General features: G+C 42.3%; 8 protein-coding genes across 14 annotated transcripts; 3 read left to right on the top strand and 5 right to left on the bottom strand.

Annotated features, from left to right (window-relative positions):
* Positions 1-25,157: 25,157 nt before the first annotated feature.
* Positions 25,158-30,232, bottom strand: LOC306781334 (dystroglycan 1-like). The gene is made up of 2 exons (XM_079274145.1): positions 29,755-30,232; positions 25,158-28,660 (listed from the first exon to the last, which is right to left on the bottom strand). Exons 1-2 carry the CDS (start codon positions 30,175-30,177, stop codon positions 26,351-26,353), a joined length of 2,733 nt encoding a protein of 910 aa, XP_079130271.1. The 5' UTR covers positions 30,178-30,232; the 3' UTR covers positions 25,158-26,350.
* Positions 30,233-52,925: 22,693 nt separating this feature from the next.
* LOC306780478 (poly(rC)-binding protein 4-like) lies at positions 52,926-87,821 on the top strand. 2 transcript variants are annotated; one of them, XM_079272871.1, is made up of 14 exons: positions 52,926-53,248; positions 65,756-65,945; positions 66,070-66,093; positions 68,531-68,563; positions 70,387-70,503; positions 73,025-73,156; positions 75,155-75,283; positions 76,471-76,545; positions 78,035-78,106; positions 79,164-79,205; positions 79,293-79,368; positions 79,843-79,892; positions 84,856-85,025; positions 87,471-87,821. In XM_079272871.1, exons 2-14 carry the CDS (start codon positions 65,838-65,840, stop codon positions 87,814-87,816), a joined length of 1,374 nt encoding a protein of 457 aa, XP_079128997.1. In that variant the 5' UTR covers positions 52,926-53,248; positions 65,756-65,837; the 3' UTR covers positions 87,817-87,821. The 2 variants fall into 2 exon arrangements, with proteins under 2 accessions (XP_079128997.1, XP_079128998.1); XM_079272872.1 differs by lacking the exon at positions 79,164-79,205.
* A 5,283-nt stretch (positions 87,822-93,104) lies between these two features.
* LOC306780418 (dedicator of cytokinesis protein 3-like) lies at positions 93,105-139,996 on the bottom strand (the record flags this gene model as incomplete). The annotated part of the gene is made up of 54 exons (XM_079272790.1): positions 93,105-94,255; positions 94,597-94,679; positions 94,824-94,946; positions 95,570-95,654; positions 95,814-95,929; positions 96,072-96,153; positions 96,872-97,007; positions 97,326-97,447; positions 97,683-97,799; positions 97,911-97,994; positions 98,097-98,276; positions 98,376-98,462; positions 99,831-99,997; positions 100,289-100,430; positions 101,072-101,176; positions 101,423-101,509; positions 103,584-103,732; positions 105,147-105,240; positions 105,345-105,405; positions 105,948-106,043; positions 106,156-106,182; positions 106,297-106,382; positions 106,517-106,665; positions 106,772-106,830; positions 106,923-107,023; positions 107,181-107,256; positions 107,451-107,545; positions 107,644-107,742; positions 107,855-108,001; positions 108,155-108,282; positions 108,419-108,611; positions 109,289-109,459; positions 110,085-110,166; positions 110,267-110,367; positions 110,469-110,552; positions 111,008-111,105; positions 111,534-111,705; positions 112,508-112,614; positions 112,732-112,894; positions 113,051-113,175; positions 115,985-116,110; positions 117,888-117,976; positions 119,031-119,178; positions 119,272-119,332; positions 119,685-119,766; positions 119,948-120,102; positions 121,670-121,711; positions 122,570-122,654; positions 124,431-124,579; positions 126,117-126,213; positions 130,063-130,118; positions 132,076-132,116; positions 133,755-133,838; positions 139,960-139,996. 54 exons carry the CDS (start codon positions 139,994-139,996, stop codon positions 93,647-93,649), a joined length of 6,240 nt encoding a protein of 2,079 aa, XP_079128916.1. The 3' UTR covers positions 93,105-93,646.
* A 4,496-nt stretch (positions 139,997-144,492) lies between these two features.
* Positions 144,493-159,666, bottom strand: dcaf1 (ddb1 and cul4 associated factor 1). 2 transcript variants are annotated; one of them, XM_079272856.1, is made up of 25 exons: positions 159,577-159,666; positions 158,635-158,755; positions 158,476-158,552; positions 158,309-158,382; positions 158,073-158,186; positions 157,444-157,581; positions 156,663-157,253; positions 155,961-156,062; positions 155,716-155,874; positions 154,585-154,764; positions 154,276-154,485; positions 153,920-154,089; positions 153,689-153,813; positions 153,181-153,416; positions 151,468-152,543; positions 151,174-151,372; positions 150,898-150,980; positions 149,860-149,944; positions 149,526-149,759; positions 148,337-148,430; positions 147,734-147,838; positions 147,439-147,512; positions 147,201-147,296; positions 146,868-147,108; positions 144,493-145,812 (listed from the first exon to the last, which is right to left on the bottom strand). In XM_079272856.1, the coding sequence occupies exons 2-25, from the start codon at positions 158,745-158,747 to the stop codon at positions 145,757-145,759; spliced, it is 4,632 nt and encodes a 1,543-aa protein (XP_079128982.1). In that variant the 5' UTR covers positions 158,748-158,755; positions 159,577-159,666; the 3' UTR covers positions 144,493-145,756. The 2 variants fall into 2 exon arrangements, with proteins under 2 accessions (XP_079128982.1, XP_079128981.1); XM_079272855.1 differs by having other exon boundaries at positions 159,472-159,625.
* Positions 159,667-159,771: 105 nt separating this feature from the next.
* ssuh2rs1 (ssu-2 homolog, related sequence 1) lies at positions 159,772-165,997 on the bottom strand. 4 transcript variants are annotated; one of them, XM_079272857.1, is made up of 14 exons: positions 165,801-165,997; positions 165,649-165,680; positions 165,447-165,514; positions 164,837-164,950; positions 163,931-164,006; positions 163,234-163,363; positions 163,034-163,094; positions 162,806-162,927; positions 162,650-162,712; positions 162,468-162,550; positions 162,282-162,374; positions 162,050-162,155; positions 160,597-160,704; positions 159,772-160,456 (listed from the first exon to the last, which is right to left on the bottom strand). In XM_079272857.1, exons 2-14 carry the CDS (start codon positions 165,669-165,671, stop codon positions 160,316-160,318), a joined length of 1,188 nt encoding a protein of 395 aa, XP_079128983.1. In that variant the 5' UTR covers positions 165,672-165,680; positions 165,801-165,997; the 3' UTR covers positions 159,772-160,315. The 4 variants fall into 4 exon arrangements, with proteins under 4 accessions (XP_079128983.1, XP_079128984.1, XP_079128985.1 ...); XM_079272859.1 differs by having other exon boundaries at positions 159,773-160,456; positions 165,447-165,511; XM_079272858.1 differs by lacking the exon at positions 165,801-165,997 and having other exon boundaries at positions 165,649-165,738.
* Positions 165,998-166,204: 207 nt separating this feature from the next.
* rpl32 (ribosomal protein L32) lies at positions 166,205-169,614 on the top strand. Its single transcript, XM_079272952.1, has 4 exons — positions 166,205-166,300; positions 166,944-167,044; positions 167,140-167,321; positions 169,451-169,614. Exons 2-4 carry the CDS (start codon positions 166,949-166,951, stop codon positions 169,578-169,580), a joined length of 408 nt encoding a protein of 135 aa, XP_079129078.1. The 5' UTR covers positions 166,205-166,300; positions 166,944-166,948; the 3' UTR covers positions 169,581-169,614.
* A 4,435-nt stretch (positions 169,615-174,049) lies between these two features.
* On the top strand, positions 174,050-202,442 carry LOC306781564 (glutamate receptor-interacting protein 2-like). The gene is made up of 24 exons (XM_079274465.1): positions 174,050-174,131; positions 177,782-177,862; positions 178,514-178,649; positions 179,646-179,791; positions 181,252-181,335; positions 181,431-181,506; positions 182,146-182,291; positions 185,026-185,173; positions 185,271-185,440; positions 188,077-188,205; positions 188,401-188,565; positions 189,667-189,853; positions 192,893-193,038; positions 193,128-193,208; positions 193,534-193,597; positions 193,754-193,899; positions 194,693-194,837; positions 195,116-195,255; positions 195,835-196,017; positions 196,107-196,266; positions 198,248-198,347; positions 198,710-198,934; positions 200,050-200,196; positions 200,544-202,442. The coding sequence occupies exons 1-24, from the start codon at positions 174,092-174,094 to the stop codon at positions 200,739-200,741; spliced, it is 3,243 nt and encodes a 1,080-aa protein (XP_079130591.1). The 5' UTR covers positions 174,050-174,091; the 3' UTR covers positions 200,742-202,442.
* A 2,148-nt stretch (positions 202,443-204,590) lies between these two features.
* On the bottom strand, positions 204,591-225,614 carry LOC306780465 (sodium- and chloride-dependent taurine transporter-like). Of its 2 annotated transcripts, none has more exons than XM_079272854.1 (14): positions 225,550-225,614; positions 220,029-220,258; positions 219,795-219,929; positions 217,138-217,372; positions 216,214-216,346; positions 214,764-214,898; positions 212,640-212,743; positions 212,355-212,479; positions 210,794-210,906; positions 209,688-209,825; positions 209,201-209,303; positions 207,441-207,541; positions 207,156-207,326; positions 204,591-206,198 (listed from the first exon to the last, which is right to left on the bottom strand). In XM_079272854.1, the coding sequence occupies exons 2-14, from the start codon at positions 220,255-220,257 to the stop codon at positions 206,043-206,045; spliced, it is 1,878 nt and encodes a 625-aa protein (XP_079128980.1). In that variant the 5' UTR covers position 220,258; positions 225,550-225,614; the 3' UTR covers positions 204,591-206,042. The 2 variants fall into 2 exon arrangements, with proteins under 2 accessions (XP_079128980.1, XP_079128979.1); XM_079272853.1 differs by lacking the exon at positions 225,550-225,614 and adding an exon at positions 222,997-223,059.
* Between the last annotated feature and the right edge of the window lie 6,648 nt (positions 225,615-232,262).

Raw genomic sequence — 232,262 nt, 5'->3', positions numbered from 1 at the left:
AAATGATTATAAATCAATTCAAAGTGTGAGTTATGGTTTTTTTGCCGTGCAAACTTACATCGCCGAGGATTGTGTGTGTCATTTTTCAGCGTTGGAGCGGTCTCCGTGTGATTAAACTCCACCCAAAGGCTGCATCAACTATGCATCTTCACAATGGAGTTAATGGACTGCAATAACGGCTGAAGATGACTTGACTAAATTTCCACATGACATGGCAGGAAGACTCACGATGTTACTCCTCCTGAACAGCTTGTCTGAAATGATGAAAGAGCGGGTCTGCTTCCACAATATGAAATAAAATCACATTTTCTCGAGTTACCCAGTTAATCTGTAAAACATCATGCCCTCTGACAGATCTTCTGTCATGCACAGGCACACAGTGTGTGTGTGTGTGTGTGTGTGTGTGTGTGTGTGTGTGTGTGTGTGTGTGTGTGTGTGTGTGAGTGTGTGTGTGTGTGTGTGTGTGTGTGTGTGTGTGTGTGTGTGTGTGAGTGTGTGTGTGCGTGTGTGTGTGTGTGTGTGTGCATACATGTGTGAATGTCTCAGCTCAGCTTGCAATCCGTCCACCTTGTGATTCAGCGGCCATGACTCCGGTCTCTGGGGCCCGGGTCTCATGAGCGGACCCTCGCGGAGAACAGAAGGGGCCCCGACTGCACAGTCGCTGACCCATCTGGTCAGCAGGCCAGCGGGATGCCACGCAAAGAAAGCCGTCCTGCAGATGACCCCAGTGCCGGTAAAAGGTAGAAATGGTTCACAGCAGCCACATACTGAGCAGATGTTGTTGTGTGGTTTGAACTGCACATAATGACAAGAGGGCAAAGAGTGTTCCAGCTACATGCACCTCTCTCTCTCTCTCTCTCTCTCCCTCTCTCTCTCTCGCTCCCTCTCTCTCTCTCTCTCTCTCTCTCTCTCCCTCTCTGTCTCTCCCTCTCACTCTCTCGCTCTCCCGCTCCCTCTCTCTCTCTCTCTCTCTCTCTCTCGCTCTCTCTCTCTCTCTCTCTCTCGAGTCAGGCTCAAAATTGGAATGCAAGATAATTCACAACAACTGTGAGACTCCATAATTCAGTCACAGATTTAGAAAGTGTAGACTAATTGCATTTTTGCTTCTTATCTCGCAAATTGGATCCATTCCAGAGCTGGGATTGGAAAAGGGAAAAGTCATGGAAGGCACAAGGATGGTGGATTTTCAGAGGCATGATGAGGCTGAGATTTGTATTATCAGGGGAATTGGCTGAGGATCCCTTTCTTTGCTGATGCACTGTTAAATAAATAGCTTCAGTGATCTCACTGAGTCACATGTGGCTTCTTTTGTTCTGTTAACTTCGAAGGTAATGAATTCAAATCAAGTCTCTTATAATAACATCTAGCCTCCTCTACACACAGCATCTGATAAATGATAATTGCAGATTGGTATTTGGTTTACCACGGCTTGTTATTAATCTTCAGACTGCATTGTAATTTCATGCAAAGGTCATCAATCAGTACCTTTGCATTGTTGCTGTGGTGCTACTGCCATCTGCTGATGATTCTGCAGAGATCTGCATCTTCCTCCTCTGTTTTCCGCCTCAGAGCCTTTTGTGTTCTCACTGCTCACAATATAATGTCGGTACAGCCGGCACCGACAGATCACAGAATGCACTTGTGAATCGACTTCCTGTTCAGAGCTCAGGGCAAGCAGCAGCCTATTTACGAAGCATTCAGATGAACTTACTCTGTTGTTTCACAAGATGGCGCTGCGGCCATGGCGGGAGGAAGGAGGCGATGCAGCCTGCAGAGGAGGATCTTCATCATGTCCAGTCGCTGCATGAGAATATGAACATTGCATGAGCTTCTTTTATCACCTTGGACGACAATGCATTGAAATATTGTTCATGTCTTGGATACAAAACTAAATGTAAACTGTTGAAATGATGTGAACAATCTAGCACACAGCTACCAAACTGTTCTATGTAATCCAAGTGCATTAAATCACATTGGATCTCACCTCCGATGACACGTTGGTCGAAGCTAATCAGCAGTTAAAGGGGAACTTAAATTAAGAACTCTAACTTGTTGTTTTCACAGCCTCGTTGTTTGAACTCACTCATGTGACGGTGTCGTTCCTTACAGTCTAACGTTAGCTTCTTACTTCTGAAGATTGTATTCACGCCTAAACAAATCACAAAAGTGGTGTTCATCTGGGAATATTATATTGCTGAACAAAACGTGTAAATATGATGAAGTTGTTTCGTTTATTTTCTGAACTAATCCAAAAGCCAATGGAAAGGTTTCATTGGGTTTTTGTCGAGGGAACATGTGCGATGCTAACTTCCTGTTGGACTCCTGCGCTCATGCTAGCAGCTCTCTGGTCTGTTGTACAATCCAACTGGGATCCGAAATGATTTGTCTCTCGCCGTTCGAACTGCTCATGTGACTTTATTTTGGAAAAGGTACAGTCGTCAGATTTTATATTTGATGACTTCACAAGTTTTTAGGACTTGGAAGAGAGTTGTTTATGTTTACGAATATTTTTTGGACTGTCGGAACAGGAATAACATGTATGAATTCTGAAAATGGGCGTAGTTCCCCTTTAAATGAGAGTTGCCAGCTAGCTTCCTTAATTGAATGAAAAAATAGATATAATGATTTGGAAAAGGTATTTTTTAACAAATATTTCCTGAAACAAAGACTGATGAGTTTTGGTTGATTTCCGTTCGTTTCCGTGTAACGTTAATTTGTTGGCTGAAGATGAGATGCTGCTGAAGTTACTCAGTGTTGTGCTGACACCAGTATTTGAACAACAAATTACAATTTGGATATTTTGAATGTACTTTTATCACCAGCACTACCACCCACGCTTTGGCTTAACACGTCGTATTCCCAGAACCACAAATACCAACACATGTTTGCTCAAAGTGTCATATTTTAAGTGTTTGCCCTTGTAAACACGTCACATTTGTACACACAGGTAGAATGGGTGCAGCACCTGCATGGCTGCTGTTAAGGAGCATAAAAAATGAAGCTTAGCTTTCATTCAATTCCTATTATTGTGGGCGTAGGGTGAAGCCTGTAAAGATAAAGATCCAGATATACTGCAGGAGCACATTCTTTACGATCCAATATGGTAATGCAAAACATTTTATATGGATTGTAGATAATAAAATATAATACGTGCTATGCTCCTTGCTTCCCTGACAATCACCCCTCATCATGATGCTGTTTATCATTGTGCTTTCAGCCTAATGGGAAACAGAGTGCCACATTTGTTGGGCGGTGGGCCTCTAATGAGGCCTATTACTGAGTTGTCCATCTCATCTGGTGCTGCCCACCGTCCCTTCTGCTATTTCCAGTGCGAGCGGGTCGCCTTACCGTTTCCTCCAGCACTCGGGTGCAAACAACGGCTGATTACTTTTTTTTAAAGAAGAGCAAAGTTTGTGTCAATGATACCGTGCAGTAGAAATAATGACCCTCTTGTTTGTAGTGAGGGCTGCAGGCCGAATCATCGTGTGTTATGACCCCAGGAATTACAAACACGCTTTCAAAACACCCGTTTTGATTCGTGTGTGAAATAAGAACGATACGGCAGGACTTTTATAAACACTCACCGTGCATATGTAGAAACCTCTGAAGCAATTTCAAGCAACTATAAAGAAAAGCACTTTGTACACGTCTGTATTCTGCATAGTTTTATTTCAGAAATGAAAAGTTGGGGAACAGATGAGAGTGGTGCAAAGCCTCCACAACAGCAGGTTGTTTTTGCAGCACCTCACACACAACAACTGAAGGGTCAGTTCTTCCTGTAGGACTTCACCAGGTTATACATTTTTCATCACATACATTAACTTTCACTCCCGATGTATTATGAATGAGAGCGGTGGGGAGGCTGATGAATTGGCAGCGCATGAAACAGCCTCAGCTCCACGATCTGATGCGCCCTCATTACTGGCTGCTGTTATCGATCAGCTCCACTGCATTTGTAGATTCAAACTACTCGGCTGTTGCTGCAGCAGACTGAGAACACTACAGTAGGTTGTGTACTTCCTATGACTTTCTAAAGACATGCTATTGGATGACTTTCTTGTGGCCTTCCATACCGTGACTTTTTATGACCTTTTCCACAACACAATATACTGTTTTCATGGTCTTTCTGTTTTGATTTTGTTTGATTCTTGTTTTATTTTGAAGGTCCCTGCTGCTTGGGTCTTCCTGTGTTTTTCCCGCCTGTTTTCTGCCACAGCTGTGTGTCATCAGTTGTTAATCCCGCTTGTGTATCGAGTTGAGTCATCTGCCTTTGTTTGCTGATGTCTCACATTCCTGCGTTGGTCCCTCGTCGTCCTCATTGGATTTCGTGCCTGTCTTTCTGGTTTGTCCTCAGTTTGGTTCTTTTTCGTATGAACTTTATTTAGTCACCGCCTGGCCCCTCAGTTTGAGTTCTTGTTACTAGCTTTGGTTATTAAAGCACACTTGTTCTTTGTTGAATCCTATCTGACTGCCTCATGTCCCGCCTTTAGGTCCTCCAGTTGAACAGAAACAGGAAAAGCTGAACTTTTTATGATCTTTTCTTAACATACTATAATTATACTGTGACCTTTTTATCATGTAGTATAACATCACTTGTTATGCCACAGTAAAATGTGACTTTACAACAAACTAATACAAATTTTTACTCCATACGACTTAAAAAAAACCTTTTATAACAAACTATACTTTGACATTTTAGGACATGCTATAATACAACTTTTTACGACATACTATACTCTTTAATAATAATATTTTTATAATATACTCTGATTTGACACTTTATGACCTTTTTATGACATATACCATCACTTCCTCATGAGCTTTTGCAACGTACTACACTTGCTATATATAAATGCTATGCTATGACTTTTTATCACTTTTTCCGACATGCTATGTACACTATTATAATTTTCATGAGTGTTTTTTTAAATGCTGTACTTTTTTGAACATTTTTTTCCAATTACTTTTTCGACATGCTTTACAATGCTTTACAATGTTTGTATACACTATTGTTCATGTTATATGCTATACTATGATTTTTTCAACATGCTATATGATTTTCTATGACTTTTTCGATATGGTATACTATGGGTTTTTATGACTTTTTCGGACATGCTGTACTATGACTTCTTGGAACATACTAAACTTGCCATCGATAAATGCTGAATATAAATCCTATATTGTGACTTCTTTTGACATTTTATACGGCCTTTTTATGACTTTTTAATGACTTTTTTCAGCATGCTATACTATGACTTTTTTTCAACATGCATAAGACATTTTATATGATGTCTTATTTCTGACATTTTTCGACAAGCTATACTAAGGCTTTTTTACGACATGCCAAAGTATTACTTTTTTCGATATTCTATACAATGACTTTCTATTTTTTTTCCTTGACATATTTTACTTTGACTTCTTTGTCACTTCTTTGACATCCTATACTAAAGCTTTTTATCATTTTTTTTTCATGATTTTTGTATGATTGTTTTGTATGACTTTTTTTGACACGCTATACTATAGTTTTTTATGACTTTTTATAATTTTTTAATGACTTTTTTCGAGATGCTATACTTTGACATTTCTATAACTTTTATGACTTATTTCAGCATGCTTTGACTTTTTTTCAACATGCCAAATAAGACATTTTATCCATCCATCCATATATGATATATGTATATATATATAGATCATATACCATATACATGACTTTTTAATTACTTTTTTTGACATGCTATATTATGATTTCATGACTTTTCAACATGCTATACTATGTCTTTTTAATTACTTTTTTTGACATGCTATATTATGATTTCATGACTTTTCAACATGCTATACTATGACTTCAACATGCTAAACTATGACTTTTTAATTACTTTTTTGACATGCTATATTATGATTTCATGACTTTTCAACATGCTATACTATGACTTTTTAATTACCTTTTTTGACATGCTATATTATGATTTCATGACTTTTCAACATGCTATACTATGACTTTTTAATTACTTTTTTGACATGCTATATTATGATTTCATGACTTTTCAACATGCTATACTATGACTTTTTAATTACTTTTTTTGACATGCTATATTATGATTTCATGACTTTTCAACATGCTATACTATGACTTTTTAATTACTTTTTTTGACATGCTATATTATGATTTCATGACTTTTCAACATGCTATACTATGACTTCAACATGCTAAACTATGACTTTTTAATTACTTTTTTTGACATGCTATATTATGATTTCATGACTTTTCAACATGCTATACTATGACTTTTTAATTACTTTTTTTGACATGCTATATTATGATTTCATGACTTTTCAACATGCTATACTATGACTTTTTAATTACTTTTTTTGACATGCTATATTATGATTTCATGACTTTTCAACATGCTATACTATGACTTTTTAATTACTTTTTTTGACATGCTATATTATGATTTCATGACTTTTCAACATGCTATACTATGACTTTTTAATTACTTTTTTTGACATGCTATATTATGATTTCATGACTTTTCAACATGCTATACTATGACTTTTCAACATGCTATACTATGACTTTTTATTTATTTTTTTGACATGCTATATTATGATTTCATGACTTTTCAACATGCTATACTATGACTTTTTAATTACTTTTTTTGACATGCTATATTATGATTTCATGACTTTTCAACATGCTATACTATGACTTTTTAATTACTTTTTTTGACATGCTATATTATGATTTCATGACTTTTCAACATGCTATACTATGACTTTTTAATTACTTTTTTTGACATGCTATATTATGATTTCATGACTTTTCAACATGCTATACTATGACTTTTTAATGACTTTTTTTGACATGCTATATTATGATTTCATGACTTTTCAACATGCTATACTATGTCTTTTTAATTACTTTTTTTGACATGCTATATTATGATTTCATGACTTTCCAACATGCTATACTATGACTTTTTAATTACTTTTTTTGACATGCTATATTATGATTTCATGACTTTTCAACATGCTATACTATGACTTTTTAATTACTTTTTTTGACATGCTATATTATGATTTCATGACTTTTCAACATGCTATACTATGACTTTTTAATTACTTTTTTTGACATGCTATATTATGATTTCATGACTTTTCAACATGCTATACTATGACTTTTTAATGACTTTTTTTGACATGCTATATTATGATTTCATGACTTTTCAACATGCTATACTATGACTTCAACATGCTAAACTATGACTTTTTAATTACTTTTTTGACATGCTATATTATGATTTCATGACTTTTCAACATGCTATACTATGACTTTTTAATTACCTTTTTTGACATGCTATATTATGATTTCATGACTTTTCAACATGCTATACTATGACTTTTTAATTACTTTTTTGACATGCTATATTATGATTTCATGACTTTTCAACATGCTATACTATGACTTTTTAATTACTTTTTTTGACATGCTATATTATGATTTCATGACTTTTCAACATGCTATACTATGACTTCAACATGCTAAACTATGACTTTTTAATTACTTTTTTGACATGCTATATTATGATTTCATGACTTTTCAACATGCTATACTATGACTTTTTAATTACCTTTTTTGACATGCTATATTATGATTTCATGACTTTTCAACATGCTATACTATGACTTTTTAATTACTTTTTTGACATGCTATATTATGATTTCATGACTTTTCAACATGCTATACTATGACTTTTTAATTACTTTTTTTGACATGCTATATTATGATTTCATGACTTTTCAACATGCTATACTATGACTTTTTAATTACTTTTTTTGACATGCTATATTATGATTTCATGACTTTTCAACATGCTATACTATGACTTCAACATGCTAAACTATGACTTTTTAATTACTTTTTTTGACATGCTATATTATGATTTCATGACTTTTCAACATGCTATACTATGACTTTTTAATTACTTTTTTTGACATGCTATATTATGATTTCATGACTTTTCAACATGCTATACTATGACTTTTTAATTACTTTTTTTGACATGCTATATTATGATTTCATGACTTTTCAACATGCTATACTATGACTTTTTAATTACTTTTTTTGACATGCTATATTATGATTTCATGACTTTTCAACATGCTATACTATGACTTTTCGACATGCTATACTATGACTTTTTAATTAATTTTTTTGACATGCTATATTATGATTTCATGACTTTTCAACATGCTATACTATGACTTTTTAATTACTTTTTTTGACATGCTATATTATGATTTCATGACTTTTCAACATGCTATACTATGACTTTTTAATTACTTTTTTTGACATGCTATATTATGATTTCATGACTTTTCAACATGCTATACTATGACTTTTTAATTATTTTTTTTGACATGCTATATTATGATTTCATGACTTTTCAACATGCTATACTATGACTTTTTAATTACTTTTTTTGACATGCTATATTATGATTTCATGACTTTTCAACATGCTATACTATGACTTTTTAATTACTTTTTTTGACATGCTATATTATGATTTCATGACTTTTCAACATGCTATACTATGACTTTTTAATTACTTTTTTGACATGCTATATTATGATTTCATGACTTTTCAACATGCTATACTATGACTTTTTAATTACTTTTTTGACATGCTATATTATGATTTCATGACTTTTCAACATGCTATACTATGACTTTTTAATTACTTTTTTTGACATGCTATATTATGATTTCATGACTTTTCAACATGCTATACTATGACTTTTCGACATGCTATACTATGACTTTTTAATTAATTTCTTTGACATGCTATATTATGATTTCATGACCTTTCAACATGCTATACTATGACTTTTTAATTACTTTTTTTGACATGCTATATTATGATTTCATGACTTTTCAACATGCTATACTATGACTTTTCAACATGCTATACTATGACTTTTTAATTACTTTTTTTGACATGCTATATTATGATTTCATGACTTTTCAACATGCTATACTATGACTTTTTAATTACTTTTTTGACATGCTATATTATGATTTCATGACTTTTCAACATGCTATACTATGACTTCAACATGCTAAACTATGACTTTTTAATTACTTTTTTTGACATGCTATATTATGATTTCATGACTTTTCAACATGCTATACTATGACTTTTTAATTACTTTTTTTGACATGCTATATTATGATTTCATGACTTTTCAACATGCTATACTATGACTTTTTAATTACTTTTTTTGACATGCTATATTATGATTTCATGACTTTTCAACATGCTATACTATGTCTTTTTAATTACTTTTTTTGACATGCTATATTATGATTTCATGACTTTTCAACATGCTATACTATGACTTCAACATGCTAAACTATGACTTTTTAATTACTTTTTTTGACATGCTATATTATGATTTCATGACTTTTCAACATGCTATACTATGACTTTTTAATTACTTTTTTTGACATGCTATATTATGATTTCATGACTTTTCAACATGCTATACTATGACTTTTTAATTAATTTTTTTGACATGCTATATTATGATTTCATGACTTTTCAACATGCTATACTATGACTTTTTAATTACTTTTTTTGACATGCTATATTATGATTTCATGACCTTTCAACATGCTATACTATGACTTTTTAATTACTTTTTTTGACATGCTATATTATGATTTCATGACTTTTCAACATGCTATACTATGACTTTTTAATTACTTTTTTTGACATGCTATATTATGATTTCATGACTTTTCAACATGCTATACTATGACTTTTCGACATGCTATACTATGACTTTTTTATTAATTTTTTTGACATGCTATATTATGATTTCATGACCTTTCAACATGCTATACTATGACTTTTTAATTACTTTTTTTGACATGCTATATTATGATTTCATGACCTTTCAACATGCTATACTATGACTTTTTAATTACTTTTTTTGACATGCTATATTATGATTTCATGACTTTTCAACATGCTATACTATGACTTTTCGACATGCTATACTATGACTTTTTAATTAATTTCTTTGACATGCTATATTATGATTTCATGACCTTTCAACATGCTATACTATGACTTTTTAATTACTTTTTTTGACATGCTATATTATGATTTCATGACTTTTCAACATGCTATACTATGACTTTTCAACATGCTATACTATGACTTTTTAATTACTTTTTTGACATGCTATGTTATGATTTCATGACTTTTCAACATGCTATACTATGACTTTTTAATTACTTTTTTTGACATGCTATATTATGATTTCATGACTTTTCAACATGCTATACTATGACTTTTTAATTACTTTTTTTGACATGCTATATTATGATTTCATGACTTTTCAACATGCTATACTATGACTTCAACATGCTAAACTATGACTTTTTAATTACTTTTTTTGACATGCTATATTATGATTTCATGACTTTTCAACATGCTATACTATGACTTTTTAATTACTTTTTTGACATCCTATATTATGATTTCATGACTTTTCAACATGCTATACTATGACTTTTTAATTGCTTTTTTTTACATGCTATATTATGATTTCATGACTTTTCAACATGCTATACTATGACTTCAACATGCTAAACTATGACTTTTTAATTACTTTTTTTGACATGCTATATTATGATTTCATGACTTTTCAACATGCTATACTATGACTTTTTAATTATTTTTTTTGACATGCTATATTATGATTTCATGACTTTTCAACATGCTATACTATGACTTTTTAATTACTTTTTTTGACATGCTATATTATGATTTCATGACTTTTCAACATGCTATACTATGACTTTTTAATTACTTTTTTTGACATGCTATATTATGATTTCATGACTTTTCAACATGCTATACTATGTCTTTTTAATTACTTTTTTTGACATGCTATATTATGATTTCATGACTTTCCAACATGCTATACTATGACTTTTTAATTACTTTTTTTGACATGCTATATTATGATTTCATGACTTTTCAACATGCTATACTATGACTTTTTAATTACTTTTTTTGACATGCTATATTATGATTTCATGACTTTTCAACATGCTATACTATGACTTTTTAATTACTTTTTTTGACATGCTATATTATGATTTCATGACTTTTCAACATGCTATACTATGACTTTTTAATGACTTTTTTTGACATGCTATATTATGATTTCATGACTTTTCAACATGCTATACTATGTCTTTTTAATTACTTTTTTTGACATGCTATATTATGATTTCATGACTTTTCAACATGCTATACTATGACTTCAACATGCTAAACTATGACTTTTTAATTACTTTTTTGACATGCTATATTATGATTTCATGACTTTTCAACATGCTATACTATGACTTTTTAATTACCTTTTTTGACATGCTATATTATGATTTCATGACTTTTCAACATGCTATACTATGACTTTTTAATTACTTTTTTGACATGCTATATTATGATTTCATGACTTTTCAACATGCTATACTATGACTTTTTAATTACTTTTTTTGACATGCTATATTATGATTTCATGACTTTTCAACATGCTATACTATGACTTTTTAATTACTTTTTTTGACATGCTATATTATGATTTCATGACTTTTCAACATGCTATACTATGACTTCAACATGCTAAACTATGACTTTTTAATTACTTTTTTTGACATGCTATATTATGATTTCATGACTTTTCAACATGCTATACTATGACTTTTTAATTACTTTTTTGACATGCTATATTATGATTTCATGACTTTTCAACATGCTATACTATGACTTTTTAATTACTTTTTTTGACATGCTATATTATGATTTCATGACTTTTCAACATGCTATACTATGACTTTTTAATTACTTTTTTTGACATGCTATATTATGATTTCATGACTTTTCAACATGCTATACTATGACTTTTTAATTACTTTTTTTGACATGCTATATTATGATTTCATGACTTTTCAACATGCTATACTATGACTTTTCAACATGCTATACTATGACTTTTTATTTACTTTTTTGACATGCTATATTATGATTTCATGACTTTTCAACATGCTATACTATGACTTTTTAATTACTTTTTTTGACATGCTATATTATGATTTCATGACTTTTCAACATGCTATACTATGACTTTTTAATTACTTTTTTTGACATGCTATATTATGATTTCATGACTTTTCAACATGCTATACTATGACTTTTTAATTACTTTTTTTGACATGCTATATTATGATTTCATGACTTTTCAACATGCTATACTATGACTTTTTAATTACTTTTTTTGACATGCTATATTATGATTTCATGACTTTTCAACATGCTATACTATGACTTTTTAATTACTTTTTTTGACATGCTATATTATGATTTCATGACTTTTCAACATGCTATACTATGACTTTTCGACATGCTATACTATGACTTTTTAATTAATTTTTTTGACATGCTATATTATGATTTCATGACCTTTCAACATGCTATACTATGACTTTTTAATTACTTTTTTTGACATGCTATATTATGATTTCATGACTTTTCAACATGCTATACTATGACTTTTTAATTACTTTTTTTGACATGCTATATTATGATTTCATGACTTTTCAACATGCTATACTATGACTTTTTAATTACTTTTTTTGACATGCTATATTATGATTTCATGACTTTTCAACATGCTATACTATGACTTTTTAATTACTTTTTTTGACATGCTATATTATGATTTCATGACTTTTCAACATGCTATACTATGACTTCAACATGCTAAACTATGACTTTTTAATTACTTTTTTTGACATGCTATATTATGATTTCATGACTTTTCAACATGCTATACTATGACTTTTTAATTACTTTTTTGACATGCTATATTATGATTTCATGACTTTTCAACATGCTATACTATGACTTTTTAATTACTTTTTTGACATGCTATATTATGATTTCATGACTTTTCAACATGCTATACTATGACTTTTTAATTACTTTTTTTGACATGCTATATTATGATTTCATGACTTTTCAACATGCTATACTATGACTTTTTAATTACTTTTTTTGACATGCTATATTATGATTTCATGACTTTTCAACATGCTATACTATGACTTTTCGACATGCTATACTATGACTTTTTAATTAATTTTTTTGACATGCTATATTATGATTTCATGACTTTTCAACATGCTATACTATGACTTTTTAATTACTTTTTTTGACATGCTATATTATGATTTCATGACTTTTCAACATGCTATACTATGACTTTTTAATTACTTTTTTTGACATGCTATATTATGATTTCATGACTTTTCAACATGCTATACTATGACTTCAACATGCTAAACTATGACTTTTTAATTACTTTTTTTGACATGCTATATTATGATTTCATGACTTTTCAACATGCTATACTATGACTTTTTAATTATTTTTTTGACATGCTATATTATGATTTCATGACTTTTCAACATGCTATACTATGACTTTTTAATTACTTTTTTGACATGCTATATTATGATTTCATGACTTTTCAACATGCTATACTATGACTTTTTAATTACTTTTTTTGACATGCTATATTATGATTTCATGACTTTTCAACATGCTATACTATGACTTTTTAATTACTTTTTTTGACATGCTATATTATGATTTCATGACTTTTCAACATGCTATACTATGACTTTTCGACATGCTATACTATGACTTTTTAATTAATTTTTTTGACATGCTATATTATAATTTCATGACTTTTCGACATGCTATACTATGACTTTTTAATTAATTTTTTTGACATGCTATATTATGATTTCATGACTTTTCGACATGCTATACTATGACTTTTTAATTAATTTTTTGACATGCTATATTATGATTTAATGACTTTTCAACATGCTATACTATGACTTTTTAATTACTTTTTTTGACATGCTATATTATGATTTCATGACTTTTCAACATGCTATACTATGACTTTTTAATTACTTTTTTTGACATGCTATATTATGATTTCATGACTTTCCAACATGCTATACTATGACTTTTTAATTACTTTTTTTGACATGCTATATTATGATTTCATGACTTTTCAACATGCTATACTATGACTTTTTAATTACTTTTTTTGACATGCTATATTATGATTTCATGACTTTTCAACATGCTATACTATGACTTTTTAATTACTTTTTTTGACATGCTATATTATGATTTCATGACTTTTCAACATGCTATACTATGACTTCAACATGCTAAACTATGACTTTTTAATTACTTTTTTTGACATGCTATATTATGATTTCATTACTTTTCAACATGCTATACTATGACTTTTTAATTACTTTTTTTGACATGCTATATTATGATTTCATGACTTTTCAACATGCTATACTATGACTTTTTAATTACTTTTTTTGACATGCTATATTATGATTAAATGACTTTTCAACATGCTATACTATGACTTTTTAATTACTTTTTTGACATGCTATATTATGATTTCATGACTTTTCAACATGCTATACTATGACTTTTTAATTACTTTTTTTGACATGCTATATTATGATTTCATGACTTTTCAACATGCTATACTATGACTTTTCGACATGCTATACTATGACTTTTTAATTAATTTTTTTGACATGCTATATTATGATTTCATGACTTTTCAACATGCTATACTATGACTTTTTAATTACTTTTTTTGACATGCTATATTATGATTTCATGACTTTTCAACATGCTATACTATGACTTTTTAATTACTTTTTTTGACATGCTATATTATGATTTCATTACTTTTCAACATGCTATACTATGACTTTTTAATTACTTTTTTTGACATGCTATATTATGATTTCATGACTTTTCAACATGCTATACTATGACTTTTTAATTACTTTTTTTGACATGCTATATTATGATTTCATGACTTTTCAACATGCTATACTATGACTTTTTAATTACTTTTTTGACATGCTATATTATGATTTCATGACTTTTCAACATGCTATACTATGACTTTTTAATTACTTTTTTTGACATGCTATATTATGATTTCATGACTTTTCAACATGCTATACTATGACTTTTCGACATGCTATACTATGACTTTTTAATTAATTTTTTTGACATGCTATATTATGATTTCATGACTTTTCAACATGCTATACTATGACTTTTTAATTACTTTTTTTGACATGCTATATTATGATTTCATGACTTTTCAACATGCTATACTATGACTTTTTAATTACTTTTTTTGACATGCTATATTATGATTTCATGACTTTTCAACATGCTATACTATGACTTTTTAATTGCTTTTTTTGACATGCTATATTATGATTTCATGACTTTTCAACATGCTATACTATGACTTTTTAATTACTTTTTTTGACATGCTATATTATGATTTCATGACTTTTCAACATGCTATACTATGACTTTTTAATTACTTTTTTTGACATGCTATATTATGATTTCATGACTTTTCAACATGCTATACTATGACTTTTTAATTACTTTTTTGACATGCTATATTATGATTTCATGACTTTTCAACATGCTATACTATGACTTTTTAATTACTTTTTTTGACATGCTATATTATGATTTCATGACTTTTCAACATGCTATACTATGACTTTTTAATTACTTTTTTTGACATGCTATATTATGATTTCATGACTTTTCAACATGCTATACTATGACTTTTTAATTACTTTTTTTGACATGCTATATTATGATTTCATGACTTTTCAACATGCTATACTATGACTTTTTAATTACTTTTTTGACATGCTATATTATGATTTCATGACTTTTCAACATGCTATACTATGACTTTAATTACTTTTTTGACATGCTATATTATGATTTCATGACTTTTCAACATGCTATACTATGACTTTTTAATTACTTTTTTTGACATGCTATATTATGATTTCATGACTTTTCAACATGCTATACTATGACTTTTTAATTACTTTTTTTGACATGCTATATTATGATTTCATGACTTTTCAACATGCTATACTATGACTTTTTAATTACTTTTTTTGACATGCTATATTATGATTTCATGACTTTTCAACATGCTATACTATGACTTTTTAATTACTTTTTTTGACATGCTATATTATGATTTCATGACTTTTCAACATGCTATACTATGACTTTTTAATTACTTTTTTTGACATGCTATATTATGATTTCATGACTTTTCAACATGCTATACTATGACTTTTTAATTACTTTTTTGACATGCTATATTATGATTTCATGACTTTTCAACATGCTATACTATGACTTTTTAATTACTTTTTTTGACATGCTATATTATGATTTCATGACTTTTCAACATGCTATACTATGACTTTTTAATTACTTTTTTTGACATGCTACATTATGATTTCATGACTTTTCAACATGCTATACTATGACTTTTTAATTACTTTTTTTGACATGCTATATTATGATTTCATGACTTTTCAACATGCTATACTATGACTTTTTAATTACTTTTTTTGACATGCTATATTATGATTTCATGACTTTTCAACATGCTATACTATGACTTCAACATGCTAAACTATGACTTTTTAATTACTTTTTTTGACATGCTATATTATGATTTCATGACTTTTCACCATGCTATACTATGACTTTTTAATTACTTTTTTTGACATGCTATATTATGATTTCATGACTTTTCAACATGCTATACTATGACTTTTTAATTACTTTTTTTGACATGCTATATTATGATTTCATGACTTTTCACCATGCTATACTATGACTTTTTAATTACTTTTTTTGACATGCTATATTATGATTTCATGACTTTTCAACATGCTATACTATGACTTTTTAATTACTTTTTTGACATGCTATATTATGATTTCATGACTTTTCAACATGCTATACTATGACTTTAATTACTTTTTTGACATGCTATATTATGATTTCATGACTTTTCAACATGCTATACTATGACTTTTTAATTACTTTTTTTGACATGCTATATTATGATTTCATGACTTTTCAACATGCTATACTATGACTTCAACATGCTAAACTATGACTTTTTAATTACTTTTTTTGACATGCTATATTATGATTTCATGACTTTTCAACATGCTATACTATGACTTCAACATGCTATACTATGACTTTTTAATTACTTTTTTGACATGCTATATTATGATTTCATGACTTTTCAACATGCTATACTATGACTTTAATTACTTTTTTGACATGCTATATTATGATTTCATGACTTTTCAACATGCTATACTATGACTTTTTAATTACTTTTTTTGACATGCTATATTATGATTTCATGACTTTTCAACATGCTATACTATGACTTTTTAATTAATTCTTTTGACATGCTATATTATGATTTCATGACTTTTCAACATGCTATACTATGACTTTTTAATTACTTTTTTTGACATGCTATATTATGATTTCATGACTTTTCAACATGCTATACTATGACTTCAACATGCTAAACTATGACTTTTTAATTACTTTTTTTGACATGCTATATTATGATTTCATGACTTTTCAACATGCTATACTATGACTATTTAATTACTTTTTTTGACATGCTATATTATGATTTCATGACTTTTCAACATGCTATACTATGACTTTTTAATTACTTTTTTTGACATGCTATATTATGATTTCATGACTTTCCAACATGCTATACTATGACTTTTTAATTACTTTTTTTGACATGCTATATTATGATTTCATGACTTTTCAACATGCTATACTATGACTTCAACATGCTAAACTATGACTTTTTAATTACTTTTTTTGACATGCTATATTATGATTTCATGACTTTTCAACATGCTATACTATGACTATTTAATTACTTTTTTTGACATGCTATATTATGATTTCATGACTTTTCAACATGCTATACTATGACTTTTTAATTACTTTTTTTGACATGCTATATTATGATTTCATGACTTTCCAACATGCTATACTATGACTTTTTAATTACTTTTTTTGACATGCTATATTATGATTTCATGACTTTTCAACATGCTATACTATGACTTTTTAATTACTTTTTTTGACATGCTATATTATGATTTCATGACTTTTCAACATGCTATACTATGACTTTTTAATTCCTTTTTTTGACACGCTATATTATGATTTCATGACTTTTCAACATGCTATACTATGACTTCTACATGCTAAACTATGACTTTTTAATTACTTTTTTTGACATGCTATATTATGATTTCATTACTTTTCAACATGCTATACTATGACTTTTTAATTACTTTTTTTGACATGCTATATTATGATTTCATGACTTTTCAACATGCTATACTATGACTTTTCGACATGCTATACTATGACTTTTTAATTAATTCTTTTGACATGCTATATTATGATTTCATGACTTTTCAACATGCTATACTATGACTTTTTAATTACTTTTTTTGACATGCTATATTATGATTTCATGACTTTTCAACATGCTATACTATGACTTTTTAATTACTTTTTTTGACATGCTATATTATGATTTCATGACTTTTCAACATGCTATACTATGACTTTTTAATTACTTTTTTTGACATGCTATATTATGATTTCATGACTTTTCAACATGCTAAACTATGACTTTTTAATTACTTTTTTTGACATGCTATATTATGATTTCATGACTTTTCAACATGCTATACTATGACTTTTTAATTACTTTTTTGACATGCTATATTATGATTTCATGACTTTTCAACATGCTATACTATGACTTTTTAATTGCTTTTTTTGACATGCTATATTATGATTTCATGACTTTTCAACATGCTATACTATGACTTCAACATGCTAAACTATGACTTTTTAATTACTTTTTTTGACATGCTATATTATGATTTCATGACTTTTCAACATGCTATACTATGACTTTTTAATTACTTTTTTGACATGCTATATTATGATTTCATGACTTTTCAACATGCTATACTATGACTTTTTAATTACTTTTTTTGACATGCTATATTATGATTTCATGACTTTTCAACATGCTATACTATGACTTCAACATGCTAAACTATGACTTTTTAATTACTTTTTTTGACATGCTATATTATGATTTCATGACTTTTCAACATGCTATACTATGACTTTTTAATTACTTTTTTTGACATGCTATATTATGATTTCATGACTTTTCAACATGCTATACTATGACTTTTTAATTACTTTTTTTGACATGCTATATTATGATTTCATGACTTTTCAACATGCTATACTATGACTTTTTAATTACTTTTTTTGACATGCTATATTATGATTTCATGACTTTTCAACATGCTATACTATGACTTTTCGACATGCTATACTATGACTTTTTAATTAATTTTTTTGACATGCTATATTATGATTTCATGACTTTTCAACATGCTATACTATGACTTTTTAATTACTTTTTTTGACATGCTATATTATGATTTCATGACTTTTCAACATGCTATACTATGACTTTTTAATTACTTTTTTTGACATGCTATATTATGATTTCATGACTTTTCAACATGCTATACTATGACTTCAACATGCTAAACTATGACTTTTTAATTACTTTTTTTGACATGCTATATTATGATTTCATGACTTTTCAACATGCTATACTATGACTATTTAATTACTTTTTTTGACATGCTATATTATGATTTCATGACTTTTCAACATGCTATACTATGACTTTTTAATTACTTTTTTTGACATGCTATATTATGATTTCATGACTTTTCAACATGCTATACTATGACTTTTTAATTACTTTTTTTGACATGCTATATTATGATTTCATGACTTTTCAACATGCTATACTATGACTTCAACATGCTAAACTATGACTTTTTAATTACTTTTTTTGACATGCTATATTATGATTTCATTACTTTTCAACATGCTATACTATGACTTTTTAATTACTTTTTTTGACATGCTATATTATGATTTCATGACTTTTCAACATGCTATACTATGACTTTTTAATTACTTTTTTTGACATGCTATATTATGATTTCATGACTTTTCAACATGCTATACTATGACTTTTTAATTACTTTTTTGACATGCTATATTATGATTTCATGACTTTTCAACATGCTATACTATGACTTTTTAATTACTTTTTTGACATGCTATATTATGATTTCATGACTTTTCAACATGCTATACTATGACTTTTTAATTACTTTTTTTGACATGCTATATTATGATTTCATGACTTTTCAACATGCTATACTATGACTTCAACATGCTAAACTATGACTTTTTAATTACTTTTTTTGACATGCTATATTATGATTTCATGACTTTTCAACATGCTATACTATGACTTTTTAATTACTTTTTTGACATGCTATATTATGATTTCATGACTTTTCAACATGCTATACTATGACTTTTTAATTACTTTTTTTGACATGCTATATTATGATTTCATGACTTTTCAACATGCTATACTATGACTTCAACATGCTAAACTATGACTTTTTAATTACTTTTTTTGACATGCTATATTATGATTTCATGACTTTTCAACATGCTATACTATGACTTCAACATGCTAAACTATGACTTTTTAATTACTTTTTTTGACATGCTATATTATGATTTCATTACTTTTCAACATGCTATACTATGACTTTTTAATTACTTTTTTTGACATGCTATATTATGATTTCATGACTTTTCAACATGCTATACTATGACTTTTTAATTACTTTTTTTGACATGCTATATTATGATTTCATGACTTTTCAACATGCTATACTATGACTTTTTAATTACTTTTTTGACATGCTATATTATGATTTCATGACTTTTCAACATGCTATACTATGACTTTTTAATTACTTTTTTGACATGCTATATTATGATTTCATGACTTTTCAACATGCTATACTATGACTTTTTAATTACTTTTTTTGACATGCTATATTATGATTTCATGACTTTTCAACATGCTATACTATGACTTCAACATGCTAAACTATGACTTTTTAATTACGTTTTTTGACATGCTATATTATGATTTCATGACTTTTCAACATGCTATACTATGACTTTTTAATTACTTTTTTGACATGCTATATTATGATTTCATGACTTTTCAACATGCTATACTATGACTTTTTAATTACTTTTTTTGACATGCTATATTATGATTTCATGACTTTTCAACATGCTATACTATGACTTTTTAATTACTTTTTTTGACATGCTATATTATGATTTCATGACTTTTCAACATGCTATACTATGACTTTTTTCGACATGTTATATGACTTTTACTGTTTACTATATTATGACTTTTTTATGACTTTTATATATTTTTTCATGATTTTATCATTTCTTTTTACTTTTTTGACATGCTATACTATCGCTTTTTTATGACTTTTTTCATACATTTTTTATGACTTTTTCGAGATGCTATGCTATGACTTTTCCGACATGTTATATTATGACTTTTACTGTTTACTATATTATGACTTTTATGACATTTTTGTAATTTGTTTTTATGATTTTGATTTCTTTTTACTTTTTTGACATGCTATACTATACTATAGCTTTTTAATACATATTTTATGACTTTTTTCGGGATGCTATACTATGACATTTTTATAACTTTTGTTCATGATTTTCTTATGATTTTTTGTATGACTTTTTTGACTTTTCGACATGCTATATTACTTTTATGATTTTATAATTTTTTGATGATTTTTTTCATGATGTTTGTATGACTTATCGAGATGCTATACTATGACTTCAACATGCTAAACTATGACTTTTTAATTACTTTTTCTGACATGCTAGATTATGATTTCATGACTTTTCAACATGCTATACTATGACTTTTTTCAGCATGCTGACTTTTATGACTTTTTCGACATGTATAATATTGCTTTTTTATGAGTTTCTTATATATTTTCAATGACTTTCTTCGAGATGCTATACTATGACTTACGACTTTTCCGACATGTTATATGACTTTTGCTGTTTACTATGACATTTTTATAATTTCTTTTACTTTTTTAACATGCTATACTATACATTTATGACTTTTTTCGAGATGCTATATGACTTATGAAATTTTTCATGATTTTCTTATGATTTTTCGACATGCTATAATAGGACTTGATTTTTTTCATGATTTTTGTATGACTTTTCGAGATGCTATACTAAGACTTCAACATGCTATGACTTTGACTTTTCAACATGCTGTGCTATGAATGTTTCCCACATGCTTGTGGTGGAGGAAATCATATACCCGCTTTAAATAAATAATACTGAAAACCAGGTTGTCTGAAGTATTTATTCTCTGCACTGAGAAGGTTCAATCATCACAACAGAATGCGGACAGTCTCAGTGAGGAAGAACCAAGAAAAAAGTGAACTATAAAATGTCTTTATGCAGAATGAGCAAAGGTGGGAGCCAATGGCCAATGTCAGACATTTTGGTCTCAGACTGAAAGGAACAACAATGAAAAACAAACAGCCAGCGACCAAAACAAGCACCAGGACGGCCTTGGTCCTGGAACATTCTCATACAGTTATCTTAGGCGCAGGCAAGGGAGCATTCCTCTTCTGCACAACAGAGACGGTAAAGTTCAACAAAGTTCAGAGCAAAATGACTTATGCATGAATACAATATACGGAGCAGTAATATACATACTAAGTAAAAAATGCACCATTACATGCGATACTGTGACTTATGGCTCTTTTTAATACACTGACTTTTTTTACTGAACTTTGGGGCAGCAAAGCTGAACAAGACAACAATATATTGTGTGCAGTGATGTATAATTCCTGGGGGGATGGCAGGCCAGAACCACATTTTGTTCTTTGCAGTTCTGACTGTCCATAGTAGTCTCTTCCTGTCCCGTTTGGTGGCTGATCCGAGGCTGTTGGAAGCTCACTCGAGGTCCTGGGAGATGGTGGTTCTCAGAAACCTGGCGGCTGCAACCTAGTTCCTAGATATGAAGCGCAGTCATCGTGTCATCACCTTCAATGACTAAATAGAAACTTGACATTGGACAGCAATTGCAAAAACGAAATTATTAATTTCATGGAAATATTCGTTGTTGGTACAGAGGGAAAAGAGCAGTGGGGAGGGCACACGTACCTGGTGGGCTGATGTCATTTCCCCAAACTTCCCATGCTGCCTCTGTGCTGTGAGGACGCTGTGATCCACTGACAGCTGGAGGCTGGGACGGTGTGCTGAGTGAGTTCAGAGATCCTTGCACAAGTACCCGGGGAGTCGACGTGGCATGTAGTGCAGAAGGGGCGACTTACTTTGCTTTGACTCTTTTATGACTTACACGATACGTTATTGACACGCTAAACTATGACTTATGTCTTTTTTTAAGGACATACTATACTACGATTTTTTTCTTAATGTCACACTGAACTATGACATTACTATTGTATATTTCGATTTTTACTATATACTACTTTTTGACAGAACCTTTTTAAGTGATAGTACACTTTGACTTTTTACTACACAGTATATTAAGACATATTATTTTACAGACCATACTATGCCTTTTTTACTTCAACATACTATAGTTACTTTTACTAACATGATATACTATGAATTTTCTAATCTGACTTAATTACTTTTAAAATAAAGGCTATACAAAAAAAAAGATTTCCTGTAAAGTAGTGTATACAAGTATATTGTTTGTACCCCAGACCATGTCAGTACAAAAATATATATACAGCAATTAAAAAAAAAGAATGAAGCTAAGAACCAGGTGTGGACCTGAGCCTGGTTCAGGTCCATACACATGTATATATGGCTGTGTGTGCGCGTGTGTGTGTGTGTACACACACACACACACACACGCACACGCACACGCACACACGAGAGCCTTGCAGTAAGTCCTGGTCTAGGATGCGTCGAGATAATCAGTGATCCTGTATTAGCTTTAAAAAGGTAAATGATTAAATACTCATTATTGCTAAAGTTACACCTAGAAGCCTTCAGAGCAATTCAACTTGTTTTCTAGGACTTCACAAGAACAAATCAAAATGTCTTGTAACGCACGCGTCACCAGCATCCAGTGGAAGTGGGTTGGACCTCTCCACAATGAGCCATCATTACACAAGCTCTACACCAAAAAAAGATTGAGCGCAGATATTAGTCATTGATATTGATATTTCTCCAAGAGATGTAGGAGCGCAGAGCCAAAAAAAGAACTGCCCACAGAAAGGCAGCACTTCTCTTAAAATACGGGCCTGTCTCACAGGCGCTGCCTGCTGTTAGTACAACAAAGAGTCCATCGCTCACGCTGTAGCCCAGCAGAGCACTGGACCCGCTGTAGCTCGATCTAGAAACACTGTAAAGCACGGCCACTCGAAGGCCACACGTCTGCACAAACATGTGTTATGCCAAAATTACTTTGGAAAGCAAAGTAGAGTGACACATTTCAAACTTAAAATACTAAGCTTAAGATATCTCTCAGTTTGCATTTAGTTCAAACACCATCACTTTGTATGGTTTTGACTTTATAAATACATGTATTGTATTGCATCAGCACATATTGAAGTTACTGGATATTGCATTCTAATTAATCTGTTAAATTGTGCTCAGCCAATTTAATACACATGAATATTGAAAAAGGTTTAATCAAGTTGCATTTTCTCAAATAAAGAGACTATACACGATCTTTGAGGCTTTACAAATAGTATTACATTTTATTAATATATTTTCATAAAACAAGTTTAAGACTGTATCAAAAACTCAGTAAAAACATTAGAATTTTAACCATTTTTTCTTATGGTGATATCAGATATGAAATGTACATAATTCACATGTTTCTTTGTTCCCAACCGTATTGAGATGCATTATTTTTTTCGTGATGGGTAGGTAAATGTTATTTTGCACCGTCAAACTATAAAGTCATCCCCCCCCCCCTCCCATGATTGTGATCATAAATCTAGACATACAATTAAAAAATAAAATGATTTCCCACTCTGGCCCTCCCTTCCCCCCGACGAGGTTTACTTATGACACTAACGTAATGGAGTTGATTCATTTTACAGGCACACAATTATGTACATCCCCCTCGTCCCCATGCCTCATGTGACCCGACAACAGCGCACCACACATAACAGCGCACCACCGAGAGGCAGGGCAGCCATAATAAAGTAGTGTAGGCCCCCCGCCCCTCATACCTACTGAACATAAGACAGTGGGCTACGTCACCCTGCTGTGAACCACAGCATCCCATTGGCCCCTTCATTACTGTTGTAGCAACCCCACATGGTTTGCCAACAGCAAAGCCAGTCGTTCGTCTCACAGGCAGGTTTAGTGGCACACACATTTAACAAAAAAGAAAGGAAATACGTCAGTATTTGTTTTGTAACTTCATTAGGCTACATCTACAACAGGCGTGGTCAGTGGGATGTCCTTTGTGATCAGGAACCAGAGGAACCTCAGTCATGTGGCGAGCTCAAGGATACAAAAAAGAAACCCTCACCTCCTTATTGGACTGGACTACTACCACTCACTGTGTGCAGTTCTGCGCAAAGACACATAGTGCAAGGTTTAACAAGAAATTGCATAAGTGCAACAAGGTTTGCATGTTATTGTCGAGAGGGCGCGAAGCAAGAGGAGCGAAACGGGAGAGATCAGAGTCCAAGAAAGAAACTAAAGAAAGTGTTTCATGCTTTCAGTATTTCATTCCCCTCTAGAAATAACAGGTGCAAAATCTTAGTAAACCTAGCCGAAGGACAGATGAGAGTGATATAGAACTCATGAAGATTAACACTGTGAGGGGGAGCCTCAAGTCTGTTGTCATGGGGACATCTGCTCAAAAGGACCCTGCAGGCTTCAGTCTTTCCTGCATCTTTATTATTTTCTATACAATAGAAATAGTACATCATTGAAGATAAAAATGGACTCTTCTTGGCAAAAAAAAAAAAGGAATATGCAAGAAGTCAAAAGCAGATCTGAAGGACAACAAAAACAAATATAAAGTGTTCCCCATCCATTCGCCCTGTGCCAGCAGTAGTACTTCTAGTAGTAGTAGTTGCAGTAGTTCTACGATAGTGTCTTATCCATGATGGTCAAATATGTGGGTATGGTTGCCTGCTCCTCTACAAAGTCAAAGGCTTTTAATTGAACACAAAATTACTCCTGCTGTAGTTTTTCAACAAGCATCCCTACATTGCACCTGCTTTCCAAAGTGAAAAGCTCCAGTGTGCGTTAGGGAGGCACATAGGGAGGGGGTGACCGGTACGAGGTCATGTTCTTGGGGCGAGAGCCCTTTCCCTCTATGGGGACAGTAAATGGTGGTGGGGGCTGGTAAGGTGGTGCGTTAGGATCGTCATCTTGATAAATAGAGTACTCCTCCAGCAGATCCTGGTCCAGCAGGTTACTGTGCGGACCGGCCATGTTGGGGTACTCCGGAGGGGGAAGTGGGGGCTTCTCCTCCTGAAGGATGAGAGGGATGCTGGAGGACGGGGGTGACTTGGAATCATCCAACTCATCTGCAAATATTATGGGGACTCCTTTCTTGATGAACGTGGCCTGCTCCTCTATGGTCATCTTCCCTTTGCGCTTCTTGCGGTAGCAGACCATGGCAATGATCCCGGCGATGAGCAGCAGGGCGGCTACCACGACGGCGGGGATGACGGTGTGCAGGTAGACGTCGTCGCTGCTCCTACGACCTGTCCCGGGTAAAGGCGTGGCCGTGGGAAGAGCGGGCATGGGCACCTCTCCTGGTGGGATGAATGTGTAGCTCTGACATTTATTGGTGCCACGGATGGAGATGTTGATGGGTATGAAATCAGGCTCCATGGCTTTGGTGAAGGCCAGTTTGGGAGTCCCTTGAGGATCAGAGATCCTGTTGCTGAGAACTGTGATTTGGTCCTTCGGACAAGAACTTTGCTGGAGACTGTTGTTGGTCCATTCCACCACAATAGAACCTCTCGTGATGCTTCTGATGGTCACCGTGCTGCTGTTGCGATCACCGAGGGCATACGCTAACTTTTTGATCAAAAGAATCTTCTTGTGGACGTCGTTGCTTAACGTTTTGGGGTCACCGTGGAAGCGAGCAGCAAACACAACTGACGGTTTGTCGTTAGTAGACCAACGGTTGACTTGAACCTCAAATGCGTCAATGATGCTCTTCCCACCTTTGTCAGTGGCCAACATGAAGTATTCATGTTTCCCCTCATGCTGCTCCTCTGGGAGGCCGTACAGAAGCTGGATAGTGCTGTTGAACTGGATCCAGGAGGTTTCATTCACTGCTTCTTTGGGAGTCTTTTTCAAAGTCAAACGCAGCTTATCGGTGGTACCATCCTCCTGGTCATAGAAGGTATCTGGAGGAATCTTAATCTCGAAGTATGTTCCGACCCATGCAGTCACCTGATCAACGGCGTTTTGGATTTCTGGGGTTTCATTTTGGTCAGGAGTCAAAGCGAGAGGAGTGGTGCGTTTGGGCGGTTTAGGTGTGGTGGACTTGGGCTCCCGGGGAGCTGGTGTGGAGGTTTTGGGTTTCTTGGGTTTCCTCGTGGCAGAGGTTTTGGGTCTTTTGGTGGTGCTTGGTGGCGTCGGCAGAGCAGTGGCCTCCACAATTGTAGGCCGAGTCATAGTGGGCTGAATAGGAATGGTGCTTGTGGTTCCTAGCACCCTCGTGGGTTGGGGCAGTCCAAATACAGGTGTGTGGGCTATCTGATCTCTGACCCTTATAGTGGGCTTCATCGGAAGAGGCAAAGGACCCCGGACGGGGGGAGCAGAGCTCTCTGTTGCTAGGGCAATAGAGGGCGAAGTCGGCATGGGAACAATGCGTACAGGGGGCTCCGGGTGAGAAGTCGGAGGAAGCAAGGAGGGGACTGGGGTAGGAGTGTTGTACAACTGCCGTCTGACCCGTTTCACTCCATGGGGCTTCTTGTTCACGATGTGCCAGCCAACCACTGGGTATCCCAGCCTGGCCGACATGGTCCCATCCTTTGCAAAGGATTGGACACTGTCAATGTCGGGGATACTGCCCTGGTCAAGGGCGCATCCCAGTTTCCATGACAGAAGCGCTCCATTTTCCACCACCTTCTTGGCGTTCCCTGGTCCGGCCATGAAAGCAGACATGTCAAACAAACGGTTGTTCACAACAGGGACCACCCTCATGTGCTCCAGGGGCACGTGGGAGAATTTTCTCATGATGCCCAGTAAGTTGACCCTCTGTTCAGCTCCCATCTTTGTCAAGTCAGCATCCAGGATGACGGTGAGGACGGTGACGAGCTCCTCGGAGCCGCAGGTGAAGGGCTGGACGCCATTGCTGTCCGACTGTAGAGTGAGCAGGGTCGACTCGGTGTCGGCTCGTTCTTCTGGGTACACTTCAATAGAGAAGACCGTACTCGGGTACACTTGGCTGCCAGTCTTCTCAGTTATCTCGTCTCCAGACACCAAGATATGATACACACCTTTATCCTGCTCCAGGGCCAAGCCTCTCAGAACGCAGCTCTCTTTGTCCCAGTACAGCCAATCGGGTAAAGTCTCCTTCCCCATTTCAGCAAGCTGCAGGAGGGAAAAAAGAGACACAATCACTGTTTTGTACTTCAGGTAAACGTCTGAGATGTAAGTTGAGTCAGAAAAGGAAAACGTCATTAAGTGATAATTCACAGCAGAATGAATTATGACCGGCCATCAACAGTTACCAGGACCCGAGTGACATCTTAAAATTACTTAGTTTGACTATGAACTTTAAAATAATATGAAACAGAAAAAAGAAAGTAAGTACATATTGGCAATTGTGAAGTTGTATCTCAGAAATGTTTGATATTAAAATGGTGAATATATGAGCATACATAACACCCTGTTTTTAATGGTTTAATTGACCAAGTCTCCAGTAAAACAGGAGCTAGAGAAACCAAACAGAACAGATGAATGCAAATCTTTCAACCATCTAGAGTAAAAACGGAAACGCTTCTACTCTCTCCCCGACCCCCTCCACATTCCATTCACGTTATCAAATCTTGCCAAATAGGAACAGGAAGCAGAGAGAGCTTCCATTGATAATAGCTATGCAAGTCATCACTCTTCATTTTGAGTTATTACAATATGACAGGATATCATTCTGCATCACCACTTGGGCCAATAATAATCTCATCTCATTCATAAGTCAGACTGGAACAAATTGCACGAACGTCGGCTTCAATCAGCAGCGATACGGTGATTAAAAACTGAAGGGATGAATACTATATATTTCTGCGGACAAAGAAATGCTGTTGTCACCATAAGGGACAGAAAAGAACAATAAAATGTAGTTAATGTTTACACAGCCCTCTGTTAAACTCATTTTTCATTCTATTGTTATAAGTTCACAAATGATACTCGTGCTAGGTCCATTTCAACTTATAAGAAGGCCCCTCGCACATAAAAAAGGAGGGGGAAATTGTTTGTCTGAGTCTCTTTATATCAACGCAAATTGACTCAATAATCTCATTAAATGAATGCTTAATCATTTATATGAAATTATTTGTAAACACCAACACATTTACATCATGTAATGAAGGATTCAATATTAAATGCCAAACATTTCCCACATGAAATCAATAGATGTATCTCAACATTCAATTTTTCTTATTGTATCTGATCTTCAGGTTACTTACATGGACACTGCAGGTTGCATTGGCTGGTCCCGGTGGAACCTTCAACTGAAACACCTGGCCTACGATAGCAGAGGAGTCCGGGATGCCGGTGTGTACTCCCCCGTTCTTTGCAGAGGAATCTGGGATAGCTGGAGGCGTTCCCTCACCAACCGAAGATGCTGCAGCCTGGAGCTCAGCGAGCACGGAGGACTGCATAGAAGCCTCTAGTTCCACAGATATCATCTCCGCCGGTGTATCGTGCTGTTCTGGCACAGCGCCCTGGGCCATGGTCACCAGAAGGCCTATTAGGAGAAGGATAGTCCTACACGAAAGAAGCTCTCGCCTCCCAGCATCCCCACAGCTCATGTCTCTCCGTTTATAGTGCATAGCAATCGGCCTTTGGTCTGCCCAACAGATGTCTATGAACCACTTAAGAGGCCACATGCACCGCCGTCAGTCCGATGATATGCTTGTGGGTCAGATTCCCTAGTTATTGGCTGTGCTCACAGATGCAGTGGTTTCTCTTTGCCGTCCTCTGTGATCCATGAAGAGCTCTTTGGCAGCCTGTTAGAGATCCATGTCAGCCAGCTACACGAGGAAGAAACAAACACGAGTGACAAAATAAAACCAGCAGTGCAAACATTCAAAACACTTACACAAGAACATTCCTGGTGATGCTGTTTCATAGTCGGTGATCTCAACACATCTGCACAAGGTTCATTTGTTGAACATATAAGAAATACACCAAAAAACAACTATATTATATGGTGGCGGATGAATTTACGAGTCTCTTATCCTGAGGAAAGAAGCTGCTCTAAAGTCTGGTGGTACGGCAGCTGATGCTTTTTTTTGTGTGTGTGTGTGTGTGTGTGTGTGTATGTATATATATATATATATATAGAGAAAATCAAATAGTTTTTACAAAATACCTCGATATGAGAATTGTGACGATATTGTAGGATTGGCCATTGGTGCTTTTACAAAAATATTTACAGAATGAGATTTGTGATAAATCAGTAACGTGGATATAATGACTACCTGGGTAAAGGCAGAGAAAAAGAAGTGCTACGTTTAGAAAATTACTTCACTGTAATGCAGCCTTTAAAATTATTATTACAATATTACGATTTCCAAAATGTAAGAAGAAACCTAGTCTCATATCATGATATCGATATATCGCCCAGCCTTACTGTAAACCCCAACACTACCAACAGTTTTTGTATATCCCATGCAAACACTGCATATACATGGTGCTACAGTAGTAGGATGGTACAGCGGCATTGTTCTAGTACTTTAACAGACCTGATACAAGTGTTCACTTTGTTATCAAAAGCTACAACTAAATATGTTCGTCAATTACCTTTGTTTACCATGACAAAGAGGAGATGACGACAAGACAGCACAGACATCATTAACGCTAACTGTGACACTTAACAATATGCAATATTGTTGACTAAAAAACAAGACGAAATGTAGTTAAATGAAATATAAAGTTGACCAAAATCCCTTATATCCCAATATATTCTGATGGCTGCAAAAAAGAGAGTAAAATGTCAAGTTTTCATTGACTAAAACTTTACAAAAATAGTTAAGTTTTCTTTGACCAAGATGAAACTAAAAAGCCCAGACTTTTAGTCAACTAAAACAGGATATGGTTGACTACATATGAGAAAAACTAACAACAGAACAGACTAAAGGCCTTACAGACCGGGGCGTGACGAATAAGACATGAAAATGTGAAATACTCTCCTGTGAATATCATGTCTAGAGCTCTTATTGTGAAAGGAAAAGAGAGGAGTGGATCTGGTATGCGCTGCCTTTGTTGCGGTTAAAAGAAGTGACAAAATGAGCCGTCTCGGTTCCGACTACGGCGCCTCCGAGTTGTTGTTTTATTGTCCTCATTACTCAACCTGTTCTGCACAACATGACCGGTTGATGCCTTTATTCGGTGTAAAAGACCACATTTGTCTTCCTGATATACTTTATAAGCTGTTATAAAGTTATAAACTGAGGTTAAATAAATAAATAAGCCACCACACACAGACTGTCTGAAAACTCTGATCTCAAAATGCATTCATTTAGTGATTTGTGCCAAAAGCATAAATGATATTTCCATTTAGATCGTGTAGTTTCAACGTAATAAAGATCATTAGAAAAGCGACACATCGATCTACTGATCTTCACTTCTCTGTCACGGCATTTTTAGCCATAGCGATTCTCACGAGATGCACGAGTGTCAAAAGGTTGTTTGTCTTGGTTGTAAGTTTTAATTAGGTGCACTGGGGGTTGGAATTAGAGTCTCCATTGTGCTGACCCAGCCAACCTCAATCCTGTAGCACTCAGAAACGGGCAGAGGAGGGTCATCCAATTGCCTGGAATCCTAATGCCCGACTGGCACAAAGCTGTGACGTCAACTTGTACAAAATGTGCCTCCTCCAAACTGCTCCAGACCTACAAGTCTTATTACGGAGGGTCTGAGTGAAAAGCATGTGATTCACTGGTCAACATCTCGATCAACAACCTGCGTCATGAAATCTGACAATAAGTCCAAGGATGTTTCATACTGCTTGAACTTGTTTTATTAGAACTTGTTTTATTAGAATAAACCATGCACGTTAATGTATGGCCTTCCAGTAAACTAGCTCCTCCTGTAGCAAACAAAGCTGAGCTTCCACAAGATTAGTTTGTTTCTTTCATTCATCCTCTCCCCCTAATCGACGATCATACACATTTCTTTTTAACTTGTCTGACATTCTAACATCTAGTTTGTATCTGTTCAAAATACACATTTTCTTTCAGTTTTTAGTTCCCAGTGTCTGGAGCTGTTGTTTTTTTTAACCTTTAAAACCTATTTAATATGGCTCGTTTGCAATTCATGTATCTAAAAAGGCGGCTTATTAAACAGTTGAGCGACTGTATTTCCCTGCTGAACGGGGCAGAAGGATGTTCAATAGAAAACATTGCTGCAGGTGGGGGGGGGGGGGGGGGGGTCAGACTCTTCGTGGAAATTGGCAGTAATGTTCGGAAAAGTCTGCACACACACACCTCTAATTTTATATCACACGTTGCAAAGGACAAGAATGAAGGAATAAGTATTATTGTCTTCTTCTAAAGACATTAGCCTCAGACCACTTACACATTCAATGTTGGGTCCTTTGAATCTTGAGAAATCAGCTTTTGGAGAAGCCAATAAGGAAATAATCGTAGTTCAAATCCTCTCTGCCAAATCAATATCCAGCCTCTGTTAACCTGCCACAGTCTCACCACTAAGTTTGCAACTTCTGTGGACTCGAGTCAATCTCTCTCCTTCCACAATAACTGCCCACCTCATTCTGATCTGATCGTAGTTTTCAGAAAACGGTATCTCGATAGCGGCTGAGCTGCACACCACTGCTTGTGCATTGGAAAATGTATGATTCATACTAAAAAGGCAGCTACAGTAAGTCTCATGTTTGCTGGAAAAACCGGTCGTGTCAGAAGATTCTCTACTGCCAGTGACTAATAACAACACAGGCTAACCTATGCAACAACTCGTATGCGCTTTTCAGTGTAAATGACAATGATTCATATCTACTGCAGGTATATATTTATATAAATGGTGTGGTATTTCTGGCACGAAAGTGAAACTGCTATGACGAGACAGCCAGCTGAGAAAACTAGAACATATAATCACATCCACAGGGTCCTCCCGTACCATCCACCTGGCTGCATGCAGTCTGAGATGCTGCGTGGACAAAGAATTAACATACAAATAGACAACGTAAAAGACATAACGCTCGGAAACATGAAAAACTACTTTTGGCTAACGTGACATTTTACCGCCTACTTGTACCGAGTCATGTCTCACCTAACCCTGAACCAGGTTGAGACACGCACCTTTATCTGGAAATCTGTATTCCTTAGGAAGCAAACAGCAAGGGGTCTCTCCTCTACTCACAGGCTCAAGCTTCAGCAGCAGCTGAGTTTAAAGACAACGCGTAATTCATCCATCAAGTTGTGTTTACATGCAAAACACAAACATTAACATGAAAATAGGTTTTACCCATAAGCTTGAAGTAATTCAGAATGAGCACACCTCACCTCAGGCTGTACACACACAGGAAAACAACAACATGTGAGCATCAAAGTAAGCTTTCCATAATGTGGCCTAGATTCTATCACGTTCTCATTTCAGTGTGCGAGTAATTAAGAATACAATTCAAACATCCCATTAAGAAATATGAAACATTTTAATTCGTTCAAATTAACAAAACAATATTAAAATGAATGTGCATAGTAAAACGTGTAACGAGGACGTGTCATTTGAGGAAAAGACAACAATCAAAAGAAGGCTTAACAACATGAAGCCATGTTGCCGTTGTTCATAGGGTTGAATGTAAAAATAGAGATCAAATATCGGTATCAAGTTCCGAGATGATGCAATTCACTTATCCAATATTAAAGTGAGGTCATCGATCCACGTATCGATCCATATAAATATGTAATAATGTTGGAGAATTGGCCTTCCAGCCGTGTTACGGTTACAAAGAGGATAGTCAGCCACACTAGCGTCTTTAGCACGGACGTCGATGGAGATGAACCACATAAACACATTACTGCCGTTTGTATTTTCACATTCACGGTTTTAACGGGCCTGCAGTCTGTTTTATCACAGTGACTTCGTCTTTCAGCTCGTTAAACAGGTCGGTGAGTGTCAAGTTGCGGTTTCTCAATAAAGATTCATTCAAACGCTCACTAATGTGTCTATAAACTGACTGATTGGTTCTGTCCATTAATGGCTCTCTTTAGGCTTTTTAAGCAGACGGTAGATTCAATAAACCACTCGACATTAAGGCTACTTCTAGCAGGTATTAATAATCTAGTTTGCCACATATGAACCTCCATTCCTTCCGATTTTGACACAAACAAACCTCCTGGCCTCGACTTGTATCACTTGATGGAAATGGAATGTGTGCATGAAGACATCTGGTCACACCACACACTATTTTGTAACAAAGCAGATTTAAGAAGCAGACATTGTTTATAACTTATTTGATAGTGTAAATATATTCTTGAAGGAGTTGTCGATTAAGCAATGCACTCCTCTTTGAAAATCCTCTCATGACTTTTGAACTACTGTCTAGAAATCTTCTAGTATGTGATAATTGCTGTGCACTTGATTTGTTCACATTTTAAATGAACACATTAAAAAGGAGGAATTTGCACTCCTGCAGCTGTTAGGTTTAAGTTTGTATGTAAAGCCTACAGTTCAGATAAATTGCCTTTGAAGACATTTAGATTTGAATGCAAATGTAAAGCTAAACGTGCTCCGACATTAGAATTATATCTGCAGATATCAGGAAGGTGTTTTTTTTACAATATTCAGACTTCATTTTCCACTAAATACCTCATTGTTTCTATGAGGAGCACTTTTTAATGTATGGTAAACAGCACAATGACAAGCTTGAGTGTAGTTTCTACCCATTTCAAATTGACACCTGAACTACTGGGGGGGGGGGGGACCGTTTACAACAACGGTATCCATGCTTTCTGCAGTTCAACAGTAGTTAAAACCTTTGAAAACCATCAAAAATAATTAGGACTCAGTGGCACTCAGGGCCAATTGAATTGACGTACCACATCCAGCAGCCTCTGATAGTGCATGAGCTGAATAACAAACATATCCACAAGACAAGCTTGCTTTGCCATTGGATGTTTCCCTTGTGTTGCGCTCGCGCTCGCTCTCACACACAAGTAATGAAATATGTGGAGAGGAAACACAAACTCGGCCGAGTGAAAGTCTAACCTGGCATGATGACCTGAGAGCAACTCGTTTTGGAAATTACTATGCTGTCAAAATCCAGTGTTAGAAGTCAACAAATGTTTTTTTTTGTGTATTTCTATGAATTCATTCGGAGTCTAAAGCATGAAGCAAGAGTAAAGTTACAAGTGTATAACAATGTTAACGATAAAGCCTCCCACTTGGCACTTGTATCTGAAAACTGTTATCGGTTGATCTTCTTAAAATACGCGTAAAACACTGATTTCCAATTGCTGTTCATTGTGATATTTCTACCCACACATGTTCAGACTTGTTATACTATATTATAAAAATAATATAAAAGCAAAGTAGCTGGAACTAACTTTAAAACACGTTGGGGAAATTCACGCTAACGTCAACTTAACGTAATAGGCAAAAACCAGCCCCGTCCCAAATTAACATCGGTAAAAGATAAAGAGACCCTGTGGTCGATGATAACAAATCAGGTTTTTTTATTTTGTCGTATGATTAAACAACAACATCGCTATCACAATGAAGTGTTCCGGGATCGACATTTGTGTCCCAGTAGCCGGTTACCGTCTTACAGCTAACGTTAGTTAACCAACTGAAACGTTAGGTAGCTACCGGGCCCGTTTCAGTTTGGAGTATGTAGACGAGGGCCCTTTTGTTAAACGATATCGCCTCCTACTCCGTTCAACCTTGATAAATAACTTCACAGCCCCACACTTAAGTAGACACCGTGTTCATGGGAACATGAATCCCTAAAAACGAGCCGACAGATGAGGAAGCTAAGAATCCAGTAAACTAGCCGCGTGCATCTGTTCATAGCTAGCGCGAGAGAGATGCACCTGTTTTTATTCTAGGCGGAAACAAGCACCGAGCTGCTGCTGGGGCTGCTGGGACATCCACCCAAATACCTAACTTCCTCAAAATAAATATATTGCAGCTAACGTTGGCTCAGCTGGGAAGCACTGTTGATGCCGCTACAAACAAACAACCTCTACAGGGCAATGCTAACGTGAAGCAGCTCCATCAGTTTTTTCCAAACACCTATAAGTCGAATAAGCGAAAAACGCCATAGCCACCGGGTGGGTGCTAACTTAACAAGCTAACGTCGAGAGTGTGGAAATAAATATCATGTTACCTTGTCCTGTATCAGCGGACCGGGCGTCGGTGCTAATTCTGTTAAACGAGCAGACTTGGCAAAGACGACGAGGGTGGCATTTTTTTTAACGATGCAACCGCTAAAATAGCGACATAACCCAACCAAAAATGCAAACTGACCTTGTTAGCGAGCTAACGTTAGCTAACTCGCGCTGTGATGTCTCCTCTTCTACCCGGAGAGCGCCGTGGAGACTTCCAAAATGCCATTAAACATGCACTTTCTCCTCCACCACCACCACCCCCCCCCCTCAGCGCCACAGACGCATATCTTGCTTTTTGTAGAAAGTAGAGTATCTGGGGCACAGTGAACAGGGGGAACAGATACCTCTCTCTCTCTCTCTCTCTCTCTCTCCCCCCCGTGATTTAGTTTATTCTACAGATAGTTATCCGCTCTGTGTTGTGGTTATGTCGGTAGAAACCCCTCCCCGGCTGCCTCTGTCCTCATCGCAGACAGGTCTACAGGTTGTGTGTGTGTGTGTACCAGCATGACTCCGCCTCCACTTTTTTATATTTGGAGACATGCAGGTGAAAAGAGAAACTGTTTGGAGGACACTTAGGTTGAGTGTTTAGCTGCACTTTGCCGGTAGTTGCGCTGAATCACCTCATAATTAAGAACACGCTTTAATATTCCAACCTTACTGTTGAACTGTGAGGACGTAAAGGCGAGTAGACTACAGCGTCCTGACAACATTCAACAAAACTAAATGTAAAACAGTTCATACTAAGACAAACAGTTGGACAGTGGAATAGTTTAATATCCTCGCTTCCATCTCCTGAGACTTTGCATAACAACTATCTTCCAACAGACATGGCTTCATTTCCTGCCATGCACATAGATTACTTATGTTTTTACAATACAGTAAGTGTTACATGAAATCTAAATTAATCCATCCATTAGTTATTTGTAGCATATCACCTTGTACAAAAGTTTTCCTCACTCAGATATAATCATGGCTGATCGTTTGATAATATTAAAACTGCCGGATGTAAAGCGCCGGCATCAAAGGACATTTTAATAAGATCAATTGGACCTGATTTAAAAGTCAGTTTTTATTGAGCCCTTCATCACAAGTATATCTGAAAGGACTTTTCAGAGGAGCGTACTTTGATCCACCAAAAACTCAGCACACACAAAGGGAATTAACCAAAGCGCTATATCCACAGTAGTAAGTTTGAAAGACATAAATGGCCTAACGTTATCGTAAAATCCAACCTCATAGCCTTCCTTGCAATAAAAAATGTAGACATTGAAGATAAGTATCTATCTGCAGAGCAGGTTCTGTTGTTATGAAATATGTCTCTGTGATGATGAACGAAAACAACAAACGCATACTTCCACCTACAATAATGTCCTGTAGTAACAAAAGTGAAATACACCCTGAAGAGATCTCCTGATACTGTATCTGTGCTTCATGGTGTCTCACAAGGGTCTTCGTTAGTAGTATTATTACCTCCACCAGGAGATAATGGGAATGGTCGTTGGTGCGCGAGTGTGTGCGTGCATCTCTGTGTCTGTCCACAGTTACAGTCTTCTGCGGCTCCAAACTGCACAACATGTTGGGTGGCGAGTTGTGGCTCCATGCTCAAGGGCCTCTCGTGGTTGCAGTGACTCACACTGTCTCAAAACACCCTTTATTGCCTGTTTGATGCTGCCATGATTGACTGCTGTCTACAGACACACAGCCCAGACACAGTGGGGGGTAAAACAGTGTGTTTTGTACAGTGTGTGTGTGTTAGGCTATCTGCTAATAGCTAACGGAGCTAACAGCACACACACACATACACACAGCTGGATTTTTTTCACCACTGCTAACAGAACCACACACACTGGATTGTGTGCGTGGCCATTGGCCGTGCTCAGTCGCTGCTGATAAGAGTGTATCCGTTGTGTGAGATGTGCGACTGAAACAAAATGTCTGATACACATGCATGCAGTTTGTGATTGAAAAGGGTAACTGCTGCTCATGTTTTCTGAAGCCAAAGCCACACAGTTGAGACGAGGCCCATTCACGGTCTAAAGGTTATATTTGCTCAAAGAACTGTGCTGAAATAATTAACAGCAGTCTGACTTATTTTGTTTGTGCAGGCTGAAAATGATGTCAAGATCTTATCCTCAGAACATTTCTACATAGATTCTAGTTTCTTTGTCAATACAAAGATTCTATATTGACTTTGGTATCAATACTCATAATGTTGTGGCTGGAAATCAATCTCCAGAGGAAACAAACATCAGCTGGATCAGGAATATTGGGTGACTTCATTGGCGAGTTGTGTCGGGTATCTTAGCACAGAGTGCTTATCTTAACCATGTTGCACACAGTTTGCAATAATGTGCATTTGCATCAGTGCATTCAGACTGCTGAGTGCAGACAACTGTGATATTAGTCACAAGATTCAAGCATGTGGTTGTTCAACGGTTCAAGGGTTCAAACGTTCAAGGATGAAGGGTTGTCAGGTGAAAGGATTGAAGTTGGTATGGGTAGAAGTAGTTATATTTAGTCTGTGTTTTAATATATATGGATATATATATATATAAACTCATCTGCAAAAGTGAAATAAAAACTGTTCCTCATTGTTGGAGGAAGTACTCTACTTAAAGTTACTGTGAGGAACTTTTAACTGGTTATGAAGCTGTTTCTATTTCATACTGATGCCTCTATTCAAACTTCATGAGTGAACGAGAACATCGGCGATAAGATTGTCTATTTCTAGTTAGTTATTCTTAATATTATTGGTAATCATGACATCATGCAGGTTCACCCTGAAACTCCTCCAGCTCAGACTCCACCGCAGACAGACACAGATCCGGCTTTGCTGCGGCCTTTGACCTGCAGTGGGAGTCTGTAAACAGAAAAGTAGCAATGCAATGCAAATATACTCTGAGTACTGTATGCAGCTGTTAAACCTACCAACCTGCAGTCAACATTCAGGTCAAAGTAACCAGTGAACTGTACTTACAGTATTAAAGTAAACTTATTGCATAATAGTCCCTTTCAGAGAGCTATATTTAAATATCATATTATTTGAATATTATTATGGATGTTTTAACATGTATTAAAGATAATGAATTTATATTGTATGAATCTTGTACTTTTTTTGTCACATTTGAAACTCCAGCTGTCAATTAAGTGGAGTAAAAAGTACAATAGTGGAGATAATATGACATCTATAATGAAGCTTTGAATATATTATAGAAGCGGTTCACACATAATGTTCATGCTCATGTTCCTGTTGGTTTGTGAATCTGTGGAGCAGCCATTCAGTCCACGTCCTGCTCTTGATGCCTTGAGATTACTTTTCCTCACCTTGAAGACTTTATACCTTCCGCTTTTTAAAGCCGAACAGGGACATACAAAGAAGGTGACATTTCTTTGTGAAGATCTCTCTGAGCTCGTATGAATGGCGATATGAATGGCTGTATTAGCCTGCATTAATATGGTTTTAAATAGGGCATGAGCTCTATTGGGAACGGCTTTAAGGAGGAACGAACAGTTAAAAGGAAAGAGGAACGACTCCCACACTGACAGCCAGTGTTGAAGAAGAGGCAAGCAGCACAGTTAAAGAAATACATAAACTTGAAAATGGAACAACCGTAACGGATGTCATTATACTGCCAAATGTGTCCGTGGAAATTGGCATTCTTATCGTTCACTTAGCCAACAAATGATTTGACGTCTTTTTGCTCCACAGAAACTATTTGCGTGAAATATACATTTGAGCTCTGCCATCATCGCGCATTATCGTAAACTATAAACTGTGTGAATATCTTGGAGCAAAAAGTGAGTCAACGGTCATGGCAACAAAGAAAGAGCCTTCCTATAATAATAAAACCCTTGGCAAGCATGATTAGGATTTTAAGATACAGGGCCTGTCCGTGATAGTTCACAGACCTGTCAATCATCCGAATCCCCCTGACTCTTTCTTCACCCCTACAAGGCGACAGCATGAAGAAAGAGCATGTTGTATCTGCACGACAGAACAGAACAGTTGCTTGTGCGTAAACACGCACAAGCAACTAAATTACTTCCTAAATACATATAAAAGGATTTATTATGAGATAGATGTTCCATTTTCTTAATCACAGGTTGCTTTCAAACATTACACAACACATTCAGAGTAATTGTGTTGTATGTAATCGTCTTTAACTCTAACGAATACACCATCAGCACAGACTTAATATGTAAATTGCACCAACGTCAAGAAGAAGAAGAATGCATTCATTTCCCAGCAGTTGCCGTTCCCTCGACCTGCTGTTTACACTTGAGGCATATTATGGATGAGGGATTTCCAGCCGGCTCTCATTTTCCCAAAACACACATATAGACACAAAAAAACAAAACACCTGCAGGTTTACTAGACCATGATAGCCCCACCAGCGTTTAGGGGCTTTCATGTGATTGCACTTATCAATCTGACTCCTGATGTGTGAGCACAGAGCGAGAAAGAGAGCGGATTACAAATCAGCTGACTCCCCACATTTTCTTCCAAGTGACTTATTAGAAGAGTTATTCTGAGCGGACTGTTGGACCGCAGAGCGGGGGGGGGGGGGGGGGGGGGGTTGGCTGAGTAAGACCCTCAACGGAGCCAATCTCCCCCTTTCTCACATTGGTAGATTACTTTAGACAACCCTCCTCGGTTTCACTCATTAACAAGCGGAAAGAGCCTTTCTGCTCTGCTCAAGGATCTTTCTTTTTCACCCACAATTCTTGTCACCTACATATTTCAAAAATATTTGCCCCGTAATAGTTTTTGTTTGGTTCCCACAAGGCTACAGTAATTTGCAGGGTCATTGAAACGCCTTAAAGAATGTTCCAGAAACTCGTCGCTCACCTGTTCTGCGTTTGGTTCTGCCGTGTTTGTCTGCTTACCTCGTCACTTGTTCTGTCGAGCTGATAATAGAAAGGAAGGAGGATTTCCTTTCAGCGCAGCTCCTGGTTTCAGAGTGTTCCTGTTTGTGTCTGCCCCCAATTATCTGTTCTCACTGCTCAGCACAAATAAGGGTTACCAAGACCTACCATCGTCACTGGTGCATGCTCATACTGAACTAGATCAACAAGCCACAGCTCTGTGAAAACATCCTCTTTAGTGTTACAAAACTAAATCCCCTAATACTTACAAAACATTATTGAAAAAGCAAATTGGAACATGCACTTTCATCTTGTCATATTTACATGCATCTCAGTGTAAATTAAACCCATCCAAGTCTTTGCTGAGGCAAGTTAGCTGATAATTCGCCAATTACACTGCATAATTATTCCAGCACCAGAGACCCCGGAGGCAATTACAGGAGGATTGGACATTAGCAGTCCTGTACGTTCGACCGGTGGCAGATCAGGCCACTCCATTACAGAGTAAACACACAGCTCTTCAGGAGACCTCGAGCTAAATGCTAGTTGGAGGAAAAGCCCCTAATGGCCTCTGTCACTGGGGTAATAGTTTTCTTATCAGAGACAAAGAGGCCTAAATGACTATGAAACACATCAAGGGGACAGAAGCAAATATTGAAATCGGAAAATTGGCATGGCCAAAGGGTGACCCCAATGAAGAGCAGATATCAAATCAAAACCAGATTACTGAATACTCATTAGCCCCTAAATGTGTGCTGAGAGTCTTCAGCAGTTGCCTGAAATACCCTTAACACAGTCTCTCATCGCTGTAATGTCCTTATAAAACCTTTGCACATTCAAACTATGATATTATATTCAACTACCAGTTCTCATCAATTCCTTAACCGGACAATGTTTGAGATATTAAAAAGACAAATACAACTGATTGACAAAAGAACTGTGACACTGTTTCCACAAAAAAAGTTGGTTATAATCAGTCTAAAAGTAATTTCCCTATGGTTTAGTTCAGTTATGACTGCAATTCATCGTTTATAGAAGAACCCATTGGTTTTTGGACTACGGTTTTGAAGCCTTGAGTTCGTCATGTTTGGTTGTCACCATCTTGTTTTTTCGTGACATGAGAGGGTGGAGCGAAGTCTGAATGCTCAATAAGACATTTTTAGGCGACCAAATATGTCACAAATAACTTTCATAAACCGAAAACACACTGCGAAAGGGTTAAAGTTGTACGACGAAAATACGGAAAACTCCCAGACTAAATAACGCAGTGGCAGCGACCTGTCAATCAAAAGGTAGCCCCGCCCCTAAAGCATCCCCTGCTTTATGGTCTGTTTGACTCTAAATGGACCATAATGTACTAAATGAACATCACGCTGTATTGAAGAAGACTTGAAACTGGAGATTGAGACCATAAACTCATGTTTACAATGTTTACTGAGGTAATAAATCAAGAGAGAAGTAGAGTCATTTTCTCATAGACTTCTATACAACCAGAGGAGTCGCCCCCTGGTGGACACTAGAGAGAATGCAGCTTTAAGACACTTCAGCGTTGACTTCACTTTTCAGAACCGGCCTGCAGTAATTCTTCTTTTAATGACAAATGAACGAAGTGACCAGCAGGGTACAAGGATGTTTCCGTCCGTAGGTCCAACACTTCCAGAATGAAATATCTCAACAATTATAAGATGGATTGCCTTGAAATTTGGTACAGACATTGATGGTCCTCAGAGGATGAAGCCCACTGACTTTGGTACAGACATTGATGGTCCTCAGAGGATGAAGCCTACTGACTTTGGTACAGACATTGATGGTTCTCAGACGATGAAGCCTACTGACTTTGGTACAGACATTGATGGTCCTCAGAGGATGAAGCCTACTGACTTTGGTACAGACATTGATGATCCTCAGAGAATGAAGCCTACTGACTTCTGGCTTTTCCTCTGGCGCCAACATGAAGTTGATACTTGCTTTTCGTGAATTGTTTTAACAATCATTTTTATGGATCGTCATGAAACACGATTCAGACATTCATGACCCACTTTGGATGAATCTGTGAGAGTCAAATCCCTGCAGAGAGTGACAAGCCTGTTCAGTGTAACCAGACTCTGTGTCCTCTCCTGTTACCTCTAGATAACCATCACCTTCCTGTGTTTTCTGTCCTCGGCGGGTCTAAGGGATTCATTAACTAGCAAGCAGCGCGTAAGGTCGCAGGAATGTACTCCAGTTTCGTCCATTGAACCTGATGGTGACTGGCACCCACGCCTAACGTGGCAGGCAGCTCCGTCTCTTTAAGTCTGCGTGGGCTGCCGAGTGTGTGGATCGGTACTCCTGCTTAATACCCGTCTGAGGCCCCGGGCTCTGGGGCGATTGGAAATGGGGAGGACGCGCGGAGACCTGATGTCGGGTCCCAGGTGTGCACTTAACGCCACCTATCAATTCCGGCCCGGGGTGAGGGAGACAACAAGTCAGATCAAATCACCATCCAGTGCTGGAGGATGCATTTCAGCCTGCCTCATTGCCGTGCTGGTCACATGATAACAGCACAGACTGAGCTAGGATGAGTCAACGGCTGCAGGAATCACAGCCACATATCCTTCCAAGGTGATGTGTGGGAAAGTGTGAAATGAATCTAGACTCTGGGGCGTATCACTCATACTCCCATGTTAGTCATATCTATGATAAGAGACAACCAGGAGAAGAATATAAAAAAAACAAAAGAAAAAACATCAGCTGCGCTCAAGGAGAAGCAATGGCAGCATCTGAAGCTGCCTATTATGTGGCTCCCCGTATCCACCCACTGCTTGGTCCAAGGCTGTCTGTGCCGCTCAGCTCAGGGACTCTCTCTGTGATACCGCAGAGCTCTCTCAGTGCAGGGAGCGCCGTGCCGACGTCAAAGTCCTGTTATCCAAATCCGTCATCAGCGTCTCATTTAACAGATAAGAGGCTAATCTACAGGGTGGGCAGGAGATAGACCTACGAATACAAGGCCTCTCTTGTCGCTCGCTCGCCATTCTACGCATTCCTCGAATGTGTACGGGCATGTGCAGCCGAACAGAAACCTCCAGGATCTTTTTCCTTTATCCCCTCAGGCTCAGATGCACTGCTATAGAATTTAAATCACAATGTATTTGTGCTATTTATCTGCCTGAATTGTTTTTAGTATTAGATATTATAAATCACAGCCAACGCTTCCTTTTCATACTGACAAAATATAATACCAAGCAAACAAGCGAAGCTCCAAACAGCACAGTAATGCTGGTGCTAACACCTCTCTGTTACGTTAATCTGTGTCGAACAAAAGTATTTACAGTATGGGTGGATGCATAATATAAAGACCTTTAAGGGCTCAAAAGAATCTATGCAATGATTCTGTTGTCTTAAACATCAAGTCAGTGGGGGTCATCAGTCTTTCCTCCATTATCAACGCAGTGTTTTGAGCTTTTTAAAGTTGAATAAAAGAAACCAAAGTTCTCAAATGTTGAACGCCAGCAGCCACACAAAAATGCTGTCGCAATAAAAGTTTTTTTAAATGAAACAAGAAGTACGCTCAATGCTACTGACACATTTCAGTTGTCACAGAAACATTTTGCCGCTGAACATGCTGCTCGGTTCCCAACAGCAGTATATTGTGACTATGCTAGTTAGCTTCCAGTTGAACGCACATGCTCAGCAACATAGTGCGTGGGACAGTGAAGGGTTAAAAAACACAGATGAATAAACAATGGTTTGAATAATCAAACCCGGGAACAGGCACAGACTGCCACGCTAAGCTGCCCGTCCGTGTTTCTCAGTGATTGTTTTTTTGGGCCTTTTGTTGGCTGCGTAGCTAACAAACATCCTGTATGTCCTCCTCACTGATGGAGGTCTGACATGGGACAACACCTTCGTACCTTTGCTCTCAATAAATGCAACACACAAACACTTAATTTGTCAGTTGCTGGTCTGTAGATCTCATATCATTTAAAGTTGCGAAAATGTTCAAAATTAAATGTTGGAATGCATATTTCCTTTCAATGTCTTCATGTTGGAATGCATATTTCCTTTCAATGTCTGCAAATGAAGGCTCTCTTGTGGTTCAGCCGCTAACTTTCAGTACTTTCCAAAGTCACTCCAAAGAATTTACTTCCACACTATTGTGGTATTGTGCACAAGTGCAGTATTGTGCTCCAGCACAGATTTCATTACCTGTGCCTTCAGTGCACTTTCAAGATCAAAAGCTGTTTGAAGGTACTCTTCACCTGATACATGAGACTCAGCAGATAGCCCGTCTCTCAAGTTCAAGAGCTTTGATGGGGCCCTGCGACAGGAAGTTATTAGTAAGTTATGTTAAAAGTGAATTTCACACTTTTCTGTTTAAGGCGAGACACTGCAGACAAAAGCATTGCGTCTCATGGTCAAGTTTGAGGTTTGGGGCTATTTTTCTTCCATAAATACACATTTTGGAAAACATTTTACTGCTTTATTGATTTCCCTCTTTAAAAACCTTCAACTTTCACATGTTAACAAAATTAAACCAGATGTGAGCCTGGCTTTCTGTTCTGGGAGTTTATGCAAATGAGCACATATTAAATATTCGCATATTTAAACACATTTTCAGAAACCTTGTAATACAAAAAATAATTGTCTGAGTAATCTGAGCTTCCTTTCAGATCTATTAGTTCAGAACGTTACCCTATATTCACCTGAGTCTCCCCTTAAAATGCAACATGAAGAGTATATTTAATATATTATATTTAATTTGCTCCATATTTTCCTCAATAGCACTCAGAATATTTGAGGAACTGATAGAGCAGAATTGAAAACCACAGTCAGGTTCTTATTTCCAATTCTGCTTGCATTGTAAGTTTTCGTTCCCTCTTTTGCACCTCAGTGAAACTAAAGCCAGGACTTCCCACCGTACTCATCAGATCAGGTTCCTGCCTTCAGGCTGCTTCCAACCACAACACATGAAACCATACCGTCATAGTGTTGCTTACATTGCATATTTGTGCACCTGCCGATGAAACACTATCATCTGGTCTGTTCCAGACACAGCCTGGAGGAGCCCGTCCTCTCACATCTGCCATGATCTCATCCTCAGTTAAAACACAGTCGGAATCAAGGCACCTCCAACCCAGGGCTGAGGTCTTGTTGTCGAGACATTTAACAGTTACACATTCGGTTTTGCTGCATGATCGAAAAAAAAAAGGAGAAGAGGACCTGCATGGAATCTCCATTTTTTTTTTAAGTGGTTGAATTAAAACAGGAACACGGTTTTAAACGAAGCTTCACTTATCTGGCTGCAGGACGAGACTCATTCGTATTTAATGAAAGAGACATTCTGTAGTGATCTGTCTCTTAGAATAAAAGTATGAAGGGTCTTACATAAGTCTGGGCTCTGAAACTCCTTTTAAAGTCCCATCTTTAGGTTTAAGTGATGTCACAGCTGTTTAGTTGAGATTAGATCTGAAGACGAAGGATTTCTTTGCTACTTGAATCAATGTCATCTCAGATCTGCGGAGAGACTTTTTAAAGCTGCAATTAATTGTTTTATTATCTGGACGGTGCAGTGGCGGAAATGCGACAAGTGAATAATATGTTTACTGGTTTCAAAGTGGACCCAGTTACAGACACACCTTTAAGATATGTTGAGGGGAGGACGTTTCACCGGCCATGCTAGGATTTGACGTCAGCGTCTCTGTAACCACCAGGCTGCTCTTCAGAAAGCAGAAGACGTAAGAGCTCAAGGAGATTACATTGACACATTGACATATCCAATCTTTTCATATCTTTGTGCATTGTGAAGCAAACAGTTGTGATCGCTCCTGTCACATTCCTCAAGAAATACAACATTAGTTCAGCACTGCATCAGTCAGAAGATTAGCACATTAGTAGCACAGCGACGGAAATCACGGAGATAAGGCTTCAGCAACCAGAGCAGAACTTAAAGAGAGAGTTCACCCCCAGATCAAAAGTACATGATGTTCCTTTTACTTGCAGTGCTACTTATCAATCTAGATTGTTTTGTTGTGAATTGCCTAGTTCTGCAGATGGAGATGAACACAATGTTTCTAGATTTCAGTGCTTATGGTGCTCAAAGCGCCAAATAAATACGTTTAAAAAACTCAACTCCCACAGGAAATAAGCATCCACTTTCGGACCAGAGGCTTGTACCGGATTAATGGTGTCGTCCTCGGCTGATCTGTAACCAGGCGGTAACCTCTGTTTCTGCCGAGTGAAGCTGATGCAGAAGTCTCCTTAAAACCTGTATTCTCTCTAGTGTCCACCAGGGGGCGACTCCTCTGGTTGTATAGAAGTCTATGAGAAAATGACTCTACTTCTCTCTTGATTTATTACCTCAGTAAACATTGTAAATATGAGTTTATGGTCTCAATCTCTAGTTTCAAGTCTTCTTCAATACAGCATGATGTTCATATAGTAAATTATTGTGATTGACAGGTCTCTCCCAGAGATGTATACGGCGTCCCTACATCACTCATCCACATTCCAAATATGGTCACCAATGTTCATTGGTTGTGAAACAAACATGTCAATGGTCGTAATCCAAGATGGCGACGGCAAAATCGCCGAACTCGAGGCTGCCGTCTAGTTCCATTACATCACCGATATCTCCAAAAAAAAACACAACAATCTAGGTTGATAAATAGCGGGAAAATATGTATTTTTGATTTTGGGCTGAACTGTCCCTTTAACCCCGCAATAAATAAATTTCGATATTCACTCTCTTTTAAACTCTGTTTTTGTTCTCTGTGCCTACTCCTGAGGCCGGGAAACATCTGGCTCTTCAGCTGGCTCACTGCTCCGCTATGTTCACCAGATATATTTGGTGCAGATCGGGCGACATGTCAAGGTTTTTTCTCTGAAAACAGCTGCATGCTACGTCCAAAAACGAGGCTATGAGAGCGGCGAGAGTGAACCCAAACGGACAGCAGAACAATGAGCAGAAAGTCTATATGAAGCTCAGTTAAGCCGAAGAGAGCAGCGGACTCAGGTGATCCTCACATCGCCGGTTTATACAAAAATATTGATTACAGTCTCATTAAGCGGCTGGCCAAGCGGAGGAGTTCAGCGACAGCTGTGAAACATTGAAGGCTGTGATGAATATCAGATACAGCTAAAGTGCCTTTAACCAGATGGAACAGACCCCCTGTGGTTCAGAGGGGAGCTCATCACTTTGTTCTAAGCTGTCTAAGATGTTTCTGCTTTAACCTCGTCTTTGTGTAAAGAAAACGTCAATCAATTTCCCTTACTTCCTTTGGTTTACTTTTGATCATTCTGTGTCTGCGGTGTCGTGTTTTCTCGACTCAATTTGTATTTTTTCTTTCTTTCTTTTTTTTTTACAGTATTTGTACAAACAGCACTAATGATGTTTCATTGACTGATCGAAAAAGACGCAGTGGATGAAAGAGGAAATTTAACACACTGAATCAATAGAAATGTGGTAAATATAGTAACTCATCATCCTCAGTGCCCATGAAGACAAACTGCACAACATTTGGAGAGCATGCTGAACACAATCTGTGTTCTGTAAGGTATTTAATACTAAATCTCATATTAGTATTCCAACTGCAGTCTGTCCTGTCCAAAGTCTCCCTCTCACCCATTGTTCAAAATAATACACTCACTTCAAAGCAACGCTATATGTCTACAAAGGAAGGTTTATGGAAATGTGCCTTCTAATACACATCACCCTTCTGCATCTAAATGCAAATCATTGTCACAGAGGTAAACACACTATACAGCAGTCCGCTGTGTGTCACGTTGTATTTCTATGTTTCATTCTTTTAGCCGGTACAGACGTTGAAACACTTGTAGATTCCGCAGACTTTATCCTGTGACTTCTTAAAAAAGGAAGTTATAGTCAAGTTCGGATGAGGAATGTTTGATGGACATCAAAAGAAGGAATGTCAAACCGTTGCTCCTTTGCTTGAGGGAGAATCAAAGACTTTTGCGGCTTCCAGGGAGATCAAGCCCCCCGCAGAAGTAGCTCTGATGAAAGGGCCGCCCTCGTCCTGCGACCTAAACTCTCGAGCTCTGACGCGCAGACGAAAGCGGAGTATGTCTTCAATCACCGCGTGTCAGGACAAAGCTAAGCGCGAAGATGCGACGCAGAGAACGTTGAGCCGTGTTTGTTGTGTCATTGCGGTTGTTTGCCCTTGTGTCATCTCTCGTTGTTTCAGTGCCATTTAGTGTGAGAGGCATTCGTTGAGCTTCAATGCTCCCAGACAAGCAGGGATGATATACATTGTGTGTATGCCAAAGGGTGGGTGGGTGTTGGGGGGGTCTGTGTTCCACGGCTGAAATTGGCGCTTTTGTGAATTTGACAACACCATCTAATTTCCAGCTTGATTTGATTTTGGGAAATTATCACATTTCAATGAAAACACATGCAAGCACTTCAGGCTTAAACGGACTGAATTATAAATCTGCGTGCCTCCGGCGTGTCGGTCAGTCACTAAAAATTGTATTCAAACCATAAAATGAACATGTAATTCCCTCTCTTTTACCCTCACACCTTTTCCACTCCACCCACACACACACACACACACACACACACACACACACACAGTGTCGCTCCCTCAGCTTGTCCAGCAGTGATTCAGTGCAGATCTCACTGTGTTTATTACATCCCTGCATTACGTGTGCCAAGTGTATTGATGTAATCACAATTCCCGAGCCCCAGTTGATGGCTGTTGTCATATCCGACAGTGCACCTTAGCTGTTTTAAAGCCGCATCAACATGACGGATGGTTGGCAGCGGTCTGACCCACACAACCATAATAGTGGTTGCATTTGTCTTTCCTTTTTTTATTTAATAACAAAGCAGTCTGTCTCTGTGAGATGGATTTGGAATCACACAGCACCTCCTGCTGTTTGAAAACCAACACATCACTCTGACTCTGGACCAAATGGACCACAGGAAGTTACTCCGTCAACCTTTTTTATGGTTAAGTGATCAATTCAAAGGGTGTCGTGAAGCTCCAACAGAGTTGCTTTTGCATGGGTGACAGACGAAACAATAATCGGCCATATTTGTCTTCTATATAGCTTTCTTCAAAGTTAGGTTTTCATAAGACTTAATACTGCAACGTGTCCCTCGAGGTATAAGGTATATATAAGCTTCATTCACTCAGCGACACTGCACCTTATTGCCTTATGCCTATGAAAGACACCAACACGTGTCAATTTCTCTTCGTTACAGTAACTTGTTTAATTAAAGTATTCTCTACAATAAACTTCCATCTTAGGTTCAATTAAAGATGGTGAAATACTTAGTTATGTTTAATTAACGATAGTGAAATACTTAGTTATGTTTAATTAAAGATGGTGAAATACTTAGTTATGTTTAATTAAAGATGGTGAAATACTTAGTTGGGTTTAATAAAAGATGGTGAAATACTTAGTTGGGTTTAATTAAAGATGGTGAAATACTGAGTTAGGTTTAATTAAAGATGGTGAAATACTTAGTTGGGTTTAATTAAAGATGGTGAAATACTTAGTTATGTTTAATTAAAGATGGTGAAATACTTAGTTATGTTTAATTAAAGATGGTGAAATACTTAGTTATGTTTAATTAAAGATGGTGAAATACTTAGTTATGTTTAATTAAAGATGGTGAAATACTGAGTTATGTTTAATTAAAGATGGTGAAATACTGAGTTAGGTTTAATTAAAGATGGTGAAATACTGAGTTATGTTTAATTAAAGATGGTGAAATACTTAGTTATGTTTAATTAAAGATGGTGAAATACTTAGTTGGGTTTAATTAAAGATGGTGAAATACTTAGTTGGGTTTAATAAAAGATGTTTCATGTAGGAACTATTTTCTTTCAACCCTGGTTCCCTCATGAAACAGCTCACAACAAGTCTGTGGATTATCTTGAGTAACCGGGTCATGATTTATGGAAAGTGAAGTTTATCAAATGTGTTATTTTGGCGCTTTGAGCACCACACAATTATAATTATATTCAAGAGAAGGCAGACATCTCTACAGCTGATATTTCCAAAGGCCACCCACACCAAAACAATCTATATGATCACTGCAGGTAATGTGGTAACGGTATGTGTTTTTGATTTTGCGGTGAACTGTCCCTTTAAAATGTGGTGAAACTCAGCTGCTGCCTAAGTCAGAATTCTCATCATACATTTGGGAAATAAACCGCAAATAACAGAAACAGTGTGTGAATGTGTCTGCTGTAAATAACTTATGTACTTTGTGGGTTTCCATCAGACTGACAAAAGGAACAAAACCGAACAGCTTTCAGAAACAATCGCCCCCTAAAAATGTCGAGCAGTGATGAATAGAGGCCTTTTATTTACAAAAATAAAATACGGGTCCACATCCATCCTCTCGCCGTTAATGAGAAGCACCTGGGAAACAACGGAGATAATTTGTGAAATAGATGGAGATGTCACGCTCATCATCACCCAGACGTTCCCTCCTGTACACAGGACGCGCTGGAGTCATACTTTTTATTTAATGTTGTCTCACAGGGAGAGACTGTCAGACATTTTGTTACCTGGACTATATATTGTTACCGATATAACACGAGAGAAAATCTGCAGATATTTAATCGTTTTTGTTTTGTCTTTCTGTTTTTTCTCCATGCAAGACCAGAAAATGTATCAAAAAGACTTTTGTCTTTGTAATCCCGTGTGGTATGGGCCAAATGTTTGGCATGGAATAAAATAAATCAATGAACGACAAGTAATCTACAAGAATATTTCAATCCACACCCTGTACAGGATGATATACAACAATTATAAATAATGTTACAAACCTACACCCATGAATATATTCCTCTCTTTTTCTTGGGAACATTTGCAACATGAAGATAAATCCACTAGATGGCGCTATGTGAAAGAAAAATACTGATTTCAGTCACACCAAAAATGTCGAGAGAAAATGCCCACGAGCTTTAAATGTACATTTGATTGAGCCAGCGCATGTTATTTTGTACAATTTATAATTTGGATCAAGATTAGTCTCAGATCTGTTCACCTATAGCCGACCAGGGGAACTCCTCGACAGGTGTGGCGTGTTTGACTTGCACCTGGAGTTTAAATGCATACATGGCACATAAATAGCAGATTATAGGCGATTTATATAAAGCAGCCGTGATGCTTTAAAAAAAGGATGTACGTGGAGGAAGCGTACTGCAAATGTTTCCACTAAACACTCACGGAGACGTGGTAATGTCGCACATTTACCGAACAGTCTGATTGATTCCGCACATGCAATTTCCTGGCTCGTGCCATGATTTCACACCGAGCCGAGGCTCCGACGATCAGCGCACGTGTCAATCTGCGGTGCGTGCGACGCAGAGGGGAGAAGCGCGCTGCGCTCCCCCCCAGCGGAGGTCCCGTGGGGCCGGGAGGCGCTCAGCTCACCGGCCGGGGCGGGGATCCACACACCGAGTCAAACCGACTTTTCTTCTTTCTTTACCCAGAGCTGCACACGAGCTGCCTCTGGTTTACAGTGATCAGGGTGAGCGGGGTTGGTCGCCTCCTGCGTCTCTCAGTGTGTGTGCGCGCGCGTGTGTGTGTGTCTCTCTCTCTCCCTCCCTCCCTCTCTCTCTCTCTCTCCCTCCCTCTCCTTCCTCTCAGCGCACAGGCGCCCTGCACCCTCAGTCTGCTGACACACCGGGAGGACTCTATGTGGATACAAAGCCCGGTCACAACACACATCCATGGGGATACTTTAGTGGGAACTGCAGCCCCGCGACCTTTTACATGAAAACAGGTGAGTGAATATTTGGAATAAAAAATAAAAATAAAGGGCACAGCATGTTCCCGTTGCTCGAACTTGAAACAGGTGACATTCGTGGTGGCTGTCATGTTTAGTGATCCTCTAACAGAGAGGCATGTGTTTTTTTTATTCAGCATAAAAACTCCTCTTAATGAGCAATCACAGAATTATAGCTAGAATCCGGCCTTTTAACTCTTTATCTTCTACTGTCCTTCTACATTACAGCAGTGTGCTATGTTTGTACTTATGTGAGAGAATAAGATTCTTATTATCTTATACATGATACGATTCTTATGATCTTATATAAGAGTACGAGATGCTAGATTTCATAAAGCTGATTTAATGGAGCCATAAAGTGACTGGCTTGTTAAATCCAGCATCTGGCACCAAGTCACCAGATGGGGGGGGGGGGGGGGGGGGGGGGGCAGTGAGACAATTGGTGCCTTGTGTAGTTTATGATAATGAAAGTGGACTCCCGGTGGCCAGGCCGGTCCTGAACACAAAGATCACTCTCAACAAGTCCGGTACTGTGGGCGCCTGCTCGGTGCTGAGGCAGCGAGTGTGCGTGTGACAGCACCGTTATTCACCAGGAAGCCTAATTGCATTAGTTGTTGTTTTTTACACCGGATAGAAAAACTGTCTTGTTGGCTTCAATACAAACCAGCCTTGATGTTTCTCTCACATTGTAGGAGCTGGAATGAAATGAATGATCTCCATTGTTTCCATTTCCCACTTTTTAGTACACTCGTGTTTTGCATTTCATGGCCTAAATTCATCCACTTTAGGCCCGAATGAATTTACAAGACTGATCACTCTTCACTACTAGAGGATCAATACAACAACAAAAAACAGCTGATAGTGGACCAGCTGATTGATTCAGGAAATCATGTTCCTGGTGCCTGGAGACGCTGGTGAATCTTGCATGTGCAGCAAACATGGGGAGAAAAATAGGACACTGCATGCGTGTGTGTGTGTGTGTGTGGTGATGAGGGCGTCTGGTTTAGTGTTGTATGCTTTTTATTCCTGAAAATGGAATAGGACGTACCATTTGGCTGATGTTAGAGGCACACACATCTTTAGAGGAACTCCGGGGGCACAAAGACGGACCATCGTGCGCCGCTGCCTCTCTGTCCAAATGCAAGTCCTTAATGCACTCTGACTGAGAGATCTAATATTGTGGAAGAGCATCTTCAACAATGAAAGCACCATGAGGCAAGTCAATACCATCATCCTCACTCGGGGGTGAATTGAGACGTCGTCACAGGAGTGCAAATACATTTCCTCTCCAATATTTGAGAGAAATCCCCTCTCGCAATTAACCTGCATTTGTGCAATTCACCTGTGTGCTTGTCGCTATCTAATAACTCCAGACTCTCGAGGCTCCACACTTTCCCAGCTTTTGTTGATTGCAGTAGAGACGTCAGTTTGTTACCCTCGCGTTTCACCATGAAGCAGAATGTGAATGAGGCAGAATGTGACCCGTCGCCGCTGTTCTTAACACCGACCCGGTGTCTGAGAGAGCCGCGGGCCGTTCGTCCGGCTATGAAAAGACGGCTCTGTGTTTGGCTCCCAAAAGATTGGCCCCTGTGACTCTCCTGTTGTGTCTCATGAGCGCGATTTATTTTCGTTCAGAAGTTAGGCCTCAAAGAGTGGCTTTCATCTCTGTGTCTGCACCGCGCGGAGAGCGACTGGAGACACATGCGGCTAGGTGTACGCTAAGCACGACCACTCCAGTCCAGTCTATCAAGCGGAGAAGCTACAACTCTTTCCAGTACACTAAATGGGAGCTTTTCTTTCAATCGGCCATCTGCATCAATGTGTGTGTGTGCGTCTGTTTTTTGTGTTGCGACCGAGGAGGAGAGAAGCCTTTTATCCCCCTCTTCAGCTGCCGAGTGCCTGAAATATTTAACAGGGACTGCACTATTTTTGGGCTTGTGCTGGGTTTGTTGAGGAGCTTATATAATATGTAGTTCGGGCTCAGCGTGCACGGGTGCTGTTGCGTACCGAGCAGCAACGCCGGCGGCTCGGCCGACTTCAGCGCAGCGCCGCTGTAGACAATGTGACTTTGCAGCCGTACTGTGTACGCCACCGTGGGGGGTGTTGTGTACGAGGACTCCTGCGCCATCTGCGCTCCAGTTTAAACCAATTGACGTTTTTTTTAACACAGCGTTTTGCTCGTCAAGGAAGCAGGGCCAGGCCACATCTTCTCAGGTTACACGTTTCTCCAAAGTATCGATCAACTCGTCTCTCTCTTTGCCTCCAACTGTCCCTCTTTTCTTTCTCAATCTGCCCCCCCCCCTCCTCCTCTCCTCTCTCTCTCCTCTCCCGAGGAGTCACATTCTCCGACTCATGCCCTGGCGTGGAGGATGGGAGGAGAGCAGGGATGAAAGAGAAGATAGGAAAGTCATTTTGCAGATAGTGACCTTCATCCAGCGAGAGGGATGGGATGAAAGCTGGAGTTAATACCCTGCCAGAGTGTATTCTCCTCCATGCCCAAAGAACCCATTCAGAATGATATATGGTTTTAATAGGAGCTCTCTAATAATAAGAAGCATGCCATTGTCAGTCAAGGCAAATGACCAGAAAATTCTACAGCGTCGAGTCCAGAGGGATAAACACCCGGGAGAAAGTCAAACTGTGTAATCGAATGAAAACAGCAGGAAGCCAACTAGAGATGCTCCTAAATGTACTGGAAGAGATCGAGAACATGCAAACAATCAGTTCGCATCTGGGATCCATCGAGAATTCTTACTTTTCAAGCAAAAAAACAACAAAACAGACTTTTCTTTGGCTTCAGCCGAAGAAATATTCTTTTTCATACCTTTATGGCAATGAAGTCATGAATTAGTACATCCATAAAATGTCCAATTTTGTCATATTTCATTGAGTATATTCCTTTTTTTGGACAGATAACAAAACATAAAATCTATAAATGACACCGAAGAAATATTCCACTGTTTTTAAACCTTTATCGCAATGATGTCATGATTTTGTTCAATTATTGTTATTATTATTGTTTTTACTATTATTTGTCATATGTATTTTATGCTGATGCAAACAGAAAAAGAGGAGCGGAAAAATATATATGAATAAATAGAATAAAAGTTAGATAAATCTATATTCATCTGTAGACTGGATGCATGCATGAACGTATATGCACATATAGATACTTTTGGTTATATGCGTGCATGTTCGACTCGATTTTCAATATTTTCTGATATTTTACAGACAAAACAAATCATCAGAATAATAATCTGCAGATTAATCTGCGATAAAAGTTATCATTAGCTCTGAACTGAGAGAAGGAAAATAAAACCGTGTATGATTTCTGATCTCTAAATGAGAAGTGTGCAGTCGCCGTGTTGGGGCTCGGGCCGCTCGGCCCCCGTGCTCAGACTGAAGCCAGTGTAGACAAAGGCTCAGACGGTGTCACTGCGTGTCTGGAACCAGCAGCCACTTGGGAGATAACAATCGACAGCCCAGAAAACACGACCCGTAAGGTTCGTTATCTGCATGTTTGTGTTGTTTTCATCCCCGCCGGCAATAATGAGCAGGAAGGAACTCGGGTTCACCTAATGAGGAGACGGGATCCTTTGTGAAAACAAGACTTGATCAATGCGCGTTTCTCGCAGTCGTGTTCGTTCAAGGGTGTTATTTAGCCAGAGCTAACTGAATACTGCTCCATCCTGACCGTCAGAGAAAGTGATTGATTAGGGTAGACTGCCACAATGGAGGGTCAATTACATGGCTGTTCATTAGCTACTGGATTCACTCGTAATTATGCAGATTCTTGACAATATTGATTCTTGACAAGATTGTAAGTTCATGTCAGCCAGAAACCCAGCAGTTTTTGGAAGATGCTTATAAAGCCCTTTGAATTAGAACCTTTCATCTAACATTTTTTGCAGATTTGTTTGCACAATCTGCAGGAGATCTTGTCTTATTGGCTCTTTAAAGCGCCACAGATTATGGATTTAAAACACACCGCTTTGGGGTAATCTTATCAGCGCCGGCCCACATTTCGGTGCAGCGGCTGCAGTGAACTCGGCTGTTGGCCTCCTCTCTGCCGAGCTGGCCCCGGGGGGGCCCGGGGGTCTGATAACCCTCTCTGGGGCGCGGTGGTTGACAGGCGACTCGCACTGCAGGCTGACACGGTTATGCTTTAACACCAGACGAAGCCGGGGTCTGATGGGCGAGGACAGTCCCCTCTGGCCCCGAGGACTGACCCCCTCCTATTATACGTGACCGAGCTGAGACGGACACGCTGAGGGATGAAACACTGCTCTTTCATTTCAAGCCTCTCCTGTTTCACAACTAAAGCCCTCTCCTCCCGTCTCAGTGAAGAGATTGACACGGTTTCTCTTATGGCTGCACTTCTACGTACTTAAGTCAAGTGCTTATGAATGTTGAAGTTGTGCGCTTTGTTTGTCCATTTTTAGATTTAAAACAAGCTATAGGATATGTAAATTAAACTTAAAGAAAACATATTTCAAATTGTTTTGCCAAAGTTTTGCTTCAAAACAATTTCTACATTTGTGTTTTTTCTTTTCGTGGATTAAAGTGGGCGGGGTTCAGTTGGGAAAATATTCCCACATATTCCCAGGAGGCAACTTCCGGTTCTGAAAAGTGACGCAAATATGGAAATACCTTCAACCTGCATTCTCTCTAATGTCCACCAGGGGGCGACTCCTCTGGTTGTATAGAAGTCTATGAGAAAATGACTCTACTTCTCTCTTGATTTATTCCCTCAGTAAACATTGTAAACATGAGTTTATGTCTCAATCTCTAGTTTCAAGTCTTCTTCAATACAGCATGATGTTCATTTAGTACATTATGCTCCATTTAGAGTCACACAGACCATAAAGCAGGGGATGCTTTAGGGGCGGGGCTACACGGTGATTAACAGGTCGCTATAAGACGTTGTCCGGTCTGAGAGTTGTCCGTGTTTCCGTCTCTGAACTTTAACCCTTTCACACTGTGTTTTCACTTCATGAAAGTTAATTTAAACTCTTTGGTCGTCTTATTCAGCATTCGTTCGTACTTACTCCCGCCCTCTCTTTTCACTTCTGGTTGCAAAAAAACAAGATGGTGACAACTGAAATGCCAAACTCAAGGCTTGAAAACCTCCGTCCACAAACCAATGGGTGACGTCACACAGACCACGTCCACTTCTTACGTCCAGTCTGTTTATTCACTTGCACCAATCAGAATTTAGCAACATTTTAATGAAAATCGGAGGGCAGCCGTGGGGTTCTTTGATTAAGTTACCAGCGCTGTCAAATTATTCTGAGTCTTTGAGAATTAAACGCCAACTTTAAACTTTACAGCTACAGCTGATGGAGCACACACACAGTCAGTTGCATTTACAGTCTTCTCTCTCTGCTGTGAGTCTCGGCTCATAAAACAATATCACTGATGAATCCCAGCGTCACTGATGAATCCCAGCGTGACTGACGGCCGTGATGCTGTGAAACCGAATCCAAACATGCAGCCCCCTCTGAGAACATTTCATTCACATCGAATTCATCTTGACGAAGAAGTGTCTGCATAAAGTCGTATTTCAACTGAAATACAAGTATTCTTTTAAATGTGTTACTCACATACTTTTACCCTATTTAGAGTCTTTTAGAGAATCTTTCTACAGCGTGGAGGATTCTTAGACAGACACTCATAACGATTTGTTTACATGCGTCTGTGTGGAGCTTGTGAAGAGAAGCTTGGAGATCAGTCACAAACACTGGTTCGGGACCCACAGGAGGGCCGCTGGGGATTTTATTAGGGTCGGCAAATAAAAATTCCAGTTTTTTCTTCCGCATTAATATCTGCAGTACAGCTTTGAATCGCATGAGAGAGCCTGAATGTTCGTATTGTTCTGATGATCGTAGCCGTATCTAATATAAAAAGGCTCAGTTTGTTTTGCTGATGAGAGGAAAGAAACAAGCCTGTTAACTCCTCCTAAATGCATTTATTTGGTCTCATTTTAAAGTATTTAACATGAGTATATGTTTTTAATAACATGCATAAAGCTATGTTGTGATCAAATGTATATATCTTGTATAGATGTAAATGTATATATCTTCTAAATAGCTGGTTTCCCTATTTGAGATAATAAAAAGTGATGCAGAAAAGGCAGAAAAATTGATCAGGAACGCTCATTTATGCTCAAATTTGCTTTTTTTCCTAAAGTGGGTCACCAGAATAAACACGTTTGGGCCACACTGCTGCAGAGGACTCTTCTCTTATACTATACGTGGGTTTTTTTTCATTCATCACCATCTTTGGAAATGACGCTCTCATTGTGTCATATGTACTCAAACATGGCAGTGGGGATCTGAGTTTATGACCGATCGCTGCAGAAACAAAAATAAAAAATTCTTCCTGTGGAGCTTCTCAGCAGATCAAAGCCTGTTCGCTCTTGTGTTTCAACAGGACAACCTGTGTGTGTGTGTGTGTGTGTGTGTGTGTGCATTGTTGCCTTCTTTCATCCCAGCAGCTGTATGTCTGCGTCTGCTTTGGTGCACACAGACCTGTGCATGTCGCCGTCTCTCTGTCGGTGTGTGTGTGTGCGTGCGTGTGTGTGTGTGACTCACCTCTTGCCCTTGCCATGCGCCATGCACACGTTGACACGCTCTCACTTACCGCTCTATATGTGCCCACCCGGAGGACACCCTATCCTCTCTGCCTCTGTGTTTATCGAGCAGACACTCAATATCCCCCCCCCCCCCTGTATGTGCTGTAGGCAGAGGGGGACCCTGTTTCTACCCTGTTTCTCTCCCTCACCGTGGGGACCAGGCACGTCCTTCGCTTCCTCTAAACCGTGAGCGTCGGTTGGTCCAGGTTGTGCGAGGGACCCGGTTGCCTCCGAGCAGGTGTCCGGTCCTCGGGACAAGCGGGTTGCACAACATCCCTTTCATCTCCACCGGCTCTCCGGAGCGGATGCTCCAGAAAACATGGCAAGAAAAAATAAATAAAAAATGATCCTGCTGGCTTCTGACAAGCGATGTATGCTGGTTGCTTTTATCTGCGACATCTTTGATGTACGCCTCATGGAAGTAAGACCAAAAAAGTAAAAACGCTTCGATTTCTATCACACTTTATTACATTTGTCTGTAATGAAGCTTATTTTTAGTTTGTGGCATGATGCCAATTTGTTATAACTTTAAACATATAAGAGCAAGTTAAGCACTTCTGGTAGATTGTTGACCACATTACATACATACAGACATACATACATATACGTTACATACATATATGTTCCAATATCAGTGAACTTTATACAACAGTTTCATATCTTTTGTATTTTAAGGTCGACCGATTTTTAAAGGCCGACATAATAAAGATAGTTTGGAGCAGCAAAAAGCCGACAGTCGATTATTCGGCCGATTACTTCTGTTGCGGGTCCCGTGACATTGTTAAAAGGCACTCTTACAAACAGTAGAGGGACATTTCCCAAAAATCTAGATTTGGTGTGAGTTGCCTAGTTTGGGATTTATTGGCCAGAACGATGTCTGCCTTCTCTTCATTATGAAGGAACTCTGCTTGCTGTTTAAAATAGTCTTTGTACACACAAACACATGAAATCTGACCATTTAGGAGCAGTGGGCTGTAGTGAGGTGCCGGGGAGCTACTTGGAGTTCAGCCAAGCAGTGGCGGCTGGTGGAACATGTTCTAGGTAGGGCCATCCTATCAATTTCAGCAAACATCCCAGTATGATTTAATGCAAACAAATTAAAGTATCAAACACGCATTATTACTTGGCAGTTAAATATTTAACATGTATTCCAACACGAAAAAAATCAGCAAATAACACTTATATAATATAATATAACATGTTCATTCATTGAGATGCCCCTATGGACCTTGTTATAGGAGGTAAAGATCAGGAGAAGTAAACATGAAGTGTAATTATGAATACTGATGTTAAATTAAGCTATGATGAGTTTTCACTGTTAATTTAACATCTCTATTACATGTTGATGCCTCCATGACCAAGTTAAGCAGATGAGACTGAGGACAGCTATGTAGAAGAAAAGATGTTCACTTTGTCTGATATGTAGCTTGACAGAGTTCTCATGTGTGTCCTGGTGTTCTCATGTTTCCTTACCTCCTCATCCCTCACTCCCTACCCTGGTGTTCTCATGTTTCCTTACCTCCTCATCCCTCACTCCCTACCCTGGTGTTCTCATGTTTCCTTACCTCCTCATCCCTCACTCCCTACCCTGGTGTTCTCATGTTTCCTTACCTCCTCATCAGTCACTCCCTACCCTGGTGTTCTCATGTTTCCTTACCTCCTCATCCCTCACTCCCTACCCTGGTGTTCTCATGTTTCCTTACCTCCTCATCCCTCACTCCCGTAACTGTCCGTGCTGGATCTGTCCCCGTTGTTTTAAAAAGCTAAATAAATGATTAGCATGACGTCATCCAGCTAGCTAACCTGTCTGGTGTTCAGCTAGTACAGAAGCTTCATGTACGGCTTCCCTTTCCCGCGAGTCTGCTGTCTGAACACGAGAACACGCGAGATGAGAACTAGACAGAGAGACAGTCTTTTTTAGGGCGCTGATTGGCTAAATTGTAAGTCACTCATTTATTTCTTTAATCAGTGATTGGCTAAGCTGCTTATTAGACCCGTCTTCCTTGGGCCAAATCTATCTGGCCCCAGCACGTGCACGAGCAGTAGAGACGTGCACGGGGACAGCTGAGAGGTGCACTAGCGGAGAGGACAAGCAGGGAAAGCATTTATTTTGCGCAGATATCCTATTTTACAAATATTACATCGCTCAAAAACACAAATATTGACAATTCGTATAATTTATTAATATTATTCAAATAAAAAATTATAATAATATAATTTTTTTTTTTGTGGCTCAAGGTGGGTGGGGCCATGCCCCGTGGCCCTCTATTGGCCGGCCGCCACTGCAGTCAAGGTCTCGCTCTGGGACACTTTGACATGTCATACATACACAAACTGTCTGTCTCTCTCCAGACGTCATGACCCACTTTCTCAAGATAATCCACAGACCTTGATGAGAGCAGTTTCATGTAGGACCTACTTTCTTTCAACCATAGCTCTTGCATGAAACTGCTCACACCAAGGTCCGTGGATTATCTTTGAGTAACCGGGCCATTATTTCTGCAAAGAGACGTTGCTGTGGAGCACCACAGGCCGAGTGTCATCTCGTCCCATTATATCCCAGAGAAGGCAGACGTCTCTACAGCCGGTATCTCAAACACTCACAGCATTTTAGATCGATGGGGTGAACTGTCCCTTTAAAATTTGGTGAAACTCAAGCAGCTGCTGGAAGTCATGATTCTCATCATACATTTGGGAAATAACAGCAACAAACAGTGTGAATGTATCTGCTGTAAAATATCTACTCATTTACTTTGTGGCTTTTCTTTTGACTCGCAGCCAAAAGAAAGAAATGACCATCAGACTGAGAAAAGGAACAAAATGTCAACAGCTTTCAGGGACAGTCGCCTACTAAGAATGTCGAGCAGTGATGAATGGCATAGATGAATACAAATATTCTTCATATCGTATTTTGGGGTGAACCGTCCCTTTAATTCAGCGAATATAATAATCAGTAAAAGCAAGCAAAATAACGATGAATACGAGCAGTGACTCAAATGAAGAAGCTCCTGCGTGCCGGATTCAGTCAGGCGGAGCAGGACCAAGGTGACGCTGTCCGGGACAGAGAAGCAGGACAGTGGATGTCGTCTCCGCCTCGCCCTCCTGTCCCGACCGCGTCTTTGGCAGCCTGCCGCTGCAGCCTGAACTTTGCTAATTCCCTGTTCGGAGTGACCGCGGTCTAATTGAGAACAGAGGGGCTCTGTTCATCCCAGAGAGCTGCTGCTGCTGCTGGGATTCTGGAAATGAGGGAGTTCAGAGGCTCTCCGCCCTCACACATGCCTTGTTATCAACCCACAGAGCAGCGCATAATGATCCTTCCAACCATTAGCTGCTAATGCAATAAAGGGCCAACATTTTAGCCGTGCCCTCCAGCGCCTAAGCGTAACGAAGTTAGTCCGCGGGGTTGCACAAATGTGCTCTGCGATAAACACACGTGTTCCGTGGAGGAGAATATAACGACCCACACAGGCAGTCACGCTCTGGAGAATCTTAAGAGGGATGTGTGCGAGCATTCTAACGTGGCTTTGCAAGCATCCACTGCATGAATAAATCACCTTGTGCACTAAGCAAAAGCAATAAACCTGCCTACAACGAGTCTCTCAGGAATTGGATCTCATCTAGAATAACACCCATTTATTAAACATGATCTCCCGGCATAGCTCAACAAATCTACAGACAGCATGGAGATTGAGAAAAAAGACACGCGTGTGCCAGGCGGCGTGAGTAGGATTGCAGCAGTGGGCGGGAACACAGTGGCCCTGTGGGCTGGTTGGAATGCACTTGGCAGACAAACAAAAAGTGGCCTTGATGAGTCAAAAAGGAGAGGCAGAGTGTGTTACCGTGTCGCTGCAGAACATGAGCCATGACGTCAAAGGATTCCTCTTGATATCTCAAATATCTGAAAAGCATCAGTGAAATCAAATGCTTTTCATTACGGTACTGAAAGCAGAGCGGACACGATAAGTCAACTGATAGATGAGTCAGACAACTGCTCGAGAGATGGAAAACGTAGATCACTCGTCTGGTCCACCATTTCGGTCCGGACTGAAATATCTCAACATTTACTTTATGGATTGCCACAACATTTGGTTCAGACATTCATGGTCCCCAGATGATAAATCTCACTGACTTTGGCAATCCCCTGACTTTTCATCCTTTCAGAATTTTTACTTAACCAGTGAAATATCCACCAAATGGACTGGTGCAAAATGTAAATGTAGACTTAAAATAAGTCTGTAAAATATGTCAAACGAAAAAAAGACACATAAGTCACACACTCCACTTTGGGCCATGAACACTATAGTCTCAAACATTAACCTCCTGGTTGAAAATCCTGTATTTGTTTTTCTGGATCCAGATTTTCCAATGTGAGAATTTGCTGATTTTCTTTGAATTATGAATTTTTTGTAATTATTGTGATTTGGAGTGTTGTTTGAAGACCGTACCATAGGTTTCTATGATGTTTTTTTTCTTTTTACATAATCCTCTTATTAATGTACCACTGCTGTATTGTGTGATTGAATGAATACAATCCAGAATTAGCTGACCCCCGCGGCTCGACACTAACGGGCTGTAAGGCGTCTTAAAACACTTCGTTCAAACTCAAAAACAAGCGGCGATGTATGCAGTCAACCGGCTCAAAGTATCAGACACCTCATACAATCTCCTCAAAGACTAAATGAAACTCACCAAGGTGTCTGTTCACTTAGTGAGCTGAGTGGCAGAGAAGTGCATCAGTGTGTGTACTGGCAGCTTTGTTAGTTGTCGTTTCGCCTGCACTGCGTCTCTGATAGTGGCGATGCACTCAGCTTCGTTATCACAAGCGGCTCCTACCAGCTGGGTAAGAGTAGTGAGTGACGAGTCAGCAGGCAGTCAACGGGAATATAAAACAGGCAATAAAAGGTGTTTTGAGAAAGTGTCCGAAAATACTATGCACTTTGCTACAGCAGAATGCGAGATCAGCCGTGGACGGACGCAGAGGTGCACACTCACTCACAATCACACACGACCGATCGCAGCATCTTCCTGGTGGGGATTATGATCATGATTGTTTTTGGCTGCCCTAATTGTAAGCATTTGTTAGATCCTCTGAAAAAACATACAAGGAAAGTGCCTTTAACTTCTGCTCATCACGCAGCATCTACTGTGCAGCTATAGTCATGCGTCACATGTACATCCATCTCCTTCCCCTGTCAAGAGGAAACACGAATGATTCCATGAACTAATAATACACACCACGCTGACACTGAGCCGCCAGGTGACTCGCATATTAATCATCATACCGTATGTGGTCCGTCACATTACTGACAGGCACGTAGCCACATTGTCATTCTGGGATCGGCACAGATGCTCCTCGTTTGCTCTCGCGGTGTATAAATCCTGCCCTGAGAAGCCTTTTACTGTGATGGAGCAGATAGAATCCAGGTCCCAAAAGAAACTCCAAACATTTTACAGTTTTGTAAAAACAGTTTGGAATTGAATTTGATAAACTTTGCATATTACATTTTTTGTATTATTATTTTTTTTTTATCCAATTCCACAAATCACTCAACTCCCTCTGTGAGAAAGTGCTCGTCAGTGAATGGAGACGCACAGATAGCGCGTTAGTCATCGACGGCCGCCCACAGACTGTCAGGAGACGCAACCTCGCTGACACGGCTGGTGCTTCTGGTCAACACGCTGCACACTCAACGGTCTTCTTCATTACGACTTTGTCACGAATCACCGTCGATATTACATCGACCTCAAGCTGATGAAGTTCCTCATTCGATGTTCTTTCCGAGGCCTTTGGTGTGAAGGTATAAAAGTTGCATCTACGCACATCTGAACGACCGATGATTTGACTTTGCGTCGTTCTCTTTCCCTCTCAGAGCGGCAGTGAAGGACCTCGGAGAGCCGGAGAACGAGCGCTGGCCCTCGTTTGACTGCGTGACCAGCGGATGAGCCTTGTTCATGCGTCTCCCTGCGAGCCACTCCCACATCACCATGAACTGTGAGCAGGACTTTGCAGACGGGGGCTTGGGAGTGACCCTCACACTACGACTGCTCATGCATGGAAAGGTACACGAGCTCACGCTGTGTCCGAATGACGGAAGACGTTAATGGGGCTTTCTTGAGCATAAGATTGGTCAGTGTCTCATAAATGTATTTAGTATGTAACTACCGTCTTCTCTTTGTATTCTAGGAGGTTGGCAGCATCATAGGAAAGGTGAGAATTCCCTTTTTTGAATTATTCTACACAAAATACTACATATATGCATGAAGGTATGAATCATTTGGCAGATGTTTTTGACTGATTGGGACGAATCGAATGTATATTTATTTTTCTATTGATCTAAGCCAGGGGGCATCAACTACATTTGTTCAAGAGACAGAATATGTTTGCGGAACTCTGAGGGTCGGACTTTTAAAGAATATTTATATATTCAGTTTAATTAGCCTATTATTGTTTGATATTTTCATTTTCTTACCGAATTAATGTTATTTCATTTGCCTATTTCAGTGTAACTCCAAAAACATGGGAACTCCGCAATGATAAACATACTTAACGGCACTCAGACATCCGGCAAGGAGGGAGGGCTGTCCTCAACTAAACAAATTCCAGATCTTCAAGCGGAGTTTCTCCAAAAAGAATCTCACAAATGATCCACTTTAAATGTTCTTTACTAGAGATGTGTTCATAAGTTTCCTGTCAACAAAGCATTAAAAAGAAGACGAAAATCGACAGATTAGTCCAGTTTTGACGATCAACAAGTGTCCTGATTGGTGGAGAACGCTCACAGGAAGAACAGAGTGTTTAACTTGTCCGATCAGGTTTAGGTAAAGTCACTCTCAAAGAGCATGAAGAGAAAAGTTGACGTGGAAACTCGCAGCTTTAGTGAAGAATGCCCTGATAAATGTGCATTCATCTCGCCAACTTTCAGTCAGTATGCCTCGTTTGCAGTGGAATGCAAAAGGTGTCCCCTTTGCAGAAGACTTTAGATACAGCACAACCCACGTTACATTCAGAAAAGATGGGAATTTGTTTCAGCTACACCTGCCGGCTGCTATTCAGTGAACAACCAGCGACGCAAGCACAGCTTTGTGAGTCCAGTGGGCCCGACTCCTGCATCGGGTTGAGTAGACTCGCTAACAACAAGCTGACAGATTTATAACGTCTTTAGTGACCGCGGATATCATGCCATGTATTTGGGGTTGCTAAATCATTGCTAAACAATTTATTCCCAATTGTTTTAAGGTTTGCTTCAATATAGGGATAAAAAAAAAGAAGATATTCACACATTTTCTGAATTGATTCATAGTCGTGGGAGAGGAATCCCTCCTCAGTTCTTTCTTTTGTCCTCGTTTTTTGGAGTTTGTCCTTTTCCAATGTGAGGGTCCTGGGACAGAAGATGTTGTCGAACATCCTTTGAGGCAAATTTGTGATTGATGATGAGCTATACATTGAATAATCCGATCGCCTGATTGGCCACTGTTGTCGATCACTGGTCTCAGCCATATACCTTATTGATGCCTTTTCTGTGGATTCATAATCAGTCTTTGGGGAATATTTTTCCTCTAACAAACAAAATTCTTGTTTTTAGAATGTCCCATCCTAAATGCAATTGCATTAAACCAAACCCGCCGCCGCCGCCACCACCACCAGCCGCACCCATATAGCCCTCCCCCCAAAGAATCCATCAAACGAAAGCATCAGTGCATCGACTGCAAGCCTCCTGCTGACACCGAGCACCAAAGACATATTACCGTCGGCCCCTTGTGGGCACTTAAAGCGTCTGTCAGGACGGGCCTGGCTCCTCTGCGCTGCACCAGTAGCTCCAGCTAGCGCGCCCTTCGTAATACAACACCAAAGACACCGATGGCAGACGAGGAAAACAAATGCAGAGAATAAAGAGTGCTGGGAAAGAAGTCACCGTGGATGCCGCAGTGTGTTGCAGAAATTGAAATACGTAAAAGAAAATAAGGGAACGGGAAGAGAGACGAGCTCGACACACACACACACACACACACACACTGTGCAGCTCGACAGAGAGAGGCACTTGATCTGCAGTACTCGGACTAATGACTCGCCGCTCCGTCTCTTTGCCACACCTCTCATGGTTATCTCATCGATAGAAGGCCGACACCGGAATCACAATGCGCCGCATAGAATACGCCTTCCTGCAATAAAACATGAAACAGAGTGAAGCCCAGTGAGCGAGATGGTCCAGCTTTGCACACGAAGGTGTGAGCAGAGCTGTGACAGCTTGGATGGACTTATGCCAAAAATGAAATGGAGGAGGGGGGGGGGGGCAATCTTTTAAACCAGCAGAGGATGGGCTGCGGTGTGACACAAGACAAAATGCTTTTGTCCCCAGCAGGCAGGCAGGCAGGCACACACACACACACACACACACACACACACACACACACAGCAGGTGTGCGTCCCGATGTGTCGGATTGTTCTCGGAGACAGCAGTGCGGGGGACGCCGCTGCGACGCGTCGCGCATTTGAAACCCGAGCTGCAAATTGCGCCGCTAAATTCCAATCAGGCTTTCGTGGTTGGACGCGGCCGGTTTCACTTAAGCGGTCGAGGACGCCGCGATCTCTCAGACAAAGCACATGTGATTCTGTTTAAAGCTGTCCTTCAACTTCTCTTCCACAGAAAGGAGAGACGGTGAAACGAATACGAGAAGAGGTACTGTGTCCACGGTTTTGACTTTTCATCGTGTTCATCAGTGATGCTTTGTGCCGTTTGATTGTATGTTTTTTTGTGTGTGTGACTAGCTGTCAAGGAGGCTAAAACACAAGACGAGGAACGACCACATCTCTCTGACCACAAGCCGGTTCATGTCAAGAGAAACATAATTCTACCTCAGAGGGCCTCCTTTCAGTGTGCATTAATGATAAACACAGAGCTCGGACATTGTCCGAAATGCCTTTTGGGCAATAACGGCAGCTTTTCAATTTAAATCCTCATTCACTTCCCCTCTTCTTGCCGCTCTCCCACCAAATCCTTCTTTTCCTGCTTGAAAACAACTTCATTCTTCTCTGTCTGCTCCTGCGTTACCTCCTCTTTTCTTTAAATCTCAAGGGTGCAACCAAACTAATGCCGCTTGGTTAACTCTGTGTTGAAGAAATAATTGGGCTGACACCGTGGCAGCTGATTTGATTCTTTCCCCGGCTGCTGAGGTTTTACGTTGTACTTTTATGGATAAACGGAGGAACAGCGAGGTCGTGGGACAATGCAGAGCTGCTGGATGAACCACTCACTCATGGTAGTCACTCATCCATTCATCCAGGAGCCAGTTTTGGCCTTTTTGTTACTTCCCCGCTGCACGAGCCTGTTCCGGTCAGGGCCTTCCAGTCACAGTGGGAGCATGACTCACTGGAGAAAACGTTCCCCGTCCGTCCGCTGGTCACGTGACTTCGACTCAAGGACACGGGAGAGGAGGGCAGGAGATTTGTCATCCGAGGCCAAACGCCCCGAGACGAAACTATTACATTGTCAGTCTGAGATACAGAGATGTGCTCTCGGTTTCTCCTCACCCTCCCTCCCTCCCTCCCTCCCTCCCTCCCTCGGGTGTGCTGGCTGTACTGCTTCACACGAACGATGAGCTGTACGCTATGGTACATCATATTTATTATTAGTATTATAGAGTGTAGATTAATGAAAAACTACTGCTACTTTACCTCCTGCGGTGTTCTGTTCAGATCACAGTTACTATGGCTGGTAAAGTCATACACAGTAGATCTGTGTATCCAGCAAAAGTCACCACATTGAGAAGGAAACACTGAGGACGTCGGGCGCTTATGCTCAGAGTTGAATTTCTTTCATGTGTGTCATGCAGGGCGGGACTTAACTTGGTCTCAGCACCTCAAAGTCTCGGTGGTCTTGACTGCAACACTGCAGTTAGCTTAGCTTAGCATAAAGACCGGAAGACGGGGGCGACAGCTAGCCTGGCTGTGTCGAAAGCAGAGTAAAAATCTGCCTACCAACACCTCCAGTCGCTTTTACATTCTGTGTTTTATAAAAGAGGAAACATGAAATATAAGGTGTTAATTAATGAGCTTTAGAGGCGATGGTAATATTTCATTCATTTGTTACTCGTTTCCTTTTTCTTGTAATTGAAGAAATAAAAACAGCTAGCCAGCTATGCCCAAAGGTAACACAGTAACACCAGCACCACTTAGGTTATTCGGTAAACTATTATATCTCACTTGGGTCATCAGCACCAGAACAAAGTGTAAAAACAACCAGTTGTGGTTTTATGAAGGGTGCTGGGAGGAGGATTTCACCACATTTGGACAGAACCAGGCTAGCTGTTTTCCCTGTGATTCCAGTCATTATGCTAAGCTAATCTAACAAGCTGCTGGCTGTACAATAGCTTCGTATTTAAAAAGGACAAAGAGGGATATCGATCTTCTCATCAAACTCTCTGCAAGAAGCATATTTTGCACCAAAAAACCCGTCAAACTCTTGCGTTACTGTTGACGATTAACTGACCTCTGACCCCACAGAGCAGCGCCCGGGTCAACATCTCAGAGGGCTCCTGTCCGGAGAGGATCATCACCATCACCGGCTCCACAGACTGCGTCTTCAGAGCCTTCACCATGATCACGTACAAACTGGAGGAGGTAACTGTGCTGCATGCCACTCATTAGCAGTGAAATCAGCTCATGTCTCATAAACAGAGGAAAACAATCCGGGTGCGACGTCATATGTGGTAAGCTTTCAGACGTCTTTGTGGAGCCAAAAAAAACCCAAAACGATTTTACAACTTACAAGAAAGTATTTCCTGAGCTCTCAACATGACCGCTTATGTGCTTTTATCGCTATCGATTATATTCTAAAGTGAAGAGATGGAGGCCAAAGTGTTCGCTTTCAGACGCGATCACACTGCAGATGAAGATTTGGTGTAAGTGGTTTCGCTGCTGTTGTAAAACCATTTTTGACTTTTTTGACAGAAAATGATGTACGATAACTTGTTAGATTACGTAGCCATTTATTGGGCCATCCACCCATTTATCAATCAGGTGTTATTCATATGAAATGCACGTCAAAGTGCTTTACAAATGATTAACTATACGAAAAAAATACAACAAGAGAGAAGATGAAGCGAATAATGCACACGATATAAAGTTAAGAAAAATGAATGAATACAAATAAAGCAGTGGCAAACCAGTGAAATAAAGCAACATAAAATAAGAAATAAAAACGTGTACCTACTAAAACACGATCAAACCAGGCGTCATAATATAGCATCATAATACAAAAGTTAATAAACACGACATAAAAGCCAGACTGAATAGATTTGTCACGGCCATATAAAAACAACATATGTTCAGTCCTCTCATACAAAAAGTACAAATCATGCTAATTTGTACCTGTGAATAAGAAGGACTTATAAACCCGGTCATCATCTATAATGAGTTGTGGCTGGCAGGGTCCTCCTGCTATTAACCCCCGCGGTGTCTGTCCATCACTGCCTTAATGAACGTGTTGGAACGAGGGCCGTCTTCCCTCACATTTAGCATCACAGTGAGACTCTGCGCTCAGCTGGCTGGCAGCACAGTGCAGCAGCATTCATTAGAAGATCTTTCGCACCCACCTCTGTTCCCGACCCCTCAAACTCTTTGAGTTTCCAAGGCAACGCGTTGGCTGACCCACACCGCGCGCCCGCCACAGCTGCGTTATTGTACGCGCGACACATTGAATTAAAAACAAAAAGGGGAATAACCTGCTTTTTTTGTTGGAGTATCAGACGCTGTCTAAATAGTCACAAGAGTTCTTTCATTTGACAGTTCATCGCTCGTGTGAGCTTCCGTCTGTGTTTTAATGGAGGACGTTGTCACCGACTGTAGCCGCGAGAGTGCAGAAAACATTCATGCAAATGAGGCGCTGTGATAATCTGAGAGGAATGCTCTAATAGCACAACGCATTCTACGGTATCGTACTTGTAGTCTTATTTCTGTGAGAGTTTTTTTTTCAATTCACTGTCACAGAGAATCATGGGAACGTTCACAGTCGTTAAGGCTCATATGTTTAGATCAAATCAGGAAAATGAAGCCCAGAGCCTGATTGTGCAGACGAGCCGCTCTTCTAATGAGACGAGACGTCAGAGAGTCTGATCCGCCTCTCTAAATATAGACGCGGAGCAGAGAGGCGCGTCACAGGATGCTTTTCAAACGCGGCGTTCACAGTCGTTGGAAAAGCTCCGTTAAGGTGCCGCGCTGCCCCTTCTGAAGTCACACTAAAAGCAAGCAGCGGGCTTTGCCTTCTGTCACGCGGTTTTGTCGTGGGTTGAACTCTGATGGGAAGAGAGACAGCGCAGCGTATTTACATTTCAAAAGGCTCGCAGAGACACGCTGCTCATTCATTAAAAGCTCGATCTCCATCCACAGGAGAGCAGACACGGGATTTTTTTTTTGCTTCCTGCTCAGTAAAAACATCGACCATAAAGCAGGGTATGCTTTCGGGCGGGGCTACTGTGATTGACAGGTTTCTACCAGAGATATATACAGCATCTCTACGTCACTCTTTCATAGTCTAAATATGGTCACTTCTGTTCACTGGTTGCAAAAAATCAAGATGACGACGGCAAAAACACTGAACTCGAGGCTTCAAAGAAGCTGTCCACCAACCAATGGATGACGTCACAACACCTACGTCCACTTCCTGTATACATATTGAATATATATATATATATATAATACAGTTTATGGTTGATGTGGTAGAATGGCTACTTTGGGATTGGTTTGGCCCAACTCAGCCACTGCTTTGCGCTTCATAGTTTTGGATTTCGAGGTATAAGTGGTGTAATTGGGGAGATTTTAATTTCACAAATGTTCTACTGTTTGATACCCAGTATTCAAAACACTCAGCAAAGTAACTTAACTTAATGAGTAAGGACTATGGATGTAAATGTAAAGTGTGTTTATATGACTATGAATCCTAAATTGGCCGATAAAGTGAAGTGGTTTCAAATTCAAAGCCTCTTCAGTCCTAATTGTTGGAGATAAAAGCCGCCAGTGGCTTTTTCTCTCTCCATTTCCACCTTGACCCCTGCCGTCTGATCATCCCCACTGGACTCTCTCTCTCCCTCCTCTCCTTCTTTCATTCCTGCCGACTCTCACGGTTTTTTTCATCTCCCTCCAGGACCTGAATGCATTGGTGGCCAACGGCACCATCAGCTCCAAGCCACCGGTCACCCTGCGGCTGGTCATCCCCGCCAGCCAGTGTGGCTCTCTCATCGGGAAGGGAGGGGCCAAGATAAAGGAGATCAGAGAGGTGAGCAGCCAGAACACAAATCCACCCCATCCTCCCCGCCCCTGCTGCACAGACTGGCCGAACACTGAAATATGAAGAGAACAAATCTGCTTCTGGAGACGAGGGGAAATAAACTGCAGCTGGAAGGGAGAGATATTTCATTTTCCGCAATTCTGCTGCCGTTTGTTGTTTTGTTTTTCCCCTGCTGCGTTTTGTGCCACATTAATGTAAGTCCTCCTGTTTACACCAATACATTTTAGGTATGCTCTGAATCAGTATCGCAGTATAATTCAGTTAGAAAGGTGGTCACATTCATCTACAGCAACAGAATGGTATAAAGTAATAACGCTCGAATACAAAGAAGAAGTAACGTTTAAAAAAAAGTATAAGTATATATATATATATATATATTTTTTTTTTAAGATGTTCTGGCAGTATTAGTAAGTCGTAAATAACAAGACTAAGTTCCTTTAACAATGCACAATGCAAGCAGATCTGTGAGGTTACACTTGCAGTGCGTTCCAAATCGCAACATTGTATTTTAAACTCTGACCCTCTGGCTCATATGTCCGCTGTGCAGAGGATTGTGGGTCAGATTAGCCTGGCTTGCATACTGCAAAATGCAACCAGATGCAGTCGAACATCCTGGTATTTATTTGGCAACTGCATGTGACGTACTGTATCTCGGGACAGACTTAATCTTTTTCTGGCACACTGAATTTTTAGTGTGGATATTGGAACACACAATTGGACAGTGGTGCTTTGAGCTAAATGCTAACGCCTGGATGCTAACATGCTAATGTTTAGCAGGTATAATGTGCACTACGTTCACAGTCTTAGTTCAGCTGGTTACGTTCAAATCTCTGTAGCTTGTGTTAAACAGAGCTTATTTCAGATATCTAACCAAAAACGCTTTAAAAAAAACAAACACAATGACTTTGAGACGAGGGAACCGGAACTGCAAAAATGCAGACTCATTTCTGTGTCGTAGGACTCATTCGTGCAGCACTTTCATGAGCAGAAAACACAAAAACAGCTGAGGCTGATGGGAATGTCATTCGTTTTGTAGGTATTTGATGATCAAGCGTTGCACAAGTTACATTTTTGACCTGAAAAGGCTGCTTGCGGAAAAATCAGGGCATCACCAAAGTCATTAGGGTTCATCCTCTGGGCACCGTGACGAAACAGAATTTCATGTCAATCCATCTAATAGTTGCGGCGATATTTCCGTCAGGACCAAAGTGATGGTATCTGCACTTACATGTAGGTTGGCGCCAGAACAATAATGGATATAGGCCATTAAGGCAGGAAATTTGTGGAGACAATGCTGTCCGGATAGATCACTTAACCCAACGAACGGTATGACTCAGCAGTGGCAACTTTGAAAGGGGAAAAACTCCCGACTACATTTAGTCCCAGTTGAAACAATAGGATTAAAAAGGTGTCACATCTGTTGCCAGAGACGATTGACACTGTAACTTTAGCTCTGTACCGATCTGCAAATAGAGTCGCTCTAATTTTACCTTCGCCGACAAACGGCATCCAGCTGATTTTTATGCGGCTAGACGGATTTTTGAGCCGCGTATATCGCCCAAATTGGTTTCGGTTACAGATTTGTTTTGTCTTGTTTGGTTGCCACAGGACACACGCCGACTTATAGAAGCATTTTGAGATGCGCGTTGTTCAACAATGGCGTCCAAACAAACCCTGCAGTCTGATAGACATCAGCATACATCTTTAAAAGCAGTCCTCTCCTGCAGTCATACTTTATTGGGAATATATCAGCTAGAATTGGGAAAGGACACGTCTGCTGACCATGGGTGACTTCATCTATCTCTAACCTGTCACGGCTCGACGTTAAACACACCACAGCACGGTCGGATCTCCCGTCAGTATCAGTTTAAAAACATAAGGTCAGCAAAGCCACCAGGGAGGCACGGATAGGAGCGTAATAACGACTCGTCCTATCTCTGGAATCAAACTAATCTGTTTCTCTTTAAAAACCCTGTCATTTTGCAGAGCACCGGAGCTCAGATACAGGTGGCGGGGGATTTGCTGCCCAACTCCACTGAGCGAGGGGTGACGATATCTGGGAATCAGGAGTCTGTAATCCAGTGTGTCAGGCTCATCTGCACAGTAATCCTGGAGGTAGGAAGAGCACGATTCCTCTCTTCACTCCACACCTACAGCTGACACGTTGTCGGAGCTCTGCAGCTGCATGAAGGGAATTATTGCTGTTGACGTGCATGCTTTAATTTCACCAGTATGCATTTTTTTGTCTATTCCGCTGCAGAAGAAGTTAATGCATTTTGAGTATGCTGCGTTGGCCTTCTGTGTTATGCAACTGTGTGTCGGTAGCATTATCTTCATCCAACTTAGGAAACATCAAGGAAGTGCGTAGCTATTTTACTATTTTAGCGGTCTGAACTGCCGGGGCGAGACAAAAGAAAGGTGCCGCTCTCAGGTCGGAGCTCAGTGTCGTTGGAGAGGACACCGAGCTGCTTACAGGAAACAAACTGGCCTGCAGCAAAATCTGTCCACCTTTAGACAACGGCTCTCTTGAGAAAATCGAGGAGACGAGATGAGAGACAGAAAAAAGAAAAGAAAACAACCCCAAGCACAGTTTCTCCCTGTGTGTTCGTGGAAGTGCACAAGTCCTTTTTGTGTTAGCGCTGCAGCTGGACCTGACTGACTAATTGCTAGTTTGATCCAGTTTTCCAGGGCTTTCTTCAAAGGCTTGCGAGTTTCATTAGGATTCTGTACCAGCGGCTTCTCGCTTTTGGCTCCGAGATTTAAAATTATGCAAAGTTATACAAAGAATTTGCTGTGACTGCTCCCGCAGAAAAGATGCTCCACATTCCCAAAGCTGAAACCGTATCGGCAACATTGCAGTGACTCGATAAGATATACCGTGTCATGTACTCTGGATAATCTCCTTTTCTCATTGGTGTTTGAAGAATTTTATCTCCAAATGTCTCCTCGTCCGCGGATGCTTGATTTATCCAGAGGGAAAACTGCAGCGCCGAAGCAAAAACTAAAGCTCAGAGCCATTATCAACAAAGAGCTCTCGCTGCACTCCAATAATTCAATGACTAATATTATCAAAAGGAAAACAAGGGAGGGAATAATGTCAGTGTCATTAGCAGTTTAGTTCAACATTAAGTGTTATTGTATCTTAATGTACCAAAGAGTTGCGCACCATTTGCACTTAGTGTCTCGCTGTTTGACAGAAGTGCTGTTGTCATTTCGGAGTGGATGTGAGAGTTGATTCACGTCCATGAGATTTATGATGAAGATGTTTTTTTAAGCCTCTCGTCTTGTTTTTGACGACTCAGTCTCCTCCGAAGGGCGCTACCATCCCCTACCGGCCGAGCCCCTCACCAACTGCCCTCCTCATCGCAGGGAACCAGGTGAGAGATTTTCACCACACATGTTGGGAGGATTATCTATGATGGACTAGAACCGTGGTTCTCTATGCCGGCGTATTTGGGCAATCGGAGGGTAAACAAATAAATCATTACAGAGCAGGAGAAGGGGTAATATTCAAAGAAAGAAATACAAGATTATAAATCTTAAATTTATGAGACAAAAACGTCTTCTCAACGGCTAGTTGTTAGTGTTAGTTGTGCTGAAATTAAAGAAACGTCGTTGTGGTGTTGGAGACAGAAGTTGTCCGTCCCTACTACAGACTGTATAAGTAGTGGACGTAGTCGTCGTGACGTCACCCACTGGTTTGTGGACTGCTGCTTTGAAGCCTCGAGTTTGGCATTTTGGTCGTCGCCATTTTTTTTTTTTCTTTTTTTTTTCTTTAAACCAGTGATAGGAATTGATTTTATTTGGACTGCTGAGGAATAACGCTGAGAATACGCCTCTGGTAGAGACCTGTCAATCACTGTGTAGCCCCGCCTTAAACCATCCCCTGCTTTATGGTCTGTGTGACTCTAAATGGACCATAATGTACTAAATGAACATCATGCTGTATTGAAGAAGACTTGAAACTAGAGATTGAGACCATAAACTCATGTTTACAATGTTTACTGAGGTAATAAATCAAGAGAGAAGTAGAGTCATTTTCTATAGACTTCTATACAACCAGAGGAGTCGCCCCCTGGTGGACATTAGAGAGAATGCAGGTTTAAGTCGCTTTAGCATTGGCTTCACAACCGGAGATTGCCACACAGAAATCAAAGTTGAAAGACATTTCACTCTACAAATGTCAACCTGGTAGTGGTTTTTTTTTTGCGTGTGACGGTGGGTTTGAGCGGAACAGACGCTGGTGTTGGAGAAAGGGACAGATATCGTCCCTCCCTCCCACGGAGCAGGTCACAAGATTAGCAAGCGAGACTGGAGGCCTGCCGTCTCCTCCGAGTGCAGCAGCAGTCAGATATTCTGCATAGCTGTCAGCAGTTCTGACGCCGTTTGTGCTGCCTCAGACTCAATTTACGGAATGGCTTTGTGTATTTGACATTACCCATAATAAGCTATCAAATAAACCCGCAGCGAGGTCCTGGTCACCGGGAGATGGCTTTTAATGAAGGCAGCACCGCGATAAGGGATGTTTGTATAATTGGTCAGGGGAGAAAATGAAGTGGAATGGGGAAAGGGACTGCGGATGAGTCATGGCCCATAAGCCTGTTAGGTGTGTTGAAGTGTCAGAAATGCAGCCTCAAGAGCCCACCAAAGACCACATTTGATCTGAAGTGAAAGAGCAGGGGGAAAAATGAAATTGGAAGTTTTTATTCATTATTTTTTTTACATGGAGGGTTCCAGCTGCTAAGAACACATTTAAACTCAGTGATCATCACAAAATAATGAGTGTCTGGACTTCATAAACATGAAGATATTTCAGTAATGAGCTGCACATTTTTCCCTTTTTGTGCTTCCCTCGTGTGTTTGCAGGTGTACGAGGCGTCCGACTTTGCACCCCACCCTCTGTACTCCGTCACCCAGGGAGGCCTGGACCTCCAGCAGGTAACCAGAATCACCTCCTTTCTTCTATATATAGAAAAAGATATCTCCAGAAGCTGCTCTTCAGCTGCATTGCAGAGGGCAGGAATGGGGTTTCGGGGGGGCTGTGAGGATCTGAAGGTTGTGCGCTATGTCCAAATTTACACAGTCCATCATCTGGCCTGAGGCATTTAAAGGAACAGCTGAGCGTAAAGCTGCAGCTATTGTTCTACCCCGTCTGAAGAGCTGTAACCCCTCCTGAAACTCGATGCCATTACACACCACCACCACCACCACCAGTCTCTTTTTTTAGTCCTGCCTCGCTCTGCACCAGAAACATTTCGGCTTCAGGAGTATTCCTCCCATGGCAGCAATAGCAGCTCTCTCTCATTATATAAGAAACAGAAACAGCAGCTTCTGACAAATCAGCCCCAGATTGAGAAAAAGAAAAATAATTGTGGGTAATGACATACGAAGACTTCAGGATTTAGATCACTCGTGCTGTAAATTGACAGATAATTGCTGCTAATTTGTGGTGTTTCTTTGTGCTCTCCTGTACAAACAGCAGCTCTAATGCATTGTAATGGCCTCTCCAGTTTATGACCATATAAGATGCACTGGTAATAGAAGCCAGACAGCTGGCGTCAGGCAGAATTGAGTTACAATAGATAGACAGATGGACAGATAGAAAATTAAGTTAAAGTAAGTATCTATGGGTGGAGTGAGAGAGGGGGGGCTTAACATTTGGGAGTCTGCTTAAGATAATGGGTGGGGGGGGGGGTGTTTGGAGAAGGGATGTTCTTGTCATTTTTAACGCTGTGACAACCACAGGCAAAATTCAATTCACTTTTATTGTTGCGGGCGTGTGGAGGCAGAACTCTCAGAAAGGGATGCATCTCAAAGCCTGGACAAATCAGAGAGTGTGTTAAGCTGAACTACAAACGCTCATTTCTCTGCTTGACAAACAAAAACCACGTGTGTATCGACAGTGAAGCACTTCCATTAAGAGGCTGCAGATGGATTACCCGTGTGTGGTGTTTTATTGCTGTAATTTACCTAATGCAGGATGCTCTCTTCACAGGCCTACGCTTTGCAAAACCAATACGGCATTCCACACTCAGAGGTACAGCGAGACCATTTCAGGAAATATCATAAAGATGAGTAGTTTATGGCTTTAGTGCATTACGTTGTGCTTTCTGTTTCTTTACAGATGGCCAAGCTACATCAGCTGTCAATGCAGCAAGGCCTGAGTCCCATCGCCCAGCAGGCTTCGACCATCATGCCTGGTATGTAGAGCAGCAGTCTGCGCTTGCTCTGGTTGATCAATCACGTAAATTAAGCAGCTTGCAGAGTTTTCCCCGTCTCCGCTCCTCCGTCTGTCACTAGACTTTCAACCTGCCTTTAGACCTGAGAAATAAAAAGCTGGCTGTCGGGTAATGCGCTCGAGGTCCGTGAGGGGGGAGGAGACGAGGGCTTACAGCTCTCCATTATGCAAAATGATACGTTCCGCAGAGTCAGAGGACTGGGACACGGAGAAGAATGAGCGCCGTGTTAAACACCGGTCTATTAAAATGGAAATTAACTGCTTTATTATATCCAGCAGTTCCCCGCTCAAAGGGCTCTCCCCCCCCCCCGCCCCGCCCGGCATATCAGTGACAGTTTGTGTGGCTTCACTAAGTAAAAGGAGTTGAATGAATATTCAACTGTCAGATATGTCAATTTTGCTCAGTCGATGCTCGTCTTTTCTCTCTCTCTCTCAGGGATGGACTCCAATTGTCAGACATCTCAGGAGCTGCTTATTCCCAATGATGTAAGCAAGAGCAACTTTTTATTCCTCATGGTTTCTTGTTTCCCCCCCCCCCCCCCATTCCCTCCTTCCGATCTGAACGACGAGAAAAAACAACAAGGAACTCGGCGCTGATGCACAGGAGCGGGTGGTGACTTCGCGTGCGGTAGCTGCGACTGCGGAGACGTCTGGTTGCGGCTTCAAAAGGAGACGAGAAACATGTCGGCGGCTTCCTAATCATCCTCATTACTCTAACCTCAGACTAACGCAAGGTTACAGGGATTCTGAGCCGATATGGATCCCATTTCGCATTATTGCCGGGCCTGCAGTTGCAGTGTCTTAGAGTGGCTCCCGCGGGTGCTCGGTAAATCCTCTCATGTTCCCTGACCTACTTAGAGGCTGTCTGCTGTCAAAACAGCCAATAAGAAAGCAGACGAGCATCCTCTGCCTCCTCACTTAGCCTCCGCCGGGGTTTGATGAAACGTCTCTCCAAATCTGAGCAGAAATCACGACGCAGAGATTCTCTTCAAAGTAAAGTCGGGCTACATTTAACCTGCAGATGATCCCTGCAGTATTTGGTTTGGATGGATTGGCTGCACATTGTGATTCGCTTCTGATTGGATTTCATTTCGGACAATGAGAGAAAGACAAAGCTCTCATTTTAAAGTCATTTATGATGCATGATCTAATTTGCAGCTCTTGTAAAAACTTCTTTTTTTTTAAACAGAGAATGAAACGTCGTTCAGGATCTCGGCATCAACAAATCCTCTGAAAAGACCAAAACAAAGCAGTGTGTTGGTCCATTTCCCAAATGACTTCCTCAAGCTCATAACCTCCTAACGAGGACGTAAATCTTTTACAATCGAGTCACATATGTAGGTTCATTTTTTAAACTACAGATGGTCGCTGTAGTTTTAAGCAAAAGTTAAATGGTGCGTTTGCTGAGGATCATTTTCAACTGCAGGTTTTTACACGTCGGAGTCTTTACAGCAGCAGGAAAGACTCTAAATAAAACACAGCAAATGAAGCTGTCCCCCAGTGTAGCTCACTGCTGTGTTGTAACTGTTCTTTGGGCTTTTCAAGTGATTTATTACTAATAAGAAAAATATAGAAAATTGCCAGTCTTATCCTTCAACCAGTGTGTGTGTGTTTTTCTGGGGATTCACTTTTTAAAAATTGACGAACCGCTGCGTCCCACTTCACAACAGGCCGTATATCTCGTGAGAAGAGGAAATTTGTGCGTAAATAAATGTTCCCGCCCATTTCACTGCCATTTCCACATCACCTCATATTATCTTGAACAGGTAAACATGGCATTCCTAAGAGGTTAACATTTGATGAATCCCAACTTTGTTTTATGAATGCGTTATTGGAAACCTATACGTCACATACGCTATCTCATTCTCTTCATTTTCTCTCGTCTGTAAAAAAACCAGAATGCACACCAGCCTTTTATATTAGATTCATAGACTGAATATAAGAGGTGGACGTATAGAGTCATTTTCCCATAGACTTCTCTACATTTAGAGGAGTCGCCCCCCGGTGGCCATTAGAGAGAAAGCAGCTTTAACACATGACGCTTCGGCTTCACTTTGCAGTTGATTCAATGTTCTACGTTGGCTCCAATCATCAGAACAATAAGAACGTTCCGTCCCTCGTGTGGCTGAAACTCGTACTGCAGATATAAATGTGAAGTAGAAGACGTTGGTAGAAATTCTGCTGATGTATTTGGCGACACCAATAAAATCTATGATGAGTCTTTGGGAATGAAACAAAGTTGGACTTCATGATCTGAAATGCTTCTGTCAAATGTGCTGTTCAAACTACAAGCATTGGAAAAAAGGAAAGGTTTCAGACGACGAAGTTAATTTGCCTGGTCTCATCCTAGGGCTGGGCGATATGGCCTAAAAAAAAAATCTCCGATTTTTTTACAAAAAATCCGATTCACGATTTAAATCGATTTTTTTCCCCCAAAATTTTTTGCAGATGACAGAAGCTGTTGAAAACAATTTTTTCTTTTATTTTGTGATGATTTTCCCAAGTAGGTTGATAAAAATAAAGTGCAAACAAAACCTGAACATTGTAGAAAGGTGCCTGTAGTATACAAAAAGTATTTGGTCACTCTTTTGTTTGCCTGAATCATTTAAATATAAAATTAAATTAAACATAACATTAAATGGCATTAAATAGTAGCCTTCCATTGTAAACAACTGTGCAAATGTAACTTTTTACAGTAAGCTTTTCTAACTGAATACACTGATACAAACACAGCATGAAATAAAATGTATGTGACCCTTTAACATTCACATTTTCAAAAGTGCAACATCTGATCTAACATCAACATAACATATTTTGCACAGTAAATAAGTGCATGTAAACAAAATCAAGTGCATTCACAACATAACCAACAGTATTAAACAGTAGTGCATGTTTTTTCTAAATATTTTTTGCCAGGAAGACAAGCCTGTCTACTACCTCTGGCTTCAGGCATGCACGGTGGCATGTAACAATGCCCCCCCCACACACTGAAAAGCCTCTCAGAGGGGGCACTTGTAGCTGGCACAGAGAGGTATTTCTTTGCTAAAGTACTTAGCCTTGGAAAGTTAAGTTGGTGACGCTTCCACCAGTCAAGTGGATCGGTGTCTGGGTCAACCTGCTGGACCACAGGTCAGTTGTTGCGGAGTAGAATGACATCCCCTCCAGCTCCGCAGAGATCCTTTGGCGTGTACTATTGTACAGCCGAGGCAAGGCAACGTCAGAAAAATGTTTACGGCTTGGTAGCACGTACCTGGGGTCCAAAGCTTTGAGACGGTGAATAAACCCCGGCTTTTCCACGGTGTATATGGGCACCATATCTTTTGCGATATACATCGCGACTGCATCCGTGATGGCTTTCCACCGGGCACTCTTCTTCTCATGCGGAGTACAGTTGGTGAATGTCTCCAAAATGCTGGGTTGTTGTTGTGAGGTGGCGGCGGCGGCGGCCAGCAGTGAAGCTGCTGGCCGCCATTGTTTTAGTTTGTAAACAATGCGCGCGCACTCTACTACGGGAACCCAACGGGGGGGAGGGGTGGGGGCGATTTTCTCGATTTTCAATAAAACACATCGCCTTAAAGCACACATTCGAATTAATCGATTAAATCGATTTATCGCCCAGCCCTATCTCATCCAGCAGCTTTCGTTGTACTGTATAGAATATATAGCCACAACATTTCTCAAATGCCTGAAGGCTTTTTTATTAACCAAGACTGGCACAATGCATCAGAGGAATGAGGGAGTCCATACGGGACAGGGACAGCTGTAAGCTCCAGCCATTGTTCCAGGAGAGGACTTATAGCCACGACTGAGCCTCCTCAGCCCCCCCGCCTCAGGCCAACCACACAATCCTGCTCTGTGCGTGCGCGCACGCGCACACACACACACACACACACACACACACACACACACACACACACACACACACACACACACACACACACACACACACACACACACACACACACACACACACACACACACACACACACACACACACACACACACACACACACAGATGCATTGAGAAACTGCTTACACCCAGTCAGCAGAACGCACTGCACTTCTTGCGCGAGGAAGATTTAGAAGAAAAATGGCTGCACCCTCCGCCATGCTATCCCTCTACCTGTGTGTGTCCTCTCAAATGACTGCCTCAGCAGGAACCCAACAATATGTTGGCCACTTATAGACGAAGACCGGTGGTGAACAATAATCAACACAGCAGGCATACCTGCGGTGTCTCCTGGGTCATTTATTTAGATCTGGTTTGCATTTTGTTTTTTTTAAAGGCTCACAGAGGAATGTTGTTGTCTGAGGTCATGCACACCAACGTGTGTGTGTGTGGGGGGGGGGGGGGGGTAGCTGTTGACAGCTGGTGTCTATTGACAGCTGGTGGACAGAGTCCTCTGGTGAGTCCTTTGTCTCAGTGGACACGTTATCTGTGATTTGAGGTCTGTAGTGGCCATTGTCTCTGGAGTTGCTCTTTAGGCTGGCAGCTCTCAGTGTGCGTCCCCCCCCCCCCCCACCACCACCACCCACCCAAGCCCTGAATAAACTGCTGAGCCAATAATAGCCAGGCGGAGCGACCAGGTCGCCGTGTGACAAATCAGACACAGTGGAACAGGCTGCTTACTTCTCAGGAAAGGAATGCGAGTGCAGCACCATGCGTGTGTTTGTGTATTTCCTACCCATGCGTCAGCCGCTGTTAAGCTGCCAGCACACACGCATACTACAAGTACTTCATCGCCGTCTGTCTCACTCACTATAGATCTGGCAGCATAACCCCCGTCGCTGAGCCCCGACGCCCTGCACTAGAGCTGATAGCAGCCCCTCCCCCCACCCCCCCGAGCTTCGGCTCTGTTAAATATCTATTGTCGCTAATAGGCAGAGGGTCCAGGTTGGCTCATGAAAGCATGAACAAAAGTGATAATGTATTTGGGAATGCAATAAAAACCCGTGTCATTGTCTAATCCACTCTCGCGGCGGAGGGAGAGCGCTCCGAGCCGACGGGACTGCACCGTTATGAACTGGAGTCATTTTCCCCATTATGTTTCCCATTAGTGCGGAGATGCATCCAGCTGGCATGTGTTGGGGAAGTCATCACCACTCTGAGGAATCAATAACCTTTTAGCCACTCAGATTAATGAGAGGCAAATGTGCCTTCTCTCGTCTCTTTTACCGGTGCACACGCAGTAGCAGTTAAGGGAGACTCCGGGGTGGGGGGGGGAGGAAAGTGCTTCTGACATGCATGATGGATGACCAATCCACTGAAGATAATGTAAGTGCAATATTCAGAGTGGTCTGCCCCACATCACCGCTTTGTTTTATTATTGTTGTTCCAGTGTTTTGGCCTTTTCAACCAACAATAAGAAACAAAAGCAGATGATTTATTCAACCCTCTCCTTCCGTCATAGCTGAGCGAATCCGTCTCTGCCTCTTGTTCTTTTTGCAGCTGATCGGCTCGATCATCGGCCGTCAGGGCACCAAGATCAACGAGATCAGGCAGGTGTCCGGAGCCCAGATCAAGATCGGCAGCCAGCTGGACGGCACGAGCGACCGCCACGTCACCATCACGGGAACGCCGGTCAGCATCAACCTGGCGCAGTACCTCATTACCTCCTGGTAAGGCCCGGTGTACGGCGTCTAAAGATCCTACTCATGTGCAGGCCTGACAGAAATGCATCGATTCTAAAAAGGGTCAAAGGTGACGCCGTAGAGTGATGAGTTAACGAGGCATGTCTTTGTGCCGCTGGGATAATTGGCCTCGGGGGAACGGGTGAAAGCCTGGTGGTATCGACGTTTCTTATTGGAAGTCAGTATTTGCTCTGGAATCTTTTTCCAACAATGCAACAAGAGGAAAAGTCTTGGAGTAAATAATTTAAGAACAGGTGAAAGAAAACATCTGGCCACATAAAAGTAGTTCGTATGAACGTTTTATATTTGAGGACATTCTACTGGACATCGGTCGCCCATCCTTTCAAACACACTAAATGTTCTGTCACAGCCAAAGGGCACGGTCTTCTCAAAATAAACTTCCATCGTCACAAGACACAACTTAGTTAGGTTTACGCAACAAAACTATTTGGTTATGTTCAGGAAAAGATCGTCGTTTGGGTTGAAATAACTACTGAGATGCCGTTACTGAACTACACAAGTTAATTCAACGTTGACTTCTCGTTTCACTTGGAGAACAAACCGCCGTCTCCTGGATGGAAGAGCACCGTTTGTTGGACCCATCCACCTCCATCCCCGCCGGCCTTTTGAGGTCTTTATACCGACTTATTCATGAATTGATGAATGCTGGAGGAGAGCAGCCTGACCACCATAGTTTAAGACCGTCTTGTGTTCCAATACCCATCATATGTAGTATGCCAGACACATATTTTGTATGTCTCTATATGTAGTATGTCATGCAATATGCAGTATGCAAAGAATAATACCGGGCTGTACTGCATCCTGAAGGCAGAGAGCCCTTGTGTCCAAACCAACTATTTCAATTTTATATACAATTAAATATAGAAAAGAGGACAAAACACAGACAATAAACAATAAATAAAAACAGCCATGGACACAAAGGCGTGTGCAACAACCAATATTAAGCCACATCGATGAAATAAATAGCCAAAGCTTCTTATAGAATCAACAATTAAAGACAGAGAAACAAACACAGCTGCTGCAAACGCACGCGGAAGCTGCGCAGTTTGTGCGAAACCCAAACACCGATGCATCACGGAGACAGCCGAGCTACACCGAACACGGAGTTGTGTTGTTCTCGTAGTTTTAAACTTGTGGTCGTACTCACCCGCGTGAACGCACGCGCACCGCGGGTGCGCTCCTCATTCTGCTCCAGGTTCGACGTCTCTGCTCGTTTAACAGCGAACACTTCCGGTTCTGACCCGCTGCGCAGAAAGTGCAAACACGCCGCAAAGTGAAGGTGAAACTCTCCTCAGTTGGAGGGTCCCTCTGATGAGCATTTAGCATTAGCAACGTCCAGCGTGCACCTGTGCAGGTGCGTTTGATTTGCATCACTTACCTGCCCGCCGGACGGAGCGTTTATCCAGTGATTGATTAAGGTAGATGCGTTCATTAAATACATTCACAAAAACAACTTTGTTTCAGTTAAAAACCTGCTGCATTCAAATTCTACTGAAGAACAAAAGTATTTGCATCAACTCAGTAAAAATGTAAAAGCAGCCGACTCATTATGCAGAATGGTTTACTTTAGAATCCTTATTATGTTATCGGATATCAATGCATCGATCACTTTAACGTTGCAGATGTCTTGAGTCTCATCTTCACCCAAAATATGTTGCTTTTGTTTTATATCATCGATCTGAATCTGAAAAGTAATCAAATAAATCTAGTGGAGTTTAAAAAAAAGGGCAATATTTCCCTAGTGAAGTGAAGTACAAAATTGTAATATATTGAGTTGCTCTAAGAATTAGAAATGTGTTATTGCAAAGTACGTTACACATGCAAGGAATCTGGCTCGGTGATTGGTGCATCACAACAAACAGTGAAATAGTATAAGACATCATTTAAAAATAGAAAATGTGGTAAAATATGGAAACAAACAAATAAGAGGGAGGTAAAACAAGTTTGTTATTAACGTGTCAACGTGTATTAATTCCACCACTGACAGAGAGTACATGTCGTTTGTTACCCTGATTATTTGGGATTTGGAATATTGAGCACATGTAAACATTTCAACATGTTTAACTGCACAAACTGAATGAAATCATTTTCTGTGGTGGACTTCTGAAACATGTTCACTTCTCAACTATCACGCTGATAAAACAGATTTCTTTTGTTTGGTTTAATGTCTCCAGGACGCCAAACAGAACAGTGAGGTTAAGTACCATCAATTAAAGCAATTTATTAGCTTTCACAAACGGCTTTTTTCACATATGTAGCAGTACTCCACAAGAGCAAGGCTTTGATGTGTAAAATCTGTGGAGTTTAAACGTAATAAATTCCAGACCCTTCACCCAGTGTTGCAGCAACAGAATAATCCTCTAATCTTGGTTCTCTGTCCTTTCCCCCCCATGTCTCCCTCGGCCCTCATAGTTTAGAGACAGCCAAATCCACGGCCCAGGCCGCCTCCATGGCGTCTCCGGTCGACCTCAACATGGCCTTCGCCCAGCCGGTCTCCCCCGCCGGCTCCCCAGCACCCACCATGGCCACCATGGGCGCCCTGACCCCGGCTCACATGCTGGGCAACCCGTACGGGGCCATGCCCCTCTCCGGCCTGCTGGGGGTCAAGACCGTCCCCTTTCTGACTCTGTCCGGCCACGGCCCCGCCGTGGCCGTCACCGGGGCGCCATCCCACGCCACTCTGGCCGCCTACACCGCCAAAATCTCCTCAGCCAACTGCATCAAAAAGCCAGAGAGACAGAAGTTCGCTCCTTACTGATGAGCTCCGGGTCCGGGGGGGGGGGGGGGGGGAGTCAGGGGACGGACAGCTGCAGTGTTCTTCCACACATTAAAACAAATGCCCGATGATGTAGCCATATCCGCTGACTTTTATTCTATGATGCACCAACAGAGAAGAGACCAATGGAGATGTGGACAAAAAGCTGTTCAACCCTTATTTACGGTTATAGATCATTTGTTTCCCATGAATTGATGGACTGCTTTCATCGTCACCTCGTCACTGTTATCCATCACTAAAAAAAGCAAAAAAAGTCATAAAAAAAACAAAAACAAGGGCTGGGACCTCACCTGAGAAGCACATGTTTACATCACAGCTGTCACGTGTGCGTCTCAAGTTAAGGATCAGCTTTAAGTATTTATCCTTCAATAAATTTGTAAATTATACTCAGATGACAAATGCTCTGCTGTATGATGCTTTTATACAACGTCTATGTTTGCCTCTTGAAGTTTTTAAGAAAATTTGTAAATGTCTTTGGGAGAGGGGGGGGGGGGGTTGGGATTTTTCTTTTTGTAATAATCCGTGCTCTGGTACTGTACTTTACTGTTCAGTGTTATGTTCCTTTTGTTGGATTTTATTTTGAATGTGCAACTTGTTTAATCTTTATTTATTAGTATTGTTTCATTTATTAAAAATCTTTGTTTCCTGACGTATTTGTCTTCTACTTTAAAAAAGAAATACACATATGTACATTTCTACCTTTATTTGAAGCACACTGGTGCTCAAAAGGAGACTGGAGAGCTCAGCTGGCATTGCCACTGACATGCATGCAAGTGTGCACGGATTAGTGTGCAGATCCAGTGTGGAGAGCACACCGTGACACTGAATACAGTGGAGAGCACACCGTGACACTGAATACACTCGCTGTGAGTCCCTCAAGACAAAACACAGTGAGACTTTAAGACGTGAGGAAGAAGAAGAGGGGAACAAATAGAAAGAGAGAGCTGTAGAAAGGAGAGGAGCCACGGTGATGCTGTTTAAAATGAAATTCAGCGTCTGCATCGGCATGCACCACGGCATCATCATCCTCTGGAGAGGATCCTTTCATCCCAACTCTTCTGCTCTTCTGCTTTTTTCTTCTTCCTTTGACTGCGTCATGGATATGCGAGACACGCCGAGAGCTCAGTGCTCAATGTTACAGAAGACGTTTCAGAGGAAAACAGACACACACACACAACGCCAACAACTTCAGTGTTAATCAGCTGACCTCCAACAAGTAGCCAGGCTCAAATCCATCCATCCATCCATCTATTTATCTATCTATCTGTCCATCCATCCATCCATCTGTCCATCTATCTATCTATATATCAATCCGTCTCTCCATCAAACATAAAATCATGAATAAACGGATAAACAGCTGATATAATCATGTTGTATGCTATCAGCTGTGCTCTGATATAAACAGTCGATTGGGATTATTTCTAAGGATCCTACAGGAGCTCTAGATGGGTCACTTGTGCCACCTGTAGGCCACATGTCACTGCTCCTTACTGAGCTCCACCATCTCTGTTCATCATATTTGCAGAAAAATGAGCTCATACATTTATTCCCAACAGAGACCACGCTATTGATTCCCGTCTATCAACCACTAAAACTCAAACTCCAGCTGTATCATCACACACCAAAGAAATGTCAAAGTACAGCGTTGGTGACGGTGTGAAGCTGCTGAGAGCAGGAGCCTTAGCTGTCACTGCAGCTGAAGAGGTGGTCTTTCTTCTTCTGTGGTGGACCCAGGGGTTGTGTGACATGCTATTACACACACACACACTCACACACCTAGACAGAATCACAAAGTTATAGCTATTTTATCATTTACATTACTTTTGATAAATACACTACATGTATTCTAAGTATTTTCCCATCAGCTTATTCTCTCACTGCACAGCTCCTGTCTTCCTCAGTTGCTCTGCTTCCAGCGCAGCTTGTTTTAAGCGGAGCTTTTATCCAATCAGATCTCACCTCTGTGTTGTCTCTAAGTAAAAGAAATCTGCCCGAGACCTTCAGACTCACAAGTGAATCTCTTTGCAGTTTAAGTGAATGGGGACGATATTGCTGATTGTCATCGTCTTCAACCAATCAGATCTTTAGTTTGACATGTTGGGCGTATTCTTTGACGATCGGAGCTTCTAGCTGGTCGGAACATACGTGATTGGTCAGTGGGCTAGCGTGACTGTTGTGGAACTAGCCAGCAGAACTTTGTAGTAGTAAGAGTTAAAGTTTAAAGATATGTAAGACGTTTTTACGTGACATTACATTTTTAGCGTTTTGCCATGTTTGGCGGTGACAATCACAATATCTGCTGCCTCTGTCCAGCCGACATTTTCAGCCCTCAAACGCATTCAAACATATTCAAGAAATACAGCTGTGGAGAGCCGACTGTCTTCACTGGCGTCCATGAATCGAGGAGGACCTCTGGCTGGAACTGAACCGCCCCGATGTTCTGAACAACCGAGTCATTGAACTCTTTGGTAACAAAGAAAGGAGGATGGACTTTGTCTTTGAATGGTGAACAGCAGCTTTGGTGAGTGAGCTGCGTTTGTTTTCACATCTGTAGTAGCATTACTACTGTGTTCATTTTTATGATGTGGTTAATATTGTTCCCTCTGATGTGAATAATATTTGAATGGCCCGTGTCTTCAGTGTGCGGTGGAATACGTGTTCCTGGAATGTTCAGAGCCTGTTGAATCGTGTTATTTGGGTTTTATGTTATTCTACATGCTTTGTTGTCGTATGAATATATGTGACTGGTTCTTGTGAGTTTGTCATTGTGTTAATTGCATTGATTTTGACTCGATGCATTGCCCGTGAATGACGCAGCATCCCGTCATGCTGGCGTCATAATGAGGTTATGAGGAGGTGGTTCAACTGTAGTAGGACAGCACTGAAGGCCCAGGTGTGAAAAACACTGCGTTAAAGCATGCAAACATGTTGTAATATAAACCCAAAACACAACCTGGTAATGAGAGTAATGTTTCCTTCAAGTACAATTTAGAGGTACTTGCACTTTACTTCATTTGAGGCTACTTTACACTCGGACTCCAGTACATTTGTCTTCTTACTTTTGCTAACAAGCACTTGCTATTTCTTACCTTAATATAAGTCCAATTACTCTCTGTTAGTCCTGTTTTTGGTCTCTGAGGGAAATATCTCTCTTCAGCTGCTAAGTGCTCCGCTACGCTCACCAGCGAGTGTCTGAGTGTCCGTCTGTGCGCGTTTCTGCTGAAAAAACGAATTCATAATGAACCAGAACAAAAGGCTACAGGAGCAAAACAAAACAGTAGATTTGTGCTTCGGATTGCTGAACAATGAGCTGAAACTACAGCGAGCTGCAGATTCAGGTGATAACTCTCTGCAGCTTCATGACTACAGGCGACCCCTTTCACATTTGATTCATTGTTATCATTATGTTGTCTATAAATACAGCTTGAACGAAAGATGAAGCACACACACACACACACACACACCTGCCTACATTCTCACCACTTCGCCGTGTGCTCCGTGTATTTCCATGCCCGGCGGCGCCCTCTACCGTCCACTCGACACACCGCTCCACCAATCACAGCACAGCACAAGGTTAGGAGGACGAGTTAGCGCTGATAAAAGATTGTCTTTAATGTTTGGCATCGTTAATGAATTCCATACCACAGCAGTTATGGGAGTAGGAAAACCACTTTTACAACCAAACACTGTTTGATCATGCTAACACCATATGTACAGGAAAGCACATTGAAAAGTGTATAAAGTATTTGTATGAGAAGACTCAAAGTCAAGAACGGTGGAGACAGCCACAGTCTAATGGATTTGTCCTTTTTCAAACACTGATTATAGATATTTATCAATTACACTGATCTCTGGAGTACACGTATATACACAACAAACGACGATAAACCTTTTCGGGGCGTCTGCAATAATTCTCAAAAATATTTCACAATACTGCTGTATGTACAATAACAGAATTTACATTGAAAAATTCTATTGTACCGATATTTTGAGTATCGCTCCAGTCACCAGTTATCCTCAGCGCCGCCCGGCTCACGAGAGATACTCACATATTGTAGGCGATATATATCTGACTTCAGGTTCGCCTCCATACAAAGTACAACAGCTGATGCAGTACCCTCCTGCCTTCTGAAATATGTTCACACAACTGATGATCTCACATACAAAAATAGATGTTGTCTAGTCAGCTGACAACTCGATGTACAGTAACACAAAGCATCCACCTGCAAAAAAAACACACAAAAAACAACCAGGAAAACAAGTAATTGTTAAAATATTAGCTATATCCTTCCAACCCACTACAGCGCTGTTTCTTCTGCGCCGCAAAAACAAGTAAAACCTCCCCCCCCCCTCTTTCTCTCTCTCTCTCTCTCTCTCGCTCTCTCTCTCTCTTTCTTTCTTTAGTTTTCACTCGACAGAAGGTGATCGAGAGAAGAGCCGCGGGCAGAATAAGAAATATTAGCGCTATACGAACCAAACAACAACCTGAAACCAAAGCGGGACGAAACCATACAAAACATCACTGGGTAGATATCTTCTTCTTTTTTTGTTTGTTTGTTTGTTTGTTTGTTTTTGTCCTTCGGGGGAGCGTTGAGCAAAGGAGAATGAAAAGGAGAACGTCTGTCGCTAAATGAGCTTCTCACAGTCCGGATGAGAGGTCAAACTGCATTTGAGTGCACTTAAGGCAGGTAGGCGATTCCAACGCTGTGGGGGGCGGGGGGGGGGGGGGGGGGGGGTCTAAACAATGTCCAGGTTCAGCCCTCACTGCTTACTGACATCCTCACAGGGAAGGAAAAAAGATGAGAGAGAGAGAGCGAGAGAGAGAGAGGATGGTGCTTGAGGTGTGAGAGTTCCTGTTCCGTCTTCCTCCACCGTGAACATGAAACGTCGTCCATCGTCTCCTTCCGCTCCAGATTTCTTTGTCACACGAAAAGAGACGAGACGGAGACTTTTTTTCTTCTTCTCCCCAACACGGACTGAACTTAAAGCACTTAAACAGAAAAACAACCACAAAAGAACCGCATTGCAGCTTGTGCAAGTCGAACAGAACATCTCGTCTGAATACATTCACGAAGGTTTCTCCGGACGCAGCGGCGCGGATTGGGAAATCGTCAGTGACCGAAGTTCATGTCGGCAGCAGCACGTGTTGACAGTGCGCCATCTGATATGATTCACTATTAAGGAGCACTTAACAGTGTTTTGAAAAACATAATGGACATAAGCCTTTAAAAACACTATAATGTATTTTGTATTATGTATTTATTTATCAAAATAAGGATTCAAATATATATGAAGCATTTAAAAGCAGAGGAGTCACTGAGCTGTGAATAACCGGCGGCCGTCGCCTCGCGTTGTGAGAACGCCGTGAAGAGCAGAAATGAAGGGAGTTCAGAGCGTAAGCGGCACCTGGGATCATGTCGGTTGTCATATTTCACAAAACTGTTGTCGCATTATTCTCAAATGAAAAAAGAAACAAACATGCTCACAGACGAGTTGTACAATTGTGTACAATCAACATCAATTTCTGAACAAAGTTAATCCGTCTCGTTGTTCGACACGTTTCTTTTAGGAACATCTCGGAGGCCACGCGGAGCGGTGACGGCAGCCGTGCCTCGTGCTGGAGACCCACGAGGTTCCCTCTGTTCCTCCCTTCATGTGCACTGAGATTAAATCACGGGGGCGACTGAACACACTCTGCCTCGCATGAGACTCCTTCCTGTTGCTGCTGCTTTATCTCAGTGCAAATGAAGGGAAGGAGACAAGGAGTAAAAAAAAAAGAAGCTCGAACTGAGATGTAGCTGGAGCCTCCTCATCACTGGGGCTCCTCGTGCTCCTCGCTGATGCACTGCTCCCAGGGGTGTTTCCCCTGGTCCTCCCGGTGGCCGTGGGGGGAGTGGAAGATCCTGCGGGGCAGCGGGATGGGCTGGGGCGGCAGGTCCTCCTCGGGGATGCAGCCCTCCCTCAGGTAGGGTTTGGGCGGCACGGCCGGGGGCTGAGGCCTGCGGTACGGGATGTGGTGGGGGCCGTGAATGGGGGGGTGGTGGTGGGGCGGCGGCCCGTGGGAGTGGCCGTCCAGCCCTGGGTGGGCGTGGGTGTGAGGGTGCGGGTGGTTGTGCGGGTGCGAGGCGGGGCTGCGGTAGTGGAAGGGGCGGACCGGGTCCACGGAGTCGATCTCCGGCCCCCCGTAGTGGATGTGCAGGTAGGGGGAGGCCAGGTACTCGTCAGGCGGGGACCACAGGTGGCTGGGGAGGGGCTCCAGCGCGTCGTTCCTGATCGGGCCCGGGTCTGGATACTGGCCTCCGAAGTTGCTCTCGCTCAGGGAGGACACGCCGCTGCTGGCGCTGCCGGACAGAGTGGAGTTACTGCCCCCCAACGCTGACTGGGGACTGGTGGGGGAGCCGGGGATCGGGTGGAGAGGAGACTGGCGAGAGAAAGAGAAACACATGTGTGTCTGCGCTCCATCATCGGGCTTTGCTCTGGTGTGCACTCAACAAATTGACTGTCAGTGAAGAAGATGTGTGGGAGTTGACAACTTGGGAAATGGAAGCTTCTGTGAAAACAGGGTTACCATGACAAAAGACTGAAGAGTATCATTTGGGAAATTGGAAATAGGTTTTCCAAAGCTAAGATCACAGTGTCATTATCATCTCTACATGAGGTATGCATGTAGATTGAGGAAGAAAGGCCAAATAATCTGGCAACAGAGCTGTTTGCGTCTGATATGTTGTGACTTCACGTACAATGCTTCTCTCGTGGCGGTACCTTTCGAAGGGAGCGGACGGGCAGGGCGGGGGGAGGGTCGCTGTTCTGGTGGTGAAACGCATCACAGTGCATCAGGAAGTGTCCTGCAAAGTGAAATTCATGTGGAGAGATAATTAATTCATACGCTGCTTAAAAGCTCTTACGTAAAGGTCTCGAAAATCCAGCCGACGTCTCAAAAAAGCTCTAAAGCCCATGAAAAACGCTGAGTGTGGAGTAAAATAAGGTACCTGGTGGGAAGGACCTGGGGGGGACAGGTGGCATGATTACACCTCCAGTAGAAGCTGGCATGTAGGACACCTGCTCCCTGTTCTCCCCATCCAGACTCCAGCTGCTGGGAGCATTCGGAAACACTGGAGGGGGAAACAAAAACACGTCAACACCAGGCGGCAACGTCCGGGTCTGAAAAGTGAAGCAAAGTGTTTTAAAGCTGCGTTCTCTCTCATGTCCACCAGGGGGCGACTCCTCTGGTTGTATAGACGTCTATGAGAAAATGACTCTACTTCTCTCTTGATTTATTACCTCAGTAAACATTGTAAACATGAGTTTATGTCTCAATCTCTAGTTTCAAGTCTTCTTCAATACAGCGTGATGTTCATTCAGCAAATAAAAAAACCTGGTCACCATTAGCGTTCGGTTGTACTTCGCTCTGCCTTCACGTGTCACTTCTAGTTGCAAAAATACAAGGCCAAAAAGCCAAGATGGCGACAGCTGAAATTGAAGATGGTGACAGTCGAAAACGAAGATGGCGGCGACCAACAAGCAAGATGGCGACGGTTAAATATTCAAGATGGCGACGGTTAAATATTCAAGCTGGCTAAGGCCATAAAGCCAAACTCGAGGCTTCAAAACTGTCGTCTACAAACCGCCGGCTGCCATTAACAGCCACCGCTATCAACAGTCTACGGTCAACATACTCTGTGATACGTCTCATGTGTATAACAGCGAACATGTCCACCTGTTTGCGTTTTCTTACCTTTGTCTGGTAGATTCATGTGAGGATCGGCACACGGCTTACAGGGGCTAATCTGCTGAAGTAAGGCACGCTGCATGTGGTTGTTCTGTAACGCAGAAGTGTATCATCATAAGGTCGTACGTTTTTTATTTAATGGCGCGTTAAAAACGAATTCAAAACCTCATGTGAACATTTTAACACCCATTGATTTGAATGGTTACCAACAGATTTGTCATCTGGTGTTCAGAACACTGATCTGTCCCACCTGTCCGTTCTCGGCCATGTTGTAGTACAGGGAGTTGTTGACCCTCTCACGATGAGACGGCAACAGGATCATCACTTCTCGGCTGTGTTTGGCCTTATCGGGCAGAGACGGAGAGCCTGGACAGAAGAAGAGACGTGAACATTTCTACCGGCAGCGGTTTCTTCTATGTACTTTTTATGAGGTATATCTATGAAAGATATTTTCAAATACTCAAGCATTTCAGTGTGTATCCACCTCTGATGTGAGCTTCTTTCTTACCTCTGGCACTCGAGGGAGCAGAGTTAATAATCTGGGAAGAGTTGGAGCGGATCGAGCTCAGGCTGGAGGAGGAGGGGCTCGGCTGCAAAACCAAACGTATCTTCAATGGAACAAAAACTTGAAGAAGTCTTTTTTTAACAAATAAAAGTCCCTGTTCTGTGAGAGGACACCGCTTTGCTGTATTTGCTGTGTCTGCCTTTTATAATAAAGTTTATGTGCAGGACTGAAATGCAGTTAAAGTTACAGTATCAATGTTGAAATTCACAAAAAGTAATGATCCGAGTACTTTTATACGTTTTACATCCTGAAACAAGTTAAAGTTAAACTTACAAGTACAACACAGATTCATACCATTTCCACTAGAGCTCGACTAATTCATCAGTTTCGCAGATCGGTTCAAGGTTTTACAAACGATCGTTACCGGAGTAACTCTTGCATGTGATTAACTCCTGACATTTGTTGTTAACAGGTAGAAAATGTGGACTAAACCTTATTTTGGCGGGAAGCAGACGCGTGGTGTTCATCTCATATCCAACACGTTTCCAGTTTATTTCTCATTCAGCTGTTACTTTAACTTACTCGCCAACATGCCACGAAATGAACATGCACAGTTCATGACTCGCCTCACTCCAGCAGTATGCACCGACATTCGTGGTTTGTGAGAACATTAGAGGCTTTTAACAACAGTGTAGCGGGACGCACAACAGGAGCAATAGGCGACCTTTAAGAGTCCACCAATTCTTGACCTGTTGTTTCCACTACATTCATGCCGGTGCGTGCTTGCTGTTTTCCAGTCCTACCTGCATGTGCAGCGCCTCCTCGGGGTGCTCCCCCATCAGGCCGTCGGTCATTATGACGAGGTTTCCCGCCTCACTCGACGTGTGGGAGGACAGGGAGGAGGACGAGTGACGGATCGAACCCTGGAGGTTCAGAGGGCTGCGGGACGGAGACGATGTTGGAGACTGTAACTCACTCATGTCCATGTGTTCATGAATGTGTGTGTGTGTAGCTAGATTTTATGTGTGCTGTGCTGTATTAGCGTGGCGACATCTCGGCCCAATGCATGCTGGGATATCAGTTTAGAAAATGGATGCTTGAACGTAAAATACTTTTAATTAGAAAACCTGACCACATTTCTTCATGGTCAATTCTGGGTTGAGATTAGACACGCTCGTCTAGGTTTGTGGTCACAGGTGTGTGTGTGCGTGTGTGTGTGTGTGTGTGTGTGTGCGTGTGTGTGTGTGCGTGTCTGACCTGTGTCTGTGTATGAGGCGGATACTCTCGGGGCTCATGTGGCTGTGGGAGGAGAGGATGCCTCTGGGAGAGTTGACCCCTTGGCAGCCCGCGGGACCGAATCGATCCACGCCGGGCACGCCCTGCAGGGACCCAACCATATACTGCTCTGAATATTCACACTGCTCGGCATTACAACAAGTTGCACTTTACATCCATGTCTGTCTAAAATGTCACAATAATTAGCATATGAGTTCTTGAGTTGTGGTCAAAAATGTGTGAGGAATGTGGCTCAAGATCGCTTCTGAGACATCGCGTTCGCCGTCTCGGAGGCGTAATTAGAATGTATGGATCTGAGCCCCATGCTGAACTGCTCACATGGTGTAAACCAGTCCTCATCATGTGGAACTGGTCTACAAGCTTTTTGTGCAGGGGACGCATCTCCGGATGCACCAGCTTCTCGTGAACAGCCAGCCCCACTCCCAGAATGTGCACCTGTTGACGTGAAATCAGAGATAAGAAGAAGGAAAAAAAAAGCACTGAGGAGGATGTTCACACGAATTACCACATGCACCGCGTGTGATTCAATTCAAAAGTGAGTCGGACCTGTTCCTGCATCAGATCCTTCAGATGCGTGATCCTCTCCGTGTCTTCCGGGTGGCTGCTGATGTAGTCCTTATCGAAGAAGGCCTGTTGGAGCAGAGGAGGAGCCGAGAGATGAGGATCTATCGCAACACCGTGAAAGAAAGTCAACACGTCCACGCATTCCATTCTTGGTTCCAGCGTCACTACCTCCTGATATCTGGCGATGCCTCCGTTCACAGCGGCGTCGATGACCCCATTTAGGCACATGCTGAGCGGGTTGATGTTGCCATGATGCTGTCTGTGTTGGTACTGGCTGATCAGAGTCCGCAGCTCCTGGGTTTTATTCTCCACCACATAAATGGCGTTCTCCAGAGGGCTCACCTCCACCTGGAAACAAACACACACGTGCCAGAAGGAAGCATGTGTGTGTGTGTGTGTAACAATCTACGTGTGCCGTGAAAAAAAGGTGACGTTTGAGCTCCTCACCACTTCTCTCCTTTCCACCTCGGCCCAGCGGGAGATCCCGGGGAGAGGACGGGAGAGGATCAGGGTTGTCCTCTCGATCCACAGGCTCTGTGACAACATGCAGAGCAGAGAACGGAGGTGAATGCTGAGAAACATCTGGCAACATCGCGCAGGTCTGCTGGAGAACTGACCGCGTGCGACAGATGAATAACAAGAATGGGAAAGACAGTGTTTTTCATGGAGCATGTACATGTAGGTCAGTTCAGTGAGGAGTCAAAATCCTGCTGTGGTTTGATTCCAAATGTAGGTCACTGTGACAGTACAGTATCACGTCTGGTCCAAGTCTCTGAAGCACCGTGAGCTGTGGACCTGGACCAGATACAAGAGAACGTAAACAAACAGACGTACGACACAATGACGGCTGAAACGTTGAATCCATTCCGACAAAAACGTTGTGATTATCCTTTAATCGTTCCTTTCTGAAGGAAAAATGCAAAACATGAATCATTTCCTGCTGCTCAAGATGAAGATGTGTTTCTTATCAACCGAACGATTATTTGATCAATAAATCTAAAAATCTTTTTTTTCGATGAGTCAATTAATCTAACAACTAATGCATTGCTGATTCAAAAGATTATTTTTTAAATTCCTGATTAATATAACATTAACTCGTGTGATTAATATTTCAATATTGTATTCAATCATCGTCTAAAAACAAACAAATGCAACAAGATAATAAACAGCTTCTCCTCCGGTCTCTCTCTCCCTTATGTGCATGTTCTCCTCGTCTCTCCCTTATGTGCATGTTCTCCTCGTCTCTCTCTCTCTCCCTTATGTGCATGTTCTCCTCGTCTCTCCCTTATGTGCATGTTCTCCTCGTCTCTCTCTCTCCCTTATGTGCATGTTCTCCTCGTCTCTCCCTTATGTGCATGTTCTCCTCGTCTCTCTCTCTCCCTTATGTGCATGTTCTCCTCGTCTCTCCCTTATGTGCATGTTCTCCTCGTCTCTCCCTTATGTGCATGTTCTCCTCGTCTCTCCCTTATGTGCATGTTCTCCTCGTCTCTCTCTTATGTGCATGTTCTCCTCGTCTCTCTCTCTCCCTCTGTGTTGATTTCTTTTCTTCTATCTGTGTGAGTTGTGTGCGTTGTCTGAGTTTTGCCTCTGGTGTGTTTGTGTATTCTGTGCTCTTCCAGGTGTCCATGATGGATAGAAGGTTGTGTGGCTCAGGTCCGATCTGTTCGGTGACACTTGGAAGTTGTTTTTACGTCCTCGAGGATCGATCCTTCATATTTGTTTGAAATCTATCTTGAATTTTGTCCTCCTAATTGTTGAGACTGTCATTTCATTATGTTGGTCTATTCTCTGCACATCGGTTTTGGAAGCGTTGCGTTTTTCTGATCTGGATCTAAGGGAGTCTTAGGCCCCACTAAACTGTGATGCAGAGATGGACTGGGAGGGGCTGCTGGCTCACCGTACCCTGAACTCGTTCTCGCGGTCCTTGGGCCCCTTGTGGAACGGCCTGTCGTAGTGGAAGCGGCTGACGTTGTTGATGCGGTAGAAGCTCTTGATCCTCTCGGGCACACGCTCCAGCTGAGGCACATCGGTGATGTCTGACACTGGAGTCACGGCGTAGATCTGCAAGTCTGAGAGGCCCAAGGGTCAAGGAAGTGACAGCCGGACGGACACGCATACTCACAGAGCGGGGGGGGTACTCACAGGAAATGCTTACAGAGAGCGTTTGCTCTCGCTGCCTGAATGGAAATCAACCTCGACGTTTCATACAGTGTTCCTCTATTTTTAACACATATATAAGCAATACATGAAACACAATAATCATTTCATCAACAGGCAATGATGCCAAATATTCAGTCGTTTTACCTTCTCAAAATTGAGGATTTATAACCAACAGTCTTACTAAAAATAGAGGAGGATACACTGAGCGTCACTCTGCAGGATGGTGTCGTCGGGTTGGTTGGGATGCTGCATGGCGATGGCTTGAGGAAATTCCCCCAGCATCCTTTGCTGGAAGTCCTCAAGTCGTTCGTAGTCGTAACCGCGACAGACAAACTCCTTGTTCTGCAAAACAAAAAGGGGGGAAGACAACAGCTGGATTTATTCAAGGCTGACAGTGACATGCTGATGAGGAACCGCTGCACATGAAACACACGCACTGCCTGCAGTGGGCTACAGATACACAGACAGTATCGAATGTGTGCCTCCGTCAGCAGTGTTGGCTTCTGATGTCTTGGTGTCTCTGCATTGTCACATGCATCCGGGTGTATTTCGCCACGGTGCGAATCGTATTGCTGGCTACGTACTCCCTTGGTGCTAATAGCGTCTACCACCATGAAATATATGAGGCCCAATCAATAAAAATATATGATGTCAAGGTTTGTTATTTTTCGGAATTGGCTAATTAAGCCACTCACTGAAATGAGATATTTAGAAGGTAGTGGACACATTTTCTTATATTTTACGATGATGCACCGTCATAACAATTGGTAAATATTTATCTGGAGGTAGATGGATTTCAACGGTCAAGTTCTGTTATAATACGATGACGTTCATGACATCACCAGCTGAGATGGCTGGTCGAGCTCCTAATTCGACTGCCCATCCCTTCTTTCGCTCTCCAACGAGCTTCTGCGGCGGAGTAACTGCACGCATCGGCAGAATCACATCTGCGTCAGCGCAGACGAAGATGAGGCTGGATTTACCCTGAGGAAGAAAGGAAACTTCCTGCCGTAGAAGCCCATTCGGAAGAACTCCGGCTCGATCCTCTGCTGCTCGATGATGTTGTCGTAATACGCTGCCTCCATTTTCTGCCACAGAATAATACAACGTGCAAAAGAGTCATGAGGAATAACGCTCTAATCACACACATCACTGAAGCCTCTGCTTTCCCCCGATGAGTGTGGGTGTGCACAGCTGATCGGGACCTTTGTGTTTGACGCCATCGCACCGCATACGAGGATGACGATGCCAGAGGGAGCTGAACATCTCACTTTGCAGCGTCACAGAGGATTGCTTGTTTGATAATAACAGGGAGCACGCAGGACTGTACTTACCCGTATCCAGCTGAGGCTCTGATAGTCGTATAAAGTCTCGTACTGGAACGCCAGCTCCCGGCAGAGAGAGATTCCATATTCCCAGCACTGCAGAGTCATAAATGAGATCAATGAAGCTCAAGTCATCCTGTACAATAAAGAGAATTAATCATTAAAATGACAAATGTCTCAGGGAGAATCATCATTTATGCAGCGTCATAAACATTAGAATAATTTAAATGAGCCCCATCATTTCAAACTGATCTTTAAACTCTGTAACCTGCGCAGCGCTTGTGGTCTTTGTCCTGGAACTCTTTACGTTGGTAACAGTAACAGTCCACCGGTGCAGACGACTTACAGAGCAGCGATAAAACCCAGAGACGACAAAGGGTTAATGACGGAGGCCACTTTTATTTCCTCCTCAGCTGCTTCCAGAGTCCAGAGGGCACGGTCCTCTCCGAAGCTCACAGGCCAGTCCGCTAATTTCATTTAGTTGAGGAAAACCAGCCAGAGAGGAACGATTCGGGGGAGCAAATCAGATTTGAGCAGACATCTGAGTGTTACTGCTGTGAGGGCACAGGCTGCGTGTTTGTGTCTCTAGTATATGACATGCAGGGTTTGCTTTAGTGCAGAAAACGCTTTCCTGGTACAAACCAGCATTGAACAGTGTGGAAAGGACGTTACTGTATCTATTGAACCTGCGGTGTCAGTACATTTACTCAAGTTCTTACTTTAGTTCAGTACTGAGGTACTTACAAGGTACATACAATATGTATCCTGCTATAGTTACAGTTCAGATTTTACATACAATCAAATGATGGGCTTGTAATAAATGATGCAGTCGTGTGGATGCTTTTACTGAAGTCACATTTAGAATTTAATACTTTGATACTGTAGTATTTTATACTGTGGTACTCGTACTTATACTTAAGTAACCCTTTGAATTTAATACTTTGATACTGTAGTATTTTATACTGTGGTACTCATACTTATACTTAAGTAACCCTTTGAATTTAATACTCTGATACTGTAGTATTTTATACTGTGGTACTCGTACTTATACTTAAGTAACCCTTTGAATTTAATACTTTTATACTGTAGTATTTTATACTGTGGTACTCGTACTTATACTTAAGTAACCCTTTGAATTTAACACTTTGATACTGTAGTATTTTATACTGTGGTACTCATACTTATACTTAAGTAACCCTTTGAATTTAATACTTTGATACTGTAGTATTTTATACTGTGGTACTCATACTTATACTTAAGTAACCCTTTGAATTTAATACTTTGATACTGTAGTATTTTATACTGTGGTACTCATACTTATACTTAAGTAACCCTTTGAATTTAATACTTTGATACTGTAGTATTTTATTTATACTTTTACTTAAGTAACCCTTTAGACTTTTACACTGTAGTATTTTATACTGTGGTACTCATACTTATACTTAAGTAACCCTTTGAATTTAATACTTTTATACTGTAGTATTTTATACTGTGGTACTCATACTTATACTTAAGTAACCCTTTGAATTTAATACTTTGATACTGTAGTATTTTATTTATACTTTTACTTAAGTAACCCTTTGAATTTAATACTTTTATACTGTAGTATTTTATACTGTGGTACTCATACTTATACTTAAGTAACCCTTTGAATTTAATACTTTTATACTGTAGTATTTTATTTATACTTTTACTTAAGTAACCCTTTAGACTTTTACACTGTAGTATTTTATACTGTGGTACTCATACTTATACTTAAGTAACCCTTTGAATTTAATACTTTTATACTGTAGTATTTTATTTATACTTTTACTTAAGTAGGGTTACTTAAGTAAAAGTATAAATAAAATACTACAGTAGACTTTTACACTGTAGTATTTTTATGTAAATAAAAAAAGCACTTCTCTACCACGGTATAAATCGAGTACTTCAGTACGAATACTGAGACGTTTTGATGTAAAATAACACTTGAGGATTCTCTCTCACTCTTGATGATAATGAAGGATAAATGTAATTTAGTTTGGGAACAGCTGCAGACACGTGAACGTGGTAGAAAAGAAATACAAAAATAAGAAAGGTATAAAGCTTCATGTGACTTTTGTGCAGCACGCGCTGGCTTGAAGTCGGTCCGAACAGGAAGCGAGAGACGAAGCGGTGAGGATTCACTTGCCTTGCCCTTGTTGAAGTAGTGGAGGATCTTGCGACTCAGGTTCTCCTTTCGTTGCCACTCGCTCTGACAGGGGTAGTGAAGGAAGTCCCTCAGGGGCCGGTCCTCCCACTGCAGCAGCTCCCAGTACAGCAGCAGGGTGAACGCTGCCTCTGTCGTCGGGAGGGGTACAGGTCAAATGTCATCAGTAGGAACGTGGATTATCTGCCGTCTAGTGACGCTGCAGATGCTGAGCAGTTTGTGCCGTCTGGCCACAGCGATGAATGCATTTTTGGGTCCAGTTTTTGTGAAGCAGATGGCGAGTGACACAAAGCGCGGTCAGTTGCATGAAGCACAAGCTGCCCAGAGCATGCTGGGTATGTTTTGGTGTATCGGTGTCCAGAGGTGCAAAGTGCACCTGCACGGTTTAAATCACATCAGCTGCTCTCTCTCTCTCCTGTTTTCAGCTCAGCTGGCCAGTAAACACAGTTTCATCTGCATTCAACAGTTTCTAATTTGTAGTTGCTTTGAGACATTTGTCTTCCCTTTATTTTATTTTTGCATTTTCTGTTTTACATTACGCTCACATACAAAGAACTGACTTTGAAAATGAATTATCGCCGGACCGATGAATCGGTTTGGCCGATGAATCGTTGCAGATATGACGTTTCACAAACTGTCCTTATCCGTGGAACTGGGCTCCGATAATGGCCGACCAGTCACCGGTTGACGTGATGAGGTAATCAACTCACGAAATGTGAGGTCAAGCTTTGTGGTGCAGGGGAACAGCTGATGATGCTACAGACATCGTGCTGTGCATGTTTCACTCATTTCTCACATTTCATAGATGAACCAAAAAGGTAATCGATAATGAACATAGCCATCAGTTGCAGATGCCTCTTTCTATGTTGAATTCACATCTTTGACGATGAGAGGAGGGTGTTTTCTAGACAATGATTCACACAATAACCACATGTGCAATCACAGCCGGCTCCGCAGAACAATGAAATGTGTTTTCAATTATCTCGCCAGCCGCCTGTTTGTTTGTTTTACGTAACCGGTGAATAAGGTTGCATTTCATTTCTCAGGCTTGGCCACATTTACATGAACACAATAAAGCCACCACTGCCAATAATGTGAGTGAAGCAAGAGCACTAAAGCCATTCACACCATTACATTAACTGACTGACTTCCTCTAATTTACCGTTCACATGATTGAGTGTCGCATTACCAGACATGATTAAAATGTACCATAATCGCCTTATTTTGCCCTTTTCTAATATAAAATGGACCAATGTGATACAAGTCACCGGAAGCACCAGTGTAATGTCTTCATGTTAAACTACACGCACACATGTTTCTGCATCTCTACCTGACATGTGAACTGACTCGTTTGCAGCAGCGTCCTTCCTTTCTCTGCTGGTTGTGTTATTAATATTGTGTCATGCATTTATACGACCGAGGCTGTTAACGATCGAGTCTCCGGCTCTACATATCCTGTTTGTCCTGCCACCTTAAACCTTTCTCTCCTGCATCGATTCTACTACAAAAAAAAACAGAACAAAGCCAAAAACGAGTCTCTGTTACCTGTGAAGTCCTCTGCTTGGAGATGCAGGTCGCACAGCTTGTGGATGTAACGGATGTACATGTCCTCCTTGTTAACCTCAGATTTGTAGAAGTTCTGGGGTTGAATTAAAAGAAATAATGGTTAACATCTTATTTTATGTGTGTGATTGTTCATGAACGTGTTTCTGAAGTCTGAAAACACCGCCATCAATGTCTCACCATGAGGTTGACGGAACCACCAATTTTCTTGTTCTCCATCTCGTCTCCTTTCATGCAGTCCCTAAACATAAAAAAATAAAACGCTTTTTTTTCTTGTTGCTCTTTCAACCTAAAGTTCGCCTTGCATAATAGTCTAAATGAATAAATTCATTGCATGTGCTCATTTGTAAATGATAAAAACTCTTTGTATCTATGGAGGACTTCACTGCATTTTCCACATCACTGTCCCGCGAATATTTCAGAATAAAAGCCTTGTTATCAAATGAAGAGATTATGTCCACAGAAAGACGCTGGAGGGTTTTATTTTGAAACAAAAAACAGGAACTTTTGAGTTAAAAATAAACATGAACCTTTTCTCACATCTGTGACATGTTCGACAGACATCGAAACTCATTTTCACAGTCTGTTTTTGCTGCGAAGGACAAAATAGGCAAGACATCAAGAGATGCGGCCGACATGCAGCGTTGTGGTTCGTCTCACCTGTTAACATGGCCGCCAACAGTTAAAGCAAGAGGTTCCACAACACACACATGCCGCTCAAGCAGGCTATGTGGCCCCGCGCCGGTAAAAGTTAAAAAAATGTGCAACTAAATGTCATCATACCTGTAATCCAGCAATCGCTCGACAAGTCTTGTGACCGACGTGACGAACGAGATCCCCGTCTCCCTCCAGGTCTCCTGCTCTATCTTCTCCAGCAGGCTGCACAGAGACAACACAGTAGGATGTTCTTAGTACAGGTGACAAGCGCAGGAGGTGAGGAGATATGAATCGCACGTCTCTCCGGCTCAGCCGTAAGAGCGTTACACCTCACCTTGGATAAGGACCAAAGAGCTGCGTCCTGCGGTGAGACAGCCAAACAACACAGAGAAGAACGTTAGAGGGAAACACGATGAGAGCAGCATCACTCTGCGTGTCACTCTCCAGGCTCACTAAACACAGGTTTGATGCTTACAAAAGGCTGAAGAGCTCTCTGTGATTATCATCGCCTTTCCCATCCGACACCATGCTGTCCAGCTTATCCATCAGCTCTGCTTCCACCTACACACACACACACACACACACATTCAGCCAAAAGATGAGGCTATTATGTGTGTTATTATTATGTGACAAAAAGCTGTTTTTCTACAGCGGCACACAATCCGTAGTTCATAACACAACAATGTGACAGTGACCTGTTTGAAGTTGCCGTTTTTTCTCTGCTCCCAATCCATCATGTCGTGGAAAATTGGGATCATGATGTTTCGAACCTCGGTCTGAGGCACCAGGGTGACGCCGAGGAAGGGACCCATCATTCCTGGGATGAAGTGGGGCTTGTTGTCGCCTGGATTACACAGATTCATGCAGAAAGGAGACGTTTTGATCTCGCCAATTGCATAAAACATCCAGTGATACGTGTCATGTGCGTGGAGTTGAGTTGTCGGACGCACCTAATTTTTGCCACATGCTGAAGAGCTCGTACGCCATCGTCACCCTCATGTCTCCGTTTCTAAAAAGAGTGGCAAGTGAAGCATGGAAAGATGGTTGAAGACTGGATAAAATGGAGGGAATGCGTTCGATGAATATACGGCTGTTCCTTACTTGTCCAGGACTTTCTTTCTCTTAGCCGGGCCGAGCGCCTCCAGCTGCAGACTGGGCTGGTTGATGTACAGAACAGTGAGGCTGAAAAACGAGTTCCACACCTGAAACACACCACAGACCAAAACAAGAGGAAATAAATGCCACGTTGAACCACTAACACGAGTTCAACAAACTCAATGATGGAGAAGCTTCACCCAGTTTGTGGCTTCGTAGTGTGCTGAGTTTCCTTAATGTTCACACACACACACACACACACACCTTGAAATCAAAATCGACCTCTGAGAAGTTCTTGTGCAGCGCCGGAGACAGGAACTGTGTTGTCACTACGATGATACTGCAGAAAGCAAACATTGCACCGTCAGTTTATGAAATGAGGTAGCAGCCCAAAATAGATGAAAAAGTAAAACTTCCAACAGAAGCGTCACCTTTGGAGCAGGATAGTCTGAAGAGGCTGATCTAATGGTTGGCTGTTCCCTTACCGTCGCTGGGAAAAAGAAGACTGACGGAAATAGAAAAAAGCAGACTCACTGACTGGTGAGAAGCCTCATGACGCTCCAGTCTCGGGGGAAGATAGTCAGTTTCATCAGATTGCGGAACACGCAGAAGATCTTCAACAGGAACTCCTGCAAAGGAATATAATAAGAGCGCGTATGCAGTCAAGGTATGCAGTAAGCGGGCTGCAGCAAAATGCTGCGATCATGTGACCCAGACGGTTTCACACCTTCAGCTCCTCTTTGCTATGGAAGTTGTTGAGTAGATGGTGGAAGTGGAGCTCTGTCATCTGCCGAAGCAGAGAGAGGAGACAGGAAACATACTCCCCCTGGACGAAGGAAAACGACAGGTAGGGCCACGCGTATTTAAAAAGGTTCATCAACTCATATTCCAGACTGTTGTCACTGCACGTCAAAGAGGTTCATTGAGCGGAAGCTCACCGTTATCTCGGCGGTGCACTGGGGACAGCGTTGTCCTCTGGCTGTCTCCACCGAGTGAGACTTGCTCATGATGGACAGCAGAGTCTGCAGCAGCACATCCAGGAGGCTCTCCACCATCATCTCCACTTCCTCCTGAACAGAAGACTCCTGAGGAAACACAGACATGCAGACATGCTGCTTAATGCTTTGGTGTTTCAGCTGCAGTATCATAATCCTATATGTTTCAAAAGGGAATAGAAATTATACATATTGCATTTTCTGATGAGATGTGATTTTGCGTCACGGTAAAATGTACCGTACCATGGAGCTCGTCTTAATTATGGAAAAGATGCTGGTCAGGATCCCAGAGCAGATGAGCAGCTCCCTCTGCTGGCGCAGGTGCAGGTGGATGTGATGCAGAACCACCGGCAGCAGAATACTGCGAGACTCTGAGGGAGGAGAGTCAAGAAAAAACAAGGAGAAACAGTGAGGATGAAGCTGAAAAGCTTCCGCACATTAGGATTACATGTGTGGTTGTTTTGGTATCGTCAGGGAAAGGAAAACACTTTGCAACGATTGTCTCACCGGGGAAGAAGAAGAGGCGGCTCTCAACCGTGCGAGCAATGGACTGCAGTTTGACTACGTCCATGGACTGGCCGATGTCCACTGTGCTGGGCATGCTCCCCAGGGTGCCCCTGACATATTCGGCTACCTCCTGAACGGTGAACATCTGCAGCAGCTCATCAAAGATATCAGGGAAACTGTTCAACAGCGCTGCCTGGGGGGGGAAACAAAGGACAAAGAGAGGGAATATGTAGTGTACATGAGGAACACCATGTTTCAAATAAGACACACTTACATTAAAACATCACAAACAATATGCTTTTTTATGAGTGACACTGATCCAAAACAAAATAGCCCAAAATGAAACCTATATGTCTTCTTAAGAGAGCAGCAAGATCTCAAAAGAGCTCCACCGTTTATCTCTTCCCACAGCCATCAATAATCTCAGATTCTATCCAAAGCACTGGCTGCACATCAGTTACTGAGGAATGCATCATCCTGGAGGAACCAACACAGGGGGGCGCTGTGACTTACTGAGATGGACGAGAGCCCAGAGGCATAACCACAGAGAGGCATGCAGCTGATCACACCCCTAAGCTGTCCCAGAGCAAGACAAGGATGGGGGGGGGGGGGTGGGGGGGGGATTGAGGCGTCAGTCACAAGATGCACAGAATGAAACGTGAAGCAAGTGAAATAAAGAAAAGAGAAATAAGCTACGAACAGTAACAAACAAAACATAATCAGTCAATCATGAATGCAAATTATGAGGATGGATAAGAGAGAAAATAAAAACATTCATGAGCAAAGATTAAAAATAAATAAGGCTGCAGAGCAGGTGACACACTGTCAGAGCGGGAGACGGCGTTTGTCGTGCGCGGTGAACTATCCGACCTGCGTGAACACCAGGTTCTCCGAGCTGCGGCTGTCCAGACTCAGGACGAAGCGGATGGACTGGAAGAGCTCCTGGATGCTCGCTCTGAACTGCTCCTCCTCCATGCCGCAGGTGGCTCTCGAGTACAGGATACGAGACTGGACGATGAACTTGAACAGGTACTCTAGAGCCTGAGGGGAAGAACGGAGACAAAAGTACTTCCACACAGAACAAGAAGAACAGTCATTTCTTTTCTGAGCCGACAAAAAGTAATTCTAATAAAAACAATACTTTTATTGATATTGCACTTTTCAAGCTTAAGCACAGAATGCTTTGCGGATTAAAAGATTTACAAAATAAAAACGGTGACGTACAAATGAGAGCATCAAGCAGCAGCTTGAGGTGCAAAAAACACTTTAATTTAAGTAAATATAAAATCACGTTGCGCCGGGGTCAGTGGGATCCTGCTGGTTGGTGCTCCGCACAAATCTACCGGAACCTCTTATTTAAAAAACGGTTGCAGCCGTCAACAAATTTGCATCGCTGCCGGTATGAATATTTCACATGTTAATATTCACAGCCGAGTACTTTGCATTGTCGTGTCACTTATTCGTCTTGCCCCCGGCGTGTGAAGGCCTGCAGAACACGTCAATATCTGTTGAGACTTTACAGAACTTCCTTTCTCTCAGCAGGCGAGTAGGGCCTTATAAGGGCATCACATCAATCCTTGTAAGTCCGTCTGTTACCATCTCCTACTCATGAATCCCAGTAGTGGGAGCCAGGACGGACCAGGAGGAAGTGCGTGTGATACTTTACCCTCATGGCCTCCTGGATGTGGTCCTGTCGGACGACCTCGGCCGAGCGGTCCATGTACCACTTCAGACATCGAACCAGTTCTCTGCAGACAGGTGGTTTGACATTACGAGGGTCAATTCAATGCCAAGTGTGACTTTGCAGGTATCTAAATTCAGACTTTTGCCTTTGCTTTGTTCCCGTACTTGTAAGCCAAAGCTCCAGCAAAGTGGTTTTGGATGTAGGAGTCCATGACAGGTCTGAAGTGGTAGAAACGGCTGTCCCTGAGCAGGTTAATGATGAACACCTGAGCACACACACACACACACACACACAGATGTTACTCTTATTACCGCTACCACTACACCAGCAAATAAATCACACAGTATCGTTGTTTCATCTTCCTACCAGTGACTGGAAAACTAGCGGTCCATATTTATCAGTGTTGTCATCCAAGAGACAGAAGAGCGTATCCAGGACATCTCGCAGGAACTGTGAGGAGAGAAAGGAACAGCACCCAACACGAGCGTCGCATGAAAGGCCCGACTAAAGTAGAAACAAAGGGAGGCCCCTTCATCCTCCAAGCATGGCAATACAACCTATTTTTAATTCTGAGATGAAAAAACAGAATCAAATGTGTTTCACACAGTGAAACACTTAAAAGAGTCAACATGCAGTGTGAACATAAAAGCATGTGAACAATTTAAAGCTGTAAATGCTTGTTGTCGAATCGGGTTCATCAATATATAAGAATAACATTATAGTCTCACCTATTGTCACTGAAGTTACACTTGAAGTTTATACGTTAACAGCCTGAAAATGTATCACTCAGCTTTTCCTGGTGTTCTACATGTTTGGTGTTACGGAGTTCAGCCTACAGCCACACGGACGGTAAATACACTCGTGCATCGTTCACGTCGACAGATAAATCATGTGATGACAGCGACCTTGACGATCTCCTCTCCGCTAATCTGACGCAATCGACCGAGGATGTCCAACACCCGGTCCGGATGGGCCTTCCAGTTCAGGAGAGCCAGAAGGTCCACTGAGAAACAGAGCGAAAGCACACAGAGTTGAGGGAAATAGTGTGGGAAGTAGGGCTGGGCGATAACTCAAAAATCATGATTTATCGTCTTTAAATGGATTCGTATGTTGATGAAATACACAATTATATTGTTTGAAATGATAATAACAAGCACAAACTGTTCTCCGAAAATCTGATCAAACTCAGTTAAATCAAACTGTTGTCTTAATCTGATAACATGCAAAGAGTATCAAACTACTAAATCCACACATGAGTATATAAAAATTACAATGTAGTTATTTCATGTAGACTATTTATTTATTGAACTACCAGAGAACACGCTATATCTTGTTATCAACATATATCACGATAGTAGATTTTGCTCATATCGCCCATGCAGCCCGAAGGGAAAATGTATAACAAGAAGAGCATGTAAGGTGCTTCACTACCATTCTGTGTGAGTTTGGTGGAGCAGAGTATGGTGGAGACCCAGAAGGTTTCTTTGGGGCTTCTCTGGAAGGGCAGGTTGGCCGGCAGGTTGGGGCAGCTGTTGAAGTCCTCTTTACAGCAGGGCAGACTCAGGTACAGGCCCTGGTTACTGAAGGTGGCGTTTTCATCACACTGGAGGAAGAGGAGGTTTACGAAGACATGACCTGAGAGATATTTGATTGGCGGCAGCAGAATGACCGGCCAGACGCCGACCAATGAAAGAAGTTTGGCGTACCGTTTTAGCGTCTTAGCACAATATACTTTGAGTAACTTTCTGTGCTGCGATACCACACGAAAAGTATTTTTCCTGAGGGTGACACCAGCTTTGTTGATCACACGTACTGCTAGCATGCTAAATGTTAGCGTGTGTGGCAGGGATATATGCTAATGAATGTGGGACAGAGTTTTGGTTCAGAAGGTTGATATGTCGACGCTCGTTAAATATCAAGCTTGAAATACAGTACATTGTCATTTCAAGTGCAAAGTGAAAGACCTCGCTTCCAAATGCAGACAAAAAATCCTCACAGGCGTATTATTTACATCCTCCAAGCTCCATGATGGAGTCTATCATATTTTAAATATGTTTCTATGAGACAGAGATTTGGTCCTCTGGATTTTTAGGGCCTAAAAAACAGGAATTTTAGGCCAGAAAAACTCTGATAATTGCCTCTGGACAAAACACTTTTCATTGTATCGGTGGCTCAGTCACTCAGCTATCGCAGTGTAGCTTCTGCACATGTTTTGGTGAAGGAGAGCAAACAAGAGGGATCGTGCATGAAATCACATGTTCTCAGACTGTTGAGAAAAGACATTAAAGTCACGGAGACAGCCGGGTAACTGTACTGCACTCGACTTGCTTATTTACAAAGACACAAAAGGTCAAAGGTAAAGAGACGGCGTACATCTAAAAATGTGAGCGTTACCCGGCACATACCTTGTACACATACAGCTCGTGGCTCTCATCTGACAGTGTGGTCCCATCTTCTCTCATCAGAGGAGTGAAAGCAAAACCAAACAGCTTTTTCTCTCCTTTGTCTTTAGCTGAAAGGAAGGAATATCATGCATCATCATGGTGGATCTGCACTACTTGTGTAACTCAGAACGTGACCCACTCCGTCCTAACGAACCCGTGCGCTGAGGGCCGCATTAGTGACTCACTGGAGCAGTGTCTGAACTCGAAGCGTAGGTGGGACCCTCTGAAGCGATCTATGGGAATGGGCAGCTTGACCATCTCACTCCAGCGAGGGCTGTTGTTGTGGTAAAGGACAAACGAGCGATATTCGCTGTTGCTGGGCTCTCCGCTGCCCAAACTGATGCAGTCCTGGGAGGAAACAAAAAGGAGAACAGTGGATTGTTTTTAGTGACAAACGTTCAAATGAATGTGTGGGTGAATGGGGAAGAGGGGGGGGGGGGGGGGGGGGGGTGACACTGATCATGACTCATGCATGGCACACAAAAACTCATGTGTGTGTCATACTTTGAGTGTGTCCCCGTCGGCATAAAGTACATAGAGCGTGACTTCGATGTTCTTCTGGACGCTCTTGCCGCCCCTCTCAAACTCCCCCCGCTCCAGGGTCAGATACAGGTCATTGCGTATGTCACCTGAAACAAATGACACAGGAGGAACTTCAGTTACAGGGAAACTCCACCGACATCTCAAAATCAGTCTACAGGAGGGTGCTACTGCACATTGAAAAACAAGTTGTTTGGAGCCCTTTGTGGTTCCCTCTGGAGTTGCCTGAAGTGACACTTGAGGCAACTCCAGTTGGGAAGTTGCAGTTTGAATCTGGAGCCTGGACGTGTGAGCGGACCTGGATGCCGATTCAATCAGTTGCTTGAATGAAAATGATTTGCAAAGAAATGTACCATCCTCCAGGTTCAGCTGTTGTGTTGCTGCCTGAATGCTTCATGTTCCCTCCCGCTCGGCCCAAAGACGTCTGATGACATCACATGAATATTTTTTTATTCTAGATTTTGGGAAATTTTTAGTTATTGTGTATCACGATATCTCGATATATGATTTCTCACAATACGATTCCACTTAAAGAAGATAAATCATCATATTGAATTATCGCCCCCAGCCCGAAATTATACCCCTTTCTATAACTTAAATGGAAAATGTTATGTTTGTCATATGAACCCCTAAAATAAATCATCTTAATAATGAAATAAAAAAACAACAACAACATCAAAAAACAAGCGTCACAATCCCAAGAGAGACAGGACTCTTTCCTCATCCCTGAATCTCTCAAAAACCTTATTTTGTTGATATCTTGACTCTTTTATAATCGTGGTCTATGGGGAAAATAGTCTTTGGGCCTCAGGTGATATTTATAGGAAGGCTATTTGCCCCGCATCCCGCTCTAATAATACATCCATGGTGTGGAGAAAGAAGTGAGGCTTAACCAAGTTGCATTATGGGTCATGTAGGCGTCAGGTTTTGACGAGAACAAAAAAGACTCTCTGGTTCGGCGGCATCAAGTTTTATCCTGTGCAATGCTAATGCTAATGCTAAAGCAGTGGAGCACTCTTTAAAGCTACACACGCCAACTTAGACGTCATGCACAAAGTCAGTGCCCTCTTGAGGCTCAAGCTGGAGACAACAACAGGACAAAGACATCTCACAAACTCCCAGACGATGAGAACAAACATGTCCCCCTGCCTCGGCGATGTTAATGAGTTATAATGTACACCTCAGCCTCCGCTTCACAGATGAACTGCGAGTGGTCAATATAAATTAAGACCAAGATGTGCACCGCACGTCATCGTCCTCGGCGATGAGAAACAACCCCGCTGAGTCGTAATACACTGCAGCTCATGACTGCCTTTTGTGAGGTCAGCGTTTAATGCAATAAATATCAGCGGCAACAGTGGAGGAAGATATTGCAGTTATTTATAAAATCAGATTATAGTTATTTATATCCAAGTCATTTCCTTGGGGACGGATGAGTCACAAGAGGTGATATTGGGAGGTATTTCAGGCTAACTGGAGAGAAGAGGAGAGGAGAGGAGAGGAGAGGAGAGGAGAGGAGAGGAGAGGAGAGGAGAGGAGAGGAGAGGAGAGGAGAGGGAAGAATAGGAGAGGAGAGGAGAGGAGAGGAGAGGAGAGGAGAGGGAAGAATAGGAGAGGAGAGGAGAGGAGAGGAGAGGGAAGAATAGGAGAGGAGAGGAGAGGAGAGGAGAGGAGAGGAGAGGAGAGGAGAGGAGAGGAGAGGAGAGGAGAGGGAAGAATAGGAGAGGAGAGGAGAGGAGAGGAGAGGAGAGGAGAGGAGAGGGAAGAATAGGAGAGGAGAGGAGAGGAGAGGGAAGAATAGGAGAGGAGAGGAGAGGAGAGGAGAGGGAAGAATAGGAGAGGAGAGGAGAGGAGAGGAGAGGAGAGGAGAGGAGAGGAGAGGAGAGGAGAGGAAAGAAGAGGAGAGGGAAGAATAGGAGAGGATCATACATTCTCAAAGCAGTCTCAAACATTATTATCTGATGAAATCTACCGAAATAAACACACACCTCTTCCGTTCTCGCTCCCTTTCTTTGAGTTATCTTTGAAGACCTCTGCTCTTCATAAGTTGCTCAGCACCTGACCTAAATCCTGATCTCACACAAATAGGGGGTGACACACCTGAGAGCCTCCTAAATACCAGCGGTGGAAGAAGAACTGGCAACAAGAGAATCATTTAAGAATGCTCCCTGAAAGACATCCTGCATTGAACGTCTTAATATGCATTAAGGACTACGTCCACATGCTCGTCTTCCACTATTATTCAGAATACGACAATATTTAGGATTTGATATGGCTCATGTAAACATATTCTGTTTGAATATTCTGAATGGAGCGTTTTCTGACAAAGACACGTGAGATATGTCGACATTGTTCAGGTGTTAGGAGCATTCTTTGGACATGTATACAGCACGTTCAGAACATGAGTCTCAGGAGAGTTATTTATGGCACTTTGCGACACACAGACTCTCTCCTGTTTACGACCAACTCTGTGTGTCGAACACAAACCAACTGGGCAACAGTTTGCAAAGCTGGAGTAGAGATGCATGTCCAAGAGAAAAGAAGGAGAGACACACCTACTTTTAAACATTATGAAGGACTTGGATATCGAGAGTTTTTTTGGATATGCACACATATCACAACGTCGACCTGTTAAGAAGGTGGTTGAAGGAATGAAAGAGGGAGTACAAGTACCTCAATGTCGTGCTTAAGTACAGTACTTCCATACCATCTTCAACCCCTATTCTGGCTTTTCCTACATCCTTCTTCCCTCTCCTCTTTCATCTGCATCCTCTCTGCCTTCATCTGTGACCGTCTCCTCGTTTCGTATCCTCCAAGCCATCTGGCCGCCGGTCTCCACCTCCTCACCTCCTTGAACCTCCTTGTCCCCATTACCGCCCACTGCTCTTTGCTCCTCACCTGGCAGGATGACATCTGGGAAACCCAGTTTGCGCGTGAGAGCCAGGGCCCTGTTGAACACAGCCTGGTTCTCCCGTCTGATCTGCTCCAGCTCACCCCGCAACAGCTGCAGGGAGATGATGAGGCCTGGGGCAGGAATGTGGGTGGGGGAGGGGGGGGGGGGAGGTGTGGGGTTGTGGGTGGAAAGAGGAATGGAAGTAAAGACAGTGAAGGGACGAAGCAGAAGTGAGATGGGAGGGACAGAGGGGATATTAAAAAGGACATTAGTCAGAATGTGGGGGAGGAGAAGACAGACACAAGAGTGAGACGTGATCAGAGCCACAGAGAAAGGAGGGAGTGAGTGAGGGAGGGAGTGAGGGAGGGAGTGAGGGAGGGAGGGAGTGAGGGAGGGAGGGAGGGAGTGAGGGAGGGAGGGAGGAGAAATGGTGTAGTGGAATTACGCGAAGCAAGAAAAAATAAGGCTACCACACAAATCTAGTGACTCTGGTTTTGTTTGTGAGGAATGAGTCACGTATCACACTGAGATGCTCATAATAAAATAAAAAGAGAAGTAAAAGTGAATTTGAAGAGTTCACATCGACAGTGAAGCCATTTTGAAAAACTCCACACGGCGAGATGGTTTCAGACCGAAGACACAACGTGACCTGCGTCACCTTGTTTTATAGCAGCTAATCCAACAGCTGAGCTGATGTGTTTCTCCTCCAGGTGACTATTGTCACAAGGACTGCTATGACTGCTGTGAAGTCATTTTAATGGATTTTTATTAAAAATCAGCGAGTAGTTTCTTTGCTATGTGGAATTTTAAAAACATTTCTAGATGCATTCATCGGAGGGGAACGTCTGTTTTTGTCTGATCCAATGAATTAAAGACATTTGGCGATTTTAATTATTCGCTTTCAGAGCAGCAGCGACTACTTATTGGTTAATTGGTTCGTCGATCAACAGAAAAATAACAAGCAAACAATTTTGCTGATCAATTCATCATCATTTGACAATTCTTAAACAGAACTGAAGGCTTCTCAAATGTGAATATTTGGCTGGTTTTTCAAACAATTTCTGTTTCTTGGCCGCGAGCAGCGAGCCATGAAACAGTCCCCTCACATAATCCCCCGTAAGACCACAACGTCTTCACGTTTTTGTTTGGAATAAAAAGAAGAAAGAGAAACCATAGTTTAACTAATGAGTCTTAGAGCAGCTGGTATAGGTGTACTTTTTGTTAACCTTCGGGCAGATCTAAGCTAGCTGTTGCTAATCTTTGTGCTAAGCTAACCTGCGTCTTTCTCTGGAGTGGTTTACGGATCTTTTCACGTAACGCTCGGCAAGAAAGCGAAAATGCCAAATGTCGAAGTATTCCTTTAAATATCAAAAGCAAAGTCCTTCATCGCATCGCACGGATACAAAAACCGCGATGACGAAATACAAGCAGAGATGTGAAGGGAATAGTTTCCTCAGTATTCGTAGGACAGTTAAAGTTAATAAATCTTCTCATGGTGTATATTTTCATGCGAACGCGACACTATTTACTAAAAATACTGTGTTTTTAGGCATATTATTGATCATTGGTAGTCGTCAACAGAGACTTTCCAGAAACAATATCCTGTTTTGTCAGAATAACCGACACAATTATCTTTGGAACGAATATTAACGAAGGAAATAATCCTATGAAAACTGTAGACAGCATGTTCACCATGACGCTGCGTCTAGAGAGACTTTCAATGTTAAAAAAAGAACAGAAATGAGTAGGCAGGAACATCGAAATCTGGGAAAGAATAAAATCAAAACTGTCTGTATGTTTAGATAACATAACATAACTGCATATCCTTCTCTTGGGCCAATATACTGTACACTGTATCTATCAGCGGTCATTAACAGGCCGCCGGTCTGTGGAGACGGACATATTCACCATAGTTGGTGCTGGGAGCTGAGTACTTGGTGTTGGACTTGCGGATGATGTTCTCCTGTATCTGGTGCCACTCGTTCTCGTTGTTACACCTGCAGAGAAAAGACAGTTGGGGGCGGGGCTGGTAACAACGCACCCATTAGTGCGCCCAGATGGAGGGATCGCAATAGAGTGCACGGGGACTTCATGAACAGCATGTGTCCCAGAGCCGATTTCCTCCTGGAGAAAAGGTGGCAGCAGGGGGGGGGGGGCGCTATCAAGCAGCACATTAGCCCAAATGCACAGCTCACTAAGCAAACCTGACAGCCAGCTCTCTACCAGCCTTTTTCATTACTGTGGGCCCGAAGGCCCCTGGGATGGCATGGGCAAATGCACAGACTGGAGCGTTATAGCAGCCGACAGTTTGGAGGCAGCTCAGCACTGAATCACTGCTCGCTTCTTTTCTTTTTTTTTTTTTTATAAAGGGAAGAGGAATCCAATAGAAACGACAGCTTTCTATTCTGGAAATCTTTATTTCACACCGAGCTGTAAAGTTATCCTGAAAACACGAGAGGAAATTGTCACACACACATAACAGGATGGCCAAGTGTGTGAGTGACCTCCGACCCGGAGAGGACGCTGAGGAGGACAGCACAGACTCAAGGACACGTTCTAGCTGTTGACTGACAAGAGAATATGCTGAGCTCGGTGTTTCTTTGTTTTCTCTTCTTCGTCCTCTAACTTTTGCTCCATTATCGAAGTGTCATATCTCTCTCTCTCCCTCTCCTTCTCTCCCTCCTCCACCGGCGTACAGGAGTGTCTCTCTGTGGCGAGGCCTAACAGAAGCAGCCAGATTTACAACACGCCAAGTGTCCTATCTCAGGCCCGGGGTTGAGCGGCTATTGATTTTCCAGAGGACACTTCATTATCATTCTGGTCAAAACACACCAGGCATCAACGCTGAAGCGCTAGGTTGTCATGCACGACATTTGCAAGAACATTCCCGCCTCGCTGCTTAGATTCTTTAACTCTATTTCCAGAAGTGCAGACGCCACGCAGCTAAAAAAAAAAGCAATTACACCGACGACGATCTTCTTCTTTTGCCAGAGGAACTCTCTTTTTCTGCTGCTGTATTTAGAATCGAGGGCTTCGCATGTGTGTACTCACGTGTAAACTTTGAGCACGAAGTCCTTCTCCTCTTTGAGGTCCGTGATGGTGTGGAAAACGTCACTCATGGCGAGAACAGCGCAGCCATAAGGTCGTCTGTACTGCACCTGAGGCGGGCCTTTCTTTGAGTCGTTCAGCAGCATGCGACCTGGAAACAAACAAAAAGACGAGGGACACACTGAGAAGAAGCACTGATGAATAAATGAAGAAACTCTGTTATTAAACACTCTACTTCATTTACCAGTTCTTATGACATGTGCAACAATGTACAGGTCTCTCTTCAAGTCTTTGCTGCTCAGGTCCTGAAGAGAAATGGTATAAAAAGGGTTGAAATACAGAATAGTGTTTTTATAATTCAATTTCATGTGGCTTTATTGACATGAAAGTAATAAATAATAATATGAAGATGAATATTAACACATTAACATAACATTACTAATGTTATATAAGAGTATATTGAGTATTACAATTACATTTGCCTTGAAATGAATGCCTTGTCTGCTTCTTTATTTCTAATTTTGAGCGGCCGTTAAACTCTTTGGAATCCGGGATCACAGAGTTGAATTAGTTCCTTGTTTCATTGCATGTTTTACATTCGAGGAGGACGTGCGTCTCCGTCTGTGTATTCAAGCCTACGAGGGGGAAATACGTTACCGTGAAGAGAGCGCACAGACGATCAACCTTCTCTGGGTTCTTTGGTCCTCCGTTTTTGTTCAGTTTCACCATGAACTTCTCGCTGCAAAAAAGAACCGAGTTCACAGTTTCAGAGCGTCTGTGAACCACAGAGGGCCTCGGCCCATCTGCCGGTCAGACACAGTGTGTGGACATACTGTGCGTGCTTGCTCTTTGCATGCACGCAGTTAGCATTGTGGGATTGTTGTTACCAATGAACTGAGATCCCCCCCCCCCCCATGTACCTGATCTGTTTGGCCTCGCGAGTGTCGTACAGAGAGAAGAAGACGTCCGCATCCTCGCTGATGCTGTTGTACGTGAAGCTCTTCAGATTGATGAAGAGGTGGTGCGACACGGGGACACGGCACCCGTCACCGTGCCGCTGTCTCGTGCTGTCAGCCTGGGAAACGGAGAGGAAAGTGACGAGACGGGTCGGGACTGCGAGCCGGGCCAAGTACCTGCCACTCTGTGTACCGTTAAGCTTATTTAACGGATCAACGGGGGTACTGTAAGAGGTGAATAATTCATTGATGAAAGCTCTGCAGAGTATTTCTTCCTGTCACATGTACGTGCTATTTAGAGTAGACTGAGTAGACATGCACATTACAAGAAGTGATGAATGAATGATGCTGCCGCTCTGGAGGGTCTGTATTTGTTGTTGGAGGAGGGTGCTTTCATTCTGTATTTATATCATGTATGACAACTTTAACTCAGCTTTCAGTGATTATGTGCATCTCAATCTTCCAGGGTCCCTAAACGGACCGCAATCTGTGATACTACTGCCATTTAAAAACAATGTTATCCTTAATTGATCCTGATTTTAGTGCCATATAAATTAGCTTTATTGTTGGACTGTTGGGTATATTGTTTAACAAAATCCACGGTTCAGCCTCTCTGAAACTCTCCTATTAACATCTTGTTGTTCAAACGACCCATCGTGGTTCAACAGGAGGCTAATTAGTGAACTTTAGAGGAACTATTGTGTCACCCTCAAACAGAGCCACGCTCGCTTTTCTGTGTTTCTAGTCTTTGTGCTAAGCTAACTAGCTTCTGGTGGTCGCTTCTTCTTTGATGGACAGAGAACTACTCTTCAATTAAAAGCATTCTATCAGTAAATGTGAGCTTATGGAAGACCCACTAGGGTCTACATGGAACACTACATTCCTGAATGGATTCAAAATGCAACAACAAGTCTTTAATCCGGTGTTTCCGCACAAATGAAATGCAGAAGACACAACGATCTAAAGAGTCCTGCAGCACCATTTGTGAAACATTTTGGGAGGTGTGTGGTCCCGCGGGGAGTCAACCTTTACAGGCAGCGTTGGTGTGAGCGTCTTACGGAGCACGGCAGTGACACCTTGTGATTTCAATTATCTATCAAAGGCTTTTAACCCTGCAAGCCAATGTGCACTTTCAGTTCCCTTGTCTCAAAGTCGATGGGTTTCTCCAATGTGTTCTTGGTTAGAAGCCCGAGATAAGGTCTGTGTTTCACACAAGCTGAAGAGATTTTAACGTTTCGTTCTATGACATAAAATATGTCAGCAAATGCCCCTCTGGTGAGTTTTGAAGCTTTTAAGTGTCTTAAAAAGGCGAAATGAGACGACTACACATCATCACACAGACTATTTTGCCTCTACAGCCTCGTTGTGTGTCGTCACAATGTGACGTGGTGTAGTTTGTTTATAGGCTGACGTTAACTTTTTACTGATGGGGATTGTATCATAAACCCTTGTTTTCAAAAGAGCTTATTTTATGTAATAACATAAAATCAAATGGTAAAAAATCCTCATTGTTTATTTGTGGAGGGAAGATGTTAAAAACAGATCATTTGTAAATGACCAGGTCTAAAGGTGATGAGTTCCCTGACTTCATTCGCTCCAGAGCGAACAGAGAGAAATACAAAATGAGACACGAGGAGACCGGCACAGTATGAAAGGTTCGGATGATTCCTTTTGAAAAGACGATACCTGGTTTGTGCTTTGCTGACCACAGTGTCTGCTGGATACATGCTAAAAGAGAGCGAAGTACAAAGCAAAGGCGTCAGATCAGTCGGTCCATTCTGGACTCTTCCCACACAGCATTGAACTCATGTACCTTGCAGCAGCTTCAGACACACACCACCTGAGCGACGCCTCTGTCGATGCCTCAAACCTGACAACACTTTCACCCACGCATGCTGCCGAGCGGCTACTCTGCTGCAGCGCTGAAAGGGAGCCGACGTGAGGCAAAACGTGAGCGTGTGGGAGAGGACAAAGCCAGTATCGCCCACACGCACCTCTCTGCTCAGCAGCCCAAAGAGAACTCCTCTACTCCCCTACCTGAAGAGGAGCCAAGGCCCTCGCGCCCTGCCAAAAAACAAGCCCACTTCCATGGACAGAGTCGGGAGGCTTTTTGGCGTGTGTGTGTGTGTGTGTGTATAGTTTGAAAGTCCCATGTCAATAAAGCTAAAATACATTTGAGGTATTATGTATTTATGGAAATACGTCTCCAGTCTAGTTGGTGGATTACAGCAACCAAGACTAAAATATGTAATTTTCTTTCTTTCTTTTTAAACTATTAAAAATTGATTTGTATGTATTTTCCCAAAGCCTCAGCCAGGACTGTAACTGTGCATCATGTCTGCGACGACACATTCTAATATGTAAAACCAGGCTGTGCAATTATCAAAAGAAGGCTCATCGCGTGTGAAGACAGCATCATTTGAGTCATTGCAATAGATGTACTTCATATACGCATGCAGCAGAATTTAATTCCATTTTTATCCGCCATAGAATGCACATTTACTTTATTAATTTATTGTGTTCAACAATTCATGGGGTGAGTTTGTACAGCATGCATCGGTTGAAGAACATTCACGCCCAACGTACCAGTTTGTGCAGCTCTGATATGCTGATCTGATCGGGATCCACCATCTCAAACTCTTTTCTGGGAACAAGGTCTAATCCAAGGTGCCTGGAGACAGAAGCATCGGATCGGAGTCGTTTTTAAACAAGTCTTATTCAACACATCTCTTTGTATACATCCTTTTGTACATTCACTGTACTTATAGGTCAAATAATAGTGTTAATGTTACACGCTAACATTCTTAATATGTTGAATATTGCGCTTTTACTTCACTACATTTATCTGACAGTTGTAGTTACTAGATTGCATATCAAAGGAATAGTTTGACATTTCGGGGAAATGTATTTTTTTATTTCTGGCGGAGGGTTAGATGAAGTTAAATGTTTGTGCTGTAAATAAGAAGCTGCAGCCGGCTAGCTTAGCTTAGCTTAGCACAAACACTGGGAACAGGATGACGCAGCTAACCTGGCTCTGCCTGAAAGTGGCTAAATCTGCCCACCGACACCTCTGAAGCGCACAAATTCACACGTTAAATGTTGTTTGTTTAATTCGCACAAAACATGCAGTGCAAAAGTGTCTGTTTGCTGTTTTTCTGGGGGTTTCATGTGCCAGACTATCTCTTGGCGAAGCACGGTAACTTCCTGTCGTCACGATTAAGCGGTAATCGACGTATTTCTCAGAATGTTGAACTTTTGTTTCAAGATTTCACATACAAATCACAGGATTTCTTACCAATAACTATCAAACATCATGAATTGTTGCAGGTTTAGTAACAACCCAACGGTATTTAAAGTCGTTGAACGTAGCTTATCCTCGAATAGCTGCAACATTAAAACACTAATATTAATATATTAATATTATGTTGCATAATTTCAATAATTAATGACGTCATGTACATGTAACACTAAAAGGGGCCATGCTGCATAATGAGCACATTTGTTATTATCATAACATATTGTTAATTGGTTTAAACTCCAGAAAAGCATCATGAAGTTACTATCATGACTATTAATGTGTTAATGTGACACAGCCTCATGTGATGGGGTCCAGTATTGACATTAGGAGTAAATGTAGAGGAGTAAAGATACAATGGAAAAATAGAAATACACAAGAAAAGTGTTTAAACTTAAAACCACTTAAAGGTGTTCATATAAACTCTGTTCTGTATCGGTTCGCTCCGGGACTTTCAGCAGAAACATCTAAAATCACATCACATCTAAAACACGCTTTTTAGATTAGTTTTTGTGCATAAAACATTTTTGGAAACTTTGGAAACATTTGGATCCGTAATTGGAATTCATGGGTTTGAAAAGTACTTCACCACTCCACACATGGGTTTGTGTTAAATAGGGTTAAGTACAGCACTGGTCCATGCTGCTGTATGTCTTACTGTGCAGCCTCACATCGTGGCGTAATATCAGCGCTGCTGTGATCTCTTGACCATGAAATGAGATCACTACAGCTCTCAGGTCAGTGTGCACGACAGAGCTTCAACACGCATGATGGACAAAATACAGTGAATTTACAGACTCTACTTCTGAGGGGTTTTTACATTAATACATACAGTTCACGTGAATTTCTGTGTACTTTTATGTGCAATGAATATTACACTGAACTGACATAAAAGCCCTTCCTCGGCCGAGCTGGAGCCATCTCATCTTTAGAGAACAGTTAGAATATGACTTTGCACTTCCTCCAGGGAGGATGTGCGTTGACTTTAAGGCGCTTGAGATTCACTCATCTGCTAAATGACCATAAAATGACATCATAGAGGATGCTATTTCGCACCCACTCGTCCAGCGCTGTAGATCTCTCTCCAGTGCCAAAGCAATACTGTATTCTTTGGGATCTCGACGCAATGCACTCAGTGCGAGGGTAACTCACTCATTGCCCCAGTCAAGCCGCACGGTGATGTGCCGCTTGATCTCCCGGGTCTGGTCCTGGGCGAGGTGACCCTGGATCAGCTGCCGCCGCAGGTCGATGAGCTCGTTCATCACATGACGCAACTTATGGAACAGATCCACCTTGTGCTTCTGTTGAAGCAGCCAAAGAAAAAAGACTTCAGTTAGGACACGTGATCTCCTTCTTCTGCAGCATCTTCATCAATGAAATCCAGAATGTAGTTTATATACTTTACACTGTTGTGTTTGGTGTGAAGTATAACTATTACTACAAAGCTGGACAGTGAGAAAACAAGAGTCTGTGTGCAGCTGGTTCTCTGATATCAGACTCAGGTGACGTATTTTACATTTAGTTAAAGTAGAATCACATTCTAACCGCTTCTTCCAGCCCGTGCTGAATAAATATGTGTTGCTACAGAGAGTCAGAAGCCCACTGGTTTTGTTAATGAAACCAAAAATAAAAAAAGAATTCCCCTCGCAAGCCCGCTTTGACCTCCGTTTCTCATAAACCAAGGACGACACTGTTCATTCAGGCGTTTTCTGTTCTCCCTAATGGCATGACAAGTCCACATTACCGCCCAGGTTTGTTTACATAAATGCAAAAGATTAGGCGGCATCACAATGCCCATGTAAATTTAATGAGGATAAACACTGCATGTTCTCAAAGGCTGCTGGAAAACAAAGGATTTTGTCAGCGTTGATGAGCCCTTTCGGGTGTCTATTCTGCGGGGCTAATTACCTACATTATAACAGATACACAGTTATGCTTAGGCCACTGCTCCCTGAAGTAATAACATGAATTGTAATTGGCAACAATAAGGTGAAATGTATCAACATCCAGCCAATGCTACATCCCATTATTATGGAGGCAACTGTGGCAACACGGCCCATATCACACAGGGGGTGAGCAGCGAAAACGAGCACTGTCAAATCAGCGCTTCGCATTAGTCGAGCTTCAGAGGAAGATACATCACCACACCGATGCCTCGGGCTCCTCAGTTGCTCAGAGCATGAGCAGGCCTCAGTGAGAGGTTATGTAAAAACTGGCTGCCAGCTCTGCAACGGATCCACTCAGCTCCCGACTCAAAAGCCTACCAACCACTTCTGCCTGCCCCCTCGACACGTAGCGGGATTAAGGATGCTTTTGGATCCTAGTAATCACTTTTGCCCGGCGAGTAAAGGCGGACTGAAGGTGGCGAGCTGAGCCGGATCTTAAGATGACGCAGAAGCTATGAGAGGCATGGCTTAAAACAATCAGGGACTGAATGACACAGCATGGAATTGCATACGACAGGTCTGTAGGCCATTATCTGTGTGCAACCACCACTTCTGTTCCTGCATAGATCTAGGATATGAAAATATAGGGGGGGGGGGGGGGGGTAAGTATCATAAGGAGCTGTCGCTGTATCTCTATTCACGATGCTTACTGGTTAGAAGGTGTTGAATTAGGTGCAGGGAGGAGAAACATACTAGAAAAGCTTATTCCACCAAAACCCCCTGAGGAGCATGCAAATGAAACAACATTGGATTCAATTTATTTTTGCGAAAAGCTGTTTTTGTTTTTTTCCCTCCCGTAGAGATCTCGGTAAAGTAATATTCAGCCTCACATTTATTGCTTGGTGTTTTGTTCTAAGATGAGTGAGATGGATTGTTATGTAGTGCTACTGACCACGTAGAGCTGCTTCCACAGGACCCCCCATTCCTGAAGTGTGGAGGTGGTCTCTGTGATAATAGGGTCCTCGAGGGGCACCACAGTCTCGCACAGCCTGCAGCACAAACAAACAAACAGGTACATGAGTGTGAGTACACACAAGAACGCACGCACAAATATCAGCGTTGGACAGTAATGCAATACTTTGTACCGCGTAACAGCAAGTAACATCAGTGAGTAGTGTGAGGGATTAAAATTTGAAACACAGTAATTAGATCACAGTTATGCTCCATTACTTCAGCAATTTGGGGGTCGACCTGTTTGTCGTCTGACTGGCACATTGACTGAGGTTTGATATCAGTTCGGTATCTGTCGGTGCGGTGGACAGGTACTTCTGCTGATCCCTGATAGATATGTTGTGTATTATTCTAGTCTTTAAAGAAGGTGATAGAAATGCCAACTGTGTGATGATTACTGGATGCAGCATATTCTTCCTGGTCAACAGAAGCACATCAGCGGGAAGAAGTTAATTTCTGACTCAGGCCATCAGAAATTGTGACACATACTGTGCCTGGAAATTGCATTGAACTATTGTCGGGTACTTTGCCTTTCTGTCACCGGTTTTAAAGACATACTATGTCACCTTTTTAGCTCAGCGAGAGAGAGAGAGAGAGAAAGAGAGAGAGCGAGAGAGAGAGAGAGAGCAGCGATTGGTCGAGCGAGCTAGAGAGCGAACGCAGAGAGGAAGTGACGACAAAGCAGTGAATCAGAGAAATAACACGTCATTTAGCTTCTGATTGTTACGTTACGTTCCAAAGCACAAATAAACACATCCACACCTCAGCACAGCCCTGCAGGAAGGTACCGCGTTAACGGATGTTGAACGAATGCAGGGCAGACTTTATCCTGTCGGCTGTGTGTGTGTGTGTGTGTGTGTGTGTGTGTGTGTGTGTGTGTGTGTGTGTGTGTGTGTGTGTGTGTGTGTGTGTGTGTGTGTGTGTGTGTGTGTGTGTGTGTGTGTGTGTGTGTGTGGCTCGATGCTGCGTACGGTCAAACTGACACTCCGAGAGCTGCACTCAGAACGAGGAGCAGGGGGAACATTGGAGCACATGAAAAATACAAAAAGATTCAACAACCCGTTGTCATTCGACAAACACGGCCACGTTGTATCTGACAGAGCGGAAGCGGGCCTCGTGCACGCGGACGTGACGCTTGTGCCTCAGTATCAGACGTCGAGGGTGTAACGGGCCGCACACCCTGCATGCTGTTATACACCTCCATGCGAGGTCCAAAGAGTCTTTCATGACACCTAAAAATGTCCCGAACACGGAAACTTAAGAAGAAGTAAAGAGAAAGTACAGAGGGCAGGGTTTCTATGGCTACACACAACAACGCACACTTCTAATGCAACATAACTGATGAGTCTATACATTGTCTTTTATATCCTGCATATTATTCCTTTAAATACTGAATAACGTAAAAGCTATAACCGCTTGTATAAAGTAACATCTGTACAATAGGGGCGCCCCTTTGAACACTGTGCTCACAGAATACAGGGTGACGTCAGCAGTTAGCTACGTGCTAGCTTGGTGCGGGGACGCGGTTAGCCGCCTTCAGGACTAGCGTTGAGCTGATGGATGAAAGTATAGTAATAAGTAATGTCACTGGTTACTTTTGCTGTTAAGTAATAAGTAATGTTATCACTTTATTTAAATGAGTAATATGTAAATTATTCAAAATACAGAAATACAAAACCACGCAGATGAATGCCGCTGCTTTAAGACAACTTTTTGAAGCAGTGAGAGCTATGAAATAACAAATAGTAAAATAATAGCACGTAGAGTCATGAGATTTTCTCTGGCTGCAGTTAGGAATGGAGAGAAGACACCACACACATCCTTCCTGTCACTTAAACATTAAACCAAAGGTTAGATCTCTTGTGAGAGCTTTTGCTCTCCTGTGCTGCAAAGAATTAACACTGTGTCCTTGTTTTTGCAACAATGGAAGCGTCTCCATCCATTACACAATGAGTCAGGGTGATGCTTTGGGAGAACCACAGATATGCAGTAGGTGTGTCACCTCATTAACTCCACGAGACAGCAAAGCACATTTTCCAAAGTGCAACTCCCGGAGCGCGGAAGTATAATAATGTAAATTTCCAAGTCTGCACTTTTAATTGTTTGAGTGCAATCGAGAGTCCTCCTGCTATGTGGTAGCTCAACTGGAGGGTGGTGACATAACAGCAAAACTCCCAATCCACACTGAGCCACAGCTCCCAGTGTGCAGAGTTAACATCCACAAGCTCAGGCTGATAAAGAGCTCTGCTGCCGGGTTTTGTTCTCGCCTTTATTCTGGCCTCTACAGCCGTGGACGGCTATTGTGACGAGAACTGTAGATGGCCGCCACTGTGTGCACATGTGTGTTTTAGAGAGAGAGTGTGTGTGTGTGTGTGTGTGTGTGTGTGTGTGTGCATGCATGTCAGCAGCCGTCCGGTGGTAATTGTCTTGAAGATTGGTCGGTCACAGATCGCCATGCTCTGACATTTGATGAATCTGTATCAGACCCCATGTATGATGAGTGAAGCGGCGCTCCTGACCAGTATGGAATGAACAAAATGGTTTCATCATCATTGCTCATATCATCCTCCAATATGGCTCAATAAAACCAGCCATGAATCTGTAAAGAGAAACCACCGCTGAGGTTGTTGCGTCTGCAATAAATTCAACTCGCTTGCTTGCTGTGTTTACTTAATAATAAATTCAGATAATGGAACGCTCCCTGCATATTTGCAAGGTGTTCCTTCACTCTAATTGTAGTGTGACGGAGACTGGTTGTCGGTGCGACATGTGCGCATAGAGGGGAAAACAATTCATGGCCGTCCATTGACCTTGTTTTGTGTGAAGGTGCCTCCTTATCACTTTCGTCTGCATGCAAACAACAGAAAAATGGGGAAAAAGCTGCTGTGTAGTGGGATTCACTACCAACAGGGTAAAGAACCCAGAACTAAGTTTACGGGCAATAAGACATGAGGAATCAGCAGGACGACCGGGGGAGCTGCGGGATCCTGACACTCTAATGCCTAATGTTACGTGTGCAGCAAGCATTTTGTCAGTTCTATTCAGCATATCTGGGCATGCATGGACAATTATTTGCTAGTCTGGCAAACTTTTTTGTTTTTTCATCGTATGTTGGATATATGGGGGTAGGGTAGATATATAAAAAGTAGAAAAAAAATCATAAAAAGTGCATCCCTAATTGACCCTTTACTAAGTTCCACCCTCAAAAGCAGACTGGCCAATCGGAGAGCGGTAATAGGCTCTCACAACTATGTGGCTCTGCTTCATCGACGCTCATTAAATCGTTTCAGATTGTCTTCATTTTCAGACGGGTTTAGTGGATTTGGAGCTCATCATGTTTAAACGTTGTGTATACTCGTTACCCGGAGAGGTTGGGAGGAGATATACGTGACTAAAACGCCACGTAAAAACCTGTGGAGCTAACATTAGCAGGGTACGTTAGCACATCATTAACCGGCGTTAGCACTTCAATGCTACGGTAGCTACTGAAGGTCTACTGAATGCATTTTAATGACTGTAAGACCGAGCCACCTTTACAGGAACAGTGTTGTTCTTGAATTTCACTGTCTTCTGTCTGGATGTCCAGGTGATGTGGAGGTTCACTTTTAGCTTTAGCTTCTATCTTTATCTTTGAAACGTGTTTTCACTGATGAATCAGTTCAACATCCTGGATTCATCCTTCAAACAGACATTGTAGAGCCTTCTGTCTGCTTCTCTCTGAAATCACTTCTTTCGTTTCTTCAGGGAGTGCAGTTAGTGACAGTGTGGACTCCACGGTAACGAGGCTCTGACAGCTTGACGGAGGAGCAGCGGGGGGCGGGGCTTAGCCAAGGGCCAATTACGATGCTGCGCAAGCTCAAATAAGAACACTTCATCATAGAACTTACCCTCTGTTGGTCACTGTGGATTTCTTCAAGTGGACATAGCTGACTGGGAAAATACCCTGTGGACAGAGAGGAAGGGACAGAGACGTTACAGAGTGTGACAGGATCACGTTCTTTACTCTCCCGCTACATGGAACCACAATGTACAGTATTGTGTTTGTGTTATTTGGCAGAAAAAAAACCGAGACTGTCTTCAGTGGAGATTATACAGCTCTGCTGGCAACACATTATGTGCTGAAGAAAATGCAAGATCACGCTTCCTTTATACGTGTTTTTGACAATGTCGGCTTTGCTGTGTGCTGACATTTTCTGCCATGCAAGGGAGGGGGGAAAAAAAAGATGCTGTTTGCAGACCAGACGAGAGGCAGAGCCACGTGCAGGAGCCCTATTGTGGCTTGGCTTAGCAGGGGGAAGGCCACCAGAGACCGCGTGGTGCTAACTGCCACCCTTGCAGTTCATCTTTCTTATTCTAATCTGCCAGATGTGGAGAATTGGCCACATTGAGCACAACTAATCCCTCTCAGCACCGAGAGAGTACGGGGGCGACTGAATGTGGGCAGCAGAGTACATAACAAAATGGAGGGGTGTTAGTAAGAACTGTAAATAGCTGATGAGAGTAGAGGAGGACAGCATGTAGCCACTAACACCTACATTTACCAGGACTGGACAGCTTTTGTGCTTTCTTTGAAAACGTTACAGCAGCATCACATAACACTTCAGGTTTTTTTTGACATGTCAGTTTAAAGCAGAGCGGACCTAGGAAATAGCAAAAGATTACCTGCTCTCATGTTTCGAATAATCTGTATAATAACCACTTACTGCAGTGCAGAGTATTGAGCTCTGTCAGTGGTGATGGTGTTGTATAATTCGGAGTTCTGCACCTATGGTCTCTCCTCTTACTGAGCCGGATTTATCAAAATGATGCTGCATGCACATTCTGTTCAGTGAGAGGTTTGGATTCAATGTCTCCATCCTTCCCTCCACCTTAACTTTCTTCCTGGATCAAAGATGTACGAGTGTGTGCTGCATCTCGCCTGCAGAAGTCACTGAAGAATACAATTTATTTGATGTTACGGATTAGAACTAAATTGTAATTTTATTGTAACTTATTTCTTTTCAAAAAGCATTTTTGGTAAAAAAAAAAAAGAAGAAAAAAAAGACTGGTTTTCAGATCTCTGACTGCACCATCTGCTGGCTGAAAGGAAAACAAAATCTGGATTTTCCAAGATTTCTGCACAGTGGTGGGTCCATGATGCTCTGCATATTAAATGAAATAATAGAGCTGGCATGTGCCTCGCACCAAGGTGTGCATATAATGCAATGCACATACTTTTTAATTTGATATTTTTATTATATTTGCTGTGGAGTTGTTTTTAATCCACCATTTGTGAGTAACATCTTGAAGATAGCACATTAACACAACACGTTTGGTGCTTTTTGCTGTGAAGTCAAAACTCGGTCTTTTTTTTAAAGCACATCTGGAAATACAGGTCAGGAGATTTCTATTTTTGTCAAATCAAAGCTCTCTTCAATAAGTGAATCAGTCATTAAGCTCTTTGTTGTCTAGATGGAGTTATTTCTGGGATGCACATCTCTCACTTCACATTATCATTCACAAATATGTATCGCCTCTGATCAAACCTTCCTGTGGAGACCAAGGCAACCACTTTTACAGATGTGTTGGTGACTCTTCTGTGTAATAAAATAATTTCATTAAATTCTGGGTTGCCCAACAAGTTTTGTTAACAGTCTGTTGCATTATTAACTACAATAGAGGTTTTATTTACAATCCAAATAGTAAATGAATGAATGAATGAATGAATTTTATTTATATCGCGCTTTTCACAGACAGTAGTATCACAAAGTGCTCAACAGAGCAGACATTTAAAAGCATAAAAAACACAATGTGACCCAAGGGTCAATAAATTATCTACACAGAGAAAATTAAAAAATAAATAGTGTGTTGACAGTCTGCAGGACTACACACAATGTCAAACCACAATGTGTTATAATTACCTTGATAGAAGGCTTCTTGGTGGAGAAGCCTCTGTACCAACCTAAAGGAAGAGCAAAGCGCACATCAGAAAACCTCACAATGACAAGTATTAAGGTACACAACATGTGCCATCACACAATGTTGTACTTATCACGGTAGAAGAGGCTGGTGAAGTGCACCAGCCTAGTTTTCTTTACCACATCAAATCCAATTCTAACAGTTACTTTAAATGTCAGTGTGAATGTCGTTCTCTGCTGTTAAAACGTTGCATTTAACATAATAGCTCACCTGGTTTTAAAATGTACATATTTCACTCATGTTGACAGTGCTAGCTTGGACTAGCCTAGCCTAGCTTAGCGGTGCTGCTGCCGATGGTCGTTTGTCAGTTTGATATCCACAAAACAACAGCTGAAACTAAATGATTTACACGTGACTACCAGTCTTTTTGACAAACAAAAGCAAAACATGCCGTTTTAAAAGGATGTTGTGGGTACCTCTTAGTCAGTTAGCGTTCATTTATTGGCCACAAACTAACACAGATAGTGGCAGCACTCCCGTTAGCCGGGGTTCTGTCAGCTAACCTAGCAGTTAGCTCGGCTACATCACCAGTAGGCCTATGATGGATAAAAAGATAACGCGAGTGGCTTTCTAGATACCACTGGAGGGACTGGGAAAAGTAATGAGATTACATTATAACAAACGTTACATAAACTGAGCTCAGTATGTCAGAACTGGTGTTCATCAAAGTTTACAGTTTGTTTTGGTTCACCCTGAATGTCCTCGTACTCTTAGAACAATAGTAACCACATCATGTGCAATACTACTGGTGTTAGTATCACTTCTTATACACTTTATTTGTTTTATTTGTTATCTGTATTTTTAATTTTGTATTTAACCTTGTATTTAAATTGAATGTGTTTCAGAGCATTGCCTCTATTTGACCTATTATTAATACCATCACACATAGTTGACTAACTATTATATGTATATGTAACTATTTTTAGGTTGTAAATAAACTACAACAAATGAGCGCGAGTATAAACACAACGAGGCGGTGAAGGCGGACTAGTCGGCGTGATCACGTTTGTTTTGTCTCATTTAGCCTCTTGTTAGCAACCTTCTTTATTAAGACACGGAAAGCTTCACAATTTAAAATAAAAGGGTTAGGGTTAGAGTAGAAGAAACTCTCTTAAGCTTGTGTTAACCACAGACCTCATTTCAGGCCTCTAACCAAAAAACCCATCGACTTAGAGACGAGGGAACCAGAAGTGCAGAAATACTGACTCATGGTGTTCGGAAGCATTCTATTGTACGGGACTCAAATGTTTCCGTTTCACAGGAGAAAACTCACAGAAGAGAAGATAAAGACATTCTAACTCCCATTCAGACTTTTAAGTTTTATTTTCCAACACAAATGTTAAAATGCAGTTTCAAAGCCCTCTCCGTGTTGTTCGGAATAAAGTTGTGGTGGACAAGTTCTGGTTGGACAAATACAGAATTCTTTATTCATTTATTTGGCCTAAAAGTAGCCAAATGTAAATACTAGAATGACTTTTACCTGAATGTAGATTACCCCCAGATAAAATACGTAGGCGGACGTTGAGGCCCTGCGTGACAACAGTTACGTACCTGATACACAATAACCGTGCCTCGGTTTGTCACCAGTATGCATTCTTATAGGAGATCTTATTGCTTTTACCTTCACTCTTCTCCAGAATCTGAACAGTTTCCCCGATCTCCAGAACCAGGGCCTGGCATATTGACGACCGGAAGTTGCAGATCACTGTGCCAAAAAAAAAAGAAAAAGAAAGAGAAAACAATCATGAGACCAAATATTTGACCTTACAGTAGAAATGCTTGGTTTAATCTGTGAGACCTCTGATGAAGCAGCCTTGCCTCCCTTACACTGGCGTGTCTCCACACAGCTTGTGTTTTTGGGGTTGTGGCTTTTAATAAGCTGTTCAATGCATCTGAACACGGAGTCACGCAGGAACCACTGCTTAGCAAACTGTAAACAAGCTCCCACCATGAAGTGGTTAGTCATTTTAATCGTCAATTAATTCTTTAAGCGGCCTGATTTCTTTTCTTGTGCAGTGTGAAGTTAATTGAACTGTCTCCCAAAATAGAGCCCACACAAACTGCTTAGTAAACGCCGCTTTATCATAAGTCGGAATTAGCATAAATCTTCCATGCCACCTGCTTTTGCACATAAAAAAAAAAATCATGTGACTCTGATTAAGAATATGATTATTCCTTTAGGGATGGACGCCACAGGAAAAGGCCTTCGCAATAGCGTTGCCTCTGTGCATCGACAAACATGTTTAACGACGACAGCGCTCTACTGACGATTTTCTTCTTTTTAAACCTACAAATGGTGGCCCTTCAAGGAGAGTTTGGTGTGAATCATTATGCTAATGAACTAGCCAGGGGACCCAGTGAGGGGGAGGAGGAAGAGGAGGAAGAGGAGGAGGGGTTTGGGATTCGGCTCCAGTTGCCTGTTTGAGGGTAACGAGTGCTCGGGTAACTGTGGCAACAGATGATCTACAGACCGGAGGGCTTTCGTCACTGTAGCTGCTGCGGGGATCTGGGCTTTTATTTCTTAAATGGCAAAGCTTATTGGATGCTGTGTGGCACTGGAGTTCAAGTCAAGCGTATTGGGCATGTATTAGAGTCGGAGAGACGAATCGACTTTAAACAGCCTCCTTGTCACCTTTTTTCCCCCTGTCTGCCTCGGGCACCTTTTTCCAGCCAGGGCTAAGTCTTCCCTATTTGAGAGTGCTATTCTTTAATGGCCTCTATTTCATTTGAATTGCAAAAAACCTGCACTCACACCGTTTGAAACTCTCTTTAGCGGAGGCCACGTCAGAACAAGACGAGCTTGTCATGTTTTCTAGAGAGAGAGAGAGAGAGACGGGCGCATCGAGCAGGCTTATATTTTCATAGTCCACCGGCACAAAAAACCTCCGAGCCGTGTAAACACTCTTTCATTGTGCCTAAAAGCTTTCAGCATTTGCATATTCACACACACACACAAATTCATCTTTCTACTTCTTCAACATGTTGAACGTAGGATGTTGGAAGGACTGACGGGACAGGCAGTAGAAAATGTTGGCAAACGGAAACACTTCTACTTAGCAACGGTATATCAGTCCAGACTGTCTCTCTATTTAGTTACATTCAGAGTCCACATGGCATCTCATGGCCGCTGTTGTGTAACCAGCAACATGGGAGGAATTATGGGGCTTCAGCACAGGAGGAGGCTCCTGCTGTCCTCCGCTTTCCTCTCACCTCACCACACTTCCATTGTTCCATGTATGACAAATATATATATGTATGTATATGTATCGATATGTAGAGAGCAGAAATACAACTTATTGTAGACAGGTTTCATCACAAAGTCAAAAAGTGTGTTTACTTTAAATGCTTCAGATTTAATAAAGTAAACAAATGAACAGCAAAAGAGTCCATATTTACTCTGAAAAATATATAAACTCAAAGTACACAATATTCTCTATTTCCTCTTCTGAATTATTCTTCGGATATCCACCAAACGTTTTTAAAGTCTGACAAAAGTTTCTTAGGAATCCAGTTTTCTGTGTCGGCGTGAGGTGAGGACAGACGGAGTTGGTTTTCCACAACAGCACTTCATAACTATACCACCACCGGCTCCTGTCGGACCAAAGCAGCAACATTCCTGGATTTAAATATGCAGAAGTTTTGACATTCAAGCCGTGAAGTCTACACAATGTCACTCGAGTCTAACAAATACTGAGAGTAGGAGCAAAATTACCGTTTCAAGCATCGTGGTTTGAAATAAGCATTAGACTCAGGAGACAAGAGATAAACTATAATTGTAAAATACATTTTAAAATCATCGAAGCAGCATCAGTGAGAATTAATAACACTCCTCTGTTCTAATTTGCTTGCTCTTCACCAGCAGTGCTGCCACGCACGGTGTGTTGGGGAAAGGAAAAACACGAGTGAACACTAAAAAGCTCCAACTCAACCTTGTTGATTGAATCCTGCAGTGTTGCGATGTCAAAAAAAGAACAAAATATAAAGACAAACGTGATGATTGCGAGAAAGGATGTGGCAATTCAGAGAGTAGCTCCACAAACATGGCGCCTAATATGTTGAAAGGTTTGTTAGCAAAGTTTAGAATGTGTTGAAGTCACTTTACTTTGTCTTTGCTGTCCTCCGTATTTCCTGCACATCAAAAAGCACTGATAGAATTAGCACATATGTCCAGAGAAAGCCCGTCTGAGGTATTTAAAGACACTCTGCTTCCCATGTCTACCCTTCACTTTGCTGTTTCCTGTCCTTCTCTGCCATTTTATAGTCAGGCCAAATCCAACATGTAAGCTATATCCTGCGTTAAAAAAAAGCAGAGAAGAGACAAGTATCACCTACATGCTGCCATGTCTTGAAAGATGATTTTTTTTTCCCCTCTATATGTAATATAGTGAAGCTTAAAACACACATGACCTAGTGGCAGTGAGAGTCACCTGACTGTACAATGGCTCACAGGGGAGAAATATTCTGCAGAGTGAGGGGAGATGTCATCAGAAACCTGCCAGTACAACAGTAAACACTACATATGGATTATGAATTATCTGTTATTGGCTCCTTCGTACTGAGAAACATCGTATTAAAGACGACACTGCGCTCCTCTAAAACCGCAGCACTGAAATTTGACTGGTACGACTGTAGCTGAGCTGCTTACCGAGTGAATCCTTAAAGCCCTTTCCAGTAATGCAATGTGAGCATGAGAACCACGAAGGTCCTGCTTGAGTAGTCCTGTCCCAGATCCAGCGAAGTTGAAAAAAAATTCACACGAGCGGTCTCCGGGCTTCGCCCACTGAGTCATGTTGCTCGGCACGACTCGAATGCACACTCACTTACTCTGACACATTACTGCGCTGAAGTCGTGCTAACGTAGGGATTCCTGCCACAGACGCACAGGAGACATTTTTACTGAACCTGATCCCAAATCAGCGTCACGGAAATCTAGGCACGCTAACCAGCTGCAGGGGGTCCGGGCATAGCAGCGAGACGACGACCTTATCATAAAAGCACTTCTAAAAGGACCAAGTTCAGAACTATTATGAAACAATATAGGTGTATTAGTGCTGATGTGCAGTTCAGGTACGAAGGAATCGTGTGATCCAGAGCCAACGATGAGTCCAAAGAAGTGCTCACCAAAATAAAGCTGAGCAACCTTTCCACTAAAAATCATTGCTAAAAACCCACGAAGAAACGCTACTTTTGGGCTCCATTAATCTCTCTAATCCCACCCTCAGTTTGAGCATCAGCTCTCTTTTGTTCTGCCGTGAACACGTTTGATCCTTTGAGCTGTCCAGTTCAGATAACGGTGGCCTCCAGCCTGCTTGATTATCGTCATGTGCTGCTCAAGACACAGAAACATCGCGGGAGAATATGTGGTCACTGTTCCACAGGAGAGGTCGAGACAGAGACGCACTTCCTCTTGAAATGTCAAACGGTCAATGAGATAAGGAACTCTGTAATTCCAGATTTTATAGAGTTTAATAACGTCTGTAATCAACATGCCACAACCTGAGCAGTGAATAACCTAGACATGAACAAAAAGACGTGTGTGTTTGTTGAAACGTATTTGTAATATTGTATTTAGATATCATTATTATACAACAATCGTAACGTTGTGTAAATGTTGTGTTGATATTCATACTATTTTAATGTGTATTTTTTATTTTGATGCTCATACAGTAGCAGTTTGCGTCTGAGCCACGTCCTGTGGCAAAAAGATAAAGATGGCTGATTCATTTCTCTCTCTCATGTGAGCAGGTATACTGACTTAAAGTCGGAGCGCTCTCTCCAATAAAAGTGCAGAGAGATTCTTGCAATATTGCTGCAAATACGAGAGAAATCCACAGTGAGTCATTTGTAAATAAGAAAAATCCAAAGAACACTGGACTAAGGGTTTATTATAATGGTTATAATTTGGACAATTTAATGAATTAAATTCAATATATTAACAATGTCTGTCACAATAAGCTTATATTCCATTTTCACTGCAAGGTGAATTTACGTTTGGGTACTTTTTGACATTTGAAAGACTAATTATCAAACAAGGGTAATAATAGATTCATTGGTGATTGAAATGATTATCAGTTGCAGTTCCGGGGTGGACAGAGCTGGGCGACCTTTGCTGCCACTCTACATGTCATTTACAAACTAATATTACTTTCTGCATAAACCAACACAATAATGAAGAGGCAGCGATTCTAAGAAAAGGCATTAACGTTTCATGAGGTGGTCTCCAGCTGCTTCCCCCGTTTTAGACGGAGCCCATTAAGGCAACATGGGAATAAAAAAACGAAAAGGGCTGTCTGCTGACACACACACACACACCCACACACACATCGCAGTTAGACATCCGTGCGTGGCAATATTGGTGAGAGGGCAATTTACAGGCAAAATAAGCAAAGAAGATGGGGGGAAAAATGTGTGCAAAATGGTGCCACTATAACAACACAGATGCGGAAGGAGAAGAAATTATGGAAGGTTATGTTGGAGAAATGTTGAACCCATGTCAACACTTTATAGAGGCGAGGAGAGAGAGGGGGGGTGGGGGGGGGTTGTACCAGAGTAACGCGGGGGATACTTTTGCAAGGGTACAGTACGTTCTATGTACACAGCGGCTCTGCTTCCCCGCATTTCAGCACCGTGGACAGCGCCGTCTGCACATTTTCAGCACCGTGGACAGCGCCAGGTCACTCCGCACCGACGGACCTATAACTGACGCGGAGGCTGCGCCGAACTGTTGCTCTCCACCCCCCCCCCCCCCCCCCCCCCCCACCCCACAACCCCCACAAATACAAACACACGCACAAACTACCTCCCGCCCCTGTTTAAAACCCACAAAATGATGCATTTGCGCTTGAAAATAAGAAAAAAGAGAGAAAGCAGAAACACCTGCAGTGATTCTATGACGGATAAATGGATGCGCGGATGAAGGTAAGGTTATACTGCACAGCGCAGTACAAGGTGCTCTCATCCTGCAGTCTTTATGAAACGGTCATGATACATTTGAACGCCTCCAAAACAAAGTGTTTAAGAGTGTGTGTGTGTGTGTGTGTGTGTGTGTGTGTGTGTGTGTGTGTGTGTGTGTGTGCGTGTGTGTGTGTGTGTGTGTGTGTGTGTGTGTGTGTGTGTGCAAGCCAGCGTGAGTAGACCTGCAAGTAACCAGCTGTAGAGCATCTGGACTCACTGCCCTGATGAAAAACCTCTCTGTAGGATCATCATACTTCTTTGTCGTGGCTGTGGGGTTCCGTTTAATAAGACCGTGTGGTTTCTGACGGTATAGTTGCCTGTTTTTTTACTTCACTCCAACCTACACCTGTTGGAGGGGACGCAGTCACGATGCCCCCTCGTGGTTTCAACACGAATCGCGTCCCCCCCCCCCCCCCCTTCAGATATGCTTATAAAAAGAAAAGGGCTAAAATGCTACACTGACGCATATTTTTATTCAATTTTTTATTTATTTCTTTATTTTGTACAAAACCACACAACTCAGAGTGGGAGCCTGATGTAAAGCACCGCCCGCGGTTGTGTACAGACTGCGATAGCATCTCTAAGGTGGTGTATCATCCCACGCAATTTCCCCCCTTTCTATGCAGTCACTGCGCGTGTACACCAGCCATTAGAAGTGTGTGTGTTTTGTTTTTCCACTGGGTGTAATGGGCATAATAACAGGAAACATGGGCTGGATGTGCCTATGCGGGTGTCGATGAGCGAGAATTGGGTGTTTCTCGTGCAAAATAATTACCATCATACACGCTGTATGATTGAAGTCAATTAAAAAACAACAACACTAGAAAACCAGACGTTAATAAAATGAGATTAAAAGGGTGCGATTGACTCACCAACTCCGATTTTCTCCTCTTCCGTTGGTATCCACATATTTGGTTATTTCCCCTCCGGTAGAGCAAGCCACATTATGTCGATATCGTGAGATGATGCTGCTGAAAAAAAAATGGGAGCTGAAGGCTACAAATTCTGCTGGCTGCTCGAACATGGGACTACATGTCTCGACCGGATTCTGGATCCTGGCGCTTGTGTGCGTTTGCAGTAGGAGGGGAGGAAAGGGGGGAGGAAGGAAGGACCATCAAAGCCTCGATATCTCCGCTCTATTATGTCCCCGGCGTGTGTCTCCAGTCTGATGCAGTCTCCGTGTCCACCTAATGTAACGCACACACACACGCGCGCGCAAGCAAGCAAGCGGGCACTGCACGCTTTCATGCACGCACACGGTGAGCGGTTTTTCTGGTCTCCAAAAAAATAAAAAAGGTGTTATTGCAGACGCGTTTTAAGTGGAACAAAAATGTTTCGTTTTTTCCCCCCTCCCAAAGCTTGTTCATTTAATTATTTATTTTGTTGTTCCTGTCTATTTCTTTTCTTGCAGCCAATCGCGCGCAAATCCGGCTGATCCAATACAATAAGGCTGCTCAGCCGGCGGGAACGGGCTCCGTCGGGTCGGTAATTAGTGGGTAATAGGTCGCGATGTCCGAGCTGTCGAGCTGGCGCGAGAGAACCCCGAGAAACCTGCAATATACCATAAGCTGCGCCATCTTTCACGGTCGTCACATGACTCGTTTTGTCAACACCGATGTGTCAAGCATCATTGGCAAATATATGCTCCCTCTCTTTCTCTCTGCGTGGCAGTTGCATGCATCCATCACACACACACACACACACACACACACACACACACACACACACACACACACACACACACACACACACACACACACACGCACACACACACACACACACACACTGCGTTTTCTCCCGCTGTAGGATGCTGGATTGCTGGCTGGCAACGTGCCACCTCTGATTGTGAATGCGTTGCTTTTTGGGGGGTGTTGGGGGGGGGGGGGGGGCATAAAGTAGCTCCCGGTGTTACGGATCAGGCCAGACCATGTGGGGAAGCACCTCCTGGTTGGTTGAGTCATTTCAAAAAGAATCAGACCCACTACCGGCGGTGCTTTGTCATAGTGCAGGAATGCTCCCACACGGATGAGATGCAGCTATATAACTCCTATAAAGGCCAACCCACTTTGGACTCGAGTTGCTGCTCCAGCAGTGGGGGGGTTAAACTGATTTAACTGCACAGTTTGAACTGATTTAATATCAAAAAGGTGAGTTCAGTTCCTGGAATTAAGTATTTGTATTTTTTATTACGTTTTGTTTATTGCTCCCTTATATGCCCCCCACACACACGAAGGTCTGAGCTCTGTTTGTTTGTTTTTGAAAGCCTCCATCATACTGGGAATAAAATGCTGGTGGGTATGTAATACTGAGCTGGTTATTTATTTTCTTAATAATCTTTTTATGGCTTAAAAGAAACAAAAATAAAATAATGGGCCTAGAAGACACAAAAGAAACAGTTGGCCTGTAAGCTGATTGATGTGAAGTTGAACACTGTTTTATCATGAAGTGAGTCACTGCTGTTAAAACTGTTAAGGGGGGTGATCAACACAACCTGCATTACTTTGCTGTGCAGCGTCAGACCGCTGGAGTTAAGAGTCATCACTATTACATCCACACAACCTGTCGAATTACTTCAGCACGTCACAGAACACTGTCAATAAACGCAGCCTCGCGTCTGTGAACGTTTCAGGCCTTGAAGTTGTTCGTCTGTCTCACCGAGACCTTGATCTGGACATTTACACACCTGGGAAGAGAACACGATGTTTGAAACCAGGTGAATATACAGTTTTAATCTTAAAACGTCTTTGTCGTGTATCTCCCACTCGCATAAAGCTGTCTTGTCCTGTACGGCAGAAAAGAAAAAAAACAGAGTGATTCTGTGAATATTGAGCGTCCAGTGACTTTGATGTAGTGTGGGAGGGAGGGCAGTATTCACCAGGGTAATTTCTCTCCATCACACGCTGTGACTGACTCCCATCTGTCTATTACTTCAAGTGGAACACTGTGGGCGGTGTTCCAATCACATACATAAAGCTGGAAGAGTGTGGGGCGTTTCGTAAGCTAAATATGCATCCCAGCTAATAAACATTTGAGGGAGGAAAAAAAAAAGAATGACAAATTATAAGCTTCCACCGTACTTGCTGAACGCACTGCTGCAGAGACGTGCTGAACCGAGCGCATGTTAAAAGACAAAGGATTTGAAAAGTGCACTTCTTCTCTGAGCAGTTGCTGCATTTAGCTGTGATGCAGCAGCACCGAGGCTGAGACGCACCGTCCGCCTCACACAGTGAGAGCTGCTATCTGTTTCAACACTCCCAAAGCTAGCAGGCAATGAGAGCCGGCCGAGGAGGCAATAAGAGCCACCCCCCCCCCCCCCCCCCCCCCCGCCCCAACTCATCCATCACACTGCCTTCACACAAACACACCAATCTTATATCTTTTAACTCCTCAGGATCATGTTTCATGCATCCTGTACGAATAACTGCTGACTGTATGGGCACACACACACACACACACACGTGCCAGAAAACGCTCATTTGATCCGTCTTAATGTGGTTCTGGTGACTATTTTAAGGTGTTCTATTATTAAACGAGGGGGAGGCCACACAGGAACATTTAGAGGCGAATCCCTGCACGCACAATTCTAAGAAACACACGATGCATATAAACACTTTAAGGGCAATGACGGTGGAATTGTTCACATGTAATGTGTGGCACAGCGAACATGTGATATAAATGTAGATCTAAACGCAGGTCGTCTCTTATTTCCTGCATCGTGGTCACAAGCAGCCTGGAAAACACGTGCTCTCATCTCACTGGACGTGATTTAGCTCACTTCACTGATGGTTTGGGCCTTGCTGTGGAGGAACAGAACTGAGACATTATCATATCCTTCATCATCATGAGGTGGATCTGTACGGCAGGAAGAAATCCAACAAAGACAAGACACACATCAAAAAACACAGTCACAGTTTAAAATGGTCCAACTGGAGCAGACTTTCAAGGGTTGAACTGCTTTGTAATCTATTCCACTTGTACGGCGCAGAGCACTGAGAGGCAGATCCAGTCCAGTATTTACTCGAGCGGTATCAAGAATTAGCCAGTCCCCTTTGGCTCAGATGAACAGTAGCTTTCAATTTGCGAGAAGAACTGTATAAACCGCGGCAGCTCCATCAGGATGCATCTACAAACAACGGCGGCGCGCGTCGTTCTCTGTGTTGCTGGTGAGGCTGAACACAGGATGCATCCATGACGGCGGACAAAGAAAAGCACACGTTACTCTGATAGAAGAAACACTTTTAACTTCAGATTGTGTGCCAGCTGAAATAGAAAAGTGCATCATCTCCATAGAAGTGGATGTTATAAGTCTGTGCTGGAATAATAACGTAGATAGAACATAACGATAGTCCAAGCATGAAACTCAACCTTTTGGTTATTAAGCGGGAGGTGCTTTAAACACAAGTTTCGGGGGTTCGATCCCTCCTCCTCGCTCCTCATGTCCACTTGTCAAAGTGTCCTTAAGCGAGACGCTAAACCCCAAAGTTGCTCCTCAATGCTTACGGTGGCTTGAATGCAGCTACGCTGTGCTGTGTATGATTCTATGAAGACAAGTTTAAGTTCCCCTGTGTTCCATCAAACCAGAGTTCACCATCTGGTTCAAAATATTGACCTAACGGTTCCCTTCAGGAGCTCCTTGCTTGTAGGAACCCGATAGAACGATCACGTTTGTGTGTTAATTTGACTTCCTGGGCACCGCTTCCTTCCTCTTAAAGCGGATCCTTAAAGGTCTCATATGATGCTCATTTCCAGGCTCATACTTGCTTTAAGATTCAAAAAACACATTTTTCTGATACCGTCAGTCTGAATATTCACCCTTTGACATACACTGTAATAATTTAGAACGTTTAAAACTGTGACACGGTCTCTATACTGTATAGATGTGATGCTGACGGCTCGTTTAAAGGCAGTTTCTGAATACATGCATTTCTCTATGCATTGAGCGTTTCAATACTATAATAATAATCACAGCATTTAAAGCACTTTATAATAATCGAGAGACATGAAAATCTCATTTTATAATGTGGAACCTTTATAATTTCAGTCCTGGGTGACTTATAATGTATATTTGAGTGAAAACGTACAGAAGAGGTTGTCATTCGGGAGTTGTGTTGTTGATGCGTGGCCTTAACTTTTTTAAATTGTTTGCAAAGTTCCCTTTTTGTTTGTGTTCAATGGAGAACAAAGTGACACAGCATTTGTTTTCAGGACAGAAAAATACATAAATATTGCAATACTTTCATCAGTGTTACCTCCTTCAGTGACTGAAAAGACATTTAATTAAATGAAAATCTTCAAGATCGCCACCTTTAAAAAGCCACACATGTTTTTCACTCCTCCCCTGCAGCAGCTTATGAAACGTCCGATCATCGTTCACACGTCATCAAAGAAGCACACAAAGATCATTTTCCGTCTTTATTTATCGTAAAAATACTTTAGATACATACAAGCTGTACATAAACGGTCTCAAGGAACTCAACATCCAGGTCTTCTCATGGAAAAAGGAAACCGGGAACAGAAACAAGGCAAAAAGAACACATGGGAACAATCCAAACATTTTCAAAAAAGTGTGCAAGTGGAAGAAAACATTTGTTTTTCACAATGTTGGAAGTTTGAAGCCTCCTGTCACTCTACTCGGAGGAAAGTCAAGTTTGAAATGAAAATACTCTAAATTTGACCAACGTCTTCTATTTCGATGTGAGCTCTCTTTCAAGGTTCATAGCAAGATCGATTTCATCAGTTTAACACCAGACGTCAGATGTTCCCCGTGTGACGGACCGACAGCACAAAGCCCCGTCATCTTCAAGCAAGGCCAAACCCTGCCATCGGCCCAATGAAGCCTCGTAGAATCACACGTGTGGCCGTCGTGTGCCGGCAGTGAGCAGGTGTGTCAACAGTTGTTTGTTACAGTGTCCACGCTATTTACGCTTCCTTCAGCAACACAAGAGCAGCAAGCCGATTTCATTCCTCTCCGTACATCAATCAAATCAGGAGGCGACGTTCACGAATGGCACTGCTGTGTGTGTGTGTGTGTGTGTGTGTGTGGTGTTTTTTGGTCAGCGGTTTTAAGAGTAAAACCTGAAGGCGGCTTTGACGCCATCGGCGACGTGTTTGTGCATGAGGTTAGCTGCCTGATTCAAAAGCTTTATTACTTTTTGGTGATCATTCCGGGCGTTCTGGCAAAAACACGGAGCGAGAGAGAGAGAGCGCCGTCGCATCCTTTGCCACACAAACGCAGACCACACGGCGCTGCAGAGAGCTTTTCCTCCAACAAACACTAATCTGTGACCAAACAGAGGCTTACAAAGTGAGTGAATCAATACCAAATGAAGAGGCTCGCTTAAAAAAAGCCGTAAATGTGATAAAATATAAAACTTTTCCTCACCGCACATTTTCTCACCTCATCAACCACACTTCTTTTTTTCTTATACATATAAAACTATAGCGTTTACAATCGTTTTCTGGCCCACCAGTCAGTCAATTTGTGTGCAAATCTCTATGGGATTGTTCTCCCTCGGTCTCGTCACTCAGAGTGCAGACGCCTACTGTTTCAAACTGGCAGCGCTCCACGTTATCTCCCACCTCATCTGCTGATGCCGTCGGCTCCTCTCGCCTCGCGCTCTGCAGCTCAAACGTCGTCCGGATCCTCGGGTCCCGGACGCCGGTGGCTCCTCACTCGTTCAGGGATAAGATGATGTCGTCCTCGAGGTCAGAGTTGTCGGAGCTGTCTGTTGGTGCGACAGACAAATACAGATTTTAGAAACGTGGGGATACAGAGACAGCAGTTTTGACATTCCGCTGGGAAAGACGACGTTTCCTCGCGGTGACCAGACAAGCATGAAAACACAGAACTGGAGCAAACATCGGCCTCGTTGCATCACTTCATCCACCTTTCCCACTGTAGAAAGAGCACAATCACATCTGGCTTTTGTCTTTAGTGGAAAGGGTCACTGTCGGCATTCATTCATTCCCGACTCTGCAGCAGTCAAAGGTGTTTATTTGTATATTTAGCTCCTGGTTCCAAAAAGTGAAGCTAACGCTGAAGTGTCTTAAACCTGCATTCTCTCTACTGACCACCAGGGGGCGACTCCTCTGGTTGTATAGAAGTCTATGAGAAAATGACTCTACTTCTCTCTTGATTTATTCCCTCAGTAAACATTGTAAACATGAGTTTATGTCTCAATCTCTAGTTTCAAGTCTTCTTCAATACAGCATGATGTTCATTTAGTACATTATGCTCCATTTAGAGTCAAACAGACCATAAAGCAGGGGATGCTTTAGGGCGGGGCTTACTGTGATTGACAGGTCTTTAAACCTTTCATAGTGTGTTTTTACTTCATGAAAGTTAACTGTCACAGTTTTGGTTTCCTAATAATGTATTTTTCAGCGTTCGGTTACCTGAACTTTTGCAGTTCTGTGCTAAAGGGGCTTGTTGATCTGACAAGATCTGAATAACAATCTAAACTTGTGTCAAATCATAAACAGTCAAATCAAGCAAACTGGGTTAACCACGTACAAAGAACACATCCCCAGACGATCAGGATTAAAAAAAAGCTGACATGTTAGCTATCTGGTTAGCTATCGCTAAAACTGGTGGTTCTTCATTTAACTTATTATTATGAAATTATAAACAATGTTTAAGCCTTTTTAAAAGTAGTTTTAGAAAATAAAGGATGATAAAGCTGCAGACACGGAGCAAAGAATGAATAAAATGGAAGTAAAACTACAAATCCCACAATGCAGTGGTGAGGTGAATAAGAACCTGCAGACAGCATCTACTCACCGTTGTCTCCATCCAGATCAACGTCGTCATTATCAGAGTCGTCGTCGTCCCCGACGTCAACACCGTCTTCGAGCAGGCGTGACACCTCTTCGTCGGAGGGAGAGAATTCGTCGTTCCCATCATCCTCCTCTTCGTCGTCCTCATCGTCGCCGCCGTTCTCCAGCTCGGCGATGAGAGGATCCGTGTCGATGTCATCGTCCGAGTCCTCGTCGTCGTCGTCGTCCTCCTGATCGTCATCCTCCTGACGACAAAGAAAGAAAATGGTGAGTTACAGAACGACAGCAACCTCAGAGTCAGTACGATATTTTAACTTGAAAAGAACAAAGTTGGAACCTGATCCTCCTCGTCCTCCTCCTCTTCCTCTGCAAGTCTCTGCCGGCCGACTTCGTACAGCCTGCACACCGTGTCAGTGTTCACAGAGTCTTGGTTCTACGGGACACGCAGGACGAAAAAGACATTTCATTCTTTCATAAATGTAAAAATAAAATAAAATAAAAATAAGACATCAATCATCACAAATTTCAGCCAAAAAGTCACTGACACCTAAAGCAACATTGCGAAGAGAATTTACCTCAATCACAGCAAGGTAGCAGTCTTTGGTATCAGTGCAAAGATCAAATATATTCCTCTTGACATCAATGGTGGCTGAGAAGAGAGTAAAGAACATGTGGAGGAAGTACATTCTCTGAAAATATTGCAATAAAAAACTAAATATTAAAGCAATCAATCATGATTATCAACTACTGCATATACATACATATATATACATTCCAAGTAAAAACCCCTCCATCATCATGGAGGACTTGGAGAAGAAATGACTTCATTATTTAATTGAACTCAATGAAAGGGAGGCGAGGGACACCTACCGATTGGTTTGTAGTCCGTGGCATTGAAGGTCCTGAACGACGAACCAAACGGACTTTTTATCTGCATCTCCATCATGTCGTCTTCATCGTCGGCCTGCAACATCGCTGCAGAAGCCAAAGAGCCACAGCGCGAGTGAGAGAGTGAATAAAAAACACAGCGTGAGGTCGGGGCTCCGCGGCCGCCGTATTGAGCGTGAACCAGCTGGTTCCCTCTGCTGCAAGTCCAACGCTGAGCCTTCTGCCCATATGGCTCTGAGTGACGGTGGTACCAAGCGCACACACACATAAACACACGCGCGCGCACACACACACACACACACACACACACACACACACACACACACACACACACACACACACACACACACACACACACACACACACACACACACACACACAAACACCCCCCTACCTACAGGCTCCGTTCACACCTCCCTACAAACACACACATGCTCACATAATTAAAAACGCACCTTTCACACACTCGCGCCGACTGTGGAGCGAGTTGCAGGCTCGACGCCAAAGCGCTGTGGATTACCCATCATGCAGCGGATTACCCATCATGCAGCGGCTTACCCATCATGCAGCGGCTTCTGTACGTACCTCCATAGATGACGGTGCCGTTGTTGTTGAAGACTATTCGGCACTGGTCCAGAGCGGGGACCGTGTGGAGGAGGTGGAAGGTCCGCAGGTCCCACTGAACCTCCGACTAAGGACCACGACACCGCTTTTCATTTGGATCAACTCAATCTGCTTCGGATTTAATGACACAGCAATTAAAACCATCCACTGGGTTATGAAATCAATTTTCCGTGCAATAAATATTTAATGTTTGGCAGTGAAATTAAAGCTCATCCATCATTGGAGCGACGACAACTTCAAACACCGATACGATCTTGCGCTTTAACGTTTTGCTGAATATTCATTACTAAAGTATGATGTTGAAAGAGCCGTCTGTAACCGCACTAATGCAACCACTTTTAATTTGAGTAATTAGTTGCAAAGATTAGATGTAGGTCTATTTGTGATGTCCCCTTCAGGATGGATTGTAAGAACTCTGATGATCCTTTAATGCTGAACTAAGATGATGGACATGGTACACATTACACTTACTAACACATCAGAGCGTGAGCATTGTGATTGTGAGGGGACTTAGCATGCTGACGTTAGCATGCTGACGTTAGCATTGAGCTCAGAGAGCGTCGCGCCTCAGTACAGCCACTGGTTTGGCTGTAGACTCTTACGCTTTGTTGAAGGCTGAATATTCTGTAAACGATTTAATTTCTGCTGCAAAATATTGACTCAAATGAAGACATTTAAGACCTCCTGTTTCTAAAGTGTCGAAAGACAAATTATTTGTAGAATTCCAAGACGATAAATGCTTTTATCAGCGGAGTATTTGAGACAGTCATGTCTGAAAAAGCGGAGGTGCAGGACCCCTCGCCGTGATTATGGCATTTTAAGCTGCATTCAAACTACCACATACCTTTCCTTTGTACTTGTACTACGTACTGCAGCTGCCCTAACAAAGTATGTATACTATTTAATGTAGTATGCATTCAATTGGGACGCACTACATCGTCATTTCACTGCACATTTGACTCCACTGCTCATATATTCGTTGTGCAGAGGATTGTGGGTCAGAGCTTGCATGCTTAAAGATGCAACCGGACACAGTCGGACATCCGGGTATTTTTGGCGTACTGCATTTGACACTGGGACGTACTAAATAGTCTGTAGTAGGAGTATTGGAAGGCTTAGTTAGTCTACTCTACTGAGGTCTCAAGGATACAATTTCCGTGTTGACGATGACCTCCAGGCCGTTGGGATGGAACACGCCGCTGATGTTCATGTTGAACTTGTCAAACTTGTGGATGGCCTGAGCCGTGCGCACGTCCCACAGCACGCCGTCGTTCAGCACCAGGTCGTCCGTCGGGTTGAAGGTGGCACAGTTCCTCTTGTAGTTGTTGGCCAGGTCCGGGTTGTTTAACTTCAGAGTTACCTGACCCGTCTGGATGTCATAAATCTGGCAAAGAGAAGAGCAGAACGTAAGCCTGCACCACTGAGGCGTAATGCGGGTTTATCTCTCCACATCATGTTTGGAAACAGAACGCTGACACACGTACCCGCGCTATGTGTTCCTTCGTCCCAATGACACGATCTTGTGAGAGTTTACTGAACTCCACGTAATGGTCGCCCAGAAAAGAATGCCTGAAGAACATTTCAACATTTCATCAAAAACACGGCGCCAGTGAGTACAAACGCAGAGTCGTCATGAATGCCAGTAATGCCGTGGTTATACTGGAAGGATGAACGATGCCAACTGCTTGCGTTCCATGAACTGAAGACGGCAGCCTCCGGGCATAATTAAACAGCATGTCATCTCTTTTCTGCAGCTCCCTCTTAGGCAGGCGGGACGTCACCGGAATGTACAGAACATCGGGTAACTCTGCCGTGAGAGAGCTGTACAGTCCGTACAGAAGCCATCATCTGTGCTCTCACCAGAGCCACCAGACTCTTTTCAAAGAAACTAATTCTAACTTGAAGAACACGCGAGTTGCTGGTCTACCGCCGTCTTAATTGGTCTGTTTGTGTCATTGTGGGGCTTTGGTTTGATTCACCAAAGTCCCACAATGACCGAAACAAACTAACCGACGGAGACGGCTGTCGACCAGCAACTCAGCCACGTTCTGGGGAATAACATGTTTTTGTCAATGGAGTCTGGTGACTCTGGCGAGAGCAGATAGATACAACGGCTTCAGTTGCCCGATCTCGTGGCAAAGTAAACTAAAATATTATAAATACTGCATACACTTGATATATACTTTATAGAACCCGATATTGATCTTTTTTTTCGGATGGGCCTTTTTAAAGGCGGCTAAAACATATTTTGATGACGTCCCCGTCCACAGCAGTACATTGCTTCCGTTTCCCACTGCGGGACGAATAAAGGATTATCTTATCTTTCTCCACACTGGGATAACTGGAGGTAATACACAGACTATATATCAGTACTGGAGCGGTTGATCCACAGTCTATGGTCAAACTGTATTCATGTCGTGCACGCCGTCTTGCAACACTGCAAATGTTTCAATATCTCAGACTTTGTGTGCAGCTGGTAAAAATAACAACTGTCTTTAGTCTCTCGTATCAACATCACTTACTTCATGATGAAGACTGATTTCATGCCCCACAGAGCAGACAGCGGGTAACTCCAAGAGGCCGACGTTAAGAGCAGAGAGCCATCCTAAAAGCACCAGATGTGATGGTTAAACATCTCCTCCATACATGTTATAGACTCATGAATATACTCTGAGAACCTGCATATATTGCAAAACACATTCTCGAGCAGAGAGGGACTTTAAATATCTTATATATGGAGGAAAAGTAAGAACACACAACAACAGCAAGACGAAGCATGAAACTGTTTCTCTACGAACCCGCGAGGGCTCCAGGTGAGTGATGGCTGAGCTGTGACAGCTGTAGCTGGCTTCCTCCTGGCCTGTAAACACATTGTAGAGTTTGAGCTGCCCCGTGCACGTCCCGAGCATCAGGAACCGCTCGCGAGCTGAGAAGGCGCAACACATGAACCCACTCTCGTCCTCTTCTGCCTCCCGGAACACGGAGATGGGACGGAACCTGAGAAGAGGAGGAACAAATGTGGCGAAAAGGTCTGCGGAGGATTGGAGGAGAAACCCCACGTTGTGCTCAAGGAAGGAAACAAAGCGACCCACCTGCTGAAGATGAGATGTCTGTCGAAGCAGCCTCCGTCCACCCCTCCGTATTTCGGATAGATAACCCTCCGGGTGTGACGGGATGTAAAGTTGATGGGTGCTTGGCGTCTCTGTTTGGGCTCGGGGCACTGATGGGGGGTGAAGAGGGAGAAGGGCGGGCACGTTGCCACGGGGTTTTTACAGCGCGCATGCTGCTCCCTCAGGTACTCTGTGATGATGCTGTCTAACGCAGGCGGGGACGGCAGGTGCCGGTCGAACTGCTTCTTCATGGCCGGACTCTGGCTGAAGGCGCCGTGGTCAGACTTCTGTCTCAGCACCCGGGGTTTCTTGCAGCTCACCGTGGCGCACGCGGCTTGCCGTTCCCGCGAGAAAACGATCCGTCCGATGAGCGGGGAGCCGTTGGTGCACGGCGGGACGGACGTGCAGGGGAACGCAGGGGAGGAGGACACGGTGGGCTGAGACGTGGAGGGACGCGTTTGTGGATTGCTGGACCCCGGGGTGGACGAGTGAGAGGGATGGCTTGCGAGTCTCGACCCGACACCGTTGGCCAGACGTGGCGTGCGGGGTAACGTGGCGACAGGGGAGCCGGGTGGGGGAGGAGCGACGGGGGGGAAAGCAGAAGCCGCATGTGGCGGGTGAGACAGACACGCCATCGGGAGGTCTGCCTCCTTTGTGAGAGTCGTGGCTGTGTCGTGAAGGCCTTTGGCCACGAGGTGGTTCCTAATGAGCAGCAGCAGCTCTTTCTCGGGGAAGGAGATCCTGGACTTGGCGACCACGCTGGCCCTCTGCAGCCACGCCAGAGACACGTCCGTACCGATCAGCAGCGGCTTCCCGGAAATCCTCTCGATCAGCTCGGCCGCGAACTTGCAGAACTTGACGTGTTCGCTGCGTTTGTCCTGCAGCATGGGCTCCTTCATGAGCTGCTGGATGTGTCCGCTGCTGAACAAAGGCAGCTTGCTGATGATCTGTCTGACGGAGGTGGAGCGAGACAGACCCACCAGAGCCTTACAGGCCAGAGCTCGGATCTGATCTGCATCGGTAATGGGCATCTTCACCGTCAGCAGGGACAGCAGCACCTTCGGGACAGACACGGGAAGTTAAGAAACGATAGTTGACAAAACAAAGAGGAAGTCGCAGCCATGACACGAGCTGGACAAATACTCTGAATCACAGTAGCCCCGCCCCTAAAGCATCCCCTGCTTTATGGTCTGTGTGACTCTAAATGGACCATAATGTACTAAATGAACATCACGCTGTATTGAAGAAGACTTGAAACTAGAGATTGAGACATAAACTCATGTTTACAATGTTTACTGAGGTAATAAATCAAGAGAGAAGTAGAGTCATTTTCTCATAGACTTCTATACAACCAGAGGAGTCGCCCCCTGGTGGACACTAGAGAGAATGCAGCTTTAAGAACATGAAGCTTTGGCTTCACTTTTCAGAACCAGAGGTCGAGAATGAAAAACTTGTGTCTGTAACTTTTTTGTGAGGTCACGCTGACCTTTGACCTCCAAATTCTAATCAGTTCATTCTTGAGTCCAAGTGGACATTTGTGCCAAATCTAAAGGAAACCCCATCAAGGTGTTCCTGATGGACCGGACCGGACCGGACGGACAACCCCGAAAACATAACGCCTCCGGCTACGGCTGTCCCCGGCGCACAGGCGTAACAAGCACAAAGGCCTGAGAGCCTGGAACCGTTCAACGGTACCTTGATGCCGTTGTTGGACTGCACCACGTTCCACATCTTAGTGAGCACACTCTCGCTGGCTTTGGTCTGCTGAGGCAGGCGGCGACGGGGCGTGCCTGCGATGAACTTGCCAATGCTGGACATGCGTTTGTCCGGAGCACAGACGCAGTTGATGACGACCTGCAGAGCCGACTTCTGAATGTCGGCATCATTTACAAACACCTCTCCCTCGGCTACTGCCAGGACTATACTCATTCCTGAGGGAACATGAAACACAGACACTTAGAGGAAAAAACACAAAAATAATACTTGGGAGTACCAGCTGGGCACAGGGTTTATGAAATGAATCAAAATACAAAGCCACTGCATGTTATTACATTCTGTGTAGAGTAAACAGGATTTATTATAATGGCGGCTGACCAAACATTCTGTAAATGCCATGCTGCTTGAATGCGTGAGCGACTATTGTCCGCATACGTTGTCGTTTCATGCAGAATATAAAAGACGTAAGTAGCATGACGACCCCTACCAACAGTGGAAACAGCGGATCCTCCCTCATCAAGCACAGCGACGGCCTCCGACAACAACAGCTGGGTCTTTGGAACAACTGTGAGGATGCTCAGGATGTCGAGAGCATAACGCACTGTATCGCTCCTACAGGGCAAGAAACATTCATCGTCATAATATATTATCAAATCCTTACACCGCCACATAACACTTCATGGAATAAAGGAAAGGAGAGTTACTTCCTGGTCCATACCTGCCATAGTAGGTCCTCCAGTCACAGGCGATGGAAATGAGCTGCAGGAGGAGCTGGACACATGACAGCTTGTGAAAGAACTCCGCTGGTTCCCAGTAGAGTCTGAGCGGGCCGTACTCGATCAGAAACTCCATCATTTCCACCACCTGCTCGCGGCTATAGCTGACCGCCTGCAGGACGAGCACACAAAAGGTCAGGGCGGGAGTTCAGACGGATGTGCATTTCATTCACGCTGCCTTTCCAAAATGTGGGATCACAGATTAGTTACAGTGAGATGAGAGGGAGACTCGTTATTCTTGAATTGTCATATCATTTTTACTATTTTGGGGCAAAAATCCCACCAATCGTTGTCTTACCTTATAGTATGGTTGGGAGTGAATGGGGGCGCCCCCCTCTGTGCGCTGGAGGGATTGCTTCACCTGCTCCACCTTGATGGCCAGGTGGGCCTCAAAGTACCTGCGCAGGGCCATGCAGGTGTGCTTGGCGGTCTGCCTGCTGGAGAAAATCTCGTCATCGCTCAGCAGCGCTCCCTGGTCCTCCGGGTTCAGGATCTCCAGAGTGCTGATCTGGAAAGAGTCCGTTCACGTCATACACTAGTACACCATCAGCGTCCGTCACACGTTTACAGCGCGGCTCGCACGCAGCACACTGCCGGTCCGTCCTACCAGGTTGACGAGGCGTCGGAGCCCGTCCTGCCGGTCGAAGAGCTCCAGGACGGCGCGGAAGGAGAAGGAGATGGAGAAGAACATGGTGGCGTGGCAGCAGCCGGACGCGTGCGAGCACTCCAGCAGCCACAGCGTGTATCCAACCACGTCCGACAGGATGGAGTGAGGCAGCATGCACACCTGGAGAGGAGAGGACACACTTAAGAACACAGATGTGCACCACAGAACAATTGTTAGCAACATTGTTTTCATTTATTTTTAACACAATGAAAAACATACAGTCGCTGCATTAACTCAAAATAAATAAAGACTGTTTTTAGAAATGCCAATCTGGAAGTATAATATGGAAAATGGAGTATAATTATTGCAATCGATTCAAAGTATAACAACTATTTAGAAGAGAAATTTTTATTCCACAAGCTCGGTAAACTGCGCTGTCCACAGAAATAAGTCCTTCACTTCATGGTCGGTTAAATCTAAATCCTGAACATAATTGAAGGGCCTGCATATATGTTCATAAATGTAAGCTGTTATCCTTTTATACGCAAGTTATCTTTTCTAAACGAAAGCTTGATAACATCCGTCTTATCCGTTGAGCAGTGCTCGCTCTGTGAATATTTTTCTAAACTAATTCATCGTTTTGGCGTTGAGGTCTATAAATGATCTTTCACTGTAAATCTTTCTCTGGATACAAACCCAACAAAGAGCTTAAGATACAGTTTCATTAGTTTTAAAGTACGGTAATCACTTGATCTTATTCCACCGGTGTGTCCACATTAACCATTCATACTGTATACGTTTTGTCTCAACGTCACGTTTGGTGCAGAGATGCGGGTTTGTTGTATGCAACACATTTACACACAAGACATTTGTGAGCAAGAGAACATGATGACCAGAACAGTGGAGGAACCTGGTGTTCATTAAACTTAAATACAACAGACAGACCAGTTCATAATTGCATCATTACATCTTAAAGCATCCTTTAGGTACTTTTGAGATAAATCACAATGTCATCATTATCTAAATTCAAGACAATATCTTATATCACAATGCAGTATAACTGCAAAGCTTTCCTTTGACATGTACGGCACAAAGTACAGTGTGTTCGCATGCTGTGCGTGTGTTCTGTACCCTTTCCATGGCGTCCTGGTTATAGGCGAGGTAGTACAGGCACAGAGACACTCCGGTAGCAGCCATGGACGGCCGGGGGATTTCCAGCAGCTTCTGAACTCCTCCGTGAGCCACGAACTCTGCAGCGAACTTCTTGTGCAGCAGCAGAGACGCCAGGTACTGCGAGAAGAGAGAGAAGTCAGAAGAGCTGTGGACCTTCTGCTTCGGCCCCATGGAGGGTCACGGGGGGGGGGGGGGGGGGTTACCTTCAGAGCCTCGAAGGTGAGCTGCACGTCATTGGTCTGCTTTAGGTCCATGTAATGCATGAGCAGCTCACGGGCTCCCATCTGCATGAACACGGCCAGCAGCTGCAGGGAGGAGGAGCATCAAGAACACTGAAATCATGTTTTCACTGGTGAACCCTGTAAATGGCTGGTCACTGGAACCAATGGTGAACCAAAGCTTCTTCCTGTACAGACTACAAATGCACGAGGTGAAGACAAAAAAGCTTGAGTAAGGTGTCGTATCAAACTAGAATATCTGAGGAATCGATTGGTACCAACATGTCACGCAACAACTTGTAAGTAAGCATGGGGATGGCCATCACATACCTCCATCAGAATGTTCTATGCTCTTTTACACAGTCAAAAATTATTTTAATGAATTTTTACGACGAGAACACCTTGGCGCACACTGCTGAGCTTCATGTTCCCAGCTTTCAGATAGATAACTTCTATGTGGTGGGAACTGTTGACTTTTTATCTACGCTTATCATCCTCTGTCCCCAAGCCCTCTAAACAAAGGGCCAGAGTGGTGAGAGGTTAAGGAAGACTGACATCTACTGGTAAGTCTGTGACAAGACAAGGAAAATATATAACTTGCACGAAGTGATTTAAAAAAAAGCACATTTGCATGCTTCAGAACAGCATTTCACTGTACACGGTGTAGGCCGGTGGTAAGGGACAAACCTCCTGATATTCTCCCAGAGGCGTGAGATACTGCAGGATGAGCCTCTGCTCGATCTCCGGGGTCAGAGGGTACAGGTGGTAATTGTTGCCGATCACCCAGGGGCTCGTCTCAGACCAGCTGCTGTTGGAAAGCTCACTGAAGTTCCTGTCTGGGTCTGGCAGAGAGAAATTTAGCTTCTGTTTCAGGGTCCTGCCGCTCTCCCTCTCCGCCTTCCTTTTTAGGTAGCTGCTGCCGTCCGACACGCCTTGGTGTATCAGCGACCCCGGGGCGGACATGGGCTTCATCATGGTCTTAACGGCCGAGTTGGCGTGGCTGCTGGTCTTATGGGGGGAGTTGAGTCGGAACGAAAGCTCGTTTTCGGGCTCGATGGTCGAGAAGGGAATTTCGCCGTCCTCCTCCGGCCCCGCCCCCTCCGCTCCGTTTCTCCCCGGTGTGAAGGGCTTCTCCTCGAAGCCTCCGTCGACGGTCTCCTCGTCCAAAGGCAGCAGCGGCTCGCTCAACGTCTTCCTGGGGCCGGGGCGTTTGATGTCCCTTTTGTTCTCCGCGTCCTTATCCTGAAGCTCGCGCATCCGGTGCAGCATCAAAGGAACCTGTCAGAGTGAGGCAAGAAAAAAAACAAGTTGACGGAACGACGCTCCTTCACGTCACCTGGTGACGATGAGCAAACTGCTCTGATGCATTGTGGGATAACAGAGCTCGTGTTGTAATGCCTCGTCTGTCACTGTGTACTTTCACATCATTCGTTAAAAGTAAAACGTGAGAGCAGAATTCCACACTGACCAAAACAGAGTTCTCCTCCCTGTAGTTGGCCGCGATGTCCTGGTTCTCCATAGCGCCGGCCAACAAGCCTGTGGCGTAGATTCTGAGGGGCTGCTCGGCCTCCTGAGCCCACTTAAACAGCCTTTCAACTATGCCCTCCTGAGGAGAAGGAACACAGGAGAACGGTGAAATACGTAGAGAAAGGAGAACATGGAGGCGTTCTGTATGTTCTTATTTTCTGACTGCTTCCATCATTTAGATGTAGCTCTAAATAAGAAGTATTGATATTGTAGGTTTTGTTAACTTTTCAAAATGAACCTTGGAAAGATTTTGTAACTTCAAAAAAAGAATCAGGGGAACGTTTACCTCAGTCCTCACAGAGCGACAGTCAAAGCGTAACTACCCTGCAGGCTGGACTGTGACTCCACAAACAGAAAACTGAATACCTCTTGTGGGACGGCTAAACACAAATACAAACTGTCCCCAGTAGAAGGTGTGTATTACCTGATGTACCAACCTCTGAACACAACATGTTGGATGTGCAGCTAGAAGACTACAAGAACGTAAAAGCTCAAATAAACGACACGCGTTGTTTGAACAGAGAACAAGCTGAACACTGTTATCTCATCATGAACTCAGAAATGACCCACCTTCTCCTGAAAGACCACGGCCGTCTCCAATCCAGGCATGATGTTCTGAAGCAGGCGACAGGCTGCTGCATTGAGGGAGAATTCTCTGCTGGTCATCACATAGCTATTCACCAACTACAGAGGGAAGAAAAGAAAACCAATCAATGTCTGACTCAGACACGAGAATATAAATCCCCCCCCCCTCCCCTTATTTTGCATAAAATGTTTTGTCTGCATTGTACTCTATCCATTCGTACCGTGTTCATGAAGTCATCATTCTTGAACAGGATCTTGAGCAGGTGTCCTAACACGCATTCCGGGTCAGCTCTCCCTAGTGGCCGAGAGAGAAATATCAAAAACACACATACACGTTAATCAAATCCCCATTAATATTCACACGTGTTGTTTTGTTTTATTTTCATACCAGGGTGTCGGTCATCAAAAGGGTCAGGGTCCGCTTTGTGGTACTCCTCCGTCTCTTTCTCAACCAGCTCAGAGATTCTGTAAAGTTTCAGCACATTTACCACCTTTACTCAACAAAACACACCAGTCTGTAAATGAGCACAGAGGCACAGCTACTTACTTTGTGAGGATGCTGACCAGCTCCTGAGTGCCACCTTGCTGCTCCCTCTCCCACTGTTCCAGTAGAGCAGTCAGCTCTGCCTTGGAGTCCACACTCGCAGATGCCGACGCCATGGCGCAGCCTGTGAGGATGGCATGCACTTAATATCATTTGATTCCATGAATAACACATCCAGTCCAGACTCATCTGCTACTCCATGGGGTCAAAACAAAGAGCGCTGCTGTTTTGCATCTATTTATAATCTTAAAAAAGTCAACAAACACCACTGAATCACAAATATAAGGAAAGTGTGATTGCAGTCAGATGATAAATTTCGCTAATAAACAGGAGAACAATGCGTTAAGAACAACTCGTGTGTGTGTTTAGGTGCAGCTGCTCTCCAGGGACTGAAACTGTCAAAAACATTACTTTTCAAGTTAGCATATGAGATTTAAATATTCTCGCATAATTTCTGCTTTGATTGGGAGATAAAGCTCCAACACTCAACACCATCAGCATGTTTTCCCCTTCATTTACTTGCAGCCATTAATCACTGTACTGGTCTGCCTGTTGCGATTTTGGCTAGCTACACTGTGGCTAAACAAGGAAGCTAACACACACAGCTCGCTAGCGACACTCTTAAAAGTGGTCACTTTTGTTTTGACTTCCTGTGCTATAGTCCGCATTAAGCCTGAGCTGTACAGACACGTACAGTTTATTGTGTCCTATTAAAATCATACTTGAACCAACGGAAGCTGCCTGTACGCGTAACCACCACCTAGCGTTGAGTTAGCAAAGAGTAGCTAGCTAGCAGCATCACAGGTGAACCTGGCTACTTAGCTAGCATGCTAACTTTACCTCGTTGTTCCGCTCAGTTCTTTTCCGGTTATACCAAATTTGCCGAGACTTGTATCCACCGATACCGGTCCAGACCGGATGGTTCCTATGTGACTATTTACGTACCGATCACCGTTTCACAGCCAACGCTTAGTTTGCTTTATTGTAGCTTTGCGTCCACAGTTTATTATCATTATGGCGAACACGTTGCCGACGTCATTTCACCAGCGACAGTCCACTTTTAATGACGAAACGACTCAACAGCGAAACATTACGAAATACCCATTATTTACTTGCACAAAAAGAAATATATTTTATTGAAAGTAAGGGATAGTTCAAAATAAAGTATTATACTGTTTTGTCTCATTTGATTATAAACATTAGTAATTAGTTCGTCACATTAAACTATTAGTTCACATACATATTACCAACGTAACACGAATACTGCTGCAAATATATCATAGGAAATAGTTTGCGTAACTGATGATAAAAACAAATCATTGGTGCCATATAATCACGATTCAGGGAATATAGTGCGATTATAGTTTATACTGAGTCAGTAAACAATTCATTATTATGTGCTGCATGCATACAAATGGCACGTAACAATACAAATGATTTCCCAAACATTAGTTATCGTACAGTCAGTCAAAAGGTGAATGGACTTTCTGTGTCGCCTCGAAGGGCGCCGATTTAAGATGCTTCATCAGTTCTACTAACTTCTGAGGTGTTCATACCGTTTAAAATGGCTTGTTTGACCGCCCATGTGGTCATGGAACTACCCATTATAATCAGTAGAACAGACTTGCATGTAAAACTTATTTCGATATCTAAACGGAAAACCTTCATACACAACCATTGCAGTTTACATCACAGTACAGCAACAGGTAGCAGGATAGTTATCTGCATTTACTTTGAACTCATTCCCGTAAACAAAGTAAATGTGCGATTTCCCTTTCCAAGAGTAGGTCACCTTGGTGACGGGGATCAGCTCGATGGTTTGACGCTGCAGACAAAGAGAGCAAATATGACCATGTTGTGCAAACACCAAATTAGGCTTCGATCCCAAGTATTGTCCGGTCTTTTGACATTGACAAGATGTTATTTTACATCCACATAGAATGCTTTAAATAAAGTAGATGTTACCTGTTGCAGGATGCGTGACGTCCTGGAGTACTTGCCCTGGTGTTCACTGACAAGGCGCTCCGCAGCATTCACCACCACAGGGTCTGGGAAGCCCATCACTGGGTAGACCTGCAGAGAAATAATGAATAATGCTGAAATACTGTTGATTACTTTCATTTATTTGTTGACGGATCGAGCAGGATTACAAAACTTCAATAGAGTAGGTTTTAGGTCCTCTGGCACGAGTCCGTTAGTGGTTCCAAAGTGCAGGAATTAGACCTTTGCTGAATCAGCCTTTAGCTCCTGAAACAGTCTGCCTGAGGATCTGAGAGCTGCTAGAAATGTTGAACTCTTTAAACCTAAACTTTAACCCTACCTATTCAGCCAGGCCTTTGATTAAGAACGGTTTATAGACATTTTAATAACTTTATTCACTTGTATTGAAGTTGGAAAATGTTATTCTGTTTTATCGTTATCATATTAATCACTTATTTTATTGTATTTTAGTTATATACTTTTTTCTATTTCATTATCATAATTTAAAGCTATTTTACTCCCACCACTGTAAATATAGCTATTAATTCATTATTACATGTTATAGTTTTTTTGACTTGCATGTATTGGTCTAAAGTTGATACATTTTTTACTTTTATTTTCTTGCTTTAACTGTTTATTCTGTCCACACTTATTTTTTTGGGCTCGTCAGTCATCTGCGACGTACTTTGAGCGGCACTAAAATGTATGAAACGTGCGATACAAATAAAGTTTTGATTGATTGAACAACAACAGTACAAGAGGGCCGCACAGTGAGAGGAGCGTGTCAGTAGCAGCAGATCTCCCTCAGTGTCACACAGGATGCGTTTAGCCGCAGATCTTCTGTGCAGTGCTCAGACCCCAAAACACAATAACTGTAAAATACACTTGAAGCCTAAAAAGAAGCTCACCGTTAACCTTGTAAAGCACAAGTGTAAAACAAATAGTCATGTGAGCTGTGTAGACCATGGAATCGATCAGAACATTGCATTGACAGCCTGTGTGTGTAGATACTCCCCTACATGCTGAAGTCTTACACCAACTTGCAATAAACAAGATTTAATGGATGCAAGAAGAGGCAATTTACTATTCACACCGTGCACACAAATCACAGAGGCGAATATTGTTAACAAAAAGGCGACTCACACAACAACCACTCAACAACGAACAGACCACACATTTGCCCAATGGGGTTTGTTTAGGTCCACAAACAGAAGTGAGAGCAGACTCTCTTCGCCCAACTTGTTGCAGGTCTGCCTCTCTGTGTCATTTACGGCGGAAAATCTTTTCTCGCACTCACTATTAATACTTAATTTGAACAATGAATACAGTAGACTTTTAAAAAGACATTTAAGTGAAGGATTTTTCCTTCACTTAAATGTCTTCTGAGCAATATGCCCGTATCCTGAACCCCCTGAGAAAGTGGGAAACACTCTCTTACCAGGTACTGAGAGTCCCTGAAAAGCTCCTTCCCAGAGACTTTGCTGAGGTTGTCCAGCTGCAGTCCACTTGACTGTTCCACAACGTAGTTATCAGAGTTGTTGGTCCTGCAAGCACGACCATAAAACATATAAACTTAAAAAGCTACACGGTGACTCACGCTGTAAAGTAACCATAGAAGTTAATGACTTTCAGATCGTTGAGAAAAGACAATTCTAAGCATCATGACGCACCATTTCACAGTGAGGTTGATGTAGACCAGCAGCTGTTGTTTTCCATGACATGTTGGACATTGCGTGGATCCTTGACCTTGGCAGTGGTTGCAACTGTGAACAGAAGACTGTCTATCAGCATCTTTGAGGAGAAGCACCAAAACTGTACCGTTTATAAACTGTACTTTTACGTCATCGGACTCTTACTTCTCCCTCCCTCTGCCACTGCAGTGGTGGCATCGATCTTCTCCGTGGCGATAACCAGACCCGTTGCACACCCAACAGACTTTCTGACGGGGGGGCAAGAAAATAAATCACATGATCAGCTGATGATCACAAAGGTCTTTGAAGTAAACCCTTTTTGAATGAGGTCTGTGGTCTTCACTTACATTACCAGCGCCGGAGCAGTCTTTGCAAGGTTTTCGGCCCATTCCCACACACACGTGGCAGGCCTGTACGTGAAATAGATTTCTCATCAGGAACGATCTCTACAAGCTATTACAGGAGCTTTGTTCCATCCGCAAACCTTATGTTGTATAATTCACCTTCATGGACGACGTGTAGGGAACCTTCATGATTTGTTTGTCTTCCACGAATAAACTGGGGACTTTGACAGGAAGGTCCCAAGGACCCGGAGGCGGTTGGGAGAAGGCGTCCACTGGCTGGCCTGATCCAAATAGAACATACCAGATCATCAGTGAGAATAGCAGACTGGCAGCAGGCAACAGAGAATTCAACTCGTGTATTTAATGCACAAGGTGATAGTCCTGTACCATGGTACGGCTCGTGACTCCACTCTGTAGATCTTGATTCGGTGAAGGTTTCCAGGCGGTACTACAACACCAAACCAACGAGAAATTCTTATTCATGCACTAAACATCCAAAACGACAACAAAAGCTTTTACTCCTCCTGATTATCTTCCTGCTTTTCCAAAACACACACAAACGCGTATATACAAGAATGACTTCCTACCCTGTACGTGTTGAATGCGTCCATGCTGGTGATCACACCGTCCTTTACCGGCGCTGCACTGTAGCAGCACTTGCTGGAGGCATACAGGGCAAACGCCTCCCGGGCAGTTTCTTCAGTTATAGACGGGATGCTGTCAGCAGTGAGGGAATGAAATGCATTATGAGACGGAGTTTAATCTTTATTTGAACATCGACAGGTTGACAGATTTGACAGGTGAAGAAGCCCATGACAAAACAAAACAGGAATCTAGAAACACAATGCATTGAAGATAAAACATCGGACCACAGATGTTATTGTTTGTAAACAGTCAGATTGTAAAAGGACTCCAGGTTGGCTCTTCAATAAAAGATGAGAGCTGCGAGAGGCATGAACTCCAACACGTTACGTATCCACTGTGTGATGTTACGGCATTCCTGACACCCACTTCAATAAAAACATATCTTCTAGCACAGAAAGGGATTTAATGGAGTAGGAGGAACATTTTGGGGGATTATGTTGAACCAGAATGCCTCATGAAGGGAAAAAAAAAAGTTCACTCTTTGAATAATTACGTTACTGATTTCAGTTCAACATTCCAAGAGGAAGTGGATGTTGTAAGAGCGCTTGTACGGCTTTAAATGTTATGACACATCATGAAAATTCGTTTTTGCAAACTAAGGGATGTTGAGGAGGGAAAAACAGAAATTGTTCAGCTTACTTCCACTGTGGCTGTGCAGGTCCAGGTTGAGGCTGGGGAGCCGGGGAAGCCGGCATCGGAGGGGGCAGAAACCCACCTACAGCAGATATGGAACGTTTGTTGTTCCGTTTAATCAATTATCTTAACAGCAATCACTCAGAGTCCTCTGACTTACAATATACACTCAGTGGTCAGTTGATTAGGTACACATTTAAAATCCAACAGTCCATCCCTAAGTTCCACCTTTACACAGATGGTCATTTTTGCTTTACACGGTCAGAGAGGTTTTAATTATGCATGTACTGTGTATTTATTATGGTGGTTGTAGTTTAATATGGTCAGAGAGGTTTTAATTATGCATGTACTGTGTATTTATTATGGTGGTTGTAGTTTAATATTGTCAGAGAGGTTTTAATTATGCATGTACTGTGTATTTATTATGGTGGTTGTAGTTTAATACGGTCAGAGAGGTTTTAATTATGCATGTACTGTGTATTTATTATGGTGGTTGTAGTTTAATATGGTCAGAGAGGTTTTAATTATGCATGTACTGTGTATTTATTATGGTGGTTGTAGTTTAATATTGTCAGAGAGGTTTTAATTATGCATGTACTGTGTATTCATTATGGTGGTTGTAGTTTAATATTGTCAGAGAGGTTTTAATTATGCATGTACTGTGTATTCATTATGGTGGTTGTAGTTTCATATTGTGAGGAGTTTCTAATGTGTTGCCTCCCCCATTTGTAAACTTGAGGGGGAGAGGTATTATAAACAGATTCCAATATGATGCAGGCCTTGAAAAATGAGATTAAATAGAATATGCAGCAGAGCTGTACTACTGGATCCGGTTTAGATTGGATGGATGTACTCTAATAAAGCGGACAGGGCGTGAACATGACAGCACTGCCTAAAGGATGTTTACTGTACCTCCTCCTCCTGCCAAGGTGCCTTCATAGCCGGGCATGTTGTCAAACATGCTGGGCGGCGGAGCGCTGGGGCCCAAGAAGTCAACGGCTGCAGCGGCGGGCGGGGCGAACATTGCTTAAACGAAACCAGAATAACCAGTTCAGGCCATGGCTGTCGGTCTAGAGTTCCACATTTTAAATCAAGCTTCCATGCATTACACAAACGAGTAGACCACGTATACACAAAGGGGGGTCTCTTTTTCCAAGCGGAAGTCTTGAAGGAATTCCCAAGTTGCGAACATATGGTTTTACAAGTCAACACCAGAAGGCAGGGTCGCGAGAGAGAGAGCGAGAGAGCGAGACTTACCTTGCCCCTCCGTGTTATAATCCATTCGGAGGTGTTTTACAGCTGCTTTATGGGGTTAAATCCTTCAACAAACGATATAACGTACGAGCGGGGCGGTGACAGCAACCTCAAGCAACCCGCACGTAGAAAATGACGTCACCCTTGCGCGTGTGGGTTTGAGGGTGTAAAGCGGAAGTCCGCAATTGCAACACTATTGTAAAAGATTTCAGCTACCATGTAAAAAAAAAAGGCTTAAAATGCAGTGCACCCCCCACATGGAGCTTACCGGGTGCTCCCTGCGCCGCAGGTGGGTATCCCGGATTGGCCATTCCGTAGTTTCTGTTCTGGTGGCTGCTAACCGAGACACGAAAGTTAAGAAACAACAAACAACATTCGCTACATTCTGTTTGGCGTAAAACAATATAAATAATAATACATCAAATAAACTAGTTATAGTTATAAATGATAAACAATAAAGCGACGCTCACCCCAACACCGGCTGATACTCCATGTCAAAGCCCTGGAAAACAACCACCGCACGACCACACACAACTCTTCATATGGTCTCTAATCACACACAAGTGTGCGTGACGAGCGTAACATCGATTATCATGTGACAAAAATGTATTATTCACCCTACCTTTTAATCACACCACACCCCCCACGAATCTTGCAAGTCAGCAACCGTCTCTTCTCTCAGAAAGTAATACAACTTAACTTTTTGTGTATTTTTTGGTTCAGCTCAAGGGCTCGATCTTCTGTGAATTAGTATTTAATGATACACCTCAGTTCAGAGAAGTAACAGTGAAAGCCTCCCTCCAAAGTAAAAGTCCAATCTGCCCAGGAAGTGCGCACAAATTCCTTTTTATGAGCAGTAAACAGATTTTTTTTTTTTAAGTGGGCGTGCAGGTTGTGCATGAAGCTTAACATAAATAACATAACGCTCACAAACACAACAATAACACACTAAGACATTCATGTTGTTTTATTTCGTAGATTTTGAGAAATAACTTTAAATTCCCAGTGGAAAGTACAGTGGTTCTGATAAAATACAGTACCCACAATGCTTTGCAACTGTCACGGAAGTCCTTTTCTTTCCTTCCGCCGTCGTTGAAGTCCCTTTTGGATTTACATCGGCGGGTGAGTCGATGCAATCTATGTTCATCAGCGCAATGTAGGGCGCTATTTCACCATCCTGACGTGGATTAACAATCATAGACGTCCATTTAATATATATCGGATGAAATTGATATGTTTGTCGTCGTCAACCGTCTTTAATCTGTTGGTTTGGAAGGAAATGCTGCTAATACAGCGACCGCTGCGGTGCTAACGCTCTCTGTAGCAGTCAGTGAGGGCCTAACGTACAACGTGGCTCACAGATGAGCATTGTTAAATAAGAACCACCAGTTTCTAACACAATACATATGTAGAATGTTGATTTATGTCTGGACAATACTGAAAAAGTGAAACGTTTGACGTAGAGTAACATGGCTAGCTAGCTAAGCTAACTAAACATTGACTGCGCCGTAGAAGCTAGCTAGCTGACGTTGAGAAACACATTTACCTGAAGCTCACATAACATAAGTTGATGTACACATAGTTAGTTGCATGTATAACAGTTTGTAAGCTGACGTTCGTGTTTAAATGTGTCAATGAGTTGCAGGTACCTAAACACTTGCTAATGAGTCCTACGGCGCTAACGTAGCACGTTGTGGTGTAATGCTGCAGCACTGACAAGGACCTAACTTTGGTTTTTAACGTTTGTTTTTGTTCATCTCCTCAGTCACCATGGCAGCCCTCAGGCCCCTCACAAAGCCCAAGATTGTCAAAAAGAGAACCAAGAAGTTCATTCGCCATCAGTCTGATAGATATGTCAAGATTGCGGTAAGAGTCCATACGACATACTCTCCATGCTCAGACTGCTGCTTTGTCTCGGTTCACCAACAAGTAGTTTAATCCCTGAATATCTTTATCAACAGAAAAACTGGCGTAAGCCCAGGGGTATTGACAACAGGGTCCGCAGGCGGTTCAAGGGCCAGATGCTGATGCCCAACATCGGTTACGGTAGCAACAAGAAGACAAAGTACATGCTGCCCACCGGCTTCAAGAAGTTCCTGGTGCACAACATCAAGGAGCTCGAGGTCCTGATGATGAGTAACAGGTAAGTTGTGTGTATGTGCACTCACTGTGAAGTGATGTAACGGAGTTGTACCCCAAACCGTACAGTTTTTAGCGAATGTTTCAATACAATTAACTTACAATGTTGATATTCGCTTGTTCCAGGGTCGTAAAAATGACCATCAATGCTGTCAACACATCCGGGACCGTAGTTCTGTCCTTCACAATAAGATATCACGCTTAAACAACTCCATGATGCAATAAAAGCTCCTTATTTTCCGTTTAAGCGTCGCCCGAGCGTTCTTTCTGCTTTCTCATCAAAGTCACTTTCCTATAGTATTTAGACATATAAACGTCCATATATATTCATGAAATTTGACACGTAGATTATTTGATATGTATGAATTAATATTATTTCCGTTGGGATGGCGATCGCCGAAGAAAATGACAGCGTAATGACCGGAAAGGGCGTCACGACGGAATCGTTCGAGACAGGCCAATAGCAGCTAGCGCCGACCGAGGCAGGCCATCGTTCCGTTAGATGACTTTCCCCTTCCTATCAAAGTGATTGGTATCGGGTGTGCCCCAAGTTTGTTCTATTTGCAGAGATTTTGAGATATATCCTGAGACTTTAGCTGCAACTTCAGTATATTGGAGGTGAATGGAACTTTAAGTTTGAATGCAAACACTAAGGCTTTACTATGAATTATGCATTTTCTATTTTATAAGCTCTGAATGGATCGATTGACCGAAGTGGTGGCAGAAGTCTCTGTAGCGGAGATCTCAAATCTCGGCAAACAGGAGTGACTACATGTCTATACACATGAAATGAACCTTAAATAGCAGCGAGACTTGGAACTAGTTTATCCTCTCAAAACTATTAATGACTTAGTAATAAAGTAAATACTCAGACTGTGATCAGTAACACACGGAAACCTTCTCTGAAGTGTCAAATGACCGTCTTCCTTCAGGTTAGAGACTACTCTTTTAATCTCTGTTAATAGTCCAGTATCTGACATCAGATGGGAATAATAATCACATTTTTGGATGCTTGCGGAGCCTCATGAGAAAAGTATTTGGGCTTCATAAAAGCAGAGTTTTTACCAGGAAGTCCGGCATGGTTCAGCTGCCTTCACAACAACCTGATGCTGACAATCCTGGACAACAGGTGTGCCGCTCTGAGTGGTGGAGAGGAGTCTAAGAGTTTAAGGATTATGGAAATCCTCGTAGTTAACTAGGATGTTTTGCTTCATGCAGTTTCATGTTGAGGCTGGTTAAAGATCAGTGTAGTCATGTTTCGTAGGTATGTAGTGACACAGGTGCAATCTGTTAAACTTGTAGAAAATGTTTCCAGGAAACTCCCGTTATTTCCCTTTTGTTTAAAACCACGTGTTTGACTGTAGCATTTCAGTGAATAAGAGACCAGATTCTTTAGCTTCTTGTCATTGATTGATCCAATACTACCTCTTTAATCTGAGTCTGACTGAACGTAGAGAGAGAGGCGGTTGAACTGATCTGCTGTTTGTAGATAGTTTGTAACTGTATTCTGAAGAACTTCAGGTAGATAGGGGAGATAATGGACAGGGTTAGACAATTTCAATCAATGTGCAGAACTTAAAACCTGTGTAATGTGAGCCAGCTAACACAGTTCACCCTGCAGCTAATGCTTAAAATGCTGCCCACACTGTTAACTTTACACAGGAGAGAGTGGATGAGGGATAATCACTAAAACTATGATTTATATTAAGGGACCAATCAGTGTTTCAGGGAGACCTGCTGTGTGGAGCCATCTAGTAGCATTTTGAACAGCCAGTTACTGTTATTGAGCAAAGGCATGCATGTAAATACCATTTTGGTTCATGAGGATATGTTTTACTGGTTTGATGCAAAATGTAATCAGCCCAAATTATAGAAAATCCAGAGTAGAGATGAACTTTATCGCACCTCTGTGAAGATGAAATCATTAAACTCCGAGTCCAGATGTGGCGACCATGACTTTGCTGCAGTACAGTGGGAATGTTTTTCAAACGTAGGTGTCACTATTAAAGTTTTTCTTGCTGTAGATTGTCACATTTAGTGGTAACTTTGTAGTTCAGGAACCTCAACACACTAAACATTTCAGTGAAAACATTTCGTTAACCTGTCCTTCCTTCCTTCGCTCTCCTCCTGCAGGACTCACTGCGCTGAGATCGCCCACAACGTCTCCTCAAAGAACAGGAAGGTGATCGTGGAGAGAGCAGCTCAGCTGGCCATCAAGATTACCAACCCCAACGCCAGGCTGAGGAGCGAGGAGAACGAATAAACTCGTTGTTCACAATAAATGTTTAAAAATTCAACCGGGCTTGTGGATCCTTCTTTTTTTTTTCTGCAGCTCATTGCTCGCGTCTGGAAAATCTTAAATGTGTGAAAGTTTCATTATCAAGATGATCTTATGAAAGAGGCTAATTTTAGAGTTTCAAATTTAGTTGGTTGCTTTTTGTCTGAGATTGTATTCGACAGACCCAATAACAGAAATGAGTTATGAGTGCGAAATGAGTTATGAGTGCTAAAGTGACACATCTTTCAAATACAATTGAACTCCAATACTAGTAAGTGTGTCTATATATACACGTGTATCACTTGACGTTTATATTTGGGAAGAATGAATGTACTCCACGACACGTGTCTTGTAGCTTTTGTGACAAGAAATACAGTAAATCACTGCATAATGATACAACACTCAAAGGGACCATTCTGCCCAATGAGTACTTTTATTTATTTTGAGTTCATTAAGCACTTTGTGATTGTCTGTGAAAAGCGCTATATGAATAAAATTCATTCATTTGTAATGCTTTAAATACAGACATGGGTTGATAGAGTATTGCTACTTTTACTTTAGTTAAAGATCACTTCTTCCACCACCGCTCATCTGTGAAATGTTTCTGTTACATGACAAGAGGATCTCCATGTGTAGAATTGGTGGACTGCTCCTTTAAATACGACACAGAAGGTTAGAAGGTCAGATACATGTACTTTTAAGACCATATGTTTACTGAGAACGCTCTAGAATGTGGAGTTGTGTTTCAGCATGTTTAAAGAGACGGTTATCGGAGGTCTTTGCCTTGAAATGGTCCGGCTCAGATCGTATATTATGTTGTGATGTTCACAGTCGGCTCCCTGCAGAGAAAGTTTCCATTGCATTCTGGCAGACAAGCTGTGCCCTACAGCCCTGAGCCCTCTGCCATCTGCTCCTGCGGATCTGACATCGCCAGAGATGCAAAAAACACATCACATTTATTTAGCCAGTCAGCTTGTGGCTGTTTGGAACTGAAGGAAGTGAGTTACCAATGCACAAATATCCGGCACAGTGATGGAGCTGAATCTTTTCCTCTTTTAAAAACAACAGAGCATGCACCTGTTCTCTGGAGCGGCTTTGGACGACTCACCTGAGAGGACTGGATGTCCTCCAGAGAGGGAGGAGACGGTGAGGACAGCAGGACCAGGAAGGGACGGCTGACGTCCAAGAGAGACGGGGAGAGTGTCAGGAAGAGAGGACATTCATCCTCTTCCCTCGTCACTGGTCCAGAAGATGAACATGTCAGCCAGGGTGGCATTTGGAAAGGGTCGCCTCAACCCCCAGCAGCTCTCCTTTGCTTTCCCCCAGACAGACTCCCTGAGGAAAGGCAGCCGGTCCGCAGGAGGAAAAAGGAGGATGTTCTCCTTTTCTCTCAGATGTCGGCTGGGCATCATCAGAGGGAGAACCAAAGGTAACGAGGAGGCTGAGTGGTCTTTAGAGGGATGCTGATGTGTGCTGGTGAGGTCTTTGATGTGCGATATGGAGACTTGAACGTTTTAACTGTCACCAATGTGTGCAGTTTTAGAAAAGAAGAGTTTTGTTGCTTTCACGTGATAACTTGTGTTTATCTGCGTGTGATTAATTCCTCCAAAATTTCATACATTACCTGAATTCATTTAAAAAGTTTGTGTGCAGCACGCTTGTTAAACTGATAGAAATCTGGACTTTTAATATAATAATAACTATAATCATAATCAAAATAACAACAATAATAATACGAATGTCAATAAATCAACTTTATTTATGTAGCACCTTTCATCAAATAAAATGCAGCTCAAAGGGCTTCAGAGAGAAACAAATCAATAACACAGGTATGATGACGGTTGATAATGTTGATAATAGTAAAAGCAATTTAAACAAATTTCAAAAATCATAAAAACAAGTATGAGAAATATAAAATAAATATAAAATACGAACAATGCTGTTAGAAAAAGGCTGAATTAATTAAAAGCAAGATCATAAAAGAGCCGGACCTTCCTTTATATCTCTTCTCTCAGCTGCAAGAATGCATGTTTTTATCATCATTTCATTTGAGAAGATTGTGTCTCATCCTCTGCTGAGAGGAAGTTTGTTTGTTTATTCATCGATTTATTTCTGACCGACCTTAAAGGTGAACACTGAAGCATGAGTGTGTGTGACACATCCTTATCCTCTGGCTCTGTTCTTTGTCACACACTGGTCCTGCTGGCCTGACGACTGAATTAGTCATTTGGCTTGTCAGACTTTTTCTTTATTGCAACTGCACCTGATCGCCACAAGGTGGCAGTGTGGCCAGTTTGATGGGAGGAGAAGGTCAAGATTCAGGCCCCTCCCGCTCAAAGCACCCCACGTTGTTTGTGTTTATTGGGAAAGTATGGCTATTGTCAGAAGGGGTTATTTTTAACAGTAATGTAGAGGAAACATTGGGAAGATATAGAAACCTGCACTAAATAGTGAACACAGTCACAGGCTATTCTCTTATTGAGAGTCACTTTTTCAAGATACAGCCGTACTTTGTTTCCTTTTTGTTTGAGCATTATAACCTCTATTTAGGTTACTGCAAAAATAAATAGAAGATTTCTGATCTAATCATTACATTATCACTCGCTCTTCATCGATAATGCTGGCATCTAGTCTCGAGGAAGTGCAAAAGAGTCGATCTTCATTTAATTAACCCGACGTTTGTCGCCGTGTTCCCGGTTTCTTTTATCAGTCCACCACACCGCTCTGCCTCTCTCGCTCTTTATTCTGCTGGAAATGAATTAGTCTCGCTCTGAAAGACTGCGGCGCTCGGTCACTTTGTAAATGAGGTATTAAGGACAAAAGTCTCTGAGGAAATGATCCACACCGGAGAGTATTGTGTCCACTGGAACCGCCGACTAATTAGCTCCGCGCAACGGCGGGTAGAAACGTGGAAAATGTTTGTTTGCAATGACTTCACACACCTGTGAAATAAGCAGCAGAATAGAAAGGTGTCATTTCACATTGTGACTTTCTGAATTGTTTTTGTGTGTTGTTGTTGTTTCTATTTCCTGCTTCCAAAGTCTCAGTGGTGAAAACAGTTTGTCCGCAGCGACCAAAACAAAGGAGGCCGACGAGGCCTCGGAGGGGCTGCCAGAGAAGCTGGTGGAGGGCATTTGTTGTTGTTGTTGTTGGTGGAGGTGGTGGGGGTCAGGAAGCGGCAGGCGTCGAGGCTTCTGCTCGAGTGGCAAATGGTCACGTGTGTGTTTGGGTGGAGGGGCCTCAGCGGGGCCCCGGATGAGCAGAGGGTCCCCTAAAGGGGGGAACATGAGATGTCGGGCTTTAAAGACAGATTCTAAATGTTCCTTCTTTTGTTTGCGTCTATTTCCTCGTCCCAGTCTGACGAGGAGTCGATTCTGTCGTCCCGGCCCTCGTGCACGACAACTGCACTTTTATGAATCACATATCCAACTGACACACATCTCAAACAGGCAGCTGCTCGCAGGAATTCCTCACTGTGTGCTCGTGTGTGTCTGAGAAACAGAGATGTAGATACAAGCTCTGGAGAAACACAAATGGGTGCAGTGTCTCTACGTGAGAAAGAAGAAAGTGACACAGTGCAGTCTGACGATGAATGTGCAGGTGGTGTTAATTGTGCCGAGAGTTGAGTGTGTGTGAGTGTGTGTGTGTGTGTGTGTGTGTGTGTGTGTGTGTGTGTGTGTGTGTGTGTGAATGTGAGTGGGTGGGTTTGAGGATGTGCATATGGAGGGGTGTTTGACTTCGTGGGAAAATGGATAAAGAGTGTGTGTGTGTGTGTGTGTGTGTGTGTGTGTGTGTGTGTGTGTGTGTGTGTGTGTGTGTGTGTGTGTGTGTGTGTGTGTGTGTGTGTGTGTGTGTGTGTGTGTGTGCTGGTGGGGGAGGGAGTGATGATCATGTGTGCCTGCCTCACTGAACCCCTCTGGCAGAGAGAGAGAGAGAGAGAGAGAGAGAGAGAGAGAGAGAGAGAGAGAGAGAGAGAGAGAGAGAGAGAACACACTCACTCGCTCTAGAGAGGAGGTTGTGCGTGAGCTCGTGTGAGTGTGAACAGAGGATGATAAACCCTCTGGAACGAAAAGGACAACCGATTAGTGAGAACAGCTCAAAAATGGAACCACGGCTGGACGGCAAGAAGAGGACATGAACCACTGCTGCTTTGGATTTTATAGTTTAAAAACAAGCTTGTTAGGTTCAGATATTTGAGGACTGAGACGAACCCTTGACATTTTGTGTGTGTGTGTGTGTGTGTGTGTGTCACCAAGTTTAAATAGAGAGCGGAACGAGAGACCGTCTGAGGGTCAGAATTTGCCATCTGGAGCTCAAGTCCTCACTTGGTTTTCCTTTTCTTCTAAACGGGGGACAAAGGTTAAGGAAATGTGTGCGCGAGGAGGGGATGAAGAAACGATGACGGTGTTCCATCTGAGCGGCTGAGACTCGTTGACCTCCACTCCTAGAGATCAGCGAGGTTACTGGGCGGCGCTGCCGGAGAACAAACTACAGCCATGCTGTGCGGTCTGAGGAGAGACACCAAGAACAGCATTGGTAAGAGCGCGCACGACGTGGAGTGGGGGGGTCGTCGTGCGTATTGGTTGTAGCGGAGGGATTATGTCACTTGGATCACCTGCTTCCTTTGCTAATCTGTAATCCATACGGATTTAACGCTGACTGTAGAATCATTGTGATGCAGGAAGTATTGGCTGTGATTGGCTGGGAGAGATTGTAAATGTCAGTGGACTTGGCCACCAGCTCTGCATGCCGCCCTGCCGTGTGTAATTGGGGCAGATATAGCAACGTAAACTGGGTCTGGCATTGCCCCCCCCCACCACGTTTATAAATAAAGTTTCACATCTGAAAATAGCGTTATGATTTCATTGTCACTGTGAGCGCCGCCCCCCTTATTTAACCTACATTCTCATTGGTTTAGGGGTGGCACACAGCGCCCTGTATTAAACCAGGAGTTCATTAACTCGCCACGTCTTGCGCCGGGTTATTATTGCAGTCGCTGCAGCGCTCCGAGCTCCTTCAGATGCGGCTCCTCGTGGAGAAACTCCTCCTCCAGCTGTTAACTGACCTCCTCTATGCCCGTTTGTGATGTGTCACTCACTTTGTTTGTGCCTCCTAGCTACTGGACAGGACATTCGTGCAGGGACATGTCTGTAAATTAGTGTGAAATATCATATTATGCACATGTAAGGTTCCTTATACATCGCCATGACATGCCAAGTCCAGTAAAGATGGTCCAGTGGTGGAGGTCTGACTAATGCAGCTGTGTGCACAAGGATTTTCTTCTTCTCTGCCGCTAGTATCCAGGGCCCGCCCAGAGGTTTAAGGTCAGAGGAGGTTAAGGTCAGAGGATCCATGCCTCTCAGCTGTCTGAAGGCCTCATCTTCAGATGTAGAAACTTGACGTGGACAGAGAGAAGGCGGTGCGCTTGATGCCCTCCGAGGACTCGGCTCTCAGTTCAGTCTTTACAAATCAGCACAGATAACAGGCTGAACTGGGGGAATGGGTGATGTCATTTGTCATGTCACATCGATAAAGTGTCAGCCCCGGGATGACGCCTCCTAAACGATGACAGGTCTAATTTCTGACCTCTATAGAGCACATGGAAGTAGATCCTTCTTTAGTTGTCTTTGATTGGTTTAGAGCACCCCCCCCCCCCAAAAAAAGAATACACGTGTGACTTAAGTTATGTTTAGTTTTACAGTTTTCTCCCTCCGATAATTAGTTGTTGTCTTAATTCTATCTGGTAGATTACTACATCTTAGTCAATCTGAACAGGAAGTATATTGTTTGCTGTGGGACGCAACTTACATGTACATTTTTGACAAATTGGCACCGTCAGAAGGATGATGAATTAGCTGTTAGCTGTTCCTGATTGCATGGTGCCCATTGGTGCACAAACAACGATCACTGAACTCCTGTGACACTGAAGAAAAGTAAAAAACTGCGACGATTCTCAGGCAAGTTCTGGTGTTGCAAGGAGCGTCTTTTACAAAGCTGTCTAAAGCGTTTATTTCGTTGTACATCGACGTCAATGACATCATCGCGAAGTGTCACTCACAATATATTTAAAAGTGTCTGCATCACGTCTGTGTGTTCAAAGTTGATGTTACAGAAGGAGTACTATTTTTGACTCCAATCGTCGGGTGCTTAAGACTGTAAACGTACCATAATGACTTGAAACACCAGCACCTGTCGATTTCTACCGACACATCTGACTCTTGCGCCGAACAGTTTTAAAGCTTCTGGTTCATAAATCATTTCTGAATAAGGGGTGTTAGAAAAATGCGGTTTTAGCAAGTCTCTGTACTGCAGTACAGTATCAAACCATGAACACTTAAGCTTGTGGTGCTTGCTTATGGCCCCTCCACTCTTTAAAAAAAGAGACCACTTTAAGTTTGCGATATGATGTTCAATCACTGTGCCGGACTGATAAAAAGGTAATCCAGTGGACGGGATTAGAGAAGTGCCAAGTCCGTTTCCCTGTGACTGCTGACATGCTTGTATGGCTGCATTCAGGTTCAGAGGGCCGAGCAGTGGATCTGCTAATCTGAGGCCCATGCCTGTGCTCTGTCAGCAGTAAGAAAAATAAAAAATAAAATAAAACGTCGGTTTCCCCGCAGAGCAGATTGAACATTTCTCGGCTTATTTTGTAGCAGCTGCTGTAAATGACATGAAAATGATGATTTTCTCTCTGTGCCTCGAACAGTCCATTAACCGCATGCTGTTCCTTCAGGAAAATGCTCATGCTTTAGCAGCTGCATACATCAAGCTCGTCCTGCAAATGTATTCCAGTGTTAACTGAATGGCTTTCAAGGGTCTCTGCTGCAGACAGAGAGGTGCTTAAACAGGATGATGGAAACAAAGTGGGAAGACCTTCCAGGGTGTTCAGGCTGAGCACTTTGATTCAGTTTCGGTTCAGGCAGCAACCTCCGGTTTTGCCAAGTGAAGCAGATGCTTCATGTGTTAAAGCTGCATTCTCTCTAGTGTCCACCAGGGGGCGACTCCTCTGGTTGTATAGAAGTCTATAGAAAATGACTCTACTTCTCTCTTGATTTATTACCTCAGTAAACATTGTAAACATGAGTTTATGTCTCAATCTCTAGTTTCAAGTCTTCTTCAATACAGCATGATGTTCATTTAGTACATTATGGTCCATTTAGAGTCAAACAGACCATAAAGCAGGGGATGCTTTAGGGGCGGGGCTACACAGTGATTGACAGGTCTCTACCAGAGACGTATACGGCGTCACTACCTCACTTCTCCGCATTCCAAATATGGTCACTTCTGTTCATCGGTTGCAAAAAAACAGAGATAGCGACAGCCGTATTCCAAGATGGCGAAATCGTCGAACTCGAGGCTTCAAAACATCAGTCCACAAACCAACGGGTGACGTCACAATAACTACGTCCACTTCTTATATACAGTAGATGGTTGTAACGTTACTAAGCGTAGAGCGCCAGAGTGAAACCCTTTACACTTCAGGGCCGTGACGAATAAACCACACAAACATGTGAAATACTCGTCTGCGAATATGTCTTGTGCTTTTATTATGAAAACGGAAGGAATAGATCCGGCGTGCACGAATAAAGTTTGCTGTTTTGGTTTGGACTACAGAGCGCTTTTTCTCTGTACTTTGTTCAGCTTACTTTCTGTAACAAGTGCAGCATTAAAGCATGGTGGAATTAGAAAGCTACTTAACTAGCCTGCTTTCCAACAGTTAGCTCGCTAGCTAGCTAGCTAGCTAGCAGCGGCAGCGCTGGGACTAACGTTCGCTCCGTCCCACTCCCTGCCGCTCCATGAAATTTGATTTGTGCCTATTTAATAGTTTAATACTTCTCAATTTGTATTGACCAATCATGAAATCCAACAGATTTCTTGCTTTTCTTTCCCTCACAGTTGGTTTAAGTTGTTTTAATCCTGCAGTGTGTGTTGGTGTTACTGCTGGAGTTCGCTGCTCCGCTAACATTAGTCACTCGGTGACGTAAGTGACGCGAAAACCACAAATGTCTTATCTGAGCGACTCATTCAAACATGAGTCAGGAAAAAGAGTCGAACCGCTACCTCTCATTACCCAGGGTGCAGTTCAAAGCGCTAACATGTGTGCAGCTGTCACGATGCGCTGTCAAAGTGGACGGTCGTGTTAATTTCATCGTAACAGCACCTTTACCTCCCTGCCGTCTCCTCAGATGAAGGGCCGTACTTGAAGGGGGGCAAGGAGTCCGGGGCAGCTGACCAATCACATTCGTCCTGCAGGCGCAGCTTCTCAGGTACAAACCCAGTCGAACCTGACATCCACTTCTCTTTCTCTTGTCTGCGTCATGCAGTCTTTGACTGAGATCTTTTGTCTGCGTGCATTGTCTGTTTTGTTTGATGTTGCGCTGTTTTGAATGCTGAGATAAGGTGACAATAAAAACTGCTTGTGTTGCATGCCTGTCATTTGCACTAAACCGCACTTTGTAGACTTCTTGTATTTAACAGCACAGCAGAACGTGGACCACAAGACAGAATGAGTCCCCCCCTGTAACTATAGAGCCACATATCCGTCAGAGTCAAGAAACTCAATATAATTCCCTTCATGACCTGATAATCCTGCAGTTCAATGAGTGCCTCTTTTTTATAATTATGCATTGAATTTCTTTCCTTTATCAGTATTAAAGTGCTATTAATAAAACTGACTCGGCCCTCCTCCTCCTCCTCCTCGTCCCCCTGAATCCGTCACAAAGATTCACTCAGATCGAGAGATTTGAAGGAACCAGGACAGGACAGGGAATGTGAGGAAATGAAGTGTGTGGCCGTGTGTCAGAGGGCATTCATGTGAGAGATGCAGGAGAGGAAGATTGAGTCGCCTCTCAGACGAGGTGAGTCTGTCAAGCGGACGCTAATGCCGGCTGTGGATCTGTGCCCGTGTCTGTCAGCAGAGGAGCAGCGAGGAGTGACCACGGTGGACCTGATGAAAAGGGAAGGCAGCAGCCTCGGCCTCACCATCTCCGGAGGCTCCGACAAGGACGGAAAGCCCCGGGTATCGAACCTACGGCCAGGTGGGCTGGCGACCAGGTGAGATCCTTGCTCTTGTGATGCGGTTTAGGATGAGGATTTTGCACTAAAGTTCTCTATGAAATGAGAAAATAATTTTCACTTCAAGGGTCACAACGAAATTCAAAAGGATTGAATTCACGATGTGTTCTTTTCACATCGACTATTTGTTTACTTCACTAGCAGAAAACATGCTATTTCTTGATGAATGCAGTTATCGAGACACGAAACCTGAAACCTGTATCGTGATAGAAGACTTTGGCCACATCGCCCTAAACTTCACATTAATATCTAACAGGATACAGCGATGACGTGACGGCATTTTAGACGGACGTGTATATAAACAGCAGCGTGAGTGGCTGGTGAAGGGGAACAACCGTGAGACGGCAATTCTCGTTTATTGCCAGTTCAGTGAAGTAAAAGAAATGTTGATAAAGCATTAAAATAAAAAAGTACACAATAACATAAAATGAACACGACATCAACACAACAATAGTTCACTGTATTCTGGTAATATTGGCGGGGGGGGGGCGAGCATCATGAGAACATCATTTTAATTAATTAGCCCTCCACTAGGCGTGTTGACTCAGAGCGTCACATGTGAGACGGCATGTACAATCATCTGTGTCAGTGTTTGAAGAGGCTCTCAGCCACCCACCCACTGTTAGCCGACATACTGACTCACAGATTATTACCGGTAGTGCCGTTCGGACACAAATGAACGACTTGTCAGTTCTATTTCTGTCTCTTTCAGACAGTCGTGTCTGTGTTGTTGGTGTCGTTGTGGTCCAACTGTAGGAAAAACAGGTAGATTCCAGTGCGTTTAGAGGGAAACGTGAGAATTAGAGGCAATAAATGAGCTAAAAGTTGCTAAAGAGCTCCACAGAGTCACGACACGGATGTTTTTAGACAAATCACAAAACCCAAGTGACAGTCAGTGAAGCCGGAGCTTTTTAGGGGACAGGCAGTAAACCGGCCTTCATCTCAACTGCCTTCCTGTCTGTGACTTTTCCACAGGAGTGACCAGCTGAACGTAGGAGACTACATCAAGTCGGTGAATGGCATCAACCTTTCGAAGCTTCGCCACGATGAGATCATCAGCCTGCTGAAGAACATCGGGGAGCGAGTGGTGCTGGAGGTGGAGTACGAGCTGCCTCCGTTCGGTAGGTGAAGTTCTGCGAGGCAAATGTTCGAACCAACAAACGGTCGGATGTTTGGAGGCTGAAACTAAATGCCTTTTGTGTTTTCAAATGCAGAAAGAGAGGAAATGGGTTCGTGAAGTAGTGTTTTAGTTGTGGTAGCTTAGTAGTCTCGATGTCGAGGTTAAAACTGCACCAAATTCTGTGGAAAAGTTCAAATTCTTTAAACATCCAAGTTACATGAAACAGTTTTTTAGCATTTAGGCCCACTGAGAGTCAGTTTCTGTTCCTGTGTCCCGTGGGTTTCACCAGGGCACCTTCAGGAGACTAGCGGAAGGTCCGGAGCATAAACTGTATGTAAGAAGTGGGCGGAGTCGTCGTGACGTCGTCCATACATTTGTGCACTGCCGTTATGAAGGCACTTGTTCGGCATTCTGGCCGTCGCCATCTTGTTTTTTTACAACCAGTGAGCGGAGGTGACCATATTTGGACTGTGGAGGTGTGACGTAGAGATGCCGTATATGGCTCTAGTAGAGACCTGTCAATCACCATGTAGCCCCGCCCTAAAGCATCCCCTGCTTTATGGTCTGTGTGATTCTAAATGGACCATAATGTACTAAATGAACATCATGCTGTATTGAAGAAGACTTGAAACTAGAGATTGAGACCATAAACTCAGAAGTAGAGTCATTTTCTCATAGACTTCTATACAACCAGAGGAGTCGCCCCCTGGTGGACATTAGAGAGAATGCAGGCTTAAGACATGAAGCTTTGGCTTCATTCTTTAAACCAGAGGTTTCCGCCTGGTCCTGAGTCGATTAACTCCAATGGGAGAACGTGAACACAGATTATAACCAATTCTGTCGCTCCACAGTCACCAAAGTAAATATTGGACCCTTTTTTCAGACACATATCTTCCGAACATTCTGACACTGAAATGGATATTTTTTTAAACACAAATCAGGAGCAATTTAACTTTGTTCGAGGACTTTTCTCTGTCTCAGCAACACACCCTCACGAGATCTGGCAATAGCGTTGGTGAACGCTCCAGCTAACTAATGTTCTTCAGGCTAAATAAGGCTGTTAGCTGAGTAAATATGATAGCAAGATCAAATATGAACACATTATGCAAATTTCAAAGATTTGTTGAAGCTAATAATGATTCATCTTTGTCACAGAGCATATTTTGGTTCCCTAGACTCCAATCAATAAGCAAGTTCATCTCAAGACGTCTTTCGACCTGCAAAGCACCAGATCGATACTTATTGGGTTTCTTGGTCACTTTGGCTTTTCACTGCTCTTGAATCATTTGCATGTGTCAAACACATGGAATTAATTTCCCCACTGAGATTAATTTAACATATTTCCACGATGCTTCATTAATTGTCACGATTCAGCCCTCTTACAGATGACACTATAATCAAAATGTTGTAAAAAGCTTTCTACATTGCTAATAATAATTTTCTGAATCTGTCCTTTCTCAGTCCAGAACCCCTCAGGACTCTTAACCAAAACTATAGAGGTGTGTTTACACAAGGAGGGAAACAGCTTTGGATTTGTCATGAGAGGTAGGTGGGCGGGATGTTTCTGTGTAAATCCTTCAGTGAACATAATGAGCTTTTTGGGGTTTCTTTGCACTGATTTATGTTTTGTTTGTATTTAGGAGGCTTCCACGAGGACTGGCGGAGGTCTCGTCCTCTGGTGGTCACGTACGTCCGGCCCGGAGGTCCCGCTGACAGGTGAGGGCACGAAGGATGAGTTGGTGTTTCTGTTTGTAAGTGCTGCTCTGTGTGGCTTGTATGCATTGTTATGTCTCGATCATGCATGAATGAGCCTTTTCAAACGATTGCATGTGTGCGTGCATGCATGTTTCTCTAAATATTTAGATGTATGGACTAATGCACATGTGTTTTACCAATTGCAATGAACGTATTCAACAGTGAATCGCGTGGAATTATATTATTAACGATTGGGCTTCTAAATCCGTGGTATGTTTCCGTGCATATTATTTATTTTGCATCAGCCTTCGCTCAGGCCGACGCACGAAATTGAGGCTGTGACACATATATTTTATCTTCAAAGCAGAAAAGGGCACCGCTCATCCTGCGGCTAATGCAACATTGCACTTTTCCCCATGAAAAAAATTAAGAATTAAAAATAAAACGAGAGCACCGAAACACTGAAGCAAAGATAATTCACCATCAAAGACTTTTACGGCCGCTTATCTCGTTTATCCTTCGTCTCACCTGGGAGGGAACGCTCGTGTGGAACTGCTTAATGATTTACTGTGACTGGTGTTTGAACGTCTGGTAGGAGCATCATGTGCCGGATGCTTGATATATTTTGTTCCCTGTCTTTCTCCTCCTGTGCTCCTCCAGAGAGGGCACGTTGAATGCCGGAGACCGAGTGTTGAGCGTGGACGGGATGCCTTTAAACCGGGAGAAGCACGCTGACGCTTTGACCATGCTGATGCAGAGCAGCCAGGAAGCGCTGTTCCTGATCGAGTATGACGTCTCTGTCATGGGTGAGCACACACACACACACACACACACACATATGTGGAGGCTTGGTAGGGCAGCGTTGCTCTGAGGGTAAATAATGTGGCCGTTTGGCTGCGTGGATGTGAGGGTTTGTCTGTGCTGGAGTCACTCTGGCCCAAGAGCACACTTCAACAGGGAAAGGGTAGATGGGTAATATTCTGTGTTTTATTACAGTGTGTGGATCTCTCTCTGCTCCTGAATCATGGCAGGTTAAAAAAACAACAACACTGGTAAATATCAGTAAACAGTCGGGCTGCACATAACGATTCGTTTTTTGTCAATGAATCTAAAGATTATTTTAGTCGATTAATCTAGGAACTAATTTATTTATTGTTCGAAATATTTTTACATTTTTTATTTCCTAAACAATAAATGTATCCAAAATAAAAATCCAAACTTGTTTGATTTAATATTTTAATATTTTAATATTTTATTCAATAATTTTCTCTTAAAAACAAACAAATGTAACAAGATGATAGACCCTGATCTGAAAACTACTGGACCTCAAATTCAGAAGGATTGTGTGACACGAAGACATTCATTTCATCACTTTATCTTGCAACCCTTTCCAAAAATACTCGATTTAAAAACTTTAAATGTTGATGACATGGATTTATTTCACTGGAACAATATGCAGCTCAGATAATCAAATGTATTTTTGCATCAGTGTGGGGCAAGGGGAAATAAGTGCAATGATTCATAGACTGCAACAGCAGAATGTAATGTTCGTGTCAGCCAATTTCACACTCACAGTCTACACGGCCGGGGAAGTAAACAACAACGAATAACAACGTTAGCTGACGCATGGTGTAACACAGGAGTAGCGAACATCAGGCAGCTTAACCAATGGCACACTAAGAGGTGTGCAATACAGAGTTTTGGGGAAATGTTGAAGTGCCCTCTCGTCTACATGCCAAATGACCCGTTTCACAGCCAGTTATTTAAGGTAGCATGATAGATTTTTTGAGATCTCTATATGACCTACATCAGTAAACAAGACCATCAGCGAGAATATTGTCTATTTCGTTCTTCTTAATGCTCGTCATCGGTGCCACCGGGCCAGATTCAGGTAAAATCAGATCAAATGAAGGTTCACCAGGAACTCCTTCAGCTCAGACGCCATCATGGACAAACCCGGATCTTTGCTGCTGCCTTCAACATGCAGTCGGAGCTCCGGAGGGAGGAGGAGAGCTCAGCTATACCGGCAGCAGCAACGTCTCCTCCTCCTCCTCCTCCTCCTCCTCAAGCAGAGCTTCTCCTCTCTGGGAGCCGACACCACGCTGCTGGAGACCCAGGCCGTATTGCTGGACTCGCTGGAGGGAAGGGAGGCACGGGAGAACAGAACCAGGACTGAGAGGGGCAGACTGTCAGACCCTGCTGCAGTAAAATGAGAGGTTTTCTAAAGAGTCCGGTGCTTCAAAACACTACCACTTTTGTCCACAGGGACCGCCACAATCAACACAAAATGAAAGTGCCTTGCAGTAGCTTTAATGTTAATAATGTTGACATGGCATACTGATTAATAAAATCATTTAAAAAAGATGCCGACCCCTGGTGTGACGTACGTTACCATCACAGCAGCGGTGCAGAAATGACTTTTAACGAGTAAAAAGTCTGTTTTAAGTGACGACTATAAACAGCACATTTGGTCATACAGGTGTGTTCGGTTTCTTTTGTTAATTTTGACGGATTTTATTCGAATGTTGTGAAAAAGGAATAACTACCAACGCAGACCCGTCTGCCTGTGAGTGTACAGAGTGAATCCAATCTGTTTTTGAGCTGAAAAGCCTCCTCACTATTCGGTCAGAAAGTAGTAAAACATGCCCACTGAAGACAGGAACTCACTCCAGATTATAACCTCCATTTGGTCGCAGTGACTGATTCTCCATAAGATCACAAACTCTGCTTTTTGCAAACTAGGGCAGGTCACCGAGGACGTTTGACACACATTATCTCTCTGTATGTGGGAGTTTTGGGATCCAGACCTCCTGCCTACGGACTGAACCTGTCAGAGGGTTCACAATAACAAGATGTGATAAGAATACAAACACCATATTTTCAGTTCAAGCTTAAGTTTTGCTTAATTGCTTAACCCCGTTCTGTGTAACACTGCGGCAATTCATAAAAAAACGCAAAGAGAAATCATCACATCATTTTGTACTTTAGGGCGGGGCTTACTGTGATTGACAGGTCGTTAACAGCGTTGTCCGGTCTGAGAGTTGTCCGTGTCCTCGTCTTATAACTTTAACCCTTTTTACAGTGTGTTTTCACTTCATGGAAGTTAATTGTAACATTTTTGGTCGCCTAAAAAATGTCTCATTCAACGTTCGGTTGTACTTAGCTCCGCCCTCTCGTGTCAGTATGCTTAAAACCAGCACATTATATTTATAATATTCTTTTATGTCTTCTTTTCTGTATGAGGGTCCTGTTCTCTCTCATGTGATTGTCCCGGCCATATTGATTAATTGTGATACCCCACCTGTGGCGTAAATGTCTTTGAGAAATGATGGAGTTGCACCTCTAAACTACATGTTTCATCAGGATGAGGATGAACTCAATTTGATGACTCGTGGCATTATAAAAAATATGAATGCCAATACAAATCATTTGTGTTTGAAAGGTTGTGAAGATTGGGTGCAATGTATATTTATACATTGTGTTCTTGGCTTTAGATGCGTTAGATGGAATCGTGCAGCATGTGTGTATTATCTGTTTCAGACGCAGTGCAACAAGCCTCGGGCCCTCTGCTGGTGGAGATAGTGAAAGGCCCCTCAGCCAGCCTGGGGATCGGCCTCACCACGACAATATACAGGAGCAAACAAGTTATTATTATTGACAAGATAAAGGCAGCCAGCGTGGTGGAAAGGTGAAACCAAACCTCTTAACAGTATACCGCTGCACACACATCAAATGAAAGCTTTCCTCACACAACCTGTCTCACTCTCTGTCTCACTCTCTCCCAGATGTGGAGCGCTGCACGCAGGCGACATCCTTCTGTCGATAGACGGGACCAGCGCAGAGCACTGCTCTCTGATGGAGGCCACGCAGCTACTCGCCAGCACTTGTGACGTTGTAAAGCTGGAGATTCTCCCGGCCAGTCAGGGCAGACTTCCTGTCAGGCCGCAAGACACAGGTACGTCCTGGAGGTGACGCAGCGTAAATAAAACGGTGCGAGGTACTGCAGCAGAACGAGACGTCAGAAAGAGACAAATACCACTCGGGATCATTTAGGGCGGCAACGGAAAAAACAATCCGAATTTTTGATTGTGAAAATGGTGGAATAAGCCCAAGACACGTTTCCAGACACCAAGCCATCAAACTCAAGTAGAATCAGTGGTTTCTAACCTTTCGGCCTGTTATCCCTTTACACAAGACATCTATGAGCTGTTTAATTTCCACCAAAGAGACATTTCTCTCACGAGTGTTACATCAACAAAAGTAACTTGTAAGGGTCGACTCTATCTCAAAAAATTGGCCTTACAAGATCAGGGTTGATTTGAACCAATCGTTGTCGTTTTGAGCCATTTTCAACCCAAAATGACAGATTCTTTAAATCAATTTGTTAAGAAATGTCAATATGAACACCAGCATTGATGTGTTTCATCACAGTAAGTGTGCAGTTACCCTTTTAGTAGAGTTTGATTGAATTAGGATATTGTATACAGGACCTTTAAGTGTAATTAAGTACTTTTAGGGATCTGAGTACTGCGTACACCACTGTATGTAGGATACGATTGAATTATGTGTATAGTGGTCAAGGTTTTCACTGTTAAAATATAAATTATACAGTGCTGTGTGTCATACAAAACATTTTGTACACGCTGGAGTGCAAATATGCAAATGTGCAGGGGAATGCAAATGATTCAGGTGTGGACAATGTTGACTGTAATAGTCTCAACATCATTTAATTACGTCTGTGTGCACATTGTGGAGGCGAGACACAGTTAACAGGCTGGAGGCGTCTTTGTCCTACTATGAATCGGCCTGTGTGTGTGTGTGTGTGTGTGTGTGTGTGTGTGTGTGCGTGCGCTAGCTGCCGGCCACAGTCCATGTGCCTTTGGGAACGCACTCGGTTGGTAGCAACAAGCCACACATACTCACGTTCTCTGTCAGAGATCATGTTCTGCAGACTTATTTCTGGGTCAGCAGCTGCAGGGGCTCCTTAACATGTGAGCATGGGAAGAATCAAACAGCGTGACAACGGGAATAACATGTCGTCGATTCCTCTCTGAATTCTTCTTTATCCTTTTGTCAGATCCCGTCGGCAGCGTTTCCCTTTTTATTTTCCATCTCTCTTTTTTGTCCTTATTTACTGGTTTAATTTTACATTCACTTCTCTGAAGAGGGCATCTACAATGAATCTTTTCCACGACTGCTCTGTGAAAGACTTGACCTGCATGTTCCACCTGCTGACCACCGAGAAGTGCAGCACAGTAACATCTTCTCAGGCGTGAGGTCTCGTCTTCTGAAATTTCTGTTCAATACCGACTCCCTCCTTGAGTGAGGCGCCATGACGTTATGATAATGTGATATTTGCACAGCTCCTTTTTCCTCCCCCAGGATAAGGCATGATTATAAGATGCAATTTGTCTAATCTCCTCTGGGGATTTAATAAGACTGATATGGCCACCAAAGAGATTAGGGAGTTAATGTTTCTTTCCGCCATGCAGCGTCGATCAAAAACACCATTTTCCTGGAGAGCCTCCCCGAGGTGAGCTAAACGTAAGCCGGCAGAGCCAAAGCTTCACAGGTTTGATTGAGTCCGATAGAAACCTGTTCTCCGCGGGGTTCTTTCCTGCTTGTATTCTGATTACATGCGGTTGGATTTAACCATGTTCCCATGAATATGGCAAACGTCTTAGTCCTCCCTGCAGCCCATCCGTATTCCCAGCAAATCCTCCATCCATGTGAGCAAGTCGTTGGGAGATTAAACGCCTGCAAATGAAGCAGCAAGGATTACTGTCACATGTAACGCTCTCTGACAATTTTAGCTGCATGAATCTGGAAAAGGGAAGTTAATTATGTGAGGTAGGTGACATACAGGAGGTCAGTTGTTTCCCTTTTGAGTGCTGCAGAGGCACCGTTTGACGGAGCGCTCACGTGTCGACATGCGGGATAAGATGCCTTTCAGGATTAACACTCTGTGCTTTTCCATTTTGTACAAAGTGGGAAAAATTAAATACATATATTTATTTAACCACGTGAATATGAATCTCACAGGATTAAATTAAAACACATTGAGACCAAACTCTCTGCCAATCAAGTGCAGAAACACATCTGCATGATCAGCAATCAAGCTTTCAGCTGCGCCCAATCAAGCCACGTGCCTTCGAGCAGCCGGTGTCACTTCCTGCTGAACACAACGACGCCGTGCCCAGCGGACAGCTTACTCACGCTCTCCTCCAGCCTACTGGCTCTTTTGAAAATTAACTTGTGAAGATGATCTCCAGTTTGCACTTAGCTTTTTGGAAGCTTGCCAGTAAAAGTAAGATGTTTGTTTTTTTAAGACCACAACATCCCATTCAGCGATGTGTGTCGAACTGATTCTCATGTGCATTAAACTGCAGGGTTTAATCTCGCGTACCGTGACGAAAAAACATTAAATATCAATTACTCCGCTCTGAAATCATCCTCCAGGCGCTGTGCGGTTGGTGGTACACATTTAGACGTGGGAATGAAAGCGTGATTTCATGGGTAGCATTTTAACAAATGTGCAAACGGGAGTAGATCTGGTCGACTTAATGGATGTTTGCCTCCGTGTCCCTGCAGTAAAAGTGCAGAAGAGCAACCATCATCACTGGGACCAAAGCGGCAACTACTGCCATCTCCCACATGCCAGCCACGGCAAGACATGGAGCAGCCCGAGCCACCCACACAACCAGCAGGACCACTGCAAATGTAAGCTATCACTTGTGACAGCACCGCCATGGCAGGAAGGACTTTCTCTTCAGCACATTTGTTAAATCCTTTTTCTCCAAGAGGCTTACTCCACCACGGTTCTTTCCTTTCTGTTGCATGTTCCCCTCGAGCAGCATCCTGCTGTGAACGAAGAAAAGGAAAACTAAAACGTGTCGTGCCGTTGTCTCCTTTCAGCTCTGGTGAGCGGTGGCTTCTCCCCTTCCTCCACAGCCACCTCCGGCTTCAGCAGCCAGGGGAGCAACACGCTGCCCTGCCCCATCCCTCCTCCGGTCGCCCCCACCAGCCCCCGCGGCTCCACGGGCAAGAGGAGGAACAGGAAGAAGGACCACAAGAGCTCACGTATGACGAGCAGTCTGCCCCTCTTTTAAAAAAACGAATTACTTCGACCAATTTTCTACCACATTGACCATTTAATTTGATTATTTTGTCCTCCATTTATATGAGCGAGGGTAGGCTGAATGACACACTGTATTTATTGCTAGACTGCATAACTTTTAGCTAGAAGTACCAAATAATAAACTGGCAGCTAAGACTATGTTGATACAATTAGTGCCTTTAACTTGTGACAGTTTCCCCCAAAATCAATCAATTTTATCAGGTATAAAAATGAAAATATTGATTTTCACAACTGAACCTTTCATATCAAACAGTAACGACAAGGTGTTTGGAATATGGAGATGTCTGGAGAGATATGTTCAGTGCTGATAACATCACAAAGAAATCCTTCACCTCCATTATATTAAAAGGGACAGTTCACCCCAAAATCAAAAACGTATATTCTTCCTCTCACCTGTATTGCTATATATATATATATATATATATATTTTTTTATCACTCTAGATTGTTTTGGAGATATCTGCAGTCGAGATGACTGACTTCTTTCCAATATTATGGGACTCTATGGCTCCCAGCTTGTGGCACAAACATCCACCTGAACTCGGGGATGAACTGATTAGATTTTGGACCCCGTTCACACTTTGAGTGAATTTCTTCAAATTCGCGAGTTGTGGTTTAGTGGTCAAAGATCATTGTGAACACGTTTTGGGCCATAACTCAAGAACTCAAATGCTAATTATGACAATTTCACGCAACGGTCTTAACAGGATAGTGATGACATTTTGGACAGATGGTGTGAACTGTAACTTGACCGGTTGGAGGAGGCGTACAACCGTGAGGCGGTAATTCTAGTTGTTTCATTTTCTAAATCATGTTTTAGTTTTTTTGCACTGCAGGAAATATAATCAAACGAATGCTGATTTATGCATTTTAGCCTCAGCTGTAAAACATGACTGACGTAAACTCTGAGAAGTGACTCATTGTCGTCTCTGTGGGTGCATGTCTCTTCCGCTTACCCTCCTCCACTTTTTTTTTTTCCCTCTCTTGCTCCATTTATCTGCCACCTCTCCACTGATATCTCTTCCCTGATGTGTCCTCTCTCAGTATCTCTGGCGTCCAGCTCTGTCGGCCCAGGGGGGCATGTTTTTCATGTGGAAACGAGCGACGTCTTCCTGAGGGGGGATCCGCTCACAGGCTTTGGGATCCAGCTGCAGGGGGGTGTCTTTGCCACAGAAACCCTGTCTGCTCCCCCGGTCATCCGCTTTATTGAGCCCGACAGCCCATCTGAGAGGTAACGCACTGAGACACCTCACGGGTAAACGAGTATCGTATACATTCTTGCAGAATGTAAAGAGTTCTGACTCATGTATCCGACTCACACGTGCTCCTCTGCAGGCTGTACTCTCCGGGGTCAGCTATCCAATAATGAGGCTCGTAGTGCGTGAAAAAAGTACCGGTTTATTCCATGAAAACAAAATGAAACAAATGTATCCGTATGCAATAATCAACTATCAAATGCTGACCGTCTGCTGGCAATAACGAAAGTAAACTCTACCATCTGTCATCAGAAAGAATGTTGCTCCATTTCGACTTAACTTGCAGTAAAAACCCACTTAAAGGAGTCGCCCCACAATCATTTTTGAACATCACCAATTATCTTAATTATGTTGTACATTTTATAGGGCATAACACACTTTAGTAAATAAACTGTAAACAATAGTCACGCGAGGACGTTCCATCACCGCGGTGCATGGCGCCATTGTTATGGCCATAACTTCTGGACACAGGGAGAAACCGCCCCCCCATCCCATGCAGCCAAGTCCTCTCAATCGGCTCCAAAACACAACAGCAGAATAAAGTAAAAATCAAATGGATTTATTATCCAAGAAGCATAAAAACAGATACAGACAGTTACAACCCGAATCACACCACTAATAACAAAACAAAAAAACAAAAATATATATATATATATATATATATATATTATATAAAATGAAATGAAATGTGAGATCCAATCCGAGCCACCCAGGAGGCTGGTCTGCCTCCAGCAGAAGATCTGAAATCCCCCAGAGCTTCAAACCCTTTGTCCCTCAGAGTTACATTCCTCAGCTCAGTGATTGGCTGAAGTCCAACAAGCCCCTCTGGGCCGATGCCCCATTGTCCTAAACCTCACACCTCTAGCAGCCACTTTCACACGACCCCCACTCCGGCACATTCCTCAAACCCCCTCTCACAGACACTTAATGCATGAAATGACCAGACTCCTACAAGTAAATATACTGTATCACATTATATCCATAATTAGGAGCTTTAAAACTTAAATTCCTCACACCATACACATAATTGCTGAAAATATCTGTGTGCATTTTTTCCATTCCCTCCTAATAATAATCTAAACTGTTAAAAGACACCATGAAATGGCACTTCAAGACCAGGAGAGGACGAGGAGCGCTGGCACTCCGGCCATAAATGCCCAAGATGCTTTAAATTCCATTTGAAATATTGGAAAATATGAGCTAAAACTTTGCAGTGACAGCTAGCTAGACATATCTGACCGTTTTGTTTATTTCTCCTCAAAAGTCATCTCTTGAATATATAAAACACTATCAGCTCTTTGATCGGTTTCTGCAGATTAATCCGCTGTTTCCTGCTTCAAACTGTCGTTGGCACATTTTTAAAGGCTGATATAATATCTGTCTCCTTCTAGTTGGCACCCCCGCGTTGTTGTGAGGGGTCACAAGCCAAAAGAACGTCGATGCTTGCCAGCCCTCTGCATGTAACGGTTTGTTTGCTCAGCTTAAATGTCAAGCGGTCAACAGAGCAGTACGTTGTCCCTAGTGTAGTAGATTTATTACACATCATACATATTGATGCAGCCAGTGTTTTTTTTAATAAATAGTGGAAACCCCCGTTATTGGTGCGTAGTATTGATCAAGACTGCATGTTGCAGACCTAATTAACACACAGCTCTGATCGGGCCAGGGTGGTGCATCCGTCCTTGTCCCGTGAGATTAATGATGGTGTCTGTGCCGGCACTGCGGGGCCCATCCGGTCCAAGTTCAAGTTCAAGTAAGGGAAGTGTTCTGTTTGCTCATGCCGAGCCTGGAGGCCATATCGTGTTAAAGGTGGCATGTTAAACATTCAGCCCATGTGGCATGTGGTGTCAGAATGCTTTCACCGAAAGCAGAACTCCAAAGCCTTGCTGACACCAGTGTGGTCGTATTGAAAGCGTTCGTCGGTCGGCTGTAGTGGTGATTTACCACGGTCCGTGTTCGTCTGCAAGCTATCGGAGTTCTGACTCGTGGTCCAGTTAACTTAACACCTTTTTGTAAAGACCCGATGTGCTACAGGAGCCAGGGAGAACCAGTGAGTTTATTTTTGAGATCCATTACGTGACTTGATGTTCCAGTATCTCACGATCACTGTACGTTATAAAAACACACTCACAAAGGCTCATGAATGTGACAAGTTGATGTGTTATATTTTAGTTTTCTACCATTTTTTTTATTTTACGTTTTGAACAAAACTGGGGAAAGGTTAGACGCTTTAAAGTTCTACTTCATTATATTCAATATGACAATCGGGAGCTTCTGTTTCAATAAAGGCGGAACATTATAACCTTCACGAAGGCATTTAATGCAGAACCAATGCATTAGGTTTAACCAGGTGTACCTAATAAACTAGAGTGTATGTATATATTGTTCTCAAGAGACTGCATGAATAAATAAAGCTTAACTAAGTCAATTTTTCACTTTTTGTTTGGGGGAGAAATCAACGAACAGTATTGATCAATAATTAGAATAATCGTTATTTGGAGCCCTGGTTGAAATGTGATCCATTTTATTTATTTAATAATATTTGTTTTATCATTCTGTTGCTTTTCCAGCCAAATTGCATTTCTTCTAAACATTAGTATTTCTTTTATTATTATTATATGAACTGTTGTCTTTCACAGCAGCTTAATTTAAACTTGAAAGTGTCAATCTAAAAGATTTTCATTGAAAAAGCATTGGGTCACTATTTAGCGACACAATGGTGATTGAGCCGATGGCCCACGGATGAAAGTATTGAAATATAATATATATTTCCAGTATTATGAACTTGGTGTCTGTGGCGACGTTGCCAGAAACAAATGCCTTCGTGGTTTGTTCTCCATTGTATCCACAAAATAACTGGAAGCAATTCCTAAAAATAGCTTGTTAGTATGGCATTAGATGCAAATTTTAAAAAAAAATTCTAAATTAACCGTGTGCGTGTGTGTGTGCGTGTGTGTGTGCGTGTGTGTGTGTGTGTGTGTGTGTGTGTGTGTGTGTGTGTTTTGTTTGTGAAGGTGTGGGCTGCTGCAGGTTGGGGACAGACTTTTGTCAATTAACGGGATCCCGACTGAAGACGGCACTCTGGAGGAAGCCCACCAGCTGCTCAGAGACTCCGCTCTGGCCAATAAGGTCACAGTGGAGATTGAGTTCGATGTTGCAGGTATAGTATTTCAAAGGTAGATTCTTCTACGAGTGTGTTTGTTCCCCCCCCACACTTACATTTTTACCTCCACTTTAACTTCCAATTAGAGTCGGTGGTTCCCAGCAGCGGCACCTTCCACGTGAAGCTACCCAAGAGGAGAGAGGTGGAGCTGGGCATCACCATCAGTGGTGAGTTTTGTTCTGAGCCAGATGCACAGCAGAGGGCAGTGCTGCTCGATAACGCTCCACAGACCTGCACACGGTGAATCCCCACTGAATGAATCAATGTTCTCTGATCCATAAAACTCGGCCTTGCAAGCCCACGAGGGCAACATCCCTCATTACCTCTGAATAATACCGGCCTGTCCCGGCATTCATTTGTGCTCTGAATAAACGGGGCGCAGCGTGTGATTAGTGCAACAAAAAGAAAAGGGTGTTGAGTGCTTTCAAAATGCTTTTATCCTCCTGTCATACATCCTAAAATAAAAAATATATTTGTTTAATGTTTTACCAGCAAGTAAGAAACCCGGCAAGCCCCTCATCATCTCTGACATCCGCAAAGGAAGCATAGCACACAGGTATGTCCCATCAGCACACAGAGCTCGTATTGTTATCAATGTCATTGTTCTCACGCCGCAAATTTAAAAACAATTAAATAACAAAACGGTTGCTTTCGGGTCACATTTAATTCTCAACGATGGCTGAGGTCCTCTCGTCTCTCTGTGTCCCGGTAGAACAGGCACTCTGGAGCCCGGGGACCGGCTGCTGGCCATCGACGGCGTGCGTCTGGAGAACTGCTCCATGGAGGACGCCATGCACGTCCTGCAGCAGGCCGAGGACATGGTCAAGCTCCGAATCCAGAAAGACGAGGACAACATCGGTACATTGAACCCTTAAAAACAACCAAGCACATTTACTCATTTAGTACTCTTGAGTTTTCCCATTTGATGCCACTTTATACTCCAACGCCACTACATTTAAAGGACCTATTGCTCTTTTTGAAAACCATATGATAGCTTATAAAATACACAACATTGTCAAAGGTGAAACCAGCGGTTCTCTTTTTGGCAACAAAAAAACCATCAATCTCGTAGCAGCCAGTCCCTCCTCTTCCGGTTTCCCCCATGAGACCACGAATATGTTTTGATCTTGTTTGAATTGCGCTCTGATTTACACATAAGTTTGTTGATTTTAAAGAGATAATTTGGCACGTGTAGAAAGTCACAGTTGTTGTAGTACCATTTTAGTTTTGTGTGAAACCACTCGGTGAACGACATCCATCGACTCGCCAACTGGACCGTTAGCTCGGCTTGCTAGCAAGCTAGCTAACGTAATCTTACTTGATGTGTTTTATTCAGCGAATGTTTTGTCCAAAAATGTGTCGGAGAAAGTTAAGAAAACCAGTAAATATCAATTTTCCAAAACCTGATATGACATTTAGACGCCGTGGTTGAGTAATTTAGATTGTTGTGTTGGTAATTTAACTTCTTCCATCACTTTATTTAAGCCAAACAATATTCCAAAACAGTAAAATGAGAAATAACTGAGGTATTGATCTGTTATTCGTCCATTTGCACAGATTGTTCTACATATTTTAATATAAATGTATTCTATATTCACAGGATTTGTAATGTCTTATGCGTGATGTATCCTGTTAAACCCATGTGCTGTAGATGAGTTGGAGATGTCGGGCTCCATAATCTACACCGTTGAGCTGAAGCGGTATAACGGACCACTGGGCATCACCATCTCTGGCACAGAGGAGCCCTTTGACCCCATCGTCATTTCTGGCCTCACCAGGAAAGGCCTGGCAGAGAGGTGAGGAACTGGTCGGACGGGTCCGGGAGTAAAGAATGTTACTTGAGAAGATGGTGACACTTGCATTAGGCATGTCAAATCTGTAGCAGCCCACTTTGGAAACTATTAAAAAAAATAAACAAGGCTGTAAACGATGTCTGTCTCATCTGTTTCTAGAACAAGGAGCCTCTTTGTTTCCGTCCCAGTCAGCGCCCTGGCAGCCTGACGGGGGACCCGGCTCGGTCGGTCGGTACTGTCTGGTTTACTCTGATAACTCTGTCTCCTCCTCAACCATGCAGGACCGGGGCCATCCACATCGGGGACCGAGTCCTGGCCATCAACGGGGTCAGTCTGAAGGGAAAGCCACTGAGCGAAGCCATCCATCTCCTGCAGGTGGCCGGGGAGTCCGTCACCCTCAAGATAAAGAAACAAGCCGACCGTATGTGGATTTGTGTCTCAACTCGTCACTTATTTCTTTTTGATAACTTGCAGTGGTTTGCAAAAATGATCTTACAAATACAGTTGCGTAACTGAGACAAAAAGCAACGGGCATAATAAGAGGAAAAGTAGAGAATAAAATCAAAACAAAGAAAAGGTGAGTTGATAATAAGTTGCCTTATGACACAACATAAATATTCATGTTTCACTTTTCGCATTTGGATTGTTTCATTTGTCATATAGTTTTCATAGTTTTAGTTTGTATGTAATGTCGCTTCGCAGTTAAGAGTTTGATGCCAAAGCGAGGAAGCAATATTCATTTATACGGTGCTTAAAAAGTTGCTCAGCACTTTACAGGAGGAGCAAAAGAAGAGAAGCGTATCAGTCGAAGAGACCAAATGGACAAACCACAAAAAATAAGGTTGTTAAATGAAGAAAGTGTTTTTTTTTTGCGCTTTGGTTGAGCTTCTTCTGAGGCTTTAAAGCAGTGAAAGTGATGTTTTATTTTTGCGTTTTTAAAAATGACAGGAAGTACACCACGTCCTTGTTTTGATGATTTGACTCCCCGTTCATTCCAAAGCGTCTGACGGCCGGCGGCCTGCAGACACAGAAGCAGGGTTTTTAAGTGACCCAGAGGATGACCTCACCGACTCCCAGAAGACCAGTAAACACTCGGGGGTCTACTCGGCCACTCTGCCCAGTATAGACTCTGCGGTGAGCTCCTGGGATAGCTCAGGGTTTGACGCAGGCTACAGTAGTCAAGGTGAGGTCCGCCGCATGCCTGCTTTCTATAAATGACCCATTTCCTGTCTTGCATCCAATGAGGTCAGTGTATTTTCGTGGTTTATTCAGGGACGTGTCTTCACAAAGCGTCCGGTATATTGCTCAATCCGCATGAGTGGCGACGCACGAAGCACAGGAGTCACACCAGGTCCGGCTCTGCAGGTCTAGTCCAGCACGCAGCGCTGTATGACGGGAGATTCACTGAGGATGAGTGGGACAAGATACCCGGGTAAGTGCTTCAGCCTGCAGTTTCCTTCCTGTCAACATCGTGGTTCATGTCAGTGCAGCTTTAAGTGTTTTTGATTTCTCAGTAAAGGGCATATATCTATAATTTAAATCATATTGTGTGTAAAACCAGTGGTGGGAAGTACATTTAATCAAGAACTGGTGTTGTTTTATGTGCTTGGACGTTTTATGCTGTACTTCTCTTCCACTACATTTCAGAGGGGACATTTTTGTAATTATTTACTTTCAGGAAAAGGAACAACACACACATGACTTACATATGACTCGCAACAAAAAAGTCAACTTGGGACCCGTGTCCTGTTTCAGATGTCTTTAAGTCGTCTCTGAATTTCTATAATTGTTACATTTAAAGCTACTGTGAGGAACTTTTAACTGGTTATGAAACGGTCTCAGTTTAATGAATACTGATGCCTCTATATCAGGGGTTCTTAACCTTTTTGACCTCGGGGCCCAACTTTTCAAGGACAAAGTGTCCCGGGGCCCACTCTGACTATATGCATCAAAAGTGTCAGAAAACCTGTAGGTCATACAGAAACAGAGCAGTGGGCCTTTGCAGTCAGTCAAAATTTAAGATTTTTGTCCGCATAAAATAAAAAAGTATCTTTCAGTACAAAGCAAAACTGAAAGTTTTTCGCGGCCCTCTAGGTGGCGCTCGCGGCCCGCTCATGGGCCTCGGCCCTATGGTTAAGAATCACTGCTCTATATGACCGAAGTAAACGAGATCATCAGCAGGAAGATTCGCGATTTCTCTGGAGTTATTCTTAATGCTTGTCGGCGGGGCAGATTTCACGGGAAAATGGATGAAAATCATGCAGGTTCACCAGAAACTCCTTCAGCTCAGACTCCAGCCGGGTCTCCAGCAGAGACCGGTCCACCGTGGACAGGCCCAGATCCGATTTGGACGCAGCCGTCGATCTGCAGTCGGAAGCTCCGGAGGGACGTGGAGAGCTCAGCTCCCGGCAGCAAGGTCTCTTCTGGCCAGGAGCAGAGCTTCACCTCCGGTCCCCGCTGGAGCCAACACTGACACCACGCTGCTGGAGGCCCAGGACGTATTGCTGGGCCCGCCGGAGGGAAGGGGGGCAACGAGAGAACCAGGACTGAGCAGGGCAGACTATCGGACCCTGCTGCAGCACAATGAGAGGTTTTCTAAAGGGACTCTGGTGCTCAGAAACAATACCACTTTTGTCCACAGGGACCGCTAAAATCAACACTAAATTAAAGTTCCTTGTAGTAGCTTTCAATACTTTTAGACTTAAATAGGTCAAAATATCCAATATTTCACAATAAAAGCAAAGATTAAAGAACAGTCCAAACATTGTAGAATTGGCGCTTTTACCTAAATAAAGGATCCGAGTACTTTTCCACCACTGTGTTTAAATAAGAGCTTCTGTGATTATTCTTTCCCCCTCTTTGGGTTCATTGATGAAAGCAAACTGCACTGTCTGAATTGTTTTCAGTTCATTTTGTGTTGTGTGCTTTCATGTTTTGTGCTTTTCCAAAACTGTCCTTTTTCTCTTCTTTCTCAGGTATTCTCTCTCTCATCTGCTTTATTAACTGCCCACGAGCTCTTTGGTGTTTCACATAGACGCATCTTTTTCTGTCACTCCTGTCCACAAAAAAGAATCACCTAAAGCGCCCACGGATACATCAGCCTTATCTGTCTTCACACTTGACTCTTTTTTTTTTTCTTCTTCCTGAACTTTTGTGTCACATGCTTTTCAATTTTCTGCTTTTTTGGGGGAGGGGTGGGGGCTACGTTACTTTGTAAAACTCTTTGAAAGGCTAATCTAGTGGACTCCTCACCGTTTTGCCACAAGTAAAAAAAAAAAAACCTCAATGTGGTCCTGGGATTTTCCAGCAGGCGGCCCAAAAAACTACATTTCCCATGCTGCCTTTTGAAAAGCGGGCACCGGCCACAAGACCCGCAGGGCTGCTCTCATGTTCTGGTTCCTGCGTTGTCATAGATTCGTCAGCCCCCCTCGTTGCCAGGAGAACAGCTTCTGGTCCCAGGCTCTGCAGGACCTCGAGACCTGCGGCCAGTCAGAGATTCTCAGGGAGCTGGAGGTAGGCCCGCCCGTCATCAGTGGTCCGCCCCCCCCCCCCCCCACTTCCTGCTCCCGTTTCCTCTCCTCCTCCATCTGCTTTGTGCTACTCATGTATTGATAGACCGGTGTCGGCCTAAATGACCATGCCAGATGAAGCCTTATGATAATCGGCAGAGTGTATAATCTGTTATTAAATCTGACAAGATAGGCTGGGCACCTGCTGCCACACTGACCCAGGAAAGGCTTTGGCGCAATGCCCCGGCCTCTAATCCGGCTCTGTGTACACTGCATCATTATTTATTATATGTTGCCCTGTCCCAATTTTTTTCTTTTTAAATTCATGACACTCTTCTAATCCCTTCCGATTCTGTGCTCTTTCAGGCGTCCATGACGGGTAGCGCTCTCAGTCTGTACCTCGAGGAAACAAAGACCAACGACGACTCAATGTTTCAGTCTGAGATCAGTCCCATTAAGAGGGAGGGAATGCACCGAGAGTTTAACAGCAAAGACAACCTGAGCATGTCGACTGGAGGCAGAGACGTACCGTCCCGGGGCCGAGGGGACACCTCTGATGTCTTGTCCCCTACCACTCTGGCACTGCACAAGGTAGTGCTCTTCAGGAATGGCTGACTAAACATTTTAAATACTTCTACTAATTGTTATCTGCACTGGTGGGTACGAGGGAAGTAGCACAAGGAACAAAGAGGTGACACATTTGCTTTTAAGAAAGACACTGTGTGCAGTAAGTGCTTTTTTAAATTGCCCAGTAGTTACTGGGGCCAAAATCCTCTTGTGTTGAGTATTGTTCATCAGAATGATCCCCAAACTACATCTGTTCCCCAGGATTTCGTCTCATTTCAAAAATGTACAAATAGTATAGATACAGTAAAGCTGCACCGCTCTTCCCAGACATAACTTAATGTTTTCTTCCCAGCTCTCTCTGTGTGTGTGTGTGTGTGTGTGTGTGTGTGTGTGTGTGTGTGTGTGTGTGTGTGAAAACACACAACACTCATTAAACAGCGTTCCCTCAGCAGCTGCACATGCTGTGACCCTGCTCTGTGTGGTGTTTGACTGAGGGACTGACTGGGCTGAAAATGAGGCAGCAACAATCCTCCAGCTTGGAAATTAGATATGTTTTGGGTTAACACATCTTACATGATATCGCGGAAACTCATCCGGTGTCCCACCTTTTTAAAGCTGTCGCTTGTTAAACCTGCTGACCTTGTTACAGCGTAGGTATATCCAAAGAGAAACCGATGACACAGACAGATGTGGCCGTTAAAACTGTTTGGTGTGGACAGTGGACACAATAAGTGACACATTTATACATGTTAGTTCATTCGCCTGGTTGTCTTTGGATAGAGCCAGGCTAACGAACTCCAGCTTTATAGTGAATGACCAGGTAGCCATATCCTCATCTAGCCAAGGTGAAGTTTATTTATACAGCACATTTCTTACCCAGAGGCAACCTCAAGTGCTTCACAGATTACACAAGAAATGCATGATAAAAGTAAACAAAAGTTGCAGGCATTAAGAACGTTTGGTCTCGACTAAAAGTCAGGATATCTAGCCATCTGCTATATTGATTTTCTGATCATCCTTCTTAAAATCTGTCCCTCAAATGTTGAATTACTGGAGTTCACATCAAAAAAGTGTGTAGAAGCCTCTAAGTATTTATGAATACATGCTCTGTGTAACACTAAGGTCCTCTGTGTTTGCAGGTGACGATGAGGAAGGACGTTGAGAGCCATGACTTTGGGTTCAGTGTATCCGACGGGCTCCTGGAGAAAGGGGTTTACGTCAACATGGTCCGCCCCGATGGCCCCGCCGACCAGGCCGGGTTAACACCTTTCGACCGCATTCTCCAGGTAAATCTCTGAAAGAAATGTGAAATTTGGGAAATTTGCCTGTTCGCTGTCTTGTTAGTTCGATGAGAAGATCAATACTACTCTCATGTCTGTACACTAAATATAAAGCTGCAGTCGATTAGCTTAGCATAAAAACTGTAACTAAGCTAACTGTCGCTTGGCTTTATTGGAAAATATGCTGATTCACTTTTCTGCAGAGAGTTGCATGAAAATATTGACACAAATCAATCGAATGTGTATTGGTGACTATAACAATATTCCGTTATAGATCACCAAATTCTGAATATTGTCATGTGAGGAATAGTGGAATATGAGTGTGCATGTAAACGTTGTCACTCTTCCTCCAGGTGAACCGTGTCAGGACCAGGGACTTGGACTGTTGTCTCGCCGTGCCCCTAATTATAGAGGCAGGAGACATCCTGGACTTGGTCATTAGCAGGAATCCACTGGCAGCAGCAGACGCCGTGCTGCCAGACGACTGTGACGACCCCTTAAGCTCGCTGTTCTGCTTTCCGGAGCACAGGACCAACAGCATCGCCCTGTGACCCCCCACCAACACAGACGCTAGCCCTTTTGAAGCACTTGGACCACTCTCTCTCTCACACACACACACACACACACACACACACGGGGTTATGTTTGTCACACTCACGCAGAAGCGGCTATAAAGTGCATGTGCTCACCGCTGCTGGTTTTAGTCACTGTGCTCACATGATGCAGTTCAGAGGAGGCTCTGGCTTCAGGGCAGCCCCCCCCCCCCTCTCCAGAGGCAAATAACAGGGTTATCTAACAGGAAGAATCATAGCTTCTGCCTGAGCCAGGATGTCAACGCTCACACCTCAAACGCTGCACACACCCACACACGTACTGCATAAATGTACCATCTTTTGCTTTAATGAGCCTGATGCTCACATTGTAAAGAACTTCTTTTTTTTTGCTGCACATAGCTGCACATTATTTTCATGTATGTATAAAACACACATGTATCTACACACACAGGGTGTTGGTGGACTCAAGGTCCAGGGCACATCGGGCTTATTTGCGTTATTTCAGCCACGACTTGGCTCACTGCCCTCGTTTCCAGTCTCTCCTCCACACTGCTGCCCGCCTCATTAGCTGTGTTTTAAAGCCATTGACGGCTTAATACCAGGAATGCTTGTGAAGACACTCTACCCGTTCTGTTTTTAAAGTGGGCATCCCTTGACGGGTCAACAGTTCCAGAGAGACTCCAGAGATATGTTGCATTTTTTTTTTTTTATTCCTGTCGGTTGACTCTGTTCAGTTTCACTTTCTGCATTTGCACTTGACACACACTTGTTTTTTTGTCACAGTTCATAACTCACTTTTCTTTCCACGTTGCACTGTTTTTATCTGCCTCTCTGTATGTGGCATTACACCGGAATGACTTATGTGTTGGTATTTGCATCCTTAACCAGAGGAGGATTAAATGCCTTTTCAATGTTCTGTGGTGAGTGATTTTCTTGTTTTCACTCCGTATCTGTCTGGATTGATGTTCCTCTCTGGAGTAGCTCTGGTTTTCCCCCACTGGTATCACGTAGCGGGCGTAGGGTTCGTCCTCGGAAAGCAGCGCTTCCTCAGAACAACACGGTACTGGGAGTAATCTTTGTTTGCTCCGATATGATCTTTGTGAAAGTGCCCCCCTCCCCCTTTTTTTTAATCATGACGTGTTTTTATAAAGCTTTTATGTGTTAAATCTTGCCTGCTGATGCAGCTGCCTCTCTGGAAACATGGATGTGAGATGGTTTCGCTGTCCCGTTTAGAGCAGACTGATTAATCCTTGGGGCGGTAACCTTTTCTTTTTATGTCTTATAGTAAATGTCATGATGGAAAAGAGGCCTATTTTTAAGGTTTTGTATTAATTTATTGTCTTTATTTAGCTGTATAATGTATCATGGGTATGCAGTGTTCTTTTTTTTATTTACAGTAAATGCAGTGTGTCATATCTTCATGTAAGCTGTGTGATACTGAATGTGGCCGCACATTGTTTAGTTCATTTCCACATCTTCCCTGAAAATGTCAGGATTTCTTTCAATGTCATCTGAAAGAGTTATTGGATGTAATTTTATTTTTATTTAATTTATTATAATAAGTCTTTCTTTTTATGAGAATAAAGTTCATGAAACCATAGTTGATTGGGCTTTCAAAGCACTAATGTTTTATTTGGCTTTCGCCACTTGGATGACGCACACAGACCCAAATGTATCAAATTTATGGATTGTTGTGAAATTCGCTTAAATCTTGTTTCACTCTTGTAAAATGTTTGTCGCCCTGACTTTTCATCTAGTTTCATCAGGTCAACATTAAATTTGTCTAAATGTTTTGTGACCAAATGCCTGCAAAAATTGACTCATCAGCCTCAGCTGCACTTTGTTTATTGCTGCTTGGCAAATGTTAGCATGCTATCGTGCTTAACTTCATTGGTGAACATGGTGAACTCTATACCTGCCAGCATGTTAACATTGTCATTTTGAGTATGTTAGCATGGCAACGTTAGCATTTAGCTACAGCCTCGCTGAGCCGCGAGCATGGCTGTAATAAGCTGCCCAAAAATCGATACTAATCCTATCGTGCTATAGTATGAACTACATGAAGTGTCACACTGTTTTATCTCTAAAAAGGTGAAATATATGGGATTGGGAGCAGTGCCTCTCAACGGCTCTCACCACGGCTATGGCTGAGCGGGCGGCTCGTAGCTAACAGCGCTAACTACGGCAAAAGTGCTGATGAAGCCAAAAGTGTTTACCTGAAAAGGAAACCAGAGGGTCTGTTACGCTACAGCAACTACTTTATTCTTTGCTCAGTTAGATATTACTGTACTCTAGCTTTGGATAGCAAATAACTGTTTGCTGCTATATTAGAAGAAGAAGAAGAAGAAGAAACATTCCTTTATTAGTCCCACAGTGGGGAAATCACCAAGTGCTTTTCCCATTAAGCATTTCTTTGCTCGCTCCTGTACTCATGTTGATCATCCAGGTGATGTGAATTAAAGTCTTTTGGGGTTCAGTTCCCCAAGGGGTGAGGCCGGACCGCGTGACACCAGAGACGTGACCAAATAAGCCAGTGCCATCTTTGTGGGTGAGATGTCAATGCAGTTCCCACCTGCTGGGGGGGGGGGGCGTTTGATTGATGGCGGGACGGATGGTATGAAAAATTTAGGCCAAGTGTCAATGAGCCTTCACAGGGAGCGGGCAGACGTCCGCTCAATGAAAGACGGTTAAATTAATATACATAGCTAGTCACGGGGGGAATCAAAATGTATCGTGATTTGTAGCACTTTATCAAAAGAGACGATTGACTGAAGGGACATGATCACATGAATGGAGACGATACTTAGCAATGTTTGTTTTGTGGGTAAAATCAGAAGCAACAGCCTTCACTAAACCAGAGACTAAAGGCTGTGCACACACATACCGAGTGTACGCAATTAACCTATTAAACACGAGCCCTATTTTGGCTTGGTGTTCCAATATCGAAGCGCAGTAAATAAAATGAAGATTTGTGGCCAGGAATACGTGGTTTTATGCCACATTTTCTAGTTGTTTATATTAATAGTGTATAGTTGTTTGGAGTGTGTATAAAGTGACTTATATGATAGTGTTGGCCCTACGTTGCTGTTTAAGCCGGTATATAAAATGTACACATGGACAATAATCGCTATCAATACGACCATTTTTTGGACGACATTTGCAACCCCCCCTAAGCCCGAGAGCCCCCAAATTTGGGGGCGTCGTGTGCAAGAGTCATCTTGTAAGTTAAGAACTCCAATGATAGCCTGCTTAGCGTGATTAATGTAGTGCCTGTCTATGAAGACCAATAAGATTACTTCTTAGCACTGGAAAGCCAGTTTGAGGTGTGTTTGGCTAACAGCTAACGGCAATAGCAGTACACACATACTGCTGCAAACCTCCCGGCTGCTGTTCTACGGCTCACTTTTATATTTTTTGGGCTTTGTGTTAGACAAACAACTAATACAACTTCAAACATACTGCTGTGTACATCTCAGCTGCTGCTCTGCGTATCGCTTCTATTGTATTGAAAAGTGTGTTTGGCTAACCGCTAACGGAACTACCAGTAGACATTGTTGTACCTCTCCGCAACTAGTTTTTGGCCCGATTGCATGCATACAGCACCGCTTGATTTTCAGTTTGAATGAAGCGTGTTTTGTGACCTTACAGCCCATTCGTGTTGGGGTTGTATTAATTAATTTAATCACCCAATACAACAGTGATCCTTGCAGACACACCTGGCGAAGGTCTGCACTCTACTGACTGTCCCGCCTCTCAAATTTAAATAATATCTATAATAATAGTAATAAATATATTCGAGGAAAATGTTAATGTTTAGAGAATAAAGAATTCTTAAGACACATGATCCAAAGAAAAAAATGTTTATTTGTAATCTAAATAGAAATGATGCAATGTGCATCTCAAAGGGGACAACTGTGAGACAAAAATACTTTGGTACACTTGAATCCAAGATTTTAACAGACAAAGCAGCACGGTACTGTTGTGGCTACTGCACATGCTTCAGATTTTGTTTCTAACTGTACAAGTTGTTGAATTATTGAACAATATTCTAAATGTAATGGTGCATTTTGAGCGAGCAAAAAGGCATATGTGATTTACAAACAATTAAAATTCTACAATATAAATGCCTAAACCGAACATTAGAGACTAGAATCCAGTGGTAGTTCTGCAGAGCGCATCTGCTTTTGTAATGAGCACAATGGAGAGAGCATTCAGGATGTTTCGAAAAAAAGTTATGTTTTTACTTTTAAAGTGATCTTCTCACTGAAGAATATTTGATGTCGGATTTCTACTCTATTTGCATCATTGTCTTAGCAAGTAGACAACTAGATACTGTATATCAAATTTTACAACATCAAAAAGTTAGAAAGCTAAAAATATTTCCTCCTGAAATTTGTTGCAAATGCAACTCCACATAACCTTGCAACAATCAAAACAAATACTACAATAAAGGTGAAACGACATATAAAGTGCGGGTTTCAATAAATGCACTGGGACTCCTAGTAGTCACACAGGCTGTGTACAAATACTCTAAAAATGCCATTTCCCTTTTCTCCTTACTTCCTCTTCCCTAGCGTTTTTTTATTTTTCATGATGTAGTCTCATGTTTTTGAGAATGGGTTTCATTTGGATGGATGCATTTCTCACAGTATTTGGCCAAGCCCTTGTTCAACTTGTAACTTAAAGGATGTCAAGCAAAGATTAACTCTTCACACTGCATAATTGCCACTTAACGAGTTACGGATTTGTACTCCAAGAGACGTGGGTGGCTCACGTACATTCATTTTCACTGTAGGGGTGACCAACAACAACACGATATTAGAAGTTAGCTTGGGCAACAAGACTCACATGATCACGTGAGGGTGTTTGGACGTCTTTTACCTTTCACGTGGTTAATTGCTCGATTATTTTACTGAATTTATGTGAAATGAGAATTTCTTCTATTACACCAAAAAATAAAATTTAAAAAAATCTAATTCCTCATCTCTTCTCCGGAATCAACAGAATGGTAGTAAACATTGAACATTTTCGATCTCAAAATACTTAACTGAGATCAGTGCCAACTACAGCAATAACAATTGTAACATCAACAATATCGATATAGTAAAAAATAAAAATAAAAATACAAGAGAAAAATAAACATTACAACAATAATATATAACTCTCTTCATAGAGATCAAACCAGAGTATCTCTAATGTGAATAGATTTGACGATGTAAACCTACTATTATCAAAGTTAGCAAATATGATAATAACACAGAGAAAGCACATCAATCTTATTCCTCTCACAGAGAGCGCTCACATCGTTGTTTCTACAATGGTGTGGGTGGGCTTGTTCAAGCCATTGTTCCCGTTTGGGTTCAGGGGCTGTGTCAGCTCGCTGGCCTTCAAGTTGTACTCTTTCGGGCGGGAGCTCACGCCTGACTTCGCCGGGGCTGCCACTGCTTTTATCCTCTGAGGGAAGGAGATGACAGATTAGAATAATGATCATCACAAACTGGGGTCGGTTTAAGGCTCAAATTCTAAGTGGAAAACAACATAATTCAACATCTGTATTTGTTGTGCAATGTACAAAAAAACCCTCAATGTTAATTTAAATTGCTCTTGCCAAGACCTGAGAAGAGAAGATCGACACCAGTTGCATGTATGAGGGCTCGATATGAAGCTACAGCCAGGAGACCTTAGCTTAGCTTAGCATAATAACTGTCATAGACGGTGACAATATTGAAGGGGAGGGTCGTGTGATAAATGGGGGAGTAGCCTAGCTAGCACTACCGCTTTCAAGCTAATCTGCTAGCATGTTTACTACATTATTGACTGAAGGTTTGACAATCTGTCTCAATTAAAAATAATTACAATGGACACATTTCAGTAGAAAATAATGATACAAAATTACATTTATTGTCTAATAATTACAATGGCATTGAGCTGATGTTAGCTAACATTAGCTAACTAACAATTCTGTGCCAGTATAACTAGCCACAAAACAACAGACCCACTGCAGGTCTACGAACAAGATTTTTTATTGGTAATTGTCTAAGAACAGTTGTGTTATGTGCTTCTTCACTGTTTACCTTCTGCAATACAAGTAGACGTTAGCTAGCAATGCTACCGAAAACAGCTGTCTCAGTTGCTCATGTGACTCTTTTAAACTTTGATTTCTGTACTGATGAAGCAAACAAGAAGAAATGTGTTAATTTGTGAGCTTTAGAGGTGCCGATTGGTGGATTTCGTTACTTTCAGACAGAGCCAGGCTAGCTCTTTAAGCTAAGCTAACCATCTGCTGGATCGAGCTTCATATTTAGGGTGCTGGTATATCAGAGCAATATCATCTAACTCTCTGCAAAAAAGCAAATAAACGCATTTCTGCAAATTTCCATTTCTTTAAAAGTACTAAAAGATCGAGCTCACCTCGATCAGGGGTCCCTCAGACTGTAAGATCTTGATGACCATCACCATGGGGATGCAGAGCATGGAGGACAGGGCCAAACACCAGCCTATACCGATGGCCCAGTCCGGGTACTCATACACCTTGTTATAGGTCAAGGGCTTGTACTTCACCAGGGAGAAGACAAAGCAGCCCTGGAAAACAAACACAAGTTTCCATTAGTACAAGTTGTACACAACATTCCTTCCAACAATATCTCGTCCAAGGCAATAAAGGGACGCGACGAAAAGCTGACGCTCATCTCTCACCATGCAGAGGACAGGAGTGATTATGGTCCAGCTCCATTTCATCCATGCGTTTGGTCTGTAGCCAATCATGTCCTCAATGCCGTCGTAGAATTTATCCACTCCTATTGCAAAACAAAGAATTACATGAATGCAAGCATATATAAAAAATGTTTCAGTAGATAAGATATCAGCAGTCTGTACCATTCCTGTGTTATTGTTTTGTTATTGCAGAAGGACCTCCATATCTGCCTCTTATCTCTGGTGTCTGCCCTTAACTGCAGTATATATTTCCACTGGGACACGTGCCAAATACTGTTAAAGTACAAACTGTCTCGGCTTTGTCAGGTCATCACTTATACTTCCTCCGTGTTTATTGTAGTTCACGATGTGTTTCATGGCATCATTAAGTGGGTTGTGTGCAGTGCTGATGTTTATTATGCTCCTTTGTTAACAATAAGTTCTTCTATTCTGTTTTTAGTTCCTTTTTAACATCTGGCGAGGGACTACGGATGAAGCGCAGCAGCTGGTGAGGTCCTTTGTGATGCTGCTACAGAAGCATCTTTTGTAGAGGCGATTAAAAACAACAGTCTGGGACACTGGTTCACAACTGTTTTGACCTGCAATTGGTTGCATATAGGTTGCATATGTCTATTGGCAGTGAAGACTTCTCATGTAGTTTATTTTAGTCATTTTTAGAGTCCTCAAGAAGTAAAACTCTTCAGTATTCCACAAGAGATAAGCAAATATTCAAGAAAAGACTGAAAAGGGGACAATTGACTGAAGATGACTCGAGTAAACGTCCTATAATTGGCTGAATTTTGTATTTGAAGTATTGTTCAGATATAGGGCTTTACTCCTGTCATGGTGTTATAGCCTGTGTATGTTGTGATAGTGGTTGTGACACAGAGGTAGGGGGTGGCGACCAGTTCAAAGCGGAAGTAATGGAGTAGGAAAAATAAATTAAATATCTGGGTTTTTCTGAGCAGTTATTTGGGGAAACTTAGTGCAGTGGCGATTTGCCGGACAAAATCTAAACGCCCGATGGGTACGTGGTACACGCAGGCAAAAGAGGCCATTATCCATGCAAAATGTTTGTCTTTCTTATCATATATTTCTCCAAAAGCAAGCACACAAAAGAACAATGAAATCATGGCTATCGCTGCCTTTCTTTGCTCTGGTAAAAAAACAAAAAACAGAGGCCCTCCCAGGTGCATGCTGGTCCCACACCTGCCTACCTACATATACAACAGCAGGTGCCCACAGTGTTACCAGAAACGAAACAAATCCAAATAATAATTCCACAAAAATATACTGAACAGGAAAATAAAAAAAATCCATAAAAAATATAATCTAAATAAAGCAAGCAATACTACTTAATATGAATAAAACAACAACTACACTTAGTCTCAGTCACAGAAGTATACATGTAGCGGCAGATGCATCATTTATTGCAATTAACAGAATCAAGAAGTTTTGCAACAACACTTCTATTTGTGGAAGATGCAGCGTTGCTTTTAGGTTAAACGTTCTTGCATTAATAATACGAGGATGTAATCTGTTGGGAGGCAACCCCTGGACAGCCAATCACAATCCAACACCCCCCCCCCCCCTCCTCACCACGCCTCTTCTTGCAGTTAAAGTTATTTACTACTGATGTGGGAAGAACCACAAGGACACCTTTGTTTACCACCAAAAGACACCATTTGTGCCGTTTTCTTTTTTTTTCTCAACTGTTTACGATCATGACTTTGAAAAACGACACACAAGTTACTTCCACTTACCATAAACCCAGGATATAGCGATGCATTCAAAGAATGCAACCCACAAAAGGCACACACCACTGGCTGCATAGTAGTCAAAGAGTTGAAACACATACATGCCACCCTGGAAAGAGAAAAGAAGGGGGGGGGGGCACATTAATTATGTCTCTGATGTGTGTCGAACCAAAGAAAGTCACACGGATAGAAGTGGGTATTAAAGTGGGTGGTGGGATGTTGAAAGCCACGCGCTAGAATGCTGGCGCCCAACCAACGAAGGCTGAGTTCAACAGGTGCTGAGACGCCATTGGAGCGCGGTTAACTGCTAAACGGAAAACGGCGTTCCAAATTTGTTCCATTCACACACACACACACAGTCATGTGACGTGCGCGGTGAATGTGGATAGGAGGCCATATTTGGTCGTGACAATGGGGGACAGCCGACGGTGGAGAGTGGAAAGTTTTTTCTGAGCGGGATAAGCAAGAGGGAAGTGACTGCTGGTGAACTTACTTTGGTTACCATCACCAGCCCCAGGAGATAGCTCATGGAACACATCACGGCTATGAAGATCTCCCGTCGGTAACCCTTCCTGAGGAAGTTCGGATACAGATCCACAATGGAGGTGATCTGTCCTTCCACTTCAACAAACTGTGGGGACAAAAGCAACTGTTAAGTTCTCAGCAGGGGGAAGGGGGGAGAAAAAAGTTTCCTCCTGTGTTTGCATGCAGCTCTTGTTTTGTCTCCACAAACCAGTGATTACAGAATGAGAGCTGTCTTTGTTGAGCAGTAATGAGAATTTAAACAGGGCTCCCCTCTGCAGCTCTGGTTTGTCGCTACCGAGACACAACAGGAACGAAACAACAGAGCGTCACTGTCTCCGTCTCCCCGTCCCTCTCTCCTGCTGCCCTGTGTCTCATTGCCTCGTAACAAAATCATCCCTATTCACAAAGAACATGCTTCTTTGTTGCGCCCGGGGGAAAAAAAGCAAACAAAAAGCCCCTTACATAGCAGCGGCATGTATGTGTGAGCGACCTCAACAATACGTAGCATTCAGGACCACAAATCTGCATGAAATTGATGGTCAAAAAATGCACCGACATACACACACACACACACACACACTGTAACTGGCAGCATTTCTCTCTTGGAAATAGCCTCATGTGCTCAAATTTAGAGCCTGATCTCACAGTTGGCTCTGTACAGGACTGAGTTAGCACAGGAGTAGAATTACACTTGGGAGTCAGGAAATGTGATATGACCGGCGAATCCCTCTGGTACACACTTGTGTTTTATCAATGCAGATTATCTTGTCTTAATCAAAGCTCTGCCTCACTACCAAAGCTAGAAAACCTGCACGCAAGCTATGATAATGACTCCTACTAACTAAATGTTTGGCTTTTAAAGCCTATTAACTTAAAAAAAAAACTTAATTTGTGGTGTTACGGGCATTACAAAGGGATATAATCCTCACAAAGTGCGGTCCAGTGTGACAGTTAAAAGGCCTTTGTGGGAACAGGTGGCTTTACTTGTCTGTTATCAGATACCTTGGAGACGTTAGATGTGGATCAGAGAGACACTTCATGTGTCTGGAAGGTGTCCGCGTGAAAGCGACTGACCTGACTGTCGAGGCCCAGGAGCAGCAGCATGATGAAGAAGAGGATGGCCCAGAGGGTCGGCATCGGCATCATGGACACGGCTTTCGGGTAGGCGATGAAGGCCAAACCGGGACCTGGAGGGAGGACACAGCAGGGACGGGGAGAAGGGGAGAAGGACGGGATTAATATTTCTGATATCTGATTCACAGCTTGGACGACATAAAGAGGGTGAAAAAAAAAAAAAGATTGAGCTGGAGAAGCTGCGCTACTGCCAATAATCTACAAGATCTATATTTACATAACAATTGTAATGTTATGTTATGGTTGTGTTAATATTCATATTAATATCATAAAAAAACATTTTTTTTACTTTAATGCCAATAAATCCACATTGAAGTTCAATTAATATGTCCAAAAATGTAAAGACGTGTTTATTCTTTGTTGGCTTTGTATGTCAAGTTGCTTTGAGGAAATACAGTGTTTTTTTCATGCTTTAATGTCCCGTATGTGTTAATATCAACAACCATATTCAACTCTGCATATCGTCTCTTTTACATCGTACATATTACATAACTGCCTCCTGTTTATACTGAATATTACACACCCAAACCATTCTACTGCACACAGTATTCATTACATTCTGTTCATGCTGCTGCGTTACGTTGTGTTTACATTTAACTCTGAATGCACGTTTGCTGCTGTTTGCATTATCTGGCAAGATCCTAATCTGCATTCCTGGTTCTTACTGTGAGCAATAACAATAAAGTGGACTCTAAACTAAACAAAGCAGATGAGGACTGCAGCAAATGAAACATATCAACATAATAATAACAATAATAATCGGAACATGAGGCACAAAGTCAGCAATCACATTAACTCGTGCCTCAATTGAACAGCTGAGCAAAATGTATTTCGACATAAAAAAATAATGAATGAATTTTTGTTCTGTGTTTTCATTTATGATGCAAAATCCTGTATGTACCCGCCAACATGCTATCACAGGACTCCTGTCATTGTTATACACTTTGTAGTTTGATTGTATTCAAGTTGCAGTCTTAAAGAAAGCATGAGTTTAATTTGAAGGTGAACAGAGCGAGAATGCAGAAAGACGACGCATCTCCTCAAAAACAACTCCACATAGGGTGTAAAAGGAAGGCGGGAAACAGAAGCGGTGTGGCGTCCACCTCAGGAGATCCACAGCTTGTTAACACAACTGGGCTTGCAGTGCAGTGCTGCTGGTCAGAAATATCACACTCAGGGTGTCAGTGCACATACAGTAGAGTACAGTCAGTGCTGGGCCAATCTTCTGAGCAATGTCCTCTGGGCAAAAGGATGTGAAGCTATTCAAATAACGACAGCAAGTTGTTGTACGAGGAGCTCTTTGACAGCACGGTTCATAGTGTGCAATTGCCGATACCTGTACATTTCAGCATCATCGTTTCCGAGACTTGAATAAACTACTTGACCCCCCCCCCCCCCCCATTTAAAATATGCTGGACTAGCTTGTCTTTTCTTTTTTTGGGTTGTTTTCTTTGGCAACAGCGCCCACCATCACTGCTGCCATCACCTTGGACCCTCGTACCTGACTCTGCCACATCGGCAATGTCCACCCCTTGTTCTTGTGCCATGAAGCCCAGGACGGAAAATATTGCGAAGCCAGACACAAAACTGGTACCGCTGTTGAGGCCTCCCAGCAGCAAACAGTCCCTATGTCACACATATGTCATGGAGGTTGTTAATGACACACAGGCGGAACTGAAGTTCCCATTTTCTTTTCACGCAACCGTCTCTGACGCGAGTTGCTGTCACTACTACAGTCCCCACTCTCTCTCCCCCCCCCCGCCCCCCCAGCGGAAACACAACTCACCTGTAGCAGTTGTATCTGTATTTGTTGTAGCTCCCCAGCGACGTCATGGCTCCCAGGCAAATGGCGTAGGAGAAGAAAACCTGGGTTCCCGCATCGATCCACACCTGAGGAGACAGAGGAACAGGTGGTTCTCAGTGTTTTTCCAGAGTAGGTCAGCCTGATATTTTGAAGGACCCCGATGTGGTTCAGTGTGGTTCACCTGTTAAATTTGTGACTGTAGTGAATTTGTTAAGTTTACATTATTTTTGTTATTTCACCATGAACATGGAAGTGCTTTTATTTTGAAAAGACAGATGCAGTTTATGGAAGTAAATTGACAGAAAGGAAACCAGTGCAGTAATGTTAAGGTGGAGATAAACAACACAAAGATAACCAAGTCATGAAGACAAACGGGGATATAATAATGTGAGTTCAGCTCCATTAGAGAGGGCAGCAAGTTGTTCAATGCATTTGCTTGTATCTGGTCATTTGAGTTTGTTTGTGTAATTTGCTGATTTTCTATTGAAAAAGAAGTTCAATGTTCCTTCTGTTAGTTTAATTTCCCATATTAGCTCCGTCGTTGAAGTTGAACTGAAGAACTGCATTCGATCATCAGTCCAAGTTTGTGTTATTTCGACTGTGATGCTACAGAAATGTTATCATGAGCTCCTTGCTAGTGAGCTAATCAAACGTAAGAGTGATTGCTCACACCGCGAAGGCAAACTTTTTATTAAACGTGCAATAACTGGGTTTTTTGTCCACTTCGGAGCAGCAGAAACAAGTTGTGAACACAACATTGACACGTTAACACCGTTCAAAGGCTTCAGGATGCTAAACTTGAGAAACTAGCAAGAGTACGCTAGATTTAAAAAAAATCCCAACAGAAAATCCCAGCCTAGTGTTGCCAAGTATTTTACAATGAAAGTATCTCACAGCTCCAAAAGTCCCTAAATCTAGCAAGAAAGAAAGTCTACAGCACTGACAGCCCGTCCCTTCAGGCCGGCCTCCAAAAGCCACTCCCCCTAAAATGATCATTATGAACGTAAACAACCAACATGGCTACTGTCAGTACTCACAGCTGTCAAGCTTGTGGAGGAACATTCCTGTATCATTCATTTTGGAGTCGTGTTTCTGGCTTCATGATGAATGTCCAGTCCAATATTCACTCCACTTTTTGCTCTGTTTTTGGTCTCATCCAACTCCTGACGGAGATATCTGCCTCTTAAGCAGCTAAATGTTTCACTATGTTCAGCAGCCATCATATCTGTGTCTGTCTGCGGTGCTGAGGAGCAGAGATCTGTCACTGCAGCCAAAAACGACACTGATGAGAGCGGCGAGACGGAACCAACAGAGTCGAGTCATAACTCCCTGTGGGTACGAGTGACCGCTTTTACACAGTAGTCATGTGATCCATTGCCACTATAAATATATTGATACCATTCAAACTGCACAGGACACATGGGGGCTAGCCGATCACAACATGCCCGCTTGGTTTTCATGTTAATCCAATCACTAAATTATGTAATCGAGTTATATAACGAAACGACACATCTACACTACTACAGTGCTTTAGATATTGAGAATTAGATGAGAAGATTGATGCAGATTCAAAATCCATCTGTTAAATATGGAGCTACAGGCAGCAGCCAGTTAGCTTAGCTTAGCATAAAGACTGGAAACGGGGGGGAAACAGCTAGCGTGGCTCTGTCCAAAGGTAACAAAATTAGCCTACCAGCGTATCCAAAACACACATATTGACACGTTATATCTTGGTTGTTGTCTAAAAAAAGTCACTGTGACAACGCAACATTTCTACACTTTGGTTGCACAGATTAACAGATGAAACGTGTTAATTAGTGAGCTTTAAGGGGGCTGGAGGTGGATTTTGGACAGAGCCACGCTAGCTATTTCCAGGTCTTATGCTAAGCTAGTTGGCTGCCAGCTCTAGTTTCACATTTAGCATACAGAACTGAAAGTGGTATCAATTTCCTCATTTAACTCTCAGCAAGAAATATAACACAACGAGGCTACTCGTCGAGGTTATGACTTTCTCATTCAGCCACACTCGTGTCCACGTTTTAGGACTCATCCCTGCAGCACTCTATCACAGATGAAGAGGAGACGAAGAAGAGTTCTTGATCCTACCTCTGGGTCTTGTAGGCGGGTCAGGTTGGGGTAAAGGTAGAATTTGATCCCTTCAGATGCCCCGGGCAGGGTCACTCCTCGTATCAGCAGCACAATCAGCATCACAAATGGAAAGGTTGCTGTTACGTACACCACCTACACAGGACAACGGAACGATAAGCCAAAATACTGAGCAGCTGTCATGTACTTATGACTCATCATCACCCTTGACATACATAATGGGGTAAAAACACTACTTCCTTTTTGAAGTTCTCATTTCTAACTTGTGTTTTTTTTCCAACTGCAGGTCAAGAGCAACATCGTTCTTGTTGTTCCCCTTAATGTACTTGTTTTTGTAGCAAGTTTTAACCGCCGCTTTGGCATTGCTGAGCACCTCGCATTTTTTTTGAGCACCCTGAACGCCTCAAGTTGAAAATAATTCCTCTCAGAGCCATAAAGTGCCCAACATCATCAGCATCTTTTTCTCGTTGTGGTGACTTTTTCCTGGATGCTTGATGCTAAATGACTTTACCAACTGTAGTTACTGTGAATTAGTGTTGTACTTGACATTTCAAGAACGTTTTTATTTATTTAAACTGTACTATTAACTGTGAGACAGTTCGCTTTTTTTCTAGGCCTTTTTCCAACGATGACCTCGCTCCGTACACTAATATCTTCATCTCTGTGGAAGTCTGATTCAAAAGACGTGCAGTCTATGGCTGTAACTCACCTGAAACCATCTCTCACATGCGTAGACATTCTGACACCGGCGGTTCTAAATACTCTCGTACATAAACTGCCATTTGAACGTTAATATGATCCTGAATTAACCCGATTTGGGGAGCTCTGGTAGGTCGCCAAATAATTCATTCTCTTAAGGCCAAAACAAGATTTTCCAGGACTTTTTACTTTTTCTCTCATTTTCCATGTGTTTTCCGTCACTGGAACTGTTTTCCAGGTTTTTCTCAGAGCGCGTGGGAAACCTGATACAGCAGCCTACAGACGTCATGATGAGGGTTTCAGATGCATGGCCACAGGAGTCGGACGCTGTGCACTACACTGCATAAAGGCTTCTCACTGCAATTTGGCTTTAGATGAATCATTTTAATGCACACGAATCATAACAATGCACCTTGTGTGAGACTCGAAAATAAACCCACAAAAAGAGGTTAACAGAGTTCTGAATTTTTCCACCCAGAGCTCGTCTCGTTGGCTCTGACCCGGTTTCTGGCAGAAACAGAGAGGAGGCTGAGCAGTGGATGTTTTACAGCCGACAGTGAGTCTGGCCAACAAGAAACTACAAGGACGGCGCAGAGGCTCGTGCCTCTAAATCAACCAAATGAACTGCTTTCCCAGCATCCTCGAAGCAACGGGTAGAAAAAAAAAAAAAAAAAAAAAAAAGAAGTAAAGGCCAAACAGCATCCAGGCAACACAATAACAAACAGGACGCGTCTCCGTTTCAGCAACTCACTTTCCCCGTGGACTTGACTCCCTTCCAGATGCAGAAGAAGCAGATGACCCACACTGCGAGGAGACACAGGGCCAGGTCCCACTTCAGGGGCCCGATGTCCTCGATCCCACTGGAGATGCTCAGGACGTTGCGTCTGCAGAGGAGACGGAGACGCACAGCAGCTTAATGGCGGTTTGATAAGGGATCTTGTGACAACCCTGATAAACGTGGAGATCGAACAGACACATGATGTAGCCTGCTCTGTTCTGCTGCTCTGGCCTGTCCAGCGTCTCAAAGACAGCTTCAAGGCTTTAACATCGAAGTGTCTGATGCTGCATGGATATTTTTAGATTAGAGCCGTTCATTGTGATGAATTACCTCCAAATTCAAACATGTAACGATGCAAACAGGCACGAAAAAGACAACTGAAGTCAAAGTTTGTGGAGCTGCGTTTAAAGTCCCATTCAAACAGAAGTTAGAGCGTCTTTTGCTTCCGTACTGTTACATATTCCCCCAAAAAATGAATATTTGATCGATGTACAGTAACAGGAGATTTAAATCCTTTGCATTTGATTGGACCACAAAAAAGTGGGTGGGCTTAGAATGTAGCGGAGCATCTTTGCTTACGTAAGCACACGTGATTGTTTTTTTACATGAAGAAACGATCATTTTGATATAAAAATACATAGAAATCGATTTTTTTGTGGATATATTGTTAACTAGTTGCACAATATGAGTGTGGATCTAATCTTAAAGGGTTTAAAAAGTTATTTTTCATTTCACTCTGCTGCACAAATACAGTTTGAGATAAACCGGCAGAAAACTAAAAGTAAACGGTGCTTTTTTTTTGTAAGAACAATTCAAACAATTTTTTTTGCAAGCAAGCTAAAGATGCAGTGTAACTTTAGTATATTCACGCGTGTTTGTGTGTCGGTTAATACTCACTCCCAGAACTCGGTGACGGGGGAGGTAAAGTTGGACATGTTGGCTGCGAGCCATAAGGTCTTGTTCCTGCGCACCGTGTCCTCTATGCAGAATTCTGTGTTCCAGGGCTGATTGCATTTGGCCCAGGGGAGCTCCGGCTGAAAGCAGTGAAACAGGTAGTAGAGTCCCCAGGCCAAGATCACGATGTAGTAGACGTTCAGCAGAGACACGATCACCACAGAGGCATAGCCGATACCTGGAGAGGGGACGGGAAGAAAGGCAGATTTTCAGAGATATGGTTTAACATTAAGCTTTTATGTTTCTGGTCACCTGATGGATGTAAGTCCACTCTCTTTTGGTTCTTCTGATTTTGGTCTCCACTAACTCCAGAAATATTCTTCTGTGTGGTTTTGCCACTACGAGCAACACTCGCTCAAGTAGTCACGTAATCTGCTGTTATTTGTAATCCAAATAGTGATAATATCGCTTTAACAGCAGTTGAAAATCATTATTAAGTTTAACTTCATGCCTTGCTCATAGACTTTGTATAAGAAGTGGCCGATGCCACTGGGACGTCACCCACTGGTTGGTGGACCATCGTTTTGATTTTAAGCGACCAAAAATGTAACAATTAACTTCCATGAAGTGAAAACAGGACGTGAAAGGGTTAACGTTGTAGGATGAAAACACAGACAACGCTGTGGTAGAGACCTGTCAATCACCGTGTAGCCCCGCCCTAAAGCATCTCCTGCTTTATGGTCTGTGTGACTCTAAATGGACCATAATGTACTAAATGAACATCACGCTGTATTGAAGAAGACTTGAAACTAGAGATTGAGACATAAACTCATGTTTACAATGTTTACTGAGGGAATAAATCAAGAGAGAAGTAGAGTAATTCTCTCATAGACTTCTATACAACCAGAGGAGTCGCCCCCTGGTGGACAGAAGAGAGAACGCAGCTTTAAGACACTTCAGCTTCACGTCTCAGAACCGGAGGTTGGCCTTGCTCCGGTGATGAAGAAGTGTACTTCTGACGACACACTGCCACACCCGGCCACCACTGACCCTGGTATAGATTTTCAGCCTGGTGGTAAATGACTCTTTACAGAAGATTATGGCCGAGCGACTTTAAAAGCCATCACGACCACAGATGGCAGCCAACTCTTCATCAACGTCCTGAGCTCGACTCTGCTATCTACTGTTATAATGTCCTTAGTGTTTGAACACTATTTTTAGATGACTTTGCCACGAACCTGGACACAGAAATCCCCGGTACTCTTCAACTGCTCGGGAGTATTTTTAAACTCATCATCTCTGACGCCCCCACCGCCTCGTTCCATACCAAATGCAAACGGATGGACAAGTCAATGCTGTGACAGGTGTGTGTGTGTGTGAAGGTGGGGAGTGTGTGCGTGTGTGTGTGTGTGTGGGGGGGGGGGGGGGGGGGGGGACAATGAGGAGGTTTGGGATTGGTCAGATTTGCGGCCACTTGTGCTGCGGCCTCAGGCTCCCTGGATAGCGGAGACCGTCAGCAGCTGCTGGAGATCCGGTAAAAGGAACGGCTTCGTCTCTTTTCATGTCGCGTTTGTGAACACGAGCGAGAGCGTGACGGCGGCAGCTGAAGGCGCGCTGCCTCGTGGCGCCTCGCGGCTTGTCTTCAGCTGTCACTCAAGAGACGGACGGTCGCGATGTACTTCCGAGTGTCTTAAAGTATCAGTGGCTTATTGGTGACCTCAGGTCAAAAGAACCCGACGCTGACAACGCAATCACGCTATTTATAAAAGGCATACATCCTTTAAGTTGAGACAAAAGACTGCTGTTCCCATCGCGAGGCGGCTTTCTTTCTTTCGCTGGTCTGTTTCAACGGTAACCGAGAACACAATCAATTCGTTACACTCACACAATCTGTAATCCAAGGATGGCTTTATGTTTATGTTTTACGTAAAAGTGTGTGTGTTTGTAAAAACCATTCATCCTCCATGATAGATACGTTTATTTATTATTTGAATTTTTGTCACTTTGTTTTCTATATATATATATATATATATAATATCTTTATATTTACACCATTTTGTTTTAAACTACAGTCCTGTTTGTGCTTTACGTTTATTCGTCCAGCGTTGTTTTTGTCCCTAACTGTTTTATTATTTCTATCTCTATTGACTCTTATCTCCCCAGGACACACACATTTACATGTACACACCCCTGAACAACTCTTCACTATAAAGAGACACTTAACTCTTCAACAACAGACTTATTTTAACATAGTCTTGTTTTAGTATTTTTTTATTTTTAATTACGTCTTGTACTTCTGCGCTGTGTTTATTGTCAAGAACCAATCAAAAAGACAAAGTCGTTGTGTGTGCAAACATGCTTGGCCATGTACAAGTCAAATTTAAACTTAAAGCTGATTGTGAGTCGTAATATTCCTTCTTTACTGTGTCTTTCACATAACATAGAGCAGCCTAATGAAGTAAAAGTGGTTCAATTACATAGGAAGGGAATGCATGTTGGATACAGATGAAAACTGGACTGAAACAGGAAGACAATCAGGGCGGGATTCTCGTTTTGGCAAATGATGCTCTTCCTCAGCGCTAAATATTGAATGATCTTGTGAGGGATGATTTGAGCTGTGATGCAGAGCCTCTGTTCCTCTGTCTGTATGTGTGACTGACCAGTGAAGATGGGGCAGATCTTGGCCCAGCAGGTGATCCCTCCCTCTGAGGTGTACTGGCCCAGTGCGACCTCCAGGAAGAACACCGGCAGGCCGCCGCCAAACAGGAAGATGAAGTAAGGGATGAGAAACGCACCTGGGGGGGGGGGGGGAGATGCAGAAAGTGAGACATCTCCAACGATCATCAGCTTACGATTCATTGGCTTAACACTCTGTCCTGTATCTTCAAGCCTACCTCCGCCATTTTTATAACAAAGGTAAGGGAACCGCCAGACGTTTCCTAGTCCGACGAAGCCTCCGGCCACCGACAGGACAAAGTCGAGCTTGCTGGCCCACTTCTCCCTCTGAGGAGCCTTGCCTTCGGCCTCATCTTCGGGCCGCGTGCCGGGACTCTTCCCCGGTGAAGGTTTCAGGGTGTCCTTGTGGAAGTCCGTCAAGCATTGGAGCTTCTCTTTTTGTGCCATGCTGTGGACGGCAACGTATGTTCTTATTTTTTAAAAAGACAAGTATAAGATGCAGGGACACAAAGACAAAGAGACACACAGATGTGGGCGGGATCAGACATAGATAGGGCGGGGTCAGACCCCGATGTGGGCGGAGCTCTAGGGAGATAATGCCGTCTCCTGATTGCCTTACAGCGTGCGGTGTAACCGCTGAGTACACGATGCACAGAACTATGTTGCTAATCTTGTTAATCTGAACATCTAATGCACGGAGTTCATTCGGACAAGAGACATGTTTTGGGGAGCTGATTTAAACCAGACAGCATCACAGCTTTGAACAAGGAATACCCACTGAGTTTCTTATCTATATTTCATAGGCCAGCTTCAAGTGATATAGCTCAAATATCACCCAAAGTTTTGTTATTATTTTATTGTACTTTTATTTTTTTATTATTTTACTTCACTGTTGCTTTGTTTGACCAATCAAAACTTCTTCCTGTGTTCTTCCCTCCGTCACCTGAAAGTACTTGACTGTATCTTTTCTGTTACCTTTAACCCCATAACAGGTCGGTATGAGCACTGCCATTCATTTGTCAAGACATGTTTCCTATTCTCTACCCTTGTGGAATAAAACTTTTTAAAATCAAAATAACCATATTTCCTAAAAAGAAAAAAAGAAAACGTCACCCAAACTGCAGGACAACCCCCCCCCCCGGCGACAGCATGTGCACGTTCACATTGTGACTGCAGCTCTCTGCTTTCCAGCTTTTACTCTCTCGAGGTGTATTTTTTTAGGCACAGAAGAGGGGGGGGGTCACATTCTCCATGAAGGGAATGTTTGAATGCCATAGACGCCCTTTAAAAACCTCGCTTGACCCGGGGGGAAAGTTTCCTCTTTAAGCTTTCATCTTTTGCAACCGAATCAGCAACAAGTCGGCCCCCCGGAGTCCAAATTTAGAGCTGCCGGCTGCTGCTCTCAAGACGATACAGCAGCTTAAGTTCACTTGAGTATTGACACTGTAAACCTTTACAAGAAAGACAGGATTTGTTAATACTGATAGAGAGGCATCTGACTTCCAACTGCATGAGCCGAAGAGGAGAAAAGAACCCTAATAGGGACTGGAATAACTGTAAGATGTGCCAAGACTGTGACTTAAGCTCCCAGCTGGCAAAGAACAAAAAAGGTAGGACAATGTGGAAAGCTGTAATTAATTGTAAGACACAGGATTAATTGAAAGGGGGGGAAATTACCTCTTCTTTTAAGAGGAGCAACATCAAATACTTTTTTCCAGTTTTTTTTTCCCAGTTCTACAAAACTTGTTCTACAAAACTTGTTCGAGTTTTTATGTGTGCGTGTTTTTGAGTGAGAGAAATAAATGTTTTGTTGAACAAGTTTTGTAGAACTGTAAAAAAAAACGAAAAAAAAACAACGAGTCTGCATTTGGGTCCTTGAACACACCACATCATGAACCGGGGCAAATCCGCCCTTGAGCTTGCGTTGTCCTCCTCATTGCGCTGTCCCCTTAATCTCATAGTATCCCAGCCTTTCAGAACCCGTTGGTGAAGGTGGATTCTTTCACACTGTTCCGCGCTGTTAGGATCCACTGGCAGACTTGAGAAAAAGCCGATCTTCTCTGCTCATATCTCTGAATAGCATTTACGGCTAACTGGCTTGGCCAATTGCTGCTAGCACAACAGCTATTCAGAGCTATGAGCAACAACAGCTATTCAGAGCTATGAGCAACAACAGCTATTCAGAGCTATGAACAACAACAGCTATTCAGAGCTATGAGCAACAACAGTTATTGCCTCATTGCTTTTCGTTTGGTAGCCTTGAGAGACCTTAGTCTGTAATGCAAGTATGTCTGCATGAAAAGATGTACAAAGATATATTATATATTCGCTAATGCTAATCGCGGTTAGCATTTCCCCATTGGCCGTAATGTTAAAATTCGCTTAGAAGCTAGCGACATGTTATGATGTTCATAGAAGAAGACAACTTTAGTACTGTTGAAAACATCTTGCTGTTCAACGGGGACACCTGCGGCTTATAAACCGGTGCGGCTTATCTGTGTACAAATTCCTTTTCCTTTTAAAAATCAGCTGGTGCGGCGGATACACCGGTGCGCTCTATAGTCCGGAAAGTGCGGTATACGCGTCTCTTCACTTCATCAATGCTTCACAAGCCCTCCACCCCCGTGTTCACACTGTGTCCCATCATTTTCCAGGATCCCTCTCTTCCTGTTATGCATGACAAGTCAACTTGAACCGCTTTCCATTCTCAGACCTCCTTACATAACTGGATCAGTTCTTGCCCACTCTGCTTCTCATCCTGTCGCTCTCTCTCTCTCTCTCTTTATCTCTTTTCTCCCCCTTTTTCTCCCCCTTTTCCCCCTCGTCTGCCTAGCGTATGCTTTCACCTGCCGGTGTTAGGGAGGCCAGATAAGACTTAAGACAAACTGTCCTTGGGATTTAAACCAGACATACTTGAACACAAATTCTTTAAAAAAAACCATTTGCTTTAATCCTCATTAATCCTGTCACGAATGAATGAATGAATCACAAAAGACAACAATAAAATCTACTTGCAGCTCTGTTTTCCCTCTATTTATCTAACCTTAAAACAGACAAATATCCACCAACGCTTTACAACTTCTTTTCATTTGACTGATTTTTAAATACATTCAAGCAGAAAACCTTAAAAAAGATAAAATACAAATCAAATCTCTTTTCCAGCAAAGCAGTTTTAGAAAAACTTACATTTCCTTCATGGCCGCGACGATATGTACAGAGTTCCTCTCTCTCAGCTGTCACCATTCCTCTGTACTGAACGCCTTTGTGCCGACACGGGTCACAAGAAGTGGAGCTGAGAGCCGGGGGGATTGGGAGGGGGGGGGAACCCCTTTGGCTAAAGACAATTAAATCCAAAGTGGAGATTGGCCGCTGCCTCACTGTGACAGACAACTCAGGTACCAACGTGGGAGACTGTAAATTTCCACTTCCAACCTACTCACTACCCACAAACATACACACACACAGCCAAGTGGTGGGAGGGTGTCACACACACACACACACACACACACACACACACACACACACACACACACACACACACACACACACACACACACACACACACACACACACACACACACTTGTTCATGTTGGAGACACAGAGGACAAGTAAGAGGCCACTCCAACACTGAGGGTTGGCTTTGAATCATGATCTTGAAGGCAGCATTGACAGTGTTAGAGCTTTTTTTCTTCCTTTCTTTCAAACAGCAATAAAATATGAAAAGCATCTTTGTGTGAGAACAAATGTTTTTCTCACACACATATATTCTGCGATAAATCCCCGGCACTACTGGACATTTTTCAAATTCAAAGTGGGCCCCCCCCTCCGTTCTTTTCACGACATGCGGTTTGTTATCTGCGAAATGTAAATAAGTACAGTATCAATGGTATAACAACTCCTAATAAGGAGAGGCGTCTCTTTACTCTGTCTGTCTCTGTCTCTATGTCTCTCTCTCTGTCTATATTTCTGTCTCTCTGTCTCTCTGTCTCTCTGTCTGTCTCTATGTCTGTCTGTCTGTCTGTCTGTCTCTATGTCTGTCTGTCTCTCTGTCTGTCTGTCTCTATGTCTGTCTATATTTCTGTCTCTCTGTCTGTCTGTCTCTCTGTCTCTCTGTCTGTCTATATTTCTGTCTGTCTCTATGTCTGTCTGTCTCTATGTCTGTCTGTCTCTCTGTCTGTTTGTCTGTCTCTCTGTCTCTCTGTCTGTCTATATTTCTGTCTCTCTGTCTCTCTGTCTGTCTATATTTCTGTCTCTCTGTCTCTCTGTCTGTCTATATTTCTGTCTCTCTGTCTGTCTATATTTCTGTCTCTCTGTCTGTCTATATTTCTGTCTCTCTGTCTGTCTATATTTCTGTCAGTCTGTCTCTCTGTCTCTCTATATTTCTGTCTCTCTGTCTCTCTGTCTCTCTGTCTGTCTGTCTCTCTGTCTCTCTGTCTGTCTGTCTCTCTGTCTCTCTGTCTGTCTATATTTCTGTCTCTCTGTCTGTATGTCTGTCTGTTTCTCTGTCTGTCTCTCTGTCTGTTTCTCTGTCTCTCTGTCTGTTTCTCTCTCTGTCTGTTTCTCTGTCTCTCTGTCTGTTTCTCTCTCTGTCTGTTTCTCTCTCTGTCTGTTTCTCTGTCTGTCTGTCTGTCTGTCTCTATGTCTGTCTGTCTCTCTGTCTCTCTGTCTGTTTCTCTGTCTCTCTGTCTGTTTCTCTCTCTGTCTGTTTCTCTCTCTGTCTGTCTGTCTCTATGTCTGTCTGTCTCTCTGTCTCTCTGTCTCTACACAAGATATAAACCAGCAAATGTCTCAGTACATCAGAGCTACTTCGGCAGACTCTCAAAGTATACGGATGGTTAACATAGAGAAAATCACCGTATTTCAATCTCTTGTAGGATTGACTATTGGTGCATTCACAAAACTATATTTTTGATCAATAATCATCATTAATGTGCACATTATGAATATGTGAGTAAAGACATAATATAACAGTCTGGTAAGTTCAGAAAATGACATCACTTTACTGTTATGCAGCCTTAAATACCAGGAAAAGAAAACACTTTACGAAATACAAAATCTAAGACCATATCAAACATCACGATATCAGTATAATACTTGTTATTGCATTAATTCACTTATGCATTCATTTAATTAGTGGATGGCTTGTGGGTGTGGAGGGTGACACACACACACACACACACACACACACACACACACACACACATTCATCACATGTCACTGTGAAGTCGGGGCTGTGCCTGAACGCATCACAGCAGACCTCCAAAAAACGATCAAAGAGAAACGAGGATCAAGGTCTTACCAGCTATAAACACAGGAAACCGGGTTCAAAGGCCAGAACAGAGGGTTGTTTTGTTTTTATGACCAAAATTGTATTTGCTCAAGTCGATTTCTTTAAAGCAGGAGTTAAAACGCCAGGATTTCTTTCTTATTCTTTTTTTGTTTATATATATAGCGGAAGCATTGTGGGAATAATGAGGACACAGCATCATGTCAAAGAAAAAGAGAGAAATCTGGTTTGTTTATATCAGAGAATGAAATGAATCAGCATAAAAACACGGCGAGAGATGACTAAACAACACGCAGTGTGCTTAAAAAAACAAACCTTTAAAAACAAGAGATATCTTAAAAAGCAGATTTATATATTATAGTTTTTCTATCCATCTTGCGCGGATTTTTTTTTTTGCAAATAAAACCACCATCATTAACTGACTCGATGCGTAAAGAAGAAGCCTGATTACCTGTCCTCGTTTTTACCAAAGCAGCCCGTTGTTCCTCGTTTTAAACGCCGAGTGAAACAATTTAATACCAGTTTGAGTGGAAAATCACCAGCTGCTCTCCATACAACTTCTTAAAGCGACAGCCTCCCTCCAGCCGGCTCTCTGTGGAACGGTCTTGCCACGGACAGCAGGAGAAACAACGCATCTCCGCTCACAGTATCTTCACAAACACATTTATCGATGAACTTAATTTGATAAGGGACAGTGCACATTAATAAAAACATTGCTGTAAACGCGCCAGAGTTATAAACCAAGAGGCTGTTTTTCATCTGTAGTCCCAAGAGGCAGATGTTACAGTAAACCTATAAACAGAATATAAGATTACATTTTACTAAATTGTGCAATATTGACCATTTACAATGCGTGCAGAAACAATGAAAGAAGAGAGAATATTAATATCAGTAGTATCATCAGTCTACTAGACAAATGCAACACACACAAAGCAAATACAATGAGGGATGTTAAACAGTTCGATGTTTGATGATAAAAAAACAAACAGTTCCAGAAGGGTTGTAAAACCGATATGTCTGCCCCAATGGCTGATTGCCGTTGCTCTGCATTGCACTCATATGGCGGATATTGCTTATAACGCCGTCCCGATCACCGCGTTGATGCAGAAGAATAACGCCCACCCGCCGATTCCAACCAAAACTTCAAATACAACACAACGACAACATACAGCTATTGAATGTCAAAAGTATGGGTATTAAGTGTGCAGGGCATTAGTGATAACATTAAATCCAACTAGAAAAAGTCTGCACAGTGTAAGCTGATTAAAAGCTTCTCCCTAAAATGTGATTAGTTCAGCTAATTTGAGAGATTGAGCAAGTATAGAAATATACATGGCAACAGCTAAGAAGTTAATGAAAATGTGGTTTGTTAAAATCAGAATAATAGAGATACTTACAAATATGATTGAATGAAGCATATACTGTCTCTCTACTGTGGTGGATGACTGGCAGATGACAGGCGACACTGTTTTAAGGTAGAGAGCTGAAAAGGTTTGGCAATATAAGGTGAGGATAATTACGGCAATGTTCCAGTACACTGATGGAATGTGGGACGGTGGAACAGTCACCTCAGGTCAGGTACTTTACACCAGGTTCAAGTCTGACAAGTCTGACAAGTCTGTTAAATGTTCTGTTTTAATAACACGAAGAGCAACAAAAAGCACAAAGTAATATGTGGCAAGACAAATATACAGCCATAGGCACGAACTGGTCAACACGCTTTTGTAATTTATCAGGAAAAGTGATGAAAGTAAACCATACTATGATCTACATAACTATAATGTGCAGTTACTAACCTCATTATTAGTATAGTAAGTATTAATAAAAGAGTAGGGGTAAAATAAAAACGCATGGACAAAATGTTTTCATTTGGGCCTCAGAGGAACAGGTCATCCCAAAATCGAAATTACATTTTTTTTTCTCACACCTGTAGTGGTATTTAGCAATCTAGATGAATGATACATTTGAAAAAAATAAACAGCAGTTTACATGAAACTGCTCAGAATTATCTTGAGTAAGCGAGTCATTATCTGCGGAAAGACATTGCAATTGAGTTTTACATATTTTTTCAGTTTGTGTTTTTTTGGCTCTTTGAGGACCAAAAGCCGAGTGCCATGAAGTCCATTCATATCCGAGAGAAGGCAGGATCTCTACGGCCTACAACTTCAAAACGTGTCAACTCGCACCAAAACAATCTCGATTGATAAATAGCAATGCAAGTAACAGGAAGTGTATGTATTTTTGTATTTCAGGGTTCTCGTGTGTGTGTGGTGATCGCCCAAAATATATGATTATAAGTATTATTGTATGTTTGTTCTCACTCATACAGTCACCAGTCCTGTCAGCTTATGATATGGATCTGATTGGCCTGAACCCGTTTATTTAGCTTTACTAACCTTTGAAAATTGAACTGGTGCGGTGGTTTAGTTTGTTTTATTTGAGTGTTTAATGGCACTGTTCACCAATTGATTTATGTATCTGTTTGTGATGAAACAATTATGATATTCTGATTACATGTATGCTTTGTGGCTTTTAATTATGACTAAACATTTTGGTTTAAACTTTGTCTCTTAAGGCGTTCATTTGGTTGCATTCAGTTTGCATTAATGCAAACACCCAATCATTTTCAACATACAACTTTATTAAATTTCTATTTAGGGTGACAATGTCACATAATCTAATTTAATGAAAATATTTTTATCCCATAGGCTATTTTGCATGTGCTGATTGAATCATGAAATTAACTTATGTAGGTCATCAAATGTCAGCATCTGTCCTTGTGCCACCTCATTTGTATGAAACAATGCACCATGCATGCTGTGCAAAGCACAAAATCACAGCATCATTGGGCAAAGCATGTTTTTTGTTCAGCAAAATACCAGCATGTTGAAGTGCTGCTTACATTTCTCTTTGCACGGACACAAAAAGGGCCGATTTTGGCCAGTGTCATGCTCTGTATATGATAGGTTGCATAACCTCTGTTGTACTTTGTTGTCCTTGTTGTTTTTGTATATTCTGTGTATGTACGTTGAGAGCAATGTACAAACCGAAGTCAAATTCCTTATATGCATACGCAAACATGGCCAACAGCCGATTCTGATTCTTTGATTCATTGTGCGACAGAGAGTGTGAGTCTCAGAGGTCAGTTATCGGTGGATAACAGCATCCTGTCAAACTAGAGTCATAGAGTGTGCTGTTTGAGATTATATTGTTCTGACTGCGTATCGGAGTTTTATAAGGACACACATGTCAATCATTCATGCATCGGTTAGGGTGGAGACCGAAGTAGGTTGAGTAGGTGCCACGACACAAGATATTTGGCAAATGTCTCAGTACATCAGATCTACTTCGACCAGACTCTCATAGTATAGGGATCGTTAATACAGAGAAAATCACGGCATTCTATATATTGTAGGTTTGACATTTGGTGCATTCACAAAAGATTTACAAAACTATATTTTTGCAGGTAAAGACATCAGGATGGTGGCCACTAATACCAACCAGAGTGTTAAGGTCTATCATTGTTTTACCAGTGAGACATTAGTATGTACCTGTGAAGTGAAGGCATGTTGACTGGTGTTGAGATTTACCAATCTCAGTAGGGTTGTTTTTTTATGTATATTGAGTCAGAAAGCAAAGTATTTCATTGTGCAATTTTATGAAAAAAAACACACTCAAATGAAACTACAGGAAAGAACAGAGTGTCAGTTTTTGTTCCTTATTTCAATGCTGTTTCATGCCTCTACTTGCACATTTCCTCATTAGCCTTAAAAGCAACATTTCATGTCCGTTTTGTAAAGCATAGTGTGTTTCAAAGCCAGTCAACTTGAGTTTCAGTGATGGTTTCTCCCTGCAGAGAACAAAAGCTCTGTCAGCAGCACAACTGCTTTCTGATGCCTGAGGGTGAAATAGGCAGGAAACAGGAAAGTAACTGAAAAAAAGGAAGAAAGAAAGAACACAAGTTTGGACGCTCACTGTTTGTAACTGTGACAGAAACCAACCTTGAATCTAAAGTAGCTGAACACAAAGAGGGAAACGAAAGCTTTATCTAACTGCTATTGTATCAGGTTACAATAGCAGCCATGCCCACACAGTAAACATCCTAATCACGGTGATAAAGTCACGCTTATAACATGGTGGGTTTTACAACTCTCACAAGACCATAAGCCTGTTTGGAGACCAGGTTTGTGAGCTCATGATTAAAATAATTATGATTCATATTCAAATGAAACTGTTCTTTGACAAGTTCTTCTTAAACATTTTCTGTAAGTTTATTTTGACTTCCAATTGTTGCCTTAAATTTTGAACAAAAAGGTAAACACCTTATCTCCAAAGTCTCCATTTCCTTCCTGCAAAGCACCAATCAGAGCCCTGCATGAACACAGGATGACCAATCAGGTTCCGCCTCTTAAACCGTGTCACCTCACTGCACCACGGCTCAATTCGACCAAGCTGAAGATATCACAAGATGTTGCTAAATTTAAGCTTTGAAACCTCAAAGTTGACGATTTTCTGGAAGACATTATATGGATGAAACTGTATAAATTGCTGGCAACTAAGCTGAGAGTTGTTCTAAGCCTGTTGCTACCACATAGCAGGTTATTCCTACCGTAGAATTAATGATATTATTCGTCAGTAAAAGTTACCGTGAAGTTTCAAATTAGAACATGTATGAAATTCACGTTGCTAGCTTGCTAATTGCTGAACATTTGTATCCGATGCTAACTCTCTCGTACTCTTAACTGGGTTTTGTCCCCATTGTTTTGAATCACATGGTTAGTAAAGCTTTATGAAGTATATTATCTTACAAAATAAAATCTTTCATGTGACCATGTTTTCATGTCTAAATTTAAAGCATGTAGCTAAATTGTTTGTGCCAAAATATATCTGATATTATAATTCTCTACCCGCAATTAAAGGCTAAAGGGTTGGTAGTCGTGAGAAACTAGCAAGAGTACGCTAGATTTTAAAAATTGACCAACTGAAAAACCCAGCCCAGTGTTGCCAACTCTTCTAATGAAAGTAGCTAGCAGCGCTAGCTCCAAAATGAGCTAAAACTAGTAAGAAAGACACTGACAGCTCGTCCCTTCAGACCTTCCTCCAAAGACACTCACCCAAAACTAACATTGTGAACATAAACGGCGAACATAGCTATTGTTAGTACCTCCGGTTCTGAAAAGTAAAGCCAATGCGGAAGTGTCAGAGGTCTGTCTAAGGGTAGATCGGTTACATGGTAACGGTGTAATCCTCCCTCACATGCCAACGTTGTTTGTATCTATCTGCAGAGCTGGCCGCGTTCTCTACTGACAACCTTGTGACTCACCTACATAGCACTGTATGGCAACAAACAAAAACAAGATAGACACATGACGACGGCTCACAGACACACACGGTGGAAAAATAAAGCCACAAATGAAATGGCCTGCCGCACCACGGGGTGCATTGCTCTTGTTAACGCATGTATACTTTCTCAAGAGTCTTAGCTCCGTCTTTGATAAAGCTGACTCATAAGACCCCCGCTCGCCTGCTTTGTCTGTGTCCCGGCTGCGAATACTTCAAGGGAGCGTGTAATCCCATATTACCATGGCTATGTTAAGTGTAAGCATCTGACTGTCACACACTTTACAGGCATCATCGGCATCATGTTCGCCCGACATTGCGGTGGAAATGTGGAGGGAAAGTCGCTTCAAGACAATCCTATAAAGAGATCTTCTTGGCGGGAACCTCTCGTTCAGTTTAGTGCGCGTGTAGTCTCTGCTGTGCCATTTCTTACGTAACGACCGGCTGGGACAACACGACACTCGCCCAGGTCCGAAGTCTGTAAGTCCGTCCGTTGAAATGCAACATCAGGCTTTCTGTGGCGCCAAACTCGGACTGAAACGCGCCAAAAAAGAATGCATCCACATGTTGTGCTGTGTGTATCATACTGTATTGTTTCTTTTTATGCTTGACAATGTAAAAGTGGGACATACGATGGAGTGAGGGTGTTGGAGAGAGAGACAGAGTTTTTCAGGTTAGTCTCCAGCTAATGAGCTTACTACTCTCTCTCTCTCTCTCTCTCTCTCTCTCTCTCAGGTGGTAATCTCTAACTAATAACAAATTAGGATATTGGCAGTGACGGCAGCAGTGAGTTATGTCTTCCGTCGTCTGGGAGGACATATCAATACTCAGGGACAAGGTCGCAGGTCTGTCCAGGACACAACGCCTTACAGACGGATGTCATATAGTGAACACAAGAAACTGTAAATCCTCCAATTGTGGAAGAATTCAGAAGCTTTACTAACTTCAAATGTAAAATAAAATACCCCCATTACACTGTATTTATGGCCTCTTTATGTTTTTTTGTCATTTAAATGTCTCAGAGAACAAGAATACATTTATAACTGTGCCTATCAAGTTAGACTACGTGTATTCAAAATCTTACTTAAGTCAAAAATGATGTAGTATCTCATCTAGGTCTGGTGAGACAAAAATTGAGGTTTTTGGCCGACAGACTAGACGCTATGTTTGGTGAATACCAAACACTGCACATCATCACAAACACACCATCTCCAGCGTGAAGCATGGTGGTGGCAGCATCATGCTCTGGGGATGCTTCTCAGCAGCAGGCCCTGGACGGCTTGTAAAGGTGGACGGGAACATGAATGCAGAAAGATATCCCCAAATCCTGGAGGATAATCTGACTCAGTCTGCAAGAGAACTACGACTTGGGAGAAGATTTATTCTCCAGCAAGACAACGACCCCGAGCATACAGCAAAACATACACAGAAATGGTTCAAAGACCACAAGGTGAATGTTCTGGAGCGGCCAAGTCAAAGCCCAGACCTCCAATCCAATCCAGAATCTGTGGCTGGACTTGAGTTCACGCCAGCCTGAGTGAGACACACACACACACACACACACACACTCAGTGCTGTGATTGCAGCCAAAGGTGCATTTACTAAATACTGACCTGAAGGGGGTGAATACTTATGCAATCTGTACTTTACCTTATATATTTTTGACATTATTTTGTAAAAATCTGTTTTCACTTTGATATTAAAGAGTTTTGTTTTTTTTGCAAATTCTTGTCAAAAAAAGCCAAATAAATTTGGTACTTACAAAACGTGTAAGCGTGTTCTTACACGTCACGAAGTCAAACTGTATAACGACACAGCAAAACC

Source organism: Melanostigma gelatinosum, assembly GCF_949748355.1.
Source record: "Melanostigma gelatinosum genome assembly, chromosome: 8".
Classification (NCBI taxonomy): Eukaryota; Metazoa; Chordata; class Actinopteri; order Perciformes; family Zoarcidae; genus Melanostigma; species Melanostigma gelatinosum.
The sequence above is the reverse complement of the archived record's forward strand: the minus strand, read 5'-3'. Positions and strand labels throughout refer to the sequence as shown.

Coding starts and splice junctions, on each gene's coding strand:
- LOC306781334 (XM_079274145.1), bottom strand. CDS start 30,177: ATGTGGCCTCTTAAGTGGTTCATAGACATCTGTTGGGCAGACCAAAGG. Junction 28,661..29,754: donor ATGCAACCTGCAGTGTCCAT/GTAAGTAACCTG, acceptor TCCCTCCTGCAG/CTTGCTGAAATGGGGAAGGA.
- LOC306780478 (XM_079272871.1), top strand. CDS start 65,838: ATGCGTCTCCCTGCGAGCCACTCCCACATCACCATGAACTGTGAGCAG. Junction 66,094..68,530: donor TTGGCAGCATCATAGGAAAG/GTGAGAATTCCC, acceptor TCTCTTCCACAG/AAAGGAGAGACGGTGAAACG. Junction 79,893..84,855: donor AGCTGCTTATTCCCAATGAT/GTAAGCAAGAGC, acceptor TTCTTTTTGCAG/CTGATCGGCTCGATCATCGG.
- dcaf1 (XM_079272856.1), bottom strand. CDS start 158,747: ATGGCGTCGGCATCTGCGAGTGTGGACTCCAAGGCAGAGCTGACTGCT. Junction 157,254..157,443: donor GGGAGGAGAACTCTGTTTTG/GTCAGTGTGGAA, acceptor TCACTCTGACAG/GTTCCTTTGATGCTGCACCG. Junction 150,981..151,173: donor CTCACCTGGAGCCCTCGCGG/GTTCGTAGAGAA, acceptor TGGTGCTTTTAG/GATGGCTCTCTGCTCTTAAC.
- ssuh2rs1 (XM_079272857.1), bottom strand. CDS start 165,671: ATGGAGTATCAGCCGGTGTTGGG. Junction 164,951..165,446: donor TGCGGCGCAGGGAGCACCCG/GTAAGCTCCATG, acceptor GTTTCGTTTAAG/CAATGTTCGCCCCGCCCGCC. Junction 162,928..163,033: donor GAGTCACGAGCCGTACCATG/GTACAGGACTAT, acceptor TATTTGGATCAG/GCCAGCCAGTGGACGCCTTC.
- rpl32 (XM_079272952.1), top strand. CDS start 166,949: ATGGCAGCCCTCAGGCCCCTCACAAAGCCCAAGATTGTCAAAAAGAGA. Junction 167,045..167,139: donor ATAGATATGTCAAGATTGCG/GTAAGAGTCCAT, acceptor CTTTATCAACAG/AAAAACTGGCGTAAGCCCAG. Junction 167,322..169,450: donor GTCCTGATGATGAGTAACAG/GTAAGTTGTGTG, acceptor CTCCTCCTGCAG/GACTCACTGCGCTGAGATCG.
- LOC306781564 (XM_079274465.1), top strand. CDS start 174,092: ATGCTGTGCGGTCTGAGGAGAGACACCAAGAACAGCATTG. Junction 185,174..185,270: donor GCAGCCAGCGTGGTGGAAAG/GTGAAACCAAAC, acceptor ACTCTCTCCCAG/ATGTGGAGCGCTGCACGCAG. Junction 196,018..196,106: donor CGCAGGCTACAGTAGTCAAG/GTGAGGTCCGCC, acceptor TGGTTTATTCAG/GGACGTGTCTTCACAAAGCG.
- LOC306780465 (XM_079272853.1), bottom strand. Junction 209,826..210,793: donor TCCTGGGCCTCGACAGTCAG/GTCAGTCGCTTT, acceptor TTGTCCCCACAG/TTTGTTGAAGTGGAAGGACA. Junction 206,199..207,155: donor CTGAGGGACCCCTGATCGAG/GTGAGCTCGATC, acceptor TCCTTCCCTCAG/AGGATAAAAGCAGTGGCAGC.